This window comes from Cynocephalus volans, chromosome 9 (genome assembly GCF_027409185.1).
Source record: "Cynocephalus volans isolate mCynVol1 chromosome 9, mCynVol1.pri, whole genome shotgun sequence".
NCBI classification, from domain to species: Eukaryota; Metazoa; Chordata; class Mammalia; order Dermoptera; family Cynocephalidae; genus Cynocephalus; species Cynocephalus volans.
This window is the reverse complement of record NC_084468.1, coordinates 2,136,337-2,368,704: the sequence shown is the minus strand read 5'-3', so window position 1 is coordinate 2,368,704 and position 232,368 is coordinate 2,136,337. Positions and strand designations below refer to the sequence as shown.

The 232,368-nt window shown below is 44.0% G+C and overlaps 2 protein-coding genes and 2 pseudogenes across 2 annotated transcripts; 1 reads left to right on the top strand and 3 right to left on the bottom strand.

Moving 5' to 3' along the window:
* Nucleotides 1–22,481: 22,481 nt before the first annotated feature.
* Nucleotides 22,482–28,628, bottom strand: LOC134386382 (DDB1- and CUL4-associated factor 16-like; annotated as a pseudogene).
* Nucleotides 28,629–28,864: 236 nt separating this feature from the next.
* Nucleotides 28,865–44,535, top strand: TNIP2 (TNFAIP3 interacting protein 2). Its single transcript, XM_063108366.1, has 6 exons — nt 28,865–29,225; nt 37,579–37,869; nt 40,198–40,287; nt 40,776–41,024; nt 41,306–41,425; nt 43,711–44,535. The coding sequence occupies exons 1-6, from the start codon at nt 28,947–28,949 to the stop codon at nt 43,972–43,974; spliced, it is 1,293 nt and encodes a 430-aa protein (XP_062964436.1). The 5' UTR covers nt 28,865–28,946; the 3' UTR covers nt 43,975–44,535.
* Nucleotides 44,536–62,753: 18,218 nt separating this feature from the next.
* Nucleotides 62,754–227,846, bottom strand: FAM193A (family with sequence similarity 193 member A). Its single transcript, XM_063108299.1, has 21 exons — nt 227,536–227,846; nt 169,599–169,844; nt 146,385–146,542; nt 145,384–145,551; nt 142,575–142,809; nt 134,773–134,897; nt 126,402–126,549; nt 117,193–117,270; nt 115,705–115,817; nt 115,321–115,563; nt 112,659–112,812; nt 112,366–112,545; nt 104,411–104,662; nt 90,413–90,611; nt 89,221–89,493; nt 87,588–87,870; nt 86,727–86,910; nt 85,480–85,710; nt 81,585–82,446; nt 72,960–73,041; nt 62,754–63,535 (listed from the first exon to the last, which is right to left on the bottom strand). Exons 1-21 carry the CDS (start codon nt 227,761–227,763, stop codon nt 63,442–63,444), a joined length of 4,536 nt encoding a protein of 1,511 aa, XP_062964369.1. The 5' UTR covers nt 227,764–227,846; the 3' UTR covers nt 62,754–63,441.
* Nucleotides 193,133–193,497, bottom strand: LOC134385932 (ATP synthase membrane subunit K, mitochondrial-like; annotated as a pseudogene).
* Nucleotides 227,847–232,368: the final 4,522 nt, after the last annotated feature.

Genomic DNA, 232,368 nt, shown 5'->3' with positions numbered 1-232,368 from the left:
CCTGTCTGTCCTTCTGCCAATGTGGGGCACAGAGCCAGGTAACGGGGAGACAGGTGGGGACGGGGAAGGAGAGCTGGATGGAATCCTCACTCCTCAGAACACCCACCCTGGGCCTCCCATCCTGCCAAGAGTGGAACACTGGGTGTAGGTCCCCCTGCCCTAGAGGGTGTCTGGGTAAAGGACAGGGGAGAGCCAGGAGGCAGTGGAGCCCAGTCCTTCCTCTGGTCCTGCAAGGCCTGAGCCAACGAGGGTGGGGCTCACCAGGTCACTAAGAGTCAGTTCTGGGCTGACCTGAACCAGAGTCCTGCTCCCAGTTCAGAACCTGGTCCCTTGGCCCAGCCCTCAGACTGTTGTGAAAAAAATTCAATACATTTCATCCTCATCATCACGGCAGGTGACGTTTCCTGAGCCCCTTCATGCTGGGGCCTGGATACACCCATCACCTGCAAGATCACACATGTGTTGTCCACACAGCAACCCAAGGGCCACTTTTGGGGGGCACTTAGCATGGCCACCTGACCAGGAGGCACGGCTGTCACCTGGGTAGACAGATGAGCAAAGAGAGGCACAGAGAAGAGCTGAGGCTCTCAGGGTCATGCAAGGTGGCAGAGGGAGCAGACTCCAGGCTCGAGCCCTCTCAGTACCCCCCACCCACCTACCAGGGAGCCAAAGCCCAGAGCGCTGGGCTTCTGGGAGGGGTGCGGGGCCCACATGTGGAAGGGCCTGTCCCCAACCCCCAACTCTCCCATCCACTCTGTCATCCTCTCTGAGACTCAGTGTTCCCCATAATAGTCGCAGACTCCCCAGAGCCAGGGCGCTATCGGCCACTCACACTTCAGTGTGCATCAGCGCCAACAGGTGGCTTTTATTCCACCTTCGTGGAGCCGCCTGAGAGAAGGAAAGTTTGGATTCCCGGGAGGAGGTGGGAGCAAATTCCCCGCCTGAGCCTCCGGACGGCCGGGCCCGTGAGTCGTGCAATGGGGGACTAGGGGCGGTTGCCAGAGGGGAGGGACGGACGCGGGACAGACGTGACGCACCGCCCCCACCCCAGGCCTGCCCCATCCCCCGAGCCCGCGCGCTCGCCCGGGCTGCGCCCCCTGCTCAGCCGCCCTACGGGAGGACACTGCGGCCCCCGGGGATCCCCGCCAGCCCGCGTCCCGCTGCCGAGACCCGCGGCCGCGCCCCACTCGCCTTGCTCTGCTCCCGGCCAGCGGGCCCTCCGTGCCCGCGGCGGCTCCCGGCCCGGACTCCAGGCGCTCCAGTCCGCTGGGCGCGACGCCGGGCGCTTGCTGCAGCTGGGGCCCGCCCCCTCCAGCCGGGGCGGGCCCCGCCCCCCGTCCGCCTAGGCCCCGCCCCTCCCGTCCTCCCGGCCCCGCCCTCCGCCCTGGTTCCGTCCCCCGCCCCGCCCGGGTCCCTCAGCCCCGGCCCCGCCCCCCGCCGTCCGGCCCCGCCCCCTCCGCTCTGGTTCCGCGCGCTGCACACAGTAGGTGCTCAGTAAGTGCAGGTAAGTGAATGAACGAGCCTCGTGCCTGTTCCTCCTGCGTGTCCCCCATGACACCCCCGCATCCCGCGATTCCGGTGGCCCTGCTGGAAAAGGCGCTGTTCACCCCCCCACCTCGTGATCCTAATCCTGGGGGAGGTGGCGTCTGTCCCCCGACCCCACCCCGCGGGTATGACTCATGTCGAGGCACGGACAGGAGTAAGGGGGTCACCCTCTCCTGACAGAGAAGTGCTGGCTGGGAGCCGCTGGAATCTAGCCCTTGTTTCCAAACAGACCCCTGGGCATTTTTCAGCCACTTTCAAAGGGGACATCACCCCTTGGGCCAGGTCTGGACCCCCATGGCCCAGGAATCAGGATCCAATGCTGTGAGGCCCAGAAAACAGGGTACTTTTCACTCTGCCTCCTCTGAAGCCCCTTTCCACAACCACCAAGGCCTCTCCCTACAGCTACCTAGTTGGGGGTTGGGGGAGACACAAGTCTAGTTTTAGACCCAGATGATTCTGTTTAAGGGGCAGGGGCTGTGATATTATTATTTATGTACTGGCTTTCGTCCCCACTTCCTGGCTCACGCTGCTCTCTGACCTTCTCCCGCCCTCCTTTCACCTGATCCTTTTTCTCCCTGAGGCAGGAAATTTCTCTGACCTACCTTGTCTGACTGTAGGTCACAGACCCCCATCCCAGAAGGGGTCCTGCCGCATGCGCAGGTGGAAGGAATGCTGCACAGAGAGCCCGAGAAGAACCTGAGCAGACAGGCCTCGCTGGGCTTCCCCACCCAGGCTGCCAGGCTGTTAGGGTTAGATCAGGCCCTTTGTGTCCAAGCACACGTCCACACGGCTGTCCATGCTTGAATCATGCCTACGTCGTGAAGCTTCCATAAAAACCCGAGAGCACAGGGTTCAGCAATAGCTGAACACGTGGAGGTTCCCGGAGGGTGGTGGTTCCAGGGAGGGCCTGGAAGCTCCACACCCCTTCCCTTATACCTCGCCCCGTGCATCTCTTCACCTGTATCCTTTGTAATAAACCAGCAAATGTAAGAAGTATTTCCCTGAGTTCTGTGAGCTGCTCGGTAAGTCAGTTGAACCTGAGGAGGGTGTTGTCAGGAACCCAGTTTATAGCAGGTTGGTGAGAAGTTCCAGAGGTGTAGACTTGCACCTGGCATCTGAAGTGAGGGGACTGAGCCCTCCACCTGTGGGTTCTAGCACTAGCTCCAGGTAAACAGAACTGAGTGAGAGGACACCCAGCTGGTGTCTGCTGGAGAGTCTGCCAGGGATTTGCTCAGCGTATGGGGAGACCCCCCAGCTGGTGGCAGCAGCATGTTGTGAGCATATTGTAGGAGAAACTGAGTGTGCTCTTTCAACTCAGGGGCCTACAAGGAAAGGTGCTTAGCGGGTCAGATAGGGGAAGGGGCTTCCCAGGAGGAAATGACCTCAGGGCCAGGCAGGTGATGTGAGAGGTGGAGACAGAGCGAGGCCTGCAGAGCTTGTGGGTGAGTGGGGCCTTTTTCCAGCAAAGGGGTTGACTGCTTGGGGTGTAAAGGGGAGACTCATCCCCATGAGGAGTAGGGACTGGACCCTGAGTTCCAGAGCCCAGGAAGCTGTGAGGAGGGGAAGGACAGGATCTGGCTGGGGGCTCCAGTGAGCTGGGGATAGTGGAGGGTGCCTGGGCCCTGTCCAGGGGGAAGACCAAGGTCTGCCCCACTGTGCCATGCTGGGCACAAGGGACTGAAGGCCAGCATGACAGGGGCTGGACTGGCTGCTCCAAACCAGGCAGGGACAGGGGGTGTTCAGGGGCTGATCCCAGCAGCAGGCAAAGGACTGGGTTTGGGTCATACAGGATGACGTACCTGAGGACCTCAGGGATAGCCAGGCTGAGGGGATGACCAGGGTTTTGGCTGAACCAAGCACAGGCCATGTCCCTGTCCACCTGCCCCACAGCTGCCCAGCAATGGGTCCCAGACCCAGAAAGATGATAGCCGGCCACAACAGCATATCTCCCTGCTGGTGAGACACTCTTGGGGTGAGAGAGGTTAACTGGGGTGGGGTGGGGGTGGGGGGCAGAAAACTAGGTGGCCAGGCCCAGTGCCCACTAGGAAGAGATTAGAACCAAGGCAGGACCACTGGAGAGGAAGGGGCAAAACTTGGGGTGGGTGGTGGGTGGAGAGAGACAGGGATATGGGAGTCTTCAGGCAACAAGGCCTCAGTTTACCTATCTGTGAAATGGGGGGGCACCTAGGGGGAGACGGCAGGAGAAGTTTGGGGGAGGATGGAAACAAGCAGAGCAAAGTGAGACATCCTCACCTCACCAGGCCCTGAGCTGTGACTCCACCCTCCCACAGCCTAGCTCTCAGGCTGGACTTGGACCCCAGTGATTGCGGAGGCGGGTGCTGGCTGGCTGGGGTGCTCACTCTCTGGGGTGCCTGCCCACACGCCCACCTGCTGGTCTCCTGGGCCTGGCTGCCCAGGTCACAGCTCTGCTCACCCAGCCTAAGCTTGCCTGTGACACTTCCACCCACCTCCCACCCTGGGCCATTTTGCCTTCTCCTGAGGGGAGGAGGAAGAGGTAGGATCTGCAGGGCCCCTCCTGTGGGCCCAGTGCTGCATACTGGGCTGCCCTGCCCCAAAGCCCTGACCCTCCCAGCTCATGGAAGCCGTCATGGAAGTGGCCAGGTTCGGCCCCCTCCCGTGCTCGGTGTTGCTACCGTTAGCACACCACGTGGTCACTCCACTTCTGGAACAGAGTTCCATGTGGAGGAGGCCCAGTGCTGGGCTTGGCTGGGTTGAGGTTCCTGACCAAGCGCTCTTGACCTCAGGGCTGGATGGATGCACACATCCCCAGTGTCCAGTTCAGCTAACTATAGTGCCTGGCCCCACACCAGGCCCTGCGGACCCTGAGACGATGCAGGGAAATCCCCACCCTTGTGGCTTATGGGAGGGAACAGATGGACACATGAGCAGATATCTTCAGGTCACAGTGACTGTCCTGTTCCCAGAAGGTGGGGTGGGGGTGTAGTGGATTGAATCATGTCCCCCCAAAACTCACTGAAGCTTGTATTGTCACCCAAGTTTTGTGTATTAGAAACAGCCTCCACTGTGACTGATAACAGGGTGGGAAATCCTATTATGGTCATTGAAAGGTGCAGCCTTGAATTGGTGATTAGATTATAGGACCATGCAGTAGTGAATGGATTAAAAATGGTGGTCAGAGGTATGGTTCTGAGGGCTTTAAAAGAAGAGGAGAGTCTTTCTGTCTCTCTCTGCTTCCACCATCTTGCAGTGTGAGACCCCTGGGTCACTGTCGCCTCTGCCAGATGGACTTTGGACTTCCTAGCCTTAGAAACTGTATGCAATAAATTTTGTTTTCTTTATGAATTACCCAGCTCTATGTATTCTGTTGTAAGCAACACAAATGGACTAATACGGAGGGATCAGAGGGGAGCAAAGCCAGACATTGGTGCCGTTGGATCATGACTCCAAGGCACAGTGGGCAGGGGCTGGCTCCAGGTGCCAAGCGAAGATGAGAGGCGGAAGACCAGGGTCACTGCAGACAGTTTGGACAGAATGGGTGCTCCAGAGAGTGATCACTCAGAAGTGCAAATCTCATAAGGCACCTCAGCCAAACTGGGAGCAGGGTGTAGCCTCCGCCTTGGGGAGAACCCCACAACCTGTACTGCTCCTCTTCTCTCCCTCCCCAGTCCAACTTCAAGCCCTGTTGGGGAAGGAACCCCAGTTGGGGCCTCAGGGTGGCTCATGGCAACCAATCTGAGACAGGAGCCACATGGAGGCTGAGGTCAGAGGAGCCAGGGACCCAGGGTTTCCTGCTGGAGCTGGCAGGAAGGTGAGAAGGGGCCTCGCCCGCTGGGGAGGTGTGCAGGGGCAGGCCCAGTCCTGCAGGTGGGCACAGGCGAGGCAAGGACCTCTGGCTGCCAGGGAGAGAGGCAGCCGGCCTCTGCAGAGCCCCTACATCCACAGTAAGGGCACACAAGCGACACCCTAACCACACTCACAGGATAAAGGCCAAAACGCAGGGGGCAGTCCCCCACCGCGCCCATCCCTAGTATGCCATCGCCTGTGCTGCTGATTTGGTGGGCTGTGCCATGGGCCAGAACATCTAGAGGCAGCTGCGGTCTGGGAGCAGGGGTAGCAGGGTGCTAAGGGGCGAGGCTGGGGGTCAGGATGGGGACAGCAGGATCTGCTGCTTGCCAGGGGCCATCACCTCCCAGCCTCGGGGCTTTCAGCGGCACCTGCCTGAGCCCTGCCCATGCCCAGAGTCCCATGGCCAGTGCCAGCCTCTGTGCTGCCTTAGAGTCTCTCAACATCACAGCATCCCGTCCCCAGCCTTCTCTGCCTTCCAGAGCTCAGGCCAGAACCACGGAGTCTTTCCTGACGCCCCCCCGCCCCCACTCCTGTTCATCTGGAAGTCCTGTCTGCCCCATCTGCAAAGACCTCTGGAATCTGGCTCTTCTCGGCCCCACCACCCATCCTCTTCGTCTGGCCTCCCGCTCTTACCCTTGCCCAGTGGTGTCCCTGGTCACCCAGAGGGATCCGGTTACCATGCCAGTCAGGCCACTGCACTCAGCACAGAGCCTGCGGCACGGTGTTCCCTCTCGGAGCCTCTCCCAGCCCCTCTGTCTTAGCCACTCTGGCCTTCTGCTCCCCCATAGCCAGGCACACCCCCATCTCAGGGCCTTTGCCTCCTGCTCCCTCCTCCTAGATCACTCTTCCCCCAGATTTGGGCGTGGGCTCTCCCCTCACTTCCCTGGTCTGGTCGCTGCTTCACTATCACTTTACTAGAAAGTTCTTTCCTCACTTCTCTTTTTACAGCTGTCCACCCTCCTCACATTCCCTCCTCCTCCCCTGCCCCACTCTGAATCCCGTACAGTGTCATTTGTTATGGTCGGGCCCCTGGAAAGTGACCTCACAAGGGGAGGGCCATGCCTGCCCTGGTCACTGCCACATCCCCAGGCCTCCATGCCTTCCCAGAACATAGTGCATGCTCAATAAATGGCCAAATTAATAGATAAAGGCCTCAAGGGACAGCCCCAAGGAAAGGACAGGTTTTAGGCAGAGCTGCCCAACTGAGTCCCCGTGTCCAGAGGACCCTGGAAGCATCGCCCCTGTCCTCTCACCCATCCCGCAGTCATCACCTTGGCAGGCCCATTCCTGGCCAGGGCCAAGGCCACAGGTTGCTTGCCTGCTTAGTTGGGGACAGCAGGGGCAGGCTCGCACCCCCTTACCCCCTCCCCCACACCCCAGGGGGAGGCTGTTTGGAACCATTTAGGCAGTCCCCTGGCCACACAGCCCAGCATCTGAGGGAGAGGGAGTGAGGTTGTAGGGGTGGGGACTCTGGGGGAGGATGTGACTCATGGGTCAGATCCAACTGCAAAGAGGTGTCTGGGAAAGAGGGCCTCACACCCAGGCATCAGGCCAGCTCTGAGGACAGGGACAGGGCTGGGACTTCTCCCAGGAGGCTGGGCTAACAGCATGCACTCTGGTAGGGCGGGCTGCAGGCCGTCCCCCATCCCAGGCCTGGCCTCTGTGGCTGGCCTTGCCCTGGGAGGGAGGTGGGGTTTTTCTCCTCTGCTGGAGCGGAGGAGAGAACAGCAGAGTGGGTGCCGGGGCAGAGGTCAGGCAGCGAGGGCAGCTTGTGGGATGCCTGTATGCAGGGCTAGAGGTGGGGCACATGGGGGGCCCGGTTCAGGTCTAGGCCAGATTCAAAGGCAGGCTTCCCTGCCAGCTAGGTTTCCTTCTGCCCACCTGGGAGAGCCAGCTCAGTGTCATTGCCCAGGAGGCCACCCCAAACCCCACAGTCATGCCCAGACACCCACTTACATCCTAGGCCTCACCCACTGCACTGCACAGAACTAGCTGGCCCTCCTTGCCACCCACCCAACCCCCAGGCTGGGACCCTTGAGGAAAGAGCCCTGTCAGTCGGTCTGGGTGCACCGTAATGTTCAGTACAGGGCCCTCCCCAGAGACTGTCCTCAGTGGGTCTCCCTAGCTTGTGAGCTTCTGGCCAGGCTGCCCATGATGAGCACTGGAGGGCAGGGCCTGTGTGCAGCTTGCCCATGGCCCCTCATGCCCAGGACAGAATGGGTTCCTCGGCCAGCCTGAGAGAGGGTGTAAGCTGACCAAGTCAGAGGAAGCTTTCTAGAGACAGTAGGACCAAGCTGTGCCCTGATGACCTAGGAGAGCTCTCCTGGCAGGGGGCACAGCCCAGAGGGAGGAGAAAGAGAAACCATGCCATAGCTCACAACAGCTCCTCAGCCAGTGCCCCCCAGGCCAGCTCCAAGCCACTACCCCCTCCTTGCATGGGCCTGCCCCCTGCCCGCCTGGCTGTTGGCACTGCCAGCCCAGGTTGGCTGCTGGCTTCACTCTCTGAGAGGTCTGTTTGGGTCAATTTTCTACATAAAACAACAGTGTCAGACAGGCCCCACTAGGAAGTTCGATTTTATAATTGCAGCCCTGTGGGTGGAGGACACCAAGCCCACGCACACGCTTGTTTTTCTATTTTTAGATCCAAACACGCCTGCTCTCAGCCCCGGGAGCCGGATTTGGAACTTGAAAGCAGCCCTTTCTATTCTGGGTCCCACTTCCGGCCCCCTTGTGGTGTGGTGCAGAGGTGGTACCTGTACACACACAACCTACGCCCCTCCCCTCCAGCCCCCCCCCCCCCCCCCCCCCCCCCCCCCCGCCATCGTTCCCTGCCATCCACGTGACCTCCAGGAAGTGCTGGGGTCTGGAAGGGGAAGCCCATGTGGGGCTTGGGAAGAGGAAGCTGTGGCCTTCAACAGCAGATGTTCCCACGTCACTCCCAGAGGGACCCACCTATCACTCTGGCCCAGGGTCAGGAGGGGAAGCCAGTCCTTCCCAAGCCCGCGCTGGACTCTGAGACAAGACCCATGAGATGTAGGGGTGTGAAGTGACCTGTGTGGCTGCAAAACCCTCCATGACCAGAGCTGGAAGGAATGGAGGAGAGTTCCTAGGAGAGGGGACCCCAGGACTTGAGGGCTGGCTCCTGCCTTTGCCAGGCCCCTGGCAGGAACGGGCTGTCTTGGCAGGAGTGAATGAGGGAGGTGCCCCACCATGCTCCCAGAACTCCCCGCCTGCCTGGGCTCACTTGGGCTCTGGGTGGGTCCTACCAGACCTTCAGCTACCTGCCCAGCCCAGGGCCCAAGAAGACCCCTGCCTTCACCCTTCCACTCATCCATCTATGGAAGTGGATCTTGGCCTCAATTCCAACACTTGTGGGTTTCCCAAACCATGCTGACCAGTCCTAAGGCACCCAGCTGCTATCCTGAGTACAATCCCTTCCACATATGCCACCCTCTGGCCAATCAGACTCTTATGATTGAACCCTCAACACCATGATGCCCTACTGTGTGCCTTCACCAACTAGGCTCAGCTGGAGCCCTCCTGTGGTCCAGCCTAGCATCCACTGCAGTAGCTCAGATGGCTCTGGTCCAGCAGGCCCTGCTTCTGAGCCCCCTACCCCCATGACCCCTCCTTCTGACCTCTGACAGTGGGTGGAATTAGAAAAGATGATCATTCTCCACTTAGCCCAGAGCTGGAGGAGACTCGGGCTCTCCCTTGTGAGGGAAAGAGGGCCGAGTCTGTCTCAAAAGGTATTCCAGTACATCAGGTATTCTGTCAACTCAAAACAGACTGTTTTCTAAGCTCAGGGCACAGCCTTCACCCCAGGACTTCCCTTTACCAGTCTCTCTTCTGTAGGATTCCCTGCTTCCTGGATCCTTCTACTTCCTCTTTCTTGATTTACTCCCACTTTATTGTGGAGCACATCCTCAAGTAGATTTCTCAGAAAAGAGGCAGGGATGTACATTTTTTGAGGCCTTATCGTTCTGAAAATATCTTTCTTCTATTCTCACTCATTATTACGAGTTTGGTGGAACATAAAAATTTAGGTTAGGGCCGGCCTGTGGCTCTCTTGGGAGAGTGCAGTGCTGATAACACCAGGGCCACAGGTTTGAATACTATACAGGGGTGGCCAGTTGGCTCACTGGCTGAGCATGGTGCTGACAACACCAAGCCAAGGGTTGAGATCCCCTTACCAGTCATCTTTTTAATTAATAAATAAATAAATAAATAAAATAAAAATTTAGTTAGAAATCATTTAACATCATGGGGCCGGCCCGTAGCTCACTCGGGAGAGTGTGGTGCTGATAACACCAAAGCCACAGGTTTGGATCCCTATATAGGGATGGCCAGTTAGCTCACTTGGAAGAGCGTGGTGCTGACAACACCAAGTCAAGAGTTAAGATCCCCTTACCAGTCATCTTTTAAAAAAAAAAAAAAAAGAAAGAAATCATTTAACTTCAGGATTTTGAGAGCTTTCAACCATTGTCTTTGAGCTGCTAGTTTTGCTTTTGAGAAGTCTGAAGCCATTCTGATCCCAGTCAATTGTACATTACCTATTCTTTCTTTCTGGATGCTCGTAGGATCTTCTCTGTCTCCAGTGTTCCAAAATTCCCTTTGATGTGCCTTAAGTACACATCAAATTTTCATTCTTGATTCTGAGTATTCAGTGGGTCCTTTCAATTTAGAAACTTGGGCTTAATTTCTGTGAAATTTCTTTGAATTATGTTAAATTGGGTCATTTGTGTCATATCTAAACTAAAAACTATGGGCCGAGCCTGTAGCGCACTCAGGAGAGTGCGGCGCTGGAAGCTCAGCGACGCTCCCACCACGGGTTCGGATCCTATATGGGAATGGCCGGTGCGCTCACTGGCTGAGTGCCGGTCACGAAAAAGACAAAAATTAAAAATTAAAAAAAAAAAAGCTAAAAACTAAATCAGAGTCTAGCGTCCAGAGAGGAAAAGCACTTGAGATACCCAGAACCTGCTCCAAGAAGAATTTTCTATAAGCTCAGCTGCTGAAACAGCCTGCTGTAACCCAAGACTAGTTTCATTTAGTAGCTGCTGAAATGACCTGCCATGACTCCAAGTCTAGTTTTACCCACCACCATCACTCACCAATCAGAGCCTGCCAATTCCCAAAAAAATCACTAGTGCCAGTGAGCTTTCTTTCAAAATAATGAGTAGCATTTCTTTTTCTAATAAAACTCTCAGCCCTTTCTTTGTTCTTTGGACATACAGGAAACTATCCTGTGTGGATGCCCCACTGCAATCCTGTTCTCTCAAACAAAACATTTTCTTAGAGATTCATCTCTGTATTTTATGTGACTTTAACAATTATTTATCCGCTGGTATTGGTCTGGTGGGGAAGGTCTAAAGCCCAGCAGTGGGCGGGCTGCAGAGGTGGTCTCCAGCCAGCCCTGCCCATTTGTTGCCCTTCACAAGCACTCTCAGGAGTACCTGGAGCCACTGACTCCTGAGCCTTTTGGAGGGGAGTGAGAGGCAATGGGTTGGGGGACATGGGGAGCCCACCCTCTGTCCTTGGAGCCCCAGCAGCCCAGCTGTTCAAGGAGGACTACATTTTCCCTGAGCTCTTCCTACCTGAAGGGACTTTTAAACCCAGGGAGGAGCTTCCACAGCGGGCTCAGCAAACACCTAAGGAGCCCAGCAGGCAGCTGCCATGTCCCTAACTCCCAGCCTAAGAGCCTCACTCCTTGGGTTTGCCTGTCCTCAGCAGCTTCCGTCTTCAAAAGTCTCTTTGTTAGGGCCGGCCCCGTGCGCTCCCGCCGCGGGTTCGGATCCTACATAGGGCTGGCCGGTGCTCTCGCTGGCTGAGCGCAGTGCGGGCGACACCAAGCCAAGGGTTGCGATCCCCTTACCGGTCACACACACACACACACACACACACACACACACACACACACACACACACACACACACACACCAGTCTCTTTGTTATAAATAACTCCAATCAGCATTAAGCTTCATCTTCAAACATCTTAATTTGCACATGGCACTTTAGTGATCATCCCGCACTTGAGTTGACAGGTGAAACCCTGGTTATCAGCAGCAGCGCCTCAAACATCAGCCAGCACCTTCACTGAGAGCCGAGATGAAGGTACTGTCGGAGAGAGAAAAACAGACACTGCCCTCTGTGTGTGCTGGGGCGGTGGCTCCTGGGAGAAGGACAATGTCTCTGACGAGGAATAAGAGGCACAAAAGACCCTAGAGCCACCACCACCCCATAGCTCAGGGACCGTGAGGCGCCAGGCGCTCCTGGGCATCACCCTCACAGGTGGCAGCACCTCCAGCTTCTGGGCACATCGCCTTCATCCAGATGAGGTGGCCCGGGAGCAGAAACAATGGCACACTCCATGCATATTGTGGATGCTTGATACAAATGTGTTTGATAAAGGACAAAAGCAGGCTGTGCAGGGCTTCTCTTCACTGAACAGATAAAAATATCAAGACCAGAGAGGAGAGAGACTCATCGAGGCTGCCCAGAGCCTGCAGGACTCAGACCAGGCACTCCCCCTGCAGGGCCATGCTGGCTCCTTGCCCTGCCCATTGTCAGCTGCTATGGCCCATGCCAGCCACCATTGGAGTTTGTCAAAGGTGCCCAGCCTACGAATGCCCCCCAGGGTCCTCACTTCTCCCAGCTCATGGGACACTGGCTGGGAGAGCCCTGCCCTGCTGACTCCTTAGGACGCTCCCATTCCCCAGGGCCGTGAGAGGAGGCTCAGGGTCTCAAGAGTTGGTTTCTTGGCCCAAGTCAGGGCTGTCCAAGTCCTGGGACCCCTCTGCTCCCATAGGAAGGTTCAAAACTTCTAGAATCCTCTCTCTGGGGCCAGAGCATCTGGGAAGATGCCCCAGCTCTGACTGGGAAATGGAGCGGGATGAAGAATGATGTCCCCAGAAGCGCTCTTGGGGATGTAGTGTATGTGGCAAGCGGGCAGGGGCCTGCAGGGCGGGGCTAGGGGTTGGCTGGGGAGAAGGCAGCAGGAGTGGCAAGAGACACCTTCCCCGGGCTGCACCCCCAGAGTTGGTCTGGAGACTGGCCCCCCCACTCCCAGCAACCTCTGATGTTGAGGGTCATGGCTCAGCCTCATCCAAACATTTATGCGCTCATTCACACCACATTTATTTACTGAGCGTCTAAACATTCATTCACACGTGCATCCATTTATTCATTCATTCATTCCACAAACATGGCCTGAGGGCCTCCCACTGCAGCACCTTGCCAGGCACTGGGATACCAAGACGAAGAGGTCACTGCTCACTGCATGCCGAGGACTCTGAAATGCACATCTCCACCCCCACCTCCCTGTCTCAGATGAGGGCAGCTCCACCCGCCCTGTTGCTCAGGCCAAGTACCTCATGTTCCCTTTGGCTTTCTCTCACACCTCACCCCAGTCTGTGTAAGTCTCTGATGGCTGCTGTAACAAATTACTTCAAACTTCCTGGCTTAAAACACAGAGGAGTGGCCGGCACGGGACCCTCAGGGTGGGTCCTGCGAGGGCCCTTGGCCACAGTGCCCAACAGTCCACCATTAGCCCATCTGGAGGAAGAACCCCTGACATGAACCCAGAATCATTTCTTGACGGAGTGATCAAAATCAAATTCTGCTGGATTTACATTCAGTCCCTGGTGGGCACAGGCACCTCAGGGCAGCTTGGCTCATGGGCAGAGCTCAGGAAGTCTGACGCCAAGGGCCCTCCTCTGGGCTGCCACCCCTGAGCCCTTGCCCTGGGCTGCGGGTGCCTCCAGCCAGCCCTCAGCCTGTGGGAGGTGGGGAGGGGCCCTCCCTATGAGTGCCTCCAGGTGGGCTTGCTCAGCTCCCATGCCAGAGTGAGCCCGGGCTCTGGCGCTCCCCCTGTGTCCTGCTTCCTGAGCCAGCTCCTCTTCCTTCCAAGATTAGCATCTACGGATACTTCATACCGGTTAAGGGTCTTTTGGCTTTCACTACTGAGAATGTAACGCAAACTGGAATATGAATTATGGGAGAGGGAGAAGAGTGCAGTGGAGGGTCTGACTGGCGGGGGGCAGGGGCAGGGGGTGCAGTCCCAGATCAGAATATGTCAGAGCTACACATCAAGCAAGAGGCTGAACACCTGAAACTGGGTGATCCATAAAGAAAATTAAATGTATTGCTTACAGTTTCTGAGGCTGAGAAGTCCAAAGTCCAGGGAACACAGCTGGTGAAAGACTTGGTGGTGGCGACAGTGACAGCAGGGGTTCACATTGCAAAATGGTGGAGCAGAGAGAGAGACAGACAGACTCTCCTCTTCTTTTAAAGCCCTCAGAACCACACCCCTGACCTCCATTTTTAATCCATTCACTACTGCATGGTCCTACAATCCAATCACCTCTTCAAGGCTCCACCTTTCAATTACCATAATAGGATTTCCCACCCTCTTAACAGTCACAGTGGGGGCCAAGTTTCTAATACATAAAACAAGGGGGACAATATTTAAGCTTCAGGGATTGTGGGGGGGACATAATTCACTCCACTACACATACCCTATTCTTGCTCCTCGACAAATATACCTTCATCATCCTGAAAGGCCAGGTCTGAATTCAGTCTTGGACTCCCCTGAGTTCTCTGCACATGGACACAGCTGGAGAGTCGGCCCCAGCCCCTATTCTGAGACCTGCAGCCTCCCCCTTATATCCCCAGCCAGGTGTCCACCCCAGCTCGCTACTGAGCTGTGTGCACCTCACAGGGCCGTACACACCAGCTGTGCAATCTGCTCCCAGCACGACAGAGCTGGGGACGAGGCCTGCGCGGGGCTGTCTGCCCAGGGAATTCCAGGTCCTGGCCACTAGAGCGTGCTCTAGAAGTGGGGCACATCCCACTTGGCCATATGGACTCCTTTCCTGTAGGGAAGGCAGTGGGCAGAAGAAAGCCAGGGTGGGGTCTGGAGCAGGGGGGAGGACCCACAATTGGGAGGACAAGGGTCATCGCCATGGAGACCAGTCGACTACATCCAGCTCACCCAAGGATCCCACCATGGCCAGGGACCCCCTTCCCCAGGGCCCTGGGACCGTAAGCGCCTTGTCCCCACCTGGACACTGTCTTAAGGGGAGAAGCAGCGAAGGGCAGGGGGTGTGCAAAGGCAGCTTCCTAACGTTCTGAACGCCTCCTCAGGGCTGTGGAAGCTCCTGGAGCAAGCCATTTTCCACCTGCAGGACTGAAATTAAACTCTGCCCCCAATGGTCTGGGGCCCAGGCAGGAGAGCAGATCGGGAACCTCTGCCTCTGAGGCAAACTTGGAGATGGGTGAGGTTGTCGGGTGATGTGAAGAGGCGCTCTGGGCTAGCGGAGCTGCATGTGCCCAGGACCAGCCTTGGGTCAGGATGCGCGAGTACTCAGCTTTCAGTGACAGGGGACCCGGGCACCCAGGGCTCAGTTATGCGTGCTCAGGCCGGGGTGAGTGTGGGTCTCCATGCAGCCTGTGTTCTGCCAGAGGCTCTGGTCCCCAAGACCAAGGGGCCACATCACCCCCTTGTGGACATTCATGGGGACGGCCCCTGGCCACCTGAGGGCTAAGGGCGGGCTGGAGACACCTGCAGTCCAGGACAAGGTCTCTGGGATGGCAGCCCAGAGGGGGCAGCCCAGACCCCAGCCAGGGCCAGCCCTCTGGCCTGCGGGGGCCCTTGGAGTCAGACTTCCTGAGCTCTGCCCATGAGCCAAGCTGCGCTGAGGCGCCTGCGCCCACCAGGGACTGAATGGAAATCCAGCAGAATTTGATTTTGATCACTCCGTCAAGAAATGATTCTGGGTTCATGTCAGGGGTTCTTCCTCCAGGAGATGGGCTAATGGTGGGCTGCTGGGAACAGTGGCCGAGGGCCCTCCCAGGACCTACCCCGAGGGTCCCTTGCTGGCCACTCCTCCTCTCTCAGGGCCCTGGCTCCCCTGTGTTGCATCCACACTGCCCACAGCCCCCGAACCCAGCCTCGCACAGTGGGTGGGCAGAGCAAACGTCCTGCCCGGGGGACGGTGTGAGGTCAGAGAGGGTGAGGGGCCACCTCCTGCTCACACCGCAGCCAGAGTGCACTGGGTGGGCCAGGCTGGGACTCACTGCCTGAATAGCTCCTCAGGAAACTCCAGAGACCCCTTTTCTACTGGCTATGGCCCTGAGCCTGCCAATAGCCGATCACAACAAGGGCCAAAGTCGTGGTGTCAGGATAGAAGGAGAAGGAAGCCAGGAAAATACACAGGCTCCAAAGAGTCCTGAAGTTAGAGGCCAGGGAAGGAGGCCTTTGGAAGAATTCAGATTGATAGTTTTCCATCTGTGGATGAACCAGAGTTGAGAAAGCAGCCTGTCCACCTGTCTCCTGCCTCCTGTCCCCACCCCCTCCCTTCCTCCACACCCCCCTCTCCAATGCATTCCCCACGCACATACCAGGTCACCCACTGGAAACCCCATGGCCCCTCACTGCTCTTGGAATGGAACCCAACTTCTCTGCAGGGCCTGGAGGCCTCCTGACCCGGTCCTCTCCCCGACTCGCTGGCCACGCTCTGGCCACACGCAGGAGCATCAAACCAGATCTGCTCCTTTGCATGTGTCCTCTCTGTTCAGTAGTCACCCAGCCGCTCTGACTGCCTGTCTCCTCATCCTTTAGGTTGCAGAAGAAATGTCACCTCCTCTCTAATCACTCCCTTTAAGATAGGCTCCTCCCATCTCTCTTTTTGGTTTTTACACAATTCCCCGCCCCCCCTTTTCCTTACACAAAGTCCTCTTGCTTTGCAATTCTTCTTTTTTTTTTTTGAAAGGGGATTTGTCTACCCATTAGAATGTCTGTCCATGAATCCTCAGTGCCTGGCCCAGGACCTGAATCTGAGTTGAAGGAATGAGCACGTTGGGTTATTCCATGTTAACTTGCTGAAACTTCACGACACCTTGTGACACAGATGTTCTTTTTTTTTTCTTGGCAGCTGGCTGGAAAACTGATCTTTTTTAAGAAAAACATATCTGCGTCTTTTTATAATTTCTCACCAAAACACATCTTACTTTCCTCACAGACTTTGTGTACACAATTGTTTCCCTGTTTCTAGTAGTTTTAAATATGTCACTGTCAGAGTGAGCAGGACTGAAGCCATGTTGGGACCTAAAGCTGCTTGGGCTGCAGAGCAGGGAGGATTTTTAAAAGGACAGTTTTTCTCTCCACTCTTGCTTCCCATCCCATGACGTTCTTATCTCACTGGCTAAGTAGGAAAACAAGGCCGAGAAGCTAATTAGCACTTTGCAAAGCTAACAGTTCTTTCTTTGAGATTTGTAGAGTTTTGAGAAATGAGCAAGGCCAAATGACTGAAGCTGACCTTGGGCACCAGCCAAGTACACCAGAGCAAATCGAAATCTTGCAGGGTCCTGAGACGACAGCGAAGATGAGAACAGAAACCAGACGAGGCTTTGGCGAGACCTCGTACCTGACCCATAGACACGGACCCCTCGTAGCTCACGTCTCCTGCTCTCCTGCTTTTCACCTCCCACGTTCCATTCCCTTCAAAACTCCTCGGTAAATGCAAGTCTTTGGGATGGGGTAGCCTACCACCTCCTTCAGCTGAACACGTCTGCTTTTCTAACACCAACCATTTGACTTGAGTCTCTTTTTCTTTCCTTCTCAAGGGGATGGGCAGCCGGACCTGAGCTAGGTAATATCACCAGGACACCCCAAGGTAAAACTATAAAGGAATGTCAAAGTGTTAATTTTTTTTTTCCTTTAAGCTGTATTTGCTTATCAGAAAAGAAGGTCGATGCTCACCACCACTGTAAAGAAAGAGCAAACACAGTCACCGAAGCAACCATTAATCAGGGGCAGTTGTGTTTGCCTATAGAAAGCAGAGATTGGCATGTGTTGGAAAAATAGAATAGTTTGGTCAGGCCCCTCACCTCGGTCCCGTTGGGTGTGGTTTAGCACATCCATTGTAAGCAAATGGTGTGTGTGTGTGTGTGTGTGTGTGTGTGTGTGTGTGTGTGTGTGTGTGTGTGTGTGTGTGTGGAGTTAGTGCATATGTGCACCAATGTATCTTTTTAGTTTTGTTGCTATTCTTGTGTTCTTCAGAGAGAGAGAGAGAGAGGAGTTTGAGTGAAGCAGGTGGGCGGGCATCGCGTTGGGCATCCTCCCAGCACAGCCATGCTTTCCAACCTATGGCTCCAAGGACCTTTTGGCCGGTTGCCTAGCTCATAGACCCGCATGTGAGGGGTCTGGTTCCCCAGCCTGGAGTGTGAGGGGTCTGGTTCCCCAGCCTGGCATATGAAGGGTTTGTGACCCAGTCTGTGAGTGGGCTTGAGGGGTCTGGGAGCTCCACACCCAGCCCTAGCTTGACAATCGGCTCAGTCGGCAGGATTACTGGCAGGTAAAAGAGCCCGACAACTGGCGTGATCGCCTAGCTTTACAATTGACGTCACAAACAGGATAAGTAGGTCTGCAATTGGCTATGTCGACAGGATTAAAGACATTAGCTGTGGCTGCATGTGAGGGACACCTGTCACCAAGGCAACTAGCAGAGTAATGAGAGATGAACAGTGAGTGACCCAAGTGGTCACACCTGGACCAGAGACAGTTCCCCAGCTTAGCTTTAAAAACCCAAGCCTGGGGCCAGCCTGTGGCTCACTTGGGAGAGTGCGGTGCTGACAACACCATAGGCCACGAGTTCGGATCTCATATAGGGATGGCCGGTTGCTCACTTGGAGAGCCTGGTGCTGAGAACACCAAGTCAAGGGTTAAGATCCCCTTACCAGTCATCTTTTAAAACAAACAAACAAACAAAAAACCCAAGCCTAACGCCACTGTGAAGAGAGTGTGGCTCGCTGGAGCGTGGGCCGGCGCCTCTCGATTCCCTGATCACAGAATAAAGCCTTTGTTTTGCTGAATCAAACTCAGTTTTGTTCCATTGGCTTAAGCAACACCAAGAGGTGAGATCTTACTTGGGAAATTGCTAACAATTACATATATTAGAATTTTTAACTCTTAGTACCCTTAAATGTTAAAACCTAAGAAGAAATCCATTTTAAACTGTTGGTCACATACCAACATTTTATGAATCCACATTTCATAATTTCTACAAATGTGTATTTTCTCACTGAGCAATTTTTTTGTTTAGTAACAGACCCAAACATATATAGCTTTTTAATACTATCAAAAACAAGATATCAATATATATAAACTTTTTTTGCATATAAATTTTAAAGTTATGCTCAATAATTAATGTTTTCTGGCCATCTGTCCCCCCCAATTAATGTTTTAGTATTTGAACTTAGGTAGAAATGACATGGAAATTTAATGAATATCTACTACTTAATTTCACCTTAAAGTTTCAAGTTACCAAATACTTTTTTTTTACTTATGAAGAGTTCATTTACAAACATGTATGCCTAATTCACTTATTTTTAACATCTATGTTCATGAAAATTCTATGAGACATTGAACAAACTAAGCATCAAAGTTCTTTTTTACAGCATGCAAATGTTACGTAGTCGCTGCCTAAGGAAGAGCCCCCTAAAGTTACATACGTGGGTGTTTTGCTGGTCAGAAGACAAAGCTGTTTTCACTAACCCCAAAATAGAAAACTAGTCTTATTTACCTAAGATTTACCCAAGTCATGTGAACTAAAAAGCATTTAAGGTAGGTTATGTCCCCATCTTTTAAAAATAAAATATTTTATTTAAGCGCTTTTTTTCAGCCAATTAATTACAGCTCTTTCATATATTTTGGCAGAAAAATATCACATACACATAACACATATGGACACACAGACATAAGCTGATCTTAACAGCTTTCACTAAGATTCTTGCTAGTTTTGTGTGCGTGCGTGCGTGCGTGCGTGTGTGTGTGTGTGTGTGTGTGTGTGTGTGTGTGTGTGTGTGACTGGTGGGTATGGGGATCTGAACCCCTGACCCTGATGTTATAACATGATAACATGGTGCTACTAACTGCACAGTCCTAATTTTCTCTCAGCCCTTTAGACTATCACCTCTTCAATCTCTCATTTCATTGCCCCAAGCAATTGCTGGCCAGGAAACTCTAAATTCCAAAGGGATGACAATTTATCGGAAGAAAAGCATAAGTAAATGTCCAGTTAAGACAATTTACAGAAAAAGCAGCTTAAACAAAGGCAAGGTCTGTTATGTAAACTTTAGGTCAACGTCTTCCCCATTGCAAAAGTTTCTAGAGAAAGTTTCTAGTGATTTAGGTGCACCGAGGGAGAAGCCTCTACAAATGAAGATTTTGTTTATAGATGTAAATTTATTTTACAAAGAGTTTCAAAACAGCAGATTAGATGTCAGAAAGTTACATTTTGCAGGCTGGCCGGTCAGCTCAGTTGGCTAGAGGGCACCGTATAACCCCAAGATCTACGGGTTCAGATCCTCATACCGACCAGCCACCCAAATCCAAGAAGGTTCTATTCTGGGCACTGGTTTAGATCCACAGGCAGTCTTTTAACTTATCCTATGTATTATTTAGATTACTTACTTCAGGGTGAAGACCTATAACGAATGTGATGAAGAAAAGCATTTTCTATGCCTGTTTAACCGGGAAGGGCCTAACTTTTATAAATACTTTATCTAGCCTTTTTTTTTTTTGGTCTTTGGTTTGGGATAGTAACTAATCAAAAAGGTTGGGAAATTTTCTCATCCATTAGTAGCTTAAGTTTTTTTTTTTTTTTTTTACATAAACATCAACATATTTTAATTTTCAGACCTCTTCCCCTATCTCCCCACCCCTCCCACAAAAAAAAGGCAACAAGTTCTTGAAACATTTTTTTGTTGTTGTTGTTTTTTCATGACCGGCACTCAGCCAGTGAGCGCACCGGCCATTCCTATATAGGATCCGAACCCACAGCAGGAGCCGTTGCTGCGCCACGGGCTCGGCCCTCTTGAAACATTTTAAAAAACAATTTCACAGAACATTTACATAGGAACAGTTTCTGATACACTCAGTTACACTAACAGTATGATATGCCTTCAAGTCAATAATTTCCACTAACAAATATTTTTTTCTACCTACTACAATCCCTTCTTTTTCCTTAAGACGGGACAACTAAGGCCCAGCAGAAATACTCATTAACATCCTTTTCCTGCCTTAAAGTTGCTAGACATTTACAGAATTTGTGATTCCATTACTATTTCAATTTTTTGATGCCACTTTGTATATAGCGTTTAATTATGGAGAACAGAAAAAAGGAAAACTAAAATAAGGAAGAGGCTATATGATACTCTTTCAACAATCTGTTTTCTGATCCCCTTTAGGTGCCCGATCAACCAGGACCACACAAAGATTTCCCTCTTTATTGTAGGGTATATGAAAACGTTTAATGGTCTCATGCATTTATTTTATGTATATTGATTTCTATGGGGTTTTTTTGTTTTTGTTTTTGTTTTTTTAAGATAACTGGTAAGGGGATCTTACCCCTTGACTTGGTGTTGTCAGCAGCACGCTCTCCCAAGTGAGCCACGGGCCAGCCCTATATAGAATCCGAACCTATGGCCTTGGTGTTATCAGCACTGTGCTCTTCCAGGTGAGTCACGGGCCAGCCCTATATGGGATCCGAACCCACAGCCTCGGTGTTATCAGCACCGCACTCTCCCGAGTGAGCCACCGGCCGGCCCCATTGATTTCCATGTTTTGATTCACTTAACTAAACACAGGGAGAGTCATTTACAAGGACACATACTCTTTCTTGTTTAGCCAGGAGAAAATCTAAAGCTAATTTACTTAGAAAAACAACGCTGTTAAAACTCTTAGTTTCAGATTGTATTAGGCTGAGATTTTCTGTAGGAGATCTCTTCAAAATAAGAAGCGTTCCTGAAAAGTTTGCAACTGACGTGGAAAGTGCATAAACTTCTTTTCCAGGAAATGCTATACAGATGAAATATTGTAATCCACTACCAGTTAATAAAGAAAGCATAAATGCTCTCTTAATCACTTCCCATTCATCTTTTGGAACGTGTTTTATCTGCGGTTGACTAAAGTCTGAGTGCCAAGATTCAGGAAACATATTCCCTATAGAACAGGTGTCTGTTTAATCCCAAGGGATGGTTTTCTAGGCCAGTTTAGCCAGAGGCAGCCTGGTGGGGGTCTATGATATAGAATGTTCATGCTGTAATTGAAGGCAGCAACAGGTTTGGAGTAGTGCAGGTTAGGTGTGAAACGACACACACACCTCCCCCAGCCCCAACGAGACAGGAATCCCTAAAGGGTGTCATACGCAGGCTTATCTATACAAAAGCTGGGAGAGAAATCCATTATTTTCCTTTAGTACAGTTATTCTGTTTAATTCAAATTCCTCATTAGAATTGAATGTCAGTGATGCGTGCACTCAGAAAGGCATCATTGGGGTAGCCAACCTACTGCCTTACACGTGGTTATTCTGAAAGCGGGCTAACAAAAGCGGTGGGGTCTGCTTTTTCCTCCCCATTAAAAATCATGAATCTAGTTAAAGTCCATTCAGATGAGCAGAGTACATTAGGGGTTGGGGGTTGGCAGGGGAGAACTGAATGTGAAGGATATTCAATTTATCATTTGTAATATTGTTACTGGGTGGCATATCCAGGTTCTTGGTTCATGAAAGAAGAATCTTTCATAGACCAGCAAAAGGAAAGGAAGGGAGGGACAGAGAAACCGAACATGATAGAGCTTTATTACCAAGCGAAGGCAAGTGCCAAAGTGCACAGGCATCTCCGCCAGAGAGAGATGCACGCCCGACCTTCCCTACCGTCTCTGTCCCACATGCAAATTCCTAATGCTGACCTCTGCCCCCCACCCCATCCTCGTCCACCTGGTGTGAAGGCCCTGGCCAATCCAGTCTGAATATTTATGAACCACCTCCCTGGGGCATGTCCCTACTCTGTCTTTTGACTAATTCTCCATTGAGGTTCTCATTTCATCCACAGGGTTTGTCAAAGGGTATGCACAAGGCACATTTTCTGTAGCAGAGTTATAGGACCCTTGGGTATATTTTGGGTGCTTGGTAGTGCTTTGGCTTGCCGGGCATGCCATGGACTGGTTGAGAAGACATTAGTTTCTCAGCTGTGGGCTGTGTAGGGATTAACTCTGTGTCCCTTTCTCAATTAGCAACATCACAGATACCAGAGCAAATGGTGGAAATTTACAGCGAAGCCATTAGGAGTTTAACTGCCGCGTGGAAGTCAATATAGGAGTAAACAGTGTGGATGTGTTCAGTGAAGGTGGTTTCCTTACTGTTTCAGTTATCCAGCCACAGCAACAACCAGAAACACGTGAATAAGGGGTCTGTTTCAGGTATTCAGGTGTGGGAGTGACTCTACTCCATGTTTGGCTTAACTATTCGGTGGCAGATGCAGTGCTCCATTAGAGAGCCAGCTGGGACTTGTAAGAGGCTTTTGAAAAGGTGAGACTCCACGAGAGGCCAGAGGGGCCATTCAGGCATTGGTTCAGTTGGGGACACAATGGGTGCAATGGGAGAGTCTTAACCCCATCTCTCGAGGTATATGGACCGGTGTGCTTGGATCCAAGAGTTTAGCATGATATGACTAGGAATCAGGATTTAAAGGTATCCAAGTTGTAGAATATTTCAAAAGATACTTAACCTACCAGACAAGACCCTCAACAGGTATTGAGTTGGGTGCCACAGGGTCCTGCTCTTCAGAGGAGTCCCACTCTTCCCTAGAATTGTCATTCAGGTAGCTGGTGCTTTCTTCTTCCTCACTTTCCGATTCTGATGAGGCATCAGGAAAGAGATTTCTGGGACCCAGTAGGACAAAATAGAGTAAGGAACCAGAAAAAGGTAACAATCTAAGCCAGCAGAACACTAATATTGGCCAATAGAAACAAGAGATGAAAAATCCTTTGACCAAGATTAATTTGTCTGTGTCCCAGTCCATTACACACACAAAGTACACTCTGGCCACACCACTGTGGAATAGACTATAAAGCAAATGTACTTCACAGGGCCTGGTTTTCCAAAGCCTTGTGGTTTCGAATATTGACCTTGCAGAGGACTGGAAATTTTTCTCAGGCTATAAAGTCTCTGGTGTAAAATAAAGATTTGTGGCACAGCAAGGTTGCTGGCTCTAGGACAGACTAGTTACTGATTGATAGGTATAGATACTGGAAAATTGCTGGAGGGAGAAGGGATGTTTGCTAAGATGAAGCTGTTGTTGATAGGACCACTTTGTTGCCTTACTGGAATGTCATCTGTCTTGTTTCACTGAAAGTTACCAGCCTATACTGTTAAACGATAACCCCACCTATGTTCTCTTCCTGTAACTTCCTGGTCTGGAAAATAAATGCAGGAAGAGAACTCCAATTCGGGGTTAATTTCCCAAGGAAGGAATGCTACTTGCTTGAGGGTTCCGGCAGGAGGTTAACTACTTTGGGGTCTTTCACTGCTCGGAAGAGATGGGCTTTGAGTAATCCTTTGTGGCTCTATCACCCAGAGGAAGTAGGGTGACAAATCCATGGGGGCAAAGCAACACACCACTGTGCAGTTCTTCAAGATTACCTTGTATATTCTTCACTTACAAAGAAGACATCTCAGTTCTCAGGACCAGTTCAGTGTGTAAAAAACTGTTAGTCACTTACCAGTGGCACAGGTCATAGAGTATCTCCTTCTCCTTCAAATCCTAGCGACTCAAGAAGAGAAGGGGTCCTCGTCTAGGCACGCTGGTTTTTCTTAGCACGGTCTCCACTGGTATTGATATGGTGAGGAGAGACTGTGGGCAGTCTGTTTTGTTGGCAGTTGTTAGGCCTCGTGGCCAGCTTAGCATCAGCACAGCCAGGTTAAGCAACCTTCCCCCTTCTCTCCCTCCTCTTTCCCTTTTCTGCTCAGGGAATGAGCTGCAAAATTACTGTCCTGGGAAGGGGTAACCATGACTGTTATCATCAGAGGACTGTCTTGTGGGCTGTGGTGGCCAGCTTCGGGCTGGAGCACTTTGCAATGATGTAGTAGCGACACTAATTAGAAGCCTATGCCCTGACCATCCAGGTGTTAGCAGAGAGTACAAGCGCTATGTCACCTTACATAGCACTGATTTCGAAGTTGCCTGTTACTCTGCCAGAACCTTCAGAGGTTTGTAAACTCCTGCTTTCCTTTCTTTGGGGGAACTGATCTGACACAGTCTCCCCTTCACATTAGTGGAAAAAAACTTTTTGGCTGAAATGGCACCTGGCTTGGGTCTCTCTCTCCCTTTTCTCCATCTCGCCGAACCTAACAGCAGTGATATTACATCTACTTGCTGATGAAAAGCAGCTCAGTAGTTGCTTTGGCTGTCTGCTGGTGCTGCAACTTTTGTGCAGGGGGATGATGAGGTGAGCTGTTAAGGACATCTGGTGTGCAAGGGCCCAATGTTTTCCACAGGTGATGCAAATGTCCTTGGAAACGTGACTTAGCTGTTGGAGTATCTGGAAAGGTAGCTTTAACCCTTAGATGTGCTTGTCGGGATTAGTTTTGGGGAGCCTGTTGTGGTGTTACAGCTCCTAGATGTTAGGACTCTTGCTGGGACCTCAGAGGTTGTGGTCATATAACCAACTATATATAAGCCAGGGAGGATCCTTTCTTCTTTCTGGCCTCACACCCAGCTACACAACCCTGCTGGGCCTAGTGCCACCAACCCTGTCCCACCAGCCAAGCAAGGCCACTCTGCTCTCTCTCCCTACAGATGCCACTTCTGGCCAAGCCAACACCCCTCCTCCTTAAGCTTTTCACTTGGCCATCTATGAACAATCTTTTAAAGAAGCAATAAAAAATTTTAAATCTTTTTAAAAGCTTATGGGTGGGCCTAATTAAGGTACCCTTATTTTAAAATGTACCTTAGCCCTTCCAAGACCCAGAGCCTCTCCTCAAAATATCTAAAAGACAGATAATGCCTTAAGAGCTGGCAACAGTGGGTCTAGCTGCAAATGGGGTACAACCTGCATATCTGTCTGGACATATTCTTGGGGCTCCCAACCTTTTGTTTGGCTGCCCGCACATGCAGGCCCTATAAATCATGTGCCCCCAACAGACAGAAAGTCAAGCCAACTTCTCAGAACAAAGAACCAGACAAACAAGAAAGCACATAGCTATTCATGGGAGGGAAAGGATCAGTCTTTGGAATATTCTACATCAGGGCCACTGTAATTCTGAAAATATTTTTAGTGATATTTTGCCACTTTTGTAAGTATTTGCAGCTTCTGCAGTCATACTTTTTTTTTTTTTTTTTGGTGGCTGGTGGGTACAGGGAACCAAACCCTTGACCTTGGTGTTACATAATTCCTATACACAAAAACGACAGACATACCAGAAGGCAGAGTACTTTAGAAATTGGGATCCCATTCTTATGTTGAATCTTGGTTTTTTTTAGAGCCAAGATGGCTTTGGCTCTGAGATCTCCCCACCAAACTTAGCCAATGATTCTCCAGTTTCTGTCTGATCCAGTCAGACACCTGAGGCCCCTCCTTACCCAAATCTGCAATATTAAAACTGCAGCCCTTTTTGCTGGTGACTCATCAGCCACTGCAAACCCAAAGGTCATGTGCCCTGCCACAGCACGAACTAACCCTGGGTATCCCAAAGCCAAAGGAATCAGGGGGCTCAAATGCAAAGAGAGCAAAGCTCAGACCTGAGAGGGACTCACAACTCTCAGGGCTCCATGAGGAAGACAGTGGTCCCCAAAAGGAGGGGTTAGCAGTGTCTTTTCTGTATTCCTCAAAGGGTCTTGGGGTGGTCAGCAGTCTCCTCCACATTGTTACTGGACTCAGGTTCGGCTGCCTGCCCCCTTGAGAAGGAAAGAAAAAAAACCTCAGAAGTCAAATGGTTGGTGTTAGAAAAGCAGACGTATTCAGCTGAAGGAGACGGTAGGCTGTCCCATTGTCGTGAGGCACCCTCCCACAAGAAATGCACTTACACGCCACTCGTGCAGAAAAGGGCAGTTTATTCACTCCAGCTGGCCAGCATCCATCTCCCAAGTTGCAACCAAAGAAGAGTGGCGTCGGGCTTTGGTCTTGTAGGATTTTTAAAGGAAAAAACTACATCCTGTTGGCACACGGGTTTGTCCAGGTGCACAAAGCCAGCTAGGGAGCTCGGTCACAGAGGCCGAGAATGAGCCGCTCGAGCAACCGAGCATGCAAGTTTTCACTGTGTGTGGTTCCCGTTCCCATGGAATAGTTCACCGCGTGTGGCTCCATTCCCATGTAATAGTTCACTGTGTGTGGCTCCTGTTTCTGTGCAATTGTTTTTTGTTTCTATGAGAAGGTCAGCGGTTTCTCATGCAGAAGAGGGGGGTAGTCTGCAGGTCAGACAGGGGGCAAAATGGAGTTACTTAGGTTAAGCAAGCGATTTCACAGAAGCAGATAGCTACGTTATGAGGGTGTAGGGAGCTCTATTTCACCATCCCAAAGACTTACATTTACTGAAGGGTTTTAAAGGAAGGGTTGAAGGAATGGAACGTGGGAGGTGAAAAGCAGGAGAGAAGGAGACGTGAGCTACGAGGGGTCCGTGTCTATGGGTCAGGTACAAAGTCTCGCCAAGGCCTCATCTGGTTTCTCTTCTCATCTTTGCTGTCATCTCAGGACCCCGCAAGATTTCGATTTGCACCCGTCTATTTGTCTGGTGCCCAAGGCCAGCTTCAGTCATTTGGCCTTGATCATTTCTCAAAACTTTATAAGTTTCAAAGAAAGAACCGTTAGCTTTGCAAAGTACTAATTAGCTTCTTGGCCTTGTTTTCCTACTTAGTGAGTGAGATAAGAAAGTCAGGGGATGGGAAGCAGGAGTGGAGAGAAAAAAACTGTCCTTTTTCAAATCCTACGCCCCTCCACAGTCCAGGCAGTTTTAGGTCCCAACATGGCTTCAGTCCTGCTCACTCCAACAACATCCCCCTGTGGTCGCCAGAACTGTCAAAGGACAAAACTACAACAAATTTAGTTAAAGCAAAGCAATTGGCTTTGTTGTGATCCATTTCTCAAGATATTCACAAATAAAGGGCCCATAAGTAATATACACAAAACCAGCTGGTACAGAAAGAGAGATGCGCCTTCCAGTCTGGAAGCTTCATTTTCCATTACAGCTCTTTCAAGCCAGGCAAGCCAGTGGGGTGGATCTATGTGCAGCTTATGGGCATCGCTCCTCTGGATTTCACACTGGAGCCACTCATCCCTCTTACGGGTCTCAGTCTCCCCAAAATGCCTAAACAGTCGGGTGCTTGCAGGCCTCATATCACACCTCCCGGCCAAGCAATAATTTTAACATTATATGGGTGTCCTATGAGACCTCTGCACACTGTGGGCAGGAGTGTCCCAGCACTTCCCAAGTTCCAGTTTCCCCAGAAAGCCACGTGGCCAGAGGGAGCCAGTGTCTCTTAACCTTCCGAGCAAGAGTGCTCTCACGTAGTTAGAGAAAACTAAGGAGAGACTGTCTTGCATGAAATTGCCCAGAGAAACCAGATTAGGAGCTACCAAATTAACCGTGCCCAAGAACCGAGAAATAAGACCCGCCTTGTCATTCAAGGCAGGACCTCTCACTCTGATATAGTAAAGACCCTCGGAAAAGGGGTAACCAGCTCCAATAAACTGGAAGCTCAAACTAAATATGTAAGTTTCGCGGATCTGAGAAGAGGCTGACCAGTTACACCCAGTGGAGACTCCAAGCTAGTGGACCCAAGAGGTCCTTTGGTGGTACCCACCCGAGAGTGGGGGAGTCCAGCAGGTAGTCGAGGTTCCTCCTTCTGATCCTGTTCACAGCGCCAGTCTTGTTGCCCGCAATTAAGGCTTTCGAGGTAGAAATAACTTTTTGAAGTTTACTGGGAGCCAAGTGTGAGGATCGACCCTGAAAACACCATCTGACACAGTTGGAAAAACGCTCAGCATTTGTCTGGGAAGTTGAGGGAAGGAAAGAGATGGTCAGGTGATGGTGGGAAAGGGTCAGGTCCCTGCTGCCTTCTGCTCTAAGAACAGCTTCTGGCACCAAGACTGTCCCGCCCATACTTGCGACCTTAGAAAGGGATATGCGGGGGTCTGGCGCCAGGTCTGGGTCACCACCCGGCTCTGGGCCACCGCCAGGCGCCCTAGCTGGGTAGGGCACCTCTCTGGACTCGGTGTCCCTATGTGACCAAAGGCACTGGCGAGCTGGAAGCTTAGCTCTTGGAACGTGGCCCTTTACCCGTTGCTCCGTGTAGCCGAAGAGCCTTGCAGGGCCAGGGGCAGATTCGGACCCAAGCCCAGGTGCAATACTTAGGGGTCGTCTTTGACTCCTTCTTTTCTTCCCATCAGTAGCTGCATCAAAGGCCGCTGTACCCCACATCACAGCCACCGGCCGGGTCCAACAACTACCCAGACTCAGGGGGTGGCGGGGTGCGTGACGGGGCCGCTGGCAGACTGGCCTGGGAGGCGGGTCAAGAGTGCGGACGGCAGGGCCTGGCCGGCTCGGGGCGGGGCCTCCGGACGGGGGGCGGGGACTCGGGTCAGGGGTGGGGCCGGCTCGGGGCGGGGCGGGGCCTGATCGGGGCGGGGACTCGGCACGGGGGCGGGGCCGGGAAAAGTTCCGGGAAGGCCGGCGGCCCGCCAGGCCAGGCGCAGAAGTTGCCGGGGGCCGCGCGCCGTTCCCGGGAGGCCTACAGCCATGTCGTCCGGGGACGTGGGGTCGTGCGGACGGGAAGGGGCCCCGCGCGCGGCCGCCGCGCTCTGCGGCCTGTACCACGAGGCGGGGCAGCAGCTGCGGCGCCTGCAGGACCAGCTGGCGGCCCGCGACGCCCTCATCGCGCGTCTCCGCGCCCGGCTGGCCGCGCTCGAGGGGGACGCGGCGCCGTCGCTGGTGGACGCACTGCTGGAGCAGGTGGCGTGCTTCCGGGAGCAGCTGCGGCGGCGGGAGGGCGGCGCCGCCGAGGCCCAGCTGCGCCAGGTGCGGGGGCGGGCGGGCCCTGGGCCCTCGGGCGCCAGAGCGGGGTGCGCGCGTGTGAGGGTGCGGGCGCCGGGGTCAGAGGGGCCCGAGGGGCGGGCGGGGCGCCGGGGTCAGAGGGGCCCGAGGGGCGGGCGGGGCGCCGGGGTCCGAGGGGCCCGAGGGGCGCGTGTGAGGCGCTGTCTTTGAGGGCCGTGTGTGAGGCGCTGTCTTTGAGGGCCGTGTGTGAGGCGCTGTCTTGAGGGGCGCGTGTGAGGCGCTGTCTTGAGGGGCGCGTGTGAGGCGCTGTCTTGAGGGCCGCGTGTGAGGCGCTGTCTTTGAGGGCCGTGTGTGAGGCGCTGTCTTGAGGGGCGCGTGTGAGGCGCTGTCTTGAGGGGCGCGTGTGAGGCGCTGTCTTGAGGGGCGCGTGTGAGGCGCTGTCTTGAGGGCCGCGTGTGAGGCGCTGTCTTTGAGGGCCGCGTGTGAGGCGCTGTCTTGAGGGCCGTGTGTGAGGCGCTGTCTTGAGGGCCGCGTGTGAGGCGCTGTCTTTGAGGGCCGCGTGTGAGGCGCTGTCTTGAGGGGCGCGTGTGAGGCGCTGTCTTGAGGGGCGCGTGTGAGGCGCTGTCTTGAGGGGCGCGTGTGAGGCGCTGTCTTTGAGGGCCGTGTGTGAGGCGCTGTCTTGAGGGCCGTGTGTGAGGCGCTGTCTTGAGGGCCGTGTGTGAGGCGCTGTCTTGAGGGCCGTGTGTGAGGCGCTGTCTTGAGGGCCGTGTTCTCGGGCCGCTCTGAGGTGTGTGTGCGCAGCTCTGGCTTCTAGGGCTCTGTGCAGTGTGTGTCCCAGCTGGGTGCACTTCAGCTCGGCAGTGCAAGTAATGAGAAGCGCATCGCCTGCCAGGGTCTGATAACCGAGTTAGGTCCTTTCTCCCCCTCTTCCTTGTCGTTGATGTTACTTCTGTTTTTTATGAAATGCCATGAGCGTGCAGCACAGAAGCAAGAGTAACAGTACTTTTCTCTGAGTTATTTTAAGTGCTTCAAACATTTGAGTGAACTCTGACATCTGTTATTGCGTTTGATCCATGGCTATCATACATAACATTCCAGTTTTCCCTGGCAAGAAAGTAGGTCTCCAAAGGGAGTGGCATGAAGAAGATAGATTTTGTTTCCAGGCTTGGCTCTACAGCCAGATTTTAGGAAAAAAAACATGTTTCTCTCCAAAATTATAGAAGTAATTTTGATATCTGAAAAATAAAGGAAAGAATAAAGAATAAAACAACCGCCACCATAATTCCACAGTGCAGGGATAAACTGTTAATTTCTTGGCATGCCCCCTTCCTGTTTTTTCCTGTGTGCTAGGGTACATATATATCCTTGGCATGGTTGTCTATATAATGGCATGACCTTGCCATGGTCATGCTGTCTATATAATTTTATTTAATGTTATATTGTCAGTATTTTCTTATCTGCATCATTTAAAATACCTTTAGCAGCCAAACGTCTTCCCCATTCCAGCTCTCTCCCTCCTGGAAAGTGGATCATAACTCATCAGATGAGAAGACAAATTTATTTAAATTTGTTTTTTAATTGAAACATAATTGATTATACATCTTTATCAGGTATTGAGTTGACTAGCAGTATTTGTGTACAATATGCGATGACCGAATCAGTATGATTAACAAGTTCATTATTACAAATCGTAATTATTTCCTTGTGTCCAAGAAGGAAAATTTGAAAGTCACCTGGTCTGCGCCACTGATTTTAATGTTGTGGACACCTGTAGACACAGATGAACACAGAAGAGAGACCTGAAGAGACCTTCTGAACCCATTGCCAGCCCGTTGGTAGGAGCAGTTAAGGGATGTGGGCACCTCACAACCGGAGCAGGACTATGCTCATAGTCTGGTGTTCAGTCTGCATGTGCTCCTAGTGTCCTGTATGTATTCATGGCCACTAACCAGGCCTGGTGGCTGCAGGTAAAACCAGATTTGTGGTCCCAATAGTACTGGTCTTCCCACTCCCAACTTGTAGGCTTTGTTTTGGGATTTTTAATTATTTAAGGAGCATTTTAATGATCTGTTATCCTATGCAACTACATGTTTATTGCTTACCACAGCATTCAATCTGGGATTGCTCAGAACTTGTGGAAGGATGGAGAGTTTTATCACCTCCCAGAAGCCCTGGGTTCACTGAGATAGTGGTGCAGAGTTAAAACCATGGGAGGAATGGGCCAAGCCCGTGGCGCACTTGTGAGAGTGCGGCGCTGGGAGCGCAGCGACGCTCCTGCCGCGGGTTCGGATCCTATATAGGAATGGCTGGTGCGCTCACTGGCTGAGTGCCGGTCACGAAAAAGACAAAAAAAAAAAAAAAGAAAAAAGAAAAAACCATGGGAGGAATAAGCCATCGGTAAATTGCACTCATCGATGACTATATCAGCTAGCTCAGCTCATTAGGAGCAGGGACTCTGGGCCAGTAGGGACCGAGGGCTCCCAGAGAGAATGTTGAGGTGCAGAGATGTGGAGAACTCCCAGGTGACCAGCGTGTGATGGGGCCAGATTAGACCAGAGAATTGTGGTCCTCACTATTGTCACAGTGGGATTCTCCTTATCTGTAACAAGAGGACTGAATGGATAACTTTGCAAACACCCTGTAGTTAAGACTTTCTGGAATAATGGTGCTAATTCACTGTGTGGCTCGTAACTGCTCAATCCTATCACCACCCTGAGGACTGGCCTTAGGAGCTCCACCTGGTCCTGGCATATCAGCTCCCTTTCTCTTCCTGCTTTTCTCTCTGTGTTTTGCCATACTTTTACTAGAGATTAATAGTGTACACCCTTAACAATAGGCCATGTTAGTTTTTGTCCTTACTGTGTTTGCCTTGCTTCCCCATTAAGCTCTTCAATGGATAATAAGGGTCTTGCTCACTCATCACTGCTTCCCCAGGGCATATCCTAATTGCTTGGTGTATTCAATCGGCTCAGGGTACTGGCCTTTCTTATTTATAATTCCTGTTTTCTTCTGTTCTCTCACAGTCCCATCAGCACCAGCTATGAGCTGGGCTGCAGCCCGCACTTTGGCACCCTGTAAGGGCTGCCCATGAAGGAGAGAGAAAGGGAACTATACTGGGTTGGACAGTGTCCCCCCAAAATTCATATCCACCTGGAACCTGTGAATGTCGACCTTATTTGAAAACAGTCTTTGCAGATATAATAAAACAAGGTTATACTAGATTAGGTTGGGTCCTAATCCAGTGACTGTTGTCCTTCTAAGACAGCCATGTGAAGATACACAGGGAGAAGGAGGTCATGTGAAGATAGAGACAGATTAGAGTGATGCATCTACAAGCCAAGGAATGCTGGCAAGCACCAGAAGCTGGAAGAGACAAGGAAGATTCTTCCCTAGAGTGCCTGGAGGGAGTGTGGCCCTGCTGACACCTAAATGTTAGACTTCTGGCCTCCAGAACTGTGAGACAATAAATTTCTATTGTTTAAGCCACGTTTTGTGGTTCTTTGTTACAGCAGCCCTAGCAAACTAATACAGGGATGAAGCCAAGAGGTTATGCCTCTTATTTTTAAAGCTGATCCACAAGACTATTAATAGAGTTCTGCACACTTTTGTGTCCTGAGCACAAAGCCGTGCTCTAGCACAGGCCTTGCTGTCTGATCACAGTGGTCAAGGTGCTGTTGTTTCCTAAGAACTGTCACTAACTGGACAGGCACTTAGCCGCATGAACCTGCACAAACCTCTCCAACTTCAGAGCCAGGAACAAGTGCTGAAAGCCCAGGAGCTTGAGGGATCCTGGGGTCCTCACACTGCCGGGGGAGGACGAGTCAGGCAGCTCTTTGTAGGGCTGCCCTGCCGTTGTGAGCAGCCAGATGTGCAGTGTGCTATCTCCCAGTGGTTCTACCTCTTTCAAATGGCTGTGGCAAGGCCTCATCATTGAGGGGAAAAGCCAGCTCTGAGCTGGCTATATGTTGTTACCTAACAAGTCTCTGTGTGAGTGAGGTGATTTTTATATGGATTTTTGAAAGCTGATTTTTAAGACCAAAAAAAAGAGGCCGGCAAGTCCTTCAGGTTCATTACCTCCTCCCCTATAGTCAGCCATGTGTCTGTGGGTTTTCTGCATCTGTGTTGTATACCACTTGAGGACCCAGGCCCTGATCTGTCTTTGTATGGCCTACTCTTATTCCTAAACATTTACTGGGCATCCGTGTGGGGATGGACCCAGTGCCAAGGACTGGGGGGTGGAGGTGAGAGCGAGCCATGTCCTTGTGAAGCTCTGGGAGCCTGTGGATGTGCTGTCCTGCTCTTTGTAGATACATTTGTTTCTCTTACTATCTCCGTTTGACCAGTGCAGGAGGGAGGTTTAAAACCAGGTTTTGCCCAAAGTCCTCTAGCCCTGAATAGGGCTTGAGGGAGCTGTAGTAGATGGAGGTTATTGAGGCTGGTCCTCTGTCTCCTCACCCACTCACTCTGGCAGCTGCCTTGACTCTGTGAGCTTTAGTTTGCCATCTGTAGAATCAGAGAAATGATAGAAGTTGTCTCATAAAAGGTGTATAGAGATTGCATGGTTGGTGCAGAGCGAGGGCTTAAGAAAGCATTGACTGCTCCTGCTGCCACAGTCACTGTGGTTGTTATAGGACTTAGAAGTATGTTAAATTTATTTATTTATTTATTTATTTTTATTTTTTATAAAGATGACCGGTAAGGAGATCTCAACCCTTGGCTTGGTGTTGTCAGCACCCTGCTCAGCCAGTGAGCGAACCGGTCATCCCTATATAGGATCCGAACCCGTGGCCTTGGTGTTATCAGTGAGCCACGGGCCGGCCCAGAAGTATGTTAAATTTATGATTCCATGGGAGACTGGCTTTCATTGGGATTGTTTACAGAATTCCTGTTTACATTCATATTATGTGTATTTGTGTTTATATTGATATCTGTGTTTTATATATCGATATGTATTTGCCCTGAGTAAGTTTTCATATCAGAAAGAGACAAGGATAGAGAAACTTCTCTGTCATGCTGCTGAAAATCACACCTTTTGATTTGAGTAGCTTTAAAATTTAATGAAAATGTACTCTAGGATCAGGTCTTTTTATGCACCGTGTTTATTCTTTGAGCCACTGTTGAGAGTAACTAGGGCTCATTCAGGTGAGTGTGACAAAAAAGGTCACTGCCCAGGAGCACTACCATTCTGCCACCAGTAACAAACACCAAAGCTGTATTGTTGGCTGAGGGAAAACAAGGCCAGGCAAGGGGTAAGATGTGGCCGTGAAGTATGCTGGGGGGGGGGGGGGGCTGTGGCTGGGGTCTGTGACACTTTAGAGGAGCAGTCAGGAGGCTCCAAAGTAAGAGCCTCTGTCCACAAAGAACGTGGAACAAAGCCCCTAACCAGCTTGTTATGCCTTCAAAAATGGTCAATTTGGTTTTTTTTGGTGGCTGGCCAGTTTGGGGATCCAAACCCTTGACTTTGGTGTTATAATGCAATACTTTAACTGAGTGAACCAACCGGCCAGCCCCCAAAATAGTAAATTTTTAAAGAAAACAAGCAAATTCAAGGCCAAGAAATAGATCTGTGTGTGTGGTTTTAGGTTCAGGACCATGGAAATAATCAGGAGTGAGAACCTGAGATGACATTAAGATTTGGCATTCTTTTTCCTGTTCATAGCATTTCATGTTAAGCAGGCTGCAGTTGATTCTCATCTGGGTAGATGTCCCACTGCACCATGTGCACCTCATACATGTGGCAGCATCCAGATTGAGTGATTTTGAACCAGCTGGTAGCCTGCAGTTGTGTGGAAGGGCTCAGATAGTCAAGGGTGGTGGCCCAGTGAATGCACCATGCTTGGCTTGCAGCCCTCTCTGCTCTTCCAAACAACCGAGGCCCCTCCTGCCTCCCAGTCCGGCAGGTTCAGCCTGGTGCTGAAGGGCTGTCTGCAGGAGGAGGTGCTGATGCTGACTGGACTGCTTTTAGAGAGATGCCTCTTTTTTTCCTTTAGTACAGAAAGGCCTAATCTCTATTCAGGGTTGAGGTCATCAGGGTCATAAAGCAGAAAGATGAAAGTAATGGCCTCATGAGAAAAGCTCTCACCTGGCTGGGAATGGAGTCACCCCTGAGATTTCTGACATTTTCCAAGTCAGAGGGTAGCACAGATGTGATGGGATGATAGAATACAGGTGCCAAATGCCTCTAGGCAAAAATCCCAGTTTTACTGGTTAGTCTCTAGTTAGGTGTTCCACCTGTCACTTTGTCATACTTGTCACCACCGGTTTGCTTCTAGAGTGAAGTCTAAAGAAAATGGGAAGGAGAAGACTCTTAAAAATGCCCTGAGAGAATTCCAGAATACTCTCTGAGTCACCTGGTTAGGGTGATGCAATTACTTGCTGAGCTTAACCACAGAGTAGGTTATCATGGATGATTTGGAAGGAGGGGTGTCAAGAGTCAGGGTGGGACCTGGTGTCTGGCCATGTTCCTGAGTTCTGCCAGTTCTTTCTTTCTTTTTTTCCGTGGCTGGCAGATATGGGGATCCGAATCTGTGACCTTGGGGTTATAAAGCTGTGCTGTAATGAACTGAGCTAGCTGGCCAGCCCCTATTTCTTAATCCCACTCTCAAAACAGTCCTGGCCATGCAACTCCTGGGTGTTTTTTTTCCCTTTGGTGCGTTTGTACAAGGAAACAGCTGCAGTGTCCGTCAATTGGAGGTGTGGTCAATAAATCTGGAATCTATCATGGAATTCCAGGCTGCAGTTAAAAAGAAGGAGGCAGGTTTCTTTATGGTGCCGTGGAATAAAGTGGCTTATTAAGGAGGAAAAAAGCAAGGTAAAGAACAGTGTTGCTGTATGATCCATTTGTGTAAAAATACATGTATGTTATAGATGCTTATAAATGTTCTGGAAAGATATGTGCCCAAATAATGAATAGCGGTTGTCTCTGGATAGTGAAGTGGTGGGGAGGGGGGAGAAATTTTTGGTTTTCATTTTATTTCCTTTTGTATATTCGAATTTTTGTTTTTAGCAATGCACGTTATTTTTATGACTTAAAAAAGCCACTTAAGAGATTAACAATTCAGCATTCCCTTAGTAATATGGCCTGGTATCTGATTCCATTGTGGTGGGAAGATTTAGGTTACCGTTGTCTATCTCTCCTCACATTGCGTGGGAAGTAAGCAAATACCTGAGACAGAGGATCCTTTTGCTGCCACTTCCTCCTAGGGGAAGCTCAGGTTTGTTCCTGACTTTTCTGAAGCTGTTTCTTCGTTTGTAGGGTGGACTGGTTGAGCCTGCTTCACCTCCCTCATGTACTGTTTATGTTGGAGGGTTCTTTGAAAATAGGAAAGCACAAATTTCAGTCTAGGTATTAAAAAATTGTAATTTTAAGGATTTTTTTTTTTTTGTGAAGAAGTAATTTCGGTCGGGTATGTTAGTTTTCCTAGAGCTGCTGTAACAATATAACAGTATGTATGTACCACATACTGGGGACTTAGAGCAACAGAAATTTAATTTTTCACAGTTCTAGAGGCCAGAAGCCTGAAATCAAGGTGTTGGCTCTCTCTTAAGGCTCCAGGGAGGATCCTTCCTTGCCTCTTCCAGCTTCTGGTGGTGGCCAGCAATCCTTGGTGTTACGTGGCTTCTAAATGCTCACTCCAATCTCTGTCTTCACGTGGACTTCTCTCATGTGTCTGTGCAAATTTCTCTCCTTATAAGGACACTAGTGTTTGGATTAGGGCCCATTCTAATCCAGTCTGGCCTCATCTTAACTAATTACATCTGCAAAGAACCTATTTCTATGGAAGGTCCCATTCTCAGTTATTGGGGGTTAGGATGTGGACATATCTTTTGGAGGCAACCCACTACAGGGGAGTTTCTACCCTTCCTGTGAAAGAAGTGTTTGGAGGGCTGGTTGGTTAGCTCACTTGGGTAGAATGTGGTGCTGATAACACCAAGGTCCTGGGTTCCATCCCTGTACTGGCCAGCCACCAAAAAAGAAAAAGTGTTTGTAATTGCCACTTTTAGTAATTTGATGATTTAAAATCTAAACTTACAAACTTGTTTATGAAAATAGGATTTTAGACCAAGTTTTAGAACAACACTGTAGTCTGAAAAACTCCGAAGTTAATTAGTTCAAAAGCCTACGCTCCAAATTAGTGCATTTGTTACCTACAGATGGGGTATCCATGCTGGATTTTCTTTTGCTTTGTGAACATTTGCTTTTAATATTGCTTCTTCTTCTTTTTTTTTTTTTCTTAAATTTGTGGCTGGCTGGTATGGGGATCTGAACCCTTGACCTTGGTGTTATAACATTGTTCTAACCAACTGAGTAACTGGCCAGCCCCTTGACATTGCTTCTTTTAATCAAACGAACTGTGCTTTTAAATCTTTCACTTAGGAAATTGAGAGACTTACTGAGCGACTAGAGGAAAAAGAGAAGGAGCTGCAGCAGCTGGTGAGCCAGCCGCAGTATGAGCGAGAGAAAGAAGTTGTCCTGCTACGGAGGAGCGTGGCAGAGAAGGAACGGGCCCGGGCTGCCAGTGATGTTCTGTGCCGCTCCTTGGCTGATGAGACCCACCAGCTGCGGAGGACACTGGCCGCCACTGCTCACATGTGCCAGCATCTGGCCAAGTGTCTGGATGAACAACAGAGCACACAGGGGACTACGGGGGAGAAAAGTCTTGATGAGGTAGGCCATGGTGTAACCAAATCATGGTGGAGACCCTGGTGTGGCAGGAGGCATGGCCTGCAGACCCCCCTTAATAATCATGGAGGTCGGGGGGTGCACCAGAACCCACTTCTGTTCTCAGTAACAAAAGTTAGCTGATGGGGCAAAGCTTGCCTACCCACGGGTTTCTCTTAGAATGATGGATCATGCGAAATGTGCTAGGAAAGCAGGGTGGCCTGCCTCACTGGCTCCAGCACTCGGCCTGTAGCTAACTCTGCACCTAGGTGGGGAGATGACACTTTTGTCTCATCTGCTTCATCTGAGGATGAGGGGGAAGCACTGGGCATGGAGGGGCTGCCCTGAGGAAGTCCTGTTGCATGTTGGGCAGATGAGGAAACAATACTTCTCGGGGAGGTGGTGTCTACAGATGCCACATGTGCAGGGGCCAGGCCCACAGCCACTGGAAGGATCATGAGTGCCACCCTTCTGCAGGCTCCATACATCTGAAGGGATAAGGGCTGGCCCAGTTGTGGGCCCTGTTCAGAGCCTAAACTGTCATCTCCAAAGCTGGCTTTTGGGCATGTCCTTGCCAGCAGCATGTCCTGCCACAAGCCAGTAGACCTGGTTGTCCTCAGGGCTGCAGCCTCCTTGTCATCAAAGCAAGGGCATAGAGCTGCTGTGTGTCTTATCACTGCAACCCCCAGCTGGGCACTGTGGGGTGGGGTGGCAGCAGGCAGAGAGCAGGGGCCAGGGGACATTGGGGCCAGGTGGCCGTGGGGGCCTGAGAAAGGACTCATTGGGCCTCCAGGACAGGCTGGATCTGAGCTGTGGCTATGTGAAAGGACTGGTGGGGGAAAGATGGACGGTGAGGATTTTAGCATCAGCAATCACATAGGGTGGTTGTGGGAGGATGGGATGCACCCAGGACTGGGGGTGGGGGGTCATCTTCCTCCTGCTGGTGATCTGATCAACATGTGGTGATCCGTGTGGGGCAGACAGGGAAACGAGGCACATGGTTCACACCTCACCCTGGTTATGTGGCGGGTCATGCTGAGGCTGCATTTCACCCACACTGCCTGGCACAGGGCCTTTCGCTTGGGTCCTTTCTAGGCAGTTCTCTATGGCTGCAATAAGTTTAAGGATGAAACATGCGCTCTGAGATGTTCTGGGGCAGGCAGGACATCCAGCTTCTAACAACAGTTTCACTGAAGTGCTCCTTGGGGAGAAAATTGATCTGAGAACCACCCTTCTCAGTTGGGTGGATTCTGTGAAAAGGGAACCTCAGAAAGAACACACTGTGTTTCAGAAACCAAAAGAAAAGTGACATCTGGGAGGGGGAGGTGTGTCCTTGTCTGATTTTGAGTCATTGTGTCATTTCCCTCTGGGGATTTGGAAGTAGCCACACACAATGGTCAGCCTGAGGTGGGGGTGGGGCCAATGGTGGGGAGCAGGTGCCTCATTACAGCCTCTAAATCCGAGTCATTTCTCACCTGAGTCATTCAGGGCTTCTGGTTTAGTCTGGGTTAGGGCATTCACTTCCTTTGTCATTCGAGGGAAATTTTCAGAAATGATGTCACTGATACACAGCCCCCTGCACTGTTCGATGCATGGAATTTCTAGGGTATAAAAGGATGTTTCATGGGACTTTTTGATTTGGTCTGCCAACTTTTGTTTGGGGTGGTTTGGGATGTGGCTTCGGTGACTGAATTCTTCGACCCTGCTGCATGAGGCACAGGTTAGACTGCCACATTCAGAATTACCACAGTTGAACAGATTATCTGCAGACAGGACGGTGTCGTGGGCTCTGGAGGAGGTAAGCCCGGCCCATGACCAGGCCCACCTGAGGCAGCTGGAAGGTCCCCTGGCTGGGGGTTCTCTAGTGCACAAGGGTTTAAGCTTCTGCACTCCCTACTGCCTGTGATAGTGGCAAATTTCAGTGATAAGATTTTTTTGCATCTGGTGTGCTGATCCCTTTAGACTTTATGGCTTTAGAGGTTTAAATCTGGAATATCTGAAAGACAAACAGCTCAAACTGGTAGGTAGGATGGGATAAGAAATGTCAAGGATGATGTGGTCTGGAGACCACTGCCCAGGCTGTGGCCAGGCCCCGGTGGAGGGTGGGCCTAGGCAGGGTGAGGGTAGTCTTTTCTCCCTTCACCGCTGGGATTGGCGAGTCCTTTTCTGTTTCTGCTTTGTTTCTCGATCAAATGAACAGTCACCAACTGCTTGTTGCAGGATTCAGTGACAATCTGTGGCCTCAGCCTCTGGATCTAGCTCTCTCCCCTCTTGCTGTACATGACAGTCACGTGTAATGACACAGTATCCTTTCTCTGTTTCTTCCTTATGCAGCCAGAGCATACAGGCAGGGACACTTCTGTCCAGGTTGCTATTGAGAAGTTACAGGAAGAAAATCGACTGTTAAAACAGAAGGTGATTCATGTGAGTGTCTTTAACGTTTCGTTTGAGAAGAACATTCACCAAGTGAGGATTCTTTTCTCAGCCAATGCATAGAGGTTGCTCCTGCCCTCTGGCCACTTTGGTTTGATACACAGTCCCCAGAGACCCACCCTTTTTGCCTAAGAGGATGCACAGGACATGTCCTGTTTTTCTCCATCCCCTCAAAATTAATCTCTAAATCGATAAGGGAAAACAGGAATTATTCTCAGGATGTACAGTTTTTAAGTCAGGAAAATGACACTAAGTCCACTTCTGTTTAAGATCATTGCTAGTGGGTGTCATCACAGTATCTCAGGATTCTCTGGTGGGCTCAGTGTCCCCTCTGCACAGAACAGAGGGAGGCAACTTCCATTTAAGAGGAAAATCTCACTCCGTGAATTATTGCTAATAAATAGCTTCATAGTTGGGCATTGGCTTGAGCAGCTGTCTAAGCCACCTTTGCCGGGAGCTTTCCGGCTCCACCTCCTCAGGTGGAAGACCTCAACGCCAAGTGGCAGCGCTACGACGCTGGCCGGGACGAGTACGTGAGGGGGCTCCATGCGAAGCTGACGGGCCTGCAGGCCACCCATGAGCCTGAGCTGATGAGGAAGGAAATCTCCCGGCTCAACAGACAGTTGGAGGAGAAAATAAATGATTATGCAGAAGTGAAGCGGGAGCTGACAGCCAGCAGGATAGCCCAGGATGCCGCGCTGGAGCGGGTGCAGATGCTGGAACAACAGGTGTGTTCCTTGGACTCTTTTTGGTGGCTGGTCAGTATGGGGATCTGAACCCTTCACCTTGGTGTTACCAGCGCCATGCTCTCCCAAGTAAGCCCCTACCTCAGGCTCTTGGCAGCACTAATTGGACGTCTTCTTGCAGGCGGTGGCTGTGGTCCCCAGACAGGCTGGGCCGAGGGCTTATTGACATTCAGCAGGCAGTGCTCATGGGGTGGGTGGGACTTTCAGCTGAGTGGGGACTTTCTCCTTCCTTGAACAGAAATGAGTGTCTTGTCTCTTTTCAGATTCTTGCTTACAAGGATGACTTCACGTCAGAAAGGGCAGATAGGGAACGGGCTCAAAGTAGGATTCAAGAACTGGAGGAAAGGGTCACTTCCTTGCTGCACCAAATGTCCTGGAGACAGGTAGAGTATAAGGGCATTTCTCCTCTTGCTTAGGCTTAGTGTTTTTGTTTTAGTTTTCATGAATTTTGAGTGTTTCTGTGTCTGCCAAGACACTGATTTGCTGGCGGTGAGGGTTGTAATGGGCCCTCCCAACTCTGGGCAGAGCTGCCCTGTCTAGTGCCTGGGTTGTGGTGATGGAAAACCTCCCTGTTGTACTTTGTTTAGTTGTTGGGGAGGTTGGCCTGTGTTAGCAGAGGTGGCTGTTCTACCTCCCAGTGTGTCACTGTCACGTTACCAGAGAGCATGTTCTGGGCCCCAGGCTCCCTACTGGGGAGCTCCATACATGTCTGATCCTCACTGTGAGGCAGGGACCCTGGTTACCCTGTTACATAGAAGTAACACAGGCCCCAGGTGTCCAGCAACATCCCCTAGCCCAGCCCATGCACATGGGTCAAGGCCTTGTAGGCCGGTGAGCCCTGCATCCTCCTCTGGGCCCACCCTCGGGAGTGCCTTAAGGTAGGCCTGATGTGAGTTGGACCTGATGAAATTTCTCACCATGTGACCTGTGGTGCCCATGTGCTTCCTGTCCTCTCCTCCACTGACAGACTTGTGCTCTGCAAAAATCCCAGGAGAAGTTTGTTTCTTTAGCCAGTTAGTGAGTACCTAATACATCTTTAGCCGTGGGATAAACCCTGGGCCCCTCAAAGCACTTCTTTTCCTGACATGGACTGGATAGTAGTGGTGCCTCTGGGAATAGATGCACACCCAGGGCTGGAGCAGAGATTCTGAGCTGACCTTGGAGCTGCCCTTTACAGCAAGGACCTAGGGGCTGTGGGGCCCACCCACACTGCCCTGTCCTGAGCATCTGCCGGGCCTTGTTGGTGGCTTCTGTTTCCCATCCCCTGCACGAGGGGCACGGATGAGTCATGGCGGACACTCTTTCTTCTATACTCTTGGACTAAGTCCACAGCAGGGGTCTGGACACAGGCAGCCGTTTTTACTTCTAAATGAAGGGGGGGATCCTGGGGAGGGCCTATGTCCCCTCAAGTCTACTGGCTGACAAGGAGGTGCCAGAAGGCTTTATTGTCCACAGCAGGCCCTGCCCAGAGCCCTTGCCCAGCCCCAGCAGCCTTCTTGGCATCACATAATGGAGTATGTGGGGGGTTGGGAAACAAATTCCTGGTTCTCGTAAGGCCCCCAGGACTGCAGGCCTAGGATGGATATCCTCTAGCATGTCCCTCAGCAGGAGCAGGAGCATCTTCCAACGTGGATGTGTGTGGGATTTCCTGAGCTTTGTTTTTGCTTATGGATTTTCCTGGGATTTGGTCTTGCATTTGGGTTTTCTGGCCTCCATGAGTGGGAGGAAGCACTGATTGGGACTGAAGGGGTCACTAGTCGTATAATCGTGAGGATGGCGTCAGGTGGCCTCCAAGCACACTGGGGCCAGAGATCAACTGGAACTAGTTCCAGTCCTGCAGGCTGGAATTTGCCAAGAGATTCCTACCTAGCCTTAATGGCAGAACTCCTGGTGGGGACTGAGGCCTTTGCAGTAAGTGGCCTCTGTGTCCCTTTCAGCTGTAGCCCGTGGCCCCTTGAGCACTTGCTGTTGCTCAGACCCTGGGTGGCACGCCTGGGGACAGTGGTGCTGAAGGTGCGAGTGATACCCTGTAGTCCCACTGACGAACATCCAAATTCAGATGCCAAGTGGAAGCATCAAGGCTTACTGGAATGAACTTTCCAAACAAGTAGTGATGTGCACTGTAGGCTGCAGTGCTTTGTGACGGATGTTGGGAGCACATGTGCCAAGTGGTGCCAGTCTGTACTGATTGGATAGTGAGGCCAAGCCAGGGACACCCCCTGCTGCCACTGGAGGCCTCCCCGAGGCCCAGAGTGTTCAGCCCAGAGGAGGTGCAGGGTGGGGTTGGGACTCAGTTTGACCGGCTCCCCACCCTGAACTCTGCCACCCCTACTCCATGGTGGCACATGGGGTATGTCATCGGGGCCAGCTTCTCGGTCAGCTTTCCTGTGGCTGACAGGTCCAGTTAGACCTTCTGCCTAACTAACGGGGTGGAGAGTGGATCCCACTCGGGCTTGCTCCTTCAAGAGTATATGACAGAGCTTGTGTGTGCTCTCTTTAGGCAGTTGTGAGCATCTCCTTGTCTGGATTCTGGGTATAGCAGGAAGCAAGCTGAGGGATTCAAGTTTCACTCAGGGACAGACAGAGTAACTTTGGTTGCTAGAACCTGAGACCTGGCTTTGCAACCTTCAGGACAGCTTGTATAAACACACCCTTGCCTTTTCTCCAGGACTCCCGAGAGCCAGGCCCCTGCAGGATTCATACTGGGAGCAAAACCACCAAGTACTTAGAGACTGATGCGTTGGAGCTTGTGGTGCCTGGTGGCTGGAGGCCTGGACCTGGGTCTCAGCGGCTGGAATCCCCTTCGGAGAGCAGGCACTTCAGCACAGCCCAGGGAGGCCAGGGCGACCTTCAGTGCCCTCACTGCCTGCGGTGCTTTGGTGATGAGCAGGGCGAAGAGCTCCTCAGGCATGTGGATGAGTGCTGCCAGTGAGCTGGGACTTGCTTGTGCTCAAATGCAAGGAGTTGAGCTCTACTGAGATCTGGTGCCCCCAGAATGGGGTTGGGGCACTCTGATTGTTCACCCCTTTGGCCATGGAACAGACTAGGTCAGAGGGAACTGCCAGTGGGGTTGGAGGCTGGAGGTGGAGATGGGGTTGGGAGCATTTGACTGGAGGAGGCCACAGTCCCGTCTCTCATGGAATTTGGGCTCCCAGATTGTCAGGCCGAAACTGTGAGCAATCAGGTGCAGAAATACTTACAGGCCAGCATGCTAGCCCTACCCCAGCCTGCATCTGGGGATGCTGCAGCTTGCCAGAAGGAGATGGCTGCTTGTGGGAGCCATGTGTATGTTTCCGAGGGTGGAAGCCCCATCCTGTTCTGCGGAATAAGGTGTCCCCCTGCTCCTGGGATTGGAAGGTTTGTAGAACAAAGCATTGCAGCTGCACATCACACCAGGGGGCTGCCCCAACCACGGCAGAGCCACACATCTGCACTGAAAATTGTTGCACTGCAATGGCACTTGTCATGTGTCTAGAAGTTAAAGCACATTTATTTCCTGTTCACTTATTTTTATAATAAATGTGCTTGCTACTATGACTACTCTGAGAATTTGTGTTGGAAGCTGAGGTGCAGAAACAGCTGTATTTTCAGTATGTGCAGGAGTTAGGCCACTTGATGAGGAAAAACACTCCTGCTGTTTGCCACCTGCCAGGGATTGAGATGAGGGGATTGGTGGGAGTCCAGCTGGCCCTGCCTGTTGGGGACTGTGTGGGCAGAAGGCTGCCTGAGGATTTGCAGGGAGGAAGTCTTCCATTTTAACCTTTTTGCTTTAGCAACCCCACACAGTCATGTGAATACTGAACTCCTGACCTTTTCTCCAGGCTACACAGAGAAATTCTTGGAGCATGTGGACTGAAGTTTAGTTCTAAGTGAGGTCCTGATGTTTGAGGGAATCAAGTCACTGGGGAGAGGCCATCTTTGACAGGAGCAAGGCATTGAGTTTGGAACTTCATTAGTACCCACATTCTCCCAAGTGCTGGGCTATTGCAGGTTTCAGGCAGAAGCCATCAGGGCAGAGATGGAGCTATGAGCCACTCAGAGGTGACCAGGCACCAGCTCAGTGCTCTGCTGTCTGCCTGTTTCAGCCCTGCCCAGGACATGAAGAAAAGGGAATGAGGTAGGAAGAAGTAGGCACTTGCCTAGAGCATGTTAGAACTCTGCAAAGCAAGGGCTGCCTGATAGTGCACGTCAGTGGGTCAGCATGATAGAAGTGACGGGTCGGTAAGTGAGCTGTGCACTGATTACAGGAAGACTGTAGGAGCTGTGCAAAGTGTCTGCCATGTATTAACTCATTTAATCCCTATAACAATTCTAGGAGGTAAGTATTACTTGTCCCCAGCACAGGTGAGGATGAGGCATAGAGGGGTTAAGTCACTTGCAAAGGTTTCAAGAAGCTGAGTGACAGAGCTGGGATTCCAGCACAGGCTCTCTGGCTCCTGAGCCCATGTTCTGTATTGCACAGTCTGTTCCTCTCCATGTGTAGTAGCTGCCATGATCAATAAGAAGGGTGCCTCGGGGTCTTTGCAAACACTCTCCCTCTTGCCTGGAACACCCTCTCACCTTTTCAGTTTGGCTAAGTACTCAAATTGTAGTTCAGGTGTCACCTCTTCCTTTTTTTGGCAGCTAGCCAGTACAGGGATTGGAACCTTTGACCTTGGTGTTATCAGCGCCATGTTCTCCCGAGTGAGCTAACTGGTTGCCCCCTTACCCCCATCATCTCTTTTGTGTGATCCCCCAGATACCCTTCTTCCTGGGAACCCGACTGGAAGAGATCTAGTCTGTGTGGCATGGGATGGATAAAAATCTAGGAGAAAGCCTCAGTCTTACTGACCTGAGCAATTGGAGGAGTTTGAGGCCTCCTGAGCACTGGAAATAAAGGATGGAGGATGTCCCAGAAAGAGGGGAGCCACAGGATGGGAACCCCCGAATTCTTGGCTGACCCCTGAACTGTGTATGCTTAGGGTGAGACTTTGAGAATTCTGGGGAGTGAACAACAGCTGGAAAGCAGGAAGAACCGAGCAGAGATTTCAGCAACTGTCTATTATATGGAGACAGAGTTTGGAATTGAGTCCCTCAAGGTTAGAGGGTTTTGGCAAACACCTTGGTTTTTCCTTTGAAACCCTAGAAGGGCCACACCTTAGGAGTAAAGTTGATGTCCTAAGACAAAAATCAAAAGAGCTGTGTTCTGAAAAAGCATAAAAGTTCCAGGTAACCAACCAGTGATTTAGTTGCTTGTTAGAACAAAGCCCAGCATTCTTCTGATAAAGACAACAGAATCCTGGGACCTTATAACTGTATTAACCACAAGTTCAGTATATAATAAAAAATACTAGCCATGTGAAAAACGATGGCAGAATAAAGATATTTTCAGACAAACACAGCTAATAAAATTTATATCTAGCAGACCATACTACAAGAAATACCTGTACTACAGACATTATTCAGGCTAAAGGAAAATGATTCTGGGTAGAAGAGCAGAAATATAGGCAGGAATGAAGAGCATGGGAATGGTTAAATATGAATGAATATTGACTGTTTAAAACAACAGTAATATCTTGGTGGTTTTAGGACGTATTCAGACTATAACCATAAGAGCTCATTAGAGGGAGAGGGAGAGTGTATAATGGAGTTGCACAATTATAAAGTTTTTGCATTGATTTAAGGTGGGCTGTAATGAATTAAGGAGCGTATTGTAATCTCTAGAGTAACCACTAAAATAGTAATAAGACATTTAATTAAAAAGCTAATAGAACAGAAAAGTAGAATAACTTTTTTTTTTAGTTTAAAAGATGACCAGTAAGGGGATCTTAACCCTTGACTTGGTGTTGTCAGCACCACGCTCCCGAGTGAGCCATTGGCTGGCCCTCAAAATAGAATAACTTTTGATTAAAACATGTTAGGAGAAGTAAAGGAATAAAAAAGAGATGAGACAAATCAAAACTAGATGGCTAGAGCTGGCTGGTTAGCTCAGTTGGCTAGAGTGTGGTGCTGACAGCCCCAGGTCCAGGGTGCACCAGCCAGCCAAAAAAAAAAAGGAAATAGATGGCAAGATGGTAGATGTAAACCCACCTATATCAGTAATGACATTAAAAACAAGTGGACCAAACATTCCAATTGAAAGACAAAGATTGTCACACTAGATGGACAAAAAAGTCCTACCTGTATGCTCATTAGAAAACATGCAGTTTAAATGTAAGAACACAGTATGGAAAGAATGGAAAAATGCCAACACTAACCAAAAAATATGAGTGGCCCATATGATTATCAGACAGCGTACAGTTTATTTTATTTTTTTTATTTATTTATTTATTTTTTTTAAATGAAAGTACTATTTTTTATTTTCTTTTTTGTCGTTTTTTCGTGACCGGCACTCAGCCAGTGAGTACACCGGTCAGTCCTATATAGGATCCGAACCCGCGGCAGGAGTGTCGCCGCGCTGCCAGCGCAGCACTCTACCAAGTGCGCCACGGGCTCGGCCCCAGCGTACAGTTTAGACAAAAAAATACTAGAAGTAGAGACACTGCATATCAATAAAAGGGTAAATTTATTAGGAATATATTATCCTAAATTTATATTGGGCTAATAACAAAGCTTAAAAATATATAAAACAAGGAGAACTAGACAAATGACAGTCATAGCTGGAGATTTTTAACATACATCTTTCAGTAACTGGAGGAGGGAAAAAGGAAGGATATAGAAGAGTTAAACAATGGGCCGAGCCCGTGGCGCACTCGGGAGAGTGTGGCGCTGGGAGCGCGGCGACGCTCCCGCCGCGGGTTCGGATCCTATATGGGACTGGCTGGTGTACTCACTGGCTGAGTGCCGGTCACGAAAAAGACAAAAAAAAAAAAAGAGTTAAACAAAATACCAACTTGACCTAATGTATATATGTAGAACATTACACCAAACAACAGTGAACTATTATTTTTTTCAGATGTACATGGAACACTTAAAAAAGACAAATTTCTGGGCCATAAAGTAAGTCACATGTCCCAAAGAACTGAAACCAAAGAATTTGTGTTCTTTGATCACAGTGAAATTAAACCAGAAATCAACAACAGAAAGATGACCATCAAATTTCCAAGTGTTGAAAAATTAAACAATACACTTAAAAAAAAAAAAAAAAAGATGATGGGTAAGGGGATCTTAACCCTTGCCTTGGTGTTGTCAGCACCATGCTCACCCAGTGAGCCACAGGCCGGTCCTTAAGCAATACTCTTCTAAATGATCCATGGGCAAAGAAAAAATCATGATGAAAGTTAGAAATTATTTTGAACTGAATGAAAATATAATTTACAAACAGTTATGGAATGCAGCTAAAGCAGTGATTAGGGGAAGTTTTGTAGTTCTAAATGCATGTATTAGAAATGAAGAAAGGTTAAAATTCAGTGGTGTGAGTGTCCATCTCAAGGAAGTATGAAAGGAACTTCAAATTAAACCCAGACAAAATGGAAGGACATAATAAAAGAGCAGAAATTGATGAAATTGAAAGAAGAAAATCAACAATACCAAGAGTTTTAAATAGTAACAAAACTGGTAAGCCCGTACCATGACTGATGAAGAAAAAAGAGAAAACACAGATTGCTAATATAAATGAAACGGAGAATATCACTGTAGGTCTTTCAGATGTTAAAATGTAAGAGGATACTACGAACAACTTTAAGCTAATAAATTGACAACTTAGATGAAATGGATAAAATCCTCAAAAAACACATCTTACTAAAACTGTTGCAAGAAGCAACAAAAAAACCTGAATAGCTCTGTAGCCATTAAATAAATTGAAAAATTAAAAATACTTTCGCATGGGCCGAGCCCGTGGCGCACACGGTAGAGTGCTGCGCTGGGAGCGCGGCGACGCTCCCGCCACGGGTTCGGATCCTATATAGGAATGACCGGTGCACTCACTGGCTGAGTGCCCGTCAGGAAAAAACGACAAAAAAAAAAAAAAAAAAAACTTTCGCAAAATGGTAGGCCCACATGACTTCGCTGGTGAATTCTTCCAGACATGTAAGAAAGATAATCCCAATCTTACATACACTAAGAAAAGAGAGGGGATGTTTCCTCAACTCATTTTATAACACCCAAACCTGAACAAACCAAAAATCCTGAACAACATATTAACAAATTGAATTCAGCAATATATAAAAAAAAGTCATAACTAAGTGGGACTTTTATCACGGGAATACAAGATTGGTTGACATTTTTTACCAATAAATGTAATTCACCATAGTAATAGTAACAGAAAAACCATATTACCATTTCGGTAGGTAGACAAAGCTCATAACAAAAGTCAATACCTATTCATGATGAAAGCTCTAAGAAAACTAGGAATAGAAGGAATTTTCAATCTGATAAAAGTGTATGTCCAGAAAACCTACAAGTAAAATTATACTCGATGAAATATTGAATGCCGCCCCTGTGCAGGTTCAGATCAAGTCAAGAGCGTTTATTCTTACCACTGCAATTCCCATTGTATAGGAGGTCCTACCCAGTACAATAAGGCAATAAAAATTATAAAAGATAAAAAGATTGGGAAAGGAGAAATAAAACTGTCCCTATTAACAGATGACCTGATTGTTTATGCAGAAAATCGTAGGGAATAAAAAAAAAAAAGCTTAGAACTAATAAGCCAATTTGACAATTTCAGGATACAAAGTCAATATATGAAGTATCTATTGTATTCCTATATATTTGTAACAATAAGAAAAGGAAAAACTTAATCTGTTGTGGGTTGAATTGAATCTCCCCAAAATATAAGTTGACCAAAAAGATATGTTGAAGTCCTAACACCTGTACCTGTGAACGTGACCTCTTTTGGAAATAGGATCTTTGCAGATGTAATCAAGTTAACATGATGTCATGCAGGATTAGGGTGGGCCCTAGATGCAGTGACTGGTGTCCTTATAAGAAGAGCTGAAGAGACACAGGCACACAGGGGAAATCGCCACGTAAAGACAGAGGCAGAGATTAGAGTGATGCATCTACAAGCCAAGGAATGCCAAGGAAAACACCAGAAGCTAGGAGGAGGGTGTGGAACAGATTCTTCCTCGGAACCTCCAGAAAAAACCACTCCTGCTGACCTCTGGATTTTGGATTTACATCCTCCAGAACCGTGAGAGAATGAATTTTTGTTGTTTAAGCCACCCAGCTTATGGTACTTGATGGCATCCCTAGCAAACTGATGCAAAATCCCAGTTATGATAGTGTCAAAACAATGATTAGAAAAAGAAATTTGTCAGAAAATGTGCAAAACCTCTGCAATAAAAGCTACAGAAAACTGAAGAAGAAAGCTAAGAAACTGAAGAATACAAAAATCAATGACTACCTCGATTATTTGTTGTTTTTGGAGTGGAGACGGTATTCTCTCACAGCTCTCTCTATGGTATGTGGAAGCAAAACTGCCCCACCTTCATTTTTAAAACAGCTTTATTGAGTTATAATTCACATACCATACATTCCTTACCTGCTTAAAATGTACAATTCAGTGGTTTTTAGTATCTTCACAAATATGTGCAACCATCAGCACAGTCAATTTTAGGTCATTTTCATAATGTTGAAAAGACCCCCACACCCTTCAGTTTTCTTCCCGTATCTCTCCAGTTCTTCCTTCCTCCCAGCTCCTGGTAACCTCTAATCTACTTTTGTCTCTAGATTTCCCTGTTCTGGACATTTTGAGTGTACGGAATCATATAAGATGTGGCCTTTTGTGTCTGGTTTCTTTCACTGAGTGTAACGTTTTCCAGGCTCACCGTGTTGCAGCAGGTGTGAGTGGTACTTCATTCCTTTCTACATTTGAGTAACACTCTGTTGTGTGGATCTACACGTTTTGTTTGTTCGTTTACCACTCGATGGATTGTTGGTTCCATCAGTTGATTCATCGGTCTGGGTTGTTTTCACCTTTTGGCTGTAAGAATAATGCTGCTATAAACATTCATGAACAAGTGGTTGTGTGGACATGTTTTCTTCTGATTATATACCTACGCATGGAGTTGCTGAATCGTATGATAACTCTGTGTTTAATCATTTGAGGAACTGTCAGACTGTCCTCCAAAGTGGCTGCACCGTTTGACGTTCCCACCAGCTGTGTATGAGGTTCCGCACCCTCCCTCCCACTTGTTATCCTCTGACTTGATAATAACCATTGATTTCAGCCATCATGGTGGTGTGCTGTGAAGTGATATCTCACTGCCAGTTTTGTTGTTGTGGGCGGCTGACTGGCACGGGGATCTGAACCTGTGGCCTTGGTGTCATGAGGCTGTGCTCTAACGCACTGAGCTACCAGCCAGCCCCTCAGTGCCAGTTTTGTTGTTGTGGGCGGCTGACTGGCACAGGGATCTGAACCTGTGGCCTTAGTGTCACGAGGCTGTGCTCTAACCAGCTGAGCTACCAGCCAGCCCCTCAGTGCCAGTTTTGTTGTTGTGGGCGGCTGACTGGCACTAGGATCCGAACCTGTGACCTTGGTGTCACGAGGCTGTGCTCTCACCAGCTGAGCTACCAGCCAGCCCCTCAGTGCCATTCTGATTAACATTTCTTTCATGACTAATGATGTTAAGCATCTTTTCATGTGCCTATTGGCCATTTGTATAATTCCTTAGAGAAATGTCAGATCTTTTGCCCATTTTTAAATCGGGTGTCATTTTATTATTGACTTGTAAGAGTTCCTTATATATTCTGGATACAATCCCTCATCAGATTTGCAGATATTTTATCCCATTCAGTGGGGAGTTTTTTTCACTATCGTGATAGTGTCCTTTGAATCACAAATTTTTTATTCTGATGAAGTCCAGTTTATCTATTGTTTCTTTGTTGCTTATGCTTTTGGTGTCATATCCACTGTCACATACTTTGCTGAGTCCAATGTCATGAAGATTAACCCCTATGTTTTCTTCTAAGAATTTTATAATTTTAGCTCTTCCATTTAGATTTTTGACCTATAATTTTTCATATGGCATGGGGTAAGTGTCCAAATTTATTCTTTTGCATGTGGATATCCAGTTGTCTCAGCATCATTTGTTGAAAAGAATTTTGCCATTGGAACCCTTATCAAAATAACTTGATAATAAAGGGCCAGCCCATGGCTCACTTGGGAGGGTGTTGTGCTGACAACACCAGACAGGGGTTAAGATCCCCTCAACAGTCACATTTAAAAACAAAAACAAACAAACAAAAAAAAACCTTGATAATGGATGTATGGGTTTATTTCTGGACTGTCAAATCTGTTCCATTGATATGTCTAACCTTGTGCCAGTACCACAACGTCTTGATTACTGTTGCTTTGTAGTAAGTTTTGAAATTGGGAAGTGTGGGTCATCCTACTTTGGTATTTTTCAGGACTGTTTTGACTATTCTGGGTCCCTTGCAATTACAAATTAATTTTAGAATCAGTTTATCAATTTCTACAAAGTAGTCAGTTGGGATTCTGATGGCAGTTGTGTTGAATCTGTAGACCTGTCATCTTCATATCGGATGCTTTTCCAGTATTTAGATCTTTAATTTCTTTTGTCAGTGTTTTGCAGTTTTCAGAGTATAACTTCTGCACTTCTTTTGTTAAATTTATTTCTAAGTATTTTTTATTGTTTTTGATGTTATAATAAATGGAGTTTTCTTAATTTCATTTTTGGACTATTGATTGCTAGTGTATAGAAATACAATTGATTTTTGTATATTAGTGTTGATTCTGCAACCTTGCTGAACTTGTTTATTTCTAATAGTTTTTCAGTGGATACTTTAGGGTTTTCTATGTTCACGATCATGTCATCTGCAAATAGCAATAGTTTTATTTTTTATTTTTTCCAATCTAGGTACCTTTTATTTATCTTGCCTAATTGCCCTGGCTAGAACCTCCAGCACAATGTTGAATAGAAACTGCAAGAGCAGATGTCTTTACTTTGTTCCTTATCTTAGTGGGGAAAGCATCCATCCAGTCTTTCACCACATTAAGTATGACATTAGCTATGGGTTTTTTGTAGATGTCCTTTACCAGGTTGAGGAAGTTCTCATTTATTTATATCTTGTTGAATATTTTTATTGTAAAAAGGTGTTGGGGCCGGCCCGTGGCTCACTCGGGAGAGTGCGGTGCTGATAACACCAAGGCCCCGGGTTCGGATCCCATATACGGATGGCCGGTTCGCTCACTGGCTGAGCATGGTGCTGACAACACCAAATCAAGGGTTAAGATCCCCTTACCGGTCATCTTTTAAAAAAAAAAAAAAAAGGTGTTGGATATTGTTTTTTTTTTTTTTTAAAAGATGACCGGTAAGGGGATCTTAACCCTTGATTTGGTGTTGTCAGCACCACGCTCAGCCAGTGAGCGAACCGGCCATCCGTATATGGGATCCGAACCCGGGGCCTTGGTGTTATCAGCACCGCACTCTCCCGAGTGAGCCATGGGCTGGCCCGGTGTTGGATATTGTTAAAGCTTTTTCTGCATCTATTGAGGTATCATATAACTAAAAAATTTTATTGATAAGTTACATTAATTGATTTTGGATATTGAACCACCTTTGCATTCTTGAAATGAATTCCACTTGATCATGGTGTATATTTCTTTTCATGTTGCTGGATTTGGTTTTCTAGTGTTTTGTTGAGGAGTTTTGCATCCATATTCCTAAGAGATATTAGTCTGTAGTTTTACTGTGGTCTTTGTCTGGTTTTGGTATTAGGTTGAAACTGGCCTCAGAATGAACTGTGAGGTGTTCTCTTCTAGTCTATTGTTTTAGAATTTGTGAAGAATTGGTTAATTATTCTCTAAATGTATGGTAAAATTCAGTGGCCATGACTTCTAGGTTTGCGCTTTCCTTTGTGGGTAGTTTTTTTTTTTTTTTTTTTAAGTTACTGTTTCAATTGCTTCATTCATTGTAGGTCTATTCAGATTGTCCATTTCTTCTTGAGTCAGTTTCTGTAGTTTGTGCCAAAGGATTTGTCCATTACATCTGCTATGTTTTGAATGTATGTATCCCTCCAAAATTCATATGTTGGAATCTCATACCCAAAGTGCTAGTATTAAGAGGAGGGCATTTTGGGGAAGTGATCACGTTACGAGTGTTCCACCCAAATAAATGGGATTAGTGCTCCTGTGAAAGAGGTTGAAGAGAGTGCCCTTGTTTCCTTTTTGCCCTTCTGCCATGTAAGAATGCAGCAACAAAGTGTCATCTTGGAAGTAACAGAGCAAGCCCTTAACCAGACACTGAATCTGTTGGTACCTTGATCTTGGACTTCCCAGTTTCCAGTACTTTGAGAAATAAATTTCTTTTTCTTTTTTGGGGGGGGAGGGCTGGTAGGGTGATCTGAACCCTTGAGCTTGGTATTATAACACCGTGAGAAACAAATTTCCGTTATTTATAAAGTCAGTGGTATTTTGTTATAGCAGTATGAATTGACTAAGATAAATTACCTAATTTGTTTGCATGTAATTGTTTATAATATTCTTTTGTAATCCTTTTTATTTCTGTAGGGTCAGTAGTTACGCCCTTTCATTTCTGGTTTTAGTAATTTGAGTCTTCCTTCTATTTGTCAGTTTTGTTGATCTTAAAGCTTTTGGTTTAATTGATTTTCTCTATTGTTTTTCTGTTCTTCATTTCATTAATTTCTGATCTAATCTTTATGGTTTTTTCCTTCTGCTTGCTTTAGGTCTAGTTTGCTCTTTTTCTATTGTCTTAAGCTATGAAAGGTTAGTTTATTGATTTAGATCTTTGTTTTTTCTTAATGTAGGCATTTACAATTTCTGGGATGTGTAAGTTACTATTTTTCAAAAATTTGGGGGAGTTTTCAGCCATTATTTCTTTGGATATTTTTTCTTCTCCTTTCTCTGCTCTCCTTCCGATACTCCCATTACATATATGCTGGTATATTTAATGGTATTCTATATTTTTCTGACCCTTAATTCTTTTCTTGGTTTTTGGCTTGCATAATCTCTATCAATCTATCTTCAAATTCACTTATTTCTTCTGCTAGTTAATTTTTTTTCATTTATTGTACTTTTCAAATTCTGTAATTTCAATTCGGTTCTTTTAAAATAATGTCTTTATTGATGTGGCATTGTCATCATACCATTGTTTACCTCTTTAGTCATGGTTTCTTTTAGTTTTGTGAACCTGTTTATAATGGCTATTTCATTTCATTTTATCTTATTTTGCTGGGTGGCTGGTATGGGATCTGAGCTCATGACCTTGCAGTTATAAGGCTACGCTCTAACCAACTGAACTAACTGGCTGGCCCATATAATGGCCATTTTAAAGTTCCTTTAAAAAAAAAATCATTTATTTATTTATTTATTTAAAGTCTTTCTCATAAATTCAACATCTCTCTTTCACAGGCAGTCTGGTGCCTGTCTCCCCCACCCCCTGCACTGGTGTATGGGTCACACTTCCCTGTTTTGTATTGTTTTTTTGCGTGATTCATACTTTTTTGTTGGAAACTCAGTATTTTAGATAATGTAGTAATTCTGGGTACTATTTATTACCTCTCCTCCTCCTGCCTCCCTTGTTTTTTGCTTGCTTTTTAGTGAAGTGTGTGTAAACACTCGCTGCCCTCCACTGCGCAGCCTCCGACTGTTCCTCAGGGGGTGCAGCATTGGGCACGCTCACAGGCACCCTGGGACAACAGTGATTTCCACAGATCTCTCTTCCTTTTTCCCTGACCAAGTCTAGCTGTTAAGCCAGTAATTGCCAACTGATTGCTCTATTGTTTTCAACAGTGCCCTGAGGCATAAATTGTTGCACAAACTAACGCAATCCAATTCTGACTCCTTTGAAGGAATAGTTTCTGAGGTTTCTGTTTGACGTTTGTCCTGATCTGGAATGGCTCCTCCCAGCTCTCATTCCCCAGCTCTCTCCTGCGAACCGTCAGGCTACGTACGGTTCAGTCTGTATCTTGACTTTCTTCCCTGTGGTGGTTCACAGCCTCCTCTGTTGGGAGTTCTTTCAGGCTTGAACCTCTTCATTCTCTGTTGCAAATGAAGTCAGTTCCTTTGAGAAGAGATTAGGGGCTATCTGTTTTATGCACCCAGGCAAAATCTCTGAGCCAGGACTCTGGGACTGAGGGGTGGGGACAACAGCAAGTTTCTGAGTGACAGAGTGGAGGAGCAGCAGCCTGCTCTTGGCTTGCCTGTGCTGGCATGGAGCCACTGCCTTGGCCCAGGGCAAGTGTGATCAGGAAGGTTCTCAGCACCCTTTGCCCATGACAGAGACTCCATGAGTGGCGGCTGGGCTGAAGAGAGCCCCACCTCTCAACTTGACTCTCCCACAACAGCCTCAGCAACAGGCAGCTGTTTTTCCCAGGGGGCTCCTCCTGGGATAAAAGCCCTGTGCTTGGGTGGTGGCAGGAGAGGGAGCCCTGGGTTCTCGGCTGCAGCAGACTGGAGGAGTTTTGCCCTGTGAGCTGGAGATGGAGAAACAGAATAGTGTTTGTTCAAATAGCTTAGGCCTTTCTTACCAAAGTTTCGTCAGTGTCCTTGAGTAGATGTTTCTACATTTGCTGTTTGCCCGTAGGGTCATTTCCAGAGGCTTTCAATGGTTATTTTAAAAATAGTTTTCACCAGTTTCACTGTGGAGCAGATCAGCAGAACTCCTTACGCTGTCAGCCAGTAGTGGATCTTCCCCACCTTAACGTTTTATATTTGAATTTTTGGGGTGTGTGTGGGCAGCTGACCAGTACAGGCAGGGATCAAACCCTGGACGTTGGCGTGACCAGCACCATGCTCTAACCAACTGAGCTAACCTGCCAGCCGTCCACCATCACTGTTATTTTTTGGGTGGCTGGCTGGTATGGAGATCCGAACCCTTGACCTTGATGTCATAACACCGTGCTCTACCAGCTGAAACCAGCCCATCCTAACCTTTTTAAAATTTTATTTTTATTAGCATATTCATTGTTACGAATCACACTTATTCTTTATGCCCCTCATCCAAGCTCTTCCCTCCCCCCACAATAACCACAGATTTGTTCTCTCCATCTGATGGATTAACTGTCTTCTGTTTTTTTTTGTTTGTTTGTTTGTTTTTTAAAAAGATGACGGGTAAGGGGATCTTAACCCTTGACTTGGTGTTGTCAGCACCACGCTCAGCCAGTGAGCGAACCGGCCATCCGTATATGGGATCCGAACCCGGGGCCTTGGTGTTATCAGCACCGCACTCTCCCGAGTGAGCCACGGGCCGGCCCAACTGTCTTCTGTTGATTTGTGGCCTAGACGATCTGTCCAGTGCTGAGACAGGTGTGATCAAGTCCTCCCCTATTATCATAATTCAGATGCTTCTTCTGTTACTCTGGAGTGTGCTTTGTGGAGAAGGAAGACCCCTTCTGTTTTTTTGGTCTCCACTGGTGGCTGTCCTTGTGTCGATGCAGTCGAGAGTCTGGTGTGCCATCTGCATGGTGGCTGTGACTGCTGCTATAGAGACCAGCCGCTTTTGTGGCAGCCAGCCATGGCTAACTGCGGTGGCTGTGGTGGGCGACCTGCGTGGAAATGGTGTTTTTGGGGTGCTCTTTACCTGGTCGCAGCTGGGTCCAGCTTCCCCCAGCTCCTGCCTCAGGACCCCGCGTGTCCCAGGGCTGTGGCAGCAGCTCGCCTAGTTGGCTGCTGGGTCCGGCTTCCACAGGCTCCACCATCCTTCACTTTTTAAAAGTTATTTTGCTAGGTATAGAATCTGAAGCTGACAAGTTTTGTTTATTTATTCACGCAGTCTTGTCTTGTTTTCCCCCATTCAGTACTTTAAATGTCAATTTCCTTGTCTCTGGCTTGCATAATCTCTGATGAGAAGTCTGTTAAATTCTTAACTTTGTAATATCTTTTTTTCTTTGCCTATTTTTAAGATTTTTCTCTTAAATACTGTTTTTTAGCAGTTTGAGTAAGATGTATCTTAGTGTTTTTTCATTTATTCCACTTGGGGTTTGTTGAGATTCTGGTTGTTTACTTTCTGTCCCCGCCCTTTCTAGGACTCCAGGTCCACAGGAATTCGACTGCCTGACATTGTCCCACAGGTCTTTGTTTTTTCCCTCTCTCCAATCTCTTCTCTCAGAACTTCACTTTTTTTAGAACTTCATTTTAGTTCTATTCATATGCCATCAGACTCACTGATTTTTTTCTTCTGACATTTCTAATCTGCTGTTAATTCTGTCCAGGCTATTTTTCATTTCAGATGCTGTTTTTGTTTTTTTTTTTAGAAGTTTCATTTGGGTCTTTTCTGTATCTTGCATCTTTTTCTTGCTCATGTTTTCCTTTGCATCCTTGAGTATATCTATAAGATCTGTATAAGCTGTTTTAAAGTTCCTGTCTGCAGGATCTTCATGTGTAATTTTTGGGTCTTTCTGTTGATTGATATTTCTACTGATTATGGTTTATATTTTTCTTCTTTTTGGCATAGACTGGTAATTTCTGACTGGGCACCAGCATTATGAGTTTATCTTTGTTGAGTACAGGATATTTTTGTATTCCTTTAAGAATACGGGGGTTTGTTCTAGCAGGCAGTTAAGTTCCTTAGGATCAGTGTGACCCTTCTGAGCAGCAGCTTTTATCTTTAGATTTTATCCTACTGCTAATTTAACCCCACTGAGATGACGCCCTTCTGAGGACTCTAGCCCAGTGCCCCGTGTAGTACAATGTCTTCCCACCCTGGCCAGTGGAAACACAGACTGTTTTGGCCTTACTGCTTCCTGGTGAGTCATTCCCTGGATTTATGGGATTTACGCCACATGTGTACAGATCAGTACTCAGCCAAAGACCTGAGGGACTCTCTGCAGGTCTCATCTCCAGAGCTCTATGTGCAGCCCCCTCCTGTCTGGATCGCTGCCCACAGATCCCAGCCCCCATAACCTCCCTAAATGCCAGTCACTGCTTCCTATACTCAGCAATCCTGCTGGGCTCTGTGTGGCTTTCCCCCTTAGTGCTGTGGCCAGGAAATGTTGGAGTGAGCAGGACTGAGGCCATGTTGGGACCTAAAACTGCATGGGCTGTGGGCAAATTCTAAAAGGACTCAGTTGTTTCTTGGCAAGCATTTTAATTTATTTTTTTTTATTTTTATTTTTTATTTTTTTTTTGTCGTTTTTTCGTGACCGGCACTCAGCCAGTGAGTGCACCGGTCAGTCCTATATAGGATCCGAACCCGCGGCGGGAGCGTCGCCGCGCTCCCAGCGCAGCACTCTACCAAGTGCGCCACGGGCTCGGCCCTATTTTTTATTTTTTTAAAAAAGATGAACAGTAAGGGGATCTTAACCCTTGACTTGGTGTTGTCAGCACCACACTCTCCCAAGTGAGCTAACTGGCCATCCCTATATGGGATCCGAACCCATGGCCTTGGTGTTATCAGCACCGCACTCTCCCAGGTGAGCCATGGGCCGGCCCTATGCATTTTTCTGAGTTCCCTTTTTTTCCCATCGTTATTTGATATTTTGAACCTTGGTTATGGGGCAAGATGACATTATTTACAGAAATGTAAAGTTGTTTTCCAGCCAGTCAGAAGCTGCAAACTCACAGCAAGGTACATGCTGTTGATCCTGCAGGACGCTGAGACAACGATGGGAGCAGAAACCAGACGGAGCCTTGGCGAGCCCCCGCGGCTCACGTGCCCTCCCTCCTGCTCTTCGTCCCCACGGTCCATTCCCTCAGCCCCCTCTTTAAAAACCCCTCAGTGGACCTGAGTCTCTGAGATGCTTTAGTCTGGCCATTGTCCTCCAGGTTTACGAGAGAGATGGGTGAGCCCAGCCTCTCTCCTCAGGTCACGGGTGTTCAATAAAAGCTGACTTCCATTTTCACCAACATTTGACTTTTGAGTGGTTTCCTTTTGAACGGGTGCAGGCAGCCAGACCTGTGCGCCCAGTAAAAGAAACTGCCTCCAGGCAGAAAGCCGGGGCACTTGGGGCTTCGCCATGTTTCCTTCCCCTTTCTCAGGGATCGCTGCCACTCACTGCCTGTATCCCAACATCTGAAAACATTGTTTAAAAGATTTCCTCGGTTTTATAATTGCATATGGCAGGAGGACAGTTTCTATAGCAGTTAATGTGGGTGTCACTGTTCAGTTCACTAACACACGCAGGAGCCTCCCCTCAGCACAGAGCCTGATGAACCTACATCGTATTCTCCATGGGAAACAATTAATTGGAGGGTTCTCAGTTATGCAGGTGGCTCCTGACATGCTCTGGGGGCAGCACGTTTGTTTTGAAGGTTAGCAGGTTCAGAACTGCTTGAACTTTCTTTGCGCAGTCATATCTCTCACACCCAAAGTACTTATTCTTGCATTTTAATAGTGGATCCACAAAAGGCAGTGATAGTCTGTGATTGTAAAGATGAAGAATCAGAACTCGAGTTATTTCAGGTATTCTGTGAGATGACTTGGAGGTTTTGCGTTTAAAACAGTGAAACCATGTGAATATAGCATAAGTTTTTTCTTCCTTTTAAAAATATATTAACGGGGCTGGCCGGTTTGCTCAGTTGGTTACAGCATGGTGTTATAACACCAAGGTCAGGGTTCATTCGGATCCCTGCTGGTCAGCTGCCAAAAGAAAAAATTAATGAAAAAGCATTAATCCTTTTTCTCCTTTCTGGTACAGTACTAATTTTGATTTTAGTTTGTTTTTTTTTTAAGGGCATGAGTATGTATACAAAGTTCAATAAATTTTCATTGTTAAATGTTTCTATTATTTTATCTCATGATTACTACCACCATGTAGAGGGCCATATTCAAGTGTGATCTGCTCCGGAGTGAAGTGCATGAGGCTCCCCGGGAACCCCCCCAACTACCGACAAGGGGGTGATTGCAACAGGAACCCAAGGGGCTCCCCTTCCAGGCCTGGGCCCTGTGAAGATGGGTACTGGAGCTGGATGTCCCTGCAGGCACCCTGGGCCTGTTGGCACACCTTGGGCCTCAGTTCTCCATCTGTAAATGGAATAATTGTCTAAGCAGTCACAGGCCATGCTGTGCTGTGTTCGAGGCCTGGGCCCACCTCCACAGGCATGGGAGGGGCTGTCCTGTCACCCTCTACTTTCCCCTCCCCCCCAACTTGGACCTGAGCCTCTGGGTCTGACTCCGTCCTGGTTTCATTTTGTTTTGTTCCTGAGGACTGGGAGCCATAAAGCCTTGCTCCCTTGAGGAAAGATCCAAAGAAACATTTTCGGTTGTGTCATGAAGGTTGAGTGGTTTCTAGGGAAACAGGGAAGATCATTCATGGCAGAGGCATGGCAGGGAGAAAAGATGGGACACGTGAGGGGCCCAAGTGGGCGGGCGCAGGGTGCAGGTGGGCAGGCCCAAGTGTGCCAGGCAGAGCGGGGCCACCATGGAGTGGTGGGTGCCAGGAGCTGGGTGCAGGGCAGGCATCCAAGTCATCTGTGGGCCCTAATGTGGTGCTCAGCGTTGGGCACCCAGGGTTCCCCCGCACCACTCATGGACCCAACAGTTCCTGCTGATGTCACACACAGCTGGGACCCTGTGGTTCCTCTCAGCAGCTAGCATGACGCCACTGGACAGATAAGGAAGTTGAGGCCTGGGCGGGTGGCTTTCCCACAGGGCAAGGCCCTTCCCCAGCCCCTGCCTCAGCCGGAAGGGTCAAAGCTGGAGTCCCCGAGGACTGCATTGGGGTCTCTGCCCCTCCTGAAGGGCACTGCTCCTGCTGTGGTCATGGCCTAGCTTCGGTTTCCCCCTTTCTGTACCATCCCATGAACAAAGGGATGTGCTACCCTCCCCCTGGCCTCATCTTCCTGGACCACAGCTTCTCCCCGCCCCCCAACTCCCCCTCCCCCTGCCTCTGATGTACAGGCTCCAGGGTTCCAACCCCCATCCTGTCTACTCACTCCTGAGTGGCCTCACACAGGCTCAAAACTAAGTCCTTCTGTCCATCAACAGCAATCCCAAATTCCAGACATCTCACCTGGGTGTCTGATGGGCATCCCAGACTTGACCCGTCCAGCCCTGAGCCCCCAGTCCCGCCCCCCACCTCCAGGGCACACAGCCCCATCCCTCACCTCTCCTCCCCCCATCTGCCTCCGCCCGCCTGCCCGGGAAATCCTGGGCTCCACTGTCAGGACATGCCCGGGAGCCAGCCGCTCCCCCGCTCCACCTTCACTCAGGGAGAAGCCATCTCCTTATGGGGTGCACAGAAGTAGATTTGTCTCAAGGCTGGGAGCAGCGGGAATTATGGAATATGCTAGGAGGGGAGTAGAAGCTAGTTTGTAACCAGGAGGCAGCTCCACGTGAGCTTTCTGCAAGTTGCTAAAGAAATCTCAGAAGCTGGGAGTCCTTTTACTTCGTTCCCAATTTATACCCAACTAAACATTTATAATTTAATACAGATCACAACCTCCCTCCTCTAAACATGGATGGGCACCTGCCTTCAAGGCCATATATGACCCCACCCTGCTGACCTTCCTCCCCCCTTTGCTCTGGGGCCTCTGGCCTCCTTCAAGCCAGTAGGTCCTAATTTAATGTCCCCTTGTCCCCAAGGTATTCTTGGCTACCCCATACCCCGTTTTGCTGCTCCTCAGCACTTACCTCCGCTGCACACACTGGAGCTGCTGAAGATTTGGCTGGCTGCCATCTCCCACCACCTGCTCTGTCCTGGTTTCTGGACCCACCCGGCACAGCGGACAGTAAGGGCACTGGGAACCTTAAGCTGCCTCCTGGGGTGGTGGCCCTGGCTCCCACAGAGGAGCGCATCACCGGCTTGCCCCCTCCTGCTACACCCCCATCGCCCCCAAGGAGAAAGCAACCAGACGAGGTCTCCTGCTGTACTAATGTATTCCATCTTTCAAAAAGAAAGACATGATTTTAATATTACTTAACAATATGTTAAAAAAGTAGCCAGGCAGGCCTCCGTGTTAATACAGTTGTACACTCTATAACAGACTTGATGGTGTGAGTACTGGGTGGGTTTCTTGTTTTTAAACTTTCTCATTCTGCAAGGGATCTTACACAAGCTGGCTACAAGTCGGGGGATCAAACACAAACAGCGCGACGTGTACACTCCGAAACAGTAGATCGTGGAGGAGAACGCGGGAGGCCTGCCCCGCCCAGCCCGCCTCGGGCAGGGCACAGGGGCACACGAGAGAGAGCTGAGTGACGGCTGACACCCTGGCTGGACAGATGACAGGACAGGGCGAGATGCAGAGGCGACAGAGCCACGTGGATGATGCAAACTCATCTCTGGCCACGGTCCAGGCCTCCGAGGCCGCGGTGGTAGGAGGAACTGGTGGGAACTAGGGTTCCAATCCGACGGCACAGAGCTACAGTCGACGAAGTCTCACTCACAGACGGCACGCACACGAGCGAACAAGGCAGGCCGGGCAGCAGGCTCCCAGTCAGGGGTGTCAGGCTGCGGTGTCCTGCCCATGCAGCCCCAGGCAAGGGCTGCAGCTCTGGGGGCTGGCGAGGGCGCAGCCTGGCCCGCCTCCTGCGCGTCCCTCTGCAGGCGTGCTCATTCAGTGGGCGGCAAAGGTGGCTTTTTTCAAGCTAAAATTAGACCAGTTGATGGACAGTCTTTGTCGCGTCTGTCTAGCGGAATCCAAGCAGAACCTGCAAAGAGAAAAAACCAGTCACCCAAGGAAACAGCCTGGGGATCCAGGGTCAAAGGTCCCGTCCAGGCCCTGCCATAGGCCACACTTCAGAAAGGGAAAGGGCCGGCCCCAGGGAGGAAGGAAAAGAGGGAGGCAGAGAGTCCCATCTGCAGAACATTGACCAGGTGCCCTGTGTGTTCCCCAGTGCTTTGTGTCGTTGTCTCCCACCTTGTTCTTCACGGAATGGGCCGCGGTCCCAAGAAGAAAAGCAACATGTTCAAGGGGAGAGGGGCAAGGGGCAGCTGAGGGGCAGAACCTAGGCCGCCACCCTGCCTCCTCTCAGAGAAAGGGCTGGAATCGGCCCACCTGAGAATCTGAAGTGCCCTCCATCAGGTCGGGCCCTGCCAATGGCCACCATCCTGCCTTTCTTAATGTGGCTACAACAGGGACAAGGAGAAAGGGCTGGGGGGTTACGCCCCTGTAAACTCTGGGTGCTCTGTCTAGGCAGTAAATGACAATGCACCACTATCTTAGCTCAGCAGCCTGCTGGGGAGCAGGCGACAGCTGGGGTGGGGGGCTTTACAGCCTGAGGGTGACCTCAGGCCAGTGGACGCCACGCAAGAGGCCAGCAGGACTCCAGGGCAATCCCTGCAACAGATCATCCTGGGGCAGCCATTCTGCCACTTGGCTGCACCTAGCGGGGAGGTAGCAGAGGGCTCACACGCATGCCCTGCAGGGCAGGGAGTGGTCAGGAAAGCCCAACCCCAGGCTGGTGGCCTGAGCTGACCGTGAGAACAGATGTGCTCAGGCCTGGGCAAGAAGCCGCCAGCTGGCTTCGCTGCTGCACCCGCAGCACCACATCTCAGGAAATGGAACAAGTACTGGGAATCACGTGTGACCCGGCAACTCCCTCCCCATGCCCGGCACTGTGGAAGCCACAGCTGGGAAGGTGGAGTCACAAGTTAGAAGCAAACCAGACCGGAGTCTTGTGTACCAGGGAGCTGCTGGAACGGGCTTGTTGCCAAGCACGAAGCTCTGTACAGCCAGAACCAGCCAGCGGGAGTTAAGTCCAGGCAGCAAGCACTTTCTGTAATGGGCCAGGTAGTAAACACCTCAGGCTCTGCGGACTGGTGGTCTCTGCAGCCGCGGACACTGTGCAAGCATAGCTTGTTCTCCCCCAGGGGGCAGCCACTGCCCGAGGACGTTTGTAGTGACCAATCTGCCACAGGTCTTCACAGTTTCACAACTTCCAAAGGCATCCTGAACGGCAGTTCAGTTGTGCTGATTTTAGAATTACATAAATGGAATTGTACTGTATTTCTTTTTACCACTTCTTTCAACATTATGTTTGTGAGATTCCTCCATGAGGCAAAGGTCTGTATTATTACTTTTTTTTGTGGCTGGCCTGTCTGGGGATCTGAACCCTTGACCTTGGTGCTACAATGGCCAGTCCTTCTGTTCAATGTTGTGGCTGTATTAACATGCCGCAGGGAGGGCACAGAGGATGCTGCTCACGTCGCCCTTGCCCACCTCCCGGGGCGTGTGTGCAGGAGCCCCTGTAGGTGTGTACCCAGGTGTGAAACTGTTCGTTGAGTTACAATAACGGCATGTACATCTTCAATTTTAGGAGATTCTGCTAGAGTTGTTTCTAACATGGATTTAACCAATTGACGCTCCCAGTAGCAGCAAGGACCCCTGTAGCTCTGTGTCCTCCCCCAGCAGGCGGCACAGTCGGCTCACAGGCTACAAACCAATGAAGAAGAGTCGGTGTCTCCCGGTCCTGCCAGGCGGCTCCTTGGTCAGGCTGGAGACCTCTTTGTAGTTTACTGGTCCAGTGTCTGTTGTGGGTTTGCCCAATTTTCAACTGGTCTGTCCTTTTCTCATTGCTCTGTAATGTTTCTTTATACTTGATACTAGTCCTTTATGATGTGCCACAAATACTTTCTTCTCACTTTCTTTAAATTCTTGGTTTTAATGTATTATAAAAAGTCTTTCCCTACTCTGAGGTCTGAAAGATATTCAATTTTATTTTCTTCCAAATTAAAAGGTTTGCTTTTAGAGGTGGGAAAGGAGGAGGGAAGTTAGTGAGAAAGTAGTTAAGGCTCATAAAGACTGATTACGTTTTGTAAACATGAGTATACTAATTATTCTGATTTGATCACCACATATTGTACACATGTACCGATAGTCAAATCTGTACCTCGCAAACATCCCACAAATGTATATATATCAATTGTGTCTCAATCAAAAAAAAAAAAGGTTTGCTTTTTTTTTTTTTTGGCAGCTGGCCAGTAAGGGGACCTGAACCTTTGACCTTGGTGTTACAAGGTGTGCTCTAGCCAACTGAGTTAACCAGCTGGCACTAAAGGTTTGCTTTTGACATTTAAAATTGTAACCTGTCAGGAGTTGACCTTTGAGTATGGTGTGAGGTAGGGATCCAACTTCCATTTTTCCCACTTACATAACAAACTTTTATACTCCACTTATAAACATTCCTACCTTTCCACAGTGATTTGCCAACCCATCTTCTGTCATATACCAAAGCTTGGTTTTCATAGGTCTGTTTTTGGGTTCCATATTCTACATGAATACACAATGTTTTAATAACCAAGACTTTCTAAGTCTTTACAAAGGGTAGGAGAAGTAGCTCCTCATTATGATTCTTTTAGAAGGATCTTAGCAAACCACCTTCACCTTTTTTGGGGTAAAATGTCACACTCATATAGGAAGAGTGAATGAAACAAATGTATAATATGAAGAATAATTATAAAGCCAATACTGTTTATCGCCAGAGTTAATCCATGAGACACTGCCAGTACTCAGGTAACCCCTGCCCCTGCCCCAGTGCCTTCTTTAGCCACAGCCCACCCCTCCCCTCAGAAGCAACCACATTCTGGCTTTTTATGGTGATAATTTCCTTGCTTTTCTTTATAGCTTTAACAGCTTTGTATGCATCTATGAACCACACAGTTAATTTCTTAAAATCTACTTGATGTATGATTCATGTGCAACAAACTGCAGTGTGGATGGAGTTCACAAATGTTGACAAACGTATACATCCTGGTAACCATCACCTTGATTGAGAGTCAGAACATTTCCATAAAGCCCCACTTCCTCATGCCCCTTTGGTGTCAATCCTCTTGCTGCCTTGGCCCCGGGCAAACGACAATCTGTTGTTATAGATGAATTTGTATTTTCTGGAATTTCATGTAAGTGGAACTTCACAGTATGCATTTTGCAGCTGGCTTCTTTCATTAAGTACACTATTTCTGAGATTCATCCATGGTGCTGTATCAGTGGTAGGCTCTTTCTTGTTGCTAGGTGGTATTCCATTGGGTGGACGTGTCACTGTTTATCTATTCATCTGTTGATGGACATGTGGGTTGTTTCCAGTTTCTGGCTATTGCAAAAGTGTGTAAGTCTTTGTGTGGGCATATGCATTCATTTCTCCTGGGCAGATACCCAGGAGTGGAGCAGATGGATTAAGTGGTAGGTGTATTAAACAATGCACTACAGTTTTGCTTGTTTTTGAACTTTATACAAATAGGATATTATACGTAGCTTTTTGCCGTCTACCTCTTTTAACAGTTTGTAAGACGTATTCCATATTGCAGACTGCTCCAGTTTGTCCCCTTTCATTGCTATATAGCATTCCACTGTAAGACTAGATGACAATTTATCCACTCAAACATGTTTTAGAAACACCATGTTAAGTTCCACAAAACTGTTCTTAAAGTTTTTTTTTTTTGGTGGCTAGCTGGTATGGAGATCTGAACCCTTGACCTTGGTGTGATGATACCGTGCTCTAACAAACTAAGTTAACTGGCCAGCCCTTGTTCTTGGGTTTTAAATCTACAGACAAATTTTGGGAAACTTGATAGCTTATGACATTAACACTTCCCATCTTTAAATATAGGATCTCTGTGATTTAGGTCTTCTTTAATGTTTTTCAGTAAAGTTCACAGTCTTTTGTGCACAATTCTTGTGCTACTTTTGTTAGATTTACCCATGAATACTACAGATTTTGTGCTATTATAAATGCTGTCTTTATTTGAGCTATATTTTCTAATTATTGATGGTGTAGAGAAAAATGAATAACTGTACTGATCCTATAAGGCACCCCTTTTATATTTATTATGTAGACAATTAGATCATCTGTAAAATCAAGTTTTATTTCCTCCTCTCCATTCCTTTAGACTTCAGTTTCTTTTCTTGTCTTATTGCACTAGCTAGGAACTACAATGTAAGGTTGAAGAGAAGCGGTAATAGAGAGCATCCTTGCTGTGCACACGCTTCCACGTCTTTTCTATCGAGGAAACTGTTTCATATAGACTTCTTGTTTTCTCTCTCTTTTGGTAAGTCACTTTACCAAGTTAAGGGTGTTTCCTTCTATTGCTAACTTACCATTTTTTGCTTCTCAATTAATTATAAATGGGTGCTAAGATTTTACCAAATGCTTTTTATGAATCTACTGAAATAATCATATGACTCCTCTTGAATATATTAACGTAGCAAACAACATTAGTGAATTTTCTAATATTAAACACTTCTTATATTCCTGGTCATGGTATACTGCTTTTTAAAATACACTGTTAGGGCTGGCCAGTTAGCTCAGTTGGTTAGAGTGTGGTGTTGATAACACCAAGGTCCAGGGTTCAGTCCCTGTACTGGCCACCCACCAAAACCAAAGATAAAACAAAACCAAAAAATATAGTAAGGTTTGGTATGAGAATATTTTCTTTGGGATTTTTGCATCCAATATTCATGAGTGAGACAAAACTGTAATTTTTTGGTAATGTTTTTGGCAATTATTTATTTATTTATTATTTTTAAGGCAAGTGAAGTGAAGCAGTGGGAGTGGAGAAGGAACAAAGAAATCTGTAACTGGTTGTGATCAATTAGCTGTAAACACCACTGCACTCGAACTGCCTTTTCTGGACAGATTTTGGTATCAAAATTTTACTTGCCTCATAAAAGAAATGGAGAATATTTTCTTGTGCATGTGTTCTCTATCTCTCTTGTTTAAATTTTCTGGTAGTTTGTACAAGACTGTATAATTCATTCTTTGAAAGAATGGTAAAATATTCTGAAAATCTGTTGGAATATACGTTTCTCATTGGGAAGACTTTATAGCTACTCCTTTAATTTCTTTAGTAGTTACTGGACCATTCAGGATTTTTCCCCTTGGGTTGATTTTGTATTTTATTTCATTTAAGTTTTAAAATAAATTGTAATAAAAATTTTCCCAGTGCTCTCTTATTTTATTTTAATTCTGCAGTATCTGTATCTTCTAGTTATTTCCCATTTTTCAATTATATATTTACAAGAGTATTTAAAAAACATTTTTTTTTTTTTGGCAGCGGGCAGGTACAGAGATCCGAATTTATATTTAAAAAATTAAAGAAAACTTCTTCATTATGGAAATTTTCCAACACACACAAAAGTAGAAATCATGGTATCATGAACACAGCCATCACCCAGCTTTGATAATGATCAACATCACGTGTCTTCTACCATCTATTTATGCTATTTTTTCTTTTTCCTTTTTTTCTTGACCAGTATCCCAAAGGTTTATTTATATAGTTAGTGTTTTCAATGAATCAAATTTTGGCTCTGCTGATTTTCTCTACTATATCTTTGTTCTCTATTTCATTATTTCTCTTACCTTATATCTCCTTCTTTATATTATCTTTGGGCTTACTCTATTGTTCTTTTCCTAATTTCTCAAGTGAAATCCTTAACTCTTTAATTTTCAGGATTTTTAAAAGGTAATTTTCACATGTAAGTCTTTATATAAAGAGCTATCAAAAGTAAATTTTCTGTATCCCACAAGTTTTCATATGCAGTGTTTTAATTATCTTCTAGTTCTAACTATTTAAAAATTTCCACTGTGATTTCTTCTTCTTTTTTTTTTTTTTGTCTTTTTGTGACCGGTAAGGGGATCGCAACCCTTGGCTTGGTGTTGCTCGAACCGCGCTCAGCCAGTGAGCGCACCAGCCATTCCTATATAGGATCCTAACCTGTGGCGGGAGCGCTGCACTCTCCCGAGTGCACCACAGGTCCGGCCCATTCTTCTTCTTTTTTTTTAAAAGCAGACAGCACCCGTTATTCCCAGGCAGTCTCCATCCAAGTACTAATCAGGATCAATGCTGCTTAGCTTCCAACATCAGAAAAGACTGGCACATTCAGGGTGATATGACTGTGAACTCCACTGCAGTTTCATACTTGGCCCATGAGTTATTTAAAATTATATACTTTTATTTTTATTTATTTATTTTTAAAAGATGACTGGTAAGGGGATCCTAACCCTTGACTTGGTGTTGTCAGCACCACGCTCTCCCAAGTGAGCTAACCGGCCATCCCTATATAGGATCCGAACCCATGGCCTTGGTGTTATCAGCACCACACTCTCCCAAGTGAGCCACAGGCTGGCCCCAAATTATATACTTTTAGATTTTCAAATATCTATGGATTTAAAAATTTATTATAAATCCCTAGTTAAAATATGCTTTGGTTAAAGAACACAAACTATACATACCCAGTCTTTGAAATTTTTGAGCCTTGCTTTTGTGGCCCAGTATATATTCCATTCCTTTTAATGTTTTTTTTTTTTTCTCCTTAATTTTATTTTGTCGAGATACAATGTGGTTGATTATTGTGGCCCATTACCGAAACCCCCCTCCCTCCTCCCTCTCCCCCCTCCCACCCAACACATTCCTTTTAATGTTCCCTGTGTGCTCAATAACACAAACTCTCCATTCCTTGGATGCAGAATTCCATCTATATTAGACTAAGCCTCCTAGCCAAGCTATGCTCATATACATCTTTGTGGATGCTTGGACTGCTCAAATAATCGGTAATGAAGAGAACTAGGCTGAGAGCTCCTACCAAAACAGTGAATTTGTTTGATTTTCTATGCATTCCCAACAATTTTGCTTTTTGTCCTGTTAGGCTATTTCATTAACTACATATGATTAAAACTTCCACTTCTTCCTGACAAACTGAACCTTTTATCATTATGCACTAACCTCCATCTATCTTTAATAATGCTTGTGTTAAAATATATTTTGTCTGACATTAACATAACTACAAGTTTCCTTTATTCTCACGTATCTTTTCCTATCCCTTTATTTTGATTCACTTGTACTTTAGGTATGTTCTTATTTACTGTTATTTTTTGTGGCTGGCTGGTGCAGGGATTTAAACCCTTGACCTTTACTTTTATTTCAGTCTATTTACTGTCTATTGAAGTTACTGATCTGACTGTGCTTACGTGTCTACTTTTTGTTTTTTTTACTTCTTATTATCCCCCCCCCTTTTTTTTTTTTTAACACATTTCTTCCTTCTTTTAAAGTTTTGATTGGCTTTTTCTTAACCTTTCATATTTTCTATTTTCCTTATATCTCAGTGCATTCTGAGCACATTTCTCAGAAATTCACTAGTTTCAGAAATTTTTCCAGTTCACGAACTCCCTCTTCAATAGTGTCTAAGCTGTTTGTCATCTATCTATTGAAGTTTTGGTTTTAACAATTACATTTTTATTTTTTTTAAAAAATGACCGGTAAGGGGATCTTAACCCTTGACTTGATGTCATCAGCACCACACTCTCCCAAGTGAGCCACAGGCCGGCCCTAACAATTACATTTTTAGATGTTCATTGTTTTCCCCCAAGTCTTGGGTGTTTGTTTATGAGGTCATGCATGATTTTAAAGCATGGAAGTCCTACAGGCCTACCTTAGGAAATTTTCTCTTCAATGTTCTGCCTGTATCTAAGAAGTGCCCCTGCACTATCCATTGCCCTTGGAATCCAACCATGGCTTTGGTGCATTGCTGTTCTGACATCTGTCCCTAGGTATTCTTGGCCCGACACTTGGGTATTCCCACTTTAGGTGTGGGAAATCTAGGCTCCTGGCCTCCCCAGTACCCTCATGCCATCCAATCTTAGCTCAGTTCTTGTCTGTTTCTTTGGGGAGCAGGGAAGGTGGATCTTGCAGACTCTTTTGCTTATTATAAAACTAAAAATGCCTTAAGGAGTAGGAGAGTATGAAATGGGCATGGGTGTTAAGGGAAAGGGTGCCTTTAGAGTTCCTAATTATCCCTGATATCAGTAATAGGGTCCTGTGTAATGACTTTGTATCCAACAAACTCACCAAGCTGTCTTAATAATTCAAGTAATTTACCTATCGATTCTTTTGGCTTTCATACAAATACATTCATATCATGTGAGAATAATAATGACAATTTAATTCCTTCTTTCTTATCATTATCCCCTTTGTTTCATTTTTGCCTTTACAAACAGAAGTTGTGATAAAGGGCATCCTAAATCTCAAGGGATAGCTTTTAATGTCTCACCATTATATATGACATTTACTGCAGGTTTTTAATGGGTACCTTTATCTTTTATTATGTTAAGAATATGACCTTCTAGTCCTAGTTTGTCAAGAGTTTTAATATGGACGTTTAACTTTAGCAAATGCTTTTCTCCACCTGCTAAATATACGTTACGTAAATTATATAACAGACAGATATATATTTTCCAGAAACATTTAGAATTTTACAATATTTCAGATATGAGTTAATGAATTTTTGTACAGCTCACTGCTTCTTTTGTGTGTGTGTATTGAAACAAAGAGGTTAATGTACTTCAAAAGAAAAAACAAGAGCTTTAAAATAAATTTTTGTTGCCGTAATTCACATAGTAGATAAAACATTACTGAACACAGTACAGACAAAGGTTGCCCATCAGGAAAACTGAGAAAGTATCTGAAATGTTACCTGTTTCCTTAAAAGCATGACACACCAGTGTATTCACCCATCATCAGCACACATCAGGATCACCTGGAAGACCTGCCAGAACCCAGAATCTGATCCAGCAAGCCTGGGTAGGGGCCTGAGTTCTCAGGTGATGCTGCTGGTCCTGGACACTGAGAACCACTGTGATCGATTATTCTTTGAACACTGAGGGAGGGGAGGAGTAGGAGTGTGAGTGTGAGTGAGTGTGTGTGTGTGTGCGTGTACCGTGTGTGTGAGAGAGTGTGTGTGCGTGCGTGTACCGTGTGTGTGGGTGTGAGTGCGTGTGTGTACCGTGTGCGTGTGTGTGTGTGTGTGTGTGCGTGCGTGTACCGTGTGTGTGTACCGTGTGCGTGTGTGTGTGTGCGTGCGTGTGTGAGTGTACCGTGTGTGTGAGTGTGTGTGCGTGTACCGTGTGTGTGTGCGCGTGTACCGTGTGTGTGTGTGCGTGCACTGTGTGTGTGTGCGCGTGTACCATGTGTGTGTGTGTGTGTGTGCGTGTGAGTGTGTTGCTACTCAGTAGCCAGGCTGTTGGGCTTGCTGACGGAATTTCGTCCAAGACAACTATGGGACGGCCACAGAAGACAGAAAACCAAATATGTACTACAACCATGAAACCATCATTGCTTCAGACATGCAGTCTTCACATTTACCTTTTGAAATATTCCACTTCCCTCTCTGTCTCATCCATATCCACGCTGTCGAGGTCAATATCTTTAGGCAAAAAGACATCATCTGTAAAATAAAGGCAAAGAAGAGAGTCAAATCACAAGAGCACACAATCGCAGGCCATCTTACCAGAAGAAAATGTATCATTTGGCTTTACTTAGTCTATACAACTGCACAAACTGTAAAAATTTTTTTGACGAGATGTTGCAGAAGGTCAAAGAAAGGCATATCTTTCCGGTGTGCTTCTGAACATCCAGGTCCAAAATGGAAATTGTGCAACTCACACATTTGCTGAGCAAAGCAACTTTGGGTCTTGTCAGAAGAAGTCTATTTGCTGGAACCTAGACTCCCCACAATGGCCAACCCATCAGAGAGACCTTTAGAAGAAGATTCCCAGAAAACTAAGCTACATGTGAGCCCAGGGTTCATGTCCTAAGTCTCTGCTGGAGGGAGAGAGCACAGCTGCCCGCAGAAGCTGCCCAGAAGGCAGGCCCAAGGCAGGGAAAGTGTGGTCCCCTGCATGTGCCCTGCATGGCAGAGGACCCAGACATCGACCCTCAGGAAGGCAGTTTTTCCCAGGTACTCATCTCACACACATGACACCCAAAGACCTCATGAAAAACTTTTCATGCTGTTCTAAACATAAGCAAGGCTACGTTTCACTCTGCAATTAAATAACCCTTTAAAAATAGGCAGGATAGCAGGGAGATTATTGATAGAGGATCACTCAATTTCCTGTAATCTCAGCCAAGACTGAGAATTTCAACTCCTCTCTCCTGCTCTGGCCACACATCTGATTCAATGCTGAGCACCTTCCCGGGCCCTGTCTGAGCCTCGTGTGTCACAAAGGCCACATCAGCACCTGGCTGGGCTGCTGGGAGGGCTGGGAAGTGCACGAGCAGCATCTGGCCCCATCACTGAGAGTTAGAGTGCAGAGAACACCAACGTTTCTTTGTTAAAGGCGAGTCTCCATTTCCCTGCAGACCTTACAGGGACAACTTTCAGAATCTTTAATAAACAAAGACCCTTGCCTTCCTAATTAATACTAGGGCATTTCCACAGTTGCACAGTTAAGGCATGTTTTACTTACGTAAAAGCAGCTAACATTTTTGAGGACACACAGCACCAGGCAGTTTCTCTCTAAGGACTTGGGTGACGATGGCCCTCACACACGGACTCCCCCACCAGTGCCCTGCTGGCACCCAGAGCTTCCTGCCCTCGGTCTTCCTCCTCTGTGCCTCCTCCCTCCCTCCCCACATCCCTGAGGGTCTCAACCATCTGGATGCTGAGAACCTCCAAACCTCCACCCTTGCCCAGACCTCCTTCCTGAGCACCACATACGTCAAATAGCCTCCTCCTGTATGTCCACCCTGCAGGCACCTGACCCCTAGACATGGGCAAAACTGCAGCCTGTCTGATCTGCCACAAGCCTGCTCCTTTCCCCACACGCCCAGCCTGCCAAGACACGACCTAGAGATGACCCTTCTCTCTCCCACTCCCCTCTCTCACATCATACCTTTCACCATGCTGGGTATTCTAAACAGCTGGAGACCCCTGCTCTTGTCCATCCCACTGCTACTGTTTTGGTGCTGGCCTGGACTACAACACACCAGCCACCTCTCTTCCTGGCTCTGTGGTTCTAGCATTAACCCCACCTGATCTGGCCTCTGCAGAGCAATCCCCACAAAGTGATCCCAATGCAGCAGCCCTCCTCTCACGGCTGCTACACTCCCCTGCTCCCCAGCCTGTAAGACATACTCCGATCCAGCCTGCAGCCTCTCTGATGTGCTCTATCGACACCCCCACCCCCGGCCTCTGTTGTGGCCAAGCGTCTACCTGGAAGGTCTCTTTGCCAGTGGCCCAGAGCCCTCCCGCTTCCCCTGTGTCTGTCCAGGTTGCAGGACTACTGTCTACTGTCTCCGTGCAATGTTTTACATCATGCAAGAGAGGATAAGGCTGGGTGGTGACACTGTAAAGGAAATGATACAGCATATGTGAAAAGCCTGGAAAGGATTAGATGATACTCAATTACAAAGCTCTCTATTATTGTAAGAATATTAAGCACAAATTCAATTGGGCTCACTCGTGCCTGTCATGAGCCTCATACCTGTCCTCCCTGCACCTGCTCCACGACGGCCAGTTCACACTCGCGTCCACGAGGGCACACCGTGGTCTGAGGCCACAGTCACTGCTGCCCCAGGGGACTGGGCAGTCTAGGACCAAAGGCTGGGTGCATTCCTCTCAGGAGGAAGAGCAACACCGCCTGGGAGAGTTGACCTTTGGGAATCTCAACCCAAGTGGAAGGGAAAAAACGAGGTTCAAAGGAAATGCAGCCAACACCCTGAGCCCTGTGCAGAACAGCAGATGTGAACGGGAGTGGGGACAGCCCTGCCACAAGAGGCTCCACACACCTGCATAGAGAGGTGCAGCAGGAGTGGGCGGGCATTCCGACTCGCCATCTGTAAAGGTTTGAGCGGCAGCAGCAACAATGCTGCCACCGATCGGGGGAACACTTGATGCTGAGGAAGGGCGAAGTGGGCAGCAGCATTTACAGATGTAGAGAGTGAAGGGTGAGAAAGCCCAGTCTCAACAGCCATCCCATGAATAGTGCTCGGAGAGGACAGCTCCAGCCACAAGAACACACACAGAGTAGGCAAATCTGCTGGAAGGGCTGTCCTAACACACAGGTTTCTAATATTCTTTTTTCCTGATTAGCACCACTAATCAGCCTATCAAATATTAGTGTAAGAAAAAAAATTAAACACAACTTTAACTAGATTCAGTATCAAGACGACATTTTTTACAACAACACTAAATCGAACAGGTAGAAAGCAAGTGTGACCCAGGAATTTTACATCCAACCAAGCTGTCTATTCATTGTCATCATGGCAGCAATCTGTTTACCTTGCCCGAGCTCAGAGAATTCCGTAGCCCTACTTGAGGTGGAACACCCGAGGAAGAGCTTCGCCCAACCAGAAGATGCCTGGGGATACCGCAGAAGGATCGATATGAGCATTACCAGATTTAACTGTGCACCCAAGAATGTTGGGTGTTCTGACAAAGCAGAAATAATGCAAATTAAGAACATGAAGAGAAGAGACAGGAAAGAGCAAAGAAGAAAGAATGGAATTAGCTTGCTGTTTGCTAAAGAGGCAATGAGGGGGTGTTGGAGAATCCCCTCAACGTTGACAAAGCAGGCTGTAAGAGGACACGCAGGGGACACAGGCACTAGGGCACTAAAAGGGGAAGTATAAAGGAATGCATAAGGACAAAACGAATTTTCCTAAATTCCAACATTTTTTTAGAAATAAAAAAGCAGTTGGCCAACAGGTACAAAATTGCAATTAGATAGGAGGTAGAGAAAAAAACAACAGTAAACCTAATTAATAAAGATTCTAGTTAAGAAAAGAAACAAAACAAAACAAAACAAAACAGATAAACCACTAACTAAATCAAGCAAAATAGGGAGAGAACACAAAAACACAAAATAAGAAATGACAAGGGGAAAATAACTTTGAAAATAAGGTTTTTAAAAAAATTATGAGACTACTTTGCAGACATCTATGCAAATAAATCTGAAAATCTAGTTGAGAAGGATAATTTATTATGGAAATAGTTTATGAAAATTAACCTCATTAGAGATAAAGATATTAGAGCAATTTCCAGGGAGGAAAGAGAGAATGCTGTCAACAAACTATCCCACAAGAAAGTATCAGGCCTGGAGAGTTGCATAGAGGATTCCTATCAAACCTTTAACGCCAAGACTGTCCCAATGCAACGTGAATTGTTCCAGAACACTGATAATGAAAAAAACAAAAGAGTTCCTAAGTGTTTCCATGAGGCAAGTATAATATTGATATCCAAAGCCAACACAGACAGTACCAAAAAACAAAGGAGGAAGTTACAGATCTGTCATGAGTATCTATGTACAAAATTAATAAAATAAGAGCAAACGGAACCCAAAACCAAAGAACATAATTTACCACAAGCAAGTGGGCTTTATTCCAGGAATCTAAGGTTGGCTCAATTTTAGGAAATTGAGTAATACAGAATATTAATAGTTCTAAGAAGAAACACCACGATTATCTCCATAGATGCTAAAAGACCTCTGATAAAATTCAACACCCATTCCTAATAAAAACACCCCAGAAATGCAGGACTCACTGGATGTTTTCTTAACATGACAAAACATATAAATCTTAGTCCTAAAGCTAGCATCTTACTTAATGTGGAAACACCAGAGTCATTTCCATTAAGATCAGTAAGGATGCAGTTAAACAAGAGAAAACAATCAGAGGCGTTAAGTGGAAAAGCAGAAGTAAAAAGCTTTCTCTGTTTGCAGAGATACAACAGAACACATGTAACCCTAAAGAATCAACAGTAAGATTCAAACAATAAAATAATTCAGTGAAGCAGAGGATATAAAGTTAATACAAAGAAATTAATAGCTTTCATATACAGAAATATCCAGTAGAAATACAATCTGAGCCACATATATAACTTAGGATTTTCTAGTAGCCACATTTAAAAAATTAAAAAGAAACAAGTGGAATTAATTTTAGTAATATATTTATTTAATAAAATATATCCAAAATATTATCATGTTAACATGTAATCAATATAAAAAATATATTGAGATATTTCGCTTTTTTTTAATAGTAGGTTTTCAAAGTCCAGTTTTTTGTTTTTTTTGTTTTTTTAACACGTATAACCTCTCAATTTGGACTAGTCACATGTCAAGAGCTCAATAGTGACATGTGACTAGTGGCTACTGTACTGGACACCACAGGGTTAGATGATATAATGGTAGAGAATATCCCATTTAAATTAAAAACAAAGATGATTAAATATTTACGAATAAACTTAGTAAGAAGTGTGAAAAACCTACGATAGAAAAATTTAAACTTTCTTGAAAGACCCCAAAGTAGACTTGAACAAATGCAAAAACATCCCTTGTTCTTGGAAAAGACAATCAACATAAAAAGGGCATCAATTCTCCCTAAATTAATTTATAAATTTAATGCAATCCCAATAAAGATACCAACAAGCTTTTTTTTTTTTTTTTATAGAGTTAGGCACACTGATACAGAAAACACTAAAAAAAGAAAAGCTATTAGGAGAGAGCAGCCCTATAAGAAAATGAAACATGTACAACCTCTAAAAATACTTAACTCGATGTAATAAGAGCACATGAGTAAAGGAGTAAACAAAGAGAAAAAGAGCAGAACTTTCAGGAACACACCCAAGTACACATGGAAATTCACTGTAGGACAAAAGTGGCATCCTGAATCATTGGGGCAGGATGAACTTTTTAATAATCGGTGGTAAGACAACCGGTTAACCATTTGGAAAAAGATAAAACTGAATCTACACCTCACACCATACACAAGAATAAATTCCAAATGTGTATCAAGGATCTAAATGAAAAAAAGTGAAATCATACAAATACTAGGAAGAAACATGGGCACTCCTCTCTAATCCCAGTGTTAGGATAAAGTTTTCTAACAATGATTTAAAACCCAGAGGTAATAAAAGATTAATAAACTAGCTACATAAAAGCAAAAAAGAAAACTTCCACATAGCTATTAAACAAAGTCAAACAACTTATGAACCAGGACAAAATGTTTGCAGCATATTACACAGTCAAAAGACTAATATCCATAAAGTATAAAGAATTCCTAAAAACAAAAAGAAAAAGATCAAAAACTCAATTTAAAAAAAAATGGAAAAAAATATATGGAAAATTCACAAAAAAGATACAAAAATAGCCCTTAAAAATACCTTGACGGGCCGAGCCCGTGGCGCACTTGGTAGAGTGCTGCGCTGGCAGCGCGGCGACGCTCCCGCCGCGGGTTCGGATCCTATATAGGACTGACTGGTGCACTCACTGGCTGAGTGCCAGTCACGAAAAAACGACCAAAAAAAAAAAAAAAAAAAAAAAAAAAAAAAAAAAAAATACCTTGACCAGGTCTGGCTGGTTAGCTCACTTGATTAAAGTGTGGTGTTGATAAGACCAAGATCTAGGTCTCAATCTCTGTACTGGCCAGCAAAACACACACACACACACACACACGCACACGCACACGTGTGCACACGCACTGATCTCATTGTAATTAGAGAAAAAAGCCAATGAAAACTACACTGAGGAATGATTTGAACTCATAGACTGGCAGAAGTAACAAAAGTATGACAACACGCTGTCAGTAAGGCTGCTGGTGGGAGGGCCAACTGGAGGGTCTGGAGGCCAACTCGGAAGTGTCTGGGAAGTGCCCACGTACCTTTTGACTGAGCACTCCCTCTCCTGGGAAACTGCCTTGAAGATACGTCTCCAAACAATGTAAAAATACATACGGACAAGAGTACTCACTGGAGCACTGATTCTAACTACAAAGCATTAGAAACAACCTCAATACTCACACGTAGGAGAACTGTTGAATACAATAGAGTACATTTCAAACACAGAACTATGCAGCTCTAAGAACGGAGGAGGATCTCTATGAACTGATATGGAGGGATTAAGAGAAAAAAAGAAAGCAAAGGTCAAAACAATATCTACAGCATGTTACCTTTTGTGCAAAAAAGAAAAGCAAATAATAAACCGATTAGTTACCTACATGGGATGGATGAGAATAAGATGAAAAAAATAAAACGAGGGATGGGAGTAGGGGACCACAACAAAACGGAACAGAAACAGAAACAAACTTTAAATGTGTAACTGTTTTAAATACACAACTGTACTAAAAGGGAAAAAGAACTAGTTCAAGTCACTTTCAAACATAGTATTACCAGTACATACCCTCAGGTTAAAGACAAAAAAAAGTTAAAAATTAAAAAAATTAAAAATAAGGAAAAGAAAAGACAAAAAGAACTGTGCAAACACCAAAAGCAAGTTCAGAGGCTTCCGCAGAATACACTTTGTTGTATTCCAGGATTTAACAGGTGAGCAGAAGTACATGGCAACAGGATCCGGGTTCTCGCCGTCAGAAGAGTCACAAACATGGAAGGGGAGGTGACAACACAGAGCATGCCACTGGAGTGGGACTGGAGTATCCATGGGAGCTCATGGTTTGTAACACAGAAATCAGATGCAGAAACAGACGCGGATGTGTGTGCAGGCTGCATGCCCATGCCCCACCCTCCAAGCCCTGCTGACGCTGCATTCTCTGCGAGGGCCTGGAAGGAATGCCACGCCACCGTGTCCAGGTCTGGCTTTCTACATACCACCCTCCACTAAAAAACCGGGCTCCTTGCAGAAACGGCCAGTTTAGGGCAGGGCGAGCAAAGATACTAGGTGAGTCTGGAGCATCCAACTACGACAAAAGTACAAAGTGTCACAGGCTGGTGGGGCTGCAGGGAAAGGATGCAGCAAAAAGCCACCCTGAGGGGGGACTGACCGAATCTGGGACAACCAGAGTATAACATAAATAGTGTTAGCAAAGGACTATGAGCTGCAGCATCAAGTAAGAATCCATGAATCCACCCTGATATAAGTAGTAATTAAACGAATGAAGGTGGAGAAAAGCTCTCCCTACAGCAGCATGACAAATAACAAACGTAGAAGGAATAATATTAGAAAAACCCCCATGCGGCAAACAACACAGTAATAACTGTTTCAGGCAAGAACCATTAATGGATGCTAGAACTCGTGGGTAAATGTTTGATAAAAAACAGGACATTCATCTCCCCATAAGAGACTTATTAATTAGCAAAAGGGAAATGCTAAGTTGACCGTGGAGAAGCTGGGCAGACACTGCTGCACCCCAGGATCAGAGCTAACATCCCTGGTGAAGGGAGGATAACGTTCTATGTCTCTGACGGAATGCACTAACTGGGACCCATCTTGTCCATGGCCTTGCTGCCAAACATATGCAATCTGAATCTGATCATGAAAAAACGGCACACGAAACCCAACCGAAGGACATTCTAAAAAAGTATGGGCTATCCTCATCGAAAATGTCAAGGCCATGAAAACAAAGACTGAGGACCTGATCCAAATTAAAGGAAATTAAAGAGAGATGACATGTGATTCTGGACTGGATCCTATGCCAGGAGAAATAACAAGAACTGTTTTTTTTTTTTCTTTTTGCTCTAAAATGTGTTAAAGGGACAACTGGGAAAATATGAGTGAGATGTACAATTAGATTACATCACTCTATCAGTGGAAACTTCTTGGTTTTGGTCACTGTACTGTGGTTTTACGGGAGAGTATCCTTGCTTTAAGGAAATACACTCTGAAGTATTTGAGGGTGAGGGGCAGCATATGCGAAAACTACGCTGTTAGTTCAAAAAACAGCAGGGGGAGGGAAGGACCAGGTGGACGTGGTGCCACGCGGTGCAGGGGACCAGAGAGGGCAGGAGTGCGCTACACTTTCCACATTTTGGTAAGTCTAAGATTATTTCAAAGTAACCAAATATAACAACAATGGCTGTTTGTCCCTTATTGCTGGTGAAAAAGCCACAAATGCACAAAGGAAGGGACAGGTGAGACAGCTCCAACCTCCAGTACTGCATGAGAATGTCAAAGCAAGTGCTTTCCGCATATTACCACATTGCACACAGAAAACTCAAAGCCACGGGCTAGAAACGCTTTCTCTTTGCTGTGCATTTACCAATTGAACTGCTGACTCTGTCTCCTTTCTTTTTCTTGTTCTTCTTGTTCTTGCCTTTGGGCTGTGGAGAGTCCGCCGGCACCAGCTTGTGGTTCTGCTGGTGCTCTCCAGGGGAGGTGGGCTCAGCAGGGACGGGGGTGGACTTTTCTTCCTTGATGTGGTTCAGCTGCTTTTTGTTGTTGTTGTTGCTGTTGACCTTTCTCTCCTCTCTTTTCTGCTCAGCGAGGGACGGGAGATCAACCACTTTAGCCTTTGGCTCGGTCTGGGCCCGGGGTCTGGGCTGCCCCTCGGTGGCTCTGAGGGTCTCCTCAGGCCTCCTGGCTGGCTCGCTGCTGGCCTTGCTAATCTGCTTCAGCTTCTGTTTGCCACTGCCCTCTTTATGGCGATGCATCATGTCCAAGAAGAAGACAAGCGGCTCGTGCTGCTTCCCGCTGGCCTCCCCATGGAGGGCAAGTTTGGAGTCTCTGGGGTCGATGGGGTCTGCAGCATCCCCATCAGCTCCTGGCCCCAGCCTGGGCTCTGTGTGGTCCATGTGTCTGGAAGGGGAGCGAGATGAGGTTTCTGGTCCTTCAGTTAGCTCTAGTGAGCCATTGTGGATGTTTTCAGAGTTAGGGACAGACTCTGTTGGTACCTGGAAATTTCTAGCAAGCATGTCCAGCTTGGGACAGTCTTTATTTGGCCTCTCCTTCTTCTTCTTTTTCACAGCTCTTAGTTTTTGAAGCTCCTGAAGCCGCTGAAACTCCTCCTTGAAGTGCTCTTCCTCCTCCTCATCTTCCTCCTCCTGCCGCCGCCTCTGCCCCTCCTGAAGGTGCGGGTGCTCCCGGGCCCTGGCCTCGGCTTCCAGGCGAGCCTTCTCCTCTAGCTGTCGATGCCAAAAGAGAAGGCAACTTAAGACAACAGCCAAGTATTCTAAAAATTAAGACATACAGAACACTAAGATAATTTCAAAAACAAATCACATAATGGAACATAAACTCTGAAAGGGGCTATAATAAGTCAAAGATTTAAAACACATCTACCTCCAATTATTTGACTCTACACAACTATCACATCTAACAAGGTAGATGCTTACTTTACTGGGGGCAGGCAGAGGAGGTTAACAAAAACTGCCTTATAGCATTTGACTTGGTGCTGGGCACACAAACCAAGGTCAAAGCAGCTGTGTCCAGGGAGCTGGCTACCCCTCACAGGTGGGTGACGGAGCTGACACTACAGATCGACCCTGCAGCAGTGAAGGCTGCTGTGTGCCGCCAGAGCCCCTGGCTAGCACACCTTTCCAGGTGAAAGCTGATGCTGATGCATTTGCCTGTATCAACAGGGCATGCAAGAAATGTGTACTAAAAAACAGAATTTCTTCTTCTCGCTCTAGCATATAAACAAAAGCTCCAATATATTTTCACTACTGTGACAGAGCAAATGACTTTGAAAAATATTCAATATTACATGGCAAACAAGATATCTGACTTCATAAATAATTTTCATTCCATAAGACTGCATTTAATAGTGATATATTCTAGGGGCATAGGTGCAAACTATTCCTCCTGTTGAGCAAACAAACGAAAGCCCCTGAGAGTAGGAAGCGTGCCTCCTCCCACCACAGAGAGGCGAGTCCTTCTCAGAAACCGGCAAAAACATTTTGCCTGGGAAAATATAAAGGTACTTTCCAAGATTAAATTATTTTTCATGATATATTTAGGAGACAAATTTACTTGTCTTTTAAAAAACTTTAAAAATTATGGTAAAAATTTAATAATGACATGGTTTTTAAAAAATTTAATTTGACAGTTCTAGTACAAATTATTTAAAATACTTGCTCCAGGGCCGAGCCCGTGGCGCACTCGGTAGAGTGCTGCGCTGGGAGCGCGGCGACGCTCCCGCCGCGGGTTCGGATCCTATATAAGAATGACCAGTGCACTCACTGGCTGAGTGCCGGTCACGAGAAAACGACAAACAAAATAAAAAAAAATAAAATAAAATTTATAAAAAAATAAATAAATAAATAAAATAAAATACTTGCTCCATAGGTTAAAAGGGAAGCCTTCCCTGGGAGGCAGTTCTTGGAGGTGCCCTACAATGGGGTCTACAGTGGCACTGGGGCTGTGCCAGAGGGTAAATCAGCTCTGTCACCACACGTGCTAGCGCTCATGGGCCACTGGCAGATTCTGCATACTGGTCTACATTCTGCTGCAAGCTCCTCATCTCGTCACCAACAGGTAACAAACAGGTGAAAACACCTACTTTGGGCAAGTGCCCTAGTCTCCAGCAGAGTGGCTCCCACAGCACAGATCTACGGGGTGAACCTGCTACAGGGCAGAGTCTACATGTGAACTACTGCCCTCATTTCAACAGCCAGCTGGTCAACGAGCGTCAGTGCAGATCTGTGGGCTGCTCTGTATGATGGGGTGTTAGACAGAGAGCACCAAGTGGTCACACACTGTGTGAGTGGGTGCTGAGCCTGAAGTCTAGATCCAAACTGCCTGCAGGGTCAGAGGGCAAGAGCCTGGCATGGAGAGCACCCCTGAAAAGCACCTGAAGGAGTCCCAGAAGCCTCCAGAGAATCCCAGTGGGAGATCTCAGGGCCCTGAACCACTCTCAGACCCCCTGATGTTGGGACATTCCTAAATGGAGAATATACCATGTTCTCCCCACTCCAGGGGGGCTTGGCAAACCCAGATCTTCTGGGGCAAAACAGGCTTTTCTTTTCCCCCAAAACCTCCAAATTAGATCTGACAATCTGTTCAGACCTGCTTTAGGATTATGAGGTACAAGCAGTGCTACTGATGATTAATACTCTTAGTGGAACAACTGCAACTAATAGCTAAATTGGAAGCAATAACACAGGACAAATGACCCAAGCTCTGGTCCACTGTGGGGCTGTCCTCCTACTCCTCCTGTCTCTGCCTGACCAAGCTGAAGGCAGGGATTGCGTCTCTTCCCAAGCAACCGTCTTTTTGTCACCGCCTAGTAACCTCTGCAAGTCCCCTTTGCACGCAGCCCTCACCTGGCTGTCAGAACCTGACGTTTTTAGGGAGTCAAAACCAGGAGGACCTTTGGAATCACTTCAGTATAGGGGCTCTGAGAAAAATCCTCCAAGAGTAACCTGGTAGGGGTGGGGGTGGGGGGCACAAATTATAGAGTAGGCCTGTTCCCATCACTTCCAATGTTAACAGGAAATAAAGAATATGACTTCTCATTTCCTGGCAGGCACAGTCTTTGAATGTTCTGTTCACTTGATAGACCAGAGGTCAAACCTATGCACAGCCCCACCACTGGGCCAAGCAGATACTTGCTTTTTGGGACCCTCTGCACCCTCCGGTGAGGTGGGAACTGCCCAGGGCTTCCCACAGAGGCCGGTCACCTGGTTCTTCCACCCTCTGTTGTCACTGCCGCACGCTGGCCCTCATCTAGAAGGGCCAGTGGGACAAGACAAGAGGAGCATGGGGTAGGGGTGCTGCTCAGACTCGTGTCCAGAAGACACTACTGTGCCGAGGGCCCTGCCCGGTCTCATATCAGTCACTTCTTCACCCACAGGCTCTAAAAGCCCACATGGACCCCACTTCCACTTTCTTTACAACTATGGGCTCATCCTTCCTCTAATTCCTCAAGAAAGAAGGTGCTCGCACAGATGGGGCTGGAGGATCAGCTGCAGTCCCCACGAAGGCCAGCATGAGAACCTGAAGGCCTGTGTGGATCCATTAACAAACCCATGACTCAAATGAGGAAGTGTTCCTGAGGTTTTAACCAGCTTCCAGTTCACGCCACCAGGGACGGACAGGGCCTCTTGAAGCAGCATCATGGGCATGCGAAGGAACTCTAAGCCCTGACCTCCTCTAGGCTCAACCTGGTGCCTGGGGACCAGCTGCATGCAGAACCCAGGCCTGAGACTGCCACTTGCCTTCCTCTGCTTGTGCCTTGCTCGCTTGGCTGCCCGAGTGCTGCTTACTGGTTTGGTCTCTGAGCTGTTTATAAACTGTAACAAATCCTCGACCCTTCGATGGTCAACAACACTTTCCCTTTCCGAGATCTGATCCATTTTTTTAGGTTGCTCTTCTTTCCTCTTGGTCAGCCGTAAACGAAGCTTTTCCCTCATTTCTGCATAATTTCTACTTGTTGGTGCGGCTGGAGGCTAAGACAAGAACACAACTAAGTTAAGCTTCAAGTTTTAACAATTTTGACAGTGTAACAATTTTCAGACCATATCTCTAAAAATAACCTGTTTTTTTAAGTTACTCAACTAGTACATATTCATTGTGAAATATAAGTAAGAAAAAAAGATGTCAGGGAAAAAAAAAAAAAAACAAACAAACAAACCTATCACCAACTCACCCAAAAGTTGCATTTATATACTTGTGAAAAATCTGGTAAAGTATGTACAACTATGTACACAAATGGATTTTGTAAACTGAAAAAGAAAAACTTACACATACTGATTAATCTACCTTTTATTTAACACAGTGTGATTATCTTTTCATGTCAATAAACATGTCTGTACATCATTCCATCTATTTGTAGGTTTCCTCTTCATGCTGGGAAGAAAGAACATTTGCTCTCAATCCTACTGCCAAATTTCTTACTGCCTATTAAAAATGTACACATTTTAGGAAATGCAAACAGAAATAAAGCCGAAAAAGAACTACAAGTGCCTGCTTTTCCTCCTGCTCATCTCCCCGGAACCATGGTGGTATCTTCCTTGTACATATAAAATTATTGCTCTGGAAGGATGTACAAAGTATGTATATGTATCAACATCCTTTGCATTCAAACAGCAGGAATCAAACCCTACACATATGCATAGTATTCCACTGTATGGACATACCATAATTAACAATTTCCTACTTCTGGGTATTTAGTAGCCACATCCTACTTCATCAACTATTCTAGAAATCACAAATATAAAAACGCAACAATAAAAACGCATAGCTAAAACTTTGGGCAAACATTTTTTCATTGTTTCTTTAGGATAAATACAACCCAGAAGTGGAATTGCTATTTCAGACCATATCTTGATTTTAACTATGCTGTAAATAAAACTTTACACACAACATAACCATATCCTGAATTCAACCTAGAATGTCATTCTTGCAAGAGAGCACGAATGCTGCACCATTCTAGCATCACCAGACATTCACTTCACACACTTACCCCGCCGTGCCCAAAGAACTCGCAGTAGCAGCAATCACAGTACTTGCCCTCCTTCTGGTTGGTGGAAGTTGAGGTGCTGGAGCTGTGCTCGGAGCAGCTGTCCTCGTCTGCACTCTCATCCCCCTCGTCCTGCTGGGGGTCATAAACACCGTTCTCGCAGCGGTGCCCTTCACAGTCAGGGTCACTGTAAAACCGCACACAGGCTTATCAGCAAGTGGCCGACCCCCTGAGGCCCTGACTTGGCACTGTTTCTCGCCACTGCCCACTGTTCTGCTCTTTTCGGGTATGAGAGGCAGTGCAGGGGAGCATGGCCTATGGTCACAGCGTGTGCAGCCAGTAGATGGTGTGTGCGGGCACCACTCGTGGTGCTCCCAAGGCGCTAGTGAATAGGAACACATGTGGTCTCTCCAGTGCCTCCTTCTGTGACTGTGAGGGGCAGGAGGGGATAGTCTTGAACAGGCAAGTTCAAAAGTGATGGAAATTGTCTTAAAAAACACTGCTCAGCGTTTGCTGTGCTGTGCTTCACTATGCACACTTTGTGCATTTTCTTCTGATTCTATCCAACGTATCACAAATACAACTTAAAAAACAAAGAAGGCACACTCCTTGATGTTGCCAGTGTTAGGGGTGGTTGGCCCATGGTTCCTTGGCAGCCCATAGCCTCTGATGTTCCCTCTGCAGAACTAGAGGCTGAGATCAGAGACTGCCCCCCACCCTCAATGGCCTCTGCTGGGGACATCCCTGCATTCCCTCTGCATTTCACTGGGGCTCAGTTTCTGGAGATGTTAGTGCAACAGCATGGTGCCTGCCTTCCAGAGTGCACCTCCCCTTCCCCATCAGGATCTGGGCTCCAGGGCTCACCTGCACACGCTCGGAGGGGCGCTAATGGAGCCGTCTGTGGTGGGAGGTGGGGGTGCCCCAGGGGCAGGACAGAAGCTCTTGCGCGTGTCCACAAACCCAGGAGCTGTGGTTGCGGTTTTGGGGAATGAGGGGGCTGCAAGATTTGCAAGGTGAGGCGTGGAGGCCGGCGAGAGCACGGCAGGAGAGAGGGCCGGGAGCGGGGCCACGCCTGTGGGGCTGTTCCTTGGAGCAGCGGGTGCCGAGTGTCTGTGGTCCTCCTGGCTGATGCCATGAAAGACATCACCTGCATTTAGAGATGCAAGAGTCACTGCCAACAGCTGAAGAAGAGACAGACATTCATGTCCTCTTTGATTACATTTTCCTACCACGTTTATGTTCTGAAAATGTTCAAACCTACAGAAAATCTGAAGGAATAATATAAAGAATACTTATTCATCCTTGACCTTGATTTGTCGAGATTTAATGCTGTGTCATATTTACTTTATTTCTTACACGCATACACTTTTTATTTTGTTTAACAGATGCAAGTCGCTCTCACTCCTAAATACTTCAGCCTGAACTCTGAGAGCATGAACATTCTGATGTATATCCACAATGCCACCATCACACCAAAGAGATTTAACACTCTTATCTAATGTACAATCTGTATTCAATTCTGCTATTTCTCCCAAGTCGTCTATAGCTTTTCCCCTGACCCAGCCTCTTCTAAACTTTTTTTTTCACTTTCACAAGACTGACATTTTTAAAGAGGCCAGCTGCCTGCCAATTTGCATTCATCTTTTCTCATTAGGCTTAGGTGAAACATTCTGAGCACAAATCATTCAAAGGTTATGTCTGATCCTTCTCATTTTATGGCAACAGGCAGTACCTCATGTTTGTTTGTTCTGTGACAGTGTGCAGGAGGCTGTCTGCAAGATGTCACCAGAGTAAGGTGCCCACCGTCCCTCTGTAATGCGTCAGTCTCCTGTGGATGCTGCTTTTGGACAGTGAAAAATACTACATTCCCCAAACTGATATCCAATGTTCCTAACACCCACTTATGCTGCTTACCTGAATTAGCTATCACCTTGCTGGCTGCAGGGAGGTGACTTTCTACTTCTGCCCTTATACATGTAGTGGTGGCAGCTTCTGCAAAAAAGAGCTTCCCCACCCTATTCCCTTGTTTGAGCATCCCTATGGATTCCTGACTTCATTTGTGTGCTATAACCCATTTCGTGATTGTTTTTGACGTTCAAACTGTCCCAACAACATGTGTCATCAGTCTCTGCTCGCTTTCTTGCTTTCAGGCCCCTTTCTCACTGTTGGGAAACATTCTAATCTGTGTGGCAGCAGGGGCTGCACCTCAGGCAGAACGACAGGCTGCTCTGTCACCTCACACCTGCTCTCTTTCGCTCAGCATTTTCCTGAAGCAGCTTCCAAGGAATCCTGCCACCTCTTCCTATCACAGCACGATCAACAGGTGCAGGCAAGGCACAGAGCAAGGAAACCCCAGAGGAACTGGCAGCATGAGCGCGCTCAGGCCAGTCATTACTTTCGTGCCCCTGGCGAGGCCAAGTAAACCAATGGGGAAGGTGACGACAAGAAGTGAGAGAGCCAAGCTGCTGCCCAGGGCCACCGAGGCTCAGGGCCTTACCTATTGAGGGTGCTCTCTTGGATGACACTTTGAACTGGCTGTTGCTCGACTGCACTGTAGTTGCTGTGCACGACACAGAGGATGTGGCTGAGGAAGTAGCCATGACAACTTTGTTTGCTTCCATAAAAGCATCTTGGAAATTATACAAACATTTCTTTTTTGCAGCGTTTTTTTTCTCTTTACTATCCGAAACTGCAGGTGTTTCACTGCTACATGGAGGAGGGAGGGCTTCAGGTCTTGTTTCTGAGAGTGCTGGCCCTAATATATCACTCCCTGTAGAGAAGAATGGGAAAATTCAGGCTTCTAACAGAAAGAATACTTATCTAAACTCTAAAGGACATGCTGATAACTCAACACTTGATAGTGGGGCTCCTACTGAAGTTAGGATTCCACTGGGATGATGCTAGTCAACTAAATTTTAATTAAGGGGAAAAAATTTACGGAGCACCTATTGTGTGCCAATTCCTGTGGGAGGTGCTTTTCGAAGTTATTCAATGTCTCGGAATTACTTTCTGAGGTTGGTACTGTATCCCATCCTACAGATGAAGAAACGAAGGCTCAGAGAGGCTAATCAACTTGCCCAAGGTCACACAGCTAGCAATCCTTTCCAGGCAAAGGTCAGGTGTCAAGTCTAGCTTGCTGTTCTGAGCACATACAGGGGTTGGGTGTGGGGCTACCAGGAGCTCTAGCCACATGAAGACAGAGATGATGTGCAGGTACCAGCCCGTCCTCAGGTGCCCCCTTGGCCCTGTGACTGAAGTAAAAGCTGAGTCTCAGCAGCTGAGGATGAAGGATCTTGTTAAAGGGGACAGATACTATGTAGGGTCAATACAGAAATCAGAGAAAAGGAACATGAGTCACAACATTCAAGTCAACCCTGTCCCCCTGACCCTGTGCACTGCACTGGGCTGAGGCCTGGTCATCACCACTGCTCAAGAACTGAAGGCCGGCTGCTGAGCCTCGGAGACCAGACCCTTGCTCTGCTCCACCCATGCAGCAGGATTGAGGGCTGCAGATGCTAAAGGATGGAGCATGGCGACAGGCCCCTGAGGGGTCTCCCACTGGAGACAGAGGTGAGGGGCAGCAGCTGGGCACAGCTGCACCAGGGCTTCCATGGGAGACTACAACAAAGAGGTCAGTCCACTCAGCTCAGATGATTTCAAAACTTTAAGAAGTTTAACAAATTCCTTACCAGAAATTGTATCTGGCAAGAAAGTGCCAGGATTCCAGTTCTTATCATTCATCACTTCTGATCCCCAAAGACTTATAAATTTAGAACTATTCCACTCTGGAGTATTCCCAAAACAGCTCGGATAAATATGGTCTTGAAGAGATGCATTGAATACCTGATGCTTATTTGTGTGATTCTGAACAGGTGCTGGCGGTAAAGCCTACAAAAAAAAATTTTCTAATCACATATCAAAATTAATATTCTGTTTACCTAAGTAGTTAAACTACAAACAGACAAATCATTACTAGACACCTTGTAGGTATGCTCACCCTGAGTTGTGTCGATGGGTGGGGCACATCTCCCAAAGTGCGTACTTGATTTATTCATAAGACTATACATGACAGGTCAAATTTCAACCAGATGTAGATTTTAAAAGCAACTGATGCCTCAAGGAATACATCTGAACAAACTTTTGACAACTCAGTAACTTCTAACATTCCTATCTGGTCATATTTTAAGTGTGGTTCATAGGCAAGATCTGTTCCTATGACTTATTCTCATCTGACATTTTAATGATCATCACTAACAAGTTAACATTGGAATCACTGATGAAAATGGTAAATCCCTCACATACTGATCTCCTCCTACATTTGGGCAAAGTTCAGTCTAAGTCTAAAGAACCAGAGGGATTTTATGCTGTGCTCTGAAGCCAAGGGTGCTCTCAAAGGAGCCCCTCACCAGCAAGCCCCCCCGGGCCCTGTGGGGCAGACCCTTCTGAAGGTACCAAGGGAAGGTGGCGAGGGTCTGAGCGGCCAGCTAGCATCACATACTTATGGAGTGACCATCCATTTGGCCGCTCCCTGCACATACCTGGCCATACTTGGGCCCTCCTCCCCCTCTGCCCACATCCAGGTACGAGGCTGTGTCTGCTGACCGCCTAAGGAGCTCCTGAGGGTGCCCCCTTCTCGCAGCCGCACTCCCGAGACAGCCTCCACACTGGCGCCTCAGCCTCTTTCCAGTCCTCTTCCTCACAGCAGACAGAGTAGTCTCTTTTGAATGCAAATATGAGCGCGTCACTCCCCTGCTTAGAATGCAGCAATGGCTTCTACTGCTCTGAAGGTGAAACCCTGTCCTTAACAGGGCCCAGAGGCCCCAGGGAGCTAGGCCCACCTACCTCTGTTCCACCCTGCTCCCCTGGACATGCAGGCCTTCCCTTGGCCTTTGAACCCCCAAGGTCCCTCCTGATCCTGTGCTTTGCTCACACTGTGTACACGATGCAGAACACGCTACTCTCCGCTCACTCCCACTCGTGCTCCAGGCCTCACTTGCTCAGAGAAGCCGCCACTCCCTCTGCTTCCACCACCCAAGACCAAGGCGAACCTGCTCATTAAACACACCAGAGTCCATCACGTTCCCACTTAGTACTGACCACAGTTACAATTCAAGACCTACTTGTAGCCTATTGGTTTACTGTCTGCCTTCCCCCAAATTAAGTATGCTTCATGAGGGGATGTGACATCTGGATCCTGGTCCTCTGCCCCCACCCCCTGTCAATGATGGGCACAGTTTTCCCTCTGCAGGATTTATGTACTACTGGAATGAATGAGCACCCAGGTACGAGCCTTGCCCTATAGGTCTGGCGCTGGGAAGGACACCTGGTAATCACGTCCTTTAGGAGGCAGAAATGAGCAGCGAATACTGTAAACTCAAGCGGGAGGGTTTTGGGAGGATTCTGTTGACAGAATCCTGAGGTCCTGGCTGGGGCGGAGGAAGTAAGGGATGAGGGACAGAGCCCAGGGTTGACCATGGGCATGGACAGCATGCTCTACCTCAACAGGCTGCAGGATGAGTGGGGGCAGAGGCCAAACCAGAGACAACTTTGTATGATTTTGTCCTGAAGGGGCCAGGGAGCCACAGAGGTTGTTAAGCAGCAGAGTGAGATGACCTGGTCAGTCGATTACAAAGATCACTCCATGGCAACAGGGCGGATGAACCAGAAGGGGGAAGGATGACACTGAGGCAGGCAGGCAGGGATGAGAAATGTGGCGGCAATGGTAGTGAGGTGGCGAGAAGAGGAGGGACTCTTGAGCTATGAAGACAACAGCTGTGACCAAACGTCTAGCTCAGGGATGACCTCTCCCGGCTCCGTCACGAGGAGGTGGTCAGGAGACAGAGCTGGATCTGAACTCTAGTCCTGTGTCTCTGAAGTCTGATGGGTTCAGGTGCCAGCTCTCCCTTCTACTAGCTGTGCGACCTCAGGCAAATCACTCAGTCTTTCTGTGTATCAGTTTTCTCATCTGTAATTTGGAAATACGTACCTCCAGGGGTTGTGGTAAGAATTCAGCACATTGCCTGGCCCAGAGTAAGCATTCAGTGGGTGTAAAGGTAGACTGTTACCATTTTTTAAGACTATAGTCCCTGCACACAAACCAACCAACTGGTCAACCCCTACCAGCTGTGCCCACTCTCCCACCGTGCTTCACAGCAGAGGAGAAGGGGAGGGAGGCTGGAGCAGACACTAAGGATGTGAAAGCAAGAAGCCAAGTCTAGATCAGCCACCCAGGATAAAAGCAAGGGCCTGAACTCGCTGTTTCGGCAGGGCAGCCCCAGGGTCAAAGAGCAAGGGAAACAAGAAAACCATACTTCAATAGATACCAGTTTCTACAAAGTAGTGGTAAACTAAGAACTGCTTTGCTGAGAAGTAACTGATGAAAAGTAACAATTAAATGGAGGAAGTTTTCTTACTGTGGGGGACTTCTGTTAAGGGGCAGAAATGCCTGATGCTGTAAACCAGCCAGCTTCCTCATACCACACACTCTGGGTTTGAGGAGTGGCCCCACCTCACTAGCCCAACTGGTAAACTCTGAACAGCAGAGCACTGTCAGGGCTTTGAAGCTACTTAAACTTCCCAAGAGGCTCTGGAGACATGTCTGTGAGTTGCTTGGTTTCATCTCCGGAAAGCCTGGCCGAGATCCTGGACTCTGTCCCCGACATGTATCCAGAGAGCTCCTGCTTACCCTTCATGACCCTGTCCCAGCACCACCTCCTGCTGAACCACCCCGGGCCTGTTCAGTCTTCCCTCCTCACCATCAGTCTCCCAGCTTGCACGTGCACCTGCCATTAGGTAAGTCACTGCATTTTGATATTTTATTTTTATGTTTCTGTCTTCTCTTTAGACTCTTCTTCTAGTGGAGAAATCAAGAAGACATCTCTCTGCTTCATTTCTCTTTGACAACAGGGACCAGGATTAAATTATTCGTTTTCTTAGAATGTAGCACAGGGCCTGGCACATACTAGTTGTTTTTATTTTTTTATTTTTTTTGTCTTTTTCGTGACCGGCACTCAGCCAGTGAGTGCACCGGCCATCCCTATATAGGATCCGAACCCGCGGCGGGAGCGTCGCCGCGCTCCCAGCGTCGCACTCTCCCGAGTGCGCCATGGGCTCGGCCCATACTAGTTGTTCAATGAGTATTTGCTGAGCATAGTGTAGCTTGATGGAACAAGGGAGTGCCTCTAACAGAACTGTGATTGTGGACGCACAAGGTGACGATCCTGCCCACACCGTTCCCACACTTCCTCGGAACCCACCTGCTCAAAAAAGGAGACCCAGTTGTAGAGACCAGAGGCAAAAGGAAGAGGGTCGGTAACAAAAAACCTGGATTTTTTTCAATGTTTTTGCACAAGATGCCTTTTGACCTCAACAGCTTAAAGGTTTCCTTAAGAAAACAATTAGTATCTGCCAACTAGACGATGTCTGAGCCATGCCTTGGTAAAGCACACCAGTGATTCCATCAATGAAGTAAACCTCTCAAAACGTGGATATGCTATTGAATTAGAATACTGATTTCACTCGTTATATAAATCCATAAAGCTTCAGTTAACAGAAGTTTTGAACTTTGAGACAAAAGAAGTAATTCACAGGAAAGGAAAAGTTTTGGTTTAAATGAAAGCTCTGGTACAGATGCAAAAGGAGACAGATGCCTTCACTCAGCATGTACTCCAAGTTTACCCAGCAGTCAGGAATTCAGCCTGTCCTCTATGCCACCCACAGCCCTCAGACACCAGGGACATGGGTAAAAAACACAATGGGCCAAGAGAGCAAAAGACTGAGTTATGAAATTCACACTCAAGAGAGATTTCCAGCCCTAAGTATCTAACAAAAACGAATTCCAGTTATTTCTGTTAAGAAAGTTCAGATGAGTGACTATTCTGCATTTCTTCTTAATTGAGGTTTTTCAATATTCCTCCCAAAGATGGTAAAGAGGCAAAAGGACCACCTTTTTTTTGGCCTTGCTAGTTCTCAGGCTGGAAGAACTGAATACTACCTCTAAAATAAAATACAGCTCAGAATCACAATATGATCCCCAAATTGCAATCTATGTATGTTTTTCTTACCCACATAGCATTTTTCTACTCAAATCCCAACCTGAACTTACACTTGTAACATGTTTTAACTATATTAAACACTTTAGCAGCAATTATACTTATTAAGTATCAAAGTCACTAGAGAGGGAAGTGTACAGACACACCCTGGACCGTGGAGTTAACAAGGGACTGAGACCACATGGCCCAGAGCCACGTGGGAGACATGCCCAACTCTCGAAGTCACTAAGCTCCTCATGATGCACTAAACGCACCAAGGGCCAGACCCAGTGATCATTTTTAATATTCCCCATGATCTCAGTGGAGAACTCAAGATATCTCTCTTCTTCATTACTAGGCCCCTTCCCAGCTCAGTGATTATTTCATAACACATTTTCTGTGTGGATGAAAAAGACACAGGATTTAAAGTTAAAAGCCATGTGTTCCAGTACAAATTCTGGTCCTGCAGAGTTGTGACCAACCAGTCCCAGGCCATGGTGGCTGAAAACCTGCCTAAGGTGAAAACCTGCTCTGTGAGAAATAGTGAGGTGCAGCCCACCTGCTCGTCTTTTTAAGGCTGTTCTTTCCCCTTAGGCCTGACCTTGGTCAGGTAAGAGAGGCTGCTTAACTCTAGATCTGAGATAAATGACACCAAATACCTTGGCAACAAATTGCTATTGATAAAGGCAAAAGACACAAAGAAATGATAAGACACTAGTAAGAGAAATGACCATCATCACAGTGAATTGACTGTTTTGGGGGTCACAGGAAGCAGCAGAACTGGAGACTATCGAGAGGAGCCTAGAGCGTCTCAGATGGGTCTGCACCCTTTGATGTAAAATCCTCTCTCAAGGAAAGCATCTGCTATTTAGGGCCTTGGGGTTCTCACAGAATCAACTGAACAGAACATGACCTCATAATAAAAATATTATCCGTATAAGAAAACAATACATGTGACTGATGTCAGCAGAAGCAACAAAAGAACAGCATTAGATCCTCAAGGTGTCACTCACACCCAAAATAACTGTGGCAAAATGCTTAAAGAAAAAAAGAAAAATTAATCAAGGAAAAAATATGGAAAGTTGCAAGACGTATTTGAAAAAAAGTAAATTAAAGCTTAGAAATAAGAATTATAGTCAGAATTGAAACTTAAGTGGCATGGTAGGCACCAATAGGGAATCACCTAACTAGAAGACTGATGCAAAAAAAAGTGCTCAGAGCCTATGACTGAGAACTCTGAAAGAGAGCTTCAGGTATGAAGACAGAATGAAGTCCAAGATCAGTCTAATCAGAGGTTCATAGGGAGACAACAGCACATCAGAGGGAACATGGCAGAGGGAGACAAAAATGGGTGAAAATGATCAAATAGGGAATTTAAAATGAGTAATATGCTAATGGCTCTAATGGAAAAAGCAGACAAAATGCAAGAACCAATGGATCATGTGAAGAGAGAGAGATGGAAAGAAACACTAGCAACAATAACACTGTAAGAGAATCGAAGAATGTCTAGGGCGGCTCATCAGTAGACTGGACACGGCCAAGGAGAGAACCAGTGAGCTGCAAGGATATGCCCACAGAAACCTCTCAAACTGAAACACAAAGAGACCACCACCAAAATGGAACAACACACCCAAGAACCGAGGGACAATTTCAAAAGATGTAACATGTGGTAACTAGGATGCTAGAAGGAGAGAACAAAGAAATATTTGAAATAATAATGGCTGAAAACGCTCCAAAACTTATGACAGACAACATAGATCCAAGAAGTTCAGAGAACATCAAGTGGAATAAACACCCCAAGAACTATGTGTTGGCATATCATATTCAAACCGCAGAAGGAAAAAGACAGAAAATCTTGAAAGCAGCTAGGGGTGGGAGGCCTATAGAAGAATAAGGAGAAGGATTACAGAGGACAATTCATCAGAAACCATGCAAACAAGGGAAGAGTGGAGTTAGTATATTTAAAGTGTTGAAAGGAAAAAAACTACCAACCTAGAATTGTATATCCAGCGAAATTAGCCTTCGAGAGTGAAGGAGAAATAAAGACTTCCTCAGACAAACAAATACTTAGGGAACTCATCACTGGCAGACCTGCCCTGCAAGAAATGTTGAAAGATATTCTTCAGGCAGAAGGAAAATAATACAGGTCAGAAACTTGGAACTACATAAAGAAAGGAAGAGCACTGAAGAAGGAATAAATAAAGGTAAAATAAAATCTCTTATTTTTCTTATTATTAATTGATTTAAAAGATAATGGTTTGTTTAAAGTAATAAGAAGGCACTAGGTGATTAACATATGGATAAGTGAAAACAATGACAGCAATGTCATGAAGGACGGGAGGGAGGGATTGGAAATACTCTGTTAAAAGCTACTTGTACTACATGTGAAGTTGAATATTGTTATTTGGGGCCGAGCCCGTGGCGCACTCGGTAGAGTGCTGCGCTGGGAGCACGGCGACGCTCCCGCCGCGGGTTCGGATCCTATATAGGAATGACCGGTGCACTCACTGGCTGAGTGCCGGTCACAGAAAAACGACAAAAATAAATAAATAAATAAATAAATAAAATTTAACAAAAAAAAAAAAAAAAAAAAAAAAAAAAATTGTTATTTGATGCGGGACTTATACTAGTTAAAAATGTGCACTGTAAACTCTAGGGCAACTGCAAAAAAGTTTTTTTTAATTAAATATAATTGATATGCTAACAGAGGAGATAAAACGGAATCATAAAATGCTCAATTGAAAGTGGAGAAGTCATAAAAAGAAGGTTCTAGAAATAAACAGAAAATGGTTACAAACATGGTTGTAAATAAAATAAAAATTTTATTCCAAATATATAAGACCCTGATAAGTTAAAAGTAAAGGCATAGAAACAACCAATGGATCAAAGAAGAAATCACAAGGGAAATTAGGAAACACTTAAAGATAAATAAAAATGAAAACACAACATACCAAAACTTGTAAGACACAGTGAAGGCAAGTGGTAAGGGGGAAATTTATAGCTATAAACACATTAAAAAGCAAGAAAGAACTCAAATCTAACCTAACTTTACAACTTAAGGAATTAGAAAAAGAATAAACTAAACCCAACACTAGCAGGATGAAGGGAATAAAGGTCAGAGCAGAGATCAATGAAACAGAACAGAAAAAGAACAGAGAAAAATCCATGAAATCAAAAGATGGTTTTTTGAAAAGGTAACAAAACTGACAAGCCTTTAGTGACACACACTAAGAAAAAAAAAAAAAAAAAGAGAAAACTCAAATTACTAAAATCAGCTATGAAAGTGGGGATATTACTAACTGATTCCACAGAAATAAAAGGGATTACAATAAAGTACTCTGTACAAATGTGTGCCAACACACTAGATAATGTAGATGAAATGGGAAAATTCTCGGAAAGACAAAACCTACCAGGACTAAATTACGCAGAAACAGAAAAATCTGAATAGAGCTATAACTAGTAAGGAGATCAGAAATCAAACACTGCCCAGCAAAGAAAAACCCCGAACCTGATGGCATCACTGGTGAATTCTACCAAACATTTAAAGAAGAACTAACACCAATCCTTCTTAAACTTCTCCAAAAATCTGAACAGAAGGGAACACTTCAAACTCATTTTGAGACCAGTATTAGCCTGTTATCAAGGCCAAAGACACTACAAGAAAACTATAGACTAATATTCCTTGTGAACATTGATGGAAAAATCATCAGCAAATACTAGCAAATTGAATTCAGCAGCATATTAAAAGTAGTATACACCATGACCAAGTGGAATTCACTTCTGGAATGCAAGGATAGTTCAACATATGAAAATCAATCAAGGTAATACACCTTGTTAACAGAATGAAGGGGGAAAAAAACACATGATCACCTCAATTGATGCAGAAAAAGCATTTGACAAAATTCAACACCCTTTCATGACAAAAACACTCTGCAAACTAGGAATAAAAGGAAACTGCTTCAATGTAATAAAAGCCCTACATGAAAACCCACAGCAAACATTACACTAAACAGCAAACTGAAAAGCTTTTCTTCAAATATCAGGATCAAGGCAAGGATACCTGCTTTCACCACTTCTATTCAACATAATATGTTCTAGCCAGAGCAAATAGGGGGGAAAAGAAAACAAAAGAAACAAAAAGCATCAACATTGGAAAATGATCTCTTTTCACAGATGATATAATTTTATATGTAGAAAATCCTAAAGATTCCACAAAAATACTGTTATTGTTTAGCCAAGTAGCAAGACACAAAGTTAACACTCAAAAGCCAGTTGCATTTCTATACACCAAAAATGAACAATCCAAAAAGGAAATTACAAAAACAATTCCATTTGCAATAGCATAAAAAGAATAAAATACTTAGGAATTAACTTAATCAAAGAAATGAAAGATATGCACAATGAAAACTACAAAACACTGCTGAAAGAAATTAAAGACAACATAAACAAATGGAAATATATACTGTGTTCATGGACTGGAATACTTAATATTGTTAAAATATCCATACTACCCAAAGCAATCTACAGATTCACTGCAATCCCTATCAAAATCCCAATAATGTTTTCTGCAGAAATAGAAAAACCCCTCCTAAAATTCATATGGAAGCTCAAAGGACTCTGAATGGCCAAAACAATCTTGAAAAAGACAACGAAGCTGGAGGATTTATATTCCTGACTACATAACATACTACACAGCTAACGTAATCAAAATGGTATGGTACTGGCATAAAGACAGACATATAGGCCAATGGAACAGAATAGAAAGCCCAGCAACAAACCCTCACATATATGGTTAAATAATTTTTGACAAAGGTGCCAAAACCATCCAATGGGGAGAGGGCAGTCATTTTAAGAAATGGTGCTGGGAAAACTGGATATCCACATACAAAAGTATGAATTTGGAGCCTTACTTTTACCATATACAAAAATTAATTCAAAATGGATCAAAGACCTAAACACAACACCTAAAACAATAAAATTCTTAGAAGAAAACGTAGGGAGGGCCGGCCCGTGGCCCACTCGGGAGAGTGGTGCTGATAACACCAAGGCCCCGGGTTCGGATCCCATATATGGATGGCCGGTTCGCTCACTGGCTGAGTGTGGTGCTGACAACACCAAGTCAAGGGTTAAGAACCCCTTACCGGTCATCTTTAAAAAAAAAAAAAAAGAAGAAGAAGAAAATGTAGGGAAAAAGCTTCACAACATTGGATTTGGCAGTGATTTCTTGGATATAACACCAAAGGCACAGATAACAAAATAAAAAATAAACAAATTTAAAATGTTGTGCATCAAAAGACACTATCAACTGAATTAAAAAGGCAACACAGAGAATGGGAGAAAATATTTGCAAATCATATATCTGATAAAGAATCAATATTCAGAATATATAGAAAATTCCTAAAACACAACAAAAAACCCCAAACAACGCAATTCAAAAATGGGCAAAGGAACTGAATAGACATTCTCCAAAGAAGATATGCAAATAGGCCAATAAGCACATGAAAAGTTGGTGAACATCACTAATCATTAGGAAAAAGCAAATCAAAACTGTACCGAGATACTACCTCACACCATTAGGATGCCTACTACCAAAAAAACAGAAAAGAAGTTTTGGCAAGAATGTGGCAAAACTGGAACCCTTGTGCAGTGTTGGTGGGAATGCAAAACGGTGCAGCTGCTGTGAAAAACAGTGTGGTAGTTCCTCAAAAAGTTAAAAATAGAACTATCATATGATCCAGCAACTCCACTTCTGGGTATATACCAAAAGAACTGAAAGCATACTGTCCACAACAGCAAACCAAGTTTTCACTGATGGATGAATAGATAAGCAAAATGTGGTCCATCCATACAGTGAACTATAATATTCAGCTGTAAAAAGGAAATTTGGCAATATGCTACAACATAGATAAACTTTGAGGACATTACGCTAAGTGAAATAAGCCAGTCACAAAAAGACAAATACTGCATGATTCCACTTATATAAGGTACTCAGAGTAGTCAAATGATAGAGGCAGAAAGTAGAATGGTGGTTGCCAAGGACTAGGTCATGGGGAAGTAGGGAATTATTGTTTAATGAGTAAAAAGTTTCAGTTTTACAGGACAAAAATAGTTAACAGAGACGGATAGTGGTGAGGAGTGCATGACATTATGAATGTATTTAATACCACTGAACTGTACACTTAAAAATGGTTAAGATGGTAAATTTTGTTGTGTATTTTATCACAATAAAAAGCGTTTTTTTAAAAAAAGTAAATGTATGGACAAAGATATACCATAACATTAATCAAAAGAAAGCTGGAGGAGCTATATTAACTTTGGACAGAGCAGACTTCAGAGTAAGGAAAGCTACCAAAGATGAAGGTGGCCATTACATAATGAGGAAAGGTCAATTCTCCAAGAAGACATAATCCTTAATGTGTAAGCCCCTAACAACAGTGTAAAATTATGTGAGGCAAAAACTGACAGAACTACAAGGAGAAGGAGAGGAATCCATGATCACAGGTGGAATCTTCAATACTGCTCTACCAGAAACAGACAGACAGAGCAGGCAGAAGATCAGTAAGAATGTGAGAGCTCAACAGTACCCTCAACCCGATGGATATAATGGACACCTACAGACTACACTTCCCCCAACAGCAGAATACATATTCTTCTCGGGCCGACCCCGTGGCGCACTGGGGAGAGTGCGGCGCTGGGAGCGCGGCAGTACTCCCGCCGCGGGTTCGGATCCTATATAGGGATGGCCAGTTCGCTCGCTGGCTGAGCGCAGTGCGGCCGGTCACAAAAAGAGAAAAAAAAAAAAAAAGAATACATATTCTTCTCAAGCTCACATTGAATATTCACCAAGATAAACCACATTCTGGGCCATAAAACACACTGTAATAAATTCAAAAGAATAGAAATCATACTATGTAAGCTCTTAGACCACAATAGAATTAAAGTAGAAATCAACAAAGATAATTGGGAAATCCCAAATATTTGGAAATTAAATTCCCTTGCCTGTATAGTTTTAATTTTTTCCCTAGTATTTCATTACTGTATTTTCCTCTGCAACTACTTTGAACTTTTAAATAATATCTTAACATATAAATTAAATGTAACATTGATATGAAAACATTTGAAAACAGAAATTAGCCTTCAGGTCTTTTTAATTTCAAGAAAATAAATTTTTCATAGTACTCATCCTAAACATTTTAGGTGCTAAATATTTATACACAGGGTCCAAAGTATGAATTAAAAGAAGAATTACAACTGCAATGACATAAAGTCTTAAAGGCAACAACTGTGATTTCACCACAGAAGGTCCTAAAGGCCCTACTAATGCACACCAATGCAGAAATGGACACAGCCACAAGGCAAATAGAAAGTCTCAGCTGGCAGGCCTTCCTCCACACATAGCACCCTCTTATGTTTGGAACAGTGCACTAAACAATCCTTTTGACCTCTCCAAGAAATCTACTCTGATGTAACCGAAGACAAATTTGTGCCATTCTAATATAGCTTGTTTGTTCTCTGGAAGGTGCTTCTGCAAACTCCCACAGGGTTGCCAGTGCATTATGCATTAAAGGTACAGGTGGATCCACACCATTCAACAAGTCAAACTAACTCAAATAACACCAACTAATTTTGTAAGATCCAGTAAGTGACAATGCAAGCTTTTCAGAGACAAAGACATTTTCATAAAAGTATTTTGCCAATTGCATCTTATTTCTGCAAATAAAAATGGCCTCCAACTAATGTACTTTAAGTGAGTTGGTGAATAGTCTTGACATTAATATCAAAGTGGTCGGAATAAGGCTTAACTATAAATTCCTAAGTTTCTACATGACCTCTACTACATATGGCTTGACCTCTATACTTGCCTTTCTACCCATGGATCTTTCATATCAATCTATGGGATTAAAGTTTAACAGGTGTCAAAGGAACAGATATTATACACAAATGATGCTCCTAAAGGATGTTTTTTTCCTCCTCTTTCTACCCTTATACAGACTACCTATAACTTCCTGAGAAAAGGCGAAATGTCAGAGAGAAGAACTATATTTTTAACTACAGTGTTCCAATAGGTTCTGGGAATAAAAAAATCAATTTCACTACTTTACCTTGAATATTTTTAGGAACTAATTCCTGAATAGCTTCAATCAGGAAAAATACACGACACAACACTCCATAATCTTTTCTCAGGACTAGGTAACAGATCTCTACGCAGGTAAGAACAGGGAGTGGACAACTTTTTAACTTTACATATTCACCCACAGGAAAACAGGCTACAAACCAGGAAGACCGTAAAAACAGCCTGGCTTTGACAATATATATGAAAAATGCTATTGAAAAGCATTCTATTAAAAAGACATCATTAAATGTTCAAATTGAGCAATATTCAATCTAACAAAATTTAAGCATGAATTTGGGTAGTTGCTGAGTACTTATTGTAAAAAACTTATACTCTACTCTAAACCTGTGGTTATTAATCTCCTATGTTATAACACTCTCCAGCAAACACACAAGTCTCATTTACAGGCTACTGATACACACCCCACCTCACAGTGACCCCCAGGGGAGAAAACATGCACGTAGTCTGGGAAAAATCCCTTCCATGTCATGTTTTCCCTTTCTTTTCCAGTTGAGATCAATGTTTCAAATAAGAAATTAGCAGAGTTTGGGGAAAATTCCATTGTTTTTTTTCTTTCCTGACCGGTAAGGGGATCACAACCCTCTGCACGGTGTTGTCTGTGCCACACTCAGCCAGTGAGCGCACCAGCCATCTCTATACAGGATCCAAACCCACGGCCTCGGTGCTACCAGCACCACACTCCCTCGAGTGAGCCACGGGGCTGGCCTGAAAATTCCATTTTTGATTAATTAGAGCTAACCTTGAACCAGAATAACTGGTACAAAGAAAAATTTAAAAATCAGAATTATGGTGAGTCAACAGAGGTAAGTTCAAAAATAGTTGAAACCAACCTATAAATTCCACTGCAAAATCTAAGATACTAAATACATGCACCAGGTGCTCTGAGAAGAAATACATAAAAATCAACCATTTTCTAGATCCTCACTCCATTTCCTGAATGGGCTCCTAGCATACCTGGTTTCGGAGGCCCCTCCTGTCTGCACTCCAGCTACCTCTCCTTAACTTGTAGGGCAATATGATTTTCTATGGAATTATACTAGGGTTCCCTCCTTTAGCCTTGTGTATTTCTGTAAGGCCTCAGTTATCATGCTAAGGAAGTATAATCATTTTAGACCCTGTACAGCCCAGTCAATGTTAGAGGACTCATGTTATATTCAAATTATTTTACCCATCTCATTAACAAAAAGAGCCAGGTCCTGGAAGGCCATGAGTAGATAAATGGACTCGTGTGGAAGTCTTCCTGACTTTAACTGGTTAGGAACATCATCTGAAAAATTCTTTACATTCTAGTTAATTCTGAATGAATAAACCATGACCATCATGACTGCTTTTAATGATTGTTTTCACAACTGTAAAGGTTTAAAATAAGCACTAAGGAGATTATGGTAAAAGGAAACATTTGCAGACCTTCCTATCAAGAGTAAATGCTATCCCATGCAAGTTGCCAATTTATAGATTTAAGTATGTACTCCTGTAAGATCTTGGTTGTGAGTGAGCTTTCAGGCCCTCCTGCCCCGACTTACCTTACTGTGTGTAAAGGGGGGCGCTGTGTACAAGGTGGGGTGGATGAGAGGGCGAGGCAGGTGCGGGACAGTGTGCAAAGGCACATGTCCATGGATGTGGGGGTAGAGGTGCAGCGCGGGGTGGGTGGGCTTCTCTGGATTCATGAACTGATGGCCAGGAGGAAGGGCTGCAGCTGTCATTGCTGAAGCTGTCAGTCCAGAAGCTTCTTGTTTACAAACATGACATTCACAAGTGTTTGGAGCTTGTTCAGCCTAAAAGGAAAGGTAAACAAAAAGGACCTGAGTATTTAGCGAAACAAAGAATGGTATGAATTAAATTAAAGTCAGTCACATTCTGCTGAGCAGTTACAAGCAAACACAGAGGAAACAAGGCTCGTCCTGACATTGAGTTGACCAGGGTCCTCCTTGCGAGGGAAAGGGAGGACCCAGGAGACTGGGACCGAGAAGCCTGCAAAGAGAAGTGCACCTCACTCCCCATTTGGGTGTCTGGTGAGGTGGCAGCCACCGGATCTGCATCCAATAACTGACTGAGCAGGGACAAGGAAACTGGTAAAGATGCTTGAGTGTAGAGAGGGAACTGGGACCATGGAAGACACAACAATCAGAGGGCAGTGCTCCGCTGGGTCATACTGCTTAGTAAATAGTCATACAGAGATTCTTTTTTTTTTTTTGTCTTTTTCGTGACCGGTACTCAGCCAGTGAGCGCACCGGCCATTCCTATATAGGATCCGAACCCGTGGCAGGAGCGTCGCTGCGTTCCCAGCGCCGCACTCTCCCGAGTGCGCCACGGGGTCGGCCCCAGAGATTCTTCAACATGAGCAGAGACGGGACTTCCAGCAAATGTAAAACTAGACACAACTGTCAAAGGCAACCATTTTGAGGCTCTAGAAATCAGCCAAAAGAAAACACTGAGAATCCTTTCTTCATGCAGATGGCTAGACTTCGGGGAAGAACAGCAAGGAGTCTGGCCTTCTTGTCTGGGACTCTTCCCACTCCACCCCCACCCGCACCCCCAGGTCAATGAGCCACAAGGAATTCTGTCAGCGCAGGGATGTGATGAAAATTAGCCCTGCTGCCAAAAAGGGTGGCAGCTCCACATCAGACAGAGGGTGAAGCAATAAAAGTAGTAAACTCAGTAGGGAGCTAATAAGGAAGCTCTGTTAGTTTGAGGCTGAGGTTCTGGTTGGGGTGAGTGGCAGACAAACGGAAACCTAACAGGGAGACCTTGGAAATGAGAGAGCCATGGAAGGGCTCTTTAAGCTGTCCATAACTAACAGGCTGACTAGGAGACCATGGTGCTTGCACAGCGGAGACCTCAGAGCCCAGAGGAAGGGACTGCCAAAGCTAACTTGAGAACTGGCTGAGCACTTAGTGTGTTCACCAACCTAGACACAGATGCATCAGCACAGAGCAGAGCCTGTGTGGGTTCAAGGAACATGGGCAACCTTTGTCCAAATCATTAGCTGACTCAATAAGACAGGCAGACAAAGGGGAGACCTCTAGAAGCCAAGCTAAAAAACATGGCCACAGACTTCAGCGGCCACATAAGGTGGGAATTCAGATTCTGCAGTAAGTTCAGGAAAGTAACAAAAACCAAAGAAACAAACCACCACTACCACCACAACAAACAATCATCAGAGGGGAAAACCAGAAGGCAAAGCTGCTACATTACTTAAAATGTTGGAAGGCCAACATGTTGGAAGGCCTTCTGGTTTTCCATCAGAGGGGAAAACCAGAAGGCAAAGTTACGACATTACTTAAGACGTCATTTTCAATAAAATATTATGAGCCATGCAAAGAAAAAGAAAAGTGTGACCAATATGCAGGAAAAGAACAGTCAGTCAGTAGAAACTGGTTCTGAGTGGGCCCAGACACTGGATTAGCACATGAAGATGTCCAGGAAGCTATTATAACATGTTCAGAGCATTAAAGAAAAATATGAAATGCAACACACAGGAAATTATAATAACAAAAGAGAAACTAAAAACTGAATGAAATATGAGGGTACCTGAAAAAGTTTGTGGGAAAATGGAATTAAAAGATAATGTGAATCTTTCCATGAACTTTTTGAAGTACTCTTGTATAATAAATTCTAGAGGTGAAAAGTACAATAACTAAAAAATGAAAATTACACTAAAGGGGCTGAAAAGCAGATTTAAGATGGCAGAAAAAGAATCTATGAACTTGAAGACAGAGAAATAGAAATTAGACATCTGAAGAACACAGAGGAAAAGAGATTAAAGAAAACCACACAGGTGCTCAGAGACCTGTGCAAGGGCATTATGCGAACTACCATATACGTAATGAAGTCCCAGAGGAGAGGAGAGAGAGAAAGGGGAAGAATATAGAAAGAAAGAATGGCTGATACTTTCACCTCCCAAATTTGATAAAAAACACTAATTTACAGATCCAGGAAGATCAATGAACCCTAAAGTGAATGAAAACAAAGAGACACTGAGAAGTGCAGAAGTGTGGGCACATAATGACTCCACCCAAGGCTTCCAGCAGCGCAAAGCCATGTCCCTAGGATGACCCAGCTCCCACCAAAATGCCTGCCTGGGAAAGTGAAAGGCTGCCAGGAGAACTGACTATGCCTTCCAGCTGACACTATCCTGGTATGGGATTGTGATAGTTGGGGGCTGTGAGTATGTGGGGACAGGGGGTTTGGTTATCTCTGTACCTTCCACTCAACTTTGCTGTAAACCTCAAACTGCTCTAAAAAATAAACTATTTTTTAAAAAACAATAAAGGCAAAATAAAGACATTTACACATAAAGACTGAGAGAATTCACTGCTAGCAAACAGGTCTTATAAAAAATAGTAAAGGATGTCCTCTAGCAGAAAGGATATAAATGGTAACTCAAGTCCAGAGAGAAAAAAGAAGAACAGCAGAAATGGCAAGCAAGCCAGGGAGCAGAAAACATTGTACAAACACATTTTCTCTTTCCTTTGCTTTTAATTTCTCTAAAAATTATAAAATTGTATAACAATTACAACATGTTATTGGGTTTATAAGATAAACAAATGTAATAAATATATAAGACAATAGTAAAAAGGAAGAAAGAAAGGGAGCTATATTGGAGAAATGTTTGCATATTTTACTGGAATTAAGTCAGTATTATCCTGGAGTAGAATGTGACAATTTAAATGCATCTTGTAATCCTTGGAGAAGCCACTAAGAAAAACTAAATAACAATAATAATTACAGAATCAACAGCAGAATTAAAATGATACACTAAAAATTTTGTTTAATACCAAAAAAAGCAAAGATTGATGAACAGGATAAAAATGCATGGCTCAACTAAAAGTTTCAAAGACAAGTTTTAGATTCAAAGACACAAGAGGATGAAAGTAAAAGGATGAAAAAAACATAACATGCACACGGCAGCCCAAGAAGCTCGATGGCTATACTAAACATCAGACAAAACGGCCTCTAAAGTACGAAATACTAGGAGGGAAACATGTCATAATGACAAAAGGGTCAATATATCAGAGAGCTATAAACAAAAATACATGTATACACATTCAACGACACCCCCAAAAGCATGAATCAAAAACTGGCAGAATTGAAAGGACAACTAAATAATACAACAGTTATACCTGAAGACTTCAATAGGCCTCTCTCAGTATTAACAGAACAACTAGACAGAAAATCAGTAAGGATATACATTATGGTGTAAATATTTGTGTCCTTCCAAAATTCATATATTGAAACCCTAACTCCAAGATGATGGTATTATGAGGTGTGATGAATTTCTGTTGTTTATAAGCCACCCAGGCTATGGTAGTTTTGTTAGAGCAGCCTGAATGGACTGAGAAAATACAGAAGAGTTGAACAATTCCATCAATCAACTTGACCAGACTTTCACTTACAGAACATTCCACACAACAAGATCAGAATATATATTATTTTCAAGTACACATGGAACATTATCTGGATAGACCATATTAGTTAAACCATAAAACAAATCTCAATACATTTGGAAGCTCTAAAATCAGTAATCTAAGCTTTTGTTTCAACAAGCTAGAAAAAGAGCAAACCAAACCCAAAGAAGATAGAAAGAAATAGTGAAGATCAGAATGGAAATCAATGAAATAGAAAAGAGAAAAACAGAAGAAAATTAACAAAACCAAAAGTTGGTTATCTGTAAGACCAACAAAGTTGACAGACCTTTAGCCTGAGTTAGAAGACAAAATTACCAAAAGCAGGAATTAATACCACTACAGACCCTACAGAATTAAAAGGATTATAAGAAAATATAATAACTTTATGTCAACAAATTAGACCACTTAAGTGAAATGGGGTAAACTCCTAGAAAGACACAAATTATTGAAATGACTTAATAAGAAATAGGAAATCTGTATAGACCTATTACAAGTAAACAAAATTTGAACTAGTAATTACAAACCTTTCCACACACAAAAGACCAGGCCCACAGCACTTTGCTGTTGAATTCTATCAAATATTTAAGAAATCTCAATCTTAGACAAACTCCTTCAGAAAGTATAGGTGAAAGAAACACCTCTCAACTCATTCTATGAAACCAGTATTACCCTAATACCAAAGACAGAAAACTATAGACCAATAATAGACCAATATCTTTTATTAACATAGATGCAAAAATCCTAAAAAAATATTAGCAAACCAATCCAGTAACATATGAGAAAGATTATACACCATCACCAAGTAGGATTTATTCTAGGAGCACAAGATTGATTTAATACCCTGACAGCAACTGATGAGATATAGATATACCACAGTAACAGAATAAAGGATAAAAATCACAGGATCATCTCAATAGATGCAGAAAAGACATCTGAAAATCCAATACACATAAAATTCAAGTCATGACAAAACACTCAAGAAACTAAGAGTAGAACAGAATTTTCTCAACCCAAAAGAGGGCAACTATGAGAAACCTACAGCTAGTTTCATATTTACTGGTCAGAGATTAAATGCTTTCCCCTAAGACTGGGGAAAAAGGCAAAGATGTCTGCCTGCACTTCTACTTGGTGACGTACTGAAGACTTGAGCTAGCTCAATAAGGCAAGAGTAAAAAATTAAAAACATCCAGAGAGGAAAGGAAGAAGTAAAACTATCGTTACTCACAGATAACATGATCTTGTATGTAGAAAATCCAAAGGAATCTACCAAAAAACTGCCAAAAAGCCACTAACACTACTAGAATTACTAAACGAATTTAGCAAAGCAACAGAACATGAGATTGTATATATGAATCAACTGTATTTCTATACATTACCAACAATCAATTCAAAATCAAAATTAGAAAATATCATTTACTACAGATTCAAAAAACCCACGTCTAATACTTAAGAATAAATTTTAAAAATATATTCAACACCCACAGACTTGAAATTTGTAAAAATTGCTAAGAGATATTAAAGGTGATTTAAATAAATAGAAAAATACAGTATGTTGATAGACTGAATCAGTTTTGTTAATACTGTATTCTCCCCAATTGATCTATATTGCCCCATAATAAAATACCATGCCCACATGATTTCACTGATGAATTCTAAGAAATACTCAAGAATTCAGGGCTGAGCCCATGACGCACTCGGGAGAGTGCGGTGCTGGGAGCGCGGCGACGCTCCCGCCACGGGTTCAGATCCTATATGGGAATGGCCGGTGCACTCACTGGCTGAGTGCCGGTCACGAAAAAGACAAAAAAAAAAAAAAAAAAAAGAATTCAAAGCAATCCCTATCAAAATCTAAGCAGGTTTTTTTGTAGAAGTTGACAAATTGATCCTAAAACTTATATGGGAATACAAAGGACTTTGAACAGTCTAAAAAATTTTGAAAAAAGACCCACCAAGCTGGAGGACAGACCCTGCCTGACTTTCAAACTCACCAAAAAGCAACAAGCAAATCCATTCTGGGGACAAGGACAGACACAGAGATCACAAGCACAGAATGAAGAGTCTAGACATAAACTCTTATATTCACAGTCCAATGATTTTCAACAAATGGCCAAGGCAATCAACAGGAGAAAGGACAGTCTTTGTGACTAATGGTACTATGACACCTGGACATCCACATATGTGGAAAAATGAATTTAGATCTAACCTCATACCATAAGCAAATACTAAGTCAAACGAACCACCAAACCGAAGTTAGAGCTAAAATCATAAACCTTCTAGAAGAAGACAATTGTTTTAGGCAAAGAATTCTTGGATAAGACATCAAAAGCCATAATACATAAAAGAAAAACTTGATAAATTAGAATGCACAAAACTAAAATCTTCTGCTTTACAAAAGACACCTTTAGAAAAATAATAAACAGGTCACAGACCATGAGAAAATACTGCAAATCATGTATTTGATAAAGGACTTGTATCCAATATATAAAGGACTTTCCTAACTCAACAGGAGTGGAAATTGAAACCACAGGGGTTACCAATTTCTATCTATCCAATACTGTGATGCCACTCTCTTCTGCAGTCTAGGGAAGACCACCAAGGCATCACCCAGCCCCACTCACGTAAGCTCTGACCAGTAGTCTAACGGTTGGTGATCAATTCTGGGAATCTATCTGCTTATGTACAAAATGTCAGAGGTATAAGTTCACTCGATAAATAGTTTATAACAGTCCATGAAGAAGGGGAAACAACACAAATGTCCATCAACAGGGGAATAAACAAAACAAAACACTACAGTATGTCCCCACGGTGGAAGATAGTGAGGCTGGCAGAGGAGAACAAAGAAGTGTGTTCTGGACAGATGGACAGTCTGTCAGGATACACAGTTAAGTGAAAAAGCAAGGTGCAGAACAGTGTGTGCATCAGTAGACAGCCTTTCTCACAAGAAAGGAAAAGAATAATATTTGTATTTGCATACAATAAGTAAATAAAACTTGTCACCTACTGGGGACTCTGGACTGGGGGTGCACAGGTGCTGGACAGGGTAGACAAGGAAGGAGGCCGCAGCAAGACTCTCGATGTGTACACCTTTTAATATCACCTTTACTGTTTGAACCATGTATTTACACTACTTATTAAAATGAATTAATTACCCAAGCATCTCGACTTTCACTTGTTCATCCTTTTTTTTAAAAAAAGAAAAAATGACTGGTATGGGGATCTTAACCCTTGACTTGGTGTTGTCAGCACCACGCTCTTCCAAGTGAGCTAACTGGCCATCCCTATATAGGGATCCGAACCCGTGGCCTTGGTGTTATCAGCACCACACTCTCCCAGGTGAGCCATGGGCTGGCCCTACTTGCTCACCCTCCAATTTAAAAACTGCTTATTGGGCATCTATCATAAAACTCCAAGTCTCTAAGAAAAACTAAGTCTGATAAGGTTAACAGAAAAACAGATATCGAACAGAAATAAAGAAGAAACAAACCTTTTCTGAAATTTTAACATTCACTATTTTATTTCAAAAAATCTCCTTACTTTTGTTTTGTTTTGGTGGCTGGCCGGTATGGGGAACTGAACCCTTGACCTTGGTGTTAGAAGGTCACATTCTAACCAACTGAACAAATGGGCCAGACCCTTCCTCTTCTTACTTCTGTACAGACAAAAACTTCATAACTCCTAAATATAAGGAGCTACTGCAGGATATTGCAAAATCAAGACTGATGATTACAGATTCCAGCAAGAGAAACAAGATGAAAATGGGGCTGTTTATTTTTTTTCTCTAGTTCTAATCTTCAGAAATTACTTTAAATAATCTTGCATTTAATAGTGCTCATGTTTAGAAAAACATACAGAGAAAAAGAGCCCTTTGGGCCGGCCCGTGGCTCATTTGGGAGAGTGCGGTGCTGATAACACCAAGGCCACGGGTTCGGATCCCTATATAGGGATGGCCGGTTAGCTCACTGGGTGAGCGTGGTGCTGACAACACCAAGTCAAGGGTTGGGATCCCCTTGCCAGTCATCTTAAAAAAAAAAAAAAAAAAAAGAGCCCTTTTGCAAAACAGAAAATTCCACCTGCTGAGCTGGATACGATGGAGGTGGACTGTCCACTTTACTTTCTTCTTTCCTGGGGCTCCTGTTTCCTAGAGCTCCATCTTCCTGCGGGGCTCCCGGCGGCTCCCCAATGCTCTCTCCATCAGCTTCTTCATCATCAGCTTCTGAAGAACTACTATTGGTACTGCTTTCCTGAGGGGACTTTAAAGACAGCCTTTTGTAATTTACAATTTTCAAAAAAAGAAGAATATAAAAAATTGTTAGACAACCATTTTATGCTGTTTACTGTGCCTATGAAGAAACTGCAGCCATACCTCGTCCTTCAGGGCCATGTTCTCCCCCGCACCATGCAGTTCGCTGTGGACTCCATTCATGTTGGCTACCGCCTCGGTATCATCGTAGCTACTCAGTGGATAAATATCAGCAAACTTAGCTGACAGCGGTGCCACGTCTTCGTCATCGCTGCAACTGAGACAAGCAGAGACAGTCACCATGAGGCCGCTCAGCAGGGAGGACAGTGAGGGAACCACCCGCTAAGCTTGGACATTTCCTCCACAGACCACTGTTTTCGTTTACAAAGAGGATTATGTTAAATAGCACTCATACTACCTAACATTTCTTAGTAACCTGAGTGTTAGAAAAAATGTCTGGAAGATCAACATTCGTGCTATCTGGAAGAATGGAAAAAAGAAAAACTCCAAAACTAGAAATATTAAGAAAATCACAAAATTTAATCACATTAATCGATATTACATTTCCATTTGACTTGAAATGCCCTGCTGTAGAACTTTCTGCTACTCCCCAAGAGAGACAATTTTTGATGAAAATTAAAGGGGTACAGAGAGCAACCTTAGGTCCTTAGTGTTTGCTTTTATAATGACCAAAACTCCAGAAATACCCAGTTGAAACTTATGTAACACTTATGCAACAAAATACTAAATTTTGTGTTTTTGTTTTTGGGGGCTGGCCAGTCTGGGGATCTGAACCCTTGACCTTGGTGCTATAACACTGTGCTCTAACCAACTGAGCTAACTGGCAAGCCCTAAATTTTTTTTTTTTTTTACTACAAGGCCAGCTCTGGTAAAGTCAGTCATGATCTTAACCAAACATCAGCTTTAGCAAGATACCTAAGCAATGGGCAAATGGAATATATACTAAAAAATTTAAACAGATTTCAAGACTTCAGCCTACCAGGCCACTTAACATGTATTATTTTCTGGTGCACACAAAGAGCTGGTGGAGAGTTCACAGTTCAGTACAAATGGTTTAAGACATGACAGCATACAGATACCATGGGTCCACAAAAAAATACCACCAAGTCCGTCTTCAGCTTTGGCATACAATGACCTCCAGAAGGTAAAAATCCTTCAAACTGGTGATCTTACATCTTCTTTAGGAAAGTGTCCAGGATTACCAAAATGAGGTGTTGTTTCTACAATGTATTACAATCAGGAGCTCCCCAAGGTAAGCACGAGCGGCACCCAACAGGTGATGGGTGCTCAGGTTTCCTGAGGGCCTATGGCACCTGGGGTGAGGAAGCGTGTTGCCTTGGTCAAGACTCACATCCACTCCTAAGGTATTATCACTGCATCTACAGATAAGGAAACCAAGGTTCTGAAATGAAGTAACTCAGCCATTTGCTCCATGTGCCGACAGGAGGCTTCACCAACCTCAGCTCTCATGAGATCCAGAGAGCACTGAGGTAAAGTGGCTAAAATCACACTGGTCTATTTAACAAACTGAGAAATGGCACCAAGAAAGAGAAGACAAACCAAAGACAACAATGGAGGTGGAGGTTTCAAATCATAGCAGTCTATATTCGGAAGGCACCAATCCCGTGTTGCTGAAGTCCAGATGCCCAGAGAGCCTGAGCTCCCTCCAACCAGTGCTGGGCAGTCCTGGCCCCAGGAGAAATGCTTCCACAGCCAATTTCTTCTACTGTTGAACATGGCACAAGAGTCCACAACTGACAAACAGGGATGGAATTTTCCAACTTAAATTTGTATTAGACTATACACGGTTAATTTCTACATATCTCTGTAAGAAGTTGGATAGCAGCTGCAACACCCTCTGCACTTTTTCTTATGCTGTTGGAGAGAGCATGGAGGTCCTCAGGCTGTGTAAAACAGTTTACAGTCTTTCAAAGAGTCATGGAGTTCAGACCAGTCCCTTCAGAATTATTTTATTTGAGAATGAGTCCAAATTAAGAATTAAAAAACTCTGAAGGAAAACATCAGAGTCACCATGAGAAATTCAGATGGACAGGATGAGCACATGTTGACAGAGAGATCTGAGAGATGCTGAGCAGCAAGGTCAAGGACAGCAATCCCTCCCCCTGGGCACCTCCACAGGGCACACCATACCTGCATGCTCTACAAACCTGTAATGTAAAACTAAGTTTACTTAAGTGACTACATACGTCCATGGGCAACACTTCCAGAAATTAGCATGTGAAGCCTCCACAAATTATAAGCTCACAATCTGAAGAAATTTGGGACCAGCCACCCACAGTGTGAACTGGTGACAGTTGCACAACCACCTTGCTAATACAAAATGCACGTATAATAATGTGGAAACACAGAAAACAGAAACTTCCAATCGTTTGCTAAATTGATCACCTGAGTTCTTAGCACGACATGGAACAAGCATGAACACTGGGCTGATGATGCAGCGGGATGGGCAGCACCTGATCACCCTCCAAGGGAATGAGGAGATGCAAGGCCAGAATTGGAGAGACACTTCCCTGCACACCAACATGCTTTTTCTTTATTGGCATTTATTAATTTATCATATTTTTTTCAGGTAATAAAATAGTATCAAAGTTTGAGTTTACTGATTTCATGTTTTAAAAGTTAAAAAAATGAAGAGCCTTTTTCATGAAAAGCACTATAATAATATACTTCTGAAGACATTACTGTCTAAATTTCTCATTATTGGATTAAATTTCTGAAACTTTATTACAAAGTCACAACTTACAAAGTTGGTGCAGAGCCATTGTCTGTGAGGATGAGTCTGGGATGTTGCTGAATTGTAATGGGAGAGCTGGAACCTGACCCTGAGCTTGCTGATGACACGCTAGGTGGGCGCATCTCAGAGAGATAGTCAGGAGCGGAATCCACCTGGAGTGGTAGCTGGTGAATGTGGATGTCGTCAGTGACGGGGGGGTCCATGACACCACAAGTGAGGATGTGTGAGAGGCTGCAGTCATCGCAAGCACATCTGATCGGGAATTAAGGACAGTTACCAATAGAGCCAACAAAGAAGTTGAGAGCGTGTTGTCTGAAGGCCACTTCCAGGCCTCTACTTGGTTCACTGAAGGTCCCGCAAGCCCACTGCACCCAGACGACACCCCAGGCTCACCTCCGTCTGTAGTTGCAGTTTGGGCAGTCAGGCATGCTCAGTCGCGACGACAACACGTGCCTCATGGTGTCTGTGAAATTGTTCTCACCAGTAACTGCTTTCTTATTAGTTAACTGGAGGAAATTATAAAACAATGGTTTAATTTTGCAAGACACTTCCCCCATTATGTGGTTCATATTTTTAAGTAACTATGGTAATACACATCATGGTCATTTAAAAACCAATGGGCACAGCTTCCTCCAGTGGGACAAGACCAGGAAAAGAGGGCAGCAGACTTGGAGTCCATAGCAGCCGGGGGCTGAGCCACACAAGGAACCAGGTGCCATGGACCCGCAAACGCTTTCATCTCCAGCAAACTAGCTATCATGTGCCCTCACAGAAGACATCTGGAAGGTAGGACTGCAGCAGACACCCAACCTTTACCCATGTCTGCTGTGTATTCAGTACTTGCTAATACCAAAAACAGAACTACAGGAATGGAGACAGGCACATGAGAAGACGCAGACCTGGGAGCTATCTAGGAAGTGGCACCTAAATGTCCAATCAACTAGGTGGGCATCTGGATTTCAAAGAAGGAACTCTGGACCATCTTTGGCAATGGGACATGTGGTGGCTAAAAGGGCCTTTCAACAGGACAGGACACACACAGAATGGGAGGGGGCAGGTGAGTGAGTTGAAATGTGGGTGCCGTCTATATAGCTGGGTGCCCAGGGAAGACTACAGGAGTGTGAACATGGAGACAGGCGTGGGGCCAAGGCCAGCGAATTACCAATATTTAAGGAAAAGCCAAGGGAGCAGAGCTCACAAAACAGACCGAGAAAGCAGTTGGAGAAGCAGGAAGAGGTGGTGCGGCACATGGGTGAAAGATCGAGGCCAGAGAGTTTCCTAATGAAGCCACACGCCCTGAGACCACCTATGAAAAGGTCAACGGTAAGATCTACCAGAACAGCCTTAGCAGAGGGTGGGGGGCAAGTCTGCCTAGAAGAGGTTCCATGGGGAAAAGGAGGTAAGGAGACTGGATCTGCCAGCAACCCCGCTGAAGGTGCAGCTTGGCGCTGGCTGGAGGTCTGTGCACTCTCTGGGAAAGACGAACCCAATCCCACCTCTGTGACTTCAGGTAACATTCTAACTTCACCATGTTTCCCCTTCTACATGTATAAACTGGAAACAGCACCACCTGCCTCTTAGGGGACCATGGGGACTCGGGGCAATGATGCCTATAAAATACCTGGAGCCACGTGGGCTAGAGGAGGTCACTCAATAAACGTGGGTTTTCCCTGAGGAGTATATGAAAAATAAGGAAATAGGTAAATAAAATTAGTTTACCTTGAGGTTAAAAACACTGTTTTTTTTACAGTGTTTTAACATTGACAGGAGTTGACAATGTGGTTCTGTTATAACAGAGCATGTTAATGTGCAAAGAAGTCATTTGCTCTGAAATGAAAGATTCTTATTTCCTTTAATTGCCCCTCCTATCAACAACCTTACCTGTTCTTCAATGAATCGCCTTTGTTTAAAAAGCTCCCAGTCCTCTGTTAACATGCGCTGTTTGGTTTTCATTGTCATCTAGTAAGGAGATGTAAAAAAAACACACACACAAAAAAACCTCAGTATCAGCAACAACTACACAGGATATTTTCAAGGGGAGATTAAAAAAATAATAATAATAATAAATAAATAAATAAATAAAAATAAAAAAATATATATATATATAAGCAACGTCACCTGCAAACAAAACAAAATCCAATACTACAAATACATTGCCAGGGATTCTATTTCAGCATCTTCCTCAAAATCATCACAAGTACTCTTCTTACATGAAAAACACAGAGATAAGTTTACATTAAAAAGAGAAAACAATATAGTCTAGCTAAGTCTGTCAGTACAGTGAATGAATGCCCATTATGTGCCCTGTATATGTTAGAGATGAAGGTTCCCAATCCCTCCAGATACCTATAAGCAGGCACAAGAGACAAGGCGGATGAACCTTGGATGCACTAAGTGAAGTGCGATAAGTCAGGCAGAAAGGAACAACGTACATGATGTCTTTGGATAGTCAAATTCATAGAGAGAAAATGGAAGGGTGGTTGCCAGGGGCTGGGGGAGAGGAGTGGGAAGCTGCTGTTTAATGGGGACAGAGGTTCAGCACAAAATGATGAGAAAGCTCTGGAGCTGGACGGTGGTGATGGCTGCACAACAATGTGAATGCACCTAATACCACTGACATGCATACTTAAAAACGGTTAAAATGATAAACTGCATGTTATGTATATTTTACCACAATTAAAAAAAAAAATTGAGGGAACGGAATAAGAGTAGGCTCAGAGCAGTGTCTTACTCGGGAAGGGAGGATGAAACTTGATGCTTACATACATGTATTCTTATAATTATTAAAAATGTAAGATTAACTAAAGAATAAAAATGGGATATGCACCTTCCAAAATATGAGAAGAAAAAAAAGGGTGGGGGGATATATTCAATCCTACAGGCAAGAGAATGCTACCACTAAGCCCTCCAAAACAAGAGTGATTTCATAAAATAATATTCATGCATTTTGAAATTTTATAAAAAGTAATTTAAACTATTAGAGAAGAAAAGTTAAAATAACAGTCTGGGGGAGAGGAAGGGGAAAGGAGGAACTGGTAGAGGGACATGAAAATCAAGTACATTGCATATTGACAAATTAAAAAAAAAATTAGTCTAGAAATGACTGACAATAAAAGCCCACAAATCAAATTTTGTGAGATGTACCCAACATGTAGAAGAAAATACTAAAGGTATTTATGAGAAAACAAAACAGCAAAAAAAAAAAAAAAAAAAAAAGACTGAAAAGTAAGTGTTCAACTTAAGAAGCTAAAGAAAAAAAAAGTAATAAGGTATGAAGGAATCAAAGGTAAAAGAAGAAATTACTGAGAAAACAAAGAAGCAAACATGATCAATAAAACCAAAAGCTGGTTCTCCAAACTTCTTCCAAGGCTAAACAAGGGGAAAAAAAGATAAAAAAAACATTAGGAATGAGAAAGGGCCTAGATATAGATGAAGATTTTTTTTAACCAACAGAAAAAATATCTGTACAAATTTATGTTTCCATATCTAAGGAAGAATTGCAAACAAGTGGTTCACGGCTACTCTGCTGCACCTACACAGTGTTTTTTACAAGTTGAATCAACATTAAAACCTTCTGGAGATTTCACATAACAGTCCAGATTTCAGGCTTCTCTCGACAACTTAGCAGCTCTGGTGACCCTGTGAGGAGACACCTGGAACTAAATGCAGGCCCTAGTCCCTCAGGGCCTGTCCATGACCAGGATGGACGACTTCCTTTGGAAAGTGGAGAAAGTGCTCTCCATCCAACTGTGAAAGCGAGTGCCAGGCCACGGGCCCCACAGGATTTATGGCTGCCACTCCACTCCGCCTGCTCACATGCTCTTCTTTGGCCCTGTATGCGTGAGCTGGTGACCTTTCATCTAAATGATGCTGATAACTTCCCAAGCAAAAATCAATTTGTAAAACTGACTCAAGAAGTAGAAGAAAACTTCAAACAGAGTCACAAATGCAATACAAACTGAAAAGACAGATCTGTACTCCTTCTTCTTCCTTTTTACAAAAATGAATCAGGCCCCAAAGTTTTATGGTTGGTTATATCAAAATCTTCATGGAACATAAAATTCATTCCTGAAAACTGAAAAATCACAGAAAGTTTCTCAGTTTATTCTATGAAGCTAGCATAACCATCACACAAAACAAACAAGACCTCAAACAAATGCCAAGGGTTATGTGCATGTAAACAGGGATGAGAAGGGAACAGGCAGGAATAAAAACGGTTTTATTAAAGTAGTAACATTAGGTCATTATTCTTCCTTTGCAATTTTTTCTTTAAAATATAAAGAACAGAGAAACATATTAAACACCACCACGGGAGATGCAAACAGCAAAATCCAGATTTTGGGACACTAACTCTACAGGCCAGTTTCTTCAACCAATAAATTATAAGGGAAAAAACAAAGAGGAGGGAATGCAAGAATATTTCAAAATCAGGAAACCTAATCTCTTAATTCATACAGAAATAAAAGAAAAAACGTGAGATCGAATTTGACAACTATTCCTGTTTCTTTTAAAAAATAATAAGCTAGAAAAAAAAGTGAACTTCTTTAGTTTGCTAAAAAGTATCAGAAGTCTGTATAGCAAACATCAAACTTCATGGTAAAGCATCCAAAACACCCCCTGAAACCAGTAACTGAACAAGGGCACCACTATCAACGTTCCTGTTCAGTCTGGTCTGAAGGTAAAAGCTGAAGCAAAAAAAAGTTCAAATCGTGGAACAGATGAGACAAAACTATCATTTTTTGTAGGCGGCATCATAATCTCCCAGACAATTCAAGACAATCAACTCAAAAACAACTAGAGTGAATAAGGGAGTTTGGTGAGACGACAGGCATAGTGTAGCCCTGCTCTCCTGGTCACCTGAGTTAACTCTGCAAAAATGTAGACCCCAATAAATACACTACTCACGACAGCCCTAACACATATAATACTGAGGCATAAACTGGGTAAGAAATGTACAAATAATAAAGCCATAATACAGGATATAAAAAATGACCTAAAAAGGGAGACAAACCACGTTCATGGACAGGAAGATTCATTACTGGTGCCAGTTCTCCCTTTTCATTGTGTATGTTTGCAGCTTTCAGGAAAAACATTATATCAGTCTGTTTTGTGTTGCTATAAACAGAATATCTGAGACCCGGTAATTTACAAACAACAGAAGTTTATTTGGCTTACAATTCTGGGACAGCTGCATCTGGTGCAGGACTCAGGCTGCTTCTACTCATGGCAGAAAATGGCAGCCAGTGGGTACAAGCAGATCACATGGCAAGAGGAAAAGAGAGAGAGAGAGAAAGAGAGAGAGAGAAGGGGGGAGGGTGCCAAGGTCTTTTAAACAACCAGCTCTCGTGGGAACTAATGGAGCGAGAACTCACTCATTACTCCCTCCACCCAGGGAGAACATTAATCCATTCATGAGGGATCCACCCCCATGACTCAAACTGCCACACTGGGGATCAGATTTCCATAAATTCTGGAATACATCCAAACTCCATCAAACATTTTCCTTACAAGTAACTATTGCGAGTTTAAAAAATTTTAAATGAGCTAAAAATTAGGAAATGTAGCCACATTTTAAAAATCTTAGTACAGAGCTCAAAAGTTGTTTGAGAACTAGCATCGAAAAAAACCTCCTCTTTGACCCTTTCCTCCCACCCTCTGGGTAAAATTAATTATTTTTTGAACAAATTTGGGTACCTGCAGACTTATGTATGTGTCAAACCACAAAGAACAAAATTTAAAAAGCAAACAAAAATAATTGATTTTGAAGCTGTCAACTGTCCCCCCACATCTGACACTCAATTATTTTACAAGTGTTCAACATTTTGAAATCTTTGAATTAGTATAAAATTTCTAAAATACTACTTGATTGAAGAGACTGGAGTGATGCAGCCACAAGGCAAGGAACACCGGGAGCCACCAGAAGTTGTAAGAGCCAAGGACACCTGGATTTTGGAGTGGATGAGTAAATTTCTGGCGCATGCATGCACACACACACAGTACATACACACGGTACACACACACACACACACACACACACACGTACGAGCCAAGGACACCTGGATTTTGGAGTGGATGAGTAAATTTCTGGCGCATGCACGCACACACACACGGTACACACACACACAGTACACACACACGCACACGCGCACGCGCGCACACACACACGTTCCAGAATGACTATTATTACTCCCTCAATGCTACTCAAAGTGGCTCAATTTCTCTAATGTGTATTAATGGCATCTTGGTTTTTCATGGTTTCTTGACAGGCGAGTGAAAATGTGAATGCATCTTCTGGCTGCTTTAGTAAAGAGACTGGTTTTTCCTTTTGAAAAAGATGTAACACACAATTTTAAAGAAATAAATTCAATTTCAGCTTTACTCTGCAACACTGCATTTTCTCCCTAGAGAAAATATATACTGTTATTTTTACACATATCCCATTTTCACCAGACAGCAGTGATAATGCTGCTTATTATATTCCTAAATGAATGTTTAACTACAGGCAACAGATACATCAAGAAATTACTATTCCTAAAGCATTCTTCAGTCTTGGCAAAGGAATTTCTCCTTTTTCGAAGAGCTGTCCTAAAGCACTTTGTGTTTAGTCATGGTTCAACTGGAGAAATGAAGGAAATTTCTGAAACTAGAATTCTGTCTACCACATCCGTCACATGTAATCAATAAGGGTAACACCACAGGCTATCAAGGGAACAGTATGTGGCAGACATGAACCACATCTGAACCCCAACAGGCCTGCCTGCCTGAGGGTCTGGGGCAGCCTCTTGTCATCCGTTGATGTGATAACACCGTCACTCTCTAGAACTCCAGGAGCAGCAATGAGGCTCTATCCACAGTGTCCCAGCACAGTGCTCAGTAAAGGGCCATCTACCTTCTCTTCTGTTCACCTAAGTGAATTATATCATTTTTCTGAAATCACCTAAAGGTCACAAGTTATTCACAACCTCAGAAGCTTACATTGACACTACATGATGAAAAGTCAGGGATAAATCAGGCTGCCTAACTCTAGTGAACAGCATTGATCTGTCTAGAAGAAATGCCAAATGCAGAGAGAGAGGAGATGGAAGTCCCGGTCAGAGAAGCTTCCAGACTCTAGCTTCTCGGGGACAGACCAGCCTACATGCTCAGCACCAGGACCAGTACTTCTTCCATACCTGCAGGCCTCCCAGAAGAGTACTCTGCAAACCCCTGACAAGCAGTAAGCACCAGGCACAGAGACCACTGCCAGGGACAGGTGTGTCCCTCAAACGAAATCTGAGATGCAGGAGACCTCAGAGTCACCTAGTCCAACCACGTCTCAGACTTTTCTGCCAGCTCACTTCTGCACATTCCCTATCACGGGGAAACCCTCTCCACACTACACAGCCCGTTCTGAGTGGCTCTTGCAGAATTTTTCTTGGGAGTACACAGAGCTGTAATATCCTCCTACAGGGGGTCTGGACTCCACTCCCTAGGACAAGCTGAATGTCTCCCACACAGTGACACATCTTGGCATTATAGAGAATTTAGAATTATGAAATATAAAGGCTAAGATAAAACTAAAACGTCACCTAACGTGACTCAAGATGCTGGGCAGCCACCCCAAGTCCTTTATGCTCCGCTGCCTGGTGGAGATGGCCTGGCCAGAGCTGCCCCAAGGACAGATAACTTGGCCGTCACTGTCCTGACTCTAGGGCCTTCCACATGCTCTGACCCTTGACTTCAGCCTGTCACGTCTTCCTGGCTCTGATCCTACCCTGCAGTGGATTCACCAGGATCCAGCTTCTCTATCTGCACATCCGTTACTGCTACAACACTACAGGACCATGGAGGCCCCTGAGATGTTGTTCTTTGGGCCAGCAGCAACACCACTTTGGGCTGTCTGGATGCACTGCTGGCTCAGTGGGTTCTCAGGGTGCTGGCACACAGATTGCTGGAGTTTAGAGTGGCCATACCAATGATGCTTCCCTTCTCTGCCAGTCCTATAACGTTGTCAAAGGTGGACCATGGGTGTATAGGGGAAGGTCTTTAGTGAGGACAGGCAGGTCCTATACAGACTTTCCGTCAGTTCACTGGGGGGGTGTCTAGGACCTAATGCACATGACTTACTATAGCTGAAGCTGGCAGACAAAGACTAAGCAGGTGACATTATCTCGTGTACAGAGACGCTGGTGGTTCAGGATCCTTCCACATGCATCCCACAAAGGAGTACCTTTCGTAGTCTTGAGACCCCTGCCCTCGGTGGTGGCCCTTCCCAGTGTGCGTCTCCACTCCCACCAGGATGGCTTTTGCTTCTCATGCCTCGCTGCCCCTCTGTTAAGGCCAGTGCACCTCAGCAGCTGCCTTCCACCATTCGCTTGAACCCCAACCACAAGTCAGCCAGGTGGAGAAGCTGGTGGTGAGCCTTGCATTTTTTGCTCTCAAGGTCTTTCATTAACAGAGCACCGATGACTCGAAACCCCAGCAAATCAGAGATGTCACTGCCTCTACCTGATTTCTGTACTCTCAACAAACCACCACGCCTAGCTGCCATGGGATATTCTCTATAGGTAACCCACTAACCAGCTTACTACAGTACAATTTACAACACAAGGAACTATTTACTGTAGTTCTGCTTTTTTAAAATTACACACAAAATACTTAATTAAAATTATAAAATACAAACGCTCAAAAAAACCTAAAATGCCATCTAATGTGATTCTCTCATTTTGCAAGGGGGAGACTGAGATCTAGGGAGGAGAAAGTTTGAGCAGGGCTCATGGGGACCATCTGAAGCTGCAGCCTGGAATCAACTGCCAGGCAGGGTCCTCCATGGACCCCAAGCCAAGAGCATCTGAGGGGAACGGCAAACTCAGCACACCATTGGGTCCACACTGCCACAGCCCCGAACACCTGTGCTGGAGGAGGCACTGCAGGTGAACTTCTCCCCTCCTGGCTCCTGCTCCCTCTACTAGCAGAACAGCAAATTCCTGGAAATGGGCTGGTGCATGTGCAGGTGGCAGAGCGCAAAGTAGAGAGTGGCTTTCGACACCCTCTCTGTGGTCTTGCTGCTGGCTGCCTGCACACTCAGGGCCTTGGGGGATGAAGGCTGCAGAGGTGCTCCTGTGGTAGTGCTCTGCTTGGGGTTGGCTCTGCCCATCCAGCCACTCCCCAGGTAAGCCACTAGCAGAGCTTTACCACTACCTGACCCTGCTCCAGCATCTGCCCAACTGAAATCTGAAGAGCAGCTCGGGGACAGCCCTGCACTTACAGTGACCTAAGCCAAGGAGTCATTGGTCAGTGACAAACCACAGCTGGAAAATAAATTTCTGGTTGCAAAAACATGAATAAGGGATACACCCATTTTTTTTTTTTTTTAAATAAGTATTTTATTTTATTTTATTTTTTGGTCTTTTTCGTGACCAGCACTCAGCCAGTGAGTGCACCGGCCATTCCTATATAGGATCCGAACCCGCGGCAGGAGCATCGCTGCGCCCCCAGCGCCACACCCTCCCGAGTGCGCCACGGGCTCGGCCCAGGGATACACCCATTTTGAAGAAAACGCAGAACAACTGCTCCCAATCCCCATGAGCGGGCCCAGGACAGCAGGGAGAGTGACCCTTGCGGCCTCTGCCTCAGCCTAATCTTTAAAATGTCATCTAATGTGATTTTCTCATTTCTGCACATGCAGTGACCGGGGAAGAGGCCCAGACCTGGCATAGGCAGATCCTGTGTGAGTCTCAGGGCCACCTACCCTAAGACGAGCTCAAGAGCACTGAATCCCATAGCGTGACAAAGTTGGAACTTATTCTACTGAAGCTGACAAAGGTTCAAGGCAGTGCAGTGCAGAAGAATACAGAAAAAGAGATTCTCTCAAGTTCTGAACAAGAGGTGGTTTGTAGCTATGGTCCCCGTGGCTGCAGTGAGAGAAGGGCCACACAACACCTGGCCTGAGGTGGTAAAGTCATGGTGGGCAGGTGTGCAGGTAGGGAGACAGCCTGGGCCAGCCACAGTGGGCTCTTGGCAGGGAAGGTGGAGGCAGGTGGGAGTTGCAGGGGAAGCCACTGGGCAGGATGGCAAGTTCCTCGGGCCCAGCGTGGCTGTTGACCAGAGTTAAGAGTCCACAGTGGCCTGGAGGTGGCAACATCAGTGAAATGGTTCATGTGGGGCGGCTAGCACACTCTAGCCCTCCCTTCATCCAGCTACTCACAGCACTCAGACGAGGAGTGCCAACAAAGGGCCATAGTCGCATCCAAGTGGCACCAGAGATTCCGGGGCAGAAAGGGGACTAGCATACGTCTTAAGCCAGAACCAAGGTTCTATTTTCCTACAAAAATAGTTTCAAAAGTTCTACCTGACCTGCTAAAGCAAAAAAAAAAAAAAAAAAAAATGCTCCAAAGTAAACACAGAGCTCAGTCATTTCCTCTTTAGTGCTCATTCTACCACTGCTACTTTTAATTTAAGCAGCTCTGAATGCCTTCCTTGCCCAACCCTACCAGAGGTTCTAGAGAGGCAGGCCGGCTGGGTTGGGCAGGAGGGGACACCATCTCAAAGATCCGCTTGTGTCACCTCTGCTGAGCAGCTTTGGCTGCCCACGTGACTTCCCTTCAGATCCACCTCTAACAGGCACGCCCCTCCCTCCTCTGTTCTTCTCCACCCTTGCAATCCACCTGCCGCCTATGTGCGTGTCTGCGCTCCCCTTCTAGACGGTTCTGGACGGATGGAGAATGGGCTCTGAACAGCAGAGTGTTCAGTAAACGTTTCCCAGAATTATGGGGCTTGGCGGCTCCTGCATGGGGACACAGAGCCTGGGTGGCAGCCTGTGCGAGCGACAGTGGGAGTGCCCCGGCTAAGGCAGACCTGGTCAGTTGCTGCCACCACACCTCAGCACAGCCAGGCCAGGGCCATCTGTGGTGCTGCATAGCTTTCCCATCCCTTCTGGAAAATCAGTGTTGACACTTGGAGTCTACATGTGCACGCTGGGAGCCTCTGCTGGGAGCCCTCCACTTGCACCTAGGGACACATCTAGCGCGTTGGTGCATATGCCTTCAACATAGAGGGTTCCCACTGTGTGCACACACTTGGCGTGGGCAGCCTCTGTGTGTGGTGCTCACCTGCTCGTCCACGTAGGCGTCAATCCTCTTCTGGCACTCCAGCCACTCCTTGGCGACCCTGCGCAGCTCTTCCTCAGAGCGCTGGTACCTCTGTAACAAGGTACTGTACATGTCCTCATTACAGGTGTCATGTGTGGTGGTTCCCAGCCTGGGGGAGGGACAGCCTTGTAAGAAAAGGAAGAGTCCAGAGGCTCTGAGCCAGAAGCCAGAGGTTTCCTTCCTGTTGCTCCAGTCCTGTTTGCTACCTCACCTCCCACCATGAAAAACAAAGGATGCTACTACACACCACAACAGGGTTGCTGTGAGAGATTAACAGATTACAGAGGTGACAAGGCACCCGGCACAGAATCTGGTATAAAGGAAATAGCTGCTAAGGAAAAAACTTAGCAATAAATAACGTCATTCTAAAAAGGCTAATGTGGGGCTGTGAACTATTCTTCCCTATTGAAATACACTGATCGTTTAATGAGAAGTAAAAATTTTAGAACCGGTTTTCAAATAAACTAAAACAAAAAATTTGATTCAATTGAAGAAATATAATTATAGTTTCATGTCCTCTATAGTATATTGTATTAAGAAAGTTGGCAGCAATAGCCAGCTGCCAAAAAAAAAAAAAAAAAAAAAAAAAAAAAGTAAGATGGTAAAATGGGAAATGAGACAATAAATAGGAAACAAAAGACATACATAGGTGGACAGTAAGAAAAAACATTTGGGGCCGGCCCGTGGCTCACTCGGGAGAGTGCGGTGCTAATAACACCAAGGCCCCGGGTTCGGATCCCATATACGGATGGCCGGTTCGCTCACTGGGTGAGCGTGGTGCTGACCACACCAAGTCAAGGGTTAAGATCCCCTTACCGGTCATCTTTTATAAAAAAAAAAAAAAAAAAAAAACATTTGAATAATTTCTGAAAAAGAGGATATGGGGTAAGAAGGTGACTTTGGAGAGGAAAGGGCTGGGGGCGGGCATGAGGACAAGGGGAGGTATGGAGACACACGCAGGGCATCAACTGAAAAACTTCATTTTCTTAACACCTAAATACATCAATATGTCAACCAAAATGACTGAAATAAAGACATCTTCACAAGGACCATTCAAAATCAAAGACAATATTTATAACATACCAAGAGCCCAAAGATTATGTGCAGGGCTAGAAATCAACACAGTTTATATAAAAAACTGGAACCTACCCATAGGGGATCAATAAAATACATTATGGTTTGTCCAAACAAAGGGGTACTTGGTAACCAGGTACTTGTTATAAATTTTATAATTAGTCTATTCATTCTGATGCGTACACATATGTATATGCAGGTACTTCAAAAAGTTAAAATACAAATCTTTCTATAAACTTTTTGAAGTCCCCGTGTATGTATATATCCACATGTATGTGTTCTGAAATGGAAAGATGACCATTTTAAGTAAAGGTACGACTATAGCATCATGTTTAGAAACGTGGGGGTCGTGGTGGGGGTGGACATAGAAAAAAACAGTGTATAAGAAACACCAAACTGTTGACAGTACCTCTTCCTAATGATTTTCTGGATTTTTAGAATTGTATTTGTAATGATGATCTAATAATTTTATAATAAAAATAAACACTCAAGCTATTTAAAAATTAAAACCTTTTCACTGGTGGAAATGGCTCCTACTTCTCCTGTTACCTGTCTCCACCCTTGGCTGAGTCATGCTGTGAAATCTGTGTAAAAATTGGGAACCTGCAAAAAACCTCTTGGTTGCTGAAGCTAAATACACGTGTGCATCTATGACACTCACTTCAAAGAGGAAGCAGGCAGAAATAAGTTGTAATCGAGCAGTTGTTTAGGGAAACCCAGAAAAAGAAAAGAAAACAATACTGACAGGGATTGGGGCTATTTCAAACATCTTTTCCTCAGGAAACAAAAATCCTCAAGACACGGACTCCACTGACACCATGTGTCTCTTCTGGGCCCTGCACCCTGTCTAGTGTGACCCCAGGTTCCAAGAACACAGTCTCGCATCCTGCCAAGTCGCAGCCTGTGAAGAAGAGGTTTTCTCCCTATTCCTGCTGCTACCAGCTTCGCTCTTCGCATGACCGATTTCCATTCTTCATGCAAAGCACAATTCCTATGTAATTCCATCTTGGCCCTGTTGTGCCACTGGAAAGCTGGGATGCTAAGGGACACCAGCATGACATCCTGCCACCTGTTCCTTGTCCCACTCCTACTAGAACTTCTCTCTTCTAAGTTACAGAACATAAACTTGTACTATTTTGAGTCAAGGGAGAGAAAAGCAAATGGGGGTCCTGGAGATGTCTTTGGTGGTGTAGCCACAATGTACACTGCAGGCACAGGGCTTACATGCAGAATTGTGCTGGGATCAAGAGAGTCACAAGGACTATTCACAGGGCTAAATTAAATCAGTGGTTCAGCAGATAAGTTTCTTTCTAAATATTCAATCTGCAAATACAAGACAGTGCCATGGAAACACAGTTAGCCTCCATGACTGTGGGTTCCGCATCTGTGAATTCAACCAACCACAGAGCAAAATATTTGAAAAAAAAAAACTGCATCTATAATGAACATCTACAAAACTTCTTATTGTCATTATTCTCTAAACAATACAGTATAACATTTACACAGCATTTACATTGTATTAGGTATTATAAGTGATCTATAGATGATTTAAAGTATATGGGAGGATGTGTGTACATTATATACAAATACTGTGTCATTTTATATCAGGGACTTGAGCATCTATAGACTTTGGTATCCTTGGGGATCCTGGAACCAATCCCCTATGGATACCAAGGATGACTGTATACTCATTATAATGTTACAATTTGTGGAATATACTAAAAAGCATATGTACTTCACAGGGCCTGGTTTTCCAAAGCCTTGCAGTTTCAAATATGGACCTTGCAAGGACAGAAAATTTTCTTCAGGCTATAGGTCTCTGTTGCAAGATGAGGATTGCGGCACAGCAGGTTGCCGGCTCAAAGACAGACTAGTTACTGATTGTTAGGTAAAGATACTGAGAAACTGCTGTAAGAAGGAATGTTTGCTAAGATCAAACTGCTGTTGATAGGACCACTTAATTGCCTTACTGGAATGTCATCTGGCTTGTTTCACTGAAAGTTACCAGCCTATACTGTTAAACGATAACCCCACCTATGTTTCTTCCTGTAACTTCCTGGTCTGGAAAATAAATGCAGGAAGAGAACCCCAATTCGGTGTTAATTTCCCAAGGAAGGGATGGCTCTCGCTTGAGCATCCCAAAGGGAGATTAACCACTTCGGGGCCCCTCACTGCTCAGTAGAGATGGGCTATGAGTAATCCTTTGCATCTCTGTCACCCAGGGGAAGTGGGGTGACAAATCCATGGGGGGTGAAGCAACACAAAGCAACAACAAATAATGTGTATGTGAAACATTATTATCAGTGATAAGGAGAATGAAATAAAATCAGTTTGGGGCAGCCCATTCCACCCGGAAGCAGGCAACAAGCAGAGCATGCCTGGGGTCCTAGGCAGGAGCCAAGGGCAGCACCCCCTGCCCAGAAGCAGGCAAAGAGCATGCTGAAAACACAGCTTCCACGTGGGTGGCCCACCACACCTGCCACCACAGCCATGACTGCTGCAAAAGAGGCTCTATGCCACTGCAGTAGCCACAGTCACGGTGCAGGTGGCTCACCAGACTCTTGACTGCACTGAGTAGGAGAGTCACCAGAAGATAACAGAAAAAGAAGCAGACATCTCCCTCCTCAAAGCCCATTCCAGAGTAACAGAAGAAGCAACTGCTCTACCAGGTGACCAGACATCAACATACAGATATTAGAAATACGAAAACCCAAGAAAATATAATATCACCAAAAGAATATAGTAGTTCTCAAATACCAGACCCTGTAGAGCAGGGAACTCTTGAAATGACTGAAAAGGAGTTCCGTGCAACAATCTTAGGGAAATTCACTGACACACAAGAAGACTCAGACAACACTATGGAACAAGAAAAAAAATCCTAAATAAAAAACACAACTGAGAGCTTAAGGAGCAGGCTAGAACAAGCAGAAGAAACAATTTCTGATCTTGAAGATAGTCTTCAAAATAAACCACGCGAAAAAAAAAAAAGTAAAAAAGAATTTTTAAAAATGAAGGAAATCTAAGAGAGCTCGCAGACAACCTTAAGCACACAAACATTCAAATCATGGTGTTCCAGAAGGGGAGGAGAAAGGAAAAGGCATGGAAAACCTACTCAACAAAATAATAACAGAAAACTTCCCAGACACAGAGAGACCTTCAGATCCAGGAGGCACAATTTCCCAAGCAGATTCAACCCAAAAAGGTTCTCTCCAAGCACATTATAGTCACACTGGCAAAGCTCAAAGACTAAGAGAGAATCTTAAAAGAAACAAGAGAAAAGCGTCCAGTCACCTATAAGAGGGCCTCTACCAAACTAACAGCAGACTCAACAGAAGCTCTACAGGTCAGAATAAAATAGGACAAAATATTCAAAATACTGAAAGAAAAAAACTGCCAGCCAAGAATACTGTACCCAGCAAGGCTCTCCTTCAGAAGTGAGGCAAGAATATTTTCCAGACAAACAAAAACTGTGAGAGTTCACCACCACACGACCAGCCCTACAACAAATCCTCAAAGAAGTCTTGCATCTAGAATCCAAAAAACGATAATCACTACCACAAATACACAAAAAAGAACAAAACCCACTGGAAGAAGAAAAATGCAAACAAGAAAGAGAAACTAAATCTTACCATCACAAAAAACCATAATGAAAATAAAAAACAACAAAAAACCCCTCCAAAAAACACAAAAAAACCATAGTGACAATGTAATAATGCCCTGCTTTATTTCTGATTTTAGTAATTCCAATCTTCTTTTTTTCTTGGTCAATCCAGATAGAGGTTTGTGAATTTTGCTGGTCTTTTAAAAGAATCAACTTTTGGGGTTTTGTTGATGCTCTCCATTATTTTTTAATTCCCAATTCATACATTTCTGTTATTACCTACGTTTGTTATTACCTATATTTGTTGTTATTACCTATATTTGCTTTTGATTTAGTTTGCTCTTCTTCTATTTTCTTAAGATAGAAGATTACATTACTGATTTGAGATTTTTATTTCTAATATAGGTGTTTACAAGTATAAATTTTCCTCTATGCACTGCATGAGCCCTGCATCCTATAAATTTTGATATGTTTCATTTTGATTTTTATCTTAAAGTACTCTCAAATTTCCCTGTGATATTTCTTTTTACTCATTGTTTAGGACAGTGTTGTTTAATTTCCACACATTTGTGAATTTTCTAAATTTCCTTCTGTTATTGTGGTCAGAGAACATATTTTCTATAACCTTAGTCTTTTTAAATGTATTGACTTGTTCTGTGGCCACAAATAAATAAATAAGTATTTAGAACAAAACAAAGAAAAAAACATTTACACACTTTAAAAAAAAGGGCTGCACAAACAGAAGGAATCCTTGTGGGAATGGAACTATTCTGTACCTTGACTGTGGTGGTGAATGATTACATGAAGTCTCCACATGTTAAAATTGCGTAGAGCTAAACACACACACACAGGCACACATGCACACACATGAATGCACTTAAAAAAATCAGTTTGGATAAATTTGTTTATATATATTATATATTTTAAATGAAGGTCAAATTGAGCAATAGCTACTAATATCCATAACGAGAAAAAGTCCAGGTGGGGTGGGGTAGGGGGCCTGCAGATTAAAGATTTTCAAAAAAAGTGGAAAAAAATAGGAGGGGGGCATAGGGGGTCATTGTTTAATGGTTACAGAGTTTCTGTTGAGGGTGATGAAAAAGTTTTGTTAATACATAGAGGTGATGGTTGTAAATGCTGTGAATGTAACTAATGTTATTCAATTATACACTTAAAAGTTAAAGTGGCAAATTTTGTGATATATACCTTACCATAACTTAAAAAAATAATGTAATATGCCAAGAGCCACTGAACTGTACATTCTAAGGGGTGACTTGTACTGTATGTGAATTATAGCTCAACAAAGCTGTCTAAAAAAAAAAAAAGAAAAATAACTTTCCTAAACTAAATCAGTTCCTTTGAATGAGGTTGACCTTTGAGTACACAATTTGTGTTTAAAAAAAAAAGATGCATTGAATAAAACACCAGGCAAGACTAAGAATGGAAATGCATGCTGGGGTAATAACAGAATCATGAGCTTAGTGAAAACTGTGGGCAGAGACTGACTGTTTCTGGATGGCTGACTGGGTGTCAGCCACAGGGATACTTGTCTTTTAATAACTCATTAAGCTATACATATGCTTTGTGCAGTTTTCTATGTCTGTATCTTACTTTATTTTTTTAAAAGTTAAATGAATGTAGGACCAGAGACAAAATGTTAATATTAAAATACTTACAACTATGTGTTTCATGTGCCACAGATGCCATATATAACTTGTCACAAATTTTTGTAAATTGTTAAATGTGTATTTGTACACTGGGAACTTAAATTTGAGTTATTCCTGGGCCCGACCAGGGAGTCGCTGTGGAATGCATAGGAGCTGCTTCTCCTGGCATCACTGGTGCTCCTTGGAGGACGTGCCTCCTGCCCCCTCCCCAGCTTCTGTACCTGTGTTCATCCCTCTCCCTCAACTGCTCCTGAGACTTGAGAGTAACACTGCAGCTTGAAACCCAGAATCAACATTCAAGACTCTAAGACACTGTGGATATTTGGAGTCTAACCATTATTCTAAATGGGCAAACAAAAAAATCCAGAACCAAGGCACAGAAAAAACTGGGAGTTTTACAATGCATTTCAGGTTTCTGTCATCCACCCACAGTTGGAGGACAGGTCCATCAAACTTACTGGCTCACCAGTGAGAGGGAAAGAAGGGCAGACACCCTGGAATCTTGCTTTAAGAACCCCTCCCCCACACTGCATGTCTTCTTATAAAAAGTGCTTTTGACAAATTTGGACTCCATAATCAAGGACAAAACCACGCTTTGTGTTTCAAACTCATGACTTTGAATACCCTTCTGACTCCTTTTCTTTTGTGAGGACTGTAGTTAGGACATTCAAGTCTCGGGGTAGCCCCTGTGCAACGTAATGGATGCTTTCAAGCAGTGGACACAGAAAGGAAAGAAAGGTGGGGAGCAGGCTGTGGCAAAGGGAATGCTGGAAGGGCCAGGTGCAAACTTGCAACCAGGCTACGGCCACATAACACCACGTCTGACCTCTTCATCCTCAGTTCCCTTTTAGCTAAGTGCTTGTGAGGCTATTCTTTCTCCAGAGGTGACACTGTGTAGTGGGGACGGTTAGAATTTGGGAATATAGAAGACAAACAAAAACTGGGTCAATACATGGGTGTCTAGTGGGGAAAAAAAAGCAGCAACTAGTATAAGTCAAATAGAACAATAATTTATTTACATAAAAATAGTTGTCCTTCTTTGTGAACGTGTTCTAACTATATTTCTATATGGCCAAATAAAGAACTGGGAGTGTGTTCATATGTGGTAAACAGACAAGGAACCAAATCACCAAACTGCAGAGCTGTGGTAGCTCACGCATGACTAAGTGCAGGTGACACCGCTCTGCTGAGTGACATCAGATAAAGGAGGGTCGCACCTCTCACCTGAATAGAGTGACCCGGGGCAAACACATGCCCAACCCACATTTTCTCACCCCAGTTCACCCCAAGCCAATGCCCTAGGAAGTGGTACCGTACTTTGTACACTTGTCTTGGTAAAAGTATAGCATCCAGCCTCCCAAAGGCGAGGAAGCCACACAAATACTCTATACCAGGAAGACAAACCCAAGGGACAAATGAATATGGAGAGCGAGGGGTATTGAGGGAACATATGAGAGAAATGCCAGTGCACGTCTGATTCCTAAGACAACCCCTGAGCACCCTCAGACCTGTGCCCTCCTTCCTCCTCCACCTCCCCTACACACCCAAGAGCCACAGCATGAACCACACCACAGCCCCCAGGCTGAGTGGGAGTCTTGTCAGGTTAAGCTCTGTATTTACTGTAGCTTTTTTATATTTATGAGGAATTTGTGGTGTTAAATGTTCAGCTGGCTGGTCAGTTAGCTCAACTGATTAAAGCACAGAGTTATAACACCAAGATCAAGGGTTCAGATCCCCATACCAGCCAGCAGCCCCCCCAATTTTTTAAAAAATCTTAGTAGCATTTATATGGGATCATTATTTACAAGTTTAACTATACCACTCCTTAGGTTTTGAGATTTCTACCGAAACTTTCTTTTTCCTTCAGCCCTACTATTTTTCCTGTAGGAACTCCCACACGCAGTGGTGTTCAGGGGCGCACATGTCATGTCACAGGAGAAAAAGACTGTCTTGTCACACCACAGGGCTGTATAAGGTTGAGACCAGATACCTGATCTGTGACACCAGTGCTGGCAAGTTGCTCTGGAGAAGTGGCTCCGAAAAGACCAGGTTTTCAAACAGGTGTTTATTGTGCAGTTCCCATGTCACCTGGAACTTTTTCAAGTGTTCATTTTCCTAGTTAAGAAAAAACAAATAGAAGATGTAGAGAATTGGTGAAGACTTGAAAACTCCCAGAAGCATCCCTGTTCTCCCTCTCCCCTGACGTCCACATCCCTCTATGTAGGCCCAGAACATTGTGTGTACAAGGAGTTGCTGCTCCCGGTATGTCCCAAAGCACTCATCAAATCAGTTCTCTAACTACGACGACAGGGGTCTCCTACTAGCCTCCCTTTTAAATTAACCAACACAAGAAAGAGTGGCAGGTGCACACACAGAAGGAGAAGGGACAGAGAAAGAAATAACTGCATATATTGGATGGCCATTTCTTACGAGGCTTTCAAAATGTAATGAAAGCCCTACAATTTCAAAAGTTTAAATGCATATCAATCCTTTTGATGCCAAAGGACAATAATTTTCTTGCCTATCTTGAGAAATCTCCCATTCAGATAGATGCAAACAATTTCACCACTAGAGATACCCTGTCAAAGGTAGGCCTTCATCTTCCTAGTAAGTGTAGGCAACCTCTTCAATCAGACGATACCCTGAAGACATTTCGGGAGTGTCCTAGCCATCACAGAGTGATGTCAGTAGAGATGTGCCCCTGACCCTCCACACAGGATCACTGGGGTGACAGTGTTACCCACTTTCCTAAACACGACTTTCACATTAATAAGTCTTGCTACAGCCGTGCATGTTCAATCCAGGCCTCCATGTGTAAACCACATGTACCCTGCTTGTATTCAGATCACATTACATCTTCAGGTAAACGTTCCTCTCCTTACATAAGCTAGCTACAGCTCTGGAAACTACGCATCCTTACGCACATACTCCACACATCCTCTGAACTGGATCACTCACCGTGAGTGGATTCAGTGGTCTATGTGTATTTGATGGAAATGTGAGTAAATGGACTACACATTTCCATTCTTTTATCACCTGATAACCCCATTTGTATGGTACAGGGGGTGGGTGGAGAGAACAAATTAGGATGATCAACTTCTGTTCTTGAAAATAAACATCGATAAGATGATGTAGAGAGTGCACCAGTGATACTGCTACCCCACTGGAAGTACACTGGCTCTGCTGCTTACAACCCTCTTTTTACACCACAGAAACATGAAGAGTGAGAGATTCAGCAATCCATCTATGATATCTAAAGAAAATCTCAAACTTTCAATTTTGTTAACATTTCCAGTGCTTTTTCATGTTGTATGTTTTACCAAAACACCATCACCTTCCAGATCTGAATTTCATCACTCCTGTTTCCCACCAAGCATCTCTGAGTCATTACTCAATGACAGTTGCATGTGGCAGAAGACCAGGGCCTGGCAACTGATCAACTCAGCTCTAAGCCCGGAGTAAAAAACTTACATATGAATGTGCTTGTGATAATGATGCAGGCATAGGTGAATTGTCGAAGGACACATGTTGACACTTAGCTGAGTCTATGCCACGCAGGCACTATACCAAGTACAGGGACACAGACAACCACCTAGTATAGGTCCCTGCCCTCCAGGAGTCCCTGGGGGACAGAAGAGTAGGCAGTGAGCTGATTCACAAGTCAACTCCATGGTGGTAGCTCAGGAAGCACCCAGACTGTGCCCTAGACCAGCTGAGGGAGGGTCGAGGGAACACTTTGCAGGACAGCTGAGGTCAGACATCCCCATCTGCTACCCTGTGAGCAACGCTGCTAACTAAGGCTCCATACTTGCAGGGGTGGAACCACAGCTCTGGCTTTCTGGGCTCAAACTAACTAATGGTAACTAGGTGAAGACTGATTTATGAAGATGTTTAGCATTTTTATAAAATCTGTTACACTTCCAGGTGAGGCATGCAAGAGAAACAACAGACTCCAAACTCACTGCACAACCTTAAATCAACTTGGAGTTTACTTGAATAACAACATATGCTAACACCTGTGTACTTATCGCAGCCAGGCAGTTTTGAGTGCTGAACTCATGAATCCGGTAAGTTCCCTGTGCACTTGATACTGCTTGTGCCCCCATCTACAGGTGCAGAAATGGCCTAGAGAGGATTGAGTCACAGCTTCTAGGAGAGAGGAGGCCTATGGGAGGACGGCCCAAGCTAGAGGCAGAAGGGAAAAGCTGATCAATGACCCAAGCTTAGGCTATTCTATCCCACCTGTTCTTACTTCCCATTTTCCACTGCAAAAAGGTTTGGGAAGGTTTGGAAGAAGGAAGAGAAGATATTTACGGTAAAGTCATACAACAGACTTTGAAAAATAACAGGATATTTGAGATTCTTTTATCCTTATGGATAGAAATTCAGATTTTGTGATTACTATAGCCTGGTGAGGGATTTCCTAGATGACTAGAAGCATAACTTAAGTCTAGTCCCAATTTAATTTTAGTATTTAAAATAAACAGAAAAACAGGTGAGCCTATCATCTTGTTTGATCCCCCAGGCTGTGTGGAATAAACCTCACAAATATGCTTCCTGGGAAAGTTACACTCTTGAGGATGCCTTTCTACGCCCAAGTCTATTTAGTGGATTCTGAAGAATCAGTAGGACGAGGGGTGCTGCTCACACAGGAGCTAACCGAGTCAGCAGAGGGCTGGCAGGTAGAGTCTGTAAAGCAAGTGAACCTGCTGCTTCAAGGAAAACAAGTGACACTATCTGTGGCTAATCAAAATCTGAGCTCTCGAGCAAAAATCAGATCTTCAGAAAATTTACATCTGCCACCATGGGCTTGACAGCTTCTCTCTACATTTAAAGACTTTCCTGATGAGATCAATGGCAACATTAACAAATGTCACCTCTTGATATTGAATAATGAAATGTGCAAACATCAGGAAGATCTGCATAACTCACGGAACCAATGTTTTCCAAATGACTTACACGTGATGTTAGAAAATCATGTATGAGCAGCAAACCCATTCAAAGTGAGAGCCAGACTGACGGATTTCGATGGATTTCAGTGGAACAGAGCACAGCAAGTTCAGTGATAGGGTTCCAGATTCTACATCGAAACTAACCATTAAGAAACTCTCAAGCAAGGCCAGCTGCTTGGCTCAGTTGATTAGAGTGCAGCGTTCTAACACCAAGGTCAAGGAATTGGATCCCCGTACCGATCAGCCACCAAAAAAAAAAAAAAAAAAAAGGAAACTCTCAAGCTAAGAATATCCATAATGACCTGAAAAGGCTATTGAAATATTCCTCCTTTTACATTCCTCCACTACATATCTGTGTAAGGCTGAATTTTCTTCAATGACTTCAACCAGGGGCTGGCCAGTTAGCTCAGCTGGTTAGAGCACAGTCTTGTAACATCAAGGTCACGGATTCAGATCCCCATACCAGCCAGCCGCCGGAAAAAAAAAGAAAAAAAAAATTCAAATAACTTCAACCAAAACCATCTATGACAAGTGAACAAAGAAGCAAATGTGAGAATCCAACTGTCAGACAGTAAAAAGATTTGCAAAAATGTGTATGATTCTATTCTTACTACATGTTTTGTTTTGGAAAACAGTTACTTTTTATCTAAAAATACCAATTTATGTTATTATGTTATCTAATATATGCTAAAATATGCTATTTATGTTATCTGAGTTCACATTTTTAAATGACTTAATAAACATTTTTTAATTTCTCAGTTTTAACTTCAGCACAATAAATATTGACATAATCCACATAAACAAACCTCTTTGGGGTCCTCAATTTTTAAGTATAAAGAGGGCCTGAGTCCAAAAATTTTCAGAACTACTGCTCTGAAACATTTATCTCAGCCCAGCTCTGTATATTTTTTTACATGGCAGATCATTTGGTGGCACTTTAAAAATGTTGTTATAAATTTGTAAAGCTTGCTGGGTCTGATTTAAACACCCCAACTAGAAAAAGAAATTTCTGAGGTAACTGGAGAATTTTTATACGAACTGGTATTAGTCGATAAGAAATTACTCTCAGTTTTCCTGTGTGGACTGTGGCTACGTGATGGAGTTTGGATGTGTTGTCTCCTCCAAAACTCATGTGGAAATCTGATCCATAATGTGGCAGTGTTGGAAACTGATTGAGTCATGGAGGCGGATCCCTCATGAATAGATTAGTGCTCTCTCTAGGTGGGGGGAGTAATGAGTGAGTTCTCGCTCTATTAATTCCCGCAAGAGCTGGTTGTTTATAGGACCCTGGCACCTCTTGCTTCCTCTCTCTTGCTTCCTCTTGCCATGTGATCTGCTTGTACCCGCCAGCTGCCTGCCTCTTTCTGCCATGAGCAGAAGCAGCCTGAGGCCCGTGCCAGATGCAGCTGTCCCAGAATCCTAAACCAAATAAACCTCTTTTCCTTATAAATTATCCAGTCTCGGGTATTTCTGTTATGGCAACACAAAACAGACCAATACATTACGTAAGATAATGTAATGTCTATTTTTAGAGATGCATACTGGAATATTCTAAGACAAAAAGGCACGCTGTCTGGGACTTGCATTAAGATACTATATCAAAAAGACAGAGGGTGAAAGGGAAAGAGGGAGGAAAACAAGGCTTAATAAAATTAGTGTGGCAAAATGTAACCATCAATCTGGGTGAGAAGTACACAGAGATTCACTGTTAGACTCCATTTTTTTAATCCAGAATTATACAATTAGAACATCTTGCAGACAATTTTAAACAAATTCCTATATTTTTGTTTGTGAGATCACTTTTTCTTTGATGTTTTGTGGTTGTCACTATGCTGTACCTAGGTAAGGATTTTTTAAATCTATTTTATTTGGGAAATTTGATAGGTTTCCTTGACTGAACACTGATATCTTTCAATAACTCTGGAAAATTTCCAGCCATCATCTCTATTCTCATTCTAATTTTCATATGGAAACCTCTTCACTGCATCCTTCATGTCTCATAGCCTCTCCTGTGTGCCCCAGTTCTCTGTCTCTCTGAACTAGATTCTACAGAATTCCTTTCTTTACCTCTTTCTTCCAATTCACCAATTCTCTTCCCAGCTGTTTATTCTGCTCCATCTATCCATTAAAGATTTTTTTTATAGATGACCAGTAAGGGGATCTTAACCCTTGACGTGGTGTTGTCAGTACCACACTCTCCCAAGTGAGCCAACCGGCCATCCCTATTTAGGGATCCAAACCTGTGGCCCTGGTGTTATCAGCACCACACTCTCCCAAGTGATTTGAAAAAAAATCCAAAGATTTTTTTTTAATCATATATTTTTATTTCATTTTGATTTTTTAAAAATCTGAATGATTCTTTAGTCTTAATCCTTAACTCATAAACTTAAGCATTTTAAAAATTTCTTTAAACACAGTAAACAGTTACTTTATATTTTTCGTTTGAAAATATAAATATCTTTAGAATGTGATTGTCTATTGCTTCTCCTGGCTTTCAAATGTGCTGTCTTGAGCCTTGTGTTTTATAATTTTTTTTTTTTTTTTTAACTGTGAGCTGCTCATTTGGGGGGATTTTAACTACGTAAATTCTTTGAGGTCTGACTGAAAGTCAAGCCTTCCAGAGGTGATCTGCATGTTGCTTGAATTTCCAGCAACCTTGGACCACTGCAAAATAACTTCTAGGCTTGAGCTGTTACCACACCAACAGCATTTGTTCAGACCACAAACCTATGTGGTGGTTGGTTTATAGCTACAAAATCCCTACAAGACTGTAAGGTTGTACTTCCCTGCCACACCCACCCCAAAGTCACAGTGGGCATTTATCTTTGCTGTTCCTTCTGGTGCCTGGAGTTTCTCCTTTACCTTTACACTGCGAGTGTAATCATTTGTGGTCCCAGCATCAAGGGCTGACCCACCCTGGGCTAGACTGGGGCCAGGTATCTTCTGCCTCCCAGGATAAGAAATCCTTGGAGCAAATATTGGCTTTTTTAACAGATCTATTTCTCAGGATTCCAACTTTCAGTTGGTTTTTCACCACTAGGTCCTCTTCCCTTTCATGGCATCTTAGCCAAACAATTTAAAAGATTTTACCTTTTTATTTTATGTTACCTAATAAATTTAGTTCTTTCCCTTGGAGAAGGAAAGTTCAGGGTATCTGATCTGTCATACCGCTAGAAACCAAAATGAACATCTCTATGTGTAAAGAAAGTGAAATAAAACACTGACCAAAGAGCCGTTTTTGTGCTTAAGAGTTTATGACTATTTTTTAAACTACGAGCAAATATTTCTACGTACATTACTAGGAATTTGCTCCAATAGACATGGTTCTAATAAACTTTTGTTTGCTTCATAAAAGTGTCCTACTCTATCTGAGGAGGACCTGGACTTTAGCAGCACTTTCTGGAGGACAGCATATCTCTCTTTACTTCCAGATTCTCTCTGTGCACCAGGTTCTGGCAGGCAGGAGAGTGTTTTAACTGGGCCACCATTCTCTTAGGAAACAGGGTAGGTTCACAGCACTTTCACAGAGGAGGCGGCTCTGGATCTGGACCTTGAAGAACAGGGAGACTCTCACTAGGTAGAGGTGGGAGAGGCAGTACTGAGAGAGGCACAAGATGAGGAATAAGGTGCCAGAGGGAAGCCAAGCACAGCTCGGTGGAGTCAGGGCTTGAAGCAGAACGGCTGCCCCCACTGCCTGCCTGCACCATCCCCATTCGCCGGCTGCCTCTTCTCACAACGGACGTATCCCCATGCGTTACAGGAATGGTGAAGGTCTGATGCAGGGCAGCTTGAGGAAGCCTACGAACGCCCACGATATGACTTGCAAATGTGTATGTACGTAAATTTTTCTACAGAGCGTCCATCAACTTTATCAGATAAAGACCATAACACTTATAATCTTAGGAATCACTGGTTACCACGTTTGGTTCAAAATACAGTTTTACCACGAAGAAAGCACCCAAAACTAGCCCAGTGAACTTAATAACAAATTTAAGTGATGATGAAAAACTTCAGACTGTTGGTAAATGGTGGGTCTATTACAGCCGAGGGGGCTTTAGTGGCTTTTCTCTGGGGAGCATGGTCCTTCAACCAGCAGGTGTACGGTGGTTGCTAAGGATCGACCCAGCTTGCCAGGAACTGTGTTTCTACTCTGTGCCTCCTTCTGCCCATGGTGGTGATTTACTTTTGAGGTGATCAGAGACCTGCCTGTGTGACTCCTCTGTTAGGACTGTAAGATCCCTGAGGGTGAGTATGGGATGGGAGATGGCATTTACTTGAGTCTGTAAGCCTGTCCTGAACCCAGCATTAGGGTGTTGAGTGAATGCACGAATGAATAAATGAATGAAGAATGAATGAATGAATACCACTGGCATGGCCATGGGGCTGTAAACAGGCCCATCTCTACAGTCTTCATGCTCTTCATGTGCATTTCATCAAATACCAACTGTCTATTGTAACAACAGAATGGACAATTTTAAGACCCCAAAGATTTCTCTTCCATCTCCTTATTAATGCACACACTAGTCCTCACCTCAGACTGCACCCATGCCTTGCTCCCTAGGCCTCATGGACCCCCAAACAGTATTTCCATGAGGTATCATCTGATATCAACTCACTTAATGTTTTTATCCAGTGACAAAGTCCAGAGGAAAGAGAAAGAGAAGAGGAAGCAGGTTCTCTCCCACACCTATGCCTGACCTTGTGGAGGAGGGATCTGTGACTGCACAGCAGGTGTATCTGAGATCAGTGCACAAGCCTCAGAAACATCCCCCCACACACGTGTCTTCTCTTTCATTCACCTTCTCAACAACCAGAAAGAAAAGAGCGCGTTCTCTCTTACCAGAGTACCGAGGAAGGTGCTGATGGAACGCGCGGCCTGGCAGAGGGCACCATACTCTTCGAGGAGGAGGGAGATAAACTGGTGTGCCTGGGGAGGGCCCTGTAGGCCGGACGGTGCCTTCACCTTTGCCGCGGCTGACAGCTGCCGAAGCAGGCGGACCTTCATCTCCAGCACGTACTCTCGGGCTTGCTGCTCCAGCCGCTGGTAAAGCTGGTAGGGATCCCTCTCACAGAGCCTGCAGAGAAAGGGAGTCATCGCTCACCAGGGACTGCCACACAGGTCCCTATGACATGACTGTTTCTATGTCTGTGAGCATCTTTTCTGAAGCCTTTCCACAGGCAACCACCTATCAATGATGACAACGATCATCTTCCTCATAACAACCTGTGAGGCATGCCACCCCACTTAACAGATGGGGAGCACGGGACACAGACAGCGTCACAACTGAACCAGCAGAAGGACTGACATTTACCTGGTTTTCTCTGTGCAGTGCTGTTCATACACATGTGCTGACTTGGTTAACCTGCACAAGGAGCACAGCTTCATGTCCACTTTGCGGGTGGAAACACTGAGGCCCACACAGGTCAGGTAAGCCATATGAACTCACAGCTAGCACATGGCAGAGAGCACCAAACTGCAGCTGGCTCTGGATGCATACTCTCAACCATAAGACTATTACAAATGTGCAAGACTGAAGACTACTACTTTTGAAGACTTATGTGTTAACAGGTGAAAAACACTCGTCCTAGTAGAGGTGACTCTTGGCTATAGGAATGGGACAGACTGCTCTTTCCTTCTTTCTAGGAACTCAGTATACAATCCAAATGGACTTGCATCACATTTATAATCTAAGGAAACTTTAGACACAGTCTATCCTGTTTTAAAATTATTTCACCAAAAAAGCAATACAAGTGTCTAAAATAAAATTTGCAATCTGAAGAGTAGGGAAAAAATTAATACATGCTTCACCACTAGTCCACAATTGCAATGAACATTTTCATGAATTTCTTTCCAAACTTGGGGATAGTCCACATTTTAAAACTTGTTCTTTAATATTTGGCTTTACTATGGCTAAAGTTGTCACTTCTTTTATTTGTGCATTACTGAGAAGACTTTAGATGGAAATCTAGGACCACTGATGCAAAAATCAAAACATCCATCCATAACCCATCACCAAGACAAACCAGTTTGAGTTTGGCACTCTATTAGAAATAAGCTGTAAAGTACATTAAGCTACAGCTCTTGGATTTTACATAATAGATCCTTTCACCTTTTGGGTACCACATTAGGTCCAAAAGGAAAAAGTTAAATTCTTATCTATTCCATTTTTAAATTACCATACCACCTAGGCTGTAAAAGACAAGAGCCAAGTAAAGTATTCTAATGGAACATGTGAAGCTTTATATAAAATCGGTTAGAAAAATAGTATACATTGATGTGATACTCACAGTTAGTACATTTCAGATAGATACATTAGTTTTCTTGGCATTACTATCACAATTTTAACTACTAAAACAGAATGTATTTCATCTGCTAAAGGAAAGTCACAGAAGACCCAAATGACACAGCTGCAATCAAACTTACAAGGAGACTGGACACCTCCTCTTAGTTCACTTAGCATGGTGGAATTAGATGCATTTTATTTGATTTCTTTGTCCATTTCTGTATTTTATAAATTTAAGGAAATAATCATGTAGTACTTTAGCAAACAGATTTTCTTAAAGTTATATAAAAAAGAAGCAGGAATATGTTGAAGATACTATGGAAGCTCATTAATTAATTACTTCATTCATATGTGAATTCAATAAACACTGGCATACTACCCATGTGTTGATGCTATTCTAAGGTACTGAAGATGCAACAGTAATAATCTGTAAAGTCATGGATTTGATATATTTTTCCTAATACTTACTAGGAAACCTAACTTCTAGAAAAGGCACAGACCACCCGGAACCATATCATATAACTCAGTGGTTCAGAGGTCAAACCCTGAATACACCAGCCAAATTCACCAACTAGTTAATATAACCCGTGGCGAATCACCCTCCCAGCCTCCAGAAAACATCTACTGCACAGCAGATATCAGGTTGTAAAACCGCCAAAGGTGCTGCGTTCAAAATGAGACAGAAGAAACCAAAATGAGAATCAACCCATGAAATGTCCAGCTCCAATGTGCTGTTTTTATTTGGAACATTTCAAAAAGCAGGGAAAAAATGCTACATTCAAACTATAAGTGAGAATAAAAATCATGCCCACCTCAAATTCTGTACAGGTACTGGGCACAAGTATGAAGGACAGAAGCAGTGTTGTGAGCCTCCCACACTGAGAGACAGCCACACGGACAGGCCTGCTCCGGCAGCTCTCCACTCATGTGCTACAGGCATGTTCACAAGCTGCCCGACCTCATGGAGCCTCACCTTCCTCACCTCTAAATGTGACATCTCTGCCTTTCTCCTTGGTTTGGCAAATGCAAGAGTGCTTGTGAAAGTACTTAGCATCATCCCTGGCCCAGTATAAACCCAAACAGGTAAGTATTACCGACTGTCTAACATGATGAAATGACAGAAACATTTCATTTTATTATACAGATAACGAGTGCTTCATTAGACTCAGAAGAATTTGAATCTTTTTACCCAGAGGGCTTCCTTTTCCCAGTTTGTCTGCTGAAGACCTGAACTGCACCGGGATCTGAGCAAGCCCAGTCAAGCTTTATCCAAGTCTTAAAAAGAAAAGCCAATCCCAAGTGGAGAGGCTCCAAGGACAGCAGGAGAGGGCAGAGATTTGGACAGGGTGAAGGGACAACGTGTACCTATCCACGAGCTCCTTCACTCCCTCCTTGTCAGGTACCAGAGACTGGTCCTGGTCGTCTGCTAGCGGGGTTCCCGCCTGGCGGTATATGCAGCGGACCATGTAGCGCACTTCCGACCAGTAGTTCTGCAGCTGCTGAGGTTCCCGGTCAGTCTCTGCCGAAATTTCTCTGTGAGACAACACAGGAACCAGGAGTTAGGTGAGACAGGTTAACACAATCTGCTTCACCCTCCTCACCCTGACAGATGCCTGAGGGAACGAAGACTGTCTTCAAACAGGGGAAGTCAGAAAGCAGCCAGAAGCTCCCAGTCTCCCTACCTAGTGCAAGCTCCCAGTTGCTCAGCTACTGGGAGCTAGCTCTTCATCTCCTGGCACCGCAGGGGGACTGATGGCATCCCCAGCACAGCTGTCCAAACCCTGAGACTTTCGTGTCCATGAGATTTCTCCACTCCTAGCATGACAGGCGTGTTCACCGCTATTGTCCACGGTCTGGAACACTGACATTCTCCTCTACCTACCTACCCGATCTTCACTGTGCCCATCAGGGAGCTATCGCTCCCCACAGAGCCTGTGCCTCTCCACTCAAGTCCCTGTTTGGCTCCACTGGTTGCCTCCCTGAGCCAGGGTGCAGAGCCTTTTCAGATCTGGTCCTGGGTTCTCTTACCCCCCAAGTCACTGAGCAGCTCCCAGTCACCGAGCAGCTGCCAATTGCCAGCCTCCCCCATCACTCCTCTCTCCTTTATGGTCATTAATCTTAGATTCTAATTATTTCTATACACCTCCTCTCCCTTTCTGAGAACTAGCTTCCTAGTGTTAGTTCCCCATGGGCAGGAATTTTTGTCTTATTCATCTGGCTCTTCCTGTCAATAGCCAGGCCTACTGTCTTACTCTCAGATTGCCTCTAATGTTTGTTGCTATTTGTCAAAATAGCCCAGTTTCCCAGTTCAGCTCTGACATGCACCTGCACATCGCTGTGGCTGAGCATGAGCACACAGCACTTACCTGCGCTCACTGCAGGCCTCGCACGAGCACGCTGCATCTGAAGGTGTGGTGCCCAGCCCCGCCGAGGGCAGCGTCTGTGCACCCAGAGCCAGCCTCCCGCCCCCACCAGCCTCAGGCTGGGAGCCACCAAGTGGGGAGTGAAGAAGAAAATCTTGGCCCTGCTTTAAAAAGAGAAAATAATAAACCAGTTATATTCAAATGCTCATGGTATCAATTTTTTATTATCTGTTCAGAAAAATACGTTTTAGAAAAAACTTAAAGCCTAGACATTGAAAAGAAAATACCTTAACTGACATTAGAGAGGAAACTTTTTCTCTCTGACACTCAAGAATTTTGATTAGAACCAATGGTTTTTTACCTTCCAAGAGTTCACATCGTGATCATGTGAAGACATTCAGTGAATTTCTTTTATTCTTTAAAGAACAATTCACTCCCAGTGTCCTAATCAGCACATACAAGGACTATCCCAGTGGGCACCTCTGGGAAGCAACACATCCACAGTCGCTTGAGAAAGAACTTAGTGCAAACCCAGTGGCCTCTCTGAGCCCAGTGTCCAGTGGCCAAAGGCAGAGGCCTCTGTGTCCCCAGGACACCATGCCTGCATTGCCTGCTCTGAGGACCAAGGAGGCTCCTAGCATGACAGATGTGTTCACAGCTATTGTCCACAGTCAGGACTACAGAGAACATAAATACAACCTTAGGTCCCACTCCACCCCCAAACCATTTTCTTCCTGTAGTCACCCACCTAGCCAGCTCCATGGTCCCTCTAGTGACAGGCCCTGAACAGGCTCTGCTACGTGAGAACGTGGGCTCAAGTCTCAGAGCTGAGGACACCTGTGTAGTGAAGCAGGGTGCCAGAGAGCTCCCCAGGGCTCACAAGGGGGGCAGCCAGCTCCACAATCATCGCACCTAACAGCCTGAGGAAGAGGAGTACAGAGTCACGGGACAGGCTTCTAGAAGGGAATTCACATGGGTTAGGAGAACTGTACTATTTCCTCTGCTGTCACCATGAGGGGAGAGGAGCTTCCCTTACCCCCCAAATCAAGCACAAAGCCAATGAGACAAGCCCTCAGAGAGGCGGGGCATTGGCCTGTGCTGAGGAGCCTGGGGATCACCTGGGCTGGCCTTGGTCAGGTCTGTTCAGACACTTGTAGCAACCCCCCAGCTTAAGGCTAGAAGAAGCACAAGAAAACTCTTTCTTCCAAGAGCCTATCATGTGTCCCGTGGAGTTGGGCACATGGATGCCAATATCAGACTTTGAGGTGGAAAACCGTGAGAGCCTCCCAGTGGACAGCGGGGGGAAGGAGCAGCAGGGGAGCTAGCTACACTGCCACCATCATGTGGGAAGCCAGGAGCTTGTGTTGTCACGAAAGAACCACACCTAAATAGGTCCTCTTGGATGAGCAGGCCCCAGAATCATACCACAGGGGCAGAGAGGGGGGCAGTGGTTGTGTGCTATGCAGAGTCTCCACCAGACAGTCCAGTGCAAAGTCCCTACTGAGGTTTCAACCTAAAGAAGGTGTCAATATTTTGTTATGGTCTGAATGTTTGTGTCCCCCTCCCACCAAATTCATACATTAAAATCCTAACCCCCGAGGTAATGGAATGTAATGAGGTGGGTCCTTTGGGAGATAATTAGGTCATGAGGGTGGAGCGTTTATCAATGGGATTACTGCTCTTATAAGAGACCCCAGAGAGATCCATGCCCCTTCTACCACATGAGGACACAGGAAAAAGGTGCTGTCTATGAACCAGATGCAGGTCCTCACCAAACACAGAATCTGCTAGTGCCTTGATCTTGGACTTCCCAGCCTCCTTAACTATGAGAAATACATCTTTTGTTGTTCATAAGCCACTCAGTCTATGGTATTTTGTTATAGCAGCCCAAATGGACTAAGACAGCCTCCCACAGCAAGAGTCAGCAACTACTGGGCCACCTGTTAAGAACACAGGCCCCAATCAGCCAAAAAGAACCAAAGACAGCCTGGCAAAGAACAAAGACTGCCAATTCCTCCTTTCTGGAACTCCTTCTCCATCCTGGCGGAACAGGAAAGCATCAGGGAACAGGACATGTGCCACCACTCTCCATCCTTGGTGATTACTGGCATCACTTACTAGCTGAGGGGGAAACTCTCTGCATTAGGTGACACATTTAGGTTTTCATGTAGACAGAACTTGAATACCTGAAAACGAGACAATTCCAATACTGAAAGTGACCGGAAAGGCCACAGGGTCTGCCTGCTATGTCATCATGGGACAGGGACAGGCAGTCAGATGAGGAAGAACAAAATTGCTCCCCAACGGCAGCGGGTCAGCTCCCTTCAGTGCGTGAGGTTTACTCTCTCCTCCTCCGTCCCACTCCAACCCAACAGCAAGGCTGCCCACTCTACCTCAATCCTAAACACACCCACAATCCACCCATTCTTCTCAATGCACTGTTTCCAACCCAGCTAACGCCACTGTTTGTTGCCTCCTGCCTGAGCAACTGCACTGGCTCTCTACTGGCACCCCTACTTCCACCCCTACCTGCTTACAATCTGTTCTCCAAGCAACAGCCAGAGTGAGATCATATTGCTCCCCTTCATAAAACCTTCTGTTCTCCTCCCGGTCACTCAGGAACAAACTCCACGTTTCTTACCACAGCCTTCAATGTTGCCCAGGACTAAGTTCTGCTTTCAATGTTACTATGCTTGTTGTCTTTGCCTAGAGCACTCATCCATTAAATCTTTGAACAGCTTCTCATAGACTGATAGAGTGCCCTTTACCACTCAGGCCTCAGCAAAAAGATCACCTACTCAGGGAATCTGGTTGAGCCAGTTACCAATTTTTTTTTGCCTCTCAGCTCCAAACCCACCCTTCTTTGACGTATTTTGTGATGAAGGAACTGCACCCTGTAAACATTTCTCTTTTGTCAGTGGGCATATGTTTGGCCTTGTGGGTAGAGGGCGCTAGAGGGACACTGAAGAGGAATATCCAAAACGCTTTTGAAAAAGAACCAAGTTGGAGGACAGCTACTACATAATTTCATGACTTCCTACAAAAAGCTTCAGGAATTAAGGCAGTACCGAACTGGCAAAAGACAGACAAGTATGTAAAGTAGAACACAGGGACCAGAAATAAATCCATGCATATGTTGGATCAACTACATATGTTGTTATATGTGTATATGACAAAGGTGCCAAAGTAATTCGAAAGATGAAACTGTCTTTTCAACAAATAGTTCTGAAACAACTGAGTATCCATGTGCAAAAAGGATGAACCTCAATCCTTACTTTACAAGATACAAAGTTACACTCAAAATGGATCACAGACCTAAATGTATAAGCTAAAACCGTAAGACATGTAGAAAAAAACATAGGGAAAAAAATCTTTATAACTTTGAATAGCAAAGACAAAACACAAAAACACGAAAAGCAAAAATCACTTAAAACTGATAAATTGAACTTGATCAAAATTTAAAACTTTTGCTCTTCAAAAGACAGTGTTATGTAATAAAAAGGAAAGCGGCACGCTAGAAGAAAATATTTGCAAAACATATCTGATAAAGGGCTTGTATTCAGAATATACAGAGATCTCAAGACAAACAACTCAATTAAAAAGAGGCAGGAGATTCGAACAGCTACTTTACCAAACAGATATAGATGGAAAATAAATACATGAAAAGACGCTTAACAACAACAGTCATTAACAAAATGCAAATTAAAACCATAATGAGATAATGCTTTAAACCACTAAAATGGCTATAAGAACGTACTATCAATATCTAGCACCTGGCCAGGACAAAGAGCCACTGGAACTCTCATACATGGCTGCAAATAGTATAAGCACTTTGGAAAACAGAATGGCAGCTTCTCATAACATTAATCACACACTTACCCTGTAGGACCCAGCAATTCCACTCCAGGTGTTTATCAGAGAGAACTCAGCCGCGGCCACACAAACACTGGTACTTGAGTGTCACGAGTGGCTTTACTTGTAACAGCTCAAACTAGAAGATACAATGTCCCTCCACTGGTGAACGGATATCAAATTGTGGTTCATCTATAAAATGGAGTACTTCTCATAAATAAAAAGGAATTAACTACAGCTACACGCAACAATATGGGTGAATATCAAAAGCGTTATGTCAAGCAAAAAGAGCCAAAGACTACCACTTAGATTATCTCTGAGGCTGACTCAAGTTGTGTCCTCTCAATTTGGCAATTCTGGGTAGTACTGACAAACTGCATCAGCAATCACTCTCATGAAGTTCATTATAAAGGAATTTTACATGTTTTTATTATGACCCAAGGCCTAACACGGCAAACACTTAAGATAAGCACAGACAATGACAAACTCTTAAATGATTGGTCCAAGTTGGGGCTATATGCCTTGGTTAGATCTGTGGGCATGGCAACTACTGGAGAACCTGGCTCCTCAGTGTAAAATGCGAGAGTTCCATTTCCATGACAGGTGGTATGTGAGAACACAAACACAATTAATTGCTAATGTCCACAATCAAAACAGAGCCTTTAAAACAGTCAACCCTGAAAACAGAAAAACAGAAAATTGATTTGCTGAGGCTGGCAGGAAGGGCCACCGGGGAAGCCAGAGCCCGGACTAGGTCACTGGCTCTACACTGACTGCCAGCACCCTGGAAGGAGTCACCTTCAGGCCTGTTTCTTCATCTCAACAATGGGGGGATCAACTTTCTGTCCTTTAGTGCCCCGGGCTCCCAAGCCAGGGTTAGGGAATGCCGAGGGCCTCAGCCACGCCACAGCCCCTCTTTACCCCACACCACTCTGTCAGCATCCAGCCCAGTGACGACCACCAAGCCACCGAAGGAGCCACCCCTGGGCTCCCCTGCTGGAATGAGGGGGGTGCCACAGACCTCAATCACACGTCCCGTCCTCTTTCTCCCACCCTATCCCCCTGTAACTTCCCCCCCTCCCCCTCCCCCAACTGCTCTGCAACATCTTAGAATGTAAAAAATTAATAATAAATAAATAAATAACACTTTCCTTCCTTTTAAGGCAAAGAATCTCTTTATACGATAGAATCATTAAAACAATACTGTTGACTACAAAAAGGTAACGTAAGTAATTGTTCTACATCTTGAATGTGGTGGTGATTGCACAACTGTATACAGGCATCAATACATGAAACTATACACTAGAAAGGCTGATTTTCACTGTACGTAAATTATATCCCCATTAAGAACACCAACAACGATCTGGTTTACTAACATGAAAAGATGTGCAAGATATAACACTAAAGGGGGGGGGAAGGGTTGCATCTATAAAGTTCATGCACATATATGAATAAGGAGAGGGAGGAAATCAGAATTTACAACTGTATTCTCTTGAAGAAGGAGATAATTTTTCCTTTTAAACATTTCTTTTTAATTGATGGGATGAGTTCTGTAGCTATAAATACTTTTTAAAACTTAAAGATGAGTGTCTGTTGCATTTATAAAAATGTATGGAGCTGTACACTTAAAATTAGTTCGCTTTATACACTTTATGTTATATCCCAATTAAAAAGTTTTTAAAGAAAAAAAACATTTGCTGAGTAGCCTTCCTTGGGACAGGATGCTTGGGTGCTACTCAGAGCCCTTTAAAGAAAAATAATTCACCAAAGTGTGAACCCCCTCCAGACTGAAACTATTGTTGTCAATAAACATATACAAAAATTAAAATGAAGCATAACTTATGCTTTTTAACCATCGTACAACTACAAAAACCCAAGTTGGTTTAAAAGTAAAATAAAAAACACCCACAAAAAAACAACACCCTGAAAAATTAACATTATTTTAAAGAGACAGATGAAGCTGAAGGCAAAGTGCTAAATTCGACATTGGCCTGGCTCTGACTGCTAAGTGGCAGGCTTTTTTTGAGTAGGTCTGTACCCCTATAGGTCTCTGCAAAATGCCTCAACAATACCACTTCTTCCCCTGTTTGAATTTCTCCTTTGGTGAATTTTTTCCCTTGGCCTTAGCATGGAATGTAAGTAATGAGACACTTCTGCTCTTTCCTCAATAGCTGTGACAAGCACTGCATCAGAGAACACCAGGAACAGAAATCAGGAGGCTAAGTCCTCAGATACACAGCAGGCAGACCCTCCAATGATCTAACCATGACCTAAATATGCTCCTCTCTCGCATCATCAGAAGAGAAAAATTGTTTTAATTGTCAGAGAATTCATAAAACCATGAAAACACATCCACAGCCTACCGAGGTGTGAACTCTACAGTGCGAGAGGAGCATTTTAAACATTTTGAAGTCCCAAAACATTATTGCTAGATAAAATCAAATGTAGGCTTGGTTCCTTCATTCAATCACCATTTCTAGGTGCCTGCTCTGTGCCAGGCCTGTGTGGACACCCTGTGCAGGGTTGGGTGAGGCAGGAGACTAGGAGAGCCAGCTGGGCCATCTCTGCTCTGATACCCTGGAGATCTGTCCTTGCATCGGGGCCCACACAGCCAACCTGACCCTGACACTGCCCTCTCCCCACACTCTCGCCCAATGCCTGGATGCTGCTGAGGAGGAAAAACAACTGAGGCAATCCCAAGTGTGGGCAAGAATATGAGTAACTGGAAGCCAAATATTGTCAGTGGGGATATAAATTGGAACAGTAAATGTAAATATTTCAACAACTATAACCCAGCAATTCTACTCCAAAGAGAATACCTTAACAAAACTCTTGGAAGTGAGACCCAGGGGATAGGTATGCCAAATGCCCCTGACAGCATTTTTTATACTGCAAAAAAAAGGGAAACAACTCTATGTTTGACTTCAGCAAAGTCACTGATAAATAAGTTGTGGTGTAGTTACACATTGAATTGCATGTGGACTTTACCATGTTAATGATGAGTGAACTGTGTCAGTGACAATGAATGAGCTGCAGCCACCCAGACAGCCTGCAGGAATCTCACAAAGGAAGAAAAGCAAGACTCGGAAGATGACATGAGAACACACAACGGAAGGTGACATGAGAACACACCAATCTCCAAAAGACAAAAAAACAAATAAAATAATTTATTATTTAAAGATACACATAGGTGATAAAAATTTTTAAGTTTTTAAATATAAGGGGACGGTAAATACAAAATTCAAGGACAGTGGCTATCTCAGAAGAGGAGGCAGGAAGATGGGAAAGGGAAGAGCACACAGATAGGTGCACAGTGCCAGAAACAGCTTGATTCATCTTATTCATTTCTCAAATGTTACTTTGTGAAAAAATAGAACGTAAAGAGGAGAAACTTCCCCCAAACCTCTTTTCTTCCATATTTCAACATTCTCAGTTCCCTCCTCCAGCTTCTCCATCACCTTCTGGACCTGTTCTGTCCTTTCCTCTCCCCAAAGTCAAGCATCTTAAAAATGTGTACCTTACACTGAGTTTCTCAGCGCCTCACCACTCAGTCATTCTTCACACAGCTAAGTCTGGCTTCTGCTCCTACCCTTCCACCCACACGGACCTAGCCAAGATCACACACAATCCCTTTGTTGCCATATTGAACCTGTCATATCTATTCTTGGTTAACTTCTTTCTTTAATACCTGTTGAGAGCTGGTCCTCTTCGGGTCTCTTCTGCTCCTCCATGTCTTGGATATGCCAAGGCTGTAAGACCTGACTGCTCCTTCCCCCAGGCCACATCTCTGGGTTGTTTATGCAGCTTAAGACAGAGAGCAGGGTGCTTACTGCTTACTGTAGAAGTGGGGCATCCCCCACGTTTGGCACTCCTGAGCTGTGACACAAACCCACCCTGGATCACTGCTATGGAACTTGGGGAGGGAGTAAAGAGAACTGACTTAAACATGCCAGTGTTCATGCTATTTGCTGTGCCATGAGTAATAAAGTCCTTTCTCTCCAATCTAGTGGTGTGCTGTCCTCTGCCAGCATCCCTGAAAGAGTAACAGGCTACCTTATTACCTCGCAAGCAGCGTAAAATCAAACCCAAACCTGCCAACGGCTGACCTTGCCACCCTCCAAACGACTGGCTTCCTCCAGTGCTGGACATCATGCCCATGTGCTTTCCTCTTCTCTCCTCTCCTGTGATGTCTGCTTCTCACTCACCTTCACCTCTTAAATATCCTGTGTTCTCTAGGATTGGCTCCTCAGTACTAGCCAATTCCCATTCTATCCGCTGTCTTGGTGAATGTGCCCATGACCAAGTCTTTCAATAACTGCTGTATGACTATCCAGCAGTACAAAGGACACATTAGACAAACTGACTGTGAACTGAAAATGTAACTCTTGAAAAAAAACTGGGATCCTACAATATTAAGACAATTAAGCCAAAGACACTTTTTTTTTTTTTTTTTTTTTTTGTCTTTTTCGTGACTGGCACTCAGCCAGTGAGTGCACCGGCCAGTCCTGTATAGGATCCGAACCCGTGGCGGAAGCGTCGCTGCGCTCCCAGCGCCGCACTCTCCCGAGTGCGCCACGGGCTCGGCCCCAAAGACACTTTTGACTCATAGAAGTAGGGAGTCTTGAAATGTCCAAACACATGAAAAAGAGAAGTCAATTGCATCTATACCAATAAAGTTAGAGGAGGAAAAATGTAAAGGATACCATTTAAAATAGCACTAAAAACTGCAACAACCAGGCAAGAAATGGAGCCAGCCCCCGGGGGTCCTGAGACAGGAGCTGAGGGCCAGCTCGCCTGCCCTGCCACATCATTATCTTAGAACATGCTTATCATCCACGTGTGTTTCTCCGTGGTGTGACTTGTCTGCCCATGTCCTTCACCAAATTTCTGCTTAGATTTTTCTAATTCATTTTTAAGAGTTATTTTTGCATTAAGGATGTTAATCTTTGGGTGTTAAATTTGTTTCTTATCAATTGATTTTAAATTTTTTAAAAATTGCAAATACCTACTGCTGAATCTTTTTTTTTTTTTTAAAGGCACAATGACATAACACAGAAAAATATAAAACATTAATAAATAGGGAAAAAATTCCACACTCACGGATTAGAAGACTCAATTAGAAAGTTGTTAATTCTCCTCCTACTGACTTATAGAGTCAATGCAATCCCAGTCAGACCTCAACAGGTATTTTTTGTGGAAACTGACCAGGTAATTTTCAATTTACACAGAAATCCAAAGAGCCAAAATAGCCAAGACATTTTTGAACAGGACAAAATAAGGGGACTTTCTGGATATGAGATTTATTACAAAGTTTCTATAATTAAGACAACACACTGTTGGCACAAAGGCAAACAAACCAACAGAACAGAATAGAACAGAGAGCCCAGAAACAGAGCCACACATACATGGACACCTGATTTATAACAAAGGTGGTGCTGAAGAGTTTGAGCAGGCAAGAGGCAGCTGTCCTTTCAACAAATCCTGCTAGGGACCTGGATATCCACACAGAAATAAATATAATTTGACCTTTACCTAACACCATGTAAGAAATTTAATTTCAATTCCAGGTGGGTTGCAGGTCTAATATGAAAAGCAGACGATGAAGCTGTAATAGTGTATTGTCCACTAAGGCAGCCCCTAGACATATGTGGCTAATTTGAAATGTGGGTAGTTCAAATGGACATGGCTGTATCACAGGATTTTGAATAAAATACAAAATTTAAAAATCAGGGCTGGGGGGCGGCAACGGCAAGGAGATAGCGTTTGCCTTCTGGGAAGCTGACAAAACGCTAAGGAAAATTCCTGTGGAGGTCAAGATGGCGGAAGAGGAGAGCTGCCTGCTGCTTTTCTGCCATGAGTAGAAGCAGCCTGAGGCCTGCGCCAGATGCAGCTGTAGCAGAATCGGCGCAAAGGAACAGCTTCGAAAGGGTGTCTTTACCCTGCCGAGAACCGGGAATCTTCCCCCAACCCGCGCACGCGACCCACCGGTGCGCCACGGCCCGCATCCCAGCCGCAGCTGCAGATGTGGAAACATGGAGGCCTGAGCCGGCGTGTGTCACCCCAGGCTGCAACGGTGACCGCGGCTTCTGACCCCCCACCCCCACCTGCCGTCCCTGGAGCTGGAAGCGAATCAACCGGCAGCCGAGACAGGGAGACGTCCAGTGGGAGAGGCAGAAGCTCGACAGAGACCACACGCCCTGCGGGCCGCCACTGGCTGATCCAACAGGTAGGCTTCACTGCCGCCACCCGGCTTCATTCCCAGCCCAGCCCAGTGCACACAGAGCAGGGAGTTGTCTGGCAGGGGAGGCGGGAACTCCTCAGGGTCCACGCTGCTGTCCTGCTGTCGTGCAATCCAGCAGCAGGTAGGCTTCACCCCTGCCACCAGGCTCCATCCCAAGCCCGGCCTAGTGCGCACAGAGCAGGGAGACATCCTGCAGGGAAAGGGGAAGCTCTGCAGAGACCACACGCTCTGTGGTGCCTTGGTGCATCCCAGCAGCCCGGGCCAGAGCGCAGGGAACAGGGAGTCACTGAGGTAGCCATACCAAATTGGCAACCACGGCAACATCTTAGTCAGTCAATAGTGTCAAACCTGTGGACTGTGAAACCCCCTGCCACAATGAATAAACATCAAAGAAAAGATACCAGAAATACAAAAAATCAAGAAAGTACACCACCAAAAGATAATAAATCTCAAGCTCTAGATCCTATAGAACAAGAAGCCCTTGAAATGACTGACAAGGAATTTCGAGTGATAATTCTAAGGAAACTGAATGAGATACAAGAAAACTCAGCTAGACATCATGATGAAATGAGGAAAAGTATACAGGACCTGAAAGAGGAAATGTACGAGGAAATCAATGCCCTGAAAAAAAATGTAGCAGAACTTGCCGAACTGAAGAAGTTATTCAGTGAAATAAAAAACACAACGGAGAGTTTAAGCAACAGGCTTGTGGAAGTTGAAGAGAGAACTTGAAGGTGGGCTGTTTGAAATAACACAAGCAGACAAAAAAAAAAAAAAAGAAAAAAGAATCAAAGGCATTGAAGAAAATCTGAGAGAGATATCAGACAACCTTAACTGCTCAAATATCCAAGTCATGGGTATTCCAGAAGGGGAGGAAAAAGGAGATTGCACTGAAAACATATTCAACAAAATAGTGGCAGAAAACTTCCCAGGTATAGGAAAAATCACAGATCTTCACATCCAGGAAGCTCAACAATCTCCAAACGTATTCAACCCAAAAAGGTCTTCTCCAAGACATGTTATAGTTAAATTGGCAAAACTCAAAGACAAAGAAAGAATCTTAAAAGCTGCAGGAGAGAAGCGTCAAATCACCTATAAGGGAGCCCCAATCATGCTAACATCAGACTTTTCATCACAAACCCTAAAAGCCAGAAAGGAATGGGATGATATATTCAAAATACTAAAAGACAGAGATTGTCAGCCAAGAATACTCTACCCTGCAAGGCTATCCTTCAGAAATGAAGGGCAAATAGTATATTTCTCAGACAAACAAAAACTGCGGGAGTTCACCACCACACGACCACCCTTACAAGAAATTCTCAAGGGAGTACTGGGTTTGGTTCCTGAAAAATAACTACCACTGCCATAAAAACCCAAGAAAAATCAAAACCCACCAGTATAATAAAAATGTCATTCATGAAGAGAAAACAAACAAACAAAAAGGCTATCGACAACCTAAGGAACCAACAAACACAGAAAACAAACAGTAAATCAGAAAGCAAGGAACAAAAGACACCTAAGACAACCAAACAACAATCAAAAAAATGCTAGGAATAAATCAACACTTTTCAATAACAACTCTTAATGTAAAAGGCTTAAATTCCCCAATCAAAAGACACAGACTGGCTGACTGGATTAAAAAGGAGGACCCAACTATATGCTGCCTACAAGAGACCCACCTTACCCATAAAGACTCACACAGACTAAGAGTGAAAGGATGGAAAAAGATTTACCATGCAAACAGAAAAGAAAAATGAGCTGGAGTAGCTATTCTTATATCTGACAAAGTAGACTTTAAACTAAAAACCATAAAAAGAGACAATGAGGGACACTACGTAATGATAAAAGGACTGATCCATCAAGAAGACATAACAATCATAAATATGTACGCACCCAATGTTGGAGCAGCCAGATTTATAAAACAAACTCTATTAGACCTAAAGAAGGAAATAGACACTACTACCATAATAGCAGGGGACCTGAACACCCCACTGTCAATATTGGACAGATCATCTAGGCAAAGAATCAGCAGAGAAACACAAGATCTAAACAATACTCTAGACCAATTGGACTTGGCAGATATCTACAGAACATTCCATCCAACAACCTCAGAATATTCATTCTTCTCATCAGCACATGGACCATTCTCCAGGATAGATCACATATTAGGTCACAAATCAAGTCTCAACAAATTCAAAAAAATTGGAATTATCCCATGTATTTTCTCAGACCATAATGGATTAAAACTAGAAATCAATAACAAACGAAATTCTGGAAACTATACAAACACATGGAAATTAAACAGCATTCTACTTAATGACATATGGGTTCAAGAAGAAATCAAGCAGGAAATCAAAAAATTTATTGAAACTAATGAAAATAATCATACATCATACCAAAACCTGTGGGATACTGCAAAAGCAGTATTAAGGGGGAAATTTATTGCATTAAATGCTCACCACAGAAGAATGGAAAGATGGCAAGGGAACAACCTAACACTTCACCTTAAAGAACTAGAAAAACAAGAACAATCCAAACCTAAAGTTAGCAGACAGAAAGAAATCATTAAGATCAGAGCAGAACTTAATGAAATTGAAACCCAAAAAACAGTACAAAACATCAATGAATCAAAAAGTTGGTTTTTTGAAAAGATAAATAAAATTGACAAACCATTAGCATGGCTAACAAAAAAAAAGAAGAGAGAAGATTCAAATAATAAAAATTAGAAATGAAAAAGGTGATATTACAACTGATTCATCTGAAATACAAGGAATCATTCGCGACTACTATAAACAACTATACGCCAACAAGTTTGAAAATCTGGAGGAAATGGATCAATTTCTGGACACACACAAACTCCCAAAACTGAGCCATGAAGACGTAGAAAATCTGAACAGACCAATAACAATAAAGGAGATTGAAGCTGTTATCAGAAAGCTCCCAACGAAGAAAAGCCCAGGACCAGATGGATTCACAGCAGAATTTTACCAAACATTCAAAGAGGAATTGACACCCATTCTTTACAAACTATTCCAGAAGATTGAAACAGATGTAAATCTCCCAAACTCTTTCTATGAAGCAAACATCATCCTGATACCAAAACCAGGAAAAGATATAACCAAAAATGAATACAGGCTGATATCCTTGGTGAATATACATGCAAATATCCTCACTAAAATACTAGCAAACAGAATACAGGAACACATACGCAAAATTATTCACCACGATCAAGTGGGATTCATCCCAGGGATGCAAGGTTGGTTCAACATACGGAAATCAATAAATGTGATACACCATATTAATAAACTCAAACACAAGGACCATATGATCATCTCTATAGATGCTGAAAAAGCATTTGATAAAATTCAGCACTCATTCATGACAAAGACCCTCTATAAGTTAGGTATAGAGGGAAAGTATCTCAACATAATTAAAGCCATATATGACAAACCCACTGCCCATATCATCCTGAATGGGGAAAAGCTGAGAGCTTTTCCTTTAAGAACAGGAACTAGACAAGGGTGCCCACTCTCACCACTCCTATTCAACATAGTGTTGGAAGTACTAGCCAGAGCAATCAGAGAAGAGAAGGAAATAAAGGGCATCAAGATTGGAAAAGATGAAGTCAAACTGTCCCTGTTTGCAGATGACATGATCCTATATATCGAACAGCCTAATACCTCTACAAAAAAACTCTTGGAATTGATAAATTTTCAGCACAGTAGCAGGATACAAAATCAACACACAAAAATCAGTAGCATTTCTATTCTCCAATAGTGAACATGCAGAAAGAGAAATCAAGAAAGCCTGCCCATTTACAATAGCCACCAAAAAAATAAAATACTTAGGAATTGAGTTAACCAAGGAGGTGAAAAATCTCTATAATGAGAACTACAAACCACTGCTGAGAGAAATTAGAGAGGATACAAGAAGATGGAAAGATATCCCATGCTCTTGGATTGGAAAAATCAACATAGTGAAAATGTCCATACTACCCAAAGTGATATACAAATTCAATGCAATCCCCATCAAAATTCCAATGTCATTTTTCTCAGAAATGGAAAGAACTATCCAGACATTTATATGGAATAACAAAAAACCATGCATAGCCAAAGCAACGCTGAGCAAAAAAAAATAAAGCTGGAGGAATAACACTACCTGACTTTAAACTATACTACAAAGCTATAATAACCAAAACAGTATGGTACTGGCATAAAAACAGACACACTGATCAATGAAATAGAATAGAGAACCCAGAAATCAACCCACACACCTACAGCCATCTGATCTTTGACAAAGGCACCAAGCCTATACACTGGGTAATAGACTGCCTCTTTAGCAAATGGAGCTGGGAGAACTGTATATCAATATGCAGGAGAATGAAATTAGACCCACACCTTTCACCATACACTAAAGTCAACTCGAAATGGATTATAGAATTAAATATACACCCTGAAACAATAAAACTTCTTAAAGAAAACATAGGAGAGACACTTCAGGAAATAGGACTGGACACAGACTTCATGAATATGACCCCAAAAGCATGGGCAACCAAAGGAAAAATAAACAAATGGGATTCTATCAAACTAAAAAGCTTCTGCACAGCAAAAGAAACAATTAACAGAGTTAAAAGACAACCAACAGAGTGGGAGAAAATATTTGCAAAATATACATCTGACAAAGGATTAATATCCAGAATATACAGGAACTCAAACAACTTTACAAGAAAAGAACAAGCAACCCAATTAAAAAATGGGCAAAAGAGCTAAGTAGGCATTTCTCTAAGGAAGATATACAAATGCCCAACAGACGTATGAAAAAATGCTCAACATCACTCAGCATCCGGGATATGCAAATCAAAACTACACTGAGATACCATCTCACCCCAGTGAAGATGGCTAAAACCCAAAAGACTCTGAACGATAAATGCTGGCGAGGTTGCGGAGAAAAAGGAACTCTCATACAATGTTGGTGGGACTGCAAAATGGTGCAGCCTCTATGGAAAATGGTATGGAGGTTCCTCAAACAATTGCAGATAGATTTACCGTATGACCCAGCTATCCCACTGTTGGGAATATACCCAGAGGAATGGAAATCATCAAGTCGAAGGTATGCCTGTTCCCCAATGTTCATTGCAACATTCTTTACAATAGACAAGAGTTGGAACCAGCCCAAATGTCCATCATCGGATGAGTGGATACGGAAAATGTGGTACACCTACACAATGGAATACTACTCAGCTATAAAAACGAATGAAATACTGCCATTTGCAACAACATGGATGGACCTTGAGAGAATTATATTAAGTGAAACAAGTCAGGTACAGAAAGAGAAATACCACATGTTCTCACTTATTGGTGGGAGCTAAAAATAAATAAATTCATACACACACACAAACCGGGGGGGGGGGGGGGAGAAGACATAACAACTACAATTCCTTGAAGCTGATACGACAAGCAAACAGAAAGGACATTGTCGGGAGGGAGGGGGGAGAGGGAGGAGGGAAGGAGGTATCAGTAATGGGCCACAATAATCAACCACATTGTATATCGATAAAATAAAATCAAGAAAAATAAAAAAATTTAAAAAATAATAATAATAAATAAATAAATAAATAAAAATCAGGGCCGACCCCTGGCTCACTTGGGAGAGTGTGGTGCTGATAACACCAAGGCAACGGGTTCAGATCCCTATATAGGGATGGCTGGTTAGCTCACTTGGGAGAGTGTGGTGCTGACAACACCAGGCCAAGGGTTAAAACCCCCTTACTGGTCATCTTTAAAAAAAAAAATTAAATTAAATTAAAAATCAATATTTTATATTGGTTATATGTTGAAATGAAAGTCTGAATATATTGAGGTAAAAAAAAAATACATCACATATTTTTAGTTTTTATTTATTTTTATTCAAAATTCTTTTAGTTTTTGATATGTGGCTACTAGAAAATGTGAATTATCTATGTGGCTTGCATTTAAGGCTCATATTATTACTTCTTTTGGATAGTGCTGATAAAAGAAAATATATACCAAAAAAATATGTTTATGACCTCATGATAAGGCAGACTTACAAATAAACAGGACTAAACTAGTAACCATTAAGAAAAATGACTAGATTAAAAATAAATCTGTGTTTAAAAAAAGACACCATAAATACAGTGAAAAAATAAGAGAGGCAGGCGATACGTGCAATGCACATAACCAATAAAGGGCTCATATTCAGCATACAGAAGGAACGTCAACAAGTCAGTAAGTAAAATGCAGTCCAACAGAACAGTGCTTCTCAGTGTGAGCCATGAACACCTGGGAGCCCTGACGCCCTGCAGCAGGTCCTCTCATCAAAACTAGCCTCACATTAATACCGAGATGTCCTTAGCCTTCTTCCCTGTGCTGAGTTCGCACCAAAAGCACAAAAGCAATTGTGGGTGAAAGCAGAGCCAAGTGTACTAGTGGCCACTGTGTTCTTTACTGACACACACTTACAGTCTAAAAAAAAGTCAGTTCCATGTAAGAATATCCTTCATGCAGTAAAAGTCGCTGTTTCTATTAAATCTCAACCCCTGGGCACAGGTCCTTTAACTATTCTGTGTGATGAAACAGGAGGATGTAAAAAGCATTTCTGTGATGTTCCCAAGGAGGAGGACTGCCTGGAGGAAAGCCCTGTGCTCTGTGAGCTGAAACAAGCCGCTCTACTCACAAACGTCAATTTTACGTGAAAGAATGACTGACGGACCAAACTATGGTTATTTAGACTTGGATATTTGTCAAATATTTTCCAAAAATTAAGGAACAATTAAAATGCAATATATTCATAAAGGTGAAGAGTACATAGAAATGAAAATGAAGAAAGCACAACGTTTATGAATCTCAAACATAAAGTTGAACAAAATAAATCAGACACAAAATGATGTATACTGTTTGATTTTATCTTCTTATAAAATTCAAAACGCCAGGACTACAATGTTTAGGGATAGATGCTTGGGTGACGTAACTAACAGAGAAAAGCAAGAAGGTGAGAGCCATGTGAGTGATGACTGAGCGGGTGGTACAGGAGGTCCAGACGAAGGGCAATGCTTGATTTCTGACCTGCATGGTAGCATACACAGCCTCAAATATATTACTAGTCACAGTTAGCGACAAGGATTAATTTCACCATTAAGCAGCAGAACTCTCAATTGAAGCAGACTCTCAATTGAGACTATATAAAGTCTACCTCTGGGCCAAGCCCGTGGCACACTCGGGAGAGTGCGGCGCTAGGAGCGCAGTGACGCTCCCGCAGCGGGTTCGGATCCTATATAGGGATGGCCGGTGCACTCACTGGCTGAGTGCCGGTCACGAAAAAGACAAGAAATAAAAATAAATAAAATAAAATAAAATGATATTCACTAAAAAAATTTACTGCTGATAAATTTACAATATACTAATAAATTATTTATTAAAAAAATAATAATAATAAAAATTTTTTTAAAAAAGTCTACCTCTGTGCTGACAGCATGAGAACACCTAAAGCACAGTAAAACAAAGAGACTGAAAATAAAAGGATATGAAAGGAAAGGAAGGGAGGGGGGGGAGTTAAAGTGGCCATAGGAACAACAAACAAAATAGTCCTTCAGGAATAAGGTGCTATCACAGATGGTTTCAGTGCAGTAAAAGGAATGATGCACCGAGACTTAATCGTTTTAACCTGTGTTCACCCAGCACTGCCTTAAAATATGTAAAGCAAAACTGGAAATAGTTATAAAGGAAAGGACAAAGATACATGCACAGAAGGATTTTAACTGATTGGCCACAGAAACACAGAAAAATTTAAGAACACAATTAACAAGGAGTTGATCTAATGAGCACACAGAGAACACTCCACCTAAACTCAGAGAACACATTCAAGCACACATGGAACATTTAGGAAAACTTAACCATGTATTAGAATTAGCAAATATACCTGATTGATATAGAATCACTATAATACAGACTATGACTTCCAACTACAACCACATTAAATTAAAGTCAGTATGATTAAAGGTAATCCAGGAGATACTTGTATATGTTTGGACACTCAAAAATTATAAATAATTTATGGGTAAAACAGAACAAATTAAAATTAGATAATATTTAAAATTGAGCCATTGAAACCAAAAATTCAAAATCTACAGCAGTAAATAAAGGTTTTCAGTGTACATCAGAGCAAAATAATGAAAACTAATGGGGAAGTACCTAACAGAAGAGTAACTGCAAAAAAGAAGGAAAAACTAGATTTATGGTGTCCACTAATAAGATGGTGTGCCTACCATGTGCCCCATGGTAGGCAGCACCTAGGAGACACCTAGGAAACAGAGAGCAGCCCAGGTCCTGTGTGGACCCCACCTCACTGTGGCACCTGCACTCCTCTCTGGAGTGTGACGAGAATTGGGAGAACCATGTCCTCAACCTACTGACAGTTGCCTATAACTTGGGACACTGTGGTGTTTGGCGTCACCACCTTTCAATAACATAACAGAGCAGAACATCTCTGGAGGGAGACACAGGGGCTAGAGGAACTTCATGCGCACTGTTCTCTGTTGTGCCTTCAGAAACGTTTTATCATGTGCACCAAAGCATTAACTAAGAAAATATATATAGCACACATGTGTATATAAAACAGCAGTAATTACTGAAAGAGACAAAGTGAAAGAGATATTTTAAATATTAAAAGCTGCTTCTCTGAAAAGACAAAACCAACAGACTTCTAGCAAGACTGGTTAAAAAAAATAAAAGAAAGCACAAATGTAAGAAATTAAAGTCATATCTACACATAAGGTAGGAACTGAAGAGACCCCTACACACAACTTTATACCAAAAACTTTGACAATGTCTAAGAATATAACTTACCAAAACTAACCTGAGAAGATTTTATCCATTAAAGAAATTGAACCAGAGGTTTCAAATTTACTTAGACAGGCATAGCTGTAAAGGCAGCGTGGTAACAGCTGGAAGAAGCAGCAAGGTCAAACGTGGGTTATTTTAAAATAGACCATTCTAGAGCATTTGCATTCTACTAGTCATGAGCCAGGACAGAGGAAAAGAATAACAAATGCAACAAAGTCGTGGAGAAGATAAAAAGGGATGGGCTCCTGGAAGCCTGTCAAGGGAGAGCCCCGCAGGAGAGGAGAGCACATGCCCTCAGCCACGTGTGGCTAGGACAAGGAGGTGCCCGAGTGTCAGCTTTGATGCTCTCCCCTAAAGCATGAAGGTCAGTATCTAAGCTGGGTGAGGGCGTGGGGTGGGGGGGTGCAGGTAGTTTGAGAAGAAAGGAGAATGAGTTTGTGACACGGTGGGGAAAAGGGTGATAGTAAAGAAGCCAGAAAAACACACTAGATGCCCACTTATGGCTTGGAACCATGAAGTTAAGGGCAAGCAGTAAACTGAGGCAGGTGATTTTCTCCACAAATATTCCTCTTCATGGAGAGAGGCAGTAGGGCTGAACCAGGGCCTAGGCAGACGAGCTAGGGGGTTTTGCATGAAAGCCACGACAATGACAGTCATAGAACTTGACAGGGATGGATAAGGTCAAAGAACTATGGCAACAGAGGACAGTCCAGCATCTGAACTACAAAGACAGATAATGGTCAAGTTGAATGTTTGAAATGAGGATTTCTTAGGTTTCTGGGCATGACAATGTCTAGGACATGATGGTGGGAACAGGAAGCTTTGGAGAAAAGGTCTCTGGAGAAACCCACTACAAATGTGGAACTGTGAGGCAGGGTGTTAGGAGGAATTTCCATCCATATTCTATTATGATGGTTGATAACAGAACGCTTATCTAAAAGAGAGCAATTCTGTGTCCTCCCCCCCACCCCCGAATGCGGAAAGCTATGGGAGAACAGTGCACTCAGAGCTCTCACCCTAATGATGCGACAGAGCAGGACAATCTACAAATTCCTAACTCTGGGCCATCCAAGAGCCGAAGTGACCAGCTACCAGATGAACCATATGACAGAGTGCAACAAGTCCCACCTAAGGAGAAAGGAATGAGCTCACCACTCCACCTCTGGCACAGGAAGGAAGGCAGGAGGAGGCCATAACAGCAGGTCCAAGGAAAACAGATGAACCTGTAACAAAGTCTGAAAGGTCGAGTATGGCATGTATGGGAAAAGCCACACACAGGGATGTTCCCCTCATTCCCTTGAGACCTGTGAAAGGTGACCCACCTGACTGACCCTGATCTTTTTCCTGTAGGAAGCAAAAGCCTTCGCTGCTAGGGAGGGCAGCACCCTGTGCCCAGGGCCAGGCCTGATCCGCTGGCTGAGAGGAGGGAAACAAGCCCTCTGCTCTGGAGAACAGGAGACTTCACACACAGACCAGGTCCGGCATGGAGGCCAGGCACAGGTCAGACCCCTACAGACACAAGGCAGAGTGTGCCTGCCACTGGGCAGGGGCAGGCTAACTGGGAAAGCTGCCCCCAAGGCCCCAAGCACAGTGCTGCCAAGAGTCAGGCTGGACTGGGGAACTGAGAACATGCCCCCATGGAAGATCTGTGCCAAGCAGCAGTAGAGAGAGACCTCTCCCTAGATCCGCACAAGCACAGGGGTACAGTGCACACTGCTAGAGAGACAGTCCAGCTCACGGGCTGACTGGCCTGACCCACCTCCCACGTGCACCGCAGGCTAACAACCTCAGCCTGGAGCTCTCTACACACTGTCTGGCACTTGACCAAACAGAGCAAGAGAAACAGAAAGCAAGAACCAGCAACATTTAAGAAAGAAACGATAATACCAATGCTACACAAACTCTTCCAGAAGGGAGAAGCAGCAAGAACACATCTCAGCTCATTTTATGAGGCCCTGAAGGATGTCACAAGACAAGATAACTACAGGCAGACATCCTTCATGAGCACAGATGCAAAATCCTTAACAAAATCCTGGCAAATTAACCCAGCAACATGTAAAAAGGAGGTCCACAGAAAGACTTGAATAAGAACATTAATAGCAGCTTTTTCAATACAGCCCAAATCTGGAAGCAACACAAATGTGCATCAATCAACTGCTGAATGAAAATACTGGTACATCTGTACAATTTATTCGACAATAAAAAGAAACAAACCACTGGTGCATGCAATATGGACAATTCTCAAAAACATTATGAGAACTCACTGGCTGAGTGCCGGTCACGAAAAAACGACAAAAAAAAAAAAAAAAAAAAAAACATTATGAGAAGTTACAGAAGTTTATGTGACACTCTGGAAAAAGCAAAACCATAGGGACAAAAATCAGGACAGTGGTTACAAGGGGCTGGAGTAGGGAGGCTAGATTACCAAGGGGGGCAAGAGAAGTTTACGGAGTGATACAAATATTCTGTATCTTAACTGTGGTGTGCATTTTTTAAAGCAAAAGGGTAAATTTTACTAAATGTAAATTATACTCGTATATCACTTTTTTAAAAGGCCAGCAATTTTAAACCAGCTCCAACACAGAGGCTGACTCACAAAAGCAACAGATGACCTGAGTCCATAAGCACAGGCCTACACTGCACCTCTGTGGTCCCCAAGGACTCTGTTTTTGTTGAGGAGAGTAAGACTCATTTGACAGGCATCTATCACTAGGACAAATGGGGAGTAAGGAGATGAGACCCCCGCCCCCAAGACAGGGCTAACTGCAGGGACCACAGGCCCTTCCTCTTGCCTCTGAGCCAGGGTGAACAACAGCAGCCTTTTCCCAAGGGCACAGGCAGGTGTAGGGCTGGAATAGGAGGAAGCGAAAATAATAAAGCATAGGAAGCAAGAAAACCCAAAAAGCAAAGAAAATGCTTTAGTCAATGGGAAGATTTAAGAATGCTCACTGGGTGTGAACAGGAAACTATCTACTATTAGTAATAATAAATAGCCTTCCATTAAGAAACAGGGAAAAGACCAAATACTTTAAGTGGACACAGAAAGGAAACATGCACACAAAAATAAAATGATACAAGCAAAAAGCTCTGAGGGGAGAAAACTTCAGATTGACCGTACTGTCTTTTTTATCTTTTGTGGGGACTCCACAGCCTGCTTGCTCTGTTGTTCATTTCCTCACTTCCTCAAGGATTCACATATTTTGGGTAACTAATACATATTCCAGGTCAGGCATGGTTCTTGGTTAAAAAAAAACACATAAAAATAGCTGCCTTGGAGGAGTTTATACTCGAGTAAAGAAGAAAGACAAAATGAATGAGTAAGATGCACAACAGGTCAGAAATAAGTGCTGAGAAGAGAAACAAAGCAGGACACGGGGCACATGAGGGACAGGTGAGAAGTCTACTTCTATTCTGATAAACCGTGAGCCCCCACTACAGAAACCAGCACTGGAAGTGGGGTGCTGCCTTCAAGGAGTCACTGGCTTAGTGGCTGCTGGCAGGCAGCAGGCAAACAAGTGAGACCCACGCCATGCAAAGCTCCTCACTGTCCCTGGGACTAACCCAAAGCAGTTCCATGTTAGAAAACAGCAGCAGCAACTCTGGTAGTTACTGGCTGCACATATCAAGGTATCAGAAGATAGAGAATAGCTCAGGAAATAATTAGCTGCTTGCAAGCAGAAACCAAAAGGAACAGAAGAGTCCCAGAATGCTGGGCCTCAAAAGCCAACTCCTACAACCCCAAAAGTAGATATGAAAGCCTTTTTGGAACAACGGCCCACTAAGACTTATCTAGGTCAAAGATCAGATTAAGGGTGTGGCCTTCCCACCCAAGCCTAAATGCTTCAAGGCCACCTCCATTAAGCTGGGGCTTGCAATCCAGGAAAAGGGGGGAACACCAGGCTTGAGAATTGCATTGGGGAAAGAATTTCAGGTGAGGCACCAGCACATGGAATTGTCTAGAACTTTTCCGGGAAACTGCATTACCAAAGAAACCCTGAGCCAAGACTTAAAAAGCCATAAAACACTCTTTCGGTCCCCACAGCTTGCTGACAGCTGTGTCTGGACAAGGAGGGCACATGCCCTGCCACCTATTGCAGGTGTGGCCAGGGGAGAGACCAGGAGGGGCACAGCCCAGAAAATGGTGTAGGAAGAAGTCCCCCCCGCCCCAAAGTGGACACAAATCAATTTCTTTCACTGCCAGTCGGTCCCCTGACCCACAAGGGAGAAGCCGATGAGTTTGTACTTGTGGTGTAGGCAGCTACTCACCACTGGCTGGTCAAGGCCGCCATGCCTCTCCTCCTTCTCCATGGTCCTCCGGCAGTCCGGGCACACCCACAGCGGCAGGTGCAGCACACTGTTGCCTTTGGGAGCCATGGAAAGGGCCAATTTGCTTGCAGTCTTAATTCCACTCTCTAAGAATGAAGTGTCTTTCCGTTCACTTCTGCACAGAAGACAATAATCCCCAGCGGGGTAGGGTGGTGTCCTATGATTCATGCCAAAACTAAAAGGAGTCTGGAATAGGAAAAAAAAAAAAAAAAAAAAAATTCTGTTTTCAAAACTGATCCACAAAGCCAAGACTTAAAAACATTATACATAATTCTAAAATTAAAACGCACATGTACATTTATAGAGAGAAACAAACTAGGAAACTTGTTGAATAAAACTGAATCTAGTGTTCTAGAATCTCATAATACTTCAAATAAAATAGCAACAACATAAAGAAAATCCTAGTAGGAGTTAGAAAATGGACCAATTAACCCCTTTGCCTAGATTTCTGTATTACTTCCCCCAACATGCTAGAAATTTTCAGCCTCAAGTTTCAGACTATGAGAAAACACTGGAACTGTTTACTATCAACAAAGTTTGACACCACTATTCTAGAGGCATCTGCATACAAGGGGTCAGGCCCAAGGCAGCAATTCTGGCTTGAGTGTGTCTGCAGATCCAAACCATCTCTGAGGTGGGCTGTCTAAGTTCTAGATCCAAGACAAACAAGAGGGAGCCTTATGACAGCTGTACATTCAACATCCAGCCTCCCTTACAGGCTCAGCAAAAACAATGCTGAAATCACCTCCATCTACCTGATTTCAACATCTGCTTTTTCAAATAGGTCCTAAACTGTACGGTGGGGTTGGGGGCAGGGGCCACCGAGGTAGGAACAACAGGTAAGATTATTATCCTAGATCCTCTCCAAAGTGTTACCAATCACCCTATCAGAAAACTAAAATTAGCCTTAAATCACACAAACACAGAAAAAGAAACCAAGGCTCACAGGTTTAAAGACAAGCCTAAAGTCCCATGGCCAGCAGGCAGGGGGTCCAAGATTTTAATCCAAATCAGCGTGACCCCAAGACGGGCCCCCCTACACACAACACTGCCTCTGCACCTTGTGAGGGACCACCTGCAAATCCTGCAGAGGCTCCAGAGACACAGATGGGCAACAGGTTGGCAGGGAGCCAGGCACAGCCTTCCAGAGGTAGGCACGGCTCTGCGCATGCTGAGAGCCAGTGGACACTGTGACAAACCCCCTGCCCCTTGGTCTCTACTGCCACCTGTGGTGCCCCTGCAGCAGCACCCATCGGGTGGGAAGGTGGGGAAGGAACCTAGGCAAGGCTATTACAGTTTTTCACAATCTCCGGCTCCACTGGAGGCTCCTCCAATGCCCAGCTGGCTCCTCAGCTCCTGCCACAGCCTTGTGGCCCTCGCCCTCCTGTCACCAATGCTCAACCAGACTATGAGTATGCACTGACACAACTGACCCAGAGCTCTCACGCGGACTCAGGCTCCATTTGCAGGTGGCAAGTGCTTAAACAGGCTGACTGAATAAATGAACAAATGAGTGACTAAAAGGATGCATGAGAGCGCCACTGAGACTCAGAAGGCTTTCCTCCACATTCCCACATGCTTTCACACAGCAGTGCTCAAAACTGCCTCCTCCTGTCATGTCTACGAGGGTTCTTTCTATGGGTTTAACCAAACCCAGCCCAGCAGCCAAACGAATGTTTGGAGTACAGGGGGAGAACTGAGTACTCTCTCCAGTGGTGTCCTAGAAAACACCAGACTACTCCTGAAACCACAGAATACCATGGGAGTGGATGTCATTTCCACATCAACTGATTCGAAAAGTCTAAACTATGACAATTTCAAAAAATAAAATCACACTGATTTTTACCATCTATGTAAGACCATCTCTTTTCTCAGTCCTAGAAAACAGCCCCATCACTGACAGAACAGCCACAACCCTCAGACCTTTCTGGGCTGCCCTTTACCCACAGAAGGAAATGCTGGTCTCCATGGTCACAAAGATCCCCAAGCCTGAAATCATAATGTAAGAGCCAGAACTGACTTGAGAGCACCCAGTTTAGCTCCCACACTCTCTTTAATCACCCAGCATCTACTGGGAACCCACCATATGCCCAGACACTGGTCCAGCACTGGGACACAGTGGTGAATAAAACAAAGTTCTCTGCCCTCAAGGAACTGATTTGTCAAAGACAAAGACAAGGTCAAAAAATAAAACAAAAAAGTCAAAAATGCAGAACATTAGATAGTGGTAACTGATAGGAACACATAGGCAGGAAAGAGATCTGGTGCTGGGAACAGCACCCTTTTACTTGGGGGCCAGCAAGGGCTTCCTTGAGGAACAGCCTTAAATAGACAGAGCAGACAACTGCCGCATTGCAAAGCCACCGGGGGAAGGGCTCTGCTGAGAGCAAGCACAAAGGCCCTAGGGGAGATGAGACGGGGCAGGATGCGGAGGCGCTGCTCGTGTGGAGGACTGACTTTGAGGCTGTGCACAGAGAAAGGAGTGTGGGGTGGGGAAAAGAAAGAAACAAGGAGGGGGAAGAAGATTTTCTGTAGTTTAGGAGCCAGACAGCAGTGGCTTGGACCACCAGGGCTGCAGCTAGGGAGAGCTGACAAGATTGCTGAGAAGCCAGGTGTGAGAGGAGGAGGTGGCAAGGAAACCTCCAAGGTTTCTGGACTGAGCACATGGGACAGTTCTGGGACAAGGAAGACCACTTCCATAAATATTTGAGATGTACTCTATGCCAGGCATTCTTTTAGGCTAGACAACAGGGGTGCAATGGCAAAGAACACAGAGGTCATGCTCTCATTCTAAAGAGGACATTAAACAAGTAAACACAAACAGAACCACATGATGTCCAATGGTAGCAAGTACTCCTACATGAAGAAAATAAAGTGGGCAACAGTGTGGAGTAGGACTACAAGGAGGATGCTATTCTAACAAGAGTGAAGCTAAGCTACTCACGAGTGCTAAGGAAAATACAAAAAACAGCCACATGAACATGTGCAAGCAGAGGGTGCAGCATATGCAAATTTAGGCACATCCAAGGAACAGAGCGGAGGCCGGGGGCTGGGGCTTCCGGAGCAAGTAGGCCCAGCAGAGCAAGAGGGCAGGCAGGGCTGGTGGGCCATGGGGGAGGCTGAAGGTTTCTAACAAGGGGAATGACGTAAACCAATTTTCATCTTAAAAAGAAACTCTGCTGTGTGAAAAACGAACTGTGGGGAGGCAATGACACAAATAAGCCTGCTGTAGGCAAATCTAGGTGCAGCCAGAAGACAAGGGTGGTTTGGGCTTAGTGGCAGCCATGAGAGAAGAGTGGTGAGGCTCATGGGTGCTGATGGTAGGACTTGCCAGGACACCCAAGGAGGAGCTGAGAGCGGCGAGAAGTCCCGGGGATGAGCCTAACCATCAGGCAGTGGTCACGCAGCAACAGGCTGGACCAGTACAAGAACCAAGCATCTGTTTTGGATGCTGTCTGTACAAAGGGCAAAAAAATCCAAATCACGTGGGGTTGTTTTTGTTCCGTAAGAGTAAGGCACTCAGGGGATAGAATGCAATTGGACATACAATTTGGGACCACCAGTACATACGATACCTAAAGCCACAGAATGAGATGAGGTGACCCATGGCGAGAAGACAGAGTTTAGAATGAAAAGTCAAAAGTTTTCAATGCTTGACCGATATGCTTAAGTACGAAGCTAGTCCCAGAGAAGACTAAAATTCTACTCTCCATATCTTTTTTGGACAAACCAAGTAAGAGGTTACATAACACAGGTGTATGCACAACTAATACCTGACTAAAATTCAAATTAACCAAATACCACCGCCCTACCACTTGGTTACTTTCCTAACTATGGTCAAATGCGAGGGACAAAGATAAACTGCATTGATTCTTTTAAGGATATTTACAGCTATATCGAAGTATAACAGGCATAGCAAACTGAAAATGCCTAAACTGTACAATTTGAATAGTTTACACAAATGTCCATATCTTGAAACCATGCCCACAACCAAGAGAACACTAGCATCGCCCGGGTTTCCCTGCGCCTCTTTGTACTGCTTCCCTCCTCACTGCCTTCTCCTCCAACCCAGCCCCACTCACAGGCAGCTGGTCTGGGTTCTGTCACCACAGATTACATGGTAATTTCTAGAACTGTACATAAATAATATCACAATATATTCTCTTTTGTCTGGCTTCTTTTGCCCAGAATCGTTATTTTGAGATGATGCCCATGCATGCGTCAGGAGTCTGTCCTTTTGTACTAAGTACTATCCCATGATGTGGACAGGCCCCCGCTTGTTTATCCATTCTCCCACTGAGGGACATCTGAGCAGTTTCCAGTTTTGGTTATTACATTAGCCTACTATTGGACAAAATCATTTAACATGAAGTCTATTTTATAATAAAGTGTTAATACCTCATATAACTTCTTGAACACTGTACTGACAGTGAAAAACAGAACAGCTGAGTAGGTACTTGAAGTATGGTTCCCACTGAATGTGTACTGCTTTCACAACATTGTAAAGTAAAAAAATCTAAGTTGAACTATCATAAATCGGGGATCATGTGTACATATTAATGCAAGGGACTAAGGTGACCTAGAAATGCTTCCACAGGTGAATATGTACATATTCCTACAACGGCAATATTGCTAAAAACACTTTGTGAACACCATGAACAACTGAATCCTACACCTATGATGTATTTTTGCCCTTTCTGAGTAAACCTCAGAAAAAGTTGTCATTTGTGGGTAGTGTGTGTGCATGACGAGACACTAAACTATAATAGTATTTGTTTTCTTGCTAGCCTTATATTCTAGCTCTAAAAGTAGTTCCCAGGCTGGCCGGTTAGCTCAGCTGGTTATAGCATGGTGCTGATAACAACATGGTCCAGGGTTTGACCCCTGTACTAGCCGGTGGCAAAAAAAAAAAAAAAAAAAAAAAAGGTGTTTCCAAAAATAAATTCCAAATTAAACATGAAAAACTCAGACTTACTATTTAAAGCCTTTACAGGTAAACTTCTTAAAAGCAAGAAGGTAAAAGGCCATATTAGGGCATACAATAACTACTCAGGCGATGACAACACAATCCAGATTACACAGCCCAGTGAAGGCTAACACCAGTATTCACACAAGACAGATGTGCCTGTGTTAGTGCCATTCTCACCCCCTGCCCAGGGTTCCCACAAGCATCCCCTCCTGACTGCTCCCAGCCTTCAGGTCTGGGTGCTTCCCAGGTGTCCTCCCCTGCCTGTCAGAACCATCTCTCACACTGCACATGTGGCCAGAACATCCTCGGCCTTGAACCCTTCAATTGCTCCCACTGCCTAAAGGGATCAAGTTGTCAGCAAAGGATCAAGCATGACAAACAAGGCCCTTCTTCACTATGTCCCTGCATAACTACCCAGCTGAAACTCCTTACAGTTGCATATCCTGCCCCATCCAACTACATGGCTTTACCTCTTCTTGCCATTTGCCACCCTAAAACACCAATCTCCCCTTTCTTTACAAGACAACTGCTAGGTATCCCTTCAAACCCCATTGTGGTATCATTTTCTTTCTGCGAGTTACAGTCCCCACCCCTCAACTAGTACATGTCACCACATGACTAATTACAATAATTCCTGTATAACATCTACACTTTATACAGACTATCATATTTAGCACACTATAAAATTATCTTTTACATGTCCATCTTCTAATTAGATACTCAACATTTTTAAAGTCCCATCATGAATCCAGCATCCGTAGGCATCCAATAAATGCTCACTGAAGGAACTGAAACAACTAGTCCAAATCAATAACTCACGCTTTCTTTTGCCTACTTCCATCAAAATTTCCCTAATTTTTACACATGGTCTTTTATTAGCTACCTGTGCTGAAGTCCAGTAATCACTGTAAATGTGGTCACTGAAGAGCAAGTACCTACAAACTTCTCTGCTCCTTTCCTGAACTCAGCTTTCCCAAAGCATATGCAGCTTTGTGAGCAAGAGGCACTGCTTGGGAAATAATTACTAACATTAACACTTAAGTCTGGGCCTGGCTGGTTAGCTCAGTTGGTTAGAGTATAGTGCTGTAACACTAAGGTCAAGAGTTCGGATCCCCATACCAGCCAGCTACCCGCCCCCCTCCAAAAAAGCTTAAGTCCCTTTCTAAGTGGTTACATAAAAACTGATAACAGAGTTATCAATTAGGCACAAAATTAGGCACAAATTACCTTAAAATTAATCCTTTATAATACATAACTTCTACATCTTACAGAGTAAATATTTAGGAATTTATATATTTTAAGGTTGTTCCCTAGAAATGGTAAAATTCAATGAACATTAATTATTGGCTCCTTATTATATAGCATCCTTTTTCATAGTAATATGAAAGTAAGTTTTCTTTATGATTTACTTTTAATTTCAGTTTACATGTTAGAAAAAAAAATAGAGAAAGCCTAAATAAAACTGCAAATATTTTTCTTCACCGCTCTTGAATTGGCCTGGCTAAGAAACAACCAGTGGCTCTACAATGTAGATGGGATGGCTTTTGCAGCATTAATAAAGGCTTAGCGGTCTTTGCTGTCTGCCAGAAATAGAGCCACATAAAGTGTTTTTACGCACCTAACTGTTACTAATATGGTTTTCCTGCACAACTGTAGTTGCCATGTTTTAAACACATTAAACAATATAATTACTGTTTGTTTTGATACTACTTATCCTGAAGAAAAGAATGTCTTAAGCAAGCCTCAAAACACGTCTGGATGCCGGGAAAGTCTGGCATCACTGCTCTGTCATCTGACAGCACAGCAAGTATCTACTAAATACTTCAGGTCTCTGCACTCAAACTCCACACAGTGAAAGTGCAAAATAACTTGAATATATTAATAGCAGCAGACGTATGGCTCTGGAAATACGTTATTTCCAACATATGGCTCTTCACCAATCCTTAAAATGCAGTTACTCTTCTAAAGCCAAATGAAAAACTGACATCAAAGGACCACTGACCATCAGGCTGCAGTGTGCATTCCCTTCGAAACCTGAAGGTATTTGAGAATCTCTGGAACCAGTCATTTTGTGCGGGATGTTAACAGTCTTTACAGCAATGCCCAGAAAACACCAGAGGGGAGAAAAACAAACACAACATAGGCTGGCAAAGGCTTTTAGTCAGACATGAAACAGGACAGGTTAACACTGAAAATAAAGTAATTCCAAAGTAGCCATTTGCAAACCTAGGAAGCCCCACGTCACCCACATGGCCCTGATGAAGGGCAGCCAGGCCAGGGGCAGTCCCCATGGTCAACCCCAGTCCCACCACCTCCACCACACTTGCCTGGCCACAGGGAGGCAACTTGGCCTAAGGACAGTGAAATCAGAGGCTAGACAGTGACCTAAAATAATGGTAATCACAGATAGTACTTGCTTTTTGAAAGACTGTTGATGGTGGTATGAGGGCTAACAATCTTTCTGGAGAACCATTTGGCAGTATATTCCCACTGGCTCCCACAACCACCAAGGCATACTATTCGCCTGAATGCATGCCCTTAAGCTCTGCTCTCCTCCAGCTACTAACGATCAGACTACCTCCTTGCCTCCTTGATCAGACCCACCCCATCAACACTTGAGAACCCTGTTTCATTGATTCTGCCGTCTCTTTTTTTATATCAATTTTTCCTCCTCTCCTGCATCACTTCCATTAGGATACAACATGCTGTTATTTCTCACATCCTTAAAAAAGAAAAAACCACTCTCCTCTCAACTAGACTTCCCCTCCAGCTACTTACCGCCTATCTTTTCATTTCTATTCCACAAAACTCCTTCAGAGCTGTCCACCTGGCTCTTTCTAAGACAAATATAGTACAGGCCACAAATGTGAGCCACATAATTAAACACACACAGGTGAAAATGAGATACCACTATACACCTATCAGAATGGCAAAAATCTAGAACAACACCAAGTGCTGGTGAGAATGTGGCACAACAGGAGCTCTCACTCACTGTTGGTGAGAGTGCAAAACAGTGCAGCCACTTTGGTAGACCATTTGGCAGTTTCTTCCAAAACTAAACACACTCTTACCATTCAATCCAGCAGTTGAGCTCCTTGGTGTTCACCAAGTGAACTGAAAACTTACGTCCACACAAAAACCTGTACGCAGATATTTACAGCAGCTTTATTCATAATTGCCAAAACTTGGAAGCGATCGAGACGCCCCTCGGCTGGTGAATGGATACACAAACTGTCACATCCAGACAACAGAATGTTATCCAGAGCTAAGGAGAAGTGAGCTATCGGGCCATGAAAAGACATGGAGGAATCTTAAATCACATTACTAGTGGAAGAAGCCAAGCTGAAAAGGCCACACACACAAGATTCCAACGAGATGACATTCTGGAAAAGGCAGAACTGTGGAGACAGTGAGAACATCAGGGTTGCCAGGAGTTGGAGGGAGGGAGGGGACGAATAGGTGGAGCGCAGAAGATGTTTACGGCAGTGACACTACTCTGTGTGATACTGTACTGGTGGATACATGGGACCATACAATTTGTCCAAACCCATAGAACGTGCAACAGTAAGAGTGGCCCCTAATGTGAACCAAGGGCTTTGGAGGGATAATGATGTGTCAACATAGATTTATCACTGTGACAAGTGTACCACCCTAGAGCAGGAAGTTGATAGTGGTGGAGGCTGTAGAAGGTACATGTGAACTCCCTCTACTTTCCCCTCAATTTTGCTATGCACCTAAAACTGATCTAAAAAAATAAAGTCTATTACCCTCCTCCTCAAATAAAACCCAACAGGTGAATTCTCATAACATTGTACTTAACCCAGTATATCCAAAATATTATCATGTCAAAGTATAAAAATTATTAGAGCATTTATGTTGTTGTTTTTTTTTTTTTTATACGAAGTCTTCAACACCTAGACCACATCTCAGGTTGGACCAACTACAGTTCAAGTGCTCCATGGCACAGGTGGCTGATACTCATGACAGAAGAGCACAGGTCCACCCTCTCTCTCCAATACGACCTTTACTGCCCACCAATTCTGTCAGTGTATGGCACAGGGGCTCACCCCTTTTTTTTTTTTTTTAAAAGATGACTGGTAAGAGGATCTTAACCCTTGGCTTGGTGTTGTCAGCACCACACTCACCCAGTGAGCTAACTGGCCATCCCTATATGGGATCCGAACCCGTGGCCTTGGTGTTATCAGCACCACACTCTCCCGAGTGAGCCACGGGCCGGCCCAGGGGCTCACCCTTTCTTATGTGATATTCTTTCTTCAACTGGCCTCTTGGTCAGTCATCACACCCTCTTGGTGGTTCTGAGAACCAACCCAACCCTAAATATCATGACTCTAATCAAAGATTGCTGTGTGGTTTCTCTGGACTAGCACTCCTAACTTTAGGGCCAGTTCCAAGCCTCCTTCCTCACACTCTCTTCAAAGTTTACACCACACGCTGGTAGCAGGATCCTTGTTTCACCAAAGATATTTTCCTTCCCTCCCTGGCAGCTTTGAAAGGTGGGGACTAGATTAAATATGTTTACTCCCAAGTCCTAGAAGGCCCCACGAATAGCAGTGTGGACTAAGAAGCAAAGCGGCCTGGCTTTAGACTGAGGAGGTGAAAGAAGAGTCAGCCAACGCAACCTCAGTGTCTAATCCATTCCTGTGATCCAGCTACGTCCTCCCTTAGTTAGCCCCCATCCTGATCATGAAACCACCTTTTGCTTAAGCTAGCTCAAGTAAGGGTGACCCATGGTGAGTACCCTCACCTCATCTGGCTCCATGCCCCATTTCTGAAGCCACTGAGACCTCTCCCAAGGACTTTACAGTGTGAATATGCCCACAATAAACTGTTCAGAGAAGAAAGCAAGATACGAGATTGAACAGACATTAAAATCCCATCTATGGGGCAGACTACAAAGCAAACATTAACATGCAATGTTACACTGCTAAAATCTCTCCTGGGAACAAGGGGCAGGGGTCGGAGTTAGGAAGAATTCACTTCATTCTGGGATCTCTAACTCAAAATGTCTCAATGAGCGTGTATTACTTTTATCATCAGAAACGAAGAAAATTTCCCTAAACAGAAGACTTCTGGAAGCTGAAGGGTAGGCCAGCTGGTGATGTGAAGGAGTTCTGGAACTCAGTGCGCTCCCAGCAGAGAAAGGCATGTCCTAGTGACTCAGGGTCTCCCGCACCTAAAAGCCCCATGCCCCCCACACAGCAGGGAGACTGAGGGCTCCTTGACAGGCACCGAGCCACGGCTTATACAGATCATGTCATTTCAACTGCACCTGACAGTCACTGACCTCAGACAATGCCCACAGTCAGCGCTTGCCTCCCCACCACCTCCACTTAGGCAGCCCTGTTGTGGACCAAAGCATACATGAGACATTCCCCAGGGCTGACAAGGAGCCCAGCATCAATCTTCTGCTTCAAGACTCTGGCAACAAACTCTATAAACTTCACGAGAAGAAAACTAGTAAAACAACATGAGGTTATGAACTGTAAACCAACCTGACCACTGAACAGTTAGGAGCTTTACCCTTTTTGACAGGAGTCAAAAGTCAGGCCTAAGGCATAGAAATTCTTGCACTTATAGCGAAGAGGTATTTAACTATACCACCAGAATTTCCAGAAACATACTATATTTCATTTTCTCAATTTTTATAACTATAATCTCCTATACTCATTAAAAAACAAAAACTGTATTTTCTTTAAATATATGCTTAAGCATTTTTTTCTGGCATAAATTATCTACTTATATGGTTATATATAAAATTTTAACTGTAAGATACAATACTTACTAAAAAAGCTTAACAAAAATCTACTCCAAAGAGCTTTTGAAGTCTGTATTTTTAACTCCAACAGTCACACCTCAATTACTAATAATAGCTTGACTCAAAAAAGGCAAAGTCAAAAGAAATCTTAGACAGCTTTAAGCTCATCCCCAAATCTAATAAGACTAGATGGAGCTACACATCCAATTTGGTAGCTCCTTGTCACACGCGGCTATTGAGCACTTGAAATGTGGCAAGTGCGAATTGAGATGTGCCACCGCATCAAATACACAAAGACTTCAAAGACTCAATATGAAAAAGGAATGTAAAATATCTAGGTAATAATTTCCGTATTGATTCCATGTGCATTTAATACTGGAGCTACTTAGGGTTAAGTAGAAGACACTAGTAAAATTGATTATTATTGTTTATAATATGGTTTTTACTTTTGAACTTCTATGATGTGGTTACTGGAAAGTCTAAGATTACCCATGTGGGTTATGTTACACTTCTAATGGGCGGAGCCGGACTGAAATATCAGTATTTCTCCCTTTCCCATCTTGGATGAGTGCTAATAAAGAGTAAGTATCCCACACGGCAGGAGAAGAAAAGGAAGCCGCCAGGAATAATTAACTTACCAATAACAAAAAGAACATCTAAAAAATCAGAAGTTGACTATACCTGTCAATAGCTCTCTATATTATGTTTGTTTTAAACCCAGAGCCATAAAAGATTGATGTTTCAAAACACAGAAACTTAAAAAACTTCCATAAAACAACAATTTTCTTTAAAAAAGGAAAAAAAAAGCTTAGACAAACTATCTGCAAGATAGGGGGCAATAGCCCAATTTCCTAAATACATTCGGCAGCTCCTAATCATCCCAAAGACCCTATACAGTTGGTGCAATTATCACCCCCATCTTATTGAAGAGGAATCTAAGGTGTGGCATTTTAAGAAACCTGTCCAAGCTAGTATCAGAGCAAAAATTCAAACCCAGGCAGGCTGGCTCAAGGCCACTGGAGGATGTGGTGAGGTCACCTCCTGGGTGAGGCAGCTCCTTGGCTAAAGGCAACCTTCCCAGGAAGAGTGCAGCTGTGAGCCATAAGACTCACAACAGGAGCCTGGCTGGAGCACCAAAGGCAACTACTACATTAATTAAATAAGAATAAAATGAGGGCCAGCCTGTGGCTCACTTGGGAGAGTGTGGTGCTGATAACACCAAAGCCACAGGTTTGGATCCCTATATAGGGATGGCCGGTTAGCTCACTTGGAAGAGCGTGGTGCTGACAACACCAAGTCAAGGGTTAAGATCCCCTCACTGGTCATCTTTAAAAAAAAAAAGAAAAGAAAAGAATAAAATATACATTAGAGAAGATCAACAAAGCCAATACGTTGCTGCTTTGAAAAAACCAGTGAGAGGACTAATACTGGTAAGACTGATCAAGGAAAAAAAGGTAAAAAGCACAAAAATCCAAAGTCAAAAGTGAAAAAGATGTGCCAGCAAGAAAGAAAGGAAGGAAAGAAAAAAAAAAAAATGACACTGTTAGAGATTGAACAGTCATTTAAAATAATGATAAGGATATTATCCACATCTTTAGGTCAAACTTTAGGTAAAAGTTTGATAAGTGCTCAGAATTCCTAGAAAAATACAACATCAAAATAGACTAAAAAAAGAAAGAGAAACCAGAGCAATACTCTAGTTATTAAATAAACACAACCAAATCCAACTCTAAGCCTCAATATCTTCTACCAAAAATTTAATAAGAAACAAATCTAATTTTAGACAAACTCTTCCAGATAATAGAAGAAAGTACAACCGAAATTCATAACCATAATCTGTGTACTGAAATCCAACAAAGACACCGAGAAAGGAAAATTTCAAGTCAGTCTCACTCATGAACATGGATGTAAAAAATCCTAAATGAATTTATGAGCCAAATGAGTCCAGCAATATACAGAAAAGGATGATATTACTATGACCTATAGGTTTACCCAAGAATGCAAGGTCAGTTTAACACTGAACTGATTTTATAATTACTTAACCACATTACAGAACAAAGGAGAAATACATAGTCAAACAAATGCAGAAAAGGCGTTTCCTAAAATTCAACATCCACTCATTAATAAAAGCATTCCTAGTAAACCAGGATTATAAGGTAACTTCCTTAAGCTAATAAATGCCATCTCAAAAAGAACCCTATTAACAAAAACCATAATAATTAAAAAGTGAAAGCTTTCCCTTTGATACGGGAAATGAGATGAAGGATACCTGCTAGCACCATTCCTGTTCAACATTATACTGAAGATCCAGCCAGTGCAGTAAATAAAAGGAAATGAAAGAACTAGCGGTTAGAAAAACAAAAACAAGGGCCAGCGCCTTGGCTCACTGGGGAGAGTGCGGCGCTGGTGGCGCTGAGGCGCTGTTCGGATCCTACACAGGGATGACCGGTGCACTCCCTGGCTGAGCGTGGTGCGGAACCCACCGTGCAGGGGGTCGCAATCCTCTTACTGGTCCAAAAAAAAGTCATTTTTTGCTGATGATACAATTGTATAATGTAGAAAATCCAAAGGATATAAAGATAAATGATACTTTAGAGAGACGCATAAATACAACAGTAAAAATAATTACATTCCCATATACCAACAAAAGGCAAAAAAAAATTTTTTTTTAAATTTTTAACCACTTATAGCATCTAAACAAGAAAAATCAAGTACTGCCCCAAACACTTGGACACTTGGCCAGAGCAGCTGGTGTGAGAGGGTGGTGCCAGGGGAGGGACAGTCTGCATGGCATGTGTAGCATGAGTCAGCACCTCCAGTGCTGAGAATGTGGCTGGTGGTTGAGACACTGGTTACATAAAGGAGGAATGAGTAAATATGCTGAAGATAATAGGTCAGCCAGGTTTCTCACTGTAAGAGAAGAGAGGTACAGTACAGAAAGGATTGGAAGGCTGTAAGAAACTCCACGGTGTTGAACTCCATGGTGTTGCAAAGATTCACTGTGAACTGTTTTTAATTAAAAAAAAAAAAAAAAAAAAAAGATATAAGTGTGTGAATGTATATACACTCATATCTTTATGCTGTGACAATACCAAGCGCCCAAATTTTAATTTATAAACACCACTGCCCATTAAAAGGAACAAGGGCTTCTTGGAATAATGGCTAATTTCAGGGCTGGGGTAAAGAAAACTCAAGATAAGAATGCAACTTCTGATACCATAAGTAAAGAAATGTTCAAAGAATGATGACATGTCAAAAGGAGTCTGCAGCCAGCTTGAAGGGGCTCCGACTGGCTAAATTTGATACACTGTACAAAATAGAAAATCCTAAATCCATACTGATATAAGAGGATATACAAATAAACAAGGAAGAAAAGAAAGCTCTAGCTTACAGCAGAATGCCAATAAATGCAGAAGAAATGATGGAATTAGAAGATCACCATTTGGCCACCAGAGAACTAATGAGTTCAACCAAGAATCATCAATGGATGCTAAAACTAGCTAGTGAAAATCTGATAAGAAATGGGACATTTATGATGACCTCAAAGTATCTCCTTACAAGAAACCTATCAGTGGGGAAACCCATTAGACACCACCTTAACCACACGGTAATAGTGACAGCATGAATCAACATCATAAACTCTTGATATGACTGTGCTTCAAAGAATACAGCATTGCCTTTGTGGAACTCCTGCCAAAATGCAAAACTTGAGTCTAATCATGAGGAAGCATCAGATATATCCAAATATAGGGTTATTCTCCAAAGTGTTCTCGTAAAAAATGCCAAGATACTGAAGGACAAAAAAAGACTAAGGAACTCCTACAGACTTAAAGGAGGTTAAAAATATATATATGACAACTAAATGTAATGTGTGATCCTGGAATTTATTCTGGACCATAAAGGTGGGGAAGAAAGTTTTTTGTCTAACTGTTTTTGCTATCAAGCAATTTTGGGGACAATTGGTAAAATCTGAATAGAACCTGAGGATGAGATGTTAATACTGTAAACAATGCTAATTTTTAAAATTTTTGATAGGTGTACTGCATATGTAGAGAAGAGTATCTTTGTTTTTAAAGTAGCCCCTGTGCTAAGGGTAATGGGTATTGTGTCTGCAATTTATTTTCAAGTAATCAAGAAACAGATAATTAGGTGTATGTGCAGAGAGAGACAGACAAGGAGAGAGAGAATAATAAGGCAAATGTGACACAATGTCAAAAACTGGGGAATCTGGGTCAAGGGTATGTAAAAGTTTTGTACTACTCTTGCATAAATTTGAAATTATTTTTAAGTTAAAAGATTTTAAAAGTTATCAAGTGCCAAAGGATAAATCTAACACAAGAGAAAATATACAGAGAAAATTATAAATCTTTATTGAAAAAAATAAAGATACCCCAAATAAACGGAGAAACACAATGTTCGTAGATGGAAAACGCAAGATGACCAAGTCAACATACAAATGTATCTGTAAGTGTCAATGCAATATGAATCAAAATCCAAATTCTTATGTGGAAACTGAGAAACAGAGCCTAAAACCTAGAGAAATACAAAAAGCTAAGAATAGCGAAAACATTCTTGAAGAGCAATGTAGAAGAACTACTAGGACTTACTAGAAAGCAACAGTAATGCAGAGAGTGTGGTACTGGCCCAAGAGACTATCCCGTAGACAAGTAGACAAAGGAACCATATACAACCAGCGTACACACAGACACTACATTTCCAACACAGAAGGCATTCCACAGTATTGTGGAAAGAATGGTCTTTATGTTTAATGATATCAGACAACTAGGTACCCAAACGGGGGGAAGAAATTAAACTAGACCCCTACCTTAGACCATACATCCATACACATACAAAAATCAATTTCAGAATTATAGACCTAAACGTGAAAGATATGTTGGATAATATCTTTGTGACCTCAGGTAAAGGAAAACATTTTTAAGTAAGACATCAAAAGCACTAAAGCATAAAGGAAAAGATCACTACATTCAGCTATTTAAAATTTAAAACTTCTATTCAAAAGACAATATTAAGAAAATTTAAAAAAATAAGAAAAAGACATACAACTCAATTGAAAGAAAATAGGCAAATAAACAGGCTCTTCACAAAAAAAGACAGCCAAATGGTCAATAGATATATGAAAAGATAATTTCATATGTAATAAAAGAAAATTAAATTGCAGTAAAATACCACCATATACCCATCAGAGAGGCTACAATGAGAAATTCATATTCAGGCAAAAATATGTAACAATGGAAAGTCTCATGTACTGTGGGTGGAGTAAAAACAAGTATAACCACTTTGGGAAACAAGCATTATATTAAGACTGTGAAAATATACATACAGTTGGCCCACCATATCCTTGAGTTCTAAATCTGTGGATTCAGCCAAAAATGAAACAAATATATTTAGGAAAAAAAAAACGTGCCTGTACTGAACATGTACAGATTTTGTTTCTTGTCATTATTCCATAAACAATCCAATATAACAACTACTCACATGGCATTTACATTGTTTTAGGTATTATAAGTAATCTAGAGATGATTGAAAGTATATGGGAGTATGTGCATAGGTTACATGCAAATACTATACCATTTTATATCAGGGACTTGAGCATCTGCAGATTCTGGTATACGTGGGAAGTCCTGGAACCAATCCCCCATGGAGACCAAGAGGCAAGTATATAGTATGACCCAGCAACTCCTCGTCTAGATATATATTCCTTCCTTACAGTATAGTCTTGTATGAATCAAAATACATATACAAGATTATTCACACCAGCCCCAAAGTGAAATAACCCAATTTCCCATCAATTACAGAATAGATAAATAAACTATGGTCTATTTATACAGTAAAATTCTATTTATTGAGCAATCAAAATGAACAAACCACAGGTAAGTTCAAAACAAATAAATCTTAAAAAATATTGTTGAGTGAAAGTAGCCATACACCAAAGATTACATGTAGCATGCTTCCATTTACATAAAGTTAAAAAACAGGCAAAACTAGTGTTTAAGAATGTACGTTTAGTGGCTGTCTATAAAGGGAAAGAAAGGGAACTGTAATCAGGAAGTAGTCTTTAGTAGGCTTTTGGAGTCCTGGTAATGTTCTATTTCTTTATCTAAATGGTGCTTATATCAGGAGTCAAATTAGAATAATTTGCAAAGCTGTAAATTTGTTTTATGCACTTTCATAGTATTTTACAGTAAGAAAGCTTTTTTAAAAGGAAACTTTTGACCAAGGAACGAGGCAATTCAATGAGAAAAGAAGACGCTTCTCAACAAATGACACACAACTGGATACCCATACTTTGGGGGAAGACACCTCTGCTCTTACCTCATACCATAAGCAAAAATTAACTTGAATTGATCACGGCCTATACATAAAAGCTAAAATTATAAAATCTCCAGAAGAAAACAAAGGAGAAAATCTCCTCAACCTTGGAGTAGACAAAGATTTGTTGAGCCCAAAAGCACTAACCATAAAAGCAAAATTGATAAACTAGATTTCACGAAACTTAAAAAGTTCTGTTCCTTGAGACATGGTTGCTTCTGGCTCCTGGGAGGAGCATTGCTTCCACCTTTATAATGAAAAACTGCCAAACTAACTTCACATCTATGACTGTTTTTGAACCTACCAGAAAGCTGAGGTTACAGGACAAAAACTGGCCCCAAATCTGAGTGCCTACAGGGAAAGAGAACACACACTCACGTGGGGTTGATGTCATCAGACACCGGTAAGAAGACTTCAGTAAGAACAGGCAACAAATTGGGAAAGGCTCAGTAAAGGCTGGCAGGACAATTTCTGGGGGTTGCAGAAATTAGGGAAGTCTGCATAACTTTGCAGGCTGTCTCCATGAAATCTACTGGGGGGGGGTCACTCAAAAGATCTGAAGGAGCCCCAAGAAGCATTGACAGTGGCACAGAACTGAGTAGGGGGACAAGGAGCCATGAGGGAGGGCAAGAAATTCCACCCAGACTCTTCTCCATCTCCACTAAGGAACAAAAGCCTTCACCTGTTCAGGGAAGGGCTTTGGTGAGCACACACTACAACTGGGGGAGGGGCAGGGCAGTCCTGGAAGAGGGGTAACACTATACACTGAGCTGCCCACAACTACAGCCAGAGAAGGGGTAGGGAAACTGAGAAGGCTGTACCCAAGACCCCGGTCACCGGACACACCCAAAACTGAGCCTTACTAAGAATAAGAGGCAGCACCCCACCAGCATCACACACGTCCCAGTCAAAAAGCTTCAAACAGAAGCCAACAGCAGAATACTGTTGGGAAAGGAACAGAATAGTAACAAGAATGTGCAAAGAGACCCTCTGTGAAGTACAGCAGAGGGAAGACTTAAAACTCAAAATTACAGACATTGCTCTGGTAAATCACCCTCCACCCTGGAAACAAGCCATCTCTAAAAAATCTGAAGCCCGTGGTACACAGAAGATAACCTTAATAAACCATAACAACAACAAGTTATAAACCGAGGCCAACTCTAAACAAAAGTAATGCAAACCACAGCATTAAAGGCCTAGTGGAAAAGGAGGCATGCTCACTTCCAGGCATAAAAACAATGTACTCCAATCTGCACTGTCCTATACAACATGTCTGGCTTTGAAAAAATAATTATAAAGCATACAAAAAAGCACACACACACAAAATACACCAAGAGACAAAGCATTCATTAAAACAAGACTCAGACATGATGTGGGTGTTGGAATTATCTGACAAGGAATTTAACTTTAGTATAACTTTAGATTTAACTTAAGATAACTTTAGTATGTTAAAGACTATCTAACAGAAAAGATGGACAATATGCAAGATCAGATGGCTAATTTCAGCAGAGAGATTGAAACTACAAAATCAGTGAACTTGAAGATATTTCAATAGAAATCATCCAAACTGAAACACAAAGAGAAAAGAGTGGTGGTCGGGGCAAGGGGCAGAACATCCAAGAAATGTGGGATAATATGAAACATTCTATCATACATGTGATTGGAATCCCAGAAAAAGAGAACAGAACAGAAGAAATAATGAGTCAAGAATTTTCCAAAATTAATAACAGACACCTAACCACAAATCCAAGCAGCTCAGAGAACATTAAAATTAATTAATTAATTAAATATCCTGGTCATATCACTTCCAAACTACTGAAAACAAAGAGAGAAAATCTTGAAGGCAGCCAGGGATAAAAGAAATATTACATGCAGAAGAACAAAGATAACCATTACACCAGGCTTTTTGTGAGATACCAGAAAACAGTGGAGTAATGTCTTTAAAAATCTTTGGGGGAAAAAAAGCTGCAAACTCAGAATTCTATACCCAGCAATGGTATCTTTCAAAAGCAGAGGAGGAAATAAAGACTTCCTCAAACAAAAATGGAAGAATTCTTTGCCAGCAGACCTAATCTAGAAGAAACACTAAAGAAAATATTTTAGGAAGAAAGAATATGGTATCGGACCACAACTTGGATCTACAAAAGAACTGAAGAGCCCTGAAAATGGAATAAATGAAAGTAAAACAATCAGTTTTTACTTTATTTTTAACTGCAGTAAAAGATGACTAACTTTCAAATGTAAAAATAGCAATGCACTGTGTGTTTATAGTATATGTAAAAGCAAAGTCTAAAACATCAATAACAAAAGATGGAAGGGAAGAACTGGGAATATACTGTGGAAAGTCCTTATACTATACTGTGAAGCAGTATATCATTAGAAGGTATACTCTGGATTAATTTAAAATGTATGCTGTAAACCCTAAGGCAACAAGTATAAAAATATTTTAAGAAGTATAAATAATAAGTCAGTAGAAGCGATAAAATGGAATCATAAAACATGCTCAATTAAACCCTAAGGAAGCAGAAAAAGAGGAAAAAGAAAACAAAGAATAAATGTGATGAACAGAAAACTCCTAGCAAGATGGCAGATCTTAACCAAATCTTATCAATAACCACCACTGGCTGCCTGGGGCCAGGGAAGGGGGATGTGCTGGCAAAGAACAGGAGCGAGTCCTGTGGGATGAGGGTCACAGTCCACATCTTAATTGGAGTGGTAGATATTTGCCAATACTCATAGAACTACATGCTTAAAAGGGGTGCACCTTACTTACCATACCTCAGTAAAGTTTACCTTTCAAAGTAAAAAACAAAAAGAAAAGAAAAAGCTACTAATTATGGCAAGGCATGATTAAAGCCAGACTGTGCAGTTTCACTTACTAGCTAGGTCAACATGGGTGCTACCGAACCTCTCGGCCTCAGCTTCCCCACCTTAAAATAAGGATAATGCTGCCCACCTGCCTCATCAGCCTGAGTGAGGAGCAAGTGAATTAATACATGTAAGAGCTTAGAGTTCACTATCTGGCATGTGGTAAGAGATTCTCAAGTGTTAACTAGCATTACAATTAATAAGGAATAACCCCTGTTTCACACATAAGATGAGAGATGTCTCAGTGAGGGACATAGTCAATGTCTCTGCTCTGGTCAAATCAATATCACTTGACCATCAAGACACTAAGACTGAATAAAATAAAAATCACTGTGGATCAAACATCTCAAAAACATTCCACCTGTCCACTGTATCTCTATTATCTCAAGGTATATTTTTCAAATTACTTGTTCTATTTTGCGGGTGAAGACACATTTTACTTTTTAAAATATCCACTCTACGTTTTTAGAGCTGTAAACTAAAATTAAACGAGAAGAGAATAGATGATCATGAGCTGAAATCCCTGGAAGCCTCCTCTCAAGAGAAGCTGGCTCTTTTAGATTCACCTAATAAGCGGGCTGCAGAGATCCTAGGACCAAACACTACCTACTCAGACCTATGCTTGAAAGCTCTGTGCCAGGTCCTGTTAAAGAAGATGCCAAGGAATCACTCAGTTAAAAGCCTCTGTTCTCACAAGAAAGTCTACCATGGGTGCAAAGAAAGGTAAATGCAAATAAAATATAGTACCAGAAATATATTGATAAGAGATAAACCTCATAAGGTTACAAACTAATCCATTTCACCTACATTCTATTTCCTCTTCGCAGTGCAGTGTTTATTGAAGACCTACGAGGTGCTGTAGAATGATCCAAAGACCGAATATATGCTTGGGCTCTTGGGAAAACGGCATGGGGCTGGCAGGTTAGCTCGGTTGGTTAGAGTGTCATGTTATTACCACCAAGGTCAAGGGTTCAGATCCCTGTACTGGCTACCCACCAAAAAAAAGAAAAAGAAAATAAAAGAAAAATGGTATGGGAGCAAACTGTTTCAATATAGTGGAACGAAAGAGTACTGTACATACATGTTGCTACAGAAGTACACAACAGAGGCTTGGACAACTCACATCGGGCTACAGTGCTAAGTGCCAGGCATTGTGCTAAATGCTACGCAGATGCTCTTCGACTTACAACAGGGCTACATCCCAATAAATCCATTGTAAGTTGAAAATACCATAAGCTGAAAATGCATTTAATACACCTAACCTACTGAGCATCATAGCTTAGCCTAGCCTACCTTAAATGTACTCAGAACATTTACATTAGCTTATAGTTGGGCAACATTGTCTAACACAAAGCTTATTTTATAATGAAGTGTTGAATATCTCAGTAATTTATTAAATTCTGTACTGAAAATAAAAAACAATGGTTCTAGGGTTCCCAAGCACGGTTTCTTCTGAATATCACTTTCGCACCACTGTAAAGTCAAAAATTGGTAAGTTGAACCACCATAAGTTGGGAACCATCTGTACATGTATTTTCTCTTTTAGTCCTTACGATGACTCCCAAGGTACGCACTATTACCCTCATTTTAAAGTTGTGAAAACTAAGGAACAGAACAATGAAGAAGCCTCACTTAACAACACAGACCTAGGATCTGAATCCAGGCAGTCTGAATCTGGGACCTGTTCTCAGCAACACTACAATTAACTGCCTCTCTTCAAATACACTTGCCTGTGAGGATCAGGGAAGGCTTCCTCCCCTCATCACCTACCTGGAAAATGCCCATCATCTTTCAATATAGTTCACGCGTCATCTTCTCTTTAAAACCCGACTCTCTTCTGCAACACTCGCCTGGTTTCAGCAGTTAGCAATATCCTCCTTTCTGTTCTCACAGCATTTATCATAGAGCTTACTCACTACATGTGCTTGTCTCTCCCCTCCCCCCCAATAAATTCACTGCAAACTCCCTGAGACCAGACACTTCGTTCCAATCACCTTCCTTCAACTAACGCTTTCCACAATAGTGCTCTTAGAACTGGCAGTATCTGTTGAAAGAACAAGCAAGAGAAGACTCTCCAGTCTTCTTGCGCTTATAATTCTATCACACCCAAAGGCTTTCAAAATAACGGCAGCAGATAAGAAAAGCTTGAATGCCTGACCACAGGACATCAAGTGATCATGCTACTTGAGCATAACTGGATACCCTGCATGCTGGCTGAGTACCCCAAGATCAAGAAGAAAGGAAAGCACACGAGAATCAGAATCAGAAACCCCATCCTCCTGCAATGTCCTACAGCACCCACTACTGACAAAACTTAGCATATCAGCTGGCAAAAGAGAAATGTTTACAGGGTCCAGCTCAAGAAACCCAAGAAAGCACTGAAGGGTGAGAGTGGAGCCAAGAGGCAATAAACTGGTAACTGGCATGCTGATAATCCCCTGCTCTCATATGTGCTGGTTACTTATATACTGCCTCTCCACGTTCACCCTTTTTGCTTACTCAGTAAAAATGGAGCTGGGCCTTATAAATAGTTCTCCTTTGCTGCCAGTAAGATGTTAGGCCTCATCAGTAGAGGAAGCTGGAGGAGCAATGCAGGAGGAAAGGGTGTCTCTGGTTCTGCAACAACAAGGCTGCCAGGCTCCTGGAGAAAGCACTTCTTTCTCCTCCACTGCTCAGACTGCAGTTTCTTCCATGCTAGATGTCTGCAGGGCATAGCTTCTCCAGCATCTGGCAACATGTGCATTCTCCAGTTCTGAACTTGGGAAGTGGCACTGTAGCCAGGAGTCCCAGAGAACATGGGCCTGCCCCCCAGACTAGGTAACTGCTCCTGCACTCTCCTCAGCCCCATGCCTCTATCCATCAGAAGTCTTGCAGGGCCACCTGTGTAGTGAGCCTGCTACCCAACATTCATCCCACACAGTGCCCTGGAGCTGCCCTGGCCCAAGTCACATAAAGAAGTGTGTGAGTTCCTGCAGAAGTGGACTACGGCTCCAGCAATGGCTCCCTGGCCAAGTCTGCACATCTGCCCATCAACTATGTCTTACTGGAGCCTTAGAGGCTTGTTTCCCATGGCCCTCCCAACAGACAACACACACTCCTGGTCTCACACCCACAGGGGTACCCTGAATGCTGCTGCACACCCATCCACCAGTCTCAGTTCACTGTGCCCGAGACTGCTCCTGCTTTCCTGCTGACTGTGGACCTGCTCTGGCCCAGGCAACCCAGACAACCAGTCGACTGCAACACCACTTTCTCCACAAGGTCTGAACCCCAGTCTTGCTTGAAGAGAGACCCTCTTCCAAGTGTGTCCTTCTTTGGGTGCTATCCCTCAACCCTAGAGAAGCCTTTAGAATTCTCTTTCAGTTTGAAGTTCTCTCCCATCGTAGCTTAATAATTCTTTAATATATTAAACTTCCCTCATTTTCCCTCCAGGTTCATAATTTATGGTACAAACTGAATATCACAGGATGAGTTGACAATAGCTTCTCCAAGCACAGGAACTTACCACATGAGGTTTAGATTAGAATCCATTTATGTTGCTTTCACATTTGGAGTTTTTTTGGACCTTACCTTGAAGTATAACATCATCAAAGCAATGCCTCCGTATGTGGCCAGTACACAGCATTCTACTTGTGAGAGTGTAAAAGTCGAAACATTTTCTAATACCAGTGAAGTGGAACTGGGCATCAGTTTCTGGACTGCCATGATTTCAATCTGGCCAAAGCCACAAATTCTGCAGCCGGTGTCCTTCAATGTAGGCTAAACTTCCCTTGTTTAAATGACTGTGTCTGCACGAGGCACCCTGCTGCGTGCCAGGACTGGGTCTGGTGCGGAGAGCCCCTCATCTTGGGAAACAGGGAGCAGCCAGAAAGGCAGCTGCCCCCCTTGCCCGTCATGCAATACGCATTCACGGGGAACCCAGTGCTAAAAAAAATCAATAATTTTTTTTTAATTAAAAAAAATAAATTACTGTGTAGTTCTGTCACCTGATTGGACCCAGACTGTAAAGTACGTTTGTTCCTCAATGTCACCGTTGTACTGAATGGCTGTTAGGACACAACAGACCAAGGAGTTCATTTTATGACCACTGTGAGGTGATGGGCTCCTGATCATGGGATTTACTTCCTGTGTCACATACCCTCCATCATCCAGAAGCAACTGGCTCTAGAGGATGGCAGAATGGCCTCTTGGGGACCCAGAGCATCAGATGAGAGACTTCTGGTGTCAAAGAAGTGTCCCACAGGATGCAGTATATATTCTGCACAAATGACCAATACATGGTGCTTGTTCTCCTATGGCCAGACATACAGATTTGGAAAAGAAGGGTCTGAGTGAGAGGAGCATCTCTCCCTGCTACACCTAATGACCAACCCAGGAAAATCTTCCTTCTCATTGCTATCCTCTGGGTTCTGCGAGTTTAGAGGTCTTAGCATCCAAAAGTGGAACAGGTGTACCAGGTGATAATAGCTTTAGTATACCAGAAGTTGAGCCTGAGTATCTGGACTATTCATGCCTCTGAATCAACAGGTAAAAAAAAAAAGTTTTAGGGTGTTGACTGGAAGGAATGACATTACAGACTACAGCAACTCAAAGAAGCAGAATCACTAAGAACTAGATGTTTGAGAATAAAACTCTGGAGAGTACCCCACAAAATTAAAAAAAAAAAAAACCCTAACCAGAGATGGTGATGGTCAAAGGTAAAAAGAATGTGAAATAGATAGCAGAATCCCAAAAAGTATGTTTTAAAAAATATGTACTGTATTTCTAAACTTCCTTCCAAAATGTTGACACCTCTTCCAATTCACACTAATTATCACATTAATGCTGACAATTTTTTTCTGGCCATCTGAATCATATGAATTTCTGTGATAAAACAGAATGGAAAAAATTATAATAATAAAACATTACTGGAGAACTATATGTCTCTCCCCAAACAAAATTTAGTAAGCAATGATTGTTTTAATTTTTTCATTCTTATTTTTTTTTTTTTTGGCAACTGGCTGGTGCAGGAATCCAAACCCTTGATCTTGGTGTTATCAACACTGCACTCTAACCAAATGAGCTGACCTCAGTCCAGCAATGGTTGTTTTCAGACCTACACATGCTTCCAAATAAAATATGCCTAAAAAATCAGGAATAAATTAATGGGGGGCAGACTAGAAGAATGCCTTTCATCGCGTCTCCTTCAGTGCTATTCGTCATCAAGGGGAGACTAACACAAAGAGTATAAACATCAGTAATAGTTAAAAGGAGAAACTGCAGAAAGGTACACAGAACCTGGGACTTTGCAGCCAGGATGCCTGGATTTGAAACCCAACTTCACCTCCTAATAAGCTGCATAATCTTGAGAAGTCACTTAACCTTTGCGTAACTCAGCTTTCTCCTTCCGAGAAACAGAAATACCTCAGTAAGATGCTGAAAATAATGTGTTTTTTAAAGCTACACTGAATCCTACTGCTGCTCAGAAAACATATACTTAAAATAGTGCAACAGTGATTGAAAGCTACTCATTGTTTACCCTTGAGCAAAAAAAAAAAAAAAAAAAAAAGAAAGAAAGAAAGAAAGAAAGAAAAGAAAAATTAAATGGAAGACTTTAAAGCAAGCAAATGCAAATTAAAAAATGCATGGATCAGAAAAATATGAGCAACAGAGATTACTTCATTAACAGGAGGTATGATCTTAGTGAAAACATGACTCAATATAAAAACAAACATGTCAAAATACTTAATGCAAAAACCATTAAAATCTCCAGATAAAAATTAACAGAATTTCCCAGTGAAACAGAGCACCTGTCAATCTACACACAAATCAAGTAGACAAAAACATAAATGACAAATTTAAATAAGTCTTAATTATTGGATTTATGTCAAGCTCTAAAAAACCACTGAATACTTCTTTTGTCAAGCTCCATGAAATACTACAAAAACTGATCAAACACTATGCTACCCAAAAAACAAAAACAAAAACCTGCATTCCAAAAAGCACAAGTTATAAAAGCTACATTCACTTATAAACAAAAACAAAAAACAAAAGAAATATAAACTTTATAAAAGTTGATACTACATATTTCAAAATCCAACTCACTTCAATATTCAAAGTTCATAGAGAAGTATTGTAAGAAAGAGGTAATAAATCTATAACTACAAACCCACCAATATTTAATATCAGAGGACAGGAACAGTCATTAAATTCCCAGTACCTACCATAGTTATTAGCATATATCATGTATTAAGTGAAGGTCTGTTGAATGATGAGATGCAGAAAAACAACAAAACTGAGAACACATAGCAAAACCTTGGATGTCTGGCCGATGACGTACTTAAAGTTAAGTTCATAGCTCTAACCTCCAGTATATTTTGAAGGAAGAAAAAAAAAAACAGCTCAAGATTAGAAATCAATTCAGAAAGGCCCTAAAGAAAATGGGAAAGGGTTATTAGTAAATATTAAAACAAAAGTTAATGAATTAGGAAAACAGAAGTGTTAAACAATAAAGTAGTTAAAACATGGCAAAATTCACTGACCTGTACACTTAAAATGGCTACAACAAATTTTATGCTATGTATATTTTACCACAATTTTAAAAATAGCTTTAAAAGAGGCAAATCTAAATAGGGAGGTAGCAGGGTATTGAAAATAAGAAAAATTACAGAAAGGAAAAAAAGAGAGAAAGAAAGAACACAAATACTACCTAAGTAACAAGTCCAGGAATGAATCCCAGTATGTGAAGTCACTTAGAAGTTACTTAGTTAGTTACTTAGAAGAAGAACGAAGTGAATGAAGTTTTCTAAAAAAAACTTTTCATTAAGTGAATGATTATCAAAATTGATTCAAGAAGAAACATTAAACTGAGAGCAATGACCATGAAGAAATTTCCGGCCCTAGAAAGTTTAATGGGTGTTGAACTTTTAAGGAACACAATATTCCTAAGCACTAACAATGTGCTTTTATTTCATGGTGTTGAAGATTAAATGCTCTTCCACCAAAAACGTCTTAGAGTTATGAATGGCATATGATAACAATTAACGTTTACTTAGCCCTACTAAGATTATTACTTCCTTATCTACCTCAGACTACATATATGTATATTCCAAAGCCATAATTTATTTATACTACTGTCCCAGTAAGTATGGATGTTCTGCAGTCAATTTATTTTGTGCAACAGACTACTGCCATCCTCAACAGAAACATTGGGATCTTCAAAAATAACTGCATAACTGTTAAAGTTATAACAAATAACTAAAAAATGTAAATGACTTCAGCAGAGCTTTAATATATAAAATTAAATTCTGCCTCAAACTATGTACTGCACTTTTTGACATTACTGCACTTTTTTTTTTTGGTGGCTAGCCAGTACAGGGATCCAAATGCTTGACCTTGGTGTTACAAGACATTACTGTATTAATCATGAGTCTGCCATATTCAAAAGGACATCAACTCATGAGACTGTCACTGTTCACACAGCAAGAAAACAATAAAGCTGAAATGAAATGAGAGTGGCTGATACATGGTCAGGTAAGCACACTTACTAGCTAAATGACTTCCAGACAAACCCAGGAATTTCAAAAGATTTGCTTCATTCAAATGCATTCCATAGCAAAACTGAGCATAGTATGCTATTCCTATGGTTTGAATGTCACCTCCAAAGCTCACGTTGAAACTTAATGCCCATTGCAACAGTATTAAAAGGGTAGGAAATGTGACTATGATATTTGAGATGTGAGGCCTCTACGAGGTGATTGGATCATGAGGGCTATGCCCTCACTAATGGATTAATCCATTTATTTTGTACAGATCCATTACTCCATTTATTAATGAAGAAGCACGTTCGCACATTCTATTATTAAGAAAGAAGTGTGTTGTTAAGGAAGCACATTAGCACGTTCTTGCCCTCTCACCATGTGATGCTCTGTGCCATCTCGGGACTCTGCAGAGAGTCCCCACCAGGAAGAAGGCCCTCATCAGCTGTGCTCCTGGACCTTGGACTTCCTGGTCTCCAGAATTGTAAGACATAAATTTTGTTTCTTTATAAATTATCCAGTTTCAGATATTCTGTTATAAACAAAAAACGGACTAGGACAGGTACCAATTAGTTATATTAAAAAGAAAAAAATGGGCCGACCCCGTGGCGCACTCGGAAGAGTGCGGCACTGGGAGCGCAGCGACGCTCCCGCCGCGGGTTCGGATCCTATATAGGACTGGCCGGTGCGCTAACTGGCTGAGTACCAGTCACGAAAAGGACAAAAAAAAAAAAAGAAAGAAAGAAAGAAAAAAATGAACATCTGGAATAAATATTACATGGGCCCCCAATATTCTCAGAACTTTTGAAATATTTTAATACTCATGTCAATTACAAACTTCAGGTGATGTAACTTGGAGAACATCAACACTTGTAAAAGAAGTCTAATAAAATCAACCGCATTAAACCCTCAAAATATACTTTGTGAATATGTTATGGAAAATACCCTCTAAACTACAAAGGCTGGTCAGAGAATCAGTGTATCATCATCTCAGTTGGCCTTACCTCTGTTAAGGTATCTCCATGAGTCCCTTGAACCCAAAGAGCAGGCACTGCCAGCTCTGGATGTCAGCTCCACCATCATAGCTGTACACTGGCCTTACGCAAGGCATTAGCCTTATGCAAGGCATTAGCCTTTCTGTGCCTGTTTCCTCAGCATAAAAGTGGCTAATAAGAGCAGCTAGCATTCAGAATACTCTGAGGACTAAGAGAACACACAGAGAAATGTTTAGAACAGTGCCTGATAAGTGTCAGCTAAATGTTAACATTTATTAATAATTAGGTGTGTGGCAGAGCTACTCAGTAATTGCTGCTTGTATCATTACTTACCACCAAAAGAACTACATAAACTAATTTTGGACTCTCTTCCATTATAGTCCTGGACTGCAGCTACTTGTCTCCTGCCTTGCTGTCCAACTCACCTGAAACATAAGCCTCCTGAAGGCAGAGACCACTCCACTTGACATGTCCTTCCAATCTGACCATGCCAAGCAACACACGTGAACATTTATTGAAGGTGGACAGTGCCCACAGGTGAAGAGCACAGAAAACAACACACATGAACATTTATGGGACATGAACAGTGTCCACAGGTAAAGGGCAAAGAAAGCAACATCCGTCCACCTCTATGGATGACAGTGTCCACAGGTGAAGGGCAGGGAGCACAGTACTTTCAAATGTTACAATCCTGATATTTAGCATGTACCCAACGTATTAAAAAACTCAATAAATGTTTGCTCAATGAGTAAACTTTCATTTTCAAAATAGTTTGACTTAAAGTTCAAGCTCCTGACATCCCTTCCTCAGTCTAGACCTGATGGAGCTCTACTATTCTCGTTCTCAAATCTTTCGAGGTTACCATACTTGAGTTCCCAAGCACAACATGCCTTTGCACACACTGCCACTGCTGCATGAGGTCCTCATTACCTGACCAGATTCTACACTTTCTTGTGGCATCGACCCCAATGAATCCCACTTGGGGAGACATCCCCTGGAAACTTGTTACTTGTGCGCGTGCTATGCATTCTGTTCTTGCCTGCTCAGCCACTCACACCCCTTGCTGGACAGTCAGCACTGTCACCAACCATCACCAACCCTGGGCTTGCGTGGAGGAACAAGGCAAGCATTTGGGTGGGAGGGAGGGAAGAGGGAAGAAGGAAGTTAGAGAAGTGTGGACCAACCAAGGAGGGGGGATGTAAGGCCTCCTTTCCCACAGGTGGGTCATAAACCCAAAAGGTGGGAAGCTTCTATTCTCCATGGGTTTTTCTTGATTTCATTCAGCTTGTCAATGCTTCCAATAGGGCAAAAGGCCTCCCATCTGTCCAAATAACTCTTTGGTAACCATAATTAATTGATGACAATGTTACTTTTAAAGAAACACTAAAAAGATAACTGCCTTGGGTTGAATGTCCTCCCAAAACTTAATCCTCACTGTAACTGTTGAGGCTGGGAAATCCTATTATGGTAATTGAAAGGCGGGGCCTTGAAGAGGCGATTAGATTCTGAGGACCAAGCTTAGTGTATGGACTGATAATGGTGGCCAGGGCATGGTTCTGAGGGCTTTAACAGAAAAGCATGAGAGGTTAGTCTCTCTGCTCTGCCATCTTCTGCCATGTGAGAACCCTGGGTCACTGTCGCCACCACCAAGGCCTTCACGAACTGTGTTCTCTAGACTTTGGACTTCCCAGCCTCTGAAACTATAAGCAATGAATTTTGTTTTCTTATAAATCACCCAGTACCAGGTATTTTGTTATAAGCCACTGAAACAGACTAATACAGTAACATTGTTTAAAGTCTATTTTTAAATTAACGTAAAATTGTTAATTCATGTAATAAAAAATACTATGTGTGTAATATTTATTTAAAACCCCCCATTCTAAATTTACTTAAAGCAGTTTAAATATAAACGTTAATACTACAAAACAGGCCGCAGAACTGGAGAGCACATTTACCAGTTTCCAAATGTTAAAGAACCTCAAGGCTCCATTCTTGGCCTCTTTTCACTGCACATTCTATTTCCACCATCTATGTCCGATACTGTCAATACGCATGACTCCCAGAAGTTGGGTTCAGGACTCAAATGTCCATGGTACAATGGCCTAATCCACATCTCCCCTTGGATGTCCCAATGGCACTTCGTACTCAACATGTCCGAACCCAAACTTATGAATGGCAGCATCTGTGGCAGTGGTGAACTAGAGCAAAGTGCAGCCAGGTGTCGTCCATTGCAAAGAAAACGGAAGAGGAACAGGTGCAGCTCCTCGATGTGTGAGACAGCCCTCCCTCTCAATCACCATCTGTGAGTCCCCTGCGACCCAATCTCCACATCCCACAGTAGAAATCAAGAGGGCGCAGCACATGCCCCCATCAAATGCCCACACCACACCAGACACTATGCCTCTACCTGGTCTTCCTGCTCCATTCTTCGCCCCTCACACGCAAGAACAGCTGTAGTAGGTCTTTCAGAACCCATGTCACAGCACAGCACTCCTCTGGTCAAAACCCTCTCACATTCCCATCTTAACATAACAAAAACCAAAGCTGTTAGAGTGACCAACATAAGGCCCCCCATATCTTTCCCTTCGATCTCTCTCTCTGTCTTCATTCTGCTCCTGCCATACGGGTCTCCTGGTTTCCTGAACACCCAAGGGTGATCCCAGCAAGGCCTCTGCACTGCTCTTTTCCCTCTGCCTGGACTTCTTCCCCCATATTAAAAAAAAAAAAAAAAAGCATGGCGCACCCCTCATCTCCCGCAGGCCTTATTCAAATATCACCACATTAGTGAGGCCTTCCCTGACCACTGCCTCCCTACCTCTTACCACCATGTGACAGGGTCTGTTTGTCAGTCTCCTCCACTGAAAGGTCAGCTCCATACAAGCAGGGCATCTAGAACAGAGCCTGACAGGCAGGCATTCAACAAACACTCATGAACAAATGGATGAGCGAGACATGAGGGAGCAACACGGACAGATCTCACACATGGAGCTGTGTAAAGTGAGAGGGAAGGACAAGTGACCCACACCATGGTAATAAACACACATACGTGCGTGGATTTTTTAAAAACAGATTCAAGCATATCCAGATGCACAAACCTGTTAGAGGACAGCATATTCAGAAGGAGGGGTAAGAGAAATGAGTGTAAGAGTAAAAGTGGGGGGGAAAAAAGGGAAGAAGAAAAAAGGGACTTGTGCTTATCTGACTCCGAGAGTACGCTGTGCATCCAAGAGCATGTGGTCCAAAACAAAACCAACAAAATGTACAACCGGTCCCCCAAACCTTGACTTTCTTTAGTGTTCCCATGGGAAATAATTTCAGAAGTCAAAAGCCTAAGAACTAACTTTGGCCCTCTCACACTCGATCCCACCCTCCTATGTGCCTCTAAAATGTGTCTGCTTCTCCAGCTCCACTGACACCATCACCTCTCACCTGAATTACTGCAGAGCCTTCTACGTGTCTCCCAGTATCCACCGTCATCCTGCAAACCATTACTCTCATTGCAACCAGAAGTCTTTAAAAAAGTGTCCTTCTCTGCTCAAAGCCCTTCAATTATTTCCAACTGCTCTTAATCTAAAGACCAAAACCCTCACCCCAGCCCTCCAGGTTCCACATAAGACTTACCCTCTCCTCCAGACCTCTTCCTCCAATTCCAGCCACAGCCACCACCACATCCCCTCCCACACCAGGCTGTGGCACAGGGCTCCCTCCTACCCAGAACTGACAACTCCAACCCACACACAGCCCGAGCACAGTCTGAAACCTTTAATCTCACCTCAGTCTCTCAGTTAACAAATCAGAGGAGGACATAAGACTTACTCTAGGTCACACAATGTATTACCAGCAAGGATGGAAAAACAACCAAGTCCCCAGCGCAGCCAGTGTTGTGAAGCCACAACCTGAGAAAATCTGCCATTAGGTGCCATACATACAGGACTTGATCTTACGGGAAAACAGTCTTAGAAAGAAAGCCTGAAATGTTACTTGGGGCTTTAACTTATAGTCGAAACTCAGTCTTTATAACCTATCTCAATTTGTCAAAATTTAGAAAGTGGTAAGCAAAAAGTTCTGGTCCAGATTTTCACTCTACACGTATTCCTCAAAATCCCTCTCCACCAAGATACCGTTAAATAACATGAGGTTTTCAACCTCAGAAGCCAATCACTTCCAAATTCCTATTACAAATACGAATTTTCTACACAGAAGTTCACTGTCCCAACAGGTAGCAGTCTCCAAGCTGCCTGCAAGGTGGCACCATATCTGCCTTGTACCCTAGCAGAATCTGCCCTCTCCTCCATACCTCAGAATGGATAATTAACCCATGGGGGACCCAGGCACAAGCCCAGGGCAGCCCCAAACCACAGTGCTTGTTAGGGACCCACGATGAGGCCTAGCATAAAAACACAGTTTGGTTCACTTCTGAGAAACATGTACTAAAATACAGAATGACATCAGCCAGTAACCAACCTTCAGAGCCTGCAGGAAGAAGAGCTGGGGCCGTGGCAAGCAGAATTATCAAAAAGCAGGACCTACAGGGTAAGGTGAGCCACGCAGAAAAGAGAGGCTCAAAGAAGTCACCCCACAGGGAGAGAAAGCAACAGGACAGACAGCTGTTTTCCCAGCTGCCCACTCCTGGCATTAAGTTGAGTGGGCTTCTGTTTCCTGCAATCAAAAGAACACTGAATGCAACAGAGAGGAAGGGGGAGGGGAGAAGCAGCACGGAGAAGAGAGGGGCCCTGATGTACTCAGCACTTAAGAGTGCTCCACTTCCTGTCCAGGAGACATGAGCAAAAGGCAGCCGGCTGGCCGGAGACAGACCTTCATGCACTCAGCTAGCACAAAGGCTCCAACCCCAGCCCTGCCCTGCCCTGCCCTGCCCTGCGCTGCCCCTGAGGAAGCAGCTCACCGGGCCTGCACCCAAGGGGTAATTGGTCCACCTACAGACACTTTCTTCCAAATTGCACCCACCCTTGCATCTAGACATGGCAAGGCTACTTCCTGTGTTACTACGATGGGGAAAAAAAGAGTCTCTCTTGATCATTCTAGTCAAGAGAGTGGGCTGGCAGGCCCTTTACTGCTGTGTCATATACCAAGAGACTGTGCCGTGACCCCTTGATGGAGTTTGGATGTGTTGTCCCCTCCAAAACTCATGTGGAAATTTGACCTCCAATGTGGCAGTGTTGGAAACTAATTTGAGTCATGGGGGCGGATCCCTCATGAATGGATTAATGCTCTCCCTAGCGGAGGGGAGATTAATGAGTGACTTCTCGCTCTATTAGTTCCTGCGAGAGCTCCTTGCTTAAAAAGACCCTGTCACCTCCTCTCTCTCTCTCTCTCTCTCTTGCTTCCTCTCTCGCCATGTGATCTGCTTGTACCCACCGGCTGCTGCCACTTTCCGCCATGAGTAGAAGCAGCCTGAGGCCCGTGCCAGATGCAGCTGTCCCAGAATCGTAAGACAAATAAACCTCTTTTCTTTATAAACTACCCAGTCTCGGGTATTTCTGTTATAGCAACACAAAACGGACTAAAACACCCCTGCAAGGAGGAATAACAGTGCATGGAACCTCAGGGAATGTTAAAGATACATGGAGAAAAAACCAAGCAGATTTGTTTATTTTTACATCTTCTGAGCCACGTCATAAAAACTCACTACAGAGATTTACACAGTTGCCTCTTAAGCTCAGAATGACTCTCTGAACTTAAAGAGTTGTAAGAAATCCGAACTACCAAATCCACGATGGCTCAAAGAGTGTACTACAGTTGACCCCTGAATAACATGGAGGTTAGGGGTGCCAACCCCTCTCCCAAGTCAAAAACCCCAGAACGACTTTTAACTCCCCCAAAAGTTGACTACTTAACTACTACTTAAGTAAGTACATCACTTTGGGAGGAGGGGCAGGGGCTCCTCCTTACCTTATCCTAAGTAGAAACATGGATAAGTATGTAACTTCTAATAGCCTACTGTGAGGTGGGCTACTTAACTACTTAACTTCCCGGTTAGGTATGCCATGCATTCATGACATACCTAACCAAAAAACTTCCAATATATTTATTGAAAAAAAAATCCACACAAGTGGACTCACACAGTCCAAATGTGTGCTATTCAAGGGTATGCTGTACTTTCTTATAAATAGAAGACATCTGAACACACTGAATTCAGCCCTGCAGGGGAGGAGAAATAAGAGTAATGCGACTTGTCTAAGGAAATACAGTTTCAAACTGTCCCCTCAGGCTGAGCAAATGGCATCCTGAGGCCCCAAACGTTCACTGTTGCCAAACTGCCTGGAATCACTGATTCTGAAGAACTGCTGGGCTGGGTCAGTCACTATTTCAGAATATATCCAAAGCTGAAGATCAGAAGTCATACTTTAAGTTTCTGTAACTTAAACATTAGGTGTGTATTAGTCTGTTCCTGTTGTTTATAACAAAATATCTGAAACTGGGTGATTTATAAAGAAAATGAAATTTATTGCTTACGGTTTCTGAGTCTGCAGTGACCCAGGGGTCTCACTGCAAGATGGTGGAAGCAGAGACAGCAGAGAGAGAGAAAGACACTCCTCCCCTTTCTTTTAAAGCCCTCAGAACCACGCCCCTGACCACCATTTTTAATCCATTCACTACCGCATGGTCCTACAATCCAATCACCTCGACAAGGCTCCACCTTTCAGTAACCATAATAGGATTTCCCACCCTCTTAACAGTCACAGTGGGGACAAGTTTCTAATACATAAAACTTGGGGGACACAATTCAAGCTTCAATGAGTTTTGGGGGGACAACTCAATCCACTACGTGTGAAAAGCTCCAGATGTATTCGACTTATCCAGCATCTGATCCTAAGAGTGTGGCTCAAATTTCAAGAGCACCTGAATGAGATGAAATCAAATTACGCTCACCCTGACAACACGCCATCCTTAAATTTTGGATATGAATATATGAATCTCAGAACCAACCAGAAATTTGTAACTTTGTAACCAAATTCCAGATAATCCTGGGGTCCAATCGATTGTGAAAGCACATTTTATTTTGTACAATTAGCTAAAATAAAAACTGGGATTTATAGGGCCTTGGCAACCTGCTGTTCTCTCTCTCTCTTGAACACTCTCACCCAGATGTCTGCAGAGTTTGCTCCCTCAATGCCCTTGGATCTCTGCTCAGTGCTATCTTCTCAGGAAGGCCTTCCCTGACTCCCTAGACACTGCAGGCATCGTGCATACACACCCACTTCCTACCCCTCCTACTTCATTTCTCACTACCCCACACACCACCTTACCTACTTTATGTATCTTCCCACAAGGGGGGCAAGGACATCTTTGTCTGTTTTGCTCACTGATGTACCCTCAGTGCCAAGTACAATTCCAGACACATAACGGATGCTTTAAATACATAATGAATGAACCATCAATTTAATGAAGCCAATGTCAGGTATGCTCTGACCGAATTTTTCTAACAACTCTTGGGAGTATTTCAGGATTTTTTTTTTTTTTTTTGCAGCTAGCTGGTAAGGGGATCCAAACCCTTGACCTTGGTGGTGTAACACCATGTATTTCAGGATTTTAAATACCAGAATTCTCACTATTAAAACTGACAAATAGAAATAAATTCACATACCTATAGCCAACTGATTTTTGACAAAGGAGCCAAGAACACACATGGGGGAAAGGACAGTCTCTTCAATAAATGGTGCTGGGAAAATTGGAGAACTAAATATAGGAGAATGAAACTAGACCTTATATCTCACCATAAACCAAAATCAACTCAAAATGGATTAAAGACTTAAATGTAAGACACGAAACAATAAAACTTCCAGAGGAAAAAGGGGAAAACACTTCAGGACATAGGTCTGGGCAAAGATTTTACAGAACTTCAGAAGCACAGGGAACAAAAGCAAAAATTAACAAAAGGGAATATATTAAACTAAAAAGTTTCAGCACAGCAAAGAAAACAATCAACAGAGCAAAACAATAACCTGCAGAATGGGAGAAAATATTTGCAAATTGTGCATCCAACAAGCGATTAATTTCCTGTATATACAACGAATTCAAACAACTCAATAGTTTAAAAAAACCCCAAATAATCCTACTAACAATGAGCAAAGGAACTGAATAGACATTTTTCGAAAGAAGTCATACAAATAAATGGCCAAAAGGTATATGAAAAAGTGCTCAACATTACTAATCATCAGATAAATTCTGCAAATCAAAACCACAATGATATATCGCCTCACTCCAGTTAGAACGGCTATTACCAGAAAAGACAGAAAATAACAAATGCTGGGGAGGATGCAGATGCAGAGAAAGAGGAACGAACTCTCAATACACTGTAGGTGGAACTGTAAATAGTATTATAGTCACTATGGAAAACAGTATGGAGGTTTCTCAAACAACTACAGACAGAACTACCATACGATCCAGCAATCCCACTGCTGGGTATATACCCAAAGGAATGGAAATCCTCATGTTGAAGGGATACCTGCACCCCCATGTTTATTGAGACTCTATTCACAATAGCCAAAGGTTGGAACCAACCTAAATGTCCTTCAGTGGATGACTGGATAAAGAAACCGTAGTATATATACACAATAGAATACTACTCAGCCACAAAAAAGAATGAAATTCTGCCATTTGCAGCAACATGGATAAGTCTGGAGAAAATTAAGTGAAATAAACCAGGCACAGAGATAAGTATATGCAGAAGCTAAAACAAGTTGAACTCATAGAAGTAGAGAGTAGAATAGTAGGTACTAGGGATTGGTGGGGGTGGGGGGGAGAGGAAGGGACGATGGAGAGATGGTGACCAGTAGACACAAAATAGAGCGAGGAAGAATGGGATCTAGTGTTCTGTAGTAACACAGGAAGACTACAGTTAGCAACAAAATACAGTCTATCTCTGAATAGCTAGCTACTGGAGATGATGTTGAATGTTCCTAACACAAAGGAAATGACAATGTTTGAAGTGATAGATATACTAAGCACCCTGATATGATTATTGCACACAGTATGAATGTACTCAAATATCATATTGTGCTCCATAAATATATACAATTATCATGGGCCAATCAAGAAACATAAATTAAAAAGAGGAAAAAAAAGAGAAATATAGAGTAAAACAGTGGTTACCAAAGGCAGGGAAATGGGGGTGGGGAGGCAGGGAAAGGTTGGTAGACTGGTACAAAGTTACAAAGTTATAGTTAGATAGGAAGAGTAAGTTCTGGTGCCCTAGAGCACAATAGCTAATAATATTGTATTGTATATTTCAAGATAGCCAGAAGAGAGGATCTTGAATGTTATAACCACAAAGATAAATGCTTAAGTGATAGACATGCTAACTCTTCTGATTAGATCATTATACAACATATACATGTATTGAAACAACAAACTCTACTCCAGAAACATGTACAATTAAAAATTTTAAAAACAGAAAAAGACTGACAAAGAGCACCAAGCTCGTATCTGCACAATTATGCTTAAACATAACTGAATCAGCTACCTGTGGACCGTTTTTGTATTACTGCTAAAGAAAATCCAATTTTTAGAAAGTTATATTCCATTGTTAGCAACAGAATTTCCATTACAATTTCTCAACACCACACATGAGTTTCTGATCAGTTGGCTATTTACAAGAATCAGGATGAGTAAACCCAGATGAGGGTTTCAATAAATAACCAGGATAATATTGAAACAAATTTAGTTTCCAGAATAATCTAAAGACTTATTAATCCTACCCAATCATGAGTTTCCATGCCACAGGAAAGCAAAGAACGGTTTTCCTTCTATAATCCAGAACCAGAATTAACTAAATCTGGAATCAACTTTGCTGTACACAAGAAAACAAATTCAAGCAATTATCTCCTAAGATCTAAGTTCTAATTCTCAAATAACTACTTCTCCTTTTTCATACTAATGCCTGTTTGTTCCCCTTACATTTTGGTCATCATACCCGGTAATAACACATACATCTCACTGTGGGGAATGCTGGCCTAGAATGTCTTATTATACCTTTTAGTTTAGTATGCTTCAAAATGAGGACTAAATTGGCTGGGCTCTGTTTAACTTCACATGGTAGAAACTTTCTACACCCCAAACGTGATAAAATTTTTAGACAACCTTTTAAAAAAATCCCTAATTCTACATTTCATTTGATTCATTCAGGGCTGGTAGTTAGCTCAGTTGGTTAGAGCACAGCCTTGTAACACCAAGGTCAAGGGTTCAATTTCCAGTACCAGCCAGCTGCCAAAAAAAAAAAAAAAAAGTCATTTGATTCATTCAATAAACACTTACTGGGTATAAACAAGGTTCTATGCCTTAAAATTTTTCTGCTTTCAGCAAACTTCCAATTTCATAAAAGACAATAAATGTGTAGGCAAAACAAAGGTGAGCTTCCAGTCAAGATGGCAGAATAGACAGTCCCCAGCGTCACTCTCTCCCACAAATCTACCAATTTACAACTATAAAAAAGCAACGACAGCCAAACTGGGGCCACTAGAGCTCAGGGGAAGAGGAGGAGAGACCTACGGAGTGCATGAAGGTGGGAGAAGCCACTATGAGAGAAAGAAAAAAACCGTTCTGACCATTTTGAATCACAGCCACTTCCAGGCTGGAGCTGCTGCGCACACGGAGCAGGAGCTGGCAAAAGCTGTAGTTGTGCCCTTCAGTTGGAGTTGCTTGGAGGAAGCAGAGGAAAAGAGGGCCTTGGTGGCTCCCAGGCCAGCAATACCACTAATAGGGTTCCTGTGGACCCATACTGGACCAAAGAACCACAACAATTGAAAAAAAGGAGCCACTCAGAGGCCGGTGAGTCATCGCAAGGGCCTGGAGCATGGCCCATCCCATGGGAAATGTTTGGAGCACAGGCGGTGGGGGAGAGAGGCCCACTGGGGGAACACTGGGGCACAACAAGGACAGCTGATCTGCCCCCCAATCAGTGTAGGACCACTCAGAGGAGAGTGGTCAGGAATATAGAATTGTGTGGGGTGCAGTTTGATGAAAAGACTCAGGCAGGCCCAGACCAGTGTTTCTACACAAACCAGGTGCACCAGATTTCACTAGAACCGGAATTACCTATGAAGTCAACCATTAAAACCTGAGCTGCACAAAAAGCCTTCCCTGGGGAATCAGCAGCAAAGCAGCAACTTAGCTCAACCACAGAGCTCAAGACTGGTCCTCGCAGCAAGTTCTCCAATTTTAGAAGTAAGCAAAGGATAGCAAATTAGTTTCAGTGCAGAGTTTGAGTGGTGGGAGCAGCAAATAATCCAACACAGAACTGAAAAAAAAAAAAAAAAAGTATCCACAACCAGAGACAAAGTTTGATATTGAATAGTAAAGGTCTCATTTCACCAAAGAACTCCTATAACACCTAGAAGGACCAGAAGGCCCCTGGGCTACCAAGCCAGAAAGTGGGGAGGGCCAGGGGCCTCAGCCATTCCCCCAACACCCACAACCAGACCCGAGGGTGGGGACCAAGGGCCTCAGCCACACCCCAACAAGCGCAACCACCCCAGAGATAACCACCGAGCCGCTGCAGAAAGTGCCCGGGCTCTCCTGAGCTGGCTGGAATGGTGGGGGACTGAGGGCCTCAGCCACGCCCCCCCCCACCCCTATAGCCAGCCCAGCAACGACCACCGAAACCGCTGCTGGAAGTGCCCCAGTGCTGAGCCACAGTGCTGCAGGGCCTCAGACCTTGGTCATGCCCCGCCCCCAACACAAGCAACCAGCCCAGCAACAACTACCAAGCCACCACAGGAAGTGCCCAGACTCTCTGGAGCTGGGGTGGTGGGGGGCCTTGGGCCTTGGCCATGCCCCCCAACACCTGCAGCCAGCCCAGCGACAACCACTGAGCTGTAGCAAGAAGGGTATCGGGTTTCCAACCTGAGGAGGTGGGAGGCGAGGGCTTCTGCCACACCCTGCTGCCATATGCACCCAGCCCAGCAATGACCAAGTCACTGCTGGAAGAAGGGACCCAGCTGGAAAGATGACTGAAGCTCCCAAGAAGTCTCTGCTCAGTCACCAACAGGCTGCACCCGGTAGGACCTGAGCGCATGCACCCTGAGTCTACACAACAGACTGTTCATCCAAGTATGGCACAGGAGCACAACTTTGAGGTCACCTTGTATCTCCTGCTGGTAACACACAAGGCACTCAGCAGCAATTGGTTAATGTAGTTTATGTATAATAAAATATACACAAAATATAAAAACATGCAAAGAGATAAATATAAAATAAAACAGTATTTTTAAATATATATTTTTAAATTTTATTAACACTGTAGTGGATTGAATTGTGTCCCCCCAAGTGAACTCCATGAAGCTTGAATTCTGTCTCCCAAGTTAGATGTATTAGAAACTTGGTCCCCACTGTGACTGTTAAAAGGGTGGGAAATCCTATTATGGTAATTAAAAGGTGGAGCCTTGAAGAGGTGATTGGATTGTAGGACCCTGCAGTAGTGAATGGATTAAAAATGGTGGTCAGGGGTGTGGTTCTGAGGGCTTTAAAAGAAGAGGAGAGTTTGCCTTTTGCTCTCTGTGCTCTCTCTGCTTCCACCATCTTGCAATGTGAGACCCCTGGGTCACTGTCACCAACATCAGATGGACTTTGGACTTCCCAGCCTCAGAAACTAACTGTAAGCCATAATTTTCATTTTCTTTGTAAAAAACACAGTTCCACATATTTTGTTATAAGCAACAAAAACAAACTAAAAAACACTAAAAACTTTTTTGTATCACCAAAAATCATGAGAAAAAAATTTAAGGAGATCAATATGATTAAATGGACTTCATTATTTTTTAAAATCTTGGTTAAAAGCAGATCTTGGGAGCACTCTGAATCCAGTTATTAAGACAGTCAGTTTTACTGGCATTCTTTGCTGGAAAAAAGTCCCCCTCAAAGACACACAGAGCTAAACGGGAGAAGTTTATCATTGGCTGCACTTACTAAATCATGATCTTTGGTTTTCAATCCCATCAATCAATTATGCAAGGGTTTTTGTTGAAATTCAGCTAATCAATTTACATCTTCCTCATCAGAGTTCCTTGTTCTTACGTAGTAATTAGAAGGTATCACATTTTCGTATTTTTAATAAAGAAGTTCAAAAACTCTGCTGTTACAGCAAGAAATTTTTAAACAGTCTAAACAATTTATTTCCAAGTTTAAGTGTACAGTAAGATGACTATTTACATTATTCTTAGCAAACACACATACAATGGAGGTAATTCTAAACATCCATTTTCAAAACACTCTTTACAGCAAGTTTCTTTCAAAAAGCAATTTTCCACTCATTGCTAAAATGTCACCTTCACCTTGAGGGGGCAGATTGTTTATTTTTTCAAATCTACTGAATGTGCTAGGTAGCTTTCTACTGACAGCCACTTATTACAGAAAAGGCAATTAAATTTAGACCACTATCTATGTGAAAGAAAAACATTCAGTTTATCTTCAGAATACACAATGCTTTTAATTTTGCCACAAGATAACCAGCAAACCTGTGTCTTGCCAAGTATTTTCATAGGTATCCACCCCCATTACAAAATATTTTAAGGATTTACTACTCTGCAAAGGTCTCAGGCTGATCTGCTATGTGCTTCTGGGTCCAACCCCTTGCTATAAGTATTTCCCTACGCAACGAGGAGTGAAGAAATTTCACATGTTGCTCTTTCTGAAGTCTTACCTTACCCAAGAATCTTTTTAGTGACAAAGCAGCAGCTCTATTACTGCTTATACCTTGTTTGTTCACAAAATCCTGTTTATTAATCATTTCAGAATCTATATGCTCTAGGACATTCAGTCTCAAAAAAAAAAAAAAAAGTATTCAATCAGAATCTAGCAAAAGCACAGGTGACACCTGTTAATGCCCGTGCTTCCATCACCCCAGAGCGACCCTCTACACACAGTGACTTACTCTAATCATTCATTTTTTCAAATCTTCTGCAATTGTTGCTGTGAATACTCCAAAAGTACTTGCTGACAAAGTAATGTATTTCTTTTGTTGCCACACTGTTTCCCATGTAATTTCTGCCATTTTGTCCACTCCCCCACCCTGTGCTAGAAAAATACACTTTTCCCCAATGGTAGGAAGCTATTTTTTCTTCCAGTATTAGTGTGGCAGATGCTGCAGACTGGCTCCACCAACTCCACAGCTGAGTGTCGTACTTTTGTGCTGGAGTCATCCTTGGAAGGAAGCCATTCTTCTTGTTCCACTGGACCTTTTGAAAACGTAGTACGCTCCTCATTCCCCACAGTCAACGCCTGACTATGCAAACTACCTAGAGCTGCTTCTGCAGCTGAACCCACCCAATACAGGTATACAAGGGTACCTCAAAAAGTTCATGGAAAGACTCACATTATCTTCTGATTCTATTTTTTTGCAAACTCTTTGAAGTACCTTTGTGTGTTAGAAACCTCAAAAGGCGTTTATCCTTGAGCTTAATGAAATTTGGTAAAATACATGAATGAGTAATGCATAACTTTAAACACAGCTGCAAAACTTATCAGTGATGTTTCTCTTCAGGATGCTTATTTTTTAAGATACCCTGCTGACTGTAAAGGCTATATACACTTTCCTTCCCTAACATCTCAAGGCAAGATAACCACTTCGGGCATGGTTCATCATTAATAAAAGGGGATATAAACCCACATTTCAAATAGTCTTCGAGAGTTGATTCTCAATGCCCATTGGATCTTTTTTTTTTTTTTTAACTTGATTATGTAACTAATGAAGAGCTTGTGCAGGAAGTAGATGTGGTGTCTCTGCCATGTCCTTGTTGTTTTCACACACTTTCATTATCTTCAATCCAGGGTTTCTTTGAAGACTACCTATTTCGTGGAGACCAGTTTAATTAAAATTATACAGCAGAACTCATAAATGTACTAAATGAGAGCTCATTGACTGCCAAGGCTTCCAAAGCTGTGTCACATAAACAAATTCCTGAGTAGAAGGCTCCTCTCTTACCTAGGGACAGCTCAAGAATCATGCATGACCCATGACTGTTTGAAATGCAGATCAAGTGGGAGTGCCAGTTATGTAAAGCTTAAAGTCTTACTTGGAAAAATAAGTACTAACATGTTCTTCCTGAAGCCCGAAGGATCTTTGCTTTTTACTCTCTAGTGGGCCTCTGAAGTATACACCACATTTTGGAGACCCCTGCAGGAAGCGATGGGTAGTCACTGAAATCGTTGACCGAAGTGACAATCATAGAATTGTCATAAAGTTGTAAAAGACCTTCAAGATTATCTAGCACCGTCTTCATATCTGACAGATATGAAAACTGTGTCCAATGCCCAACCACATACAGCTGACCTGAAATATTTAGACAACAACTCCTTCTGATAAATTAGCTAGCAAACAAACCAATAATATCTAAGCACTATTTTGTACTATCGAAATAACTGTTTGGTCTAAACACGTGGATAAGTTGAGTACACTTGCCACAGATGAAGAGAAAAAAGGCCTCAACCATCATTCTAATAAGTCAATATCCACGATGTTAAGAGACCCACTGACCTTCCATTTGAGTTTCTGACCATCGTCAGGAATCTCTACAAGCATATATTAAAAATATCAAGTTTTAAATTTGAACCTGACAGGAAGAACTGAACATAAAATCACCTGTTTCAAAGTGAGTGTTGTGAGAATAGGAATAAGTGAGCTCACCAAAGCCAGAGAGTAAGGAAAGCAGCAGTCAGGAGGAGAACCAGAGTGGTACCATACAGAGAAAAACAAAGAGAGTCCCAGAAAGGTATATATAATCGAGGTCAAATGCACAAATGTCAAACACAAAAAGTTCAGAGAGGATCGGGACTGAAAAATAACTACAGGATTTGGTAAGGCTATGATAACTTAGTAACCCCTGGGAAGGATGATAAAAGAGTTAGATGCAAGAACTGGATAAAGGAGTAAAAAATATGAAGTAAAGGTGAAGAAAGTAAGAGCAACTAGTATTAACCAGTACTATTAATTAGTATTTCAAGTCATTTGGTGGTAACAGGTAGAAGAAAGATAAAATGGTAACTTATAAGATTAAGCAAGGTCAAGGAAAGGACTGAGGATGGGGAAGGGAAGACAGAAGACTCAACATCAGAGGCCGGCCCGTGGCTCACTCGGTAGAGTGCGGTGCTGATAACACCAAGGCCACGGGTTCGGATCCTATATAGGGATGGCCAGTTTGCCCACTGGCTGAGCGTGGTGCTGACAGAAGACTCAACATCTGAATGCTAAGGAAAATAATCCAATAGAAGACAAAATATTCAAGACGCAGAAGAAAAATGTCAGAGATGTTCTGAAGAGGCCTAGAGACAACTTCCCACACATTAAATTTTGAATTGAGTTTCCATGGGTTAACATGGAAACTCACTAAAATCCATCAGTTAAGAACCCCTGGAGTATAGGATTAACTCTGCAGATAAAGACACTTTCTTCCAAATCAGAAGACAAAAGATTTCAGAAAAAAAGGTGAACAGGGAGGAACTGCAGGAACTCACATCAAATGGCCTGGATCTCGGAGCAATGTTTCTGAGCATATGCTATGTGCTGAATAAGACACAGAACACAGTTTAGAAGAAAATGTTCCAATCCAGTCTAAGTGCTGTGGCTGAACTAAAGACAGGCACCAAGGGAACCCAGAAAGCAGGTAACAACCTGGCCTCGGATGGTGAAAAAGTGCTTCCCATAGAGACAAGTGCATGACCTCCGTCTTAGAGAGAAACGGCAGTTAACTGGGCAAAGAAAGGAGAAAATCATACCGGGCAATACAGTGAACTCCAACAAAGGCACAGAGGCGAGGAAACCATGGCCCAACACACCTTACACCCTGCTTGCATGCTGCAGCCATGCAGAATACAACATACAAGCAGGACAGCATGACTAAAGTGCCTGAGGGACACGGCAACAGCAGTGCAAGAACAAAGTGTGAGAAAGCGAAGAGTAAGAAGGATGCTGAGCTCTCCATTCAGCCAGAGTCTGACAGGACAAGGGCAGGGGTGGCAGGAGGAGCAACTGAAGGCACCGTCAAAGAAAGTTGAAGACATTTCAGGTGTTCAGGCAAAAAGGCAGATGGAGCATTTGTACAGAGGGTGGAGGAAGTAGCCATGTGTTCACAAAAACTGGCTCAGAGGAAGAGAAAATGTATTAGACTGGGATGAGAGTAAGGAAGACTAGAATAGCAAGAGGGTTTTTATATCTCATGTGATTACTGATAAATGAAAATGCCACCAAGAATTGAAGGTGCAAGAAGGGACACTGACTAGGAAAATTAGAGGAACTTTTCAAATTCAACTCTTTGGGCCTCAGTTTCCTCAGCTAACAAATATGAGGGTACTTCAAAACGATCATGGAACAACAGAATTAAAAGATAATACTAAATGCTCCATGAACTTTTTGAAGTGCCCTCGTACTGTGCTGGCAATATAGGTGTTCTGTTGTCCCCTCCCAGTTCTAAAGTTCTGTGAGTTATGATTTACCAATCCCAGCATTCCTAGTGAAAACTGGCAAGGGCATCTATCTGCAAACACACAAACCTACAAACACTTCAACTCAGTTTGTGGAGAGGCATTTAATTGTACAAATGGCTGACAGATCCAAATCCTATTATTCTTTTAAAGGAAGAGAGACTACTGACAGTAACTACAATTTAAGACAGCTATGAAAGATGTTGTTTTTTATGCTTTCAAAAGCAGAAAGCAGCAACAATATTATAAGCACCCAAGAATTCTCTTACGGAATTTCTTCATCCAAGGCAACCAAACAGCTTTGCTACTTTCTGTAAGTGATCCTGACCATCGACTAGGGATGACCTGCACTGGCAGGTCACATCCCCATCAGTAGCCTCTAAAGAGGCACTTAAGAGGACACTTAAGAGTAACTTGTAGAGACTGCCCTGCTGAGCTACTTTCACCACAGTAGAATAACTGCCAAGTATTTCTAGAGAAAAGAATCAGAATTTTAGCATGAACATAAAATTACCACATAGTGGCTGGCCGGTTAGCTCAGTTGGTTAGAGCTCAGTGTTGTAACACCAAGGTCAAGGATTTGGATTCCCATACTGGCCAGCTGCTAAAAAGAAAAAATTAAAAAAATAAAATAAAATTATCACCATACTTGAAATCTGAATATTAATTAGCAGGATTCCTTTGAGAAAAATAAAAATCTTCCCATTTCACAGATGAGGCAGCTGAAAAGAATTAAAATTAAAATTCTAGGCCACTAAATGCAATGTGGTATCCTGGATTCGATCCTGGAACAGAAACAGGATATTAGTAAAATCCAAAGAAAGTCTGTGTTCGTAATAGTGTACCAATGTTAACTTCTTAGTTTTCACAAACATACCAAGGTTCTGTAAAATGTCAAGATTAGGGAAAGCTGCCATACCGGCCAGCTGCCAAAACAAACAAGCAAATAACAACAACAGAAAAAGATTAGGGAAAGTTGGCTGAAGGGAATACAGAACTCTTTATAACATCTGGGAGACTTTTCTGTAAATCCAAAATTATTCCAAAATAAAAAGTTTACTTAAAAAATAACCCTAGAGAAGCTAAGAAAGTTGACAGCATAGAAGCAGAAAGGAGAAAAGTGGTTACCAGAGGCCGGGAAGGGTGAGGGAGAGAGAACATAGTAAAAGGTTGATTAATGGACACAAAATTATAGCTAACAGGAGGAATAAGACCTAGTTGTCTACAGCACTGTAAGGTGACTGAAATTAACAACAATTTATTGTATAATTTTATTGAACTAGAAGAGAGGATTCTGAATTTTCCCAACACAAAGAAATAATAAATGTGCAAGGTGATGGGGGAAAAAAAGGGTGAAATTTGATACTAACTCTTTATACATTACAATTATAAAGAATTATTTGTATGGAAATATTAAATACTATTTCATTTAAAAAACAAAAAATTTTTAAAAGGATACAAAAAACTGGTAAACTCATTATCATCATCATCATGCTGGGCCATAAGAAGTTAGATTCCCCAACTTCTCACTCAATTTCAAGCTGTACCTAATATTGTACTCAAAGAATTCAAGAAAAAAAAAGTCCTTTACTTGACATCATGATCTATAAATATATATAGGGAAAAAAGGTCAATTTCCATAGGAAAACAACAAGCAATAATTCAATACCACAAACATTATTAAAATTACTCCAAGGTAGTTTAGAAGCTAAAACTAATTTCTATAATAAAAACAAAATAAATGTGTAGGCCCATGGGATACAGGTTATTTGATTTCAACTCATGTTGGTTAAACTCTCTTTGAAATAAAAATGGCTTGTGTCTCCATGTTAGTGTAATCCAGCAAATCGGTTTACAAAGCCTGTGAGATCAAAAATACAATGAAGAGGACAGTATCAAATGTAAAAGAAGCATTTCATACTAGCACCAAATAAATATTCAAGTAGTAATTAAGCCAGGGGCCAGCTGCCCAGGGTCCTGACACAGGGGCTCTAAGCCTCAGCCCTGCCCCCACCCGCAACCAAGCAAGCAAGGAGCCAGCCACCCAGAGTCCTGAGACAAGAACCAAAGGCCAGCCCTGCTCCCCTTCCCCAACAACATTTTAGAGTGTACATATTAGCCACATGTGTTTCTTGGGGGTATGTGACTTATCTGCTCAAGTCCTTCACCAAATTTCTGCCTAGACTTTTCTAATTCATTTTTAAGAGTTCTTTTTGGGGCTGGCCCCATGGCGCACTTGGGAGAGTGCGGCGCTGGTAGTGCCGAGGCCGCGGGTTCGGATCCTATATAGGGATGGCTGGTGTGCTCACTGGCTGAGTGTGGTGCACACGGCACCGTGCCAAGGGTTGTGATCCCCTTACCGGTCAGAGGAAAAAAAAAAAAAAAGAGTTCTTTTTGCATTAAGGATGCTAATCCTTGAGTATTAAATTTGTTCCTTATCAATTGACTTTAAATTTAATTTGTGATGTCTTCTTTCATTTCTATGTTGAGAAAACAATTTCCTATCTAAACATTAAATGAATATATATATAATACAGTAAAAAAAGACTAAAGAATGTGTCATTGACACAGCCTGCTTTAAAAAAAACAAAAACATTTAGTTCACTTGCTGCAGCAACCTTCACTCTGAAACTTACAGAAATGCTCAAAATTTATTTTATGTTATTAAGCAATTATCACTTATGTTGTACAATCATTTTATCCATACAGTGGAGTAAAGGCAAGGAATTAAAAATTGTAATTGTTGATACTAAGTTAAGGTTACCTTATCAAGAAAAGGTCACTCTCCTAAATGTGACTTATTTCCTAAGTGTGTTGATCATTTTTTAAACAATAAAAACTAAATTCAGTGAAAAAATAAATAAATAAAACAAGAAACTTAAAACATTTTACGTTAATAAAATAACATTTTAATGAATAGCAACTAGTTTCTCTAGATTCACTACTTCAAATTATTTAATAGAAAGAATAAAATGCATATTCTTTTTTTTTTTTTTTTTTTCGTGACCGGCACTCAGCCAGCGAGTGCACCGGCCATTCCTATATAGGATCCGAACCCGCGGCCGCTGAGAGCGTCGCTGCGCTCCCAGCGCCGCACCCTCCCGAGTGCGCCACAGGCTTGGCCCAAAATGCATATTCTGATATGGCAGATTTTAATTATTTCAAATGTGATAAAAGTACTTAAAATAAATGTTTTTATTAAAAAAAAGTAATTAGGCCAGGAAAAAAGATCTCAAATTAGTAAGTATATTCAACAAATACATTACAATTAAAAGTGAAAATATTGGGGCTGGCCAGTTAGCCAACTTGGTTAGTGCACAGTGCTGATAACAACAAGCACCAAGGTCAAAGGTTTGGATCCCAGTATCAGCCAGCCTCCAAAAAAAAGAAAGTTGAAATATTAGTATACATCATTAATGAAAATTAATCAAGCAGCTGTCTACAAGAAATTCACTTCAAATAAAATACCAGTAAGTTAAAAGTAAAAGGACAGAAAAGATATACCATGCAAATACAAAATAAAATAAAGCTGGAGTGGCTATATTAGTAGCAGACAAAATATACTTCAAGAGACAAGAAAACTACCAGGGATCAGAGGGTCATAACTTAAATAACAAAAAGGATCAATTCACCAAGTAGACATAACAATTCTAAATGTATAAGCACTAAACAACAGAGCTTGAAAATACATAAAGCAAAAAACTAAAATTGTAAGAAGTCAACAAATCCACAATTTTTGTCAGAGACTTCAAACTCCTCTTTCAGCAATTGAAAGAACTAGTAGACAAAAAAATCAGCAAGAATACAGAAAAACTGAACAAAACCACCAACCAACTGGATCTGACATTCAGAAAACACTCTGCCCAATATTAGCAGAAGATACATTTTAAAGTGCATATGTAACATTCACCAATATAGGCCTTAAAACCTTAAAATTTAAGAAAGTATTAAAACCATAATGGAATTAGAATAGAATTCAGCAAGAGAGAGATAGCAGGAAATTAAACAATACACTTCTAAAAAACCCATCAGTTGAAGAAAAGTCAAAAGAAATTAGAAAAGATTTTAAAGTGAATGAAAATGTTTAAGTATGGCATACCAAAATTTGTGTGATGCAGCTAAAGTATGGCTTGGTGGGAAATTTATAGCATTAAATATTTACATTAGAAAAGAAGAAAGGTCTCAAATCAACAACCGAAGCTTCTACATTAAGGAAATAGGGAAAGAAAAATCAAAATAAACCCAAAGCAAGTAATAAAGCAAAAGGCTTTTTAAAAAAAATCAGTAAAACTGAAAACAGAAAAACAATAGAGAAAAATCAATAAGACCAAAAGTTGGTTCTTCTAAAATATTTTTAAAATTGAGAAACCTCTAGCAACACTGGAGGAAAAAATAGAGAGAGTGAAAACAAATTACCAGTAACGATAATGAAAGACCCCCATGGAAATTTAAAGGATAACAACAGAATACAACACACATCAATTCAACTACTTAGATAAAATGCACCAATTCTTTGAAAACCATAAACTACTAAAATAGAGGAGAAAGGAACAATTCCCAACTTGCTTTATGAGGTCAGAATTATACTAATACCGAAATCAGGCAAAAACAATATAAGAAAATGAATGACAAATACAAAAGTACTTCAAAAAGTTTGTGGAAAGATTCATATTATCTTTTAATTCTATCTTTCCACGAACTTTTTGAAGTACCTTCATCTCCCTCATGAAAACAGATACAACAATGCTGAACAAAATATTAGTACAGTGAATCCAGCAATTAAAAAATAATATACCCTTCAACATGGATGCACCTAGAGAGAATTATATTAAGTGAAACGAGTCAGGCACAGAAAGAGAAATATCACATGTTCTCACTAATTTGTGGGAGCTAAAAATAAATAAATAAATACACAAACGGGGGGCAGGGGGAGGGAAGAAGACAACGATTACAATTCCTTGAAGTTGATACGACAAGTGAACCGATATGAGGTTGTTGTGGGGGCGGGGAGAGGGAGGAGAGAGGGAGGTTTTGGTAATGGGCCACAATGATCAACTACATTGTATATCGACAAAATAAAATAAAGGAGAGAACAGAACGGTGGTTATTAGAGGTGGGAAGTGGAGGGGTGTTAGCAAGAAATTGGTTCAGGGTCACAAAGAATGATTACGTTTTGTAAAGATGAGTGTACTAACTATCCTGATTTGTACTGACTATCTGGATTTGATCATCATGTATTATACAGATGTACTGATATTCGACTCTGTATCCCACAAATATGTGTAATCAAGTATGCTTCAATAAAAAAAATTAAAATATAAAAAAAAATTAAAAAACAATATACCCTGAGTGGGGTGTATTCCAGGAATGCAAAGCTGGTTCAATATCCAAAATCAATAATGTTACGCACTACATTAACAGTCTATAAAAGAAAAACCACATGATCATATCAATTGATTCAAAAAGCTTTTGACAAAATTCCACATCCTTTAATAAAAACTGCAAGCTAGAAATGCTTTCCCCCTAAGATCAGGAAAATGCAATACTGCCCATTCTTACCACTTCTAGCTGACATTATACTAAATGTCCTAGTCAGTACAATAAGGCAAGAAAAATAAGCAAAAGGCATAGAGAATAGAAAACAAGGGGGAGGAAACATCCCTTTTCATAGACAACATGACTGTTTATCCAGGAAATTCCAATGAATCCACAAAAAATCCCTAGAATATATGATTTTAGTAAGATCAAAGGATAGAAGGCCAGCAGAAAAAAATTAATTGAATTTCTATACACTAGAAATGAGTAACTGGAAAGCGAATTTTTAAAAAACACCATTTGCAATAGTTGAAAAATGAAATACCTGAAATAGTTTTTCCATAAACTTTCTGAAATACCTTTGTGGAGTTCAGATATAACCCACACAAATAAGGCCAACTGATGTTTCGTTTTTTTTTTTTTTTTTTTGGGCGACTGGCCGAGATCTGAACCAGGCCAATCAGTTTTTCATAAAGGTGAAAAGTCATTTCAATGGAGAAAGGACATCCTTCACAAACAGGATTGGAACAATCTGACTTCCACGTGCAAAAACAAAAACAACAAACAAATAATCAAAAAACCATACCTAAACCTCATATCTTAAACTTACCTCAAGAAGAATCATAGATCTAAATGTAAAACTATGAAGTTTTTTGAAGAAAATATAGGGAGTAAAAATCTTCATAACCTGGAGCTAAAACAGAGTTCTTAGACATGACAACAAAATCATGACCCATAAAAGAAAAAACTGGTGAGTTGTACTTTATCAAAATCAAATTTTTTTCTCTGCAAAACCCAGTTAATAGAATAAAAAGACAAGCTACAAACTGGAAGAAAATGTTTGCAAATCACACATCTGACAAAGAACTTACATCCAGAATTATAAAGAACTCTCCAAACTCAAAAGTAAAGGGCTGACCAGTTAGCTCAGTTGGTTAGAGCATGTTATAATACCAAGGTCAAGGGTTGGATCCCTACAGCCAGCGGCCAAAAAAAAAAAAAAGGTAAGAAAACCACCCAATTAAAAATAGGCAAAGACGTGAATAAACTTCTCTCAAAAGAATATAGGAATGGCAAATAAACACATGAAAAGTGTTCAGTATCACTAGTCACTAGGGAAATGCAAATTAAAACCATGACACTACCACACCTATTTATTAAAATGGTTAAAATAAAAACTACTGTAAAATCAAGTGCTAGCTAGGATTCAGAGCACCTGGAACTTTCATGCATTGCTGGTGGGTGGGCAAAATGGTACATCCACTCTGGAAAATAGTTTGGCATTTTCTCATGTTATCATATGACCCAGCTCCTACTCCTTAGTATTTACCCTAGAGAAATTGAAATTTACTTTCACACAGAAACCTGTACAAAAATGTTTACAGCAACTCTATTTATAATAACCCCAACTGGAAACAACCCCAATGTCCACCAGTGGAAGAATGGATAGACTGTGGTACAATGGAATACTCCTCAGCAGTAAAAAGGAACAAAGTGCTGATACATGCAACAACTTGGATGAATCTCAATGTGATTATGCTGAATGAAATAAACCAGTCTCAAAAGGTTACATATTAGGGGCCAGCCCATGGCTCACTTGGGAGAGTGTGGTGCTGATAACACCAAGGCCACGGGTTCGGATTCCTATCTAGGGATGGCTGGTTAGCTCACTTGGAAGAACGTGGTGCTGACAACACCAAGTCAAGGGTTAAGATCCCCTTACCGGTCATCTTTTTTTTTTTTTTTTTTTTTTTAAAGGTTACATATTATATGCTTCCATTTATGTGACTTATCCAAAAGGTAAAATTACAGTAAGTACAACAGCAGTGGTTGCCAAGAGTTTAGGGGTTAGGGAAGAGTGTGACTGCACAGGGACGACATGAGGGAATTTTTGTGGGTAATGAAACTGTTCTGTGTCCTGATTGTGGTAGAGGTTATATAAATCTATACATGTGCTAATATTCAAATAACTACACATTAAAAATATCAATTTTGTTACATGTTAATTTCTAAAAAAATTAGAATACAACAGTACTACTTAGGAAAACTGTCTGGCAGCATCTACTATTCATATACATATGCCATATACATATGTATATACCCAACAATTACACTCCCTGGTATATATCCAAGTCAAACGAGTGTTCATATTTACCAAAAGACATTTTACAGAAATATGCATATTGGCTTGTTTCATATCAGCCATAAAATAAAATAACCAAATGTCCATTAATATTAGAATGGATAAACAAATTGTGGAATGTTCACATGACGGAAAACTCACATGCCATGAAAAAGAATGATCAACTGCTACATCAACAACATGGACGCATCTCAGATATAATATTGAACCAAAGAGCCCTAGCACAAAAAGTGCTTTCATATGTTATTCAAGAACGGGCAAAATGCATCTAAAGGATACAGATCAGAATAGCTGTGGGAATGACTATGAAGGGGAACAGTGAAGCATTCTGGAGTACTGGGAATATTCTCTATGTCTTGATATATTCATTACATGGGTGTACACATACATAAAAATACTAAATCACAGAGGTGTTCTCTGCAGCTGCACCATTTCTAAGACCTATGTAGTAATTATTTAAACTGTTTTAAGTTAAATTGTTAATCTTAAAGGAGACAAAGATCTAGATTTTTGTTCAACTTACTTCCTCAGATCACTAAAGCAAATGTGAACTTGAGAGTTATGACTGAACCTCATTTCATTATGGTAGCAATTTCTACAACACAGAGAAGGCCTCTAAGCGTGCTCTGATGCACCCCCAAAGAGGCATTAACAACACCTGGGCTGTTAATACAGCAATCATACCAAATAATCACAGGATACACTGTACGGTGGCCTTTAAGCACTATTAACCAGACTCTCCTCATCATCTTTTCAACAATGAAAGAGGACTCCATTATTACAAATGCCTTCCACAATACCTTTGTTTCTCTGACTTTAAAATTTTATTATCAGTTTGAAAATGTACTTTGACTCCTACCAAATGGCATCCTTTAATAAATCTCTACCAGCATTACAAAAATAGCTGGAAATTCCCATCCTCTGTAAGTGTAAATCATATACAATTTGATATTCCAACAGCTAGTGACATACATCAATTTCCATAACAGAGGCATTCTGGTTTTATAAATTATATGTGTATGGTTTAATTTTACACACTTATTCAGGAAACAGAATTCTGATGGTATAAATTATTTTTATTTTGTCCATAATATCTAAATGCTTAACTGTCAAAAGGTAGAAAAACACAAAATTAGTTTTATTTCAAAAAGGAAAAATGTTAGTATTATCAGGTTGTAAAAGTTCTGTTCACCTTTCTGCTCCATAAGCAATGTTCACTGTAGAAAAGTTTTAAACCTTGAGGCACATGCAAAAAGGAAAAAAATAAACTCATCAGTATGTCCACCACAAAATATTTTGACATACACTCTATTAGACTCTCCGGTGCAAATATATACAACACATAGATATTTTACAATAGGTCCATACTACAAATAGTTTGTAAGTCTTTTTCACTTACATCACAAACATTATGAAAATTATATTTTAAAACAAATGCAAAATAATTAGATATATTCATGATATCCTTCACCTAACAACTTTTCATTTCAAGGCCAACCCTTTATTGTCAGGTTAAAGCAGACCACGACACAAGGCTGTTAAAGTAGGCCTTATCCAAGTCCCTTGACCAAGACCCATGTCCAACATTTTTAACCATGCATACTGTTTCCTCATTTCAGAAGTGAAAAAAGCTTGATCAACAGCATCCTGTAGCAGAGTACCTTATAAAGTCCAGCCCAGCCTTCTGAAAAATAATCACAAACACACATAGCACTTACTGCATGCCACCAAACACTGTTTAAGGACTTTCTCTGAATTCAGTTGCTTAATTCTTACAATAATCCTGGGAGCTATCATTTAGAAAACTGAGGTAGCGCAAGGTTAATACTATGCCCAAGGAACAGAGCCTATCAAATTTGTGATCCTCTAGCTTTGTGTACCAGAGTCCTGTTTTGGGCCAAAGACTCTATAAGATAAGTTATGTTTCCTTCTTCTTCCATATCCTTCCATTTCTTTGTAGAAGCTACCCAGATGCAGAATCACCCTCTTTGCCGTAGTAGCCACCCTGATGGAGGTGGTCCTGGGTATAACCCACAGTGCTGTGCCCAGCACACAGAGCAATAGGGATGTGACCCCTTTGGAGAAGCAAGACAATCCTTCCACTCTAACTTCTTTCTTAGCCTTCTTCTGCCTTGGGAGCCCTCTATGGAGTGGAGAGGATGCTCCCCAAAACTCAGCCTCTCTGGGAAACATAAGGCTGGGACCCAATTGCTGTTACTTGATGGCACTGTTTCGGGTACCTCTTTTGTGCCACATGAGGTACCCCAAAGAGTTCACAATCAGTGGAAAAACAATTCAGAGTCTTCAAAATTACATTAAGACTTTTTGTGATCAGTATCAAAAATATTTTTAGCCCTCTCACCATAAAGAATATCTTTAATACACAATTACTAAAAAAAAACTTGTGAAGAAACTTAAAAACTAAAGACACAGGTTTAAAAGTTTAAAATACAGTAAAAGCGAATGTTTTTCAAGGTACCAGTCACAACTCAATAGTACAAAGTAAAATAATTTTGTGAACTACAATCAGCATTTTACTAACTAAACTAAATGGAATAAAAAAGATCAAAAAGCATCAGAATATCATTTTGTAAAACTTGTGTGTATGTATATGTGGTATATGTGTGTTTTCTGGGTCTTAATATATTTTAATCCTCACAATGGTAAAGGTCAAAAACCTTGATGAATAATAGTTTAACATAATAAGACAGTTCTGTCAAAAATAATACTAGACATAGAGTTATCTGAGTTTAAAAAGTGTGATTAGAATAATAACTAAAAATACTTATCTTAGTCAAATATCGCAAAATAAATGAAAGTTATTAAAATCTGGAATGCTATGAAAGGCTGGAGTAAAGATTTTGTTGTGTCACCAACTGGTTTTAATTGAATCGATAGAGACGGGTATATTTTACATCCAGTTGCAGCAAACATCAACATTTTTGTAAAGAATTTGCATAGGCAGACTTCCCATCCTCCCCTCCCTAGCAGCAGCAAACACTGCTCTTAAAAAGACCAATGATCCAAATGCACAAGCCTCATCCTTGGTCCCAAGAACTACATACAGCCTTTTTCGTTCTCCAGGTTAGTGGATAAGGGCAACCTCTGCAGACAGAAATCCAGGACTATGACCCAGGATCTAACACAAATGTAACAATATAATGTAAAGAAAGCTCCCAAAACTGTACTTATTATACTGCAGAGAACACTCCAAGTACTGTAAACTGCAACTTAAGCACATACATTACTGTATTTTCATGTAATAGTATAAGCATCTGAAAGCCATACCACAAGCAATAACATCTTATCTGCTCTCACTACATACTGTTCCAACACAATATTTGGAATCTCGAACAAAACAATTTGCTTAGTGATTTGTCACAGAAATACTAAGACTTTTTTCGTTTGATTTTAATCACAAAGATCTTTGAAACAACGTAATTTAACAGTTCTAACAGCGTTATAAGAACGCGACTTTTGAAAAAAAATCCATTATCTTTCAGAAGCCGATCGAATGACTGTTAGTGACCATGCCAACTGTATACCCACGAACAAGTACTACGTCTTCTGAAGTGGTGTAACCAACAGCGGAATAAAAGTGGCAGCAATCCATAATCGGCAGATGCAAATGTGTGCTGCCTTCATAAGCAAAGCAAAAAAAATTACTTTTCAAATTCTTTGAACACAAACACTAAATAATATATGTCTGAGTAACCGGACCACTAATTACCCCTAAAAACTTAAGAAAGCAGGGGTTAAGAAGGGCTAGGGGTGCCACTTCCCGAAGACTGTCAAGTAGTCCTCGAAAGACCACACTGGAGGAGCAAAAGCAAACTTCTGGAAGGCACTTTTCAATCATCAGTGGCAGCGGCACAGAGAAGGTGGACTGTGAGGAGCAGCATCTCAGAGCCTGGGGATTACAGGAGCCCTTCATCGGCCGAACCACAGTTACTCCGCAGCTGCAGCAGCAGCAGTGCGCGGTGACAGCACGCCCGGGTCCCCGCAGGCACCGCCGCCCTCAGGAGCCTCGCGGGGCCGTCCCGCTCCAGAGAGCTGCGCTGCTAAATCCGCCGCCAAGCCCGCCGCGGGGCCAGGGCCGCCCTAGCACCACAGGAAGCTGTCAGAGGCGCTTCCCGCCGAGCGCGGCCCACCTGCCGCCCCCGCCCCGGGACCCGAGGGCGCAGCCCGCAGACGCCTCGCGCCGCCGCCCGCCGAGCCCGTTATCCGCCGGCAGCGGCAGGCCGCCCGGGCAGCTCGCGAGGGGGTGGCGGCCGCGTCCCGCCTGCCGGACCCCTGCACTCGAACGCTTACCTCGAAGTAGCCTCCGGGGGCGGCGGCGCCCGCACCCGCGCCGAGGGACCCGTTGGCCGCCGTCGCGCCGCCCGGGGCCGCCAGGCCCGCGGCCTGGGAGCCGCGCAGCGCCTCCACCGGGCCGGCCTTGCCACCGCTCGCGCCGCCGTTACCCCCGCCCGAGCCGCCGCCGCCGCCCCGCTTGTTCTTCCGGCGCTTGGCCCCACGCTTGGCGTCGGCCGGGCTCATGGCGGGCGGGCGGGCGGGCGGGGAGAGGGCGCGGAGCGGGCGCGGGGGCCGCGGGAGGCGGCGGAGGGCGGGGAAGGCGGGGAGGCTGAGGCGGCGGCGGCGGGCGCTCCGGCCGGCCGAGGGCGGGGGCGCTGCGCGGGGGCACCTCCCGGGCGGGGAGGGCTGGGGTGGGCGGGAGCTGCGGGGGAGGCCGCTGGGCGGGAGGAACGGCGAGTCCACCGGGCCCGGCGCCGCCGCTGACCAGAGTTAGAGTCCAATATGGCGGACACAAGGGGAAAGGGATCCCAGTTTACGTCGGGGGAGGGGGAAGGAGCGGCGGGGAGGGGGAGGGGTGTGGGCGCCCTCCCCCCCACCCGCCTTACTCCGCCCTCCCGGGCGCCGCTTCCCCGCTTGCCTCGCCCACCCCCTCCTGCCGTTAACGTGCGCCCAGCGCGCAGGGCACGCCGGGAGTTGCAGTCCACAGCGCCCGTACCGCTGCTGGGGGCGCCCGGGAGAAGACCACGGTTCCCGTCAGGCCCCGCGGCCGGGGGCCGAGAAGTGGGGAGGAGAGGGGGCGGGGCAGCGGCGTGTGGCGGTGGCGTCACCGCCGGGCTCGCTGCCGCCGGCCCTTCCCGCGCGTGCGGCCTTGTGGGAATGGTAGTTGGGCGGAGGGTTGGGCCGGCAGGGGCCCGCGGCGCGGCCCGGGAGGGCGAACTACAGTGCCGGAGGCGACGGGTTCCTCCTCTTTGACGGACGCCCGCGCGCCCTGGTGCCACAGGCCGGGCCGGCTCCCGGGGTGCACCAGGGCCTCCCGGTGACCTTGGTCTGGCCCGGGTTCGAATCCGCGTCCTCCACTCACCAGCTGTGTGACCTTGGGCGACTCTGTGGGGAGCACAGAGTCTCCTGCCTCGTGGTGCTGGCCGGGCGCCGGCGGGGCTCGGACAGATCCTGCCATCCCCTAGAAACCTTGGCCTCGGGCTGCCCTTGCGGAGCTCGCGCCTCCCGCACCCCGGCACGCCGTCTTCCAGGGCCCCACGACGGCCCGGCCCTTTCTCTCCACCTGCCAGGCACTGACCCCTGTGAGACCCGCGGGACCTCAGGGGTACGGGTCAGAAATCCGGGCCTCCGCCTAGACCCTCACCAGCAAGCCCCAGGTACAGTTCTGCCCTCGGGCCCCGGGATAAGAGGGCCCCACTTACCTCGGGCACCGAGACCAGAGACATGTTTCCCCGCGTTTGGTTCCACGGGTGGCTACAGGGCCAAGATGCGGCCGCGCTTGCCGTCGAGACGTGTGGTGTACCGGCCTCCATGCACGCCCATCCGGGCCCCACCGTCAGCGCCTCCCCGTCACCAATGCCGCAGCCGCAGCCCTCCGGTCCTCTGGCCCGTGCTTTGTCCCACAACCGGAGCGAGCTAATGTGATCACATCAACCACCTGATTAAGCCCTTCAGAGACTGCACCTTGTCGTCAGACTACAGGCCCCTCACCCTTGCAAGGTCTTGGATGATCCTGCCAGTGAACGTGGAGTTCGCGAGTGGGCAGGGAGGCCTGCCTGGCGCTGCACTCCTAGGGTGGGCAATGTCTTGGGCTGCCCCTCCCCCCACAGCTCCCCACTGGTGGGGATACCTCCCTTCTCCCCCACCCCCTGTGCTTTCCCTTGTAATAGTACCCTGGTTCTGGATGAGGATTCGTGGTATCAGCAGCATCCTCAAAGAGAAAGCATCGTAGGGGGCAGGGGAGAACACAGAAGTGCCTGTCTCATGCACCTCTGAGTGCCAACTCCTGCCCAAGCAAGAGGCTGGGCACACAGCACTCCAGAATTTGCTCAATAAGTGAATGACATAATAACGACCATTTATTTGTCCAGCAATTATGCACTAGCCACTCTGCCTGTTGCCATGTCATCTAATTTAATCCACACAGCCACTCTTGACAAACCTATTTTATGGATGAGAAACTGAGGTTCCTAGATATTAAAAGATTTGCCCAAAGCCACCCTGATAGTCAGAGGCAGGGCTCAGGTTCCAACTCAGCTGTGACTTTTAGGTACCAGCTGAGCACTGGGTAATAGAACAGTGAGTTACTCTGAGAGCTGGGGACAAGGGAGGTCTCTCTGAGGAGCTTAGCTGAGCCAATGCCAGTTACACACAAAGCGAAGGACTCACAGCAACGTAGGTCTATGGAGCAGGGAAAAGGCTCAGCATGTCCCAGGAACCTGCAAAAGCCACTGTGCCTACAGCAAGTGAAAATGGCAGAACCTGTAGGCCTCCGTGAATAGTTGGGCTTTATTCCAAATGCAGCTGAGAACTGCGGAGGGTTTTGAGCAGGGAGAGTTACGGTCAGGTGTATATTCTGAGAGAACTCTGGCTACAGAATAGATGGCAGAGGAGCAAGAATTGAGGCCAGGAGACAAAGCCTTGTAGGGGTACAGATGGTGCTCCTGGCAGGCAGACCTGATAAAGCAAAGGCATAAAGCACTGGTTCTCATTATCTCCCCCTACTGTGGTCTGAATATTTGTGCCCCCTAGAATTCATATATTGAAACCTAATCACCAATGTGATATTAGGAGGTGGGGCCTTTGGGAGGTGATTGGGTCACAGGGGCAGAGCCCTTGTAAATAGGATTAGTGCCTTTATAAAAGAGTCCCTAGAGAGCTGCCTTGTTTCTTCCACCATGTGTGGACACAGCTACATGGCGCCAACTATGACACAGGCTCCCACCAGACACTGAATCTGCCTTGATCTTGGACTTCCCATATTCCAGAACTGTTAGAAATACATTTCTGTTGTTGGTAAGCTACCCAGTTTGTGCTGTTTTGTTATTGCAGTCCAGATGGACTAAGACACCCCCTAAGGAAAAATTAAACGAGAAAAATTAAATACTAAGGAATAAAATTTCATCTGGTAGGGCTGAGCTTAGGAGAGCCACAAAACACTGTCATTTCTAAGATTTGTTTCTTCCCCTAAGAATCAATTTTCATCCCCTCAAGGGACGTATTAGAGTTCTCCAGAGAAACAACCAATGAGATGTATGCGTGTGTCTGTGTGGATACATACATAGAAAGAGAGATTTGTTATAAGGAATCAGCTCATACAATTATGGAGACTGAGAAGTTCCATGATCGGCAGTCAGCAAGCTGGAGAGCTGATGTTGAAGAGCCAGTGTTTCAGTTTGAGTCTGAAGGCAGGAAAAAAACGATGTCCCTGCTTGAAGGCAGTCAGGAGGAATTCCCTCTTACTCAGCTTTTCTGTTCTATTCAGGCCCTCAGTAGATGGGATGAGGCCCTCTCACACTGGGGAAGGCAATCTGCTTTACTCAATCTACCAATTCAGATATTGATATCATCCAGAAACACCCTCATGCAGACACCCAGAATGTTTGACCAAATGTCTGGACACTCTGTGGCCTAGTCAAGCTGATATAAAATTAACCATCACAAAGGAGGATGCAGGACATAATGGCTGGAAAAGTTCTTATATATTCTGAGAATTAAGAGAAGCCCGCTCTGGCAGGTGCATGGGTGGTCACAGGGAGGTGTGGGCAGTGACCTTGGTAAGAATTCCAGTTCGGAGATGGCCACTCAAAGCACCCTCATGATCCCAGAAGGCTCTAAGAACTCACTTGCAGGAAAAGACAGCATATGTTAAATATTTTTGTAAAATTGCAGTTTTATTACTTTCATGTGCAGTAAATGTTATTAACCAAGATATGATTGTGTATTAATAGCACAAGATACTTTTATAAGGAAAATTAGATGAGTTAATTATCTCAATAACCAATAGGCATTACAAAATAATGAATCATTATCTAGAAAGCTAATTTCTGGCTTTATTAAGTTTGCAGAAAGAACAGTTGGACACGCCTGCTCAGGCCACTATCTTACCCAAAGCAAAACCATAGCAGCTGAGCTTCTTCCCCCAGGTAGGGTAAATGGAATTCTCTGCAGAAACTGTTCAATGCAAGAAGGGACATGGATATATTATTACTTGGCGATCCCAAAGAATCAGGCAGTTCTTGATGCTTGCCCAGAATTGAAGCCTGTGGGTCAATAAGCTCTGCCTATGTGGAGCTTCTAAGTTTTTAAACATGTCACTTGTAACCATGAAGAGACAGTCAAGGATCAGTAACCATTTAAGAAATGGCTCAAACTCATAGACAAAAAAAAGGGGGGGGGGCAGGTGAAGAATCTGTTAATGGAGGGAATAGAAGAAAATTTCAAAAATCTAATAGCCTTAAAGATGCATAAGAAAGCAGTCTTGGAAATTTAAAATGTAGCTAAAACTGTAAAAGAAATTCAGTAGAAGTGTTATGAGTTAAATGGGAAATGATTCGGAAAGTCGAACAAAAAGAAAACAGGAGAGAAAAGAGAGGTTCAATTTAGGAAGTCCAACAGCTTCCTAATAGAAGTTCACAAAAAAATGGAGATAAGTAAATTTTGAAAGAAATAATAAAATTTCCCAGAAATGAAGGACATGAGTCCAGACTGAAAGGGTCCACCAAGGATGACCATTAACTGTAGAAAACCAGAGATAAGCAAAACAGCCTACAATACTACGGGGAAGAAAAGCAAGTTGCATTTAAAAGAATCAGGAAAAAGAATCACATTAAATTTCTTAACAGTAAC

Excerpts from the sequence above, each read along its gene's own strand:
- FAM193A (XM_063108299.1), bottom strand. The coding sequence starts at position 227,763 with ATGAGCCCGGCCGACGCCAAGCGTGGGGCCAAGCGCCGGAAGAACAAG. Across the intron at positions 86,911-87,587 it reads GCCCCTCCGAGCGTGTGCAG|TGACCCTGACTGTGAAGGGC; the intron begins GTGAGCCCTGGA and ends GCGGTTTTACAG. Across the intron at positions 82,447-85,479 it reads CAAGGCACAAGCAGAGGAAG|CTAGAGGAGAAGGCTCGCCT; the intron begins GCAAGTGGCAGT and ends TGGCATCGACAG.
- TNIP2 (XM_063108366.1), top strand. The coding sequence starts at position 28,947 with ATGTCGTCCGGGGACGTGGGGTCGTGCGGACGGGAAGGGGCCCCGCGC. Across the intron at positions 29,226-37,578 it reads CCGAGGCCCAGCTGCGCCAG|GAAATTGAGAGACTTACTGA; the intron begins GTGCGGGGGCGG and ends TCTTTCACTTAG. Across the intron at positions 37,870-40,197 it reads GGGAGAAAAGTCTTGATGAG|CCAGAGCATACAGGCAGGGA; the intron begins GTAGGCCATGGT and ends TTCCTTATGCAG.